A 226,356-nucleotide genomic window follows, 5' to 3' on the forward strand; every position below is an offset into this window, starting at 1 on the left:
TGCTCATTGGTCGCACTGCACTCACTGCAAACCTTCTGTCTGTCTCTGATTCTCCCTCAACAATCCCGATTGACTGATAGAGCCTGACAGAATCTTTCTCTTTACCTTTTCTACTTCCTGCTTCCTTGTCTTTGTATCTGTGGCGTGTAAAGGCTGGATCAATAAACCCTGAAGAGCCTTACAGGTAGCCTAAATGTTACATCAAACAGCAGGACCTGCACGCAGGGAGCTGTGCAGCCGCTGAGAGTGAGCGCTCGGCCAGCCAATCAGGTTTCTGTCCGCACTACTCACCACGCCCCTTTCATCCAGGCCTTGGAGCGATCCTGGGTTCTGATTGGTCAGTCCCACGTGGCCTTGTTTTGCAGTATCAGCTCAGGTGCACATGGAAGGGGGGGGGGGGGGAGAGAAAGAGATGAGTACAAATGATTTGTGAACCACTTCGTTGTGTGTAATGAACCAACCTCCTCTCTCTCTGAAATAAAATGTTTTATCTGACAAAACATTATGTTCAAAGTGTCTAAATGTCTCAACATCTGCCAGACCTGAGATTTTACAACTGGCAGAAACAATTAGCATGTTTGGGATAAAAATATTATATTTTCAACAACATTTCTGACATGTAACTTTTAGGTCCCAAAGTACTCATGACCAAAACTAAGTGAACGAATCTCTAGCGTCTAGTGGAATTCATACCTTTAGTGGAGCTAGAGAGACTCAGTGAAGCTGGACATTGTACTGTTTAGCAAGTATTATTACTCAAACAGGAGGAAATGGTGCATTTGCTGGTGAGTACTGTGTGTACAGCAGCAGGTGTATGTGAGATTGACCCTGATAAGTAATGATGTCCTTTAATTAAGGGATATGTCACCCACTACAACGATGTGGCACACCAAGTTTTTATTTTATCGTTTTCTGACAACACTGGAGCTGTTGGGTACATATGAATAAGATTTATCAGATGTTTATCACTTTCTGTTTTCAAGGCCCTGGTACTGCAGTTATCAAACCACTGAGACGTAAACATTAAACCAGCTCTCACAGTAATCTCATTCCTTTCATCATTTCAAAGTCACTTTCATATCCCTACCTGTCATAAGCACTTAACAACATCTCCTACATAGATTTCAAAGCTGTTCCCTGTGCCGAGGCGTCTGCCTTGTAAATGCCTCTGCACTCACACAGCCCATGGTTAGTCAATTTCTTTGAATGCATACTTCACATCCAGAAAGTAATAATTAACCATAATCACCTCTATATCGCTCACTCTCTCACTACCTTTCATTTCTCCCCCCATTTCTGTCTGATTCTCTGAGGGGAAAGGAGGGGAGGGGGTGTTTGCATTCTGTGGTATTTCCATGATAACTGTCCTTACTGTCATTCTTTCTAAGGGCTTAGCAGCGACAGTAAAAAACTTCAAAGGCAAAAAAGCTTTGCATTAACTTATATTAAGAGAAAAAATCAATACATTCTGATGACAGAAAGATTAGAGACAGGTGATTATCTATGAGCTACAGAGAACAGTTTCAACACCACAGTGCTGCGATTTTCTTCTATAGTTCTGTAATTTTTAACCTTAAAATGCCAAAAGTATTTATAGTAACAAGATCTATTATCACGTTTGGTTATCCTCTGGTTTTAATGAGGTAACAAGTGTGAAGTTGCAGAGTTCAGATGATTTCCTTAAGAAAATGGACTTGCAACACAGTGAGTCAAACGTGTAGGTGAGCCTCATCTACATATGTAAGACGGTTCACAAACATTATGAAATGAAGAAATTAAGAGAATAACAAGTAACATTTTTCAGTTATATTGTCAATGCTCCGATTTACACTGATCAGAGTTTTTCAGGTTTTAGTGCCTTGCAACAACAGCCTCCTAACAGGACACATTTATTATGCATATCTACCATTTCCATTACGGGGTGGGGTCCCCAAACACAACGTGACCTATGTGGAGGTTAGATTAGTGTCATTAATTATAATGTTAAAACTAAAATTTGAAAAGTTGAAAGTAATAAACTGGGGTTTTAAAACTGAAACACTTCTTTTAAATGCATCATGGCTAAAACCGATCAGTGTAATAAATTCACTGTGTTACTTATTCTGAACACACTGTGAGTCACTGGGAGAAAAATGAGAACAAGGACCTCACCTGCAGTGTAGATAAGAGGCAGCGCACTAAACACAAAAAACATGGTACAACTATCCATTAACGTGTAAACATCTGTGTCACTGTAGCGACACTCGTAGTTGTTGAGTGTTGCACTGAATGTCTGAATGTCTAAACTGACTGACAGGCTACAGACAGTAGCTTTAATCTATTTGAATGAACAGATTCAGACCTGCAGCTGCCTCATCGAAAGTTTGTGATGATGTCTTTGTAAAAATAAATTGCAGAGACATTTTATTTTAATAACATGATTTATATATATTAAATCATATTTTTGTTGAATTCAATCATCATCTAAAAGCTGCTAATTGTAGAAGACTTTTATTGTGAAGGATTTTCAACCTTTAAACATTTATAATTTGCTGAAATAAATGTATAAATAAATTTGTTGAAATGAAGATGGCCAAATTTAAGGATATCAGCACAATATCTTGCTAAGCTGATATCTTTTACATTGGTTGAACTTTTATACTGTATATACCATAAGTCTTAGTATGGATACTTTCCAAGTTCCTACAATTGCCAGCAACTTTTCTTTTGATACATTATGTGATTTTTTTAAAAGACTCCACCATCTCTTTCCCCAGAACATATGTCTAATGGACGCTAAATTCCAGACATAGAAAAAAGGGACACGCTTAAAGTACAGTGGCCATGTTTTAGGTTCTGTTCAGTGGTAATGTACTGTCTATGAGTTTGCATACGCGGCTGCCAAAAGAAGAAAATTGTACTGCTCTCTGTAAGAAACTACAGGGCTGAGGTTTGATGTATACAGAATTGGAAGGAGTCACCGCCGTGTGATCATTCTGTGAAACCATCAACTAAGCAGCTGCATCCAGCAATTATCCATCAGGAGTCATCAGGAGGCCTGGGGCAGTTTTTAAACCTATATATTACTACATGAAAACCAAAAGGAAAATATAGAATTCATGTTGTTGGATGTAGAAGAAAAAAAAACCCAGAAAGAATATATTTGTTGAAATAAAAAATGAAAACACAACAAAACCAAGAATTTGTCTTCTACCTGAACGCCGAGCTGGGAGTTATATTCCTCTATTTGTACACTGTTGCTTCACAGAGCTGTTATTTTCACTACAATGGCTTCTGTACTAAATGAGAAAGTCCAGGAAACGCTCCCTCAGTGTGGCAGCGCTGGGTTTTCATCTTTGGACACAGTGGATCGAGTGTTTTTTTTGAGGACAGACTGTTTGGCTCTGAAAGTATATGCCACAGGCCGTAAAGAGAGACACCCCGAGAGACTCCTGTGGTATGTGTTTGTGCACGACTTCACGTGTGCACTCACATTCAGAGGACTGTAATCACCTCTTCTGTTGTACCCACGGTTTCATCGTGGGCATGACAGAAAGAGGTGATCTGCTGTGTTGTTTGTTTGTTACAGGAAAGTCAAGGATTAATATTCAAGGGCTATAATCACTGCAGTGATCTGGAGTGAGTCTATTTAATTTTATTGACGTGATAGACTTTTATCACATATATATCCAGTTCAGTTTGTCAATGATTCTTTAATTTCTTTGGAGAATTAATATTTTATTTAAGTTGTGCTGTGCACACTTTTGATCTAAATCTTTTTAACAATGCTTTTACCAAGCTTTTTTTTGTCTTTTGTATCATTTAACATTCAATATTTGATTGCATTTCCCTTTGTTTTATCATATGTCATGATTATTACTTCTATTATTTATTAAAATTCTGTTATTCTTTAATGTAAATGACTTTGTGTTGTATTTTATGTTCTTGTTCAATCCAACTAAACTTAATTATCAGTATTAAAATAGGCCACAGTTTCCCCCATAAAGACCAAAGAGCAGGTTTGGTGAATCCAACATCTTCAAACAGGTGCTGATACTTTTTGTGTAATTTCATGTTACTAATTGTCAGTGTCCAGATGTTGCTGTTGAACCACTGTGTGTGTCTGCCCTTCAGGTCTAATTACATCTGGGACAGGTGTGTCTGAGAGATCACATCTGATGTAGCACCTCAACTGGGACACCAACACTTAAATGAATGTTGAGTTTTCAACAAAAATAATGAAATGAATTTATCAAATATAAGGATAAGACTTGAAAAGAAGGCTCTTAATATTATTCATGAATGTGCAGGTGTTGTATCCGTTTTGCTTTAATATTTCTACATTACCTCAGCATCACCTTTGCTCTCCTCCACCACCTCCACCTCCTTCCTCTAATATCCAAGCCAAGGTTGTGTGTGTGTCTCTGACTAAAAGACAGGTTCACAACAACAGGTGCTTTAGCAGTTGCCTACTTGTTAACAAACTGATTCTGTAGCTTGCTTCTGTTTGTTTTGAAGTGTGTTGTTGTACGTCCCTGCAGGTTGTGTGGCCTGAAGTGGATTCAGTCAGCGGCTCCACGTCTGGATTCGAAGAGCAAACTGGAGGGAAAACATAAAAACACAAACAATGGCAGCAACAAGAGAGACACACAGCGTTGCTCTTATTAAGTTACATCTATTTTCAGGAACCAATATAATGTGCTTGTGGTTGCTTTTGTACCAGTGCAGCCAGAAAGTGGAGCTGTGGAGGGAGGACAAGTGTCTGCTGGACATTTCAAACACAGATTATCACAACCACAGAGTTGTGTAGTGTAAAATTACAAAGTTGTGTAGTGTGAACTACTGGGTGACAGTGAGACCTGCATCCACAGACACTCAGTCATGGTCAAGTGGCACCTGTGTGGCTGCCTGGTCTTATTATTTGCCTGTAACAAAGAGGTTGTTGCTTCAGATCCTGTGTGGCTGTTAATTGCTTCTTTCTGGGTAAAATAAAAGTCCTTACCATAAATTAAATCTGTGCTAGACAACTTTACAAAGTGGAACACCAACAAAATATAATTGTTACACTGTAATGATGCACATAAATTCACAAGTAAACATTTGATTTGTCTCTTCCTGTGATCGAGAATGTGCACAACCATTCAGTATAATTAGCATACTGTATTACGTGGTTTGGTTCAATATGGTGACCGTGGCAACTCAGGATTATTCTGCTGTTACAGCATGTAAGATGGAAGAATTTGGCCTTAAAATCTTGTCTAGTTCAGTTTTAGTATCCAGCGTCTTTCATCCTTAACCAAACGCTGCATAAAACAACAATGCCTTAGCAACAGTATAATCCACACAAACCTGCTGAGCTTTCACATTATGTAGGCAGCACAAATTCCAAAGAACAGGAATTGCATCTATGCCCCCGCCAGCAGCGTGACTTCATCGTCCTAAAACAGACTTATGGCTCATCCCAGCGACCACTTCACCCACAGGTGAGGCTGCTAAAATGATGCGATGGGGTAAAATAACCCAACACCAAGAGGCAGGTGCTTCCACTTGTGTAGTCCAGGAGAAAATCTGTGTAACAGGTCGATGTGAACCCCCCAATTACACAATTACGTTTCTGTGTCAGATATATTTGAATTAATAAAGCCTTATAATTTACTGGGCAATAATTTAAGGGCTATAAGAACACAGAGGCCACAAGGTTTCCCTGTGGGGAAGCTCCATCAGACATGGCCACCCACCAAAGTGACTCAGAGCTGTCTGACACTACATCCAGTCAGATGACACTGGAATCTTAACTGGTTGTAATGTCACAGGGTGACTAGCATCCAGCTGATACAGTGGTTTGGTGTGGCAACATCTGGGTCATCGGAGACAAAGATGAGGGCGTCTGCAGATGGACAGCAAGAGATGGCATGAGCTGTTGGAGACAGACTCAGCAAGTGCCTGTGGGCAGCTCTCTTTTTGTGCGCTATTTCCAAAAGAAGAACCTTGTAATTACAATAAAGCGGCCATATTATATTGCTGACTTCCTTGAAAAGTCTGTATTTTACTGGGCAGGGCTGCAAACGCACACACACCCTGCTAGCCACAACACACCGAAATAGATCAGAGCAGGGGCTCGCCTGGGAGGAAACGGAGAAAGGGAGTGGACTGGTACTCTCAGCACTAACAGTGGGGTCAAAGAGTGTGTGTGTCCATGTGCGATGAATACCTGCTCTGCTTGGCCTGGTGAAGCTGCTGGAGGTGCGCAAGGCCAGGTACAAAAAAGGGAATTTACACAGAGAATGGGTCAGTGATTTTGGATCTGCCCACCAAACACACCCAGCTAACCACATACCTCGAAATAGGCAGGAGGGGAGGAGGGTAGGAGGATGAGGGGGAGGGAGGGAGGACGAGGGGTGACGAAGGGGCAGAGTGAGGGAGGGGGGAGGTACAGCAAGGGTACACAGAAGTGGGTGTGTTCTTCTGTGTGGGGTGAGTGTTCACGAGCTCTGAAGTTTGCGTGCCAACTGATGTATAACAGCACGCGTGTGTTTAAGAGACACAGTTTATATACGGGCACACAAAGTATACTAGTCTTTTGATATTTGATAAACTGAACTACGCAAAAAAAAAAATGCAGTGTGTGTTTGTTCCCTCTCATTCTCAGCATTTCTCCTGAGCACACGTGCTTCATTACTGCCTTTCAACACTTTCAACACAGTTTTAAAGGCTGCTTCCTTACTTTCTGACATTAAATATAGCAATAGATTTGCCCAATTTAGCACAATTACTCACTGTTAGAAGGTAATTTACCCAGATGGTACATAATGGCTGTAATAATAAAAGGCAATTAGAAGAACTGGTGATATAGCATGAACCAGAAAGAGGAACACAAGCTATAAAGAGGCACAATGTTAATTATTTCAGCGTATACAGCGTATGAGGAGCTGATTTCATGTGCAATATATTAATTTCCAACATGAATTCACCACATTAAAAACCTCATTGTGCTACACAGAAACAGTAGTGGAAAAGATCCATATCTAAACAACACTGAAATACCTGGAATTGTAAGAAGTGTGCTGACAAGTAAAGGTAATTCATTTTTTTTCCCTTATAAATGCTGGTGAATATTGCCTAAGCCTGAAATAACCACATCTAGATCTGCATCTAAATACCAAAACCCCTTAAATGAAACACAGCCAAAGATGGAGGAGTGAGATAGGACTCACATGAAAGTTTGAGGAAACTGCTGCCTGGGAGGGGATGTGAGGGCCGTGGAAAGGTACAGGCCGAAAAAACTCACAGGAATGAATAGAGAGAGAGAGAGAGAGAGAGAGAGGAGGGAGGATGGAGGGGGAAGAGTGGTGGTGATGGGGGGCACATAGGCATGCAGAGGGTGAGAGGGAATGAATGAGGGCCATTGATAAAGAAGGAGAGAACGGACGGAGAGAAAAAGAGCAAGAGGGAGGAGGCATCAAAAGGTATTTACACATGGAGATTCCAGAAAAAAATCTGAGGTGGGGAAGGAAAAGGTGGAAGCATGGAAGGACGGAGAGATGCATCTCTAACTGACCTACTGACTAAAACACAGGGTGGGACCTCGGCGACTTTGACACAGCAGCATATTTGTGTCTTTAGAGCCGCAGGTTTTTCCACAAATGAAGTCACCTCAACAGCTGTCGGTGCTGTACACAGTGGCCTGCAGTGAAGTGTAGAGCCAGGTTCCCCTTTGAATGACTGTGCAAAGGTTACAGCTGTTTAAAGACGCCACCAAAGGTCCCGTGAAATAACAATGTCCCTGGTTACACTGTTCTGATACACACAAGGACAGGTGACGTAACACTTCCGATGTGGACTTGGTGATCAGTCTGCAACATCAGCAGACTTCTCTCTTAAAGGTTTTAAGATACTTAACCTGACGCCTAACCTCTGTCCCCCTAGACCAGCTCCATTAAATGGGGATGACAACGCATCCTCAACAGCCCAGCTCAGTTTCCATGTTCTAGTTTTTGTCCAGTTTTTGTTTCTTTTCACAGGACACTTAAAAAAACACTTGTTTCATCTCCCATTTGAGGAGACTTTGGCACATCTAACAGGTGAAATGGCTCACTTGACAACCTGTCAGCGCACACTCTGGAAAGGCAGTTAATGTCCTCAAGTCTGTGGGTGTTTTGAATGGGTTAGATGCCTGAAATAATGTTTTATTCTACAACATAAAGTCAGTAAATACCCCAGTCATAATTTACTTAAGTTTTTACATCTCTCAAAAAAAAACCAGTTGCTAACAAGTGGTTAAATGAAACTACAGAGGTTATCGACTTTAAACATCATCACGTCGAACATGAAAACCTATCGACTTGCACTCCACCTTTACCTTTACAGCCTCGTTATGTTCACTCATGCTAATGTACTAACTTTGTAAGAGGAAAGGCTGTTGTAGAAAAGGCCAGAGCTCAATCAAACCAGAAGTTGGAAGTTTAGTGGTGGTGATGTTGAAGTCCTGTGTCCGTGGCACAGTTCCTTCATAGCTTTTTACTTCTGGCGATTATATTTTCTGAAATCATAAAAGTAATGTTCATTTGTAAAGATTAAACTGCTGAATAAAACATGTAAATATCATAAACTGTTGTTTGTTACAGAGCTTATTTTTTCAGCAGTAATCTATAATGCCCATGTAAAAATCCCACTGGCTTTTTGTTGAGGGAACCAGGGTGACGCTAACATCCGGTTTGCCTAAAAATTCGTCATCTCTGCAGAGCTATATGCCTCAATTTTGTTTCTACATGAATCAAGAGGAACTTCACTAGAAACACAACCTCCCCCATTACAAGCTGCAGGTTCCTGTAAAAGAAAAAACAAAAAAAAAACAAAAAGCTTTTTGCATTAAGAAGGAACTCCTTATTAACTCTACCATTTCTAGAAAGAGATGATTCTGAATGAAAAAAACAGGTCTGTCCTGTGTGTTCTCTTCATTGTGAGGGATGAAAGCGGAGAAGCAGCAAGTATGTGAAGCATTAAAAGTATTCAGCTGGTTCAACGGTGAAGGGACAGAGGGCAACAAAGCCCGGCTGTAACCCAGACCAGTCAGATGGACACAGTGAGGTCGAGGCGAAGGTCAGGTGGGTCATATTCCCATTAGAGTGACACCTTGCTGTACCTGGCCCAGCTGACCATTACAAAGAACTGTGGGGGACTGGAGCGGCAGCCGGGAGCTCTGAGACCCTTTTCACACCAGATGCTCAGCTGCTCTTTTCCAGGCTGTGATGACCTGTGGTCTCTGTACTGCTTCTGTCTGTTGATCGCAATGGATCGGTTATATAAAAGCTACACAAAGTAGGAAAAGTGTTTCATTACAAAATGAGACTTCACAATTTGGGCTTTGCCACTCTGGATGGTTATAATTTTGTCTGACCTAGTGGAGCAGGTTAAGGTTGGAAATAAACCAAAAAAATGAATTGAATAACAAATACAAATGTTTGTGTATATATACACAATTGTGTGTCTGTCAGTATGCAGTGACTGAAAACAACAGTTTGCATCTCGGAACTGCTCCATCAGAACAGAACAGAATGGATACGACTGCTGTGTAAAAGACTTGCATCATATTATCTCTTAAAACCTCAAACAGTTAATTGTTATCAGGTCTATTAAACTGCAGGGAACCATAGCAACAATAATGATATTTCATGCTATTTCATGCTACCAGTTAGCCTTCACTCCTTTATATCATTAGGAAGTGGTCATTGTATGAGCGTGAGAATGCACTCTGAGGCATCCCATTGAAGACAACAATGGGTTGGCATAGGAAAGGTCGTTCACTTCCTTCCTCCTCCTCCACATACATTCTCAGATGAGGTCCATTTATGTGCTGTTTCCAACTGGAAAATGATACATTTGACTTATTTGTACCAATTAATTATCAATCAGTGAAGATACCAGTGTGACGCAATGGATATTTTATTTTATTTTTTTGCCAAAATCTATAGTTTGTTCACATTAAACGATTGATGCTCCAACCCACATGTTGGAGCATCAGTCATGTGCTCTAACATTGGCTCAACTTCCACCAACAGCATTTGTAGCAGCAGTATACCTTTTTTTCTTCATGCCTTGTTTCTTTACATTAAGCAATGATTTCTCCAATAGACCTCCACGATAGTCTTTTTAATGTGACTTTTTGAGTTTTTAATAAAATTATAGAATATACAATGGTTTTATTTTCAGTATACTGTGTTTAATATTGTCCTATCTGTCCTGTTGCACTAAGAACTCACCATCCAAGTTCCTGACAGCTTGTGTTGTAATGGCACTAAAGTTAGAGTTAAAGGCATCCCCTCTTGACTCACTTGTCCTGAACAGAAACCTAAAAACTGCCTCGACGGATCAGCGAAGGTTCAGTTCCTCACTGACAGACCACGCTGACAGAGGGACTCCTCAGAGGGCCGAGGTCAGCGAGGAATGCACCAGGGGAGAGGGAGGGAATGTACCACAGGGGTGTTGAGGAAGGGGGTGGGGTGGCAGCGGAGGAAACACAGAGGGGGGAAACAGAGGGGTCTTTTGTGAGACAGGAAGCTGCTGAGACCAGGGCCCTCTCCCTGGGTACAGTAGTAGAGCAGAGAGAAACCTGGGATATGAGAAAGATGTGACCGAAGGGATGAAGACGAAGTTCACTATGGAGCTCAGTGAGTTGAGGACATGACGGAGTAGAAAACACCTGAGGAAGAAAGAGGGTATAGTGATGGAACAAGTCGCAACCTGAAGGATATGGATGGTGAACGGTGTAGAAGTGGGAGGGGTGAGCGCCCACACGTCTCCTCAGTGTAGCAACCGTGTTAAAAAGTTGTGGCCGAAAAAGAGCCTAACTCTACATATACCAAATTTAGAGATATAGTCAACTATGTGACCCAAGGTTATAAAAGTGGGCATGTGACCAGAAAGCTGCCAGTTTATTCCCTGGACATGCGAGGGCAGGATAAAACTGGGTGGAGAAAGTGCAAGATCGGTACTTGCCATCACCACCACCACCACTGAGATGCTCTTGAGCAAGACCCCAAACTGCTCCAGTGAAGCTTCTCAGTGACCAACAAATCCAAGGTGGGTTTACTGGGAAGCCTCCATGAGCGAATGTGTGTAACAGTGTGGCTACAAAAGGCATTTCTGAAATGCCCCTGGGTAAATAAGGGAACTTTTAAAAATAAATTCAAGAGAGAAATATCAAAAAGTAGGAAACACATCATCTGTACACAGAATATAACAGTGGAAACTACATGGTATACATTCAGGCCTCACACATGGACAGCTGCAGACACCACAGACTTAAAGTTGTATTAATTTATACTCCGCTTGGAGTCTGTGTTCTACACATGTGCAGTAGATCATTTTTCACGTGTTTGCACCGCGAATCAAATCAAAATGGCGATATCCACGCAAGAAGAAGAGCTGCTGTGTCTGTTATGTTCTTTTAAAGATGAAATGTAGACGTGAGGGTAGCGGTGGACAACTCGCATAGCTTCTCTTCAAACTCGGCGTCCATGTTTGTTTTCCAGCTCATGTGCAGTTGGTACTCTTGTAGTGTGGTGGTGGCACAGACACATACTGGTGGGAATGTGGACGTCTGCACCAGAGCCTCGCATACATCCTCAGATGATGAAATTTAGGTCAATTTACAATTTACAGTATAACATTGGCTTAATACTGGTGTCTAGAGGAACAGAGGAGATGAGGAGATGATTCCAAAGATATGGAGGAGGAAGGAGTGAGGAGAAGGATGAGAACAGGATCGGGACCCAGAGTGGTTGTGAGACTTGGCTGTCTCGAGGAGGAAGGCACAAAAGATCAAAAGAAGAAAAACAAATTATTGATTTCCAAAAACAAGAGGCTGAACATGCAAGCTTCCAGAGTCTGTACACAGGCACAGCAGCCGGTTAATGAGGTCAGGGAAAACCAGCAATAAAAACAATCTGAGCTGTTATGACCATAAGCTCATTCCAGTCCGTCTGTCCTCTGAAGAGCCATCAAAGAGCTTTTCATCTCAGCCTTCAGTGTCGTCCCATCCGGGCCATTACCGTACGAACAAAACATGCACACGCCAAAGGCGGCGGGATAAATAAGTGTGATGCTGCAGAATGAAAACACTGCCCTCCCTCTTCCTTTTTCTGTCCTCCCATCTAGCAGCTTCCCCTCGCTGACACATTTCGTCCCTCTCACGTTCACTCCTGGCATGCAGACAAGAGCTCGTTAATCCTCCCACACACACTCGGCCCAGTCGCTCTTGTCATGACGGGGAAATTAAGAGGTGGCACTCTGCAGAAATCTTTCCAGCAAAAATATTTCACTCCTTGTATACACACTGCTCATGCACAACATGTTTTTAAATGAAGTTTCTGCTTGTTTTACATGAGTGATTTCAATATTTGATGCCCCACAGACTTGGCCTTAATTAAATTTGAATATATTGATGTGCAGTGTGTGCATCATAAATAGGGAAAAAAACTGCCTTCCAGACTTTTGAGTACAGACTTTTCTAATCTCAACTCTTTGGACTTGCGTAAAGACAATTTGCCCACATGAAGGACAGTGCTGCTCATTGTCACTTTAATATTAGGTTGATTCACATCTGGTGGTGTTTGGGTGCAAATGAAGTGATGTGTTAAAGTATATTATAAGATAATGCTTAAGTATGATCAGGTAGTTGAACTGGAAAAGATAAGTCAAATAGATTAAGTGCTAATAGCATCACATTTGAATCTGACTCAGGATTTAGGCTTTTACAATTTATGTAAAATGCAGAATTCATCATAAAATGCAAATAAAGTTTATGTATTTTCATGGTTTGCATTAAATTTGGAATTATATCCCCAGTGGTGAGTGGCACCATGATGACACGATTCTTCCAGCAAATTTTTCAGTCTGACATATTTTTATCTGCCATGTTCCCTTGATTAGAAACCAAGACCAACCGCCCTCAGATGTAGAATTATACACTTTATGTGGGACCCGTTCTCAGTTTCGCCCAGATTTAGCTCTGCTCAGGAGGCGCCCTCAGTCATCTAAGTGTACCCTGGCTCAGATTTGGTCCGTATATACCCAGAGCCCAGCGTATCATTACAGTTGAAAGAACACGGGGACAGTGGCTGACCAGTAATTTGGCTTTGGTAAATGTTGTCACTTGTCATTCTAAAGGTTCTTCCCATCCCAACAGTCTGGACCTTGTTGACAAAGTTGACAAAAATTTGGCTAAAATTCCTCACTAATCACTGTTTTCACTATTTACTGGCACTCATGGGACACGATACTTTGATCTGGAATAAACATGGACATGATGTGTTTAATTTATCGCAATAAACAATTATGGCTGCCATCAGTGAATGGTTTCAATCAGCGGGCAATTTTTTTTTTTTTTTACTTAAATTGTGTGACTACAGTTGAAATTTTTAAGATATCTTTCATTTTTGGTTCAAATTTTTTCAAATTCTTTATTCCCAGTAGATATGATTATGCTTATGACTCAAACAACTTTGTAAAGCATAAAAGATCTATTAGACTTGATCTAAAAAAAACAGATATATGGCATAGGGAATAAAAGGGACTCTATTATCATTTGTTTAAAACAGACAGCAGATAATGACCAAAAACTACAACTTTAAATTTGTGTTTTTAGGATGAAATGTTAGAATAAATAACAATTATCTTTTGCACAGTCCAGGATAATTATGCAACCCTGAAGTTCAGAGGGGGATTATAGTATTTACTTCACTGTGTAGGTCTACCTGAGAGAACAGAAAATAACAGTGAGCAGCAAACACACCTGACATCTTGCCCTGCTGTTTGGTATGTGCCCTGTGTCGAGAGTACACAAGCTCAATAAAGTCTTCCTCGGGTGTAGGTGTAGGTGTGAGAGTGTGTGTGTGTGTGTGTGTGTGCGATGTGTGTGTGTGTGCGATGTGTGGGGTATGGGATTCACCAAATTGTTGTTGGCAAGTGTCTTCAAACGTGCCCTCAGTGCACAGCAATAACATTCACCTGGTGAAAATCGACATTTGTGCGGCAGAAATTAAGAGGAATTTGACCCCTGGTATAAAGGTGTCTTTCTGCAGCACTCACCCTCACAAGCTGGAGGGGGAGGGAAGGGGTGAGAAAAAGGAGGGAAGGAGGGTGGGAGATGAAGAATTAGAGCCAGAAGGAGACTGGGGAGAGAGGAGGGCAGGAAAGATACTAAGAAAGAAACTGAATGAAGGGATGAAGGGAGTCAGAGTGAGAGAGAGGTGGAAAGAAAGGTGAAGATAGTGCAAGGAGAAGAAGTTGAGACAAGACTGTGATGAGGGAAAAGTGAGACGGGAAGAGGAGAGGGGATGTTAAGCTGTCAAAGTTATGAAGCCAAAGAGACTGTAGCTCAAAACAACATCTTCCAGCGAAATCTTATCGAATCCAACACTTTCTGTTCTCATCCTAAATAAAAACTCATTAATTTGGCAGCTATTTCCCTGATTCAAAAGGGCCAACTTACTGTCTACCACTTCAGGTTGCGAGGTTATAGGGTCTGCTCTAAATATGATGCTGCTGACATGGCTGTAATCTGGTCCTGAACAGAGGACTCTTTGTGCCTGCTCCCTCTGCTGGCAGCTGGTGGTACTACAGGTGCAGTTTCCACAGTGGCACACTTGGCTCAGACATCTGAAACATGGAAAGTGATGCTTAGCCTCCATCTCATTTGTCATAGTCTACTCATTCGAGTCAGTAACCAAATATAACCATAATTACCACAACTCTGAGCTGGAGTGGACTGGAGAGTGTGAACAATCGTAAACTCAGAGGAGTTGGTCAGTTCAGTAAAACAGAAAAATAAAAGAGGCCACTCATGGGGATCTATAACAAGGCCAACCACATATCAGCATAATAATACTGTAACTACTGTTATGTCTACATGAATTTCTACGTCTTTCACTCGTGGTTTGTACCAAAACTACATTTAGAAAAACCAAAGAGAATTTTAAAGGATGAAATACTGGGGTATGAAAATGTATGAAATTATCCACCAATGAGTCACTGCTTGTTTTTCTAAACAGACTCACAATCAATTCTCTTCTCTAGAATAAAAAACACTCTGAGCATCATTACTGTCAGTAAAAAAAACTGCATGAAAAATATATATAAAGTATAATATATAATAATATATATATAATAGAATTTGCCTAATCTGAACAACTGCTGCTGAATCCATTAAATATCCTGGGGTAGAAGAAAGAGCAAAACTGGCCTGAGAGGTTTTAAGTATAACCTAAAATACAGAACTTAGATAACAGTGACTGAAATTATTTTAAGGAACTTAAAACTTTTGTGCATCATTTTAAGCCTTGAGCGGCGCACTCAGCTGTGCGAAAGCTTTACATTCTCAGCTTCTGTGAGCCAGGAGGAAGACGAGTTACTCTGGATCACGCTCTGGACAGATTGTCACAGTCAAGGGAGGAGACAGACTGATGGAGGTGGGATGAGAGACAGAGATAGAGAGAGAGGGTGAGAGAGAGCAGCCCCTGCCTACATGGCATGTATGCTCATATTTTTGTCTTTCTCAACATTTAAATATGTGGCAGAGGGAACAGAGCCACCGGTGCATTTACCTATAAAAATGTTCTGATCTCAGTTCTGCTGCTTCCTTATTGGCCATGGTACAAAAAGTAGGCGGGGAGGACAATACAGAGCAATTTCACCACCACGCAGTTCGACACCAGGGAGGAGGAGGAGGGCGGGGCACCAGCAAACCACTGCTGTAGAAAGTTGGATGAGGACAAGAGGTCAGTGCTCCCTCTAGAGTTTGAAAGGTGGGAGTGCGGTGCCAGCGGTCAGCCGGGGCCCTGGGGTCCTGCTGGACTGAGGAGCGTACCATCATCTCTCCAGGACACAGTGGGAGCCGAGCTGGGATGTTCCATTTCGAGAGCGGGGAGAGGGAGTTTTATGTGGAGCCTAAAGGAAATGAGAGCACTCTGGTAATTTTCAACCTACAGTGTGTTTAAAGCCTTTAACTACTGTAATTAAACGTAATTTAAATTTACTTCTTGGAGCATTTGAAATGGTCTGGAACAATTTAACAACTCTGTTTAGTTATAAAATGTTTTGTGGAGTTTCAAATGTGAATAAATGAAAAACACGTGACGTACAGTATTAAAACCTTTACTCGGACATGATACAACAAACAGAAACAAGATTCAGAATTAATGACTGAAAAAAAATTATTCATATTTTTTTTCCTCTTTCAATCCCCAAAGCACACAATAGTCAATCAGCTCCACATGTACAATGGAGTAGGATACAAACAGGACAAAGAACAGACACGAGAGAAAGAGAGAAAAATTAAAAATAAGAGTGACAGATTCGGTTCTGATTTTACAGTTCTCATATTTGTTTAATACTTTGTAATAAACAAAAGATGAATAGCGTAGCTGGAGAAGAGAGAGACAGGAAACAAGACAAAGAAACAGTGTGTGAATTTTAAAGGTGAAGAGTAAACAATTAAGGAAGATTCTAGATCTACTGGAAAATTGGTTTTTCGGTTTTACTTCTCAATCGACAAATGAACACCTGATCTGAGTTCTTTAAGTCTCTGCCCTTCTTTTCTTCCCTCCTTCTCTCTCTGACCTACCCTCCACCATTCCTCCAACCTTAAAAACCAACAACCTCCTCCTCTTTAAGGAGACCAGTGATATTCAGTTGATCCCTCCCATCAAGTTCATTCAGTGTGACCAGATCCTGCTCAGAGGTGTTGCCTGTAAACCAGACCTGTGGATTCTGGTAGCTCTTTGAACTGTGTGTCTACAATTAGAGCCATAGCTTCTCCCTCATAATCTGAAACAGAAGATGAAGCTTTTGTTTTTACTGCTGGTGGTATCCAGCTGAAGCCACATATGACACTAACACAGTGAACACATGTCAGGTTGCTGTGGACCTGGTTGCAGAAACACCAAACCAAATCCAACTGAAGAAGAGCAGGTTTAATGCTAGGCTAGGCTAGGCTAGCCCTGTTAATTCTTTATTTGCATTTCACTCATATATGTATTTCCCTGTGTCTTGGAAACCAAAGCAGATGGTTTCAGGCTGGGGGACCCTTTAAAAAGCACCAATGCACAGCTTGAGCACCCAGAGGGGGCCACACACTGGTCTACGTCTCTCTCCTCTGACCAGTCCTCCCCTCTTCACGCGAGCTGTCATTCCATTCCTATTAGGGCCCCTCTTTAGTATGCACTACACAGGCCAAGGTTCGCGCACACTGTTTAGTGCGCTGCACAATAATCACAACATACATGAAACACAAGCACTGGGGACTGAGTGGCCCTGCATTTAAAACGGCCACATCTGCAAACAGCTTGGCAGTGATAAACAAACCAGTGAAGGTGGTGGTTTCAAGGCTGCATAGCATACACTGCGCCTCATTGATCATAATGGGATGGGCCTTGGCTCCAGGGGGCCTGTGTCAATAGGTAAAAATGCCGCCCTGATATCTCATCGATACATCATGATCTATTCTTTGCTCACAGCCTGCGATCAGTTTCAAAAAAAAGCATATTTAATCAATGTCTTTATTTTCAAAAAGCGAGTAATTTCAAAATGTAACAAAGGTGGCGACAACAATACTGCTACACAGTCAAAAGGTCACAGCATGCGTCTGCCTTGAGTGCACACGGTTGCAACGACAAACATTATGTGGGCGGCGCGGTGCGATCCAGCGGTCTCCCACGGCGACCGCAGATCGTCGCTGCTCTGCCGTCAAGTACAGTAAGCAAAGAGGGACACATGTCACTGAATCCCTTCCTTACAGCTCTCCAACACTTATTCCTCTAAAAGCTTCACATCCTTTTCAAACAGTCCAAGAATCATAGTTTTATTTTGCGAGTCCATTCCAATGCAAAGCCAGTAATTTTCAGCCCACATGGGTGAGTGAATACACATTAGTTAAGTTTGAAAGTGAAGCAGAAACGAGGCAAAGTGAAGGAAGGGAGGAGGCTGGGCTGTGTTGACAAAGCATCAGGTCAACAGGCCAGTTAATCACCCCTCCAGCCTGGCTCCTTTTCCTCTAAGCATCCTTTCATTATGTTGCTCCTCAAATCAATGCAACAGCTCAGCACATAACAGCCAAAGCCACAGTATCTGCCAGTCAAAAGGCGTAGCTGCAGACAGATTCCATACACATGTGCACAGAAGCATACACATGTGGCCACACATACCCTATAACAAACGCAGAAAAAAAAATGAAATACCCAACCATCAGCTCTTGCTTTTAAAAACAGTCTGTCTGATCAGCAAAGCTTAAAGTGGCTCAGCATACAGAACCTGCACCGACTGTATACTGTTTATCATTCTCTAAATGACCTAAACTCATAGCAAAATATAGAGAAATATAGAAATGGCATAGCAAAACTTAAATGCATTGCTGTTATATGGAGGGATGAGAATTCTGAACACTTCCACTGCCAATTCATTTATGTAACAGACTAAGCTGAATTTACAAATGCCAGAAACACAATGCACATATTGTATGACGACTTTTTTTTTAACCATGTTACCACAATAAGAATATACAAGTTGCATATTTTGGATTTTGATGATTTATCAACAAAGATGGCATTTGCTTAGTCAGCTGTGTATGTGACTAGGATTTTAATGTCAACCTGCGGATCCTCCAGCACTTGACTGATTGTGTAATCATTCCCATCCCCGGCTATAAACATGATGCAATAGCAGCAGGCTTAAACATTCAACAGAGGAAGCTCCAAAAATAAAATCCTGCAGAGAAAGTTGCTGAGACGTCAATCTAACCAAAGATGAGATTATTTACAAAAGCATGCATCCTTGAGTGAATCAACTCTCTGAGAGACTGGGGGGGAAAAAGCTAATTTTGGGTTGCACTCAAAAACTTAATTCCATAGTCCTATTGTCTTAGGATAGCTAACATCTAATCCAGATTGTGAAGCCTGGTGGCCACAAAATCCTCTTTACTGAAGTCTCAAAGCTCTGTGTGTGTTAGTTCATCTGAACCAACTGGAGCCATAAAGCACTGAGACTGTATCACAGCATGTACAGTACAAGAATGCTGGCAGATGTTGGTGCATGTCACCTAAATCATAAGCTCCACCGCCACCTTGCTTTTCTTTGCCAACACGAACGTGAGGCAGCAGTGATGCATGAGGGGCTGACTTTTCTCTGCATGTCAGAAATTAATGGACATCTGTAGACTACTTTGTTGAGTTGGTTGTACGTATGCACAGATGGAGGAAAACTGGAACAACACCAAGGTTAGACCAACTCATTGACGTGTTAAACAAAACCACCTGTCTTACAGGTCATCAAACTGCCAGCCTCCAAGTCCACATTATATGGGGGAGGCCAAGGATCCTCTCTGAGAAGAACTATTTGGACTATCTGCAGGGCAGGAAGCTCATTGCTCATTCTAGTCGAAGTAGCTGGTGAACCCCAAAAATTCAACAGCTATGTTCATTGCTTCCACCAGCCTAACTGCTTTCTACAATACAAAAGACTCTGGCTGTGTCTGGCAGAGTACAAAGACTCATCAGCTGCAGCCAAAATGTACGAGCACTTAGCTGGTGTTCATTTTCCATGGTAGGGAGTCTGCAATAAAGTTAGGGGTCATAGAAAAACAAAAAGAAAAAAAATCTAAGAGAGAAATCTACAACTTAAACAGGCCTGTTCAAAGAGTGGACAACGGCTGTCTGATTTGTCTGTGTACTTGCATACTGTGTTTGCATTGATGTAAATGTGCAAATTTTAAACTAAAAGACCATATTTGTTATTTAGCACCTGGTAGAGGACAGCTGTGCCTCTTCCCTGTAGAATGATACTGCAAAATGTATGTGTCTAATTTCTACTAAATGTGGTGACTAAACACTCATCACTCTTAAATATTTTACTAACAAAAATGGTAATAAAATCTTTATGTGTACCCCAGTAATGCTCGTCTTGGAGCGAGTGTAGACGGTTTAATTTATAGTTTGCTTTATGTCTCCTGATCACGTGGTAGCTGCATTTGACTTCTCACTGCAATGCTCAGATTCAGTTGCTCATAAAGTTTCAATCACAGTAAATGTCAAGTGCCATTGTCAATGAAATCCAGCCAATCAGTTGCAAAGAACAACAGGAAACACTGGCAAGAAGTTGGTGCAAAAGCAGCAGTGAGGTGTGGTTTGGCCCTGGGCTCAATAACAATTTCATGATGACGTCATCACAGGGGAGGTTGATCCAACAGCAGAAAATAGCTTGAGCTTTTAAATTTGTTTGTTGGAACCATATCATTTCCCATTCACGTGTGTGATCAGGCTTTTGTTTCTGCATAACTCCTGTGTTTTTTTTTATTTTTTTATTTACATCTACTGTACAAAAGTAGCAAGCACTGAGCCAATACACACTGAATAAAGTTTCCAAAGCTGCAGGTAGTAGGTGTAGGATTTCCATTATTTAACACTAATTAATTTCATTATTGCATTATGGTAACACAACACACAAATAATCATTTGTAATTCAAATGAATGTTCATTATTTGCCAATCCATGTCCACAGCCAGTTATCCATCATGAGCGGTGGGATGCAGAAGTTCTGTTTGCAGATCAGCCAAATTAGACAGTGATTAACTACCAGGTGAAATGAAAAGTTGCATTATTGCCACTGTCAGATTATTTCTGCTGGTCTTAACACTTTCCATCTCTTTTTCCACCTAACTTTACAGAGAGGCATTTTGAATACAAAGCAATGCCTCTCACATGCTTCAGTAACTTCAACAGCTGCTGGGTAGAGGGGTCAAACACCAGACTTATTTATTTACTCGATCGGGAGATCGGGGATACAGGCCGAATAGTTCAGAGAGCAGAGAATCTTTTCTCTTCCATGTCCAATGGACAGCTGATACAAACGAGATTATTTGGAATAGACAGCAGCCCATCAAGACTAATAGTCAAGACTAATTCTCAAAACCTGGTTCTTTTTTGCAATAATGAGAAAACCCTACACGTAGTACCTTCAAGGTTCTTAGGTGTCTGAGAAAAGATGGTCATTTCTAGGGAACAGGAACATTTACACAGTTACAACTCACAAAAGTGCATCAATGACCACCAGCAAAGGGAGGATTTGGGGGAACAGGAGATAAAAGAGAAACAAATACTCTTTTGTCTTGCATGAAGCTGTACTTCCTGGGAGCCTCAAGCTGTTTAAAATGCCAACCAACTGCCAAAGTAGAGAAAAAGATAAAATCAAAACTAAAAAAAAAAAAAAATAATTATAATAATTCAAGTCATTCTTCTTGCCTTACAAAGCCCGCTGTGCGCATCAGGGTGGGAGGGACTTAGTTTATCTGCTCAACAAAGTGCTCCCAGCCCCCTTTTCCTGGATTTCAATGCCTTGGAAAAAGCTCTCATTTCATGAGTACAGTACTTCAAAATAGAAACTCAAACAAGTTTCAGCATGAATATTCAAAATAAGCATAAAATATTTCAATGTTTACGAGATTGAATGAACTCACTGGGAAGGTGGGTCTGCCCGTCCATTACTGGACACCTCCTGATCAATAAGAAGTGAACTAGTTTGATGGTGGATAGTTGATTGAAATGCTATGCACCTGATTTGAAGCTAAAACCATACATGAATAACTAACTGGCTAGTGATGGATACAACATACAGAGGTGCAGCCGGCAGTGTAACTAAGTAACCCAAGTAAAAACAAGGGAAGTATACCAGTTACGCAGAAGCAAGAACCCACTGTGAGATGAAGATGTGAAAACTGAAGGCTAACTTAAAATTAAGACATTTACTGTATAAGTGTGATAAAAAGGGCATGTATTCCTTGAATCGCAACCCCTATGGTGGAAAACTGAGTATGGGAAAAAATGGTGAAAATGTGTGTGTTTGTGTGTGTGTGTGTGTGTGTGTGTGTGTGTGTTTGAGTATGCTTGTGTGTTAGCATACTGTTCATTCAGGGCCATATTATCTGTGTATTAGCTATGTTGTATGTCACTTCATGCATGCAGGTAAAGGCCTGCATTTGCATGTGTGAAGATAATTAGCCGGTGACAGGGAATATGTGTGTGTGTGTGTCTTTGTGTGTGTATACAAGTGTGAGAGCCGGTACATTTAAACCAGCAGGTGCTGCAGTTAAGTGAGGCCCAACGAAAAGAGCCAACGAGCCAACACGAGGTGACGTGCTGGTAATCCTGGTGTGCATCGGATCCTGACCGGACCGAACCTGGCTCCTCTAGGTGAGCTGATGAGGTGCCTCTAACATCTCCATCAGGAAGGTGTCAATGGGTGTGTCACCAATCAGTTTAAAGAAGAACAGGTGCTCCAGGCATTTTAGACCAATGGAGCGCAGTGCTGGGAGCCGGAGGAGCAGCTTCGCAAACCTGGACGAAGGACAGAAGGATCACGAGGAGAGTAGAGTGAGGAGTGGCTATAGGTCAGTAAATCACATAACTGCAGGTTTTGGAGTAGAGATACATCACAAAATTCTTTCCTCAACATCACAATATCTAATAATATCATATATAACAGTGTAAAGCTTCATTTCTGCTCACTGTGCTGTCTACACCTGAACATCTTACCCAGCAGTTATTCCTCAATATAAACAATATAACAAAATGAATGTAAGTCAGGTGAGTTTTTACTTCTTCTGCCAGCTCTGTTCTTGAAAGCATATGTACTACTGTGGCAATCAGTCAATCACTTTGTGGCATTCCCTCATGTTGCCTATGACTTTACAAAATTGTACAGGTATGCAACCGCGGTAGTTATGGCCTTTAACAGAAATATGTCATCTCTATCAAGAGATGACTGTCCAGTTTGTCGAGTGACCAATCATTAAGTAAGAGTTCCTAACAAAAGACCATCCACGTGTCTTTTTTTGTAGATTTCTCTTGTGATGAGTCCTGTCAGAAACCACTGCATTATATCCAGCCTCTAACCAGCTGCTCTGTGCTGCAGTGATATGTTAAAGCTGCTGAGTTGAATGTTATCGAACTGTGTAAGAGCAGCAGCATTAATGGTCACAACTACCAACCTCAACTGTTGTGTGTGTGTCTGTATGTACAGCCTACCTGCCCTGCTGATCAGGGTATTTCTGTTTGCAGTAAGCCTCAAGAGACGCGTACACCCTCTCTCTCAGGAGCTCCACCTCACTGGAGTTGGACAGACCCTTGGCATCTTCAGGTGAAAACAGTGAACATTTATATTAACTCTTAATACACTGTACTTGTCTCCCATTTTAAAATTCTTAAATTTTTCAGACATGGATTTGTCCACTTTTGAGTCCCTAATGATATTTATCACATTGATTTTCAATATTCCACCTGTCTACATACCTGGGTTGAAGAGGATGATGGCTCGAAGGCAGCCAAGTTCTGTCTTGTCCATTTGCATGTCTCTCATCTTGCTTACAAGCTCCGTCAAAACCCTGAGGAGAGGAGAGGAGAGGGGGAAGTCCCAGATGGAGACAGGAGGACAATGCCAGATTAGGTAAGAGAGAGGAAACAAAGGAAAGGACAAGAGAAGAATGAAGAACATAAGGAAAAAAAGAGAGCAGGGAAGCGATAAAAACAAGAGAGGGGGGAAAGAGGAGAGTAAGAACAACAGAGAGAGTCCTGGCTCCATAATCACATTGTTATTTATGGTTACTGCTCAGAGTAATGACTTTATGTCCAAACCACTTAGTTCATGGCTGAACTGCTGGTTCAGCAGGAAAAAACAATCCCAAAAAAACCAAACACCGGTTAAAACTGGTCGGGGCAGCAAACTGCTGCCACCAAATGGTGGGAAGCTCTGGCTGTGGCTGATTCTTGTTTTTTGGTTTTACCTGCTTAATAAATCAATTTCTGCTTGTCTTTCTTGTATTTATAATCAGCTGTGCTAACAAATATGTGGAAGCTGTCCAGTGTTATGAAAGTGATTGTAAAATGCTGAAATTTACCATGGCTGGAGAGTAAAAAAAGACTTTTTTTAAATCCCCTTTATTCCACTGGAGTATATGGCAGCCAAGGTTCAGGGGCTAAACACACATTTGGTAACAGTTAATGTCTTTTTTAATATAAGTTAAGGGTTTAAAACTTGCTAATTTTGAGGTGGGCCATGGCTTTGGCTAAAATCCTCATTTTTTTATAACTGCTTGTGTATTCATATCAATCTCTAACAAGTCATTTTATTTGACAGTAAAGTACTGATGCAATGAAGAGAGTGTCAGAGTGAGATACTCTACTTCATATTTAAAATTCTTTACAAATCTTTAACTAAGATATGAGCCCTGTTATTCAACAACAATGCAGGCAACCAGTAGAAACTAAAAACACTGGTAAACAGGATAAATACCAAAACTTTTCTTACCAACTTACCAACATATCAATACATTTTTAATCAAAGAAGTAATCATGCTTCATTAGATGTGTAGTGCAATAATACACAGAATGTAAGTTTGGACTTTAAAGGCTTCGTGTGGGCCGTATGTGCAACCTAAGTACTTTTTAAACTACTTCTGTTCTCCTCCCAGAATACGACTTGGATGAAGGAGGAGGGGTCATTACAGTCCAGGGCGAGAGGGGCGAGAAAGAGGGGACAGTTTATTTGCTACTCAATCATCAGAAACAGACATCTGAGTTTAACGACGTGGACTGATTTGAACTCACACCGCCCACGCCCACAACACAGTGGAGTGCCAAATGAAGTTGTTATACACACTCAGCACAAAGGGTAAATGCTTTATTCATTTTTAGTTTTGAAAGTGGTGGAAATGGCCGTCTCCTTGGCTTGAAAAGGGCCAACAACACCTCCAAAAGGCTCACCAGTAAATTGCGACCTCTCAAGACTAACTGACCTGACTGTGTTAAAGAGTATCCCAAGCTGGAATAATACTGTATTTTCTCATACAACCACATTCCACCATTAAAGCCCTGGGAAAGCTAGCTTAGCTTCACAAAGCCAGCCCACACGTTTGGATTTGCTCATTATGGTCTGGCGAGGCTCAACAAGAGTTTGGTTTGGTAAGAGGAGGCATCATTAATGGGCAAAAGATGAAACGTTTTCTGCAGGCGATTGGACGAGGCGATCAAAGTCACAAACCAAATACGCTGCTGAATTCAAACTGAAAAAGCAGCACATCACCGTCTAACCCACGCCGCTGTAGTTCACCGAGTCATTCGGTCAAACAGCTCTCAGCGAATGTTGTTCAGAATAATGTTCTTTTAGTGAAACCCGGCTGGCCTCTGCAAAGCTGCGGAAATGCCTGAAAGCATCAACCTTTGAGCTTTGGTTCTGTGTTTGTCTCAATGTTGACTCAAGAGGAGGGGTTTAAGAAAAGTGTTTGTGTAGTGGCGTAATTACCTGTCAAATATGGCCCCAACCTCGGCATTGTGCGCCCTGTGTATTCAATCACAATGTGTTATTACAATGTCATTACACAGTTACATTATTATTACAGTATTGTTTGTTTTCTGAGCCTGAGAGATAGTGCTGACATATGATTTCACCTGTGGTGTTACAAACTACTTCCTGGTATGTTTAAAACTGTGGAGATTGTTAACATTTCTCATGTCTGGGCTCAGACTTTTCTACATCTTGCACCTTCACCCTAACACTGACACTGCTAAATGTGGCCCTCTGATGAACATTTGATCAGTTTTATGACATCACAGACTGTAGTCTTACATACGGCACCACTAAATTCACATGTATTAAAATAAGCAGAAAGGAGGTTATGATAAATCTTATGAGCCAAACGCATAACAGCAGAAAACCATTAGTACAGGTGACACTAATGAGTGAAAGACTATTAACTCTGAACTTTTGTAATTAAATGCCAAAACGTCATGAGATGTAAATTTGGAAAATTTAACTGAACTGTGGCTTTAAATGTGTGAAAAACAGAGGCTCAAAGTGCAAAATACAACATTTAAGAAAACAAATGAACAACAGACAAAACAGAAATCAACAGAAAAACACAACATCTCAGAAAACACAACAAAACGGAAAAGAAAGGTGCCTACTATATCTGTCATTCTCGTTATTGACTGCATGGCTACAATATCACTCAAATGGAGTGATGTATAGAAATGTATAGTGTGTATAGAAATGGGCAAGGCTTTTCTTTGTGGTCCCTCCCTGGTGGATTTGGGATCAGCAAATGTCCGTCCTGCTTAGAATGACAAATATAGTAGGCACCAAGCCTTTGCTGTTGTGAAATGTTGAGTTTTCTGATATATGGTGTTTTTTCTTTTCTCAATTTGTGTTGTGAAATATCATATTTTTCTTTTGTGTAGCTCTATTTTGTTGTTTTCTGCTTTGTGCGGTTGTTTTGTTGGCTGCTCTGTTGTGCACTTCAGGTGTCCCCTAGTGAGAAATCTAACTCAAGTTGTCATTGTAGAGAAATGATAATCAGATATTTTTATTATTTACATCCTCCTTGATAACATATGATTGAGTAGCTTCAAACAGATGCTGATGCCAAGCTGAAACAGAAGCCTGCAGCTAGAAGTAGTGCTATTAGAAAAAATTAATACGTATCAGAGGAAAACCTTTGAGCCATGTGCCAGGAGCCCAGTAAGCTTGCTTTAAACCTGACTGGATTTCTCAGCAAAATTACCCTTTATAACAATGTAATTACTGTGTAATTAACAGTGAATCGACACGTTGTGACGTAATTGGGGTTTTACATAAAAGTAATTGAGATTTGCAATTTTTAATTAAAGCAGGTGATGATGTAATGAACAAAATGTCTCACTAAAAGCTCAGAAAATGCAGTAAGATCTGCTAATGTAAAATACCAGGATAATGCACTAACATCCCATTATGACATGAACGAGCATTTATTATCACATCTTAATTAAAGACAATTCTGAAACAAAAAACCTAACACCTAAATGCTGTATTTTCAATTGTGTCATTACTGGTTTGTAGTGACAGGTCAAAAACATGTAAATTGTCTTTTTAAGTAATAACTAATGGTTGATACAGTAATACAGAAGGTTAGAGAGGCCATGGTTATAATTGTGTTTCTGTTTTATTAACCAGTAACCATGGAATAAGTATTTCAGGATTCTATATTATTACCCATAATGTCCCTGAGACAGTGATCGTATTTTACAACGTGACCTTGGAGCAGATATGAAGACTGGCAGTGATCCCCACAGATGATTATCAGAATCTTCTGCATTTGTATCTAATGATCATGAACCGACAGTCTGGTTTATGTGAGGACTGTAATTATTTTATAATCCAGAGATGACAAAGGTGTTCATGTCAAGAAAGGATTAAGAACACAGTTATGTTGTGGTCAGAAGAAAGGAAAATTTAACACCAAACTATATACCCATGGCCTCCCAGTGTCCTGTACAATAATGGGATGTAAACTAACATATTTTAAAGTATTTGAGGGACATTCTTATTATATATTCACAAGTTAGTATTGTACATTAGCCAGCCATGATCACATTATCAAATGCTGCAACAGGCGCTATGCCACTGAGTGTGTACGCGCGTGTGTGCGCATGCATGTCTATGGGTAAGCATTAGTCACCAGCCTCCCCGGGCATGCGCTGTCACCCTACAGGCAGTACTAAAGCAGCAAAGTCTCTCAGCCAATCACAGCCAACGCAGAACACAGCAGCTGCAGCCAACCAAAAATGAAGACACAGTATCCTAAATTCTTATCCCAGTCACTAATCCAGCTAAAGTGTGTTTATCTTATAAAAACAGTGAGTGTGAAACCATCAGAGACAAAAAAATCATGTGGATAAATAAAGGAAAGTGTTCTTTCTTTATTCATCTATTTCTCAGGACTGACGTGGAATTACCAGGTGATTTAAAGAGGGAATTGTGGATTCTACCTGGCCTTTAAAGGTCAGCCTATTTCAGGCTAAGAGTAGGTGGTCCTAATTCTGCGTGGAGGGGAATCTATTCCAAGCAGGGATCCTACAGTTTGGATTTCAGAGTGGAGTAGAAAGGCCTCTTAAAAAGCACTTAAATCACACACTGCTCCAATGAACAGAATATTTTTATGTTGGCATGTCCTCTTCAATTGGGTCACCTGCCCAAACTCCTGAATGGAGTTGGGGAAATCACTGTTGTAATATGTCTGTCAGGGTTTATACATATGCATCTGTGTATTACCTGTCGAAGATGGCTCCAACACCTGCACTGTGAGCACTGTTCCTGTGGACATGCAGGCCGGTGGCCAGTAAAATCCCGTCCTTCACTGAGATGGAGCGATGGGAGAACGATGCAATCAGGAGTTCATTCCAGCCTGTTGAAGAGTTGGGGTCTCAGTAATAATAGTGAATCAAGGTGTCTAAATATTCTACTGTTGTTCGACCGCTTTTTATTCCTTAACACCTGATATGACTGAATGCTCAGGGTCTTAATTTAGCAAATTGAAAATCTGTCGTTAAACACCAACTCACACATACTGATTCAAAAAGCTGGAACCTGGCTCTGTGGCCCTGCGCCCCCCGCTGAGCACGACACATTCAAAAAAGAACTTGTTTAACTTTAAACACAATAGAGGAAAAGCTGATCGTTGTGGCCTCTGAATTCCAATTTCTCTGTGACGTGTCTTTAACAAGTTTACCAGGACATAAATAGAACACAGGACACTTAGTGGTGGATATGTCAGGAAACAACTGCCCACCCAGAGCAGAGTATGGAAAATACACACTTACCCCCACCCCCAACTCAAAGTCATAATTGAGTTTTGATCTCCTTAGACTATTTTCAAGAACTTTCAAGGCCATGATTTTTCTCAAATTCTCAAAGGAAAGGTGGAGAAAACAGCCAAATCAGCAGAATCACGCCTGATTCATTAAAGCTTCTCTAGTCAGTCTGAGACTTTACCTGCACGTAGCAGGATGACCTGGTCATCCAGGGGCAGCTCAGAGAAGTGAGGGATCCTCTTAGCCCACTCCACGAGGGTGAAGAGCTGCTTGTCTGCTGCTTGGCAGATGTTGGTGACAGGATCGTTGGGCTGAACAATGCATAATTGGAGGGTTGTTGGTAATTATTCCATAAAATAACATGACTATCAGGCACTGTGTTATTCTTATCAACAGGCAATCATCTCATATGTTCAGTAAGCATCTCAAACACAAAGATCCTCAGTGCAAGACAGTTTGTGGTTAATATCCTCCATCCTGACTACTCACAGAGCTGCCACCTGAACTTCCATCAGCATGAAGCTCTGTCTTCTGCTCTACAGCCATCTCTGCTTCCAAAATCTTCTCCACAGGCATCTCCTCGTTCACTGCACTGGTCGACTCAACCTCGCCTTCTCGATCCTTGTTCCTCTGCCGTTCCTCTTGGACAGCTGCAGGATGGAGGATTGGGCAGAGAGGAACATTGGAGAAAACAATGAAGGACAAGAAAGAGGAGGAAGAGTAGAGAGAGCAGACAGGAGAAAATGTGGATTAGGAGGATGGGTGAAAGAAGGTCAATATGTAGCAACAGAAGAAGCAGGAAAGGAGCAAAAGAAAAGGAATGGATGAGGATGAGGTAGAGAACATTCAAATACAACAACAGGAAAACAGCAAAGAAAGTTAAGGAAAGGTGAAAGAAGGATGAGTAGGAAGGATGTGCAAACAGAGAACAGAATGGATAAGTTGAAGCAGACGCACAAATGTGTGGACAGTGAAGAGGAGAAAGGAGGGAAAATGATTGGTGTAGGAGGAGATTTGCATACAAAAAGAGGCAACAAGAATGGAGAAAGATAAAAGAGCGAGATCAAATTCATGTGAAAAAATGTGCAAAACAGTGGGAAAGCAGAGTGACACAGATATATGATAAATTCAAAGTCTCTCATACTGTCTTTCATACTTCTTTCACTACCAAAGGCACACTACCAAAGCAGAAATGGACCACACATGACATACTCAACACACATTGTTGTTGTTCATGTTATTATCATCATTATAACTAATTGTTTTAAAGTGATATTCAGGTGATAATGATGATGAAATTTGACATTTTGTCCAGACTTAATTTTTCATTGTCTAAACATCAACATTTTTCAACAGGTGTAACAAAGTTTCTCTTAATCCCTTACCCAGATTAAGGAAACTGGGTTTCTGATTTTCATGACGTTTACGAGCTCAGGTCATGGTATCTAATATTTTGTTGCAAAACCTTTGCAGTCGGAAGTCCACCCACAGACATCAGTAGACACAGACTGAGGTTTTGTGACTGGCTTGATCAGCCATCAACATCCTACTGTTACTAACTTGGTTGCTTTAGGATCACTACTTTGGCCTAAAACTGTGAGGGTGGAGATTTGATTAAAAATGGTCGACACTGTTGTGTCCAAGATGACAGCTGCGGCATACAACAGAAAATGTCCAAATAGATATGAGCAGCACTGTGTTAACAAACAGTCTCATCAAACTGACACCAAAAATGTTTGTAGATTAAATCATGTTTATCTTTTTAAACTGTTGTTGGATATTCGTTCAATCGCGACAAACAGAATTTGAGCAGGATGTATGTACTAATAAACACAATACTAATTGTATGTGATGTCATTACTAAGTTTATGATTTTAATACAACTTAAACAGCATGTATCAACTGTTCAAATAAGCCTCTGTCAAAGAATAACAAGTATTATTTTTGATGATTAATTGATTATTGATTATTAACATGTCTGACAACAATATCCTACTATATGCACTTAATATGAATCAAAGAAAATACTTTAATCTACTTTTACTGTTAATTTGTGTCTATATTTAACGCAGAAAAAGAAAAAGCTTGACAGCAGCTAGCATTAAGTGGGTTTGTGGTGGAAAGCTGCCACTGTAGAAGAATCAAAGGCTTGTGGGAAATTCAGGTAACATCTTTCCTTTATCTACTGCAAACATCAAAGTGTGCTTGAACAGGGAAATTAATGCTCCTTAGCAGACATGGAACTGCTCTTTGGCTCAATGTAGTAACTGTGATCTTACTAGGCAGCACCAAGGTGACTATAAACAATAAGTTACATTAAAGTAAAGCAGGGTGATGATTAAAGGGAGTGTGCTTACTCAGAAAACTTTCCCTGGATCTGTAAAGGTTAAAAAAAAACATGGGGAAGTGATTTAAGGCTGGCACTGGTCCACCTCTGAGCGCTGGCATGAAACTATGGAAAAGATTTGAAACTAGCTCCTTCTAACTGATATGCAATGTACTATCTCTCTGCTTCTTGCTCACTCATACAGGCACAGACATACACCCCTCCCTCCCTCTTCTCCTTACATCTGTCGTTCATCGTGGCCACTACAGAAGGAGGGAGGGGGGGGAGAGAGAGAACGAGAGGAAACAAAAAGAGGAAGACAGGGGGAAAGGGGGTTAGTGTTTACAAGGCTTACCCACCCCCATCTCCCCCTTTACCACTCTGTACTCGTTCTTCCTATCCCCTACTGTGCTAACATTACTCAAGCTTAACTTCACCCACAACCTTAAATGAGAGGAATAGATCTTATTTAAGGTTATGGATGAAATCAAAAAGTTAGGCTCAGGATTTACAGGTTGAGGTTTTGCAGATGACATAGACCTGCTATAGTACCTGCAACTGAAAGCAGCTGCCTTCAATGTTCCTGTCATCTGTATTCACTTAATGCTCTGTGACTATTCAGGGCTTTATAGCATCTCAGCAACCTATCAAACATAAACTGAGCTATGATCAGCCTACGATACAGTAGCGTCGTAACATGCTGGGGAATTCAGTCCTAATCTTGTTTGAGAAAGCACAGTACAGTGAGCTCTTATCTACACTGCTCAACACTAAGAGATTTAGCAGCAGATAATCTCAGACTGACTGGTTTAAAATGGTTTAATGTGATTTTCAGTGTTAAGACGTAACACACAGATCAGCTGTAGTTCCTTAATGGTTTTGTCTGTTTCATTTTAATGTAATGCACTTTGAGTATTACAAGAATAGAATCAGCTACATCAGCTCATTAGTACTATCACTGTTACTAATGTGATAGGAATTTCAGCTGGAGTTGGACGTTTCATTATAAACATGAAGGGAATCTTTTTAACAGTGTTACGAACTAGACAAAACATATGCTTTGCTCCTGAATTTGCTTTTTCATTGGTCCAAATCATGGGATGTATTTACCGATGACTGGTGGCCACCTGGAGACTCAACACCTGGTAAATATGAGATGATTATGTAATGTGCAGACTAGACAAGGACTGATACAACACATTGTTATGCCTATTGAATGTACCCAAACCCCTTGTGTTTGTTCCTGGTTTATTATTCTACCACACTGACTGAAAAAATGTCCAAGTGAAAGCATGAAAAAATATAAAAGGGAAGCAAATACCTTTCAGGTGCTATTCAAGTGACATGCAATCGATTTTAGGATACGGTGGGCTGCAATGGATGTACAACTGTGACCTCTAATTTTAGGCAAAAGAAGGCTGACATTTCTCCAACAGATCTGGAAGGGCCTTTGGAAAGGGAGACTCTTGATAACATGTAAGGACGTGTCCGGAATTGAAATTTTGATTTTGGATGAGGCAGACCCTGAGCTGGGAAACAGCCAGTCTGTTGGCCCCAAGTGAAGTTGGCAAAACTTTCGTTTTTTTATGATACATATGAGCAGTGAGCTTTTTATTAGCAGTACCCGTCCCACAGAACAAATATGCCATTGTTAAGAGGGAACCAGTTTCTTTCAGAACCATAAATGCAGAAATTAGCCTATCAATCAAACTGATGAATGTTACAACAGTCTAAAATACAGTGCATGCAAACTGTTCAGACCCTTTCAGTTTTCACATTTTATTACGTTGCAGCCTTATGCTTAAAAAAAAATTCATTTTCATTTAAATTTTGTTTAAAAGGACAAACTGAAATATCACATTGACATAAGTATTCAGACCCTTTGCCATGAGATCATCTACAGATCTTCCTACTAACTTTGAGATGTTTCTACACCTTGGAGTCCACCTCTGGTAAATTCAGCTGATTGGACATGATTTGGACAAGCACACACCCGCACCTGTAAATATAAGGTCTCACAGCTGACAATGCAGATCAGAGCCGAGCCAACCCCCCCCCCCAAAAAAAAAAAAAACCACACGGTTGAAGGAACTGTTCACAGAGGTGAACAACCTGATGGTCACTGGGGTTGAGCTCCAGATATCCTGTGTGGAGATGGAAGAAACTTCCACACGGAGAACCATCACTGCAACACCACCAATCTGGCCTTCATGGCAGAGTGTGAGAAAAAAGATTCTTTGGTCTGATGAAACCAAATCATGTCCAATGAACTGAAGCACCTGAGCTAAATTTGTCATAGCGAAGGGTCTCAATATTTATGTCAATGTGATATCTTTTTATTTTCCAATTCTGTTTCCACTTCATCATTATGGGGTGTTGAATGTAGATTAATGAGGAACTTAAGCCTAAGACTGCAACGCAACAAAATGTGGAAAAATGGAAGGGGTTCTGAATACTCTCCGAATGCACTGAAATCAGATTTGAAGTGGATGACACATAATATGACAGAGTGCTGCTGCAAGGCTGAATCAAATATGTGTCCGTCTTTCCCTAACAAATACACCACAGCTTTTCTGCTAACAATACATAACCCATTTTTAAAGTCATGTTAGAAGTCTTTCTGTCAGCCTTAAATAATTTATCATAATTTTTAAGAAAATGCACCACTTTGTGTGTGAAAGGGTGTCACAAAGTGGCCTCATTTTTTGGGGTCATGACCAGAGGAGGTTGAGAACGAGTGGTGTACAAGGTGTGCTGAAGTTCCCTGCTTGCTCACCTTCTCTCTTCATGCCCATCGCCAGGCACTTCTGGTAGCGGCAGTATTGGCAGCGATTCCTCTGTCTCTTGTCCACCATACAGTCTTTATTATCCCGACAGGTGTAGGTCAGGTCTTTGCGCACTGTTCTCTTGAAGAAGCCTTTGCAGCCCTCACAGCTGTAGACACCGTAGTGTTTACCTGTAGGTTGTGGGGAGGAGAAGAGCCAAACAACTAAGACAAGGAAAGGATGACGAATTCTTTCAAAGCTGAAATTTAAAGGATCTTAGGGCCTCTGACCAACTATTTAATTGTTTAGACTTTATAGAAATAAAAAGCAGGTGTTGTATTTAAGGTGTATACTCACCAGAGGATCTGTCACCGCAGATGGAACAAAGGCGTTTCTGGGAAAGCATCGGCCCTGGGTTGTGGGACGACAGCTGCTTCAAGCCCAGTGGAGGTTTCACATCATCAGAGCTGCTCACTGCATGGAGCCCCGACATGGAAACTGTTGAGTTGATCTGACAGAACGACAGAAACGATGGTGTTCATAATGGCATCAAGGGAGAGTTTCTTTTTTAAATGCATGTCATAAGAATGTAAAGTACATGGTTAACATCATCCCCATGACTGAAAAATAAGCCTAAGATTACAGTGAGGAAAGTGTGCACCCCTTGTTTTTACTGTTTGTCCTTTTCCTCCTTCTCTCTAAGCCCTGCCTTGCCTTTAATATTTCTCTCTGACTAACTGGTAAAGACAAAGAAGGTCTTCAGAACAAAACTCATGATATCTGGCATGTGAAGATCGAGGCAAACAGATGAGATGAATAGGAGTGGGGAAAAAACCACATTAAGAAATTGTCAGCAAAATATGTATGGCGTCATGGAAAAGAAAGACAACCATTCTATCCACAATTCCGTGATGAAGGGCACCATATTGAATTAAAGGCAGTAATTTTTATTTAGTTATGCTTTAACGTCAAACATAACAAACATGATGTATTTGATATTATTGTATAGTAGTAGGAGATGGATTAGCTGTCATGTTGTTTTGTTTTTCACTGTTACCTGCAAAAGGTAACAGTGAAAAACAAAACAAAAAAAACAAAACAAAAAAACAACACATGGCTATTTGATTTTTTGCACCACAAACTAAGTGGCTTGCACTTCTCTGCAGTTTTGCAGCCATCTCCATTTTGTCTTTAAATGTTTCATCAGTCTCCAACACATTGGAGCCGTCCTCCAGTAAAAGCTAAACTGAATCACCTGAAAGCATGATTCATAAATCCTGTGACACCAGAGGCGATCCTGATCTCTCTGGGTCCCTGAGCAAAATCTGCTAAGGGGCCTTTTTACCTGACGTAAGAGCCATGTAAACCATTTTCATAAAATACTATTTAAGTAATCCAGTGCATATATTCTCTGGCCAAAGATAAATCCTGTTCACACTGTAAAAGACTTAGCCTATGGAGCAGCTAGATTTGAAACTGTACTTAAGCCTGGAAAATAAACCAAAATATTAACTGTGACAAAACAGGAAAACAAGTGAAGGTACAACAGTGCTCCCTTACCTGCGGGCTGCTAATGGGGCCATAGCCCACTGATGGCGTGCCAGGGAGGCAGGGCGAGCCCAGAGAAGAGCTGATGACGGAAAAGGGGGAGCCTATGCTACTGATGGGGCTGTTGACCCCGGCGGTGGTGATGGGAGGAAGGGAGGTCATGGAAGCAGCGGCTGAGGGAACCAGAGGGGGTGAGCGTTGGCCTGATGGAGGGGAGGACACAGACGAACTGTCCGGGCTGCGGGAATCTGATAAGAGACAGCAGAATGGACATATGCAAATAGCTAATGTAAGCATCAATGAAAATAATGTGGTTCAAAAAGTTTATTAACAGAGGTGATATGGATCCCCATCTGAGGCCGTGGGGTTTGTTTCTAGTGTTGGTTTGAAGTATATTAATGCGTTTTAGATCAAAGCAAAAATGGGATGCTAGTAATTACTGCCAACTCTACTGTAGTGCTGTCTTGGCGAATGACAATCACATTGATTAAAAATCCTTATTGCAAAGTGTAATTTTTATTCCAAGTAAAATTTACTTTGCTCTTAACATCACAGGATTTGATTTGATTTGATTTGAAACTGGACAACTTAAAGCAGCATTTGGCCTTTTGTAGTTATTCTTAGAATTTATCATCTGTTTCCATGCAGCAGTGTCAGTCAGGTTTACCTGAGATGTGCATTTATTCTAACTGACTGGTGTATAATTTTCACTTTTCTAGAAGCTATTCTTTAAATTTGTGATCTGAATCTGGTGGAATCGTGGGCCCTTTTTGGGTCAAATTTAATGAAACATGAAAACATATTTTTTCCCTTGTGCTGGAAACACTGGTGATTTAATCAATTCTCCACCATCCTTCCACCGCATTAGATTTTTATTATGCCAGTTGTTTTGTTTATTTTTTGCTTATGTTGTGGTTTGTATTTTGCTGGTGCTTTTATTTGCAGCTGGCTGTGTGCTGCATTTTCTCTGCTTAAGGCTGTGTACTTGGTTGTCATCTGATCTAATCTATTTTTCTTGCCTCAAACACACGGAAAAGAAATCAGCCAATCATATGCCCACACAAATCATCTGCTGTGGCTTCTGGATGCCAGTGCTTGCACTATAATGTGAATACTTAGCAACTCAACAAATGCGAACTGCCACGCTTTTTAATTACTGTGAACATTTCTTCTATTCTTTAATTTAAGGTATTTTTGCTCACAAGTTTCCATTATTTTCTGATGCAGCACTGTGTAAGCACTTGCATACTGACTTCAAGGTGCATTTTGAGAGAGTGGAGAGTCCTGTGTAGCTAAACAAGTTGAGCATGTCACTCACACTGGCATGGTTTGCCATTAATTTCCTTGAGTAGGATCAGCGTTTCAAAGCAAAGTGGTGCAACACTGATACAAAGCTCTCATGTTACTGTTAAACACCGGGCCCAACAGTGAACTCTATACTTTCCTTAGAGCACAGCAACATGGTAACAAGCAGACAGACAGGTCACAGGAACAGAGAGTAACAGTGAGTTCTGAAACTTCAGAAAGTGTTTTTTATGGCTCACAACTTAAATCCACTACAGAACATGCAATTTTACAGCACACTGGGTATGCTGAAATGACAATGTTAAAACAAATTAAATTCAAATACGCAACATTACATTAACTTCACTTTTCTTTAGACAAATGGTGGAATGGAAATCTGGATGCCTGAGCCTGACTGACTCATTTCAAATGACTGTATGCTCTGGAAGTCAGGGGGGTTATAGGTCAAGTGTGCTGCTGTCACTAATGTGCTTTAAACGCTTCAATATCCTGACATTTAAGCAAAGTCTTGGATACATTCTTGTTTCATCATATTTCAAATATTTCATACGCCTGACTCTACAGCAGACATGATAACAAATGTGTGAGTACAATTTGTAAAGTTGTAGTTAATATCAACAGTGGTCTCCAGATGCAACTACTAGACATTAATGTAGTTACACCATTAATTACATTTTGTACAGTTATTTTCTCACCTCGACTGTCTCCCATGATGGTGGTTGGGGCACAAGGGCTGGCTGGCAGCTCTACACCGACGTGCTTCCGTCTCACTCAGCCCGCTATCAAACTCTAGACCGCGGACTGAGGCCCGGGCCGGAGTCGTTTTGGGAAACCAAAAACGGGTCTGAAATTCCAACACAAGAAAGAGCTCTGTATAAGATAATGTTGTGACACAGAGAATGGCAAGTTGTTCATAACAATGTGAAACAAAACGAGCAATGCCCAGTCAATTTCAATGCTATAAGCTCTCTGCCTGGCTGTCAATAGAAATATTTGTGTAATTGATGCATTTTTGGCATTTTATGTAACGTTATAGCAGGAGTTTGCAAAGCAGACAGCTGCCCAGTTGCTGCCAGGATTGTCTTGCTCTATTGCAGCACAGGGCAGCGACGACGTGTTATTCAAAATTTAAGAAAAAAGACATTGATACCAAACACTGATTGTGTTTTCTTGGTTAAACGCAATAAAAAAAAGTCCCATTCCAGTGTGTAGATGGAGCCCAGACAGATGGCAACAAACCACCGTTTTAGCATGCTAACGTTAGCTGCTAGCTAACACTCAAAACGTCTGTACCAACCCTTAAGCTAAGTGGCTTGTATTCGCAGCCCCGTTTGACTATATTTTAAAGTGTTATTACATATCTCGACACGACGTTGAAAGCAAACCAGTACCTGACGTTTCATTTTGTGGAAATTAAGCTACGTCTGGTGTAAGCTGGCAAAACAAGCTAAGCGCTACAGCTACGTTTAGCCACCTAACCTAGCTAGCAAGCTAGTTAGCCCGAATGTATCGGAGGAGAGCTAGAGAACCAAAAACAAACCAGTTCAGCACTACCTGCTCCACCTCTATCCCATTCCCCTATTCACAAACTTGCTAAATGTTGTAAATATATATTTAGTGCAAATAAATACGGATTACTGACGGTTTAGCGGCACAGCTTCTTCGCATGAAAAGATGTGACGACTAGGCCCCGTGTGTGTCTGTCTCTCCCCCCACTTTGCCTCGTAGTCAACCCTCCCTCCCCCTGCAAGGATGAAAACATGATGATGGTGGAGGATTTGGCTTAGTGCTCTCTTACAGTTAAACATTGGCCCCGAATCACTGCAAAACACTGCAGCCCGGCTCCTTAAAGCAGGAGAAAGGTTGTGTGGTCATGTTGCTCCTCACATGTCACTGAGTGAGGGAGACACATCCAGTGCAAGAGGTCAAGAGGTCAAGACAAGTTCAGCTCAGTGTGTCAGTGGCTGGAAAGGTTATTGGCGGACACTGGGGCTCTGGTGAACCTGCTGCGCTGGAAAACAAACCAGTGTTACAGTCCCGTGTATGATCTCTACATCTTTTATTTTCAAATGAATTATTCAGATATTTTTTTGTGCTTATAGCAAGAGGAGACATGTACAGCACAGACTGATGATCCTTAATCCTAACTGCATTGGCAAGAGACTAATGTTTCTTTGTTGCAAGAAAAATCCACACATGGAAAATACAATTACACTTACATACATGTTTCTTCTTAACATTGTTCAATAATTTACATCCTCAGCAGCTACATTACTCCTATCTAGCCTATATAAATTCAGTCTGTTGCACAAGCCAAAATATAGATTTTTTTTCCTGCTATGTTAAGCAATCCATCAGGAATATCTGTCCAGCTGACAGTAGGCAGTTCATACTTTACTGTATTTATAATTCTGCATTACCCTTAAGGGTATCTGCATGTTTAACAAAAATATATTAGCATGGTTGAGCTGGCAGTGAAGTAGTGTGCTACACTACTGGTAGTCATCAATAGTCATCATCAGCAACATGTTCTCCATCTTGCTTGTCTCTCACTATGAAGTCCCCTGTAAGGGTGTACTGGTTTGTTTATATAACCATTTAATAGTATTTTTGCAGTTATCATGCCACTTCATATGAATTGTGGTTTTGTTGCTTCCTTTATCAGTTGACAAGACGGTTACACAGAGGGTGTGTAGGTGTCACATATATTATTAGTTGCATGACTAATGAGGATTATAATAATAATCAAAAGAATAAGAATATTATCCGGTGTTTTGCATCATCAGTTGATATACATGCTAATATTCAGCGTGTCCGGAGTTAATTGAAGATTTCTCATTAACTGTTGTTAAAGGGCAAAGACTTTGTATCCATCGTGAACCAGCAGTTTATTTTCTCTGAGGTTGATACAGGTGAATGAAACAGCTGTATTTTCATGAAACTTTTAATGTTTTTTTTTCAGATCTTGGATAAGTAATTACTAATTTACTGTTTGCTAATGACTTGACCATTAGGAAGCAGCCATTGTTGAGTGCATGATAATAGTATAATTCCCTGTTTGCTTTTCTTAGTAAATTTCAGTTGTTCAACCATTACCTTCAGCATTTCCTTATGTCTGTAGATAACTCTGTCAAGGAATCAAAATCTGTTTCAGTGTTCACAGTTTATACACATGCCCTGTTTCAAAAATGGCTTCTAAGAAAAAAAATCATTTGACCACCATAACCATTTTCCTGCTTTGACAGGTTGTTTCCTTCTACCTACTGTCATTGACCACTGGGAGGTTCCAGCAGATTGTTCTTGATGCTTTATCACCCTCAAGGGGGCTAAACTGGCATTACACAAAACTCATGGACCCCAATTTTCTGGAATTTAGTACAAATGCACCATTTAATCTAAATGAACACACAAGTTAGATTTTATCGAAAATATTCAATTTTGCCAATCCCTTTCCAAATCAAACATTTGTATAGATTTTTCTTGCCTTCAAGGCAGCCATTCTTGTCCAGTCTTATTATGTAGTCTTATTTCACTACAGTAAAGGAAAATTAGCAGACAGGTAATTAATCATATCCACATATATATATATATATATATATATATATATATATATATATATATATATATATATATATATATATAAGGACTCTGACAATTTTGGTAAAAATAATGCAACACTTGTTCATAATTGATGATGTGTTCTTATCCCCAGAACTTTCCAAAAGTACACAAAATTACTCTACCTTATGTTCACAATATCTGAAATTTACCTGCAGACTTAACTGTCTTGTAAAAATACAGCAAGCTTCAGATGTTACAGCTTTTTAAGTTTTTACAGTTCAGATGCTTCAATAGCTCCTGAAGAAGAAACACAGCAAAACACAATCACTGGTTTTGAAAATTTGTTTTATTTTATTATTTTTGCATTTTGCACAAATTTGACAATAACAATGATCACACATATTACAAGTGTAAGAAATATGTAAAAGCAACAGTTGGGAGCAGCTGAAATCCTGCATTAGTGTGAATTCAGTGGATCAAGGTATTTCTCATTTAAATTTCCCTCATGTGTTTCAGTGTATTCCTGCACACTGGATTTCCAGGGGATATGATATTTTACACCAACCACCTGAAAGTAAGCACTTTAATACTTTAACCTCATACTCAGCGTTTTATGTCAAATCCAATCTGCTGAAATACAGAGACAAATCAACACATAATGTGTCACTGTCCAAATATTTCAACCTGCTCTGCATGTGCATGTGCAAGTGTTCCTGCGTGTGTGTGTGTGTGAGTGCTGCGTGAAGGATTAGCCTCAGTGTGTGTCCACCAGTGATTAGCCTGGTCAGTGGGCCTGTTGTGCATTCACTCAGGCCATTAGCATATTAATGCAGCCTCGCTCTTGATCTCCCTCCCGCCCTCTCTCTCCTGTCTCCCTCACTCTTTCTCTTTCTCTATACATATTTCCCAGACTTAGTTGTCGCTTCCTGCAGCTTCAATCTATAAATCTCACCAATTTACGCCACCTCTCCGTCCTCTCTCTCTCTCTCCCTCTGTCAGATCTTTGCCTTCTTTTTCATCCAGCTCACCATCTCTCTCCCTCTCTCCCTCTACCTCATTCAAATCCTTTACTTTCTCTCATTTTCCCTTTTCTGTCTCCAAGTCTGGCCCCCTGAACTTTGTCAAACACAGGAAAACACACACAGAGGCAAATTCACAGGGGAAAACACAGAGAGGGTGAGTACACACATTCACACACACACCCACACACACACACACACACACACCTCCCTCCTCTCATTCATTCTCCTTTTCTGTCACTCTCACCCCTTCCAGTGCAAATTTAGCAAGACCCTCTCTAGACACCGGTGCTGAAGTGCGAACCGGACACATTCAACTGTACTTAACATGGTGAGAGCTATTCAGCCCTTTCTGCTCCACAGACAGACTCTAACCCCCTTTCCAAAATGGGACACCCCTGATCTGCAGAGCCAGGCCTGGGTGAGCATTGGGCTTTGCACCTGAGGAGAAAAAATATACAAAAAAAAAAAAGTGGCAATGGCATTTAGATGGTTTGTTCCTCCCTCTTCCTGAAAGTTAACATGGACATGTGTAAGCACTGAGTTAATTTCAACCCTCCGCCTGTTCAAATCTGTTGAAACTCACATTTTCACATCAGTGTGAAAGATAAAGTTCACAATATCTTTTTCTGATTTGCCATGAAATGTGTGTTGGGTCGCGTTGCACAGCTTTGATCTAGACTAATCTGTGTTGTGTGTGAATTGCCAAATAAATTAACTGACTTCCTCCTCACTTCCCATTTGGCTGCTGTCCACCTGCTGTCTCTGTTTGGTGCCACTGCTTTTCAAACCAATGATGACATTAATTATTCACCAGCCTGTCCTGTAAACCATGACCGGCCTGCTAATGCAAGATTATTTTAAAAGTTGACTTGAAGAGCAGAAATTACTTTTCACTTTACATCATGTTGTTACAAGCAAAAGCTTTGTGCAGAAAGCTCTTACAGGCCCAACTTGAAACTATTCTGGTCTTGTTTGGCAAAGAAAAGTTGAGCTGACGTCCAGAGATGTCAAGCGATGTTCTTGCAGGGTTTACATTTACATAAACACACATTCTCCCCTTTTCAGTATCTCCCTCTCTGTTTGTCTTTCAGTGTGTCTTGCTCATTCACCCACAAAGCCACTGAGTTTCATCCCATCCATGGTGGTCTGTCCCTCGCTGATTTTCAGAGGTCAGGGGCGTGATGTCCATCCACAACTCCTGGTTTCACAAAGGCAGACGCAAGAATTGCGTTTGGACAATCAGCTCCGGACCTCTGGGTCACAGGTGTCGGCCGCAGTTCACAAAAATCAGAGAGGGAATGGTGAGTTTCCATCCAAATATCACTTCCTCCACTTGCTGAAGCTCTGTCTCATAATGGCGTTTGACCCCCCCTCCCCAGCTTGCCTCAGGTTAGTGTGTAGGGATGGATGAGAAGGAAAAGATGGTCAGAGTAGAGCAGAATAATGAGCGGGAAAGCAAAGAGAAAGAAAGAAGAGAAGAGAGGGAGAGCAAGAGAAAGCTCTAACTCATGCCTGTCCTCTGTGTGGGTGACACCATGATGAACGAAGGGGTCACCACCCGGGGGCAGGCCCGTCCAAAAGGAGCCAGCGATGTGACCCCCCACCCCTACAAAAGAAGAAGTGGGTCCCCCAACGGTCACACGGATCAAAGAAGACAAAAGCCTGAGATGATAACTCAGCGCAGCAGTAGAGCGCATTATTATCACACTCATGAGCAGCAGTGGTAGTAAATTTAACTGAGTTGGAGGCAGGAGGGCGGAGGGGGTGGGGGTTAAAAGAAAAAAAACCTGAAAAACGAAAAAGTAAAGCTCTGACTCGCCTTAATCTGATTTGCCCTACGCAACATTTTCTCTTTATCTGATTCGCTCCGTGAGGCGTTTTCTCTTTCTGTGGGAGCCCGTCTGTATCCAAATGATGTGGTCTTTGGTGAGGCCTGGTCTATTCATGGGAACCCCATGTGCTGTGTGCCCACCATTGAGGTGCAGAGCAGCATGGCCACAAAGGATGGCAGCATTTCAGAGAGACCTCTCCTTTCCTTACAGTTAAAGTCTCTGATCAGAACAAATTTTACTGTTAAATCACAGAGCAAGAAAATCCAGCACATGGTTTAAGAAGGGAAAAGAAAAAGTAATTTAAGGGTTTTCCTTTAAATGTTATCTGAAAGTAGCAGTTTAGTCTTAAACTTGAAAACTTTGACTTTGCTCCTCTCCATTTTCTTTAAGGAACATGGAGGTAAATACTTTGACATGAGTGCCAATAAAAGTTAATGGGTGAAACTTTTTTTTTGTAGTCAATAAAACTTTGCAATAAGGTTTACAAGCCCTGTTTGACACCAATTAGTATTTAAAGGACATGTATATTCTATTCTATTCTATTCTATTCTATTTCAAACAAAAACACTGTACTCCATTTTCCTGATGAAAACTCCATAACGGCTCCCTGATCCCTGAAGGCCTAAAGGTGCCGCCACCACACAGGCTAATGGACCCATTTCAAAGACCTGTCCTGTTGAAAAGTGAAAGAAAAGGTTGTAAAACCTACATGAACATCAGTTAACATCAGCTCAAAGCAAAAAAAAAAAAAAAAAAAAAAAAAGAGAAAGAGGAGACAAGAAGACAAAAGCGCAGTGGTGCCCAGTATTTGGACCCTTTGGGGCCTAGAATCTCACGTGATGAAGTCCCTCTCAGCTGCAGAGGATTCGTCCTTACATGTGCGATAGACATCCTCGCCTCTCTTTCTTCCTCCCTCAGTTCTGGGTCGAGTTTTAGCTGCAGCGCTGTCGACGTCTGACCGCACTTGTCCTACTTCTCCATCTTTCACTCTCTCCGCCTCTGCCTCCTCTGATCCTGCGTCCTTCTCCCTCTCCTTCTTCAACCCTTTCTGTCCGGCCCTCCCTCCGCCTTTACATTTCTTTCGCCCTCTCTCTCTCAATTTCCCCGCCCTCTCTCTCTCTCTCTCTCTCCCCTCTCTCTCTCTTTCTCTCATTCCCTGTCTCTCGCTCTCTCCCTCTCTTCATTTCATGCAGCGCTGGGGTTACCTAAGAGACTGGGCCTCAATGGAGAAAATCTCCTTTGGTACAATGAACTGGGCGAGAGGCAGAGGGGAGGGAGGTGGGGGGCGAGAGAAAAAGGGGGGGGACAGGGTAGGATGAGGGGGTGTTGGACACAGGAGGGGAGAGAAGGGTGAGGGGGTGAGTGAAACTAGAGAGAAAGATAGTGGGATGCAGATGCATGCAGGGATGGAAGGGGGATACGAAAGCCCAAAAATTGAATAAGTGGCTTCGCTTGTGTGATTTCGCCTCAATGGTCAGTCTTTTGGCGGTTGCCTGTTGTGCCCCCCCACCACCCCCCACCTGCTCCCTAGTCAGCCCACTTTGTCTAACTAAAAAACCCACACACTCATTTCAAATAAGAAATTTCACAAAACTTGAAAATTAGCTCAAGAACATAAAGTGGTTTTTTTTTTTGAGATAAATTCAAAGACCGTCCTGTCCTGATAACCATTCGATGGGGCCTCAGTGTCAGTTGCCACCATTTTGTTTGTTTACTTGTTTGTTTGCTCTCGTCAGGGAGATGAGACCCAGAGGATCAGAGCTCCCTTCACAAAGACAAGTGTGTTTCGACAGCGTAAACCCTCTCCTCCTCTGCACCGTGCGGACCCCATTCAGCAGGAGTAATTACACTGTTCCTCTTTAATCTATTCACTGTCTCTGTCCGAGAGGTGTTTCCCCCAAAAGAAGGGGACAAAACACACACAACCTTGTTTAGAGGTTAGTTACTGATTAGCACCAAAACTGTTGCAGTTCATTTTCCTGCTGCACCTTATTGAGCTCCTCAGCGATGCTATTCACTTCGTCATTTGTCTCCGAGTTAGCAAACAGATCCCCTGCTGCTCAGCTCTGTGTCTTTACAACCCCCCCCCCCAGCCCCTTTTCTCATCAGAGGATGTGAGAAAACAATAGGGCTAATAAAAGAAGTAGAGAGATAATTACAGCACAGACATGAAGTTAGCGCTCCTACGCCCTGAACCAGAAATACCAGCAGTGTGAAATGGGATATGTGGGTGACTTTGGGGTGTCTTTTTTTTGTGCTTTTCTCTGCCAACAACAGCAACTTATTCTTATTGCCATGTATGTCCTGTGTACATGCCAGGGTGAATCTGGGATCTCTGTGTTAATGACTCTATCAGGCCCTGATACCCAGAGGCCCCTGCTGAGGGAGTGGATCCAAGAGGATTGGGGTGTTAGAATGTGGCACAGGAGGTGTCAAAGTTGGGTTGGGGGCGCTGTGTGTGTGTGTGTGTGTTCAAGTATGTGTATGTGTGTGAGACAGAGTACGAGAGGAGGGGGGGTGTTCAGGCAGATTGTCCATGGTGCTCAACCCTCCGGGCGGGGCTGAATGAAGTTATTTCCAGGCCCCTGTCCATCTGTTACCGTGGCAGCAGCAGTGACCAAGGTGTTGCCATGGCGAGGTGGACACAAAAAGGCGTGGCGTGGGAACGGGTCCAGGGGTCAGGAGTGAGGGTCAGGGGGTCAAGGGTCACAGCCAGCTGGACAGCACACAAGAGGAGGCCAGGGTGAGAAAAGAAGGAGGGAAGGTTGGTTTTCTTTCTCCTTTTCGCCCTTTCTTCTTCTGGGACTGCGCTCGGGAGGGAGACGTCCGCAGAGTGGACACCACTGGACATTAACATTGAACTGGGGCGGTGAGATGAAAAAGGGAGGGGGTGGGTTGTAGAGGGTGAAGGGGAGTGAGAAGGGCCATGGGGTTCACAGAGTGGGGCCCCCTCAATGTCCAGGCTTTGGGGGGGCTCCCCTGCATTAGGCCTTATACCTACTGGTGTCTAATCGCGCATAGCATTTGACAGGCAATTGACTCTGGTCAATGTACACGCAAATGCGACTATTAAGAGGATGTGGACGGCTGCGTGTGCGTGTGCGTCTGTCTGTGTGGCCACGGCCTGCACTTTAGGCAGATAAGTGATACCCAGAGAAAACAAAAGGCCGTTCAACACATTTCATTCTGCTCGTTTTGAGCTGAAAACTGCTGATAGACAATAAGACAGACTGAAGGAGGGTGAATCAGTTTTACTCAACGTGGGAAAACACATTTTATTATATCTTTACTCCATAACTTTATATTACACATCTTGTCTCACCTGCTGTTCAGGAGCTGTGGCTTTGAACCTTGTCATCTTTCATTTTTGCTGTTTGCAGTTGATGTATCGTGATTTGAGATTTTAGAAGTTTAAAATATTGATTAAACTTCATGATCGGCATCACTGAAGGTGCCTTTTTCCAATGAACCATTTCCTATTGACAACTGTTTACACAGCTAAGACACACCGTACAGTTCTGTCTAATTAGCTGAATTTGTGGAAAAAGAAGAGTTTGTGCTACAGAGTGAAATATAAGGAGAGAATGAATCCATGATGAGAATGAGTCTCGATTAGTGTGACAACAATCATAGACTGATTACTGAGCTGCTGACATTAAGGACAAAGTTTTGGCTTTGACATATGAACATTTTGTTTATATTTACATGAATATGTATTAAATGTATTATTGACAAAACCTATCAAAGTTCCCTTGACAGAGCTGCTTTAGATTTGATGAAAGACTCAAATCAAATCATTATACCCCAATGTGCAATGCTGCAGGTTGAACTAAACATGTTCTTGTTGTTGTTCTCTTCAGGTTAGAATCTGCTAAATTCAGTTTGCATGTAGTATTAGATATTATTTTATCATTTAATCTACATGCATTCACAGAATGACTTTGCAGGTTTTAGTTTTTCTGTCCATTTAACTTTCAACCTTGTTGTCTAACATTCCCCATTTCACATGAATACTGAATCAGAGGTGATTATGTTGACAGAGAATCTGTAACGACGGCTTGAGGTGTAAAGATTCACAAAAGTCAAGATCTGACTTCACACGTTACAGCGGTGTCACTATTTGATTCATTTTCAACATAAGAAATAAACAACGCAGACATGAGAATCTGCCTTATATTTACATTTTCAGTTAAGTTTATTATTCATTTTTATAAAACCATAATATTTAAGACTTGAGAAAAAAATCTTACTCTACTACAACTACTGCAAAAACTGCAGATTTTGAAAATAGGCCTTTTGAATTGTTCAGTTTCTGTGATGTGAAACTTGTACGATATGATATAATATGATACAGTAAACTGATCAAATCCAAGCAATTTGACCTAAACCTCTCCTATATCAGCAGAGATGTCAAAAATCTTAAAAAAACAAAGCAAACAAAGCAAAAAGTAGAAGATATCATATGTATTTTATGTCCTCATTCTATGAGACTTTTCATCTGTGCATAAAAATCTTTTTTCCCCCATTTTTTTTCCAAATGTAAAGATCTGCAGTGAAGCTTCACTTCACTACAGCAGCAGCAGATTGAAACGTCCACCTGCCCCGTAGCAAACCGAAAAAGACGGCAAACCTCGAGCCGCATCACTGGATAACACATTATGACAACGTGGATAAGAAGTCGCTTACAATGCAATTACACACACAAGAACACACACACACACAGACATGCAAGCATACACAGAGTAAACACACCGGGCCCCCATAGACTTTAATAGTTTCTGGGATGAAGGGAGTGCAGGATCCATACTCCTCCACAGGCCACAGTAATAGGATTAGGAGCAGCCTCGGGAGGACGTGGCAGGCCAAGTCCAACGCTCCGTTTGACACCTTTTGTCCACAAGCCCTGAGACGCAGATCACAGCAATAGGATGAGGGACAAAGGCTTTTGAACATTGTGTTGTAGCTACAAATATACCCCAATGGGAGAACGCTGAGCCCCAAGTTCCACAGCAGATAAAATGAACAGACAGCGATTTTGACAACTCAATCAATTTTTAAGATGGATTAAAGAAATCTTTCCTCCATGTAAATCAATATCATGTTGTCCTGTGCATTTACCAGTGAAGACTTTATTCTAACAGTGCGTTACATTTTTTTGAAAAAATATATTGAAAAAGTTTCTTGGATCTAAACTTAAAGTGAGAGTAAGAAAATGTTATAAAGCTCAGGTCTGATGCAACTGTTTATAATTCACTTTCCTGCTTTTAAGATTTCCATGATATGATTATATTAATTATATTGACAGAGCACATATAAAACATATATATTTTCCAATTTCACAAAATAAAAAAAACTAAAAAAACCACTGAAAAAATTCAAAAGCTTGTTTTTTCTTTCGGTGGTTTGTTATCTGCAGTTGTTTGGATTTTCTGAAGTTTGACTTTTTGTTTCTCTGCTGGCTCGTGCAGCTCTCACTCTGCGGCTCTTCTTACTCTGTTCGCTCCAAACAAACCAGAAACATAAAAAGTGTCACTTCCTGTGTGCACAGAGAGGAGACCTACCACTTACCATTGACAATGACAATGGATTTATTAACTGCTTGTAACATCTGGCAAAATTGTGTCATTTCATCTGCTGATCAGCTGCAGCAAAACTAAATGAGATCACAAACTGTTGCTATTCTCTAACAGAAAACTGACATGAGAAAATACACATGAAGTCAAAAAATGTGACCTTTTGATTTTTGTTGTGTTCTTGTGTGTAAGCTGGATATACAGTTTTTAAATTGAGCTAAACATCAGATATGATGGCTACGGAGACGCCACATAGGGACAACTGTGACTGGTCATCTTATGTTTTCGTCTACAGTTTTCTGATGCTACCTTCTCCTTTTAATAACACACATCTGGGACATTTCCACTGCAAACCTCACTGTGATCACAGACTCATACCACTTTAAATAAAAAAACACAAACACAGTGTTTAGTGTCAGCCATGGTAACCTCAGTTGAATAAGTATGTTCATAGTTAATCTATACTGTGTCACAAAGTGAATGAAAGAGTATTAGTTACACACAATACAGCCAGACCATGTATAATACATCCATCTAGTATTACTGTGGTGTTATCAACAAGTGAAATCCAGTACTTTAAATCTAAACCTGGTGGTCCCGCCTCATGCATGATGATATAAATCCAGCCCAGGTTTTCACATGGTCCACATCTCTGTGACACGTAACATGCTGCAGAAACAACACCTTTAAATTTACAATTTTCATACTGAATTTAATCATAATTACACAGTGGATTTTAAACTCATGTTAGCTATTTGTTTATTCTCATATTTGTTCTAAGATATATCATGTTTTTATTGTAAAACCTGTAAAAATGTTTATGTCATATAAACTTTACATTTGAATTGGAACCATTTTGGAATAAAGCTCAGATAAAGGGCATCGTCTTTATAAGTGTTGTCACTTTATTTTGAAAACTTAAAGCCATGTTTTGTATTTTAATCGGCCTTGAATTGATATTCAGGTGGTTGTGTTGCACTGAGAGCAGGCAGCAGCTCGTCCTCGGTTCGAGCGATTATTGACATTCCCGGCGATCTCCTCACATCCCGTGCCATGGTGGGATGACACAGAGATTCTCTGTCCTCTCCCCTCCCAGTGCACTCTGGGAGAGTGACCAAAAGCAGTTTTATGACCAAGAGCTGCTGACATTCACTTCCTGCCAAGAATCAGGGAGACGAGCTTCAAAGTGATCAGTCGCACACACACTGACACACGTGCAATGATGAAAACACATCAGCACTTAAACACACACACAAATGTTTTTTAAGATTTAGATTTGAGTGTGTTAACACAGATTTCATGCTTAAACCTGAACTGATGAACATTGTGGTTTCATGAGGCCTGATTCACTGGAGTTCAGCCAACAGGTGGATGTAACAAGTCCATGCCTGTTCTCTGGGAGCTGTGGAAAGGCATTCTGGAAAACACAGAAGAAGAACAGTCAATTACTGCACCTGATCACAAAATGATTTCTGGATTCTTATGTGCACTGAGTACAGACACAGTCTCTGGATATGTGAACGCCTCATACAGCACAAAGATATTAAAATAGCAAGAAGCTGCTACCTGCTCTGCAAAAACAGCTATTGCTTACAATATTACACAAATCCCCATGCATCAAGTCTGTGGTCATAGCTGTTGTTTGCTACTAAAATCACTAAAATCTGTGTTAGGTGTAGTTACGCTTTTATTTAAAGGTTTATACAAATGCTCTTTATAGCTCATTAAAGGAGCTATTTGTAAGTTTTCTCTGCTGAACGTGGGTTTCTTGCCGGGAGCCGATGGAGGTGACTGTGACTTGAGAACAGCTTCAGCCATCTTTGTCTTTACAATACAAGAGGATATAATATGTTCTCAGGGCAGATTGGAGGCTACAGTGAGCCGCTATCAGAGAGTGACAAGATGGGCTGGGGCTAGCTGGTTAGCATGCTAACTTCTGTTGAAGAAAATAAGTGATAGAGACAAGAGTTGCAGCTGTTGGTGAATAAAGGAAGTTTGATGCTGAACTTGCAACGTTTCTTTTAGACTGGTAAATAAACAGCTGTTAATGCTAACACTAGCTACATAGCAATAGCAAAACTTACAAATAGCTCCTTTAAGGCATTTGCAAAAATCTGGGTTAGGGTTAGGGTTGCTTTAACATAAACCTTGAATCAACAATACCACAGCTTACTGTGTAAAAACGTGGTTGAGGTGCAGGAGGAAGCTGTGGCTGCAGACAGACACACTGTATTGTCATGGACGATTCAGTATAGCAAAGCACTGGTCATAATTACACTTCCTATATTTGCTCCATTTCGCCTTCACTTCTATTGAAGCTCGTATGATGGACAGATTCAAGTGTGTTTCACTGAGAGCCACTGATTGTGACTCAGAAACAAAGCAGCTGATGCCAGTGTGCCTCCCTCTGCATTCAGTCTTTCTGCAGATCTGGGCTAAACAGGTCAGAGACCTTCACTCAGTTGGTAGATACATCTAGCTAAAATCAATACAGTCTAATACAACAGTCCTGCAATTAATCCTCCTTTATGTTCAGTATTTGCTGAAGCTGTTGTGAGGTGTTGATCCAACTTTTGGGTCATTTTTTAGGATGTGGTTTGTGGTGCTGTTGGATTGTAATGACTGGTCTATACGGACAGACTGACAGGAGGAAGTTTATGTTGCGTTGGAAGCATTTCTGAACTATATAATTCATGTTTGCAAGACAAGGCTTCCAGTACGAGGACTACTTGATGAACAGGTGTTTCTTTTATTTTGTCCACCCCATTTACATCAATGCTGATTAGGCTAAATGACAGAAACGCCTCTCTGTACAATGGAATACAGTTTGACAGCAGCATAAACTACATCCACCAAAATGATCATAAAGTTGAATAAACACTTCTCCAATGAAGGGAGGAATTATTGCAAGACTTCATGGTGTGTTTCTAATAAACCGTTCACTGTGTCTGACAAGTAAAATCTCATTTTGGTCAGACCAGCCACAGAAATCATACTTCTTAAGATAATCAGCTGCTGTTTTAAACCAACAGTTTACAGAAACTTAATTAAAGAGACATGTCAACATCTTTATGTGATGAACCCTCTCAGACGTCTCTTTCTGTTGAGCCTGATTGTTATTTTCAGCCAAAGAACAAGTTGTCTTTTAACCAACAGACACTGCTGTGGTTGCTGGGAGATTCATGATACACCTGCAAAACCTTGATTGTCTTGGGTGGATTACATAAGATTTACTGACCGGTCATGTCACCAGCAAATTCCATGTTCTGTCTTCAAATGCACGTTAGCCACATACACTGGGTTTCAGTCCTGTGTTACAGCTCAGACCGATTAGAAAACACTTCATTTGTTTCTGAAGCTCTGAAATGGACGTCTGTCTAATGAATGTGACGCGTCTAACAGCATCATCATTTCTCAGTATCTAGTGTTTGTGATACACATTGGAAATATGTGTGTTTGTCTTTCAGTATGTCTCTTTTAATATCCATCAGTTCACATTAGATCAGATAAAGCTGATTGGAAAATTCCAACAAAAGGTTTCAATGAGTCACTTTATGTTTTTATGTGACTTTAGCTGTGTGCTGATATTTGCTCTGATGCAACAATGCTGCTGATGTCTGTGGATACATCTGCAGAAAATTTGTTAATAAAATAGTCACATTTTGCTTCATTATAGGTGTGTACATCACAGACCACAGATATCTTCCTGCAGGATTTACTGATGTCATTGTATGGACCAGCACTGCACTCACAAAGTTTTACTGCTTTAATTTAATCATTGCTTTCATGCAGGTCTGATTTTGAATAATTGCATTGTGCATTTTTAAGCTATTATTTACCTGGCAAATGCTGGAGGAGCAGCCACTGACATGCAGTGTCACGTTATGCACTCACTCTCATTCACACCTGAGAGCTACAAGGTGGAACTGGAGTTTTCTGTATAAACATTGATCAATTGATTTTGTTGTTGACTCTGATCACCTTTCAAGGGCACTCAGAGGATGTTTAGGGGTTAAAATGATATAAAAAAAAACAGATCTAAAAAAGCTGTATTTTGGATAGTGTTGATCTTCAAGTTTCTCTCTTACGTTAAACATACTTAATTTTTCAAATATGCATAACTATAGGCCTACCAAAGTATGGGAGGTGTCTTCCAATGCTCTTTTAGACAGATATTAGAAGAAAATGGCCACTAAATGTCACTATTTTTATGTGTTTTACTTCTAAGAAATAGTGAATGTCACACAGAAATGTCTTGTATAACCAAGAAATAAAGCTGAGCTGTATTTGCAGTGAGGGTCTGGTAGATTTTATGGTCACAGCATATCAGATCTTAGCTCTGCATTGTGTGTGGTAAGGTTCAACACATGTTGCTTTAAACTTCTTGACACACTCGCTCTCTCTTCCCAACGCTGAAAGAGAGCCTGATGAATCAATAATAGCGATGAAAAAGGAGGGAAATCGTCTGAGTGGCAGAGACGTCTGAATAAGAGCCACTGGTCAGAATTGATTACAATGGAAAAGCTCCAGAGAAAGGAAAGCCTTCATTTTCAGGGCAAAGTTTTTTTCTAAAAAAAAAAAGAAAAAAAAAGGTGTGTGCGTGTGTGTGTGTGTGTCTGTCTGTGTGTGAGAAAGTATAAAAAAAAGAGCGGTGCATGTGATTATCGGACAAGGGCCGGACAGGGGCCAGGCAGGGGCCAGGCAGGGCAGCCTGCAGACGGACGCAGAGAAAGGGACATTTACCTTGAACTCCAATCGTCGCGTCTCTGGGGCGGGGTCAGGTATTGTGGCTGGGCCTGACAGGGTCAGGAGGGGACAAGAGGGGGAGACAGGGGGAGGCGGGTGGGGAGCAGGGACACAGGCTGCCCCTGGGGTCGTGGGGCGCTACCCCCGTGGGGGGCCAGAGAATGTGGGGGCAGCAGGGGGAGGGAGGGTAGGTATTGGCAGATTTTCTTGGGGTGCAGATGCTCAATATGCAGATGTCTAATCGAATTGTGCGACGATGAATTGGTTCCCCCTCCTGATTTGCATCAGGACAATCCCTGGCAGTGGCTCAGGGGTCAGCGGAGTTCCCCTGGACAAAATGAGCAGCCGGCTGCAGACACCCCAGAGAACGTGTGAACTTGAAGTAGACTTTACTCAATGACAAGGATATTGATTGATTCAGATGTCTGTCTGTTTGTCTGGGAGTGCGTCTGACATCTGTCTTTCCTGTGAAGATGTTGTTTCTCAAAGTGTGAAATGGAAAAAACATTAATTGTTTTTTGGTGTTTGGATTGCACTTTATTTTAGAGCTGCTGTAACTGATTGAACAGCTCCAGCATTTTAGTCAAAAAACCTAAATGAATAGCCCCATGTCACCACCTTAATGACAAGTGACAAACCAATATGCAAAACTAATTCCGTAGGCCTCAGAGATGACAGATTTAAGTCTGTCATGTCAACTCAGACATTAAAAACCCTTTATGAAAAACTGCCCTTTACAGCCAGGACAGTTCATGTTTTGTCTTCAGATAAAATGGTCTCAATTTTTTGTTTGCCGTTTAACCCTCAAGCACAAACATATTAAAAAATGGCCCCTATCTATTGCATTACAAATGAAAACCATTGTGGGCTGAACATAAACTGGAACAATCAGCTACAGTACTGAAGCTAATCAGCCCACCGGCGTCATGAACAGGTCTGCAGTGTGGTTTAGGAATCAGATCCAGTCTGATAAACAGATCATAGAGAGTATTTCCAGTCTTGCTGCAGTATTTTCTTGTACATGAATCACATCCCTAAGTAGCCACCTCAGGAACAGAAGCTGCTGACAGCTGGACCTTCAAGTGGACTGAGGTTACACCAACATGCTTCTCCAGGGAGCAGCCAGGTCCAGTTAAGATGCTGGGAAATCATTTTTGAGGTTGTAGTTCTCTAATGTTTGGCAATAATGTGATATGTTTTGTCCTGACACCTCCTGTAGGGTTGGTTGTCTGGTTGAGACACTTCCCCATTGTGGCAAATGTACTCAGCATCCGGATTTTCTTCATGTACGTTTTAACCTCTGAGTGATTTTTGCCACATTTTGTATTGTGTACTGTTTAACATCAAATATACAGTTGTGGTAGTATTTTTGATAAACTGCATACAAGATTAATATGATTCTGGGTGTCTGAGGTTTTCCTCCAACAGATAAAACAATTGTCTTAAAACAAAAACTGGTAAAGTTAAAAAAAAATGATTCAGTGCAACAGTTTTGTTTAACTTTTGGATTTGACTTCTGCCAGAAAACAGACTGTAAGACCAACTTTGCTTTAATAAGTGAACAATAAAAGCAGAGAAACCCACTGAAGAGCTGGAGGAGTGAAAATCCTCAGGAACTCTGATTCTCTCATATGATATAGTTCAGAGTTATGTTGCTCTCTAGTGGTAACATAAGGAAAGACAGTGGGCCACATGATTCAGTGCACTCAGTTTAACAAAGTCATAATGTTGTTGCTGTCTTATTTTGTCCTCATACATATAACAACTAAAGAAGTAAAAAAGTTATTTTATTGTTTTCTTCAGGCCTGGTAAAGTTACGCAGATAATCAGATCCTAAGTCAGTGTGGATAAAGGTAAATAAAGTTTATTAATAAGAATGTGAAAGTATCTTTAACATGCTTCAGCTGTGTATTTTATTCATTAATTGTACAGTTATGTTTTTCAGCTCTGATTTAAATGAGCTGACAGTTTCAGCAGACCTCAGGTTATCAGGAAGCTGGTCCCACTGGAGGGGAGCAGTAAGTAAAAGCTGCATCACTTTGCTTGGTTTTGATCCTGGGAACACTGAGTAAACCAGTCCCAGATAACCTGAGGGTTCTGGATACTTCCTAGTGTACAAGTAAATAAAAATATATTTAGACCCCAGACTGTTTAGTGCTCTAAAAAATAAATGCATGTTTATCTGTATCTTGTTTAGATAGAAATCCTATGATTCTTGCTGTTTTTAAGGTCTGTTTTTTTTTAAAGGTGGTATTGGCAATCTTGTCCCTGAAGTCTTGTAAGTCTCCAGGGACAGATGGATTTCCAGGGGAATGGTATAAATCACTGAGGGAGCAATTAATACCAATACTACATAGAAGCTTCAATTACACCCTGAGGGAGGGAGTCATCCCCCCGTCTTGGAGGGAGGCTACCATCTCGGTGATTCCAAAAGAGGGCAAGGACCCGAAAGAATGTGGCTCTTACAGACCTGTCAGTGTCTTAAATCAAGATTATAAATTATATGCAACTATTTTAACTAAAAGAATGGAGGAAGTGATCCCTTTTTTGATTGACGAAGATCAAACTGGATTTATTAAATGTAGACAAACACAGGTCAACATAAGGAGATCCCTCCACACCATTGAACACATAAAAAAGGAAAAAATTGGGGCTATTCTACTTAGTATGGATGCGGAAAAGGCATTTGATTCGGTGGGGTGGGAATTTCTTTATACAGCTATGGAAAAATTTGGCTTCCATGAGAAGTTCATTAAAGGCATCAAAACACTATACACGTCCCCCGTAGCCCCTAGATCTTGGTAACAGAATTATGACAATAAAAACAAATATTTTACCCAGGTTATTTCAATTTATCTGTTTCAGTCTTTACCCATTTGTGTCCCTGATAGTCAGTTTAGAGAATGGGATAAGATGATATCCCGTTTCATCTGGAATGGAAAAGTTCCCAGGGTGAGATACAAAACTTTACAGTTGCCAAAGTATAGTGGGGGGATGGGCTTACCGAGGCTCAAAGATTACTACTTAGTGGCACAAATAAGACCACTGCTGCTCTGGTGCAATAAAGACTACTTCGCAAAATGGAAAGATGTTGAGTTATCACTGTCAGACAGGCCTATACAGAGCCTTTTAGGAAGCCCAGTGGTGGCTAAACAACATGATATCCAGAGCCAGTGGGTTAGATTCTCTATAGAAACCTGGTTTGGCCAGGTGAAACAACTTAACATTCAGACAGAAATTCGGATTTTAATGTGGCCACCCCATGACCCAGATTTCAAACCAAGTATGAATGACGGAGGCTTCACTCAATGGACGAGAAAAGGACTCTCCACATTAGGTCTATTCATCGAAAACCAGGAATTTATAGACTTCAAGGCCATATCTGATAAATACGGCCTTGCTCGGCAGGATTTCTATAGGTACCTCCAACTCCGGCACTACTTTGATAAGAACATTAAAGGACTTGTACTGGAAAATATATCAGGTATTACCAAAATGTTTATCAAAGCCTATAATACAAAACTGTCCAGAAAGATTATTGGCGAACTATATAGACATATAGCTGAATTAAGAGGTCATTCAACAAATTATATTAAGGCGAAATGGGAAAAAGAGCTGGGAATTGTAATTACTTCTGAAGACTGAACAAATGTAATTAACACACAAATCACTACTACAGCCTCACAACTGTGGAGAGATTTTTCCTGGAAAAACTATATCCGATTCTTCATAACACCAAAGCAAAAGTCTAAACTGACAGGACTACAACCAACATGCTGGAGAGGGTGTGGACACAGTATGGCAGATCATACACACATATTTTGGAGCTGTCCCACGCTTAAATCCTTCGGGGCAGGAGTTCAAAGTATTATCAGTGAAGTCTTGCAGCATAATTTTAATTTCACTTGTTTATCATTCTACCTGGGCAATATGGACACAGAATTACCAAAAAAAGACAGATACCTCCTAAAAATCTTCATGGCCGCCAGCAAAAAAGCCATAACAAGAAGATGGCTCAACACAGAACCTCCCACGGTTAATCAGTGGGAGGCCATAATTAAGGACATCCAAACAATGGAACTACTGACGTATAGTCTCAGATTACAAAGGGACAAAGGTGATGCCCTCTGGGAAAAATGGAGCACTTATATTACAAGAAGAGGTAATAACCAACCTTAATGCTTTATTTATTTTGGTTTTGAGAAAAATAATATTGCAACTATATTGCTGTAATGTATGACATACGACCTACTCTCAACCCCACTGTTCTCTCATGTTTTGTTCCTATGAGTGTTCATGTGTGTGTGTGCAACTGTGTATGAATGTGTATGATTATTTAGACATATGGGTGTAGGTGAACATGTATACTCGTGAGATCAGGTGCACAGACATATGTGTACATATACTTTTGTTCTTCTCTCCCTTTTTGTTGTTTCTTTTGTGTCTATAAGGGCACTACATGGCTAGCATTTGTGTTACTCAGCCACATCATATTGTACCCATACCTAGTTTTGTTCATTACACCAATGCTGCCCATGTTTTGTACAAAGAAAACATGAAAAAATAAAGTTTAAAAAAAAAAACCAAAACATGACAACTGACTGATGTAATTTATGATTAAACAACATTCAAGCCTACATCTAATTCACAGATCAGATCATTTTTAAACTTTGAGAAATTTGACATTAAACATTTCACCACAGTGTGTGGTATATTTACACTGTGAATTAAAGCCACGGTGACTTCACTGGAGTTCACTTTGCTCTGCTGATCCTCTTTGGTAACCTTTATGACAGAAAAGGAGTGGATTTTAATTGTGTAGTGGATATATCTGTTACTGGTCCAAAAAGTGAAATTGAGGTATGGAGAGATACAGTGCTAAAGGTTTCCATCTGTTGGATCTAACCTGCATGTTCCAGCAGTGGAATAAAAATGTCTTCATGAAGAGTGAAAACATGTTTTACCTTCATCATTTCTCTTCCTTCTCCAGAGGAAGAGTCCAGAGATGCAGAGTGTCAGGAGCAGCAGTGCTACAACACCTCCAATGACAGGAGCAGCAGGAAACTCTGAGGGAGGAACTGGAACCAAAACACAACAATCACACTTAGTCTCTGAGGCTGGATGGAGACGAACATGTTTAATAAACCAGTGGGAAACAGAATCAACTTCAGGCCACTGAACTGTAGTTTTTCCTGGTTGTAAACCAAAATTATCCTGTTAGTCCAAGGTTACACAAATCAAAATCAGGAAAAGAAAGAACGAAAAAAAGTGTATTTTCAATTTCCATCACAGCTGATCTCACTCTTACATAAGTTGGTCCTGATCACTGCTTTGTCCAGTTTGGTGATGATCTCCTCCTTCACACCAGAGAGCAGAAACACACAGTCGTACCTCCCCCAGTCTTCAGGTTTGATTGATGAAATGTTTAGATCAACTTTTATCTGGAAGCTTCCATCATGGTTGGGGAGGATCTCTCCTTGGTCCACGTCCTCATGAAGATCCTCTCCATCTTTCCTCCAGAGCATCAGAGCTCTGTCAGGGTAGAAACCTGTAGCGTGGCAGCTGACTGGAGAGGAGGGAGACTTCTGGAGGAGAGACACTGAGGGAAGCTCTGGAGAGAGTGAAAAACATTAGAGTTCATCATCTGCAAAAACAGGAATATTTGATAAATTTGATGCCAATCCATCAAAAAGATCAAGATATTTTATTCATGTCTTGAATATCTGTAGTAAATGTCATGGTAATCTATGTGATTGTTGTTGAGCCTTTTTACTCTGAACCACAAATGTCAACCTCATGGTGGAGCTGCAGGAACAGTCAGGGATCAATCAGAGGAGTTCATCCTCTGAGGAACATCAGTGTCTGAACAAAATGTTCTGTAATGCAGCCAATAGTTGTTGAGATACTTCAGCCTGGACCAAACTGTCAGACTGCTATCATGGCTCATAATGCTATTAATAATATAGACTTTGATGCAAATTATACCAAAACATTTTCTCCTCTGAAGGCTGATCCCACATCGATCAATAAAATAATAATTATTGTCTTTTGGTCATATCAACCAGCCCTAATTGAAACTACACCAGGTCCTGTGGTTCTACCTGTTCTCAGCAGAAAGCTCTTCACATAGTTCACAGACGTCTTCAGATACTTGGGGTAAATGTGAATGTAGAGGTCCCCAATGGCTAAGTTTTCTCTTGCAGCATCCCATCTCTGTTTGACAGGGACAGCCTCTGGCTTCAGAGCGATCCACGTCAGATTCTTTGGGTCGAATGCTATGAAGTCTTCTCCGTCATAGCCATACTGCATAAAACTAGTGACCTCTCCAGAAGTTTCATCCCATTCACAGCCACTCCTGTGCTGTAAAATGTGGACACCTGAAACAGACATAGAGAAAAGAGACTATTATATATCATTATATATTTAGAACATGATACATTTGCAATAGCATACAGTAAAACATAAATACATTTCTTTTTTTTTAAACTTTTTATTTATGCATAATCACATTTTTGAGAACAGTCAAAAGAACACGAGGTCTCACATTATTTGAAGTAAACAATCCTCATACAAGATTTATTAGGTACACACTGACACATAAACATTTAATCAATGATACACAATGTAAATGGGGAAGAAAATGGCTTAAAGAAAAAGAATAAATCAAATAGGGGTTAAGGAGGGACAGGTGAGTCCATAACCCTCACCTTGGACTACAAAGTAACAGATCCACCTACTCCAATATTTTTCCCCTTTGTCTTTCTCTAAGCAAAGGATATAGATCATTTTTTCCATGGAATGTATATAATTGACAAAATTCTCCTCTAGCTACAGTGAGGGGATTTGGCCACAATGTGGGGCCCTTTGGCCACAGTCTCAGTAAACAAAAGACAAAGGGGCATTCAAAGACCCCCGCGAAAAAGTTGGCACATACTTTACAGTTTGTATCGGCCCTTAAACAAATCAAGCGTTGGTCTCATGGAAATCAGGTTTATTCCCGGCTCAGTGCGCTCCAACTACTCCATGGTAGTAGCCTGCTGAGGGTTTCCTCCATGAGGCCCTCGGATCTGTTCTTACGGATGGGGTCCATGGGAAAACCTCGTTTAGCAAGGTCATCTGCAGCTTCAGAAGTGTTGTTGCATGTGATGGTGCCAGATTCCAAATGTACCCGCATTTTGGTTGGTGGAGTCTGGAAGCGGATTTTCTTTTCCTTGAGTACTTTCTTAATCAGAGTGTATTCCTTTCTCTTCTGTTGCACCTCCTCGGCATAGTCATGGTCTTTCCCTGCACATGAATTCCTTTCTTCCAGGTGGCATGTAGGTCTTTGTCCTTGCTAGTAAACTTTAGGAAGTGGGCTACTATTGAGCATGGTGGTGCGCTCACAGGTGGTTTGGGGGCTAACGCCGATTCCCAGGCCTTTTCCTAAGGATAAACCCAAAGACTCTCCCATTTCTGACTCTATACGATGTTCGATAAACTGCTGTATGGAGGTGCCCTCAGCTTCTTCTGAAAGTTTACGAAAGTTTTTATGCTGAGAGCGGCCTTCCAGGTCTGACAGCTTGTCCTGCAGTGTTTGTTGTTTGTTGAGTATTTGGATCAAAGTGTTTTTAACCCCAATGTCCCTCTTTTCTGTTCCTCTCAGGCCCTTCACCTCTCCCAGGCGCTGTGTTACTTGTTCAATTTGGCCGATGGCGGCTTGTATTTTCTGGTTGATTTCAGTGGACAGGTCATCCAGTTGTGCTTTCATATCCTGTCAGAAACTTGCTCGAAGCTGGGATAAATCTTTCCTCATGTCGGACTTTAGGTCATTCATTTCTTTGGCCATGACTTCTGTCATCACTTTTCGGATGGCTCCGAGTGAAGCCGCGGTACTCGCATCATCCTCAGAGTTGCCATGTTCCTCTGACCACGCTTCGCCACAACCGATTTCTTTTTTCTCTATATCCCCCTCCGTGTCCCTCCTTAACCCAGACCTCAATTTTCTGTTTTTATCCCCACTCATGTCCCTTCTGTTAGAATCCAATATGGGAGTTCTTCAGTTTGGCAAAGAAGGTTCCACAAAAGGAGGAGGCTGCAACACACTGAGGACAGTGCTCATCTGGTTTGTTGGGGTGACAACCATCACTGCAGTGACCACACAAGGTCTCTCCTCAGTGAAAGTTTTCAAAAAAAGCACATAAAGCAGTATTTTTCAACCTTTTTTTGAGCCACGGCACATTTTTTTAACATTAAAATAATCCTGTGGCAAACCACCAACCAAAGAAGTTACAACATATATAATGACAATTTAGTCTCTCAATTAATTTATACTGACTCAGTGTGAAACCTTGGCCTGTTTAGATGAACACAAAGCTGATATCCTAGCAGGAACTGAAGAAAGGCACACACGGAGCTCTTCCTCAACAGTTCTCTCTCTCTCTGTTTTTAGTTTTTATAGTAGTCATGTTTGATAAAGCTCAGCTCACATAGATATGTTGGGGAAAATGGGAGCCATGTCGAAATAGCTCTTTTTGCCAGAATGGGGAACTCCTTGGCAGCAGTCAACCAAAAACTTTCCAAAGGTAGATCAGCAAAGTTTAGCTTTAAACCACAGTCTGGTCTCAGTTCAGTTAGCTGTTGTGCATCTTGCCACCGCCACCTCATGCACCACTTAATTCTACTTTCTTAAATTAACAAGGTCATTATTATGCTACGTACTGCCACCCACTGACATGGAAAAGTATTAATTTACTGTGCTAGCCACTACATTGCAGGAACAGACGCTCAACAATAGCAAATTATTTGCCACAACTAAATAATGATTTTTTTTGGAAGTGAAATTGGACAATTTTCCCTGGCACACTGATGTGTGGTTGAAAATCACAGACCTAAAGGACTGTGAGACTGTGGAAAAAAAAAGAGTCCTTGGTCTGAGCAGGCAGCTCCTTCACCTCATGGTTTGGTTTTTGCTCTGATCTGCATCGTCAGCTGTGAGACCTTATACAGACAGGTGTGTGTCTTTCCACATCACATCCAATCACCTGAATTTACTACAGGTGGACTCTAATCAAGGTGAAGAAACATCTCAGCGATGATCAAGAAAAATGGGAGGCACCTGAGCTAAATTTCAGTTGTCACAGCAAAGTGTCTGAATACTTATGTCAATATGATATTGTAGTTTTTTGCTTTTAAAAAAAATTCAAAAATTTTGTTTTCACTCTTTCATTATGGGATACTGAGTGTAGACTGATGAGGGAAAGATAAAAGTGAAAAAATGTAACACTTTCTAAATGCGCATACACACACACACACACACACACACACACACACACACACACACACACACACACACACACACACACAAAATCACTCATTTTTCTTTCTATTAATCAAGACAATTTACTTATTTCTTTTCCATCCACACTGTACAGGGTCACTTTATAGCTGCACACACACAGTAACCTACCTTCACTATGGTTGAAGAGCCGCATTAAATAATGAAGAGCATCTCTGAACAATGGAGGCTGAGTCTCAGAACACTGTATGCTCAACCACTGCAGCTGCTGAGGGTTGGCAAAAAAATAAACCTTCAAAAAGTCCTGTTTTAGTTGAACCATCTTTGTGTTGGTGTCACAATAACCCAATGTGACGTCATCAATCAGTCCAGCAGCTGCAAACTCTGGGACATTTGGGACTCCAGAAGATGTAGTGATGAAAAACTTCAGGGAGTGTTTCACTGTGGGACAAACAAGATTTTTTATATTTGTTAATTTATTAAGGAACCTCTGAAGTTTTGTTCAGTCACTATGGGTCAAACAAATAAAATAGCTGAGCTCTGTCCCTATCTTTAGTCCTATTTATTATAAACTGAGCCATGACTGTTCTGTGGTCAGTTTCTAATAACTCTGAAACAGCTTGCAGTTAGAGGACACACCTCATTATGGTATTTCTAAAACACTGACAACACTGAGCTGCTCACTGAAACAAAACACGTTGTATGTGTTGAACTTGAAATGTGTTTAATGAGTGTAAGTGAAATGAAAAAATGAAAAACTGCTGCTGCAGCAAAGAGCTTAAAGATTTAAATGTTTTCTTACCTGGGGATGAAACGTGACAGAAGAGGAGCAACAAAAATAATTTCATCTTGGACTGAAAAGTTGAGCTGAAGAGCTGAGAATCAACTGAACGTTTTCTTCGGTCCACTGATGTTTCCTGGTTTAATGACAGGAGGGTTTGGTTTCTGTCATTTGAGGCATGTCCACGTGTTAATGACGCCTTACAGGAACTTTACTCTGACCAATAAGAATTCATATTATTATTGTTGTTATTATTATCGTTTCTTGTTCTTAGCTCTAACGTGTATGAAACTGGAATATTTGTCTGTGTTTCGTGTAAATGTGTGTTACCTGTTGTTCCTGCTGAGGTTCCTTCTGATCTGCCTGTCCTTATCTGCTAAAGTCCTGTAATGAAAACCTGCTTAACCTGCTTCTATTTTCACTTTACCCAGAGGAAAGTATAAAAAAGTCTAGCTCCTAGACACAATTGAGATCAATGTAAGATTTCTTTGTATTTCTTAATCTCAACTAGTATAAGAACTTACTTTTTCCTCTCACCGCTCTGATCTTTATTTGTCTGAAATAATCAGCTCTTAAAACAACAGTAGGTTCCTAAAGAAAACTTGATTGGCTTATAAATGACCCTGCACAACACCTGAAACTGTGATCAAATGAAGGTCTGTAAGCAGAACATAAGAACTCCTGTGGGGCAGGGGAACGATTCAGGTCAGATCAGTAAAGTCAAAATAAGAGCTTATTTATTTCTGTGCAGCAAAGAAAAGACAGCAAAATATTCTGATCTTTAAACACAAACATCAGGGAACACACAGGTAGGAGGGAAATTTATTCCCTGATCTACACTTGTGTATGATGGTCCTACTTTTCACAGACTCTTCTGTGCTCTCCAAATAATCATCAAGTGTTCTGAGTCCACTTGCATCCATTTGTGTGGTACATCAGAGATCTGAGCACCTGCAGCTCAGTAAAGCATCTTCATGACTGACAACAGGTGACATCACATCAGAGAAACACAGACTGTTTCATCACAGTGGAGGAGGAGCCACAGAGTTCATCTTCACTGACCAATCAGCTTTCAGAGGAAACATACATGAAAGTCCTTTTGAGCAGAAAATACAGTTTTACACATAGTTGTCTATAGCTGAAAAAATCTGAATTAACATCATAGTCAAGCAATTTGTTCAAAACAATAGTGAAGAGTTCCTCTTTTCTTTTTTCAGTTACATGTCAGCTTTGAAGGTGATGAAGGCACCTTTAACAGAGATACTGGGTTGCTGCTTTCTCCCTCATGCTAAGCTAAGACAAACTTGTCTGAGAGCTAATTCTGCTCAGAGTTGACACTGATACATATGATATCTGACTGATCCTGTAGATGACCAGTTCTCCAGTTAAATGATGTTTTGATCTCTCATTAGACTCTGCAGTGGGTGTCAGGCTGTGTTGACATAAATTTACTGAGCCTCCGACTTCCTGGTGAGGGGAGGGTGTAACTGAGCATGTGCAGTTTGAGTGTCATAACTCATAACTTGTTGCAACTGTCCCTTGTCTCCTAATCTATGATGAGACTGCATCTCTTCCTCATTCCTTGCTTTTCTCCTCTGTTTTCTCTCCCTCATGTGTGTGTTGTCGCTGGTCTGTTCCTCTGTGTATGGGTGTGGTGAACTGTTCTTGCTGATCTGCGCAGCTGTTTCCTCGTCCAGTCATCAACCTCCAGCCTCCAAAACCAACCTCCACTGCAGCACCCTCCAGCCGCCCCCCACAGCTCTCAGCTGAGCCAAGCCCACCTCCTCCTTCTTCCCAAACTATCAAGAACTTCTATCAAAATCTATCTTCTAACAATTGACTTTTGATTACAATAAATTCTTACTCTAAATCAACAGTCATCTCGAGTCTGTTCTGCAGTTCGGGGTCCAAAGTCAGATTAATTGCAAAGAAATTGTTCTGATCCATTGATCCTGATCTTCACTCTGAAACACCCATTTTAACTTTGCATGCACTTGCAAACACAATCAAAAGGTTCTGTATTCACAGAAAGATCAAACACATTTAGATCAGACTATTAGACAGTAACACACAGTATTATCTCATAATGAACTAATTGAGCCATATAAAAAAAAAAAAAAAAAAAATTGATCCTAAAACAGAGACAGAAAATAAAAGCAACAAAAATAAAGTGAATGTAAGAGCAGCTTAGAGAAAGTTGTCTTTAAACAAAGTGCAACATTATTAAAGTAGATCAACAGATGTTTAAATGTCAACATGACAACTAACTGATGTAATTTATGATTAAACAACATTCAAGCCTCCATCTAATTCACAGATCAGATCATTTTAAACTGTTACTGAGAAACATTTAGCCACAGTGTGTGGTATATTTACACTGTGAATTAAAGCCACGGTGACTTCATTTGAGTTCATGTTCCTCTGCTGATCTTCTTTGGTAACCTTTGTGACAAAAAAGTGTAGTGTTGTAGTGGATATATCTGTTACTGGTCCAAAAAGTGAAATTGAGGTATGGAGTGATACAGTGCTAAAGGTTTCCATCTGTTGGATCTAACCTGCATGTTCCAGCAGTGGAATAAAAATGTCTTCATGAAGAGTGAAAACATGTTTTACCTTCATCATTTCTCCTCCTTCTCCAGAGGAAGAGTCCAGAGATGCAGAGTGTCAGGAGCAGCAGCAGCAGTGCTACAACACCTCCAATGACAGGAGCAGCAGGAAACTCTGAGGGAGGAACTGGAACCAAAACACAACATTCACACTTAGTCTCTGAGGCTGGATGGAGATGAACATGTTTAATAAACCAGTGGGAAACAGAATCAACTTCAGTCCATTGAACTGTAGTTTTTTTCTTTGACACTTAAACCTGCTCTGCTACAGAAACCTTGTTTCTCACTCCCATGTTTGTGTTGTAGCGATGTCACCGTATCAATGACTTTGATGAAAACAGTGTTAACAAAACAAGTAGAAATGATGATGAAATCCTATCATTATCCTGTTAACCCCAGGTGAAGGAAATCAAAGTCAAGAAAGAAAGAAAGTTTATTTTCAATTTCCATCACAGCTGATCTCACTCTTACCTGAGTTGCTCCTGATCACTGCTTTGTCCAGTTTGGTGATGATCTCCTCCTTCACACCAGAGAGCAGAAACACACAGTCGTATCTCCCCCAGTCTTCAGGTTTGACTGATGAAAGTTTCAGATCAACTCTGATCTGGAAGCTTCCATCATGGTTGGGGAGGATCTCTCCTTGGTCCACGTCCTCATGAAGATCCTCTCCATCTTTCCGCCAGAGCATCAGAGCTCTGTCAGGGTAGAAACCTGTAGCGTGGCAGCTGACTGGAGAGGAGGGAGACTTCTGGAGGAGAGACACTGAGGGAAGGTCTGGAGAAGGGGGGGGGGGGGGGGGGGGGTCTGTAATGCAGCCAATAGTTGTTGAGATACTTCAGCCTAGACCAAACTGTCAGACTGCTATCATGGCTCATGATGCTATTAATAATATAGACTTTGATGCAAATCATACCAAAACATTTTTCCTCTGAAGGCTGAGCCCACATCGATCAATGTAAAAAAAAGGTGAATATTTTTGGTCATATCAACCGGCCCTGAATGAAACTACACCAGGTCCTGTGGTTCTACCTGTTCTCAGCAGAGAGCTCCTCCCATAGTTCAAAGACGTCTTCAACAACTCAGGGCAAATGTGAAGGTAAAGGTTCCTATTGGCTTCTAAATCTGCAAAACCAGCATCCAATTGCCGTATGATGGGGACAACCTGTGGCTTCAGAGGAGTCCATGTCAGATTCTTCAGGTTGAATTCTACGTAGTCTTCTGCCTCATAACCAAACAACATAAAACCAGTGACCTCTCCAGAAGTTTCATCCCACTCACAGCCACTCCTCAGCTGTAAAAGATGGACACCTGAAAGAGACACAGAGAAAAGAGACTGTATTTAGAACATGACACATTTGCAATAACAACATGTTAGCATCCACTATCAACCAACCAGCTTCAGTTTGGCAAAGAAGGTTCAACAAAGGGAGGAGGCTGCAACACACTGAGGACAGCGCTCATGTGGTTTGTTGGGGTGACAACCTTCACTGCAGCACTCGACCGATTTAGGCTTTATGCAGACAGTGTGACCTGAAGAGGTCTCTACTCAGTGAAGTTTTAAGACTGAGAAAGAAGAGTCACTGGTCAGATATCTCTGAGCTCTTGGGAAACTTTAATGCAGCAGAAATGTTTCTGTTTTCTTCCCCAGATCTGTCTCTGAGATCTGCAGGAAGCTCCTTCTCCTCATGGTTTGTTTTTTTTGGTCTGATCTGCATCGTCAGCTGTGAGACCTTATACAGACAGGTGTGTGTCTTTCCACATCACGTCCAATCAGCTGAATTTACCACAGGTGGAGTCTAATCAAGGAGAAGAAACATGTCAGTGATGATCAAGAGAAATGGGAGGAACATGAGATAAATTTCAGGTGTCACAGCAAAGTGTCTGAATACTTATGTAAATGAGATATTTCAGTTTATTATTTTTTATTTTGTTTTTGAATTTGCTAAATACAATTGTTTTCACTTTATCATTATAGACTATTCAGTGTAGACTGATGAGGGAAAGATGAATGTGAAAAAAACTGAAGGGGACTGAAGATTTTCTGTGTGCACCACACACACACACACACACACACACACACACACACACACACTTTTTGTCACTCTGTCACACTGTACAGGGTCACTTTATAACAAAGGATGGACACACAAACTGTAACCTACCTTCACCAAAGTTGAGGAGCACTATTAAAATAACCCTTCTGTAGAACCAAGGCAGCTCCACAGAACACTGTCTGTTGAACCACTGCAGCTGCTGAGGGTTGGCAAAGAAATAAGCCTTCATCCAGTCCTGTTTCAGTACAGCTATCTTAGTGTTGGAGTCGCAGGAACCCACTGTGACGTCATCAACCTGTGCAGCAGCCGCAAACTCTGGGATATTTGGGACTCCAGAGGATGCAGTGACGAAAAACTTCAGGGAGTGTTTCACTGTGGAACAAACAAGATTTTTATTTATTTATTAGAGAGCATCTTTGGCTCTGTCCCTATCTTTAGTCTTATTTATTATAAACTGAGCCATAACTGTTCTGTGGTCAGTTTCTAATAACTCTATAACAGCTTGCGGTTAGAGGACACACCTCATTATGGTATTTCTAAAACACTGACAACACTGAGCTGCTCACTGAAACAAAACATGTTGTATGTGTTGTACTTGAAATGTGTTTAATGAGTGTAAGTGAACCATATGAAGAGCTGCCAGTCTATAAAGAAATGTGATGTATATGCTCTGTTGATGATACTGTCAGTGGACACACTCATCCTGAGGCCTGTGCAATGAAGCAGGAGTTGAGGTTATCAAGGTAACTTCTGGTTTAACTCTGGGTTTTTAGTCCTACGACGATGGTTCACTTCTTCCACGTAAATCACCATGGTAACATATACAGTGAGGTTAACTTCAGTCCAACTACTGACCAATCAGATCACTGGAAAAACTGAATCATCATTTCTACAGGATCCTGACTGGAACCAGAGATTTTAGAATAAAGTGATAAATAATAACGAGCAGTAGATATATATGTAAATCAGTGATATCGTCAACAGACAGAGGAGAGTTTATCACACTAAATAACTACATAATAACTGTTACAGCTTCATGTGAACTGAACACAGACGGTTTAATCCCACAGGAGTCCTGACAGTGATGATGAGTTTCCTCTCTTCTTCATCTACACAGGATGTAAGAGAAGCAAAGATTTCTGAGTTGATCACATGTACCTTCCCTGTAAAGCTGAGGCCTCTGTTTTCACCTTTTAGCAGTTCACCTGGAACTTTCCCAATTCACCTTTTCCATATTCATACTTTTCCACAATCTCTAGTCCTAGATATATTTATTCTTTACTCCCTTTGAACCAAACCCAGATTTCATTTTCTGTCAGGCCAGTTTAAATACAAAAAAAACACTTTTGGAAGTTTTGTTCAGATTTTACTTTGTTGAATGTCCCATTTGAATGTTGCTGTAAACAGAGTTTCCGACAGGTTTCTCAGTTTCTTCTCATATCGCATCAGTTCTTTATTCACGGTTCTGACGAAGTTGCTGAGAATGAAAAGCTGCGTCTCTTTCACATGACGGGATAGGTTAATCATCATCTACAGGCCTCTGCTCTACAGGAGCCTGTGGCCAAATGAAACTACTGCGTCCGAAAAGAGAAAGTAAAAAGTTGAGATTTGCAATATTTTCTTACCTGGAGATGAAACGTGACAGAAGAGGAGCAACAAAAATAATTTCATCTTGGACTGAAAAGTTGAGCTGAAGATCTGAGAATCAACGGATCTGAACTTTTTCCTCGGTCCAGTGATGTTTCCTGGTTTAATGACAGGAGGGTTTATTTTCAGTTTCTGCTCCTGAGGCTTATAATACGAAGCAGGATTTGAGGTGAACTTCAGGTCAAACTCTGGGTTTTCAGTCCTTCAGTTCACTTCTTACCCGGGTAAATCACCATGGAAACTGAACAACTAACCTGAGAAAAACCTGTTAATGGTCCAACTACTGACCAATCAGATCACTGGAAAAACTGAATCATCATTCCTACAGGATCCTGACTGGGACAAAAGAGTTTACAATAAAGTGATCAGTGATAAAGATCAGTATACATTTTTAAAGATCAGTGGAAGGTTTTGGAGTTTGAGTCTTTCCATGTGTCCATTCTGGCTTTAAAACAACAGAGAGGAGAGTTTATCACACTAAATAACTACATAATAACTGTTACAGCTTCATGTGAACTGAACACAGACGGTTTAATCCCACAGGAGTCCTGACAGTGATGATGAGTTTCCTCTCTTCTTCATCACTGCAGCTCAGAACAACATGAGGAGACTCTGTGAGCTGAACTGGAATAAAAACTAAACCTCTGATGTCTTTGATTAGAAAAATGATCAACACACTGTCACATATTTAATGATGGTAAATGAACATGTCAGTCAGATTGACCTCATCAGACATGAACTACTCCTCTGTGCTTTGGCACAGAAACAGTCTGACATCACTTTAACTTGAATCACAGACATGTTCATAATAGTTTGTTCATCATCAGACAAAAGAGCAGAAATACTCAGTCAGAAACTGACTCACCAAACAATCAACGTGCTCTGTAGACCCCACATCAGAGGGCAACTCATATGATTCCCTTTACATGTTCACCACCTACAGAAAAATCATAGTAATGATAATAAAAGAGGCAGTTGTAGGTTTACCCAGTGTGATCGGTGACATAGATACTGGTTTGCTGTTTTCTCCCTCATGCTAAGCTAAGATAAACTTGTCTGGGAGCTAACTCTGCTCAGAGTTGACACTGATATTGACTCATCAAACTCCTCTGTGAGAATATTTAATGCTCAAGTTATATTCAGATTATTGCAGCTGCAGTCACAGATGAACATGTGGATGAAAACTAAACTTTACTGAAAAGTGAAACATCAGCACCAAAAGAAACGACTGATCCTGTAGATGACCAGTTCTCCAGTTAAATGATGCTTTGATCTCTCAGACTCTGCAGTGGGTGTCAGGCTGTGTTGTCATAAATCTACTGAGCCTCTGACTTCCTGGTGAGGGGAGGGTCTAACTGAGCATGTGCAGTTTGAGTGCCATCAATCTATCATGTTGATTGGAGAAATAAAACTTGTTGCAACTGAAGAACAAGAATTTATTACAAAGAAATTGTTCTGATCCATTGATCCTGATCTTCACTCTGAAACACCAGACAGTAACACACAGTATTATCTCATAATGAACTAATTGAGCAATTTCATTCATCATACAATTTGAACTTTATCTAAAAAAAAAAAAAATTCAAGCTTCAAGAAAGTTGTCTTAAAACAAAGTGCAACATTATTAAAGTAGATCAACAGATGTTTAAATGTCAACATGACAACTAACTGATGTAATTTATGATTAAACAACATTCAAGCCTTGATCTAATTCACAGATTAGATCATTTTTAAACTGTTACTGAGAAATTTGATATGAACAAACATTTAGCCACAGTGTAAAGTATAGTCTAAATATTTACACTGTGAATTAAAGCCACGGTGACTTCACTGGAGTTCACTTTGCTCTGCTGATCCTCTTTGGTAACCTTTATGACAGAAAAAGAGTGGATTTTAATTGTGTAGTGGATATATCTGTTACTGGTCCAAAAAGTGAAATTGAGGTATGGAGAGATACATTGCTAAAGGTTTCCATCTGTTGGATCTAACCTGCATGTTCCAGCAGGGGAATAAAAATGTCTTCATGAAGAGTGAAAACATGTTTTACCTTCATCATTTCTCTTCCTTCTCCAGAGGAAGAGTCCAGAGATGCAGAGTGTCAGGAGCAGCAGTGCTACAACACCTCCAATGACAGGAGCAGCAGGAAACTCTGAGGGAGGAACTGGAACCAAAACACAACATTCACACTTAGTCTCTGAGGCTGGATGGAGACGAACATGTTTAATAAACCAGTGGGAAACAGAATCAACTTCAGGCCACTGAACTGTAGGTTTTCCTGGTTGTAAACCAAAGTTCTCCTGTTAGTCCAAGGTTACACAAATCAAAGTGAGGAAAAGAAACAAAGAAAATGTTTTTTCAATTTCCATCACAGCTGATCTCATTCTTACCTGAGTTGGTCCTGATCTCTGCTTTGTCCAGTTTGGTGATGATCTCCTCCTTCACACCAGAGAGCTGAAACACACAGTCGTACCTCCTCCAGTCTTCAGGTTTGACTGATGAAAGGTCCAGATCAACTCTGATCTGGAAGCTTCCATCATGGTTGGGGAGGATCTCTCCTTGGTCCACGTCCTCATGAAGATCCTCTCCATCTTTCCTCCAGAGCATCAGAGCTCTGTCAGGGTAGAAACCTGTAGCGTGGCAGCTGACTGGAGAGGAGGGAGACTTCTGGAGGAGAGACACTGAGGGAAGCTCTGGGGAAAGAGAGAGAGAGAGAGAGAGAGAGAGAGAAGGTGGGAAAACTAAATAATCCAAAGACAAATGAAATACAACAAAACCAAACCAAACAGGTTGGAAGCCAGGGGAGAGAGTGAGACTGGTTGACTGCCACCAGCCTGACCTGGTGAGCTGAATCTTGGGACTGGAAAAATAATGTTAACAATTCAACTTTGTTAACTGGCCTTTCACACTGAAACACTAAATCATTTTCTCAGTTGTCCCTTTGAAGCCTAAAGAAGTAAACATCCCACCAGTCACCAAACGTTGCTTTCAGATAAATGCACTTCACTTACAGAACCATACACCCATCTTATGACAGTACCACATAATAACCCATTTGCTACACAACTACCACACAGTCTGTATATTAAAGAACGACCACTAAAGAAATTCACTACAGTCAGAGAAGAAGGACTAACCTGTTTTTATCGTTCACATCAGTCAAACTGCGTCTTTCTTCTTCTAACAATAAAAATCTGAAACCTACTGAGCTCATACTAACTGTCCACTGACGATCACCAGTTGAAAGTGATGTCAGAGAACCAAACATCTCAGTCTCTGCTGATTAGTTAAGACTAATTAAAATCTTATTGCCACAGAAAAAAACCAAAAAGAAGGTAATGTCAGCCTGAGAGGAGAGATGATACATTAGTAATTCAGTCTGAGTACTCTATATGAATATTGTTGTGTTAAACAACTACATCAGGTCATGTGATTCTACCTATTCTCAGCAGAGAGCTCTTCCCGTAGTCCACAAACTTCTTCAGCCAATCAGGACAAACCTGAGTGAAGAAGTTCTCATGCCGTTTTAGTCTCACTTTCTCAGCATCCCATCTCTGTTTGATCATGACAGCCTGTGGTTTCAGAGCCATCCATGTCAGTGTCTTCAGGTCCAGTGATATGAAATCTTCTCCATTGTAACCAAACTGAAGCAAACTGAGAACTTCTCCTGTCTTTTTGTCCCATTCACAGCCACCTATCATCTGTAAAACGTGGACACCTGAGACAGAGACAGACAGAAGACAGAGACTGCAATTAAAAATTAGGTACAGATGATAGTTTTGTGGTGCTCAGGATTCAAGAGCAGGTAATCAGTACATGTTTTCTTTATGTGGGTGATGAAACCTGTGCAGAATTCCCTCGCAAGCTTCATGTACTGCCCTTGGTGTGGGCAGGAGGGGAAACTGCAGCCAGTAATGGAGTGAGGACATTCTGTATGTCCAGGACAAATGTAAGCATATCTGTTATTTATACCACGTTCACAATGTTACTGTTGTTGTTATAGGCTGGAGACATGGGTAGAGATCATTTATGAGGTGTGTTCCGCAAGTTGTTTCTACCCTTAATGGCTCCTTTAGTATCATACTGCCTGGACATGTAGTTAGGCTAAGTGCGGATCAAAATAGAAAGAAAAACACAACAGTTGAAAATCAATTTATATGTGCCTTAATGGGCAGGCCCATAATGTTGCACTTACTGGACCAGAGGGGTGTGGGCTGGCCCATTTTACTGTGGGAGAGAGACTGGGAGTAAGGGAGAGAGGGGGGATGACATGCAGCAAGAGGGTTGTGTTTTGGACTTGAACCTGGGCCGGCGCGGTTAGGAGGCTCTACCAGGTGAGCCACCAGGGATGCCCCCAGCTCCAAATCCAAAATGCAGACCTAACCCCCATCCTATGTATCGATGTATAATAATATGACATGGATAAAAAAAAAAAACATGCCATGAAACAGGTGGAGCTGAAAAGTTGAGAGAGAAGAAAAATAAGTCACTCCAGGCAGGTGCAGCAAAGTGCCTCAAAATTCATCTGGTGGTGGTGCTGCTAGTTTAACCACCACCAGGTGAGGCCCAGCCCCAGTGCTGGTGGTGTAAGGGGTGAACATGAGCTCAGTGAGACAGACAGCAGAGATGAGGACAATAGCAAAACAACAGAGTCTGAGTCACACAGCCCCCAGACTCAGATTTAGCACAGCCCTCAGTGCCCAGGCAAAGCACCAGTGACATGGTAAGGTTGATGATGATAAAGCTTATTTCACTGATTTGCTTTCAGCCCTACCAGTCGCAAAGTGTGGAGAAGAAAAATGAAAAGTCATCCAACAAGTTTCATTGTAGCTTTTAGAAAGCCATTACAATTATGTGAATGTGAAAGTAAGCACACAGAAGAACACAGAGATACAATATTCAATATATGAAGAATCTAAGATAAATTATACACAGACCCTCAAGTCGGTTCTGTTTGCATTCTGCCACTATTATTTATCAGTGCGACCAGTTGGTGTGGACCAAAACAAGAGCAGTAATGGCAGTGTAACTGATGCACTAATAGGCTACAGCAATACAGAACAGTGGCAATAGGTGCATGACAGCCTCCCTTCATCATCATAAATATGGAAATAGTAAAGAAGTGACCAAAGGTGGGAATAAATATGTCTAAATGTCTAAAAATGAAAATGCTGAGTTGTACACTTACATTATACCAATTGTCTCAAATTGTCTCAAAATTGTCTGCCAGTGATGTCATACTCTCTATGTGGTTGTGTGTCTGTTTTCATACTGTGTTTTCTTTTATTTTCATCTATATATATTAATTGGATGCAAGATTTCAGTTCCAATGTTTGGATCTTAGGTTATCATGGAAAAAAGCCAGACATGTTAGACAGCTCAGCTCCCAGTCCCTCCGAGACATCCTCTGTCTATCAAATTGTGTCTGTGAATCACTGTTCATGTGAAACTGCTTTACACAGTGTTTCTACCGCTTTTAATCCCTTGGTCCGCTGGTTATGGAGAAGAGGACACCTATGTGGATAATTTGGCTGCTGGTAAAAACCTCCTTCATGTCTGGAAGTTATCAGAGAAATAACAAAATGAAGTTTAGCTGTCTCAGCTCCAAGACTTGACATCCTGTGTCCACTCTACAGCACCAGCGAAACACTGCCTTTTAATGTGAAACTGCTTTATTCAGTGTTTTCACCGGTTATAATCACTGGGGCTATTTATTTTGAAGAGGAGACATATGTAGATAATTCAGTTCCAGGTAAAAACCCCCTGAATGACCGACACTGAAGGAAGGCAAACTAGGAGAAGCTTATGGCAATGGTGGTGAAAACAACAACTCCAATTCTCTTTCATTATGTCATCAAATGCCGTTTATGTTATTGCTTTGACTGAGACCCTTGAGGCAGAAGTTTCTCACTGTACGTAATTAATGTCATTTACTTATTCATTTACTGAGCCACTCTTAGGCCCCCATACTGTAGAGGGTCACCTTTCTTCATAACTAAGAACAGAAAAGAAGTGCACAACAATTTAGCAGTAAAAAGTGGAAGATAACAGAACACATTTTGTACCTCCCGTTTGGTTGAAGAGCTGCATCAAATTATAAACAGTGGCTTTGAAGAACATAGGCAGATTCTCTGTGCACTGTTCCGTGTACCACCGCAGGCTTTCAGGGTTGTCATTGAGATAAATTTTCCCCCAGTCGTGTTTTGGCTCCACTATCTTTCTGTTGCTGTCGCAGGAACCCACTGTGATGTCATCAACCAGGGCAACAGCCACAAACTCTGGGAAGTTTGGGACTCCAGAAGATGCAGTGATGAAAAACTTATGGGAGTGTTTCACTGTGGAACAAACAAGTTATTTATTATATTTATATTCAATTTATTTGAGAACATCTGAAGTTTTGTTCAATCACTTTGGGTTAAAAACAAATAAAATAGCTGAGCTCTGTCCCTATCTTTAGTCTTATTTATTATAAACTGAGTCATGACTGTTCTGTGATCAGTTTCTAATAACTCTGTAACAGCTTGCAATTAGAGGGCACACCTCATTATGGTATTTCTGAGCTGCTCACTGAAACAAAACATGTTGTATGTGTTGTACTTGAAATGTGTTTGATGAGTGTAAGTGAACCATATGAAGAGCTGCCAGTCTATAAAGAAATGTGATGTATATGCTCTGTTGATGATACTGTCAGTGGACACACTCATCCTGCTCCACTCAGGAGCCTGTGGGTTCAATGAAACTGCTGCTGCAGCAAAGAGCTTAAAGATTTAAATGTTTTCTTACCTGGAGATGAAACGTGACAGAAGAGGAGCAACAAAAATAATTTCATCTTGGACTGAAAAGTTGAGCTGAAGAGCTGAGAATCAACTGAACGTTTTCTTCAGTCCACTGATGTTTCCTGGTTTAATGACAGGAGGGTTTGGTTTCTGTCATTTGAGGTGTGCTCTCATCTTAATGACTCATTACAGGAACTTTACTCTGACCAATAAGAATTCATATTATTATTGTTGTTAATATTATTGTTTCTTGTTGTTAGCTCTAACGTGTATGAAGGATGAAACCAGAATATTTTTCTGTGTGTTTCATGTAAATATGTGTTACCTGCTGTCTCTGCCTGAGGCTCCTTCTGACCTGCCTGCACTTGTCTGTCTGTTAAAGTCCAAAACACAAGAACCTGACACATCAGCTGTGAGGCTGCAAATATAGAGAACGACACTGATTACTATTAAATCATTTTTATTTGTTTCTCATTCTTTATCTTTAATCTTTGTCTTCATCTCAGATTCTCTCCACTGTTCCTGTAATGAAAACCTGCTTCACCTGCTTCTATTTTTAGTTCACTTTCCCTTTTGCTTGTAGATCAGAGGTGGAGATTGTGTTGAAAAATTATAAAGTGAGTCAACTTCTCATCATCTGATTTCCACCAAAGTTTAACCAGTGAAGTCTTCTTTCATGCAGATGATCTTGTCTGCTTCTTTATTACACAACACAGACATCAAGGGTCACACAGACAGAGGGGTTATTAATCATCTTATCATCCAATGCAATTTAATAATGTCACCCAACGCTGTCTTTTGTTTTGATTGAGAGACCTCTAGTGGCAGAATTACAGACTGTGCGTTTAACAAGTAGTCACAGTTTTGTTGTAATGGAAATGTGAAAGTGTCCTTAACACTTGATCCTCTGGGTTTACCTGTGTTTCTCTTCATGACAATTTTATTCATTAAACAAAGATAAATATTAAATTGGGATTTAAGCTACAACTTGAAAGACAACCACAGATCCTGTCAGGAGATGACACTAAAGAAAGAGCAAAATATAAGAAAATGTCACAGCAGTTCAAGACAAAATTCATCTTGTGAAATTAAATAAAAACAAAAGATGAATAAACTCTTATTCCTGTGTCAAAGGATGCATTGACTGGCAGCATTAAAGATTGAACTCTGACCAAAAATAACTCACGTTTTATAAATTACCAGCGAAAAGTCCCTCATGTGGAAAAGATGGTTAACATGTGATGTCTTGTTAAAAACACATGGAACATGTTTGGGTTCCTCTGCTTATCATCACCACAGACATGAATTCTGATCTCTTGAGGTCTCGAGATGCAGCTCTGGAGAAATATTGTGGTTCTGTGTTGCTCTGTGTGTTTCTTTCTTCAGACCTTTGGTCTCTGGTAGCTGCTGCATGGATCCCTCTCCACCAAATGTCTGTAGAAACAGCTGGACAGCAGCATCAGTTCTCTCCAGATGTTGTCATCATTCTTGATGTCTCATCATTCTTCCCTTAACAACCTGAAATGTTTAAATGTGATTTATGACTTCACACGTGACCACTTTGATGTACCCTCTGACTTTCTGATGATATAAAATGAAATATTGATGCCACAGTAACTTAGAAGAGTTCTGCATCCTCCTCTGATCTGTACTGGAAAATGATTAAGACAGAGTAACAAATACAAAAGACTTCTTAGTGTTCATATTTAACAGTATTTGCTTTCATATTCTGTGCAATATGTTTGATTTTCGTGCAGATGTTTAAACATAAGTATAATAAATATAAATATCACATCCAGATGCAAAATTACATAATTACAATGCAAAGATATTGTTTTAATTTCATGATTTATTAAATGAAACAAAGAAAACACTTGTACAAGTTTTATTAAAGGAATTCCTGGTGAACAATAGTTACTGAATATCAGTTGAACCTGCATGTTAGATCCGTCAGCTGAGTAAAAATATCTTCATGAAGAGTGAAAACATGTTTTACCTTCACCATTTTTCTTCCTTCTCCAGAGGGAGAGTCCAGAGATGCAGAGTGTCAGGAGCAGCAGTACAACACCTTCAATGACAGGAGCAGCAGGAAACTCTGAGGGAGGAACTGGAAGTTTGGGTTTTCTTTAATACTTCAGTCTACAGAAAACAGGGTTGAAAACCTTATATTACTGTGATGGGACTTTAAAGTCAAGATCTCACTCTCACCTGAGTTGGTCCTGATCACTGCTTTGTCCAGTTTGGTGATGATCTCCTCCTTCACACCAGAGAGCTGAAACACACAGTCGTACCTCCTCCAGTCTTCAGGTTTGACTGATGAAAGGTCCAGATCAACTCTGATCTGGAAGCTTCCATCATGGTTGGGGAGGATCTCTCCTTGGTCCACGTCCTCATGAAGATCCTCTCCATCTTTCCTCCAGAGCATCAGAGCTCTGTCAGGGTAGAAACCTGTAGCGTGGCAGCTGACTGGAGAGGAGGGAGACTTCTGGAGGAGAGACACTGAGGGAAGCTCTGGAGAGAGAGAGAGAGAGAGAGAGAGAGAGAGAGAGAGAGAGAGAGAAGGTGGGAAAGAGAGAAGGTGGGAAAGAGAGGGATAGCGAAAACAGAGATAGAAGGAGCGATGGAGACTGAAGGAGGTAAAAAGAGAGAGAGACATACTTGACTTCGTGATTGCAGAAAAACTAAAGTTTCTACGCTTGTTTATATCAGTAGCAGTTGTAGATAATCGTGGCTGAGCAGCCTTGAGGGAAGCTCAATCAATAATAGAAGATGCTAACATGCTAACAATGCTAATTGTTGTCATGTTAATGTTTGCTGATTAACATATCAGCACAAAGTACAGATGAGGCTGATGGGAATGTCACTAGTTTATCTGGTATTTGGACATAACTGATCTGGGGATCAAAACCTTTACAGTTCAATGTGTGTACCAGATTTTATGGGAATCCAATAGCTGTCCAAAAATGTCAACCATCTGGTGGTGGTAAATATGAAAGCCCTGAAAGACAAGTGATGTGTGTGTGTTAGTTAATGAGAGTAACAGTAGGGTGTACTGTTTCTCCTCTTGGCTCAAACTGTATTTTAATCAGCAAAGGTTTTCTGCCAGGAACACTTTGGGAAGTAGTTAAGTGTTAAGATGTGATGGGAGAATTTCGTCTGCAGAATAGGGTTATTGTTGTGTTCATGACACTACTCAGGTCATGTGATTCTACCATCAGTGTGGTGCATCTGAACACCAACTCCCCTGTGGGAAAATGTAACGCTCAAGTAATATTCATATTACTGCAGCTGCAGTCACAGATGAACATGTGAACTAAAACTGGAAACTTTACTGAAAAGTGAAACATCAGCACCAAAAGAAAGAAGCACATGATATTTGATCCTATACATGACCAGTTCTCCTGAAGATGACCAGTTCTCATTAGACTCTGCAGTTGGTGTCAGGCTGTGTTGTCATAAATCTACTGAGCCCCTGACTTCCTGGTGGGGGGAGGGTCTAACTGAGCATGTGCAGTTTGAGTGTCATAACTCATAACTTGTTGCAACTGTCCCTTGTCTCCTTATTTATGATGAGACTGCATCTCTTCCCCATTCCTTGCTTTTCTCCTCTGTTTTCTCTCCCTCATGTGTGTGTTGTCGCTGGTCTGTTCCTCTGTGTATGGGTGTGGTGAACTGTTCTTGCTGATCTGCGCAGCTGTTTCCTCATCCAGTCATCAACCTCCAGCCTCCACAACCAACCCTCCTGCCGCCCCCACTCCTTGCAGCCGAGCCAAGCCCACCTCCTCCTTCTTCCCAAACCATCAAGAACTTCTATCCAACAATTGACTTTTGATTACAATAAATTCTCTCTCTAAACCAACAGTCGTCTCCAGTCTGTTCTGCAGTTTAGGGACCGATAGTCTGTTGTAATGGATTCTTGTGACAGATACACACACATACAATTTGAACTTTATTAAGAAAATCTGATCCTAAAAACAGAGACAGAAAATCAAAGCAACACAAATAAAGTGAACATAAGAGCAACTTAAAGGAAGTGTTTTCTTAAAACAGAGTACAACATTATTAAAGTAGATCAACAGGTTACAGAACAGATGTTTAAATGTCAACATGACAACTGACCGATGTAATTTATGATTAAACAACATTCAAGCCTCCATCTAATTCACAGATCAGATCATTTTTAAACTGTTACTGAGAAATTTGATATGAACAAACATTTAGCCACAGTGTAAAGTATAGTCTAAATATTTACACTGTGAATTAAAGCCACGGTGACTTCACTGGAGTTCACTTTGCTCTGCTGATCCTCTTTGGTAACCTTTATGACAGAAAAAGAGTGGATTTTAATTGTGTAGTGGATATATCTGTTACTGGTCCAAAAAGTGAAATTGAGGTATGGAGTGATACAGTGCTAAAGGTTTCCATCTGTTGGATCTAACCTGCATGTTCCAGCAGGGGAATAAAAATGTCTTCATGCAGAGTGAAAACATGTTTTACCTTCATCATTTCTCTTCCTTCTCCAGAGGAAGAGTCCAGAGATGCAGAGTGTCAGGAGCAGCAGTGCTACAACACCTCCAATGACAGGAGCAGCAGGAAACTCTGAGGGAGGAACTGGAACCAAAACACAACATTCACACTTAGTCTCTGAGGCTGGATGGAGACGAACATGTTTAATAAACCAGTGGGAAACAGAATCAACTTCAGGCCATTGAACTGTAGTTTTTCCTGGTTGTAAACCAAAGTTCTCCTGTTAGTCCAAGGTTACACAAATCAAAGTGAGGAAAAGAAAGAAAGAAAATGTTTTTTCAATTTCCATCACAGCTGATCTCACTCTTACCTGAGTTGGTCCTGATCACAGCTTTGTCCAGTTTGGTGATGATCTCCTCCTTCACACCAGAGAGCAGAAACACACAGTCGTACCTCCCCCAGTCTTCAGGTTTGACTGATGAAAGGTTCAGGTCAACTCTCATCTGGAAGCTTCCATCATGGTTGGGGAGGATCTCTCCTTGGTCCACGTCCTCATGAAGATCCTCTCCATCTTTCCTCCAGAGCATCAGAGCTCTGTCAGGGTAGAAACCTGTAGCGTGGCAGCTGACTGGAGAGGAGGGAGACTTCTGGAGGAGAGACACTGAGGGAAGCTCTGGAGAGAGTTAAAAACACAGAGTTAAAAACACAGAGTTCATCATCTGCAAAAACAGGAATGTTTGATAAATTTGGTGCCAATCCATCAAAAAGATCAAGATATTTTATTCATGTCTTGAATATCTGTAGTTAATGTCATGGTAATCTATGTGATTGCTGTTGAGCCTTTTTACTCTGAACCACAAATATCAACCTCATGGTGGAGCTGCAGGAACAGTCAGGGATCAATCAGAGGAGTTCATCCTCTGAGGAACATCAGTGTCTGAACAAAATGTTCTGTAATGCAGCCAATAGTTGTTGAGATACTTCAGCCTGGACCAAACTGTCAGACTGCTATCATGGCTCATAATGCTATTAATAATGTAGACTGATGCAAATCATAATTTTTTTCCTCTGGGCTGATCCCACATCGATCAATAAAGAAATCATCCAGTCCTATAGGAAACTACACCAGGTCCTGTGGTTCAACCTGTTCTCAGCAGAAAGCTCCTCCAATAGATCACACACGTCTTCAACATCTCAGGGAAAATGAGACTGATGATGTTCCGAATGTTTTCTGAATTTTCTGTTACAGCATCCCATAGATGTTTGACAGGGACAGCCTCTGGCTTCAGAGCAGTCCATGTCAGATTCTTCAGGTTGAACGCCATGAAGTCTTCTCCGTCATAGCCATGCAGCATAAAACTAGTGACCTCATCAGAAGTTTCATCCCATTCACAGCCAGTCCTCAGCTGTAAAACACCTGAAACAGACGCAGAGGAAAGAGACTGTATTTAGAACATGACACATTTACAATAACATACAGTAAAACATAAACACATTTCTAATGAACACATAGTCTGTTGTTGGGATCAGTGAGATATGGAGCTCGACATCTACATGTCCAGTACCTGTGGCCAGATGTGAGCAGAGGTGTCTGAGGTCTTGTTATATAGTTGAGTGATATTGGGGGTTGGGGAACAAATGATTATTGACTAATGATTCTTCAGCTCTGACACAATTGACCCACCAGCAGAGTTCAATGGTGGAGAGGAGATTCACAAGGGAGGCAGCAGTGGTGCAGTTCAGGATGCTAACATGACAGGTCAACATGTTAGCATCTGCTATCAACCAACCAGCTTCAGTTTGGCAAAGAAGGTTCAACAAAGGGAGGAGGCTGCAACACACTGAGGACAGTGCTCATGTGGTTTGTTGTGGTGACAACCATCACTGCAGCACTCGACCGATTTAAGCTTTATGCAGACAGTGTGACCTGAAGAGGTCTCTACTCAGTAATGTTTTCATGAAAAGCACCTCAAGGACTTGCTGGTCTGATGTCTCTGAGCTCTTGGAAACCTTCAACGCAGCAGAAACGTTTCTGTTTTCTTCCCCAGATTTGTGCGTTGACACCATCCTGTCAAAGTGTCTGAATACTTATGTCAATGTGATATTTCAGTTTTTTATTTTTACTAAATAAAAAAATACAAAGAATTCTACAATTTTGTTTTCACTTTGTCATTATGGGATATTGAGTGTAAACTGATGAGGGAAAGATGAAAAAACTGAAGGCATTGGAGCACTTTCCAAATGCAACAAACACACGCACGCACACACACACACACACACACACACACACACACACACACACACACACACACACACACACACAATTACTCAATTGTTTTTGTAAAGCGAGATAATTTATTGATTTATTTTTCTCCCACACTGTACAGGGTCACTTTATAGCTGCACACACACACACACACTGTAACCTACCTGCACTATGGTTGAAGAGCCGCATTAAATAATGAAGATCATTTCTGAACAGTGGAGGCTGAGTCTCAGAACACTGTATGCTGAACCACTGCAGCTGCTGAGGGTTGGCACTGAACAATTCCTTCACCCAGTCCTGTTTTGGTTTAACTGCCTTTATGTTGGTGTCGCAGTAACCCATTGTGATGTCATCAATCAGTCCAGCACCCATAAACTCTGGGACCTTTGGGACTCCAGAAGATGCAGTGATGAAAATCTTCAGGGAGTGTTTCACTGTGGAACAAACAAGATTTTAATATTTGTTAATTTATTAAAGAACATCTGAAGTTTTGTTCAATCACTATGGGTCAAAACAAATAAAATAGTTTGGCTCTGTTCCTACTTTAGTCTTATTTATTATAAACTGAGCCATGACTGTTCTGTGGTCAGTTTCTAATAACTCTATAACAGCTTGCAGTTAGAGGACACACCTCATTATGGTATTTCTAAAACACTGACAACACTGAGCTGCTCACTGAAACAAAACATGTTGTATGTGTTGTACTTGAAATGTGTTTAATGAGTGTAAGTGAACCATATGAAGAGCTGCCAGTCTATAAAGAAATGTGATGTATATGCTCTGTTGATGATACTGTCAGTGGACACACTCATCCTGCTCCACTCAGGAGCCTGTGGGTTCAATGAAACTGCTGCTGCAGCAAAGAGCTTAAAGATTTAAATGTTTTCTTACCTGGAGATGAAACGTGACAGAAGAGGAGCAACAAAAATAATTTCATCTTGGACTGAAAAGTTGAGCTGAAGAGCTGAGAATCAACTGAACGTTTTCTTCGGTCCACTGATGTTTCCTGGTTTAATGACAGGAGGGTTTGGTTTCTGTCATTTGAGGCATGTCCACGTGTTAATGACGCCTTACAGGAACTTTACTCTGACCATTAAGGATTCATAATATTGCTGTTTTTATTATTCTTTCTAAGAAAAACTATCTGTAAAATAAGATCAATGTTTTCAGGAAGTGTTGATTCTTGTAGATGAGCTGGTCTGATCCCAAAGGTTAACAATCCCCTCTGAGTGTAAGCAGTGCTGGGGCAAAACCTCCTGTGGGGTTAACCCTCCCTCCTGTACCTGAACCTCTCATACCCCCTTTTGAGATGTACCAGGGGGGATAGTCGCCCTCAATACAGATGAACAGTTCCTTGCATACCCCAGCCTCACAAATAATACTCTGGGCTCCTTGTGTCTATTTTGGATCTAACTGGAGTTAACCTGTAGCCGTCATGTGGAGGGGGCTTACCTGAAAGAGGTGCAGAGGACCCAGCTGGGTTGGTGTGTGGTTGGAGTCTTGAAAAAATGATAAAGTTCAAGATGAACAAAAAGCTGTTTCTGAGCTTTTCAGAGTTACTAAACTCCAATTTAAGAAAACAAATGAAGGAACCAAGATGAACCATGCATTAAATCTTGTCTGCCTTAAATACAGAGAAAAGAGGAACTAACACATCCTGTTCTGTGTTTCTGTGGTACACAGTTATAGTTACTGCTATGAAGAGGCAATGCAGTCGGCACTGCCCTGAACCATGTGGTTAGAGACTACAGATGCTACTCTACTGAAAATCAGTTTCTGCACAAATCACTTCCTTACAGCAAAAGTCCTTGAGCAACCTACACTTGACCTCTGCAAAATAAAAGAGACATAACAAGGCCACTATTCATTGTATATCATGACAGTACAAAGGATCAATGTAAAACAATAAGTAAATTAAGTTAATTACTAAAACTGTATCTTTACAAAAGCATCATTTCAATTTATGTCACCACTCTTCTTTGGGAACTTTTTTGGACTCTGATGTTGAATGACTGACATGCATAGAGGAAAACCAAATTCACATTTATTTACATCATTATATACACAGACACATGTAAAGCTGATGCACTGTAACATGGTTTATGACATAACGTAGAGAGGATTCATACTTTCCTCACATTGTTTGGATAAAGAACACTTAGAAAATTGTGTCTTTCCACATCACATCCAATCAGCAGAATCTAGCACAGGTGGACTCCAATCATGGTGTAGAAACGTCTCAGTGATGATCAAGAGAAATGGGAAGAACTGGAGATAAATTTCAGGTGTCGCAGCAAAGCGTATGTATGCATGTATTAAATCTTGCCTGGCATACATACAGAGAACAGAGGAACTCACGTTTTATAAATTACCAGCACTTGTGGTTAACATGTGATGGAACATGTTTGGGTTTGGTCAAAAGTTTCCTCCTCTGCTTATCATCACCACAGACATGAATTCTGATCTCTTGAGGTCTCGAGATGCAGCTCTGGAGAAATATTGTGGTTCTGTGTTGCTCTGTGTGTTTCTTTCTTCAGACCTTTGGTCTCTGGTAGCTGCTGCATGGATCCCTCTCCACCAAATGTCTGTAGAAACAGCTGGACAGCAGCATCAGTTCTCTCCAGATGTTGTCATCATGCTTGATGTCTCATCATTCTTCCCTTAACAACCTGAAACATTTAAATGTGATTTATGACTTAGACTTCTTAGTGTTCATATTTAACAGTATTTGTATATTCTATGCAATATGTTTGATTTTGGTCCAAAATATTAAAATATAACATGTATAATAAATATAAATATCAGATTCAGATGAGAAATTACATAATTACATTGCAGACTGTAATATTATTTAATTTTATTATATGTATATATTTTTAATTTGTGAAGAAGAAAGAAAAGACGACAAGTTTTATTAAAGGAATTCCTGGTGAACAATAGTTCCTGAACATCAGAACATCATCAAAAATAAAGTGAATGTAAGAGCAGCTCAAAGAAAGTGTTAAAGTCTTAAAATAAAGCACACCATTATTAAATCAAATCAACAAGTTACAGCACAGATCTTTAAATGTCAGCGTGACATCTGACTGATGCAATTTGTGAACAACATTCAAGCCTTGATCTAATTCACACATCGTTTCTAATCATCAGCATCAGGAGAACAGAATTAATGCCACAGTGTAAAATACAGGATGAAAATTGTTTCTGAGTCTTAGGAGGAATCAGTGGTTTGGCAAAGTCAGACTTCTTCCATCTACTTATTTCTCAGTATGCTATAGTTTTGCTGCTTTTATTTGCTGCCTGTCTGCACAGTAACGTTGACATGAAGCAGAAGTCACTGTGATCAGTTAGAAGCTGAATCTGAGGAACATGAAGAGTCTGAAGCTACAAAGGCAGAAACAAAAGTGAAATAGTTTCATTTGAAATAAAGAGGCATCATATGAACAACAGGACTGCACATGAATGATTGAGTGTTAATGTTCAGACACCTTATTATATCATATTTTATATTTTATTTTTCATGGGGGAAAACTTACTGTTTGTATGTCTGAACCCTGAAACACAGACGAGAGATTACACATGTTAAAAAAAGAAATGATGTCGTGTTGTTGCATCTTTTGAAGATATCCTACATAAATTATAATATATAATATGCTTTGACTGTAAAGTTAGAAGACCAACTCTCAACTAACTGCTGTTTGCTTCAGTTTTCTTCTTGCAGTAAAGTTACTGAACATCAGTTAGATCATGAAAAACCTTTATCCTTTCAGAATACATATGTTTTTTTATATATATTGCACTTGAGTTGAACCTGCATGTTTGATCCAACAGTGGAATAAAAATGTCTTTATGAAGAGTGAAAACATGAAGAGTGAAAACATGTTTGTCCCTCACCTTTATCCTTCTTCCTTCTCCAGATGAAGAGTCCAGAGATGCAGAGTGTCAGGAGCAGCAGTGCTACAACACCTCCAATGACAGGAGCAGCAGGAAACTCTGAGGGAGGAACTGGAACCAAAACACAACATTCACACTTAGTCTCTGAGGCTGGATGGAGACGAACATGTTTAAACCAAAACTGTTTGAGTCTTAGCTACATAACACGGATTCTTTATTCTATTTGTATTTATATTTATATCTGTTTGTATTACATCTGGATAATGTATCTGTGTAAAGCTATGTTTATGAACTTGTACTATTAAATTATATAATCATTGATAATATCTTCTCCTCATATTTTTTTATTCATAGTTTCACTTTGAGTTTCTTCAACCCTTCCATCTGATCACACAGATTTACTTCTTTATTATCATTTGTTTATTAGTTTTTTTTTCATTTACTTCAGATTGATAATATATCTTTGTTAAGCCAAGTTTAAAGCGTTCCTGGGTGGGCTCCCACCACCAACCTTTCAGTTGACAGCTGAATGCACTGACCGATTGCACCACAGAGACTCATTGGTTTGAATTTGTTACCTTCTTGTCATTTATTCCTTCTAAATCTCAGGTGTGTCGTTAATTAGGTTTCTGTCCATCCTTTACTTTAATATTTTAAACAAACTTGTTCAAGTGTGAGCATGTTAGGTATATGAAGCTGCTTCCTGAATCATTTGTTAAGCCTTTTTTGTTACTTGTATGAACCCCCCCCCAAAAAAAAACAAACAAACAAACAAGAAAATATATATATAATATCTCCTCTTCACATTTCTCCTCTGATAATGTATCTTTGTTAAGCTAGAAGTGTTCCTGGGTGAGCTTGAACCACCAACCTTTCAGTTAACAGCTGAACATGCTGACCAATTGCGCCACAGAGACATGTTGGCTTGAGGGGGTGTGGCCTCAATCTTCAATCTCCACCCACTTACAGTTGTTACATCAACTATCAGGCTTGTCATTGATCAGGTTTCTGTCTGTCCTCTACTTTAATATTTTAATCAAAACTGTGAGTTTTAGCTACATAAAGCTCATTATGGATTTTATTTGTTCATCCATTTGTATTTTGTAAAGCTTAGTCACTGTGTTTTTTAGACTGTGAGTACATCATCACTGATAATGTCTCCTCTTGCGCTGCATTTGTTCAACCCTTCTGTCTGATCACACAAAGTAATTTTTGGGTGGACGTGAACCACCAACCTTTCAGTTAACAGCCGAACGCGCTGACCAATTGTGCCACAGAGACACGTCAGGTTGAGGGTGTGTGGCCTCAATCTTCAATCTCCACCCACCTACATTTGTTACTTCATTGTCATTCATTCCCTCTGACCCTCAGGCTTGTTATTGATCAAGTTTCTGTCTGTCCTCAACTTTAATATATAATAAACCAGTGGGAAACAGAATCAACTTCAGTCCACTGAACTGCAGTTTTTCCTTTCACACTTAAACCTGCTCCACTACAGAAACCTTGTTTCCCACTCACATGTTTGTGTTGTAGCGATGTCATTGGAGTTATCCTGTTTGCCCAAGGTTCAGGTTTAGGATTTACAAATCAAAACCTAGATTTTACAAAGAAAGACAATAAGAAAGGAAGAAAGAAAGAATTTAGAAATCTCCATCACCGCTGATCTCACTCTTACCTGAGTTGCTCCTGATCTCTGCTTTGTCCAGTTTGGTGATGATCTCCTCCTTCACACCAGAGAGCTGAAACACACAGTCGTACCTCCTCCAGTCTTCAGGTTTGACTGATGAAAGGTTCAGGTCAACTCTCATCTGGAAGCTTCCATCATGGTTGGGGAGGATCTCTCCTTGGTCCACGTCCTCATGAAGATCCTCTCCATCTTTCCTCCAGAGCATCAGAGCTCTGTCAGGGTAGAAACCTGTAGCGTGGCAGCTGACTGGAGAGGAGGGAGACTTCTGGAGGAGAGACACTGAGGGAAGCTCTGGAGAGAGAGAGAGAGAGAGAGAGAGAGAGAGAGAGAGAGAGAGAGAGAGAGAGAGAGAGAGAGAGCAATAGAAAATTAAATTACTCCACTATAGAGGCTCTGCACACTATTTGTGTAGCTGCAATTAGTTTACCTAGTAATAAAACACATATTTACATATTTTTCTCATACATAAAAAACATCAACTATTGTTTTTCTCATAACTGTTTCACCATCAACATGAAGGAAAAATATGTATTCCAGAGTATTCACTGTCATTAGAAACAGAGGAGCCACGTAAATGTTGTTGTGGCTATGAAATTACATCAGGTCATGTGATTCTACCTGCTCTAATCAAAGAGCTCCTCCCATAGTGCACAAATGTCTTCAGCCACTCAGGACACACATTGGTGAGGAACTGGTTCCAAACTTCATTGTAAACCCTGTTTCTGTCCCACTCTGTTTTGGTGATGAAGGCCTGCGGTGTCAAAATGGTCCATGTCAGTGTCTTCAGGTCAAATCCTATGAAGTCTTCTCCATCGTAACTGTAACGTCTGTAACCATTCGCCTCTCCAGTCTCATCATCCCACTCACAGCCAAACATCAGCTGAAAAATGGGAAGGCCTGAGAAAGAGACAGAGACAGGAGACAGTTATCTACGCCGCTGACGATGGCTAGACCTCAGCTTTTTCTAGAAGCTTCCACTGAAGGAGAGTTTAGTCCAGGATTAGTCAGACTCCACCTGCTCACCAACACACTGTGGTCAGATAATCTAATCTAATCTAATCTAATCTGTACTTTAACTATACATTTATTATGGGATGGACACACTGTGGTCAGATAATCTAATCTAATCTGATCTGTTCTAATCTGATCTGACTGTGAGTTATTATGGGCCAACTGACTGTGAGCAGTTCAGCAGAGTGATTCTGATGGAGTGGAGATGAACTGTTAATCATCACTGTTGGCATTATGGCAATAGAAACAACACTGTATTAGAGCAGTAGCCTATAGCAGGATGTAGTGTCTCAGTCTCAGTCGTTGACCATGAGTTGAGTATGAGTGTGTGAAGTGGAAATGAAGAAATAGTTTGACGTCAAACTATTGAATCTGTGTGAATCTGCTGATGGATGAAGGATTGATTGAAGTGAGGGAGGTGTCACAATGTGGTTGTGCAGGTAATTTTTTAAAAGATACATCTGATTGACTTGATAAACAGAAGAAACCACAGCAAAACACTCTACCTCCACTTTGGTTTACACGCTGCTGCAAACTGTCGGTTTCCACTTTGAATATCTGCTCATAAGCGGCACAGTCCTGGGTGTACCAGTTAAAGTGTTCAGAATCCTCCGCAATTAATTCCTGGACCCAGTCCTGTGTGAACCTCTTATTGTTACTGTCACAGTAACCAACATGCATCCCATCCATCTTCGAGACAACCACAAACTCAGGGAAGGTGTGGAGTCCAGAGGAGGCAGTGAAGAAATATGCCAGGGAGTGTTTCACTGTAAGACAAATAAAGTTTAGGTTTTTGAATCACAGTTTTAAAAATGTAAAAATTTCTTTGGTTTAATTTCCTGTTCAATCACAGTAGGCCATTTATATAAAGAGCAGGCTGGCTGAGTGTAACTTTAACAGCAATGTCCTGAGTGAAATATACATTAAATAATATATCAGGCACAAATAGTCCCAGGCTGCTGTGGAGAGAATATAAAAAAATAATCAGTATTTATCAGTCAAGGAAATAACCCAAACTTAAAACTCATGGTGAGCATAGAGAAATCTGGATGTTCCAACACTGAGGGAAGCTCTGGAGAGAGAGAGAGATGAGGTGGGAAAGAGAGGGTGAACATAACCAGAGTAAAAGTCTTCAGCCATGTTCACAGCTCTGTGAGGCTGTACTGAGGCTCAGCGGTGCTGTGAACTAAAAGACACCATGCTAACCTGCCAACAATGCTCATACTAGCATGTTGAAGTTTAGCAAGTAATACAATCTTAGTTCTGCATGTTAGAACAGTGTTAAAAGTCATGGGATCAGCAAAGTGCCTTGAATATTTGTAGCATGCTAACATGCTAACATGCTAATCCATGTGACCAAAACAGGTTTTCCTCTGAAGGCTGATCCCACATTAGTCTACACATTGTGTGTATCCTTGAGGTTCAACAAACATATTTTAATGGTATTAAATGAATATTGTGATTATTGCTATTGATCAATATGAAAAAATAATTATAAGGAATACTTTTCTCATATCACCCAGCCCTATTTACCACAACAGGTCCTGTGGTTGTACCTGTTCTCAGCAGAAAGCTCTTTCCATAGATCACAGACATCTTCAACAACTCAGGACAAATGTGATTGTAGAGTTCCCGATTGCTTTTTAAATCGTCTACATCAGCATCCCATCTCTGTTTGAGGGGGACAGCCTCCAGCTTGAAGCCATGAAGTCTTCTCCGTCATAACCAAACAGCATAAAACCAGTGACCTCTTCAGAAGTTTCATCCCATTCACAGCCACTCCTCAGCTGTAAAACACCTGAAACAGACGCAGAGGAAAGAGACTGTATTTAGAACATGACACATTTGCAATAACATACAGTAAAACATAAATACATTTCTAATGAACACATAGTCTGTTGTTGGGATCAGTGAGATATGGAGCTCGACATCTACATGTCCAGTACCTGTGGCCAGATGTGAGCAGAGGTGTCTGAGGTCTTGTCATATAGTTGAGTGATATTGGGGGTTGGGGAAAAAATGATTATTGACTAATGATTCTTCAGCTCTGACACAATTGACCCACCAGCAGAGTTCAAGTTCAGTTTTTTTATTTTTATAAATTTTCAAAAATTCTGTTTTCACTTTGTCTCGTAGTGAGAGAAGATGAGTCGATGAGGGAAAGATGAATGTGAAAAAACTGAAGGGGTCTGAACATTTTCCAAATGCACCGCACACACATACACACACACACACACACACAAACTGTAACCTACCTCCACCATGTTTGTGGAGCTGCATGAAAGAATGAAGGATGCTCTTGAGGATCTGAGGCTGAGTCTCAGAACACTCCCTGTTGTACCACTGCAGCTGCTGAGGGTTTGCCCTGAAATAATCCTTCACCCAGTCCCGTTTAGGTTTAACTGTCTTTGTGTTGGTGTCGCAGTAACCCGCTGTGATGTCATCAACCTGTGCAGCAGCCACAAACTCTGGGACATTTGGGACTCCAGAAGATCCAGTAAGGAAAAACTTCAGGGAGTGTTTCACTGTGAAAACAAGGTTTTTAGCATAAATATACAGTCACCATAAATATGATGTATTCCGTTTAAACTTATTATTTTAACAAGTTGAAGTGAAAGGGGAACTAAACTGTATAGAAGTATGGCTCAGGATTAAAATACAGAGCTGAGTAGAAAGTGAACTGTGATCCTACCTGCTGAGGAAAGGTGACAGAAAAGAAGCAACAAAAACAACTTTTTCATCCTGTTTTGATGAAGACGTGTGGGTAAAAGACTGAGCTCATTCAGCTGTTGTCTTCTGTCCATTGCTGTTTCCTGATTGATGGAAAAAAAGGGGGAGAACAGGTGATGGTGGCACGGTCAGAGACCAAAAGCTACAGTCAAGATGAACAGTTGTTATCAGACCAGCGGAGTCAGGCTGTACTTATTCTACAGCTATTTGCATTCTTACCTGAAAGAGGTGTAGAGGACCCAGCTGGGTTGGTGTGTGATGTTGAGTCTTGAAGAAATGATAAAGTTCAAGATGAACAAAAAGCTGTTTCTGAGCAGTTCAGCGTTATTAAACTCCAGTTTAAGAAAACAAATTAAGGAACCAAGAGGAACCATGTATTAAATCTGTCCTGCCTTAAATACAGAGAAAAGAGGAACCAACACATCCTGTTCTTTTTCCATGGTAAAAAGTTATTACTGCTTTTAGTTACTGCAGTTATTACAGTTACTGCCATATACAGTAGGCACCTACCTGAACCATGTGGTTAGAGATTAGATGCTACTCTACTGAAAAGCATTTTCTGCACAAATCAATATTAATTGTATATCATGGCAGCACAAAGGATCAATGTAAAACAATAAGAAAATTTAATTAATTACTAAAACTGTATCTTTACAAAAGTATAATTTCAATTTATGTCACCACTCTTCTTTGGGAACTTTTTTGGACTCTGATGTTGAATGACTGACATGCACAGAGGAAAACCAACTTCACATTTATTTACATCATTATATACACAGACACATGTGAAAATGTGTAACATGGTTTATGACATAACATAGAGAGGATTCATACTTTCCTTACATTGTTTGGATAAAGAACACTTAGAAAATTGTGTCTTTCCACATCACATCCAATCAGCAGAATCTAGCACAGGTGGACTTTAATCAAGGTGTAGAAACGTCTCAGTGATGATCAAGAGCAATGGGAGGAACCGGAGATAAATTTCAGCAGCAAAGTGTCTGAATACTTTTGTCAATGTGATATTGTAGTTTTTTTATTTTTAATAAGTTTGCAAACAATTCAAAATTTCAGTTTTCAGTCATTATGGGATATTGAGTACAGACTGATGGCAGAAATTATAATTTCTTTTTTATTTTAGCACAAGGCTGCAACATAACAAAATATGAAAAAGTAAAGATCTGAATGAGATGTTTCTGAATGCACTGAACTTAAGATTTCAAAGCAAGTTTTCAGGGGCTTTCATGTTAAGTTACTCTGACTTAGTTGTGTAGGAAAATCAAATTTTAGATAAGGTTTTCTTTAAAGCAGACCGTTGTAGTGTGAGTTAGGAAACAACTGGGTTATTTTGCTCTTAATTTCACATGTTGTTTAACTGGTTCAGGTCACAGTCTTCACTGCTTTTCTGTCCCATATGAAGTAGTTGGCAGATTGTGTTTGTAGATCAGGTTTCTGGGTTCAGTTTCTCAGAAAGCTCAGAGCTGTTGTTGTCAGGAGCTGTAAGGAGAAACACACTGTTAGTGCTCGTATCCTGCACAGAGCTGCCTTTAATAAACAGCGGCTACGTCCTGTTGCAGAGGCTGGTCCTTCACAGTGTCTCTACCTCTTTGGATCCACTAAGAGACATTTGGATGCAAGCTCTGCATCTGATGTTTTGTCTCTAATGATGCCGACATGTATTATAGTTTCTATTATTTCTATTGTTGAGAAGAGGTTTGATCGACCACAATCCATGTAGGAAAATTAAACATCTGCTGTAATTGAATTAATTCTTACATTTTTTTCACTGATATTTTTTGGGGTTTTAATTCTTTCAGTTTTATTCCACGTGTGTTACTACCATAGACTGTACAAAAACCTGGCGGGGCTACTGTGTGATTGACAGACTGTACCACACAGACAATCAGGATAGAGGACAGAGCAGGTCAGATCCACTCCTCACTCCTCCTTAGTTCCACCTTCTTATACAAATATGGTTTCTTCTGTTTTGCAAAAAACCAAAATGGCGACGACCAAATCACAAACTGGAGGCTTCATTTCACAAACCAATGGGTGAAGTCACAGTGGGCTGACACTTGGTTACTACATGCAATCTATTACTCCCAGCTAATTCCACATCATGTCAAACAGTGTTCCTCAGTCTTTACTGGTGATGGCCTGAGGACGAAGCAGATCTGTCTATTGTCAGTCTCCATGTCTTTACTCAGCTCCTTTTTCCATGAACACATCCTGAAACATCCTGAATCCTGAAAACATGTCAGAGCAGGTAATAGAATAAAAAACAGGTTTTACTCATGACATGGTGGGCATTGAGCTGAAACAAGCAGAGAAGACCAATCATTAGTTATTTTAGCTCACTTCTCATGCTAAATAAATGTTCTTTACTGATTTTTTTGTTACATTATTACTGATAGTTGCTTCATAAAAAGATCAGGGATCTGTTTTTATCTATGTAATCTGGGTGAACTGATCAAATCAAAAGGTTGAAATCTCTCTTTCTCTTTCTAAACTGTGAATGCAGAAGCAGATAACTTTTCCATTTCCTGCTCTCACCTTTCTTCTTTTTGTAAACAATGAATCCAGCAGCAGCAGCAGCCGTGAAGACGACAGCAACAACAGCCACTGCAGCAGTGATGGGACTGGTCCTGTCAGAGGACTGAGCTGTTGAAAAAGGGACATCCAGGGAAGAAGTGATGTTGGTTTATCCTGGTTTAAAAACAACAGCATAGACACTGGAAACACTCCCATCCAGCACCAAAAAGGAGAACAAAACTCAAGCATGAGCTGCAGGACAACTCTCACATCTGTTACTTCTGATCTCGATCTTACTCTCACCTGAGTTGGTCCTGATCACTGCTTTGTCCAGTTTGGTGATGATCTCCTCCTTCACACCAGAGAGCTGAAACACACAGTTGTACCTCCTCCAGTCTTCAGGTTTGACTGATGAAAGGTCCAGATCAACTCTCATCTGGAAGCTTCCATCATGGTTGGGGAGGATCTCTCCTTGGTCCACGTCCTCATGAAGATCCTCTCCATCTTTCCTCCAGAGCATCAGAGCTCTGTCAGGGTAGAAACCTGTAGCGTGGCAGCTGACTGGAGAGGAGGGAGACTTCTGGAGGAGAGACACTGAGGGAAGGTCTGGAGAGAGAGAGAGAGAGAGAGAGAGAGAGAGAGAGAGAGAGAGAGATAATGTAAAAAATATAGAAATTTTAGAGAAGAAATCTTCCCAAATTTTGAAAAAAGCCCTGAATCTAAAAGTTTAACTGACAGGAAGAAATTACACATCATTCTGGGAGAAAAGAAAAGAAAGATTGTGCAGCATTGCAGCAATATGTCACTTACTGTCACAACAGAAGACAACTATATATATATATATATATATATATATATATATATGTATATATTTAATTTAATTTCATTCATTAGGTTGATATTAGAGACAAACAAGTGTTGTGTTTCTTGTTACATTATAAAAATACATGTGACTTTACCTGCTCTCAGCAGGGAGTTCCTCCCATATCGCAGATGTTTCAGCAGCATATCAATACAAACCTCCTTAATGAAGTTTTTAAAATAGTCATTTCTTGTTTTGTCTCTGTCCCACATGTGTTTAGTGATGACAAACTGTGGTTTGAGAGCGATCCACATTTGTGTCTCCAGGTCAAAAACTATGAAGTCTTCTCCATCATAACCATATTGATGAAAACCGCTGGTTTCTCCAGTCTCCTCATCCCAAGCACAACTAGTCAAGCTCTGATAAATGTGGACACCTGAGAGGCAGATGTGAACAGAGAACACAGCTTCACAGTTAACATTAGACCTTTACCACAGAGACAGATTGACACTAAAACAGAGGATCTACACCTACTGCTGTTACTGACTCCATTAAGTGTATTTGTCCACCTCTGGCAGTCACTGATATAAATGAGGGAAAGATCAACTGCCTCAACAAAGTACACAGCTCCATGACTTGAGTCAAAGTAAACCATAGGTACTCCTGGTCAAATATTAATCCAGCACAAGTGAAAGTTGTGAAAGTCTTGCCCTGCTCCTCCCCCCTCCCCTGGGAGCCTTCCAGACGTGCAACACTACGTTTAATGTCTTTCCGTTCATTGCAAAATGTCCCAAATAAAATCAACAGCAGGATAAGCAGCTGTGCTTCATGATGTTTCAGTTTCAGCAGAGAACAGCTGGAACAAGCTGCATGTGATCATCAGGTCGGGGATTTCACGCTCAGCAGTATGTGACTGCGCATGCGCATCTACATCCGAAACACAGCGGTCGCTGAGGGGTCGGAGCGTTTGATTTATTGCACTGGGAGAACAGTAAAATATTGAGAAGTTTTTATTTCTTTGTTTGGTTTTTCACTTTGCTTTTTTAAATGCATGAAGTGAGGAGAGGTGAACAACATGCAGCAGTGAAGGTTTTGGTTATAGTACCAGCAAAAACTACTTTCACCCAAGTTCAAACACAGCCTGTGATCTATTGTATTTTCAAAAATAAAATAAAACTAATTCCACTAACTAAAAATGAAGTGTAGTGTAGTGTATGTAGTGGAGTCAAACGTACAATATTTGTTTTTTAAGTCTAGTAGAGTAAATGTCATAAGTTTACAAAAAATAAAAATAATAATAGTCAAGTATAGTACAGATTAGTTAGTATTAAGTACAGAAGGCTACTCAAATAAATGTACTTCCACCCCTGGTGATTGCAGGCAAATAACAGTAAATTACTGTATAATGCAGTAGAGTTCATGAGCAACACTAACTGCTGCAAAATGATCATACAGATGAATCAGGTACCAGGAGAAAGTTATAATCAGGAACATACTTCCAGTTTGGTTGAAGCGCTTCTGCAAACTGTGAAATTCTTCTTTAAAGACCTGCTGGTGAACTGTACACTCCCCTGTGTAAAACTTCCAGAACTCTGGCTCCCCATCTCTCAGTTTTTCCATCCAGTCCTGTTTGGGTATTGCTGTCTTGAGTTTGCTGTCACAACATCCTGTCTGAACATCATTAATCAGCATAACACCCACCACCTCTGGGAAATCTGGGACCCCAGAAGATGCAGTGAAGAAAACCTTCACGGAGTGTTTCACTGTGGAACAAACAGCATTTCAGCTTCTTAAATTTGTTAAGTAGTTGAGAACATTGAAATTTTTGCTCAGTCACTATCAAAAAGAGTAAAATAGCTGAGCTCTGTCCCTATCTTTAGTCTTATTTATTATAAACTGAGCCATGACTGTTCTGTGGTCAGTTTCTAATAACTCTGTAACAGCTTGCAGTTAGAGGACACACCTCATTATGGTATTTCTAAAACACTGCCAACACTGAGCTGCTCACTGAAACAAAACATGTTGTATGTGTTGTACTTGAAATGTGTTTGATGAGTGTAAGTGAACCATATGAAGAGCTGCCAGTCTATAAAGAAATGTGATGTATATGCTCTGTTGATGATACTGTCAGTGGACACACTCATCCTGCTCCACTCAGGAGCCTGTGGGTTCAATGAAACTGCTGCTGCAGCAAAGAGCTTAAAGATTTAAATGTTTTCTTACCTGGAGATGAAACGTGACAGAAGAGGAGCAACAAAAATAATTTCATCTTGGACTGAAAAGTTGAGCTGAAGAGCTGAGAATCAACTGAATGTTTTCTTCGGTCCACTGATGTTTCCTGGTTTAATGACAGGAGGGTTTCTTTCTGTCATTTGAGGTGTGCTCTCATCTTAACAACTCCTCACAGGAATTTTACTCTGACCAATAAGAATTCATATTATTATTGTTGTTAATATTATTGTTTCTTGTTGTTAGCTCTAATGTGTATGAAAGATGAAACCAGAATATTTTTCTGTGTGTTTCATGTAAATGTGTGTTACCTGCTGTCTCTGCCTGAGGCTCCTTCTGACCTGCCTGCATTTGTCTGTCTGATAAAATCCAAAACACAAGAATCTGACACATCAGCTGTGAGGCTGCAAATATAGAGAACGATACTGATCACTATTAAATAATTTTTATTTGTTTCTCATTCTTTATCTTTAATCTTTGTCTTCATCTCAGATTCTCTCCACTTTTCCTGTAATGAAAACCTGCTTCACCTGCTTCTATTTTTAGTTCACTTTCCCTTTTGCTTGTAGATCAGAGGTGGAGATTGTGTTGAAAAATTATAAAGTGAGTCATGTTATTATCATCTGATTTGACTCATGAGTCTGTTGATGCAGATGATCTTGTTTGTGGGGATATTAATTATCTGATCTTCATTTACCTTTGATCGATAACCCCACTGAGATTTTGTAGTTAGTAAGTTTTGTACATAGTACATAGTTTTTATTGCTGGAAAATCAATATTAACATAAAATAAAACAAGAATCTCTGTGATGATGTGTGCAGTAAAAAAAAAGATCACACATCAGCTAGTTTTGAAGTTGATGAACACACATTTAACAGAGATGCTGGTTTGCTGTTGTTCCCTCATGCTAAGCTAAGCTAAACTTGTCTGCGAGCTAACTCTGCTCTGAATTGACACTGATATTGATCCTGATATTGATGAAATTCATATTATGGCAACTACAAAATTTTGAAAATTGGAGACTTTATTGAAAAATGAAACATTCATTACATAAAAATGAACCTTTCTTTATATATTCACATTTCATTTCATCAACTTAAAAAATAGAAAACCAGAATTACTGCTTTGTGGTTGTATACCTCAATGAACCAGCCAAGTTGCAGTGAATAATGAGTGTTTTTGCAGAACATTGTGATGTCACTGTGAAGTTGACCTTTGGCGATTTGGATATAAATTTCATCACTTTTATCCCACTAGATATTTGGGTTAAATTGTGCCATAAGTAGTTGACGAATTCATGAGTTGTGGCCAAAAACATTTTGTAAGGTCACAGTGACCTTGACCTTTGACCCCAACACTCTAATCAGTTCATCCTTGAGTCCATGAAGTGAATGTTTATACCAGATGTAATGAAATTCCCTTTGGGGGTTCCTAATATATTGCATTCACAAGAATGTGAGGTCACTGTGACCTTGAAGTTTAACCTTTGACCCCCAAAATCATATGAGCGCATCTTTGAGTCCAAGTGAATGTTGACTAATTCCAAAGGAAGGTGGTCTTGAGATGTCACACTCAAGATGCCAAAACTATGTTTTGTAAGGTCACCATGAGCATGACCTTTGACCTTTAACCATCTAATCAGGTCATCCTTGAGTACAAGTGGACATTTTTGCCAAATTTGAACAAGTTCCCTCAAGGCACAACTGAAATATCTCTTTCTCGGGAATGGGATGCTACAGGACGAAGGTTATAAAAACACATCACTGTGCTTCCAGCTTTAAATTTCCACTGTCTGATACGTATGTTGTTAAATAGCAACAGTTAACAGGGAGTCAGGACAAGATCTGTCAGGTAAAACTTATTCATCCTCACTGAGTGTGTCTGACAATCAGGTTTCTGGATTCAGTTTTGTAGAGAGCGTGGCGGCGTTGACAGGAGCTGTAAGATCAGAAACACACTGTGGATCCACTCCAGCTGCAGTGAACCTGTTCTTCTTTTTGTAAACCATGAAAATAGTGACAGCGATGATGACGAGAGCGACAACCACCACTGTAGCTGTGATGGGGACGGTCATGTCAGTGGGCTTCTCTGTTGAACAGAAAACAAAACAAAACAAGTATTAAGACTGATACAGATAACACAGGTTAGAAAAGAAGCACTTTCATCAGTTTAAGCAACCACAGATGTAGGCTTGTTACTGTGAGCTACGACTGAAGAGTTAATAGAAGAAAGGTGAGAGAAAGGCTCTTAAATGTTGTAATATTGTGGGTGAGCGCCTGGGCTGACTGACTGAGCAGGAAACAGTAGTGTCTGATTGTGGGAAGGAGAGACAAAAGACAGTGTGTGGGGGCAGCCGTGTTTGGAGCACACGTCGCGGCACACTCTTTGGGAGGGAGGGTGTTGTTTGCAGCTGGTTAGGGCTGCCGGTTACGAAGAGGGCCAAGCAGGGGGATTAGTTGTTCCAGTGTGAAGAGGGGAGGTCAGCTGCCTCCTGTAGATAGTCAGGGCCGGGCCATAGAGAGTGTTGTGCTGCCATCGCTCCTCGTCTCGGGCCCATCCAGCAACCATGACGCCACCCTGACACCCTGACTGCCCCCAGTAGAGGGTATCTGTGTGCTGTTCAGTAGTGTGCCTTAAGCTAGAAGTCTAGCCCTGTGTTTTACTGTTGCAGTGGATAAATTAAACTGTTTGTCGTGGATAATAGTGGGAGCCCTTATGGCATCTAGGCACAGAGTGGAATTCCCTGGTGTAATCTTGCCCCCAATTTTTTATGAAATCTGCATTTTTTTATTAAATTAAAGATTGTTATTGTTATTCTCTGACATGGTGGCAGGTAATTTCTGCCCCACCCACTTGCAATACAACATTTATTGCAATATAAATACCCAACAAACCACAGACACATGGTAACACTCAGCAACTGCTGATCTCCCTCTTACCTGAGTTGCTCCTGATCTCTGCTTTGTCCAGTTTGGTGATGATCTCCTCCTTCACACCAGAGAGCTGAAACACACACTCGTACCTCCCCCAGTCTTCAGGTTTTACTGATGAAAGGTCCAGATCAACTCTCATCTGGAAGCTTCCATCATGGTTGGGGAGGATCTCTCCTTGGTCCACGTCCTCATGAAGATCCTCTCCATCTTTCCTCCAGAGCATCAGAGCTCTGTCAGGGTAGAAACCTGTAGCGTGGCAGCTGACTGAAGAGGAGGGAGACTTCTGGAGGAGAGACACTGAGGGAAGATCTGGAGAGAGAGAGAAGGAGAGGGAGAGGAAGTGTGAAAGAGAGGGATACGGATAATGGAGGTAGAAGGAGCGATTGATGTTTACTGTAAACATATCTCTCTCATATTTCTCTATCCTCTTCACTCTCAATAGTTTCATGCACACTGAGTCTCCATGTTGGTTCATATTAGTATCAGCTGTAGATATTTGGGACTGACCAACCTTAAAGGAATCAAACAGAAGGTGTGGAAATCTGAGAAAAATAGATCAGTAAACATAAGAGTCTTCAATCATGTTCACAGCTCTGTGAGGCTGCACTGAGGCTCCGTGAACTAAAAGACTAATGTCAGCACGCTAACCTGCTAACAATAATACCAGGATCTCATCTAGTACCTGTTTAGCAGGTACTCCACCATCTTAGTTCAGCATGTCAATATTTATATATAGACTGAGAAGGAAACAACACCACAGCTTGAAAAGTCTCTACAGTCAGAGAAGAAGGATTCACCTGTTTTCCAACAATGAGAATCTGAAACCTACTGAGCTCATACTAACTGTCCACTGACGATCACCAGTTGACTGAAAGTGACGTCAGAGAACCAAACAGGTCAGTCTCTGCTGATTGGTCAGGACTGACTCAAATCTTACTGCCACAGAAATCAACCAAAAGAAGTTAATGTCAGCCTGAGAGGAGAGATGATACAGTGGTATCTGAGTCCTCTGTGTGAATATTGTTGTGTTCATGAAACTACATCAGGTCATGTGATTCTACCTGTTCTCAGCAGAGAGCTCCTCCCATAGTTCAAACTCTTCTTCAGCCAATCAGGACAAATCTGAGAGAAGAAGTTATTAAGGTATTTTATTCTCCCTTTGTCAGCATCCCATCTCTGTTTGATGACGTCAGCCTGTGGTTTCAGAGCCGTCCATGTCAAAGTCGTCAGGTTCAGTGATATGAAATCTTCTCCATTGTAACCGTACTGCATCAAACCAGTGACCTCTCCAGTCTCGTCGTCCCATTCACAGCCACTTATCCTCTGTAAGATGTGGACACCTGAGACAGAGACAGACAAGAGACACTGCAATTAACAATGATGTACAGATGATTTCTCCACTGGAAAGATTATTTTAAAAATACTGTTCATTGTGTGATGAACACACAACACAGTTTAGACCCAAGTGATAACGTCTCTTTGTGTTTTGGGCACATCAACTGTTACATAGAAAGTCACACCTGTCTGGATTGACCTGTGGCTTTCAGTCCTATATATAAGCCACAGACTACGAATCTAAACATGCATAGAATAAAAAGCATTAAATAATAATAAAAAAAACACAACTGTCTGACACAAGCAGCCTTGGATGCAGTCCCACTCTGGATCAGAGAAACGAGCTGAGCAAACGTTAGCATCAGCTTGACTCCCAGCGTCTCCAGTGTGGCCATACATCAATGAAATAAATCAAATCAATTAATGAATGAATGATTCACAAATAAATGTGCAAATGAATAATGTTCACATTATTTACATCACCTGGGAGAAATGTTATTTATTTTTATTTTTGATTAATCAATGTAATTTATTTATTTCCTGTGTCACTGTGTGTGGGCCCCCAGACTATAGAGGGTCACTTTATAACTGAGACACAGAACATTTTAGCAGGAAAAAGTGAAATGTACTGTCGCTCACCTCCACTGAGGTTGAAGTCTTGCTTCACAAGGTCAATAGTGGCTCTGAAGGACTGGGGCTGCTTCTTAAAACACTCTGTTGTGTACCACTGCTGCTGCTGAGGGTCGTCATCTAAGTAGTTTTTGACCCAGTCGTGTTTAGGTTCTAGTGTCTCTGTGCTGGCGTCGCAGGAACCCGCCGTGATGTTATCGACCTGCACAACAGCCACACCCTCAGGGAGGCTCTGGACCCCAGAAGAAGCAGTGAAGAAATACTGCAGGGAGTGTTTCACTGTGGGACACCAGAGGTTTTCATTTTAAATATACACTCGTCATACATATGCATTTAAAACTTATTGTTTGATCATAAGAAATAATAAGTGAAAGTAAACCAAGCAGGAGTGAGACGCAGCAGGAAAACACAGACGGAAAGAGTTAAACACATATTCAGGATGTGAACCTACCTGATGAGGAGCCGAGACACAAAAGCAGCAACACAAATATTTTCCTCATCTTGTTTTAACGCAGACGTGCAGGTAAAACACCGAGCTGTTGGTCCGTCCATTGCTTTTCCCAACGGATGGAAAGACAGGTGGAACCCGTTTACCTGGAGGGGAGGGGGGGGGGGGGGGGCAGGAGCACAATGATTTAACTCGTTGTGTCTCACTGCGCTGTATAAGCCACAGTTCACCACCAGGTTTTCTGGAAGATTAAAAAAATACAAGTGTGATATGATGTTAAGATACTGAAGGAGACGCAGCTCCAACGGGCTCAGGCCCTGTTTAACCCCAGTTTAACCCCAGTTTGACCCCTGTTTAACCCCAGTTTAACCCCAGTTTAACCCCTGTGAGCCACTGAGACCCTAAACTACCGTCAGGCTAAGAAATGGTACGGTCCACTTTAGGGGTGTCTGAAATCCTATTGCAAGATTGTTGTAATATTTACAATTACAGGTAAGAAGGATATATAAATGTTTCACCCCCCCCCCCCCCCCCCCCCCCCCAAACTCTTTTTGGGGGGGTCCAAGCCCCCTAGTCCCCCCTGTAATTCGAACCGGGGGCCAATTAAAATTCTACATAGTGATCATTATGAAAGCGTTCATGGTTTAACCTTCACATTCCTCTCAAATTACTTAAATTCATAACATCAGTAGTCCACTGGCAAAGAAGACAAACATGAGACTATAGTTTTCATTGATCTGAGCCACACATTTATTCTGTTAACACAATTAAAATCATACATTAAAATCAACCAAATCATAGATTAAAATCAAAATCTCTTGAAACCTACACAACATAAACATCAAGGATCACACACTAAAGGGTGATATTAATTATCCGATCCACATTTGTTTATGATAGGATCACAGTCATCAGAGTTCAGCTCCACTGACCTGGCAAGGTTATGAGGAGACATGTCTAAGCCTGTTTAACAGTCTGTGCAAGTCTGTAGTAACATAATAAACCAGTAACCTGTGTGATTGTTTTTAGTGTGCAAAACAATGGTGTGGAATACCTCTGTAACTCAAAATGTTTCCATTTCCTTCCTTTATTTACCTTTATGGTCATTAGAAGGTACCTTTAAAGAGCTCCTGGTTTTCTCTCATGCTAAACTAAGCTAAACTTGTCTGGGAGCTAATTCTGCCCAGAGTTAACACTGATATTGATCTTCCCATCCAACTCCTCCATGAGAATACTGAATGCTCAAATAACTCAAATAAATATTACTACAACTACAGTCACGGATGAACATGTGGACTTTAGAAAAAAAGACAAACTTTTGAAAATTTGGGACTTGATTAAAAAGTGAAACATCTACACAAGAAGAAGGATAAACACATTTGATTTTGACATTTATTTCTGATTATCGATAGAATCCACAAGATCCCCACGACTGTGAGGTCAGTCTTTCACTCTGCAGACACACCTCTTTTCTGATTGGCTGACTGTTTTCTGAGTCAAGGCCAAATACAGGTAAGGGATTGTAGCTCGCTACTACAGCTCGGTAACGCCAATGGTCAGTCAGTGCTGAAATGAGCTGAGCAGACAATTAAATTTGGACTGAAATGCTCTGGCTGGATTTTGTGTTGAGCTATACTCTAGAGCCTTAAACGTGGTTCCGGTGCACTGGATCTGGCAGCATCAGGGAAGTCGAGGACCAGTGCAAGAACGGTGTCGCTCGCCCTTCAGCTGCTAGACCAATGTGCATCAAGGCCAGCCAGGGGTGGATAACCGGGAGAAAGAGAAGGATCCGTCTACACTTCCATTGTTGCCGGACTGTGTGGAGGTTTGAATGGGACTTATTGTGTCTGCAGACGAGAGACCGGCGGTGACGTTAAGGGAGTGCATGAAGGGAACGTGGTGGTGGAGAATGGGGAAATTACAGCGGATATATACTGTGCGTGGTTAGCAGCTACGGAGTCAAACCGTCATACATCTAATCTTTTTTTCAGAGGTCTGACTCCAGGCAGTGGAAATCATCCCTTAACTATGAGTGAGCATGTTTCCAGACCATACACACAGCCATTATAATAGCTGCTTTCAGTCCAAGTGTAGGTGTTAATGTAATAATACTGTATACTCATGAATCAACAACCAGAAGAAGATTAGTGTTGCAATGATTAAAGATAAAAATATCATTAGAGCCCGAACTGCTCAGGCAGCTGTCATGTTATTGTGAATTTGAAGTCAAGTCAAGACAAGATCAGAAAGACCAAGATAACCGTCAGGTAGAACTTTTTTCGTCCTCACTGAGTGCGTCTGATAATCAGGTTTCTCAGTTCAGCGCCATAGAGAGCTCAGTGCTGTTGTCAAGATCTGCAGGATCAGAAACACACAGTTAATCCACTCCTGCTGCAGCAAACTTTAAGAAACAGTCCTGAAAAAGTTCATCTACACGGTAATTTAAAACCATTTTCATTTTACATCATCTGAAATAGAATAAAGTAAGTTTTACTTACAATATGGACGGCGTTTGGCTGAAATCAGAAAAAAATATTCACTTCAGTTGAATATAATCCCCTCCTCTGCACACTAAACTAAGAACATAAATCTGTATAAAACCATTAACTCAAAGACTGAAATCAAAGTAATGAAAAAATCATTTTTCTCACTCACCTTTCTTCTTTTTGTAAACCATGAAAACGGTGACAGCGATGACGAGAGCGACCACCACCACCGTAGCTGTGATGGGGACGGTCATGTCAGTGGGCTTCTCTGTCGAACAAAAAACAAAACAGAACAAGTATGAAGACTGATACAGATAACACAGGTTAGAAAAGAAGCACTTTCATCAGTTTAATCAACCACAGATGTAGGCTTGTTACTGTGAGCTACGACTGAAGAGTTAATGCAGTATAGTCAATGATTCTGTCTGTAATCTTATGTATATAAAACTATTATGTGTTGGATTGGAAGAAAGACACAAAACTAAATCAATAAGTTCTGTTCAGTTCAGCAATTAACTGACTATGTACTGTGTTATTCTGAGTTCAGTAAAGAGTTAACAGGCAGTACAAGCCTGTTCTTTCATAGTGAAAACAATATGCTTCAAAATAAAAAGGACCTCCCGATAATCTTGTTGGGCTCAAATGATCTGACCACTGATCCTGGGGTGAGGAACACGGATTTCTTAGACTGAATTATTCAATAGCTTTGTTATTATGAGTGTTGATGAAGATGAATTCCTGGATGAACTGGAGAACAGCAAACCACAGACTTCCAGTCACATTCAACAACTGCTGATCTCACTCTCACCTGAGTTGCTCCTGATCACTGCTTTGTCCAGTTTGGTGATGATCTCCTCCTTCACACCAGAGAGCAGAAACACACACTCGTACCTCCCCCAGTCTTCAGGTTTGACTGATGAAAGGTCCAGGTTAACACTCGTCTGGAAGCTTCCATCATGGTTGGGGAGGATCTCTCCGTATTCCACGTCCTCATGAAGATCCTCTCCATCTTTCCTCCAGAACATCAGAGCTCTGTCAGGGTAGAAACCTGTAGCGTGGCAGCTGACTGGAGAGGAGGGATCCTTCTGGAGGAGAGACACCGAGGGACGGTCTGGAGAGAGAATGAGAGAAGGTAGGAAAGACAGGACAGAGATTGGAGTTAGATGGAGCAACGGCTAGGACTGACTCAAATCTTACTGCCACAGAAATCAGCCAAAAGAAGGTAATGTCAGCCTGAGAGGAGAGATGATACCATGGTAATTCAGTCTGAGTAGTCTGTGTGAACATCATCGTGTTCATGAAAATACATCAGGTCAGGTGATACTTACTTATTCTCGTCAGAGAGCTCTTCCCATACTGCAAACTCCTCTTCAGCCACTCAGGACAAATCTGAGTGATGAAGTTCGCAATGTAGTTTGTTACAGCTTTGTCATCATCCCATCTCGGTTTTAAGACGTCAGCCTGTGGTTTCAGAGGCATCCATGTCAAAGTCTTCAGGTCCAGTGATATGAAATCTTCTCCATTATAAGCAAACTGATAAAAACCAGTAACATTTCCAGTCTCGTCGTCCCATTCACAGCCACTTAACCTCTGTAAGATGTGGACACCTGAGACAGAGACAGAGAGAAAACACAGACTTCAGTCAACAATGACGTACAGATGATATCTCCACTGGAAAGATGATTTTTAAAATGTTGTTCATTGCGTGATGGACAATTTTAGACAATTTTGTCGTGTGGCGCTCATGAATAAAGAGCTGATAATCTGTTATTTTCTTCTTGATACAAGTGATAAAACCCAAATTATATTTTGCTGTTTAAAAGTAACATTGGCAGCTACTGTTCTGCAGATTCTGCCAAGTGTTAACGTCTCCATGTGTTCTGGGCACATCACCTGTTAAATACACAAAGTCACACCTGTCTGGATTGACCTGTGGCTCTTAGGATATAAGATGCTGACTATAAATATAAATATACATAAAATAAATAAATAATAAAATAATAAAAAACTGTCTGATAGCCTTGGATGCAGTCCCACGTCTGACTAACTGACGACCGGCAGATCACAGAATCATAGAAACTCGGCGAACTGGGAAGTTGCAGAACCTGAGGGACTCTAACATCTTGTCTTCTAGCAACACAGACAAAAATAGGTCTGATGGGACGAGTGTAAACTGACTTCAGATCAGCTGCAACTTCCTTTGGAGGTTAAACTGAGAGCAGTATTAAAGTCGGCAATAATAAGGTTTATTCAGTCAGATTTCTGTCTGACTTGATAACAGACTCTCTGTGATGCTGAGCTGAAATCAGTGATGGTAACCTCATCAGATCGAGGCAGCTGCAGTTTCATTTTTTGAATATTATTAAAGTCCTTATGTGCAAGTCTCAGCACTCGACAGCCATCTTGGAAATACACCTGAGCAGTTATTTCAGAGTAACAAGATTAAGCTCCTATCTAAATGAGGCAATAGCTTCACTGTCAAAGGTCGCTGGGACATAAAGAACTGCATGTAATGAATAAGCAGTGAAATCTGATTAAAACCACTTCAAACGTTTGGTGACTTTGCCGCCAAAAATTAGGTTTAAAGGTATAACGTGACTTTAACACGTTAAAATGTATAAAATTGACTCAACCTATGTTACATATTTTGCTGAGTGGTGTGCTTACATTGCATTTTCAAACCTATACAGTACATTTTATTTTAGATCTAGACAGTTTTTAAATAAAGGCTATATTTTAACTGGAAGAAGGATTTTAGTCATCGGACTAAAAATGTATTAATTAATAAATGATACATAAATAAAGGTGCAAATAAATACATTTTCACATTATTTTAATTAATTTATGTCCTCTGTCACCTTTGGGCCCCAGACTGTAGAGGTCACTTTATAACTGAGACACAGAACATTTTAGCAGGAAAAAGTGAAATTTCTGTCGCTCACCTGCACTGAGGTGGAATTCTTGCTTCAGGTGGTTAATAGTGGCTTTGAAGAACTCGGGCTCGATCTCAAAACACTCTTCGGTGTAATACTTCCGCTGGTCAGGGTCGTCATCCAAATACCTGTTCACCCAGCCCTGTCTCGGTGCCAGTGTCTTTGTGCTGGTGTCGCAGGAGCCCATCGTAACGTTATCAATCTGCACAACACCCAGAAGGTCAGGGAGGCTCTGGACCCCAGAAGAAGCAGTGAAGAAATACTGCAGGGAGTGTTTCACTGCGGGACACCAGAGGTTTTCATTATAAATATACACCCCTCATAAATGTGCATTTAAAACTTATTGTTTGATCAAGTTGGAAAGTGAAAGTAAACCAAGCAGGAGTGAGACGCAGCAGGAAAACACAGACGGAAAGAGTTAAAAACATATTCAGGATGTGAACCTACCTGATGAGGAGCCGTGACACAAAAGCAGCAACACAAATATTTTCTTCATCTTGTTTGGACAAAGATGTAGGGGTTACAACAGAAAACCACACCGGACCTCTTCAGCTGTTTCGCTTTCCGTCCATTGCTGTTGACCGGTGGGTGGATAGAGAGGCGGGGCTTGTGCTTTTTTAAATTTAAAAAAAAAAAAATTTTATTGAAAAACCGTGATGAACAGAAGGTGACAAACAGAAAGACATGGAGGACACTGTGACCATAAAACATGTTAGACGAAGTTTACAAAAGGGGAGTGTGTGTGTGTGTGTGTGTGTGTGTGTGTGTGTGTGTGTGTGTTAGGATGGTGAAAGTCAATTGTATACCATAATAACAGTAATAGTAATAATAGCCAATTATGTTATAATAATGATAGCAAGGATAATATAACAATGGTAATGAAGACAACGATGACATTATAGTAACAGTGATAATAATGACACAATAATGATAATGAAATTGAAAATATTATGGTGATAGCAGCAGATTGTGATATAGTTGCATATTTGTACACACATGTATACAGTTGGTGCAGTAATAATAATCATGTATGATAATAATGATAATAATAATGATAATATAAAACAATAAAAGGACAGCGCTGCCTGTTCTTCTGCTGCCATGATTAAGTGCGACCGTCCTGTCTTTCAGTCCAGCTGTCTCCAGCTGACTTCTTGATATCAGCCACTTCTTCTATCTGTTGGTGGTACATCCTCCTCCTCATCACCAGGTTTCTGCTGCTTGATTCACTTAGCAGTTCATCTTTGGGCGCCATCTCCCGGATGTACTCCTGGATCTTCACTGCTTCATCCTGGACTGTGGTCTTTACACTCACTAGTCCTCAGCCTCTCTCGTCCCTCTTAGTGCTCAGTCTCAGGGTGCTGGACCTGGTTTAAAACCCTCATACATTGTGAGGAGCTTTCTTGTCCTGATGGCAGTGGCCTGTATCTCCTCCTTCGGCCAGTTTATTATACTTATTATATTATCTGATGACTGGCAGGGCGTATGTGTTGATGGCTCAGACCTTGTTCTTCCCATTCAGCCGACCTTTCAGGACCTGCCTTACTCTGTGTAGGTATTTGTGAATAAACGACACAATTATTCAGCCTTTTTTTGTGAATGGATTTATGAAAATAATGTGTTATTAACCCAAGAATAATTTAGAGGATTATTGAAAACTGGTCATACATGTTTTGTTAATGTAAGCTTTTAATTGTCCTCACTTACTGAGCAGAAATCAAAAGGTTCTGTTGTGCTGACAAACTGCAGCTGTGAGACCTTCAGTGGTTTCTCCTTCAGTGAATTAAACCCACTGATATCTAAACGGCTCTGTAAACGCTGCAACTCTCCGTTAACCGTGTCGATTTGGTAAAAATGTGCTCAAGATAATTGAGTGCATGAAATGTGTATCACACTGTGAATCTACTGTGAGGAGCCAAACCTGTCAGGCAGGACACGTCTGAAAACACATCATCACTCTGACAACGCCACAATAGAAAGAGGATATAAACACTGTTGCTTAAGTCTTTATTCCGGAGAAAAACACACCCTGACATGTTTTTCTCTTCCTGCAAACTCTGGAGTCCTGCACATGCTGAGGTTTGTAGCTGTCGCAGTGGCTGATGAAGATGAAGTAGATAAAGTGAATACCAGTGATCTTCTCTTTGCCTGTTTTGGTTTTTGTCACTGTCTCTCTCGACTGAACCCAGCATGTGGAAGAGCAATGTTGCTTGACTCTTAATACCCTCAGATCAAGAGCTGTTGCCAGTCTTGGCTTAACATGGGGCATTTTGAGTGTGAAGACTTAACTCTGAGCACGAAGCACTGATGAAGCTGCTGGTGGTGTCAGAGTGGAGTCCAGTTTGGGGACATCTCTGGTTCCTGACTGCCAGGATGAAGATCAGCTCCTTCAAACATCTTCTCACTGCGCTTGAGATAAACTCAGCTATTCATTCATTAGCAATTCATGTACAAGCCAGAACATCCGTGGCTCTCTTCCTCTAAAACTACAGGGTAATTCCCAAGTAAAGGATAAAGACTTGGAAAATAATCCATGGTGATGAGGACATGAAACAGATATCCTAAATGAATAAATGACACCATATTTGTTTTTGAGAATATTTCCCTTTTTCGGTTGTGTCTCTGAAAGTCAGGTTCCTTATTACACAGAATAAGAAGCTGAATGATTTGGATCTGTCGTCTGTGGTGTGAGGATCCTCGGCTGAGGGTTTGGTGTTGATGTAATACTGTGTTGCTCCGCTCATGTGAGACATTCAGAAACACGCTTTAACATGAGTCACAGAGTCAAGCAGAGTTAAGCGTCTTACTTTCAGGAATCAGCTCGGTCCTTCCATCGTCTTCATAAAAACAAAATGAAAAGGTTCTTTTTGTTGCTTCTTTCGTGTCACGTTTCTTCTGCAGGTAGGATCACGTTTTTAATGCTGAACACTTCACGTCTCTCTCTGCTCGGACCCGTGTTTCACTCCTGCATGTTTTATTCTCACTTTTTCTTCAGCTTGATCAAACAATACGTTTTAACCGAATCCCACTGAATGCATCGTATTTGTGGCCAGTGTTTATTTACAATGAAAACCTTGTTTGTCCCACAGTCAAACACACCCTGAAGTATTTCTTCACCACATCCTGCGGTGTCCCGGACTTCTCAGAGGTTGTGGGTGTTGGACAAGTGGATGACATCCCGACGGGTCACTGCGACAGCGACAGGAAGATAGTAGAAGCAAAACAGAGCTGGATTAAAGACGTGTTCGATGACGACCCCCAGCATCTGGAGTGGTACACCAGAGAGTGCTTTGATTTTCAGCCTAACTTCTTAAAAGCCAATATCTATCATTTAAAGCAGCGTTTCAACAAAAGTGAAGGTGGGTGCAGTTTGTATGATGTTATAGTTTCACTTTTTGCTGCTCAGCTGTACTTTACTGCTCACTTTACTGTTGTATAGTAAAGACCCTCTGCAGGACCTCAACATACTGATCAGTAAACATAAGAGCAGGCAGAGATCACTGGGTAGGTTGGGGGACACTAGCTGTTATAGCCGCAGGGGCAACAGGTCTGAAAGGTGTCATTGATTTTTATTTCTCCTATCTTAAAAGAATGAGATTTAAAAAAAAATAAAAAAAGTAAAAAAATATAGATAAAAATGTGACTTCATTTAAAAAAAAAAAGGAAAAAACCTTTAGAAGTTTGAACACCTTGTTATAACGATATAATAGAATATCCCTGATCATAGGAGAAATGATGACTGGCCTGGCTCTGGCAAGGTTAGGTTCAGGGACAATAGCTATTACAGCAGAGAGTCATCAAAATAAAACCCAGCTTGAAATAAAGCATCATTTCCTTCATCATGTCAGTTTGCATTATGCTTTAGTTTTGCATATCCCCAAACTTCCCACATTTTCAATCAAATCCGTAGAAACTTCTGACTTTGCCCAGTTGGTGATCGAGTAGAGTGAATCAATACAGTAACTATGATCCGTTCTTGGAGAACCGCTGGTTTTGGTGGTGAGGCCTTTTTTTCTCTCTTCTCAGAGCTCACAGCTCCTCTCTGAATATCTCTGACTAACATGTAATGCAAGACGCAATGAAAAATATTTTTGACATCATCTTTCTAGTGGAGATATCATCTGTACATCACTGTTAACTGCAGTGTCTGTGTCTGTCTCAGGTGTCCACATCTTACAGTGGATGGGCGGCTGTCAGTGGGACGAAAACACTGGAGAGGTTCTCGGTTTCCTGCAGTACGGTTACAATGGAGATGACTTCCTGTCGTTTGACATGATGACGCAGACATGGATCGCTCCGAAACCGCAGGCTGTCATCACCAAACTGAAATGGGATACTGACAAAGCTGAAATAAAATACAATAAAAACTTCTTAACTCAGGTTTGTCCTGAGTGGCTGAAGAAGTATGTGGACTATGGGAAGAGCACTCTGCTGAGGACAGGTAGAATCACATGAGCTGATGTAGTTTCATGAACACAACAATATTCACACAGACTACTCAGACTGAATTACCATTGTACCATCTCTCCTCTCAGTCCTGAAAGCCCTTCACCCTCTCTCACCTCCTCTACTTCCATCTCTCCAGAGCTTCCCTCAGTGTCTCTCCTCCAGAAGTCTCCCTCCTCTCCAGTCAGCTGCCACGCTACAGGTTTCTACCCTGACAGAGCTCTGATGCTCTGGAGGAAAGATGGAGAGGATCTTCATGAGGACGTGGACCAAGGAGAGATCCTCCCCAACCATGATGGAAGCTTCCAGATGAGTGTTGACCTGAAACTTTCATCAGTCAAACCTGAAGACTGGAGGAGGTACGAGTGTGTGTTTCAGCTCTCTGGTGTGAAGGAGGAGATCATCACCAAACTGGACAAAGCAGAGATCAGGAGCAACTCAGGTGAGAGTGAGATCAGCAGTTGCTGAATGCAGTGCAATCTCAGCTCTGCTTGTCTATCAACGTCATGAATGCAACTGTTGTTTTGCCTCCGTGCCGGGACGGAGGGATTCTGTTTTCAGGTTGTCCATCTCTGTCCATACGTCCCATTCTTGTGAACGTGATATCTGGGGAACTCCTCAAGGGAATCCCTTCAAATTTGCATAAATGTCCACTTGGACTCAAGGATGAACTGATCAGAATTATGCTTTCGGGTTGTCTGGCCAAATAGAATGAAAAGATTCTTAATTTTTTTGTTATTTTTTTATTCACCAGAGAAGCCCAGTAACATCCATTCAACCTTCCCCATCATCGCTGCAGCGGTTGTTGTTGTTCTTGTTCTCATCACTGTCACTGGATTCATCGTTTACAAAAAGAAGAAAGGTGAGAGAGAAATGGGAATATTATCTGCTCTAATGATTATTACAGTGACTGATTTGTCTTTTCTTTTGATTTCAGCCGAACACCCTCATTCTCGTAAGTAAAACTTATTTTACTCTATTTCAAATGATCTGACTCACTATTTGTGCTTTAGATCAAAAATTTCAAATTGTTGTGTAGATGAACTTATTTCAAGACAGTTTCCTGTATTTACTCTTAATGAAAGTTCAGAGCTGGATGAGTGAACTTTACAGTGTGTTTCTGATCTTTCAGCTCCGGAGAACGGCACTGAGCTCTCAGACAAACTGAATCCAGAAACCTGACAGACCAACACGCTCAGTGAGTGACCTCATGTGGGATGGAAAAAGTCAACACTTTAATTTGTCGCATAATCTATCTGAAAGTTTCTAAAAGTTATATGAACATAGGTGGGATTTGAGATTAAGATAAAAAAAACAAAAAAACAGAAGGTCTTTGATATATAAATGCTAAATATAATAGTTCCCTTTCAGTCGATTCCCTCGGTAGCTCCAACACATGAAGTGCGGGATGTCACGCTCCCACGTGACTCGACTTCAAACACCTTCATTCACACCTTTAAGGCAGATGAGCTGTGACGGTACCTATAAGGCCCCGACTGCACCTACAGTATGGACATCAGTCAACATGGTCATCCTCCAGTTGTTAAGCTTTTCACCAGGTTAGCTAGCTGCTGCTAGTTAGCTGTGTTTTCTTCAGGCTGCTGCCAGCTCGAAGTTAGCCTCAGTGCCCGTGTTGGTGTCAGCCACCGCTGCCTTACTGCTGAGTGTCACTGCCCACGGAGCGCTTATTGTCTGTGTGGGGTGGGTGCACATGTCCCATACTTCATCTTGTACCTTGTTCCTCTCCTTCAGGAAACAGAAGTTTTTGTCATGACATTTTGTTTTATTTCAAACTATGACTGTATAACTTACATTTTAAATATGTTTTAACGTTTTTTTTTCTTCTGATTTTTTATTATTATATAGGGTTTTTCATCATTCTTCTTACACTGATGCAGTTCTGTGTTTCTTATCCAAGACAATGTGAGTTAAATGTGTTTTTGATGGTAATTTATGGTTGTAGAATATCTCCATGAATCAGATGTTTCTGTAAACATGTATACGTTTAATACAGTGTTACGAGGTGTCTCGTGATGGATTATTTGAACTATGTTCTTGTCTTTGGTAAAACAGGTCATGGGACATAATTCATGATTCATTTCTTTAAGGCAGTTTAACCATCCTAATGTGTTAGAAAACCATTCACACCTTTAGTGTTTGCGGGTCATATTTGACCCATGTTTGAATTCATTAACAATCACTAATAAAAACAAAAAACAACACCAATTATTATCCAGTAAAATGTTGCATTTGCTAAGTGACTTAATATTCATCCATAACCATAATATCTATACTTACTTTATTTTTATGTACCTTAGGCCTCATTGAACTCACAGTGTATCCAATTATTTGTTGCTGGTTTTGGTTTTGTAATCTTCTTCTCTAATTGTCTCTTGAACCAATCATCAGGGTGAAGTATCACAAATGGATGAAATAATCTCTGAAATATGTGAGATTTTCCATATTGTTGGGTGGATGTGTTTTCAACGTCTCATGTGTGTCTTGCATTGTTTTCCAAATAGAAAAAACTATTTGTTGTTCAAATTTAAGAATACGTTCCAGGGACTGTGAAACCACATATATGGGGGAACAATGTTGCTTCCATCCTTTGCAAGAAACAGTGTTACAGCCTTTCTTACACACTCATATATCCTCATTATTCTACACAGTTTGTGGATCCAGAAGAGTCTTAAAACTGTGTTTCCTGAGTTGCTGCAGATGTTAGGGTTGCAGATCATTGCTGTGAGCCATGTCCACCTTATGCGCTCAGATTAAGAGCTGTTATCATTCATGGCTGAATGTAGAGTATTTTGAGAGTGAGGCATAGACTATAAATAAAGATGGACACAGCACCTGTGATGTCGCTCATAGGTTTCTGAAATGTGGTTTTAATGCTCAGAGTGGGAAGCTCCAGCATCGCCACCATGCAGTGCCAGACTCAGCCCAACTCCCAGCTAATTCAAAACTGGGCCAAGAGGTGGGGCGTGTGTGGAGCCAAGACTTGTTATTGTTGTTCTGTTGAAAAGGCTGCTGTTGCTTTAAGACTGTGGGGACTGAGTCGCCTATCACCGGCCAGCACAGGGCACGCCTCCTAAATTCTGTCCAGGGTCACAGAGACCAGTTGGCCAGCAGCCCAGAGAGTCGTGTTCTCACAGAGAGTTTCAGTGCAGCAGGTTGGTACTAGTTTGGTGTTCAACTGTGATATATATATAAACTATAAGTTGTCTTTTAGTTGTGATTGCTTATACTAACTCCTATATTACATCACACATGGTAAAAATAGTTTCTGGAGTGTAATTTAAAGAGTGCTTAATGAGGAGGAGTAAGTTATGTTACAGCTCAGTCCCCTGTGGAGTCAGGAGCTCTACTGAGGCAGCAGAAATAGTGACTTTACATACAGTAATATTACACAGTTCATATAGAAGATTGACTTGTTGTTTCATGTGACTGTTTATGGATCCAGGATGCAAGTTATAGCTGTGTAGAAGAGTGATGCAATTTAAAGGAAGTAGTATTGAAGTATTGAGGAGATTTACCAGTAATAAGATGGATGTACCTGTTATGTTTATTATAAGGATATTCTGGGTATCCTAGGTAATGTTGTGTGTTGTTTTATCTAGCGATTAAGGCTTTTGTATTTTGTGTTCTGTTATGTTTCAGAAACCACACCCAGGTCCCATCACTGCCATTATGCCATACACACCTTGAAGAGCAAATAAAGGAACTTCACTCACAACCAGACCTGGTTATTGGAACTGTTCTCTGTGGAGGCAACCTCAGAGTTCTTACCTCCACAGCGGTTCCAACTATCCAACCATCACACAACAAGTTTACTATTTTTCAGGGCCTCTTGCTTGAGGGCTAACCAAAGGCTAATTCAATTACTGACTAATTAACAAGCCAGGTATGGTGAGCACAGACACTAATACCTGCTAATTAGATACTCACCAGACTAATGATCCCCACCTGTCAATCACTTATGCATAACTTACTTAATATAATTGAGGGAAGGATGCAGGATGAAATTAGCTATAGAGACAAAAAATGTTTTTGTGCCAGACTGTAAACATGTTTATTTCTGCTGTTCTGCTGAAGTTCAATGAGGCTTAGGGATAAAATCAGGAAACAATGAAATAGAAACTATAAAAAATGAAAGAGGAGATTCTGGAGACTGAGCCTTGGGATACAGACTTCACCAGATTTGACAATAAGGATGTAAAATATTTATTTTTGAAAACAGTGGCCTTTTGTTCTGTTGTGTAAGTCCGTTCAGACAATGAAGTTTCTTCTTATACACAATAGTCTATGAATAAGCTGAATGATTTTAATTTTGTTATTCTGCAGAAATGAACACACACAGGCTGAATTTTATCCGTCTGTGGTTTAATGCTGAGATGATATTGAATCAACTTTTAAGTGAGTTACATCATCTCCATGGAAACATCCATCTGATCCATGGATGCATTATAAGAACAATGTATGAATAATGTATTATAAGGTCTTATAACACATCCATGATCTCTCCCATGATGTCACCGCGCATGTCATTCTTGACGTGGTGACGTTGACGTCCTCTGACCGGTCTTGGAGAAATGTGCGCGTCAGGGTGAACGCTTCTCGGTCCTCTGCTCGTCTTCATCAAAACAAGATGAGAAAGTTATTTTTGCTGCTTCTTTTGTGTCACGTTTCATCAGCAGGTAGGATCACAGTTTAAAGATTTAACTCTTTCTCTCTGCATTTCTCCTGCGCCACAACTCCTGCATTATAGTTTCACTTTCACACGCTAACCCAGCACCGTTATAAGACATTATATGCTGAGGGAATCTGAGATTTGGGAGGTCAAGGTAATAAGGAGAATATATATTTCCTAAAGTGAAAGAGGTGAATTTTACAATCCTAAAAAAGATTTACCCAACGAACCAATTCAAAAATATTTACAGTATTTGTATCTCTGTTGAAAATGACAATGTAGATTTTCTGCTGATTGTTATACTGTTATTAGAGGTATTTTAAAGCAAGACCTATAAATCATTGGCTGGAGGAATTTAAAATACTGAGTAAGTCTTATAAAGAAGCGTATAAAGGATGACAAGAAAGCCCTGAAGTTAGTTTCTTTACTTGATTTATTGAATCAGAAATAAGCCACTTTTCTATCTTTCTTTTTATATGTGATGCACCTTTTTTTAAGTTTGACTTTATTTATTTAATTACATTTATTTGCTTATGCTCAATCTCTGTTAGTCACATGTTCCTCAGTGAATGAGGAAATGTGCCCTGTTTGTTTGTGCCTTGATATGTTCATGAATTAAAAAAATGTAAAAGTTTCACTTTCACTGCAACGTCATGAGACGATCAGTTTTGATGGAATCCTACTGAATACAGCATATTTATCATGAGTATTATGATGATGTGATGTGTGTGTGTATATTTACACTGAAAACCTTGTTTGTCCCACAGTGAAACACTCCCTGAAGTATTTCTTCACTGCGTCTTCTGGAGTCCCAAACTTCCCTGAGGTTGTGACTGTGGGACTAGTTGATGACATCCCGGCAGGTTACTGCGACACCAACACGAAGAGACTAGAAACAAAACAGGACTGGATGAAAGATTATTTAGATGATCACCCTCAGCAGCTGGACTGGTACACTGAACAATGTTTTGAGTTTCAGCCAAACTTCTTCAAGGCCAGGATTTATAGTTTGAAGCAGCGCTTCAACCACAGTGGAGGTTGGTAATTAATTCATTTAATTTGTAAATAATATGAGGTTGCTGTAATGATGTATGTAATGATGAATGAACAGTATATAACTGTATGTGTATATAGATATATATATACATATGTATCCAGCTATATCTTAGCATCACATTAACATTAAAAAGGGAGGGAGGCCACAGGTTGATCACTCTGATTGAAGTGGTCTGATTGATAGAGATAGTGAAGGACACACACACAGTTGAGCCCATGTATACTATACCGCTACATAAAATATAATTGATTTTGAATCATGCATTTCATGGTCGGCATCTTAAACTGTAAGCCACTGGTCGCCCCGGCTGGTGTGACTGTGTGTATATAACAGTTTGATGTGGCCAGAATGCAAGAAGACATAATTACTTGGTAGTCATCCAGGAATTCACAGAAAAATTGTTACTGATGAATAAATGATGTTATATGTTAGTCTGAATATCTCTGACTATCATATAACAATAAGCACAGTTTACAATAAGCCTGTCTGTGACACTGAGAGACGACAAACAAACTGGACAGTCTGGTGTCAAAGGTTCGCAGTGACTCATGTGAGTTATTACAAAAGTCAAAAAAAGGTTTGAATGATTTAGATTCAGCAATTTACTGTACATTTCAGTAAATCATACCTCAGCTGCCACCACTAGTGTTAAACTGTGAAATATGAACTGGATTTCATTGTTCATTGCAGTCTATGTTGCCTCTTTCTTTCAGGTGTCCAGATTCTACAGAGGATGACTGGCTGCGAATGGGACGATGAGACTGGAGAGGTGACTGGTTTTCATCAGTTTGGTTATGATGGAGCAGATTTCATATCATTGGACCTGGCGACATTTACATGGATCGCTGCGAAACCACAGGCTGTCATCACCAAACAGAGATGGGATACTGACGCAGCAAGAATAAAATATAACGAGAACTTTTTGACTCAGATTTGTCCTGTGTGGCTGAAGAAGTATGTGGACTACGGGAAGAGCTCTCTGCTGAGAACAGGTAGGATCACATGATCTCTCTCTCTCTCTCTCTCTCTCTCTCTCCAGATGTTCCCTCAGTGTCTCTCCTCCAGAAGAGAATCAGATTGATTCTAACTTGTCTGTTGAGTCTTTAGTTCACTTCAGCAAACACATGTACAGAACGTACATAGACTAATGTTGGGATCAGTCTTCAGAGGAAACAAACCTTGAGGTCTGATTTCCGTCACAGTCTATATTATCAGCAGCGTGGCTCTAGAGATGGTGATGTTGGTCTGTCAGTCAGTTGGTCCTTCACTTTGGTTCAGAGTGAAAACAGTATACCTGTTTACTTTGATGTCTCCCTGTTGAATTTCTTCACTTTTCTTTTCCCTTGTTCCCTTTCTTGTTTGCCCTTTTTCGTCTTTCTCTTTCTCTTTCTCTACCCCCTTCATCTTCTCTCACATCCTCTTCTTCCCTTGTCTGTATTCCTCTTTCTCTCTCTCTCTCTCTCTCTCTCTCTCTCTCTCTCTCTCCAGACCTTCCCTCAGTGTCTCTCCTCCAGAAGTCTCCCTCCTCTCCAGTCAGCTGCCACGCTACAGGTTTCTACCCTGACAGAGCTCTGATGCTCTGGAGGAAAGATGGAGAGGATCTTCATGAGGACGTGGACCAAGGAGAGATCCTCCCCAACCATGATGGAAGCTTCCAGATGAGAGTTGATCTGGACCTTTCATCAGTCAAACCTGAAGACTGGAGGAGGTACGACTGTGTGTTTCTGCTCTCTGGTGTGAAGGAGGAGATCATCACCAAACTGGACAAAGCAGTGATCAGGAGCAACTGGGGAAAAAATGGGAATGGAAAGGGTGAGGGTGATAAATACACATTTAATTTTTCCTTTTTCCTTTTTTTTTAGGGGACAACAAAATAGCTTGATGGGTGGATGATACTGTTGTGTTCTGTCCTGCTTTAACTGTACTGGTCTGAGATTGTGTTATGTTTTTGTTGACCAGAGAAGCCCAGTGACATCACCGTCTCCATCATCGCTGCAGTGGTTGTCCTCACTCTCATCCTCATCGCTGTCACTGGATTCATGGTTTACAGAAAGAAGAAAGGTGAGAGAGAAAAATAGAAACATTACCTTCTTTAATGACTGTTGTAATCCTTTGGTTTTAGTCTTTGAGTTGATGCTTTTATCCAGAAACAAGCATCAGTTCCCTGAATTGCACAGTTTGAAGCAGGAAGCTGTGTGAGACTCAGAGTCATGATAACATGACTGCACCATGATGATGTGGCCCACACTTCTCTCCCACATCATGTGGGAGAGAAGTGTCTTTATTGTCTTTATTGTCTGTTTCCACTGGTAGAACATACTGTAGTCAACACAACCAGAGACTCACAATACATGAAATATACACTTAGTCGTGTTCCCACAAGATAGAAATAAATTAAGAGCTGACAGAAGAGTCAAACTGATTTACTTTGAGTTTGAGTGAGTAAAGAAAGTCATTTACAACTGTAACTGAAACGATTTGTCTTTTCTTTGATTTCAGCCAAACACCCTCCATCTCGTAAGTAAAACGTATTTTACTCTATTTCAAATGATCTAACAGTATTTGTGCTTTAGATTAAAATGTTTTTTATATCACAGAGATTATGTTTTTTAAGACAGTAGTTTCCTGTATTTACTGGTTATAAGTTCAGAGCTGGATGAGTGGGTTTTACACAGCTTCACACAAACACTGTGTTTCCGATGTTTCAGCTCCTGACAACGAGTCTGAGCTCTGTGAGGAACTGAATCCAGAAAAGTGACACTCTCATGAGATTATCTCTATGGGATGAAAAGGTCAATGCTTTAACGTGTGATGTGTTTTACATAGCTAAAAAAAAGTCTGAAAGACGGTGTCCTGCAACAGTAGCTTTATTTGAAGATCAGTGAGATTAAGACAGTGTTGAGAAAAACATGGGAAAATCATGCAATATGAAAATAGCAATTTCCAGGCCTGGATAGTTTTGGAAAAGTCATGGAAATTTGCTTCACAGATGCCTTTGTAACTGTAAATGTGGTTCTGTTACGATCGACTGAGAAAACTCTATGTTGGTCAAACCAAACTTAAGCAATAGGGCCCATCAGTCACTTCCTTTTGTGGTTGTTGTCTGCGTGGGTCATGTCATGGGTAATGTCCTAAGTTTCGCCTTACACTTTGATAAGATAGACATTTGTGCAATGCCAGGAAAAGGCCAATTTAATAATGTTTGGCCTGAGTTGGAGAAGTAGAAGTCATGAAGAATATGCACAATATGCAAACTGTGTAGTAAAACATTTGATATGTCAAACATGGGAGAGGCAGTGCTAGCCAGCCATGCTAAAGGAACTAGCACCAGGAAGTGAATCAGCTCTCACCCCTTTTCACTCCGGTGACCAACTCCCGCTGCCAGCCGCAGGGCTTACCTCTCATCCACCGTCAAACACAGGTGCTGTGTCCAGGAACGAAGCCCTAACTACAGAGGTACTGTGGACGCTAAAGGTGGCTAATTCTACTGTGATGAAGTTAGCTTTAGCTTTGATACTCAACAGACAGGGAGCGATGGATATGTTTAAAGATTTTTCTCTGTGGTATTTATATAACCTGCTGCTGCTGCCGGCTTGTTTGCACTAATATATGTGTAGTGTGTTTTTAACTGTGTGTTTTACTGTATGGAGTGTGTATATTTTTAATGTCAATCAACCCACCAATCAATCAATTAATCAATCGATCAATCTCAGTCAATCAAGACATTCACTCTGGACCCAGTGGTGACTTCTTACTCAGTTTCACCCAGTGGTGGCAGTGAGAGGACGATTAGGTCTTAAAGGTTTCACACAGCGAACAGAATTAAATTAACATTTGAATGTCAATGTTATTTTCAATACATTTGTGCTGACTCAACCATATTAGTTAAAATTATTCTAAAAAACAGTTTCATGTAGCAAACTTATTTTGATTGTCATTGTGTCCTCAAGTTATTTTACATGAACAGGGTCCAACATAAACGGTAGCTCCAGAGCAGTGAATGTTTATTTATACAGTAAATGTTGATTGACCAGTCACTGGACAGTTAACGAACACATGGTCATTCTTCTTTAAGAACAGAGAGGATGTGGGACATCTGTCACTAATGTGGTATATCAAAGGAAAATTCTGAACTGTTGTAAATCTGCTCATTTTATTTAGTTTAGATCCAAAATGTAACTGGAAACATCTCATAGCAGTCTAATGCCTTATTATGAGACAATACTCAGAGGTACTTGTGACAAACTAGCCACGGAACCAGCTGCATGGAGCGAAACAGTTACGCTAAACTGATGTAAAGTTTAGTATCCAGTACTGATCTCTCCAGTAGAGACAAAATAAGCCATGAAGTTTCATAGTCTTAAGTTTCATTGAAACAACATGGACCACAGTCTAAATAAGCAATGTGACCTCCATGGGCTGTGACTGGCATCAGGTAATGATGTGGTTTGTGATGTAAACACACAGTGTCTGGAAGAGCGTGTTTAATTTATTGTTCCGATCCATGCCAAATTTGTGGACTACCTCACTGTTCAAGATGTCTGTTGCATTAGGCCAGGATGGACAGCGACAACAACAAAAATAATAATAATAATAATAATAATAATGACACATCTACAATGTACTGTAATGTACTCTTTGATTATCTAAATATTTACTGAATGTCTTATAGTTTAAAGGAACGATTGACATGTCTTTTCACCAGTGTTCAGTGTTGCAGTATAGGGCCCCTTTTATCACTATATTATGGGGAAATATTTCATGTTTTGGATGTTTTGGCTTCCAGGCCAATAAAAATATACAAGGGGCCTGGTGTCTACTAGCAGTGGGGAAAAATGTTTTATTTGACACTATAGAAATACTATTGTTGCTTATTTTATCACTTTATCTTACTGTAGTACTATTTTTTACACTTGTATGTTTCTACTGCCTATTTTACCTTATTGTATTGTATTATATTCAATTATATAAGTGAATAAAATATGTTTTAAGTTTAAAAATTAGACAAAGCTCTAAATCAGTGCTGAATTTTTATTAAAATGTAGTAGTAAGAACAATAAAGATTTTTCGAAAAAGCACTAAAATGCAATGGAAAAAAGAAGCGTTTCCTCTTTGTCCAGTGTAGTGATACAATTAGACACTGGTATGGAGTCACTGGGTGACATGACATGGAAGCTATAGAAAATAAATGAATTACACATTACATTCAACCAACTTAGTATCATTTTTTTGCATAATTTTCACTGATGTATGAAAGACAGCAAGAAGGTATTGAACACATCATTGGTTTTGTGTCATTCAAACGGTAATCTGTTGTTGTTCCTAAGTGAAACCTCTGTGGTTAAGAGCGAGGGATCGGTGGTGAGCCAGACTTCCTCTTACTGTCAACACTGGCTGAGTTAAAAGAAGCCGCAGGATCCACAGTGAATGTCTGTCGAATAGCCAACCTGAAATTAACTCCACCTAAAACTAACGTCCCCTCAGCGCTATTATTCCTCCAAGTCATGTAAAATGTCAGCCAGTATACACAGACAGTTCAGAGAACGTATGGTCATGAAAATTTGCTTCAAAGTCCAGAAGGAGTCAATGAAATGTAAAGATAAAAAGGTGTATGAACCGTGTCAACAGAAAAAACTAATATGCTTGATGTGATTGTTGATCTGATTTATTTGATTGTGACTTGAATGATTATTTTATCACTGATTTCACATTGATGCAGTAATGTTTGTTTAGTTTTGAGAGATTTTGTGGCTTTATAATAATAATAATAAATGCATGTTTCTGCCAGCATGAAGACACTGCTAAAATCACCACTTCATGATGTATTATGGACTTTTGGCACATTTCATTGTGTGCTGATAATCATAAATGAATGTTCAAATCAAAAGTATTTCTCTTTCTTTTGGGGCTGATGTTACACTTTTCAATAAAGTTTCCAATTTTCAAAAGTTTGTCTTTTTTCTGAAGTTCACACGTTCATCTGCAGTTATATGAATATTACTTGAGCATTCAGTTTTCTCACAGAGGGGTTGGATGAGAAAATCAGTGTGAACTCTGAGCAGAGTTTAGCTTAGCTTAGCATGAAGGAGAAAATAGCAAACCAGTATCTCTGTTAACAATTTCAAAGCTGGGTTACAGCTAGCAAACAGTTTTTGCCTTATTTTGTAGTCATCATGTTATAACGTGAAGTGTTTTATATCATAACAATATAGTTATTATAATAAGAAAAGTCTCTATGTTTGTAAAAATGTACTGTGTTGTTATAATGTGAAACATCCTGTTGTAACAATAAACTTCACGTTATAACATGATACTGATCCCTTTTTCTTTTCTGGTGTGGCAGCAACACCCTCCTGTTCATATTCTGACAGAAGTCTTTGCGGATTAAAATACATTTCTGGCCAAAAGAAGGAACAGAACAGTAATATTACATAACTTGCTAACGCTCATTATATGTAGCTTTTGCTTAGAGTGCATGGATACATTAAAAATCACCTGGAAGGAAACATGAATCCTGTTGAGACTGGGGTTATGGTGCACTTCGGCCTCTTGTGGCTAAATGTAAAACAGCCTGTAGTTCACACCACAGTTTGGCTGCACTCACACTGTCAGTAATCAAAAAGATCTGAAACAGTTTACATCAGATACAGAACCCAAATCCCTTTTCACTCCAGTCTGTTCAAAAGTCAACAGGTGACTCTAATACTAATACTTCCATCTAGTGGACAAACACCACATTAAATAAACGTGTAAATTATGATATTAAAGTTACGTTTTTCTCAACAAGTTGTAGCCTATAAAGATGTAGATATTAATATTATCAATATTATAAAATATCATACCCTAAACCTCAGTTCCTGGGCAGGTTGACGTCACTGTGGGTGGAACCCCGCGCGTCCTGGTCCGTGTCCCCTCCACGAAGACACCGCGGGGAGCGGAAGATAAAGCGGATACAGCTTCTGCTCGTCTTCATCAAATCAGGATGACAGAGTTACTTTTGTTGCTTCTTTTGTGTCACGTTTCATCATCAGGTTGGAACAAAGTTTAACTATCGAACTCTTTCTACTCCGCAGTGCGTTTTTCTTCCTGCATGATTTAATTTCCCTTCTACCTCGACTTGATGAGACGATAGTACAATATAATGAGTGTAAATTGACACTGAAAACCGTGTTTGTCCCACAGTGAAACACTCCCTGAAGTGTTTTACCACCGCGTCCTCTGGGGTCCCACACCTCCCTGAGGTCATGGCTGTGGCATTTGTTGATGACATCCCGATGGGTTACTGCGACTCCAACACACAGAGACTAGAACCAAGACAGGAATGGATTCAAGATTATTTAGAGAAAGATCCTCAGCAGCTGCAGGCATACAGGAGACAGTGTGCTGAGAGTCTGCCTGTCGTCTTCAAAGCCAGGTTTGACGATTTGAAGCAGCAGTTCAACCAAAGTGGAGGTGGGTTTGTATGAGGATTAAACAATTAATCGGTCTTCAACATAGATCAGGTTTTGGTCCAGGTTGAGGTTCTTTAAACACAGACAGAAGTGTGACTCTCTTCTGTGGACAGTAGCCATGAATGCAGAGCAGCCACTTGCAGGAGCCAAATTTACATTGATTTGATCACAAATTCCAGGTTAAATCAGTGAGTTATTACAAAAGTCAGTTTTAATGATTCAGCAATTTAAAATACATGAAAGTATATTCTACTACAGCTGTCACTGTTACTTTTAAACAGCAAAATATAAATTATGTTTTTTCACTCGTACCAAGAAAAAGTTCCCAGATGATCTGCTCTTGAATCGTGAGCACCACAAGACTGTGAGAAAAGTCAATACTTGTCACACCGCGGTGAGGTCATGTTGGGTTTTTTGTCCTGTCTCCATGTCTTGTCATTTCTTGTTTTATTTTGAAAGAGTAACTCTCCTCTCGTTTCAGGTCACTTGCCCTCCCTTGTGTGTCTTGGTTTGATTGCTTGATTGTTTCCACCTGTCCCCTGTTACCATGTGTTTAAGAGTCTGCGTCTCCCTTTGTCTGGTGCCAGTGTGTCGTTTATGTCGACATCTGTATACGACCTATCTAGCCTTCCACAGCCCCGAATCTAATCGGTACCTTGTTCCTTTTTGGTTTTATTTCTAGTTCCTTGTTGAGTAATTTTTGTTATTGATCTCATAGTTTTGTCCCTCCAGTTTTCAGGAGTGTTTTTTGTTTGCTCCAGCTTGATTTAGGAATAAAGACTTTTTTTTTTTTTGTGAAACTATCCTGCATCTGCGTCCAGAGTCCTTGCCTGGTTGTGACAACACTGAGTTGTGTGTTCGTCACACAATGAACAATATTTTTATGATCATCTTTCCAGTGGAGAAATCATCTGTACATCATTGTTAATTGCAGTGTCTCTTGTCTGTCTCTGTCTCAGGTGTCCACATCTTACAGAGGATAGGTGGCTGTGAATGGGACGATGAGACTGGAGAGGTCACTAGTTTGATGCAGTACGGTTACAATGGAGAAGATTTCCTGTCTTTGGACCTGAAGACTTTGACATGGACGGCTCTGAAACCACAGGCTGAAGTCATCAAACAGAGATGGGACGCTGACAAAGGGAGAATAAAACATAATGAGAACTTCTTGACTCAGATTTGTCCTGATTGGCTGAGGAGGAGTTTGGACTATGGGAGGAGCTCTCTGCTGAGAACAGGTAGAATCACATGACCTGATGTAGTTTCATGAACACAACAATATTCACACAGACTACTCAGACTGAATTACCATTGTATCATCTCAGAGAGCCATTTGTCAACCTTTTGTTTTGGCTGTTTTCTGTTAGTCCAAACCAATCAGCAGAGACTGACCTGTTTGGTTTTCTGACGTCACTTTCAACTGGTGATCGTCAGTGCACAGTTAGTATGAGCTCAGTAGGTTTCAGATTTTTATTGTTAGAGGAGAAAGATGCAGTTTGACTGTGGTGAGTTTCTTTAGTGGAGGTGTCGTTCCCTTCTCTGACTGTTCACACACTGTGTGGTTGTTGTGTAGTGAAGATGAATGTGTGGGTCTGTACATGTAGTGAGTTCACCTGAAAGAAAAGTTGGTTCCATGTTGTGATTCTAACTTGTCTGTTGAGTCTTTAGTTCACTTCAACAAACACATGTACAGAACGTACATAGACTAATGTTGGGATCAGTCTTCAGAGGAAACAAAGCTTGAGGTCTGATTTCCGTCACAGTCTATATTATCAGCAGCGTGGCTCTAGAGATGGTGATGTTGGTCTGTCAGTCAGTTGGTCCTTCACTTTGGTTCAGAGTGAAACAACAGTGGTGGATTGACATGAAATTTGCTGCAGATGTTCAGATGACACACACACACACACACACACACACACACACGTTGGTGGTTTGATTCCCGGCTCTTCCTATCCACATGTTGAAGGATCCTTGGGGAAGATACTTTAACACTGGTCTGTGCATGTGGTAGTAAGGTGCTTTGGTTATGACACTAGAAAAGCGCAGTTCAAGTGTAGTCCATTTGAATGTCTTCATCTTTCTTTTCCTTTGTTTGCATATTTTCCTCTTTCTCTACCCCCTTCACGCTTGTAGCGACTATGCCAACCAGCATTTAGTCACTGAGCTGGGAGCGGGAGAAGATCCTGTTTTTAACGCGCTTCAACCGATTGAGGTCCAGGTACTATTTGCTGTCTGGTGATGTTCCCTTTTTTATAAGATTTTAAGTTCCAAGAAAATAAAACTGATATTGCAGTCAAGAGAAAATGTTGGCGAGATTAGGGTTTGACAGCGATGAAAAGCGTGCAATCCCCCCCATCACCCATGCATCATTACCAGCTCTGCTGCACCTGTGCCTCATATAAACTCCACCTCTCATTAGTCTACACGACCACCCGTGAGCTTACTGTGAACTGCATCTACAGACATAATGAATGGCTCCTACAACCCTCTCTCACTCCCTCTTCTTCCATTGCTTCCATCTCTCCAGACCTTCCCTCAGTGTCTCTCCTCCAGAAGTCTCCCTCCTCTCCAGTCAGCTGCCACGCTACAGGTTTCTACCCTGACAGAGCTCTGATGCTCTGGAGGAAAGATGGAGAGGATCTTCTTGAGGACGTGGACCAAGGAGAGATCCTCCCCAACCATGATGGAAGCTTCCAGATGAGAGTTGACCTGAAACTTTCATCAGTCAAACCTGAAGACTGGAGGAGGTACGACTGTGTGTTTCAGCTCTCTGGTGCTGACGACAAGATCATCACCAAACTGGACAAAGCAGTGATCAGGACCAACTCAGGTAAGAGTGAGATCAGCAGTTGCTGAATGTGACTGAATGTCTGGTTTGTTTGGTATTTTAGCTTTTGTTCTCCAGTTTATCTTTGAAACGTCCATAATAACAAATCTATTAAAGAATTACTATAAACCAACTGACGTCCCTCTCCCCAGGATCACTAGTCAGATCACAAGATTACCAGCAGGTCCTTTATGATTTTCATAAAGCTGTAGAATGATTTTAAGCATTTTACAGAATATATTGTTTTCACCACACCACAAGAGTTTAGGTTTTATTTTAATATATTTATGAATATATATATTTATTTATTTTTATGCCTCCCTGTTGGTGACAGCCAGATCCAGATGCATATAGTTTTCAGGTTGTCTGTCCGTCCGGCCATCTGTCCCATTCTCGTGGACGTTATATCTCAGAAATGCTTTGACAGAACTACTTGGACTTAAGGGTGAACTGATTAGCTTTTGGTGGTTGTTTTGAGGGTGAAGTCAAGAGCCACTTGGTGATGAGGAAAGGAAAGGAAGTGGTAGGTAGGTAGGTGAAGGAGTGGAAAAATTAAGAAAACAGGAAACTTTACTACAGTGGTCAAAGGTCAAGGTCACAGTGACCTCACAAAATGTGGTTTTGGTTTTGTGAACGCCGTATCTCCGTAACGCCCTGAGGGACTTAATTCAAGTTTGGGGAAAATGTTCATTGGACTCAAGGACGAACTGTTGAGATTTTGGTAGAAAAAGGTTAAAGGTCAAGGTCAATGTGATCTCCCCTCACACTTTTTAGCTATTACTTAAGACATCACACAGCAATTATGACCAAATTTCACACAAATGGTGAATATTTTATATGATTCTAAGTAAACGGGGATGTAATCTGAAACCGTTCTGAGTGGTGGAGGCATACAACTGTGCATTGCTGATTTCCACAGTGTCTGTCCAGCACATAAGGGTTTAATATATTTTTTGGACATACCATTTTAAAATAAAAGTCAAAAAGGATGAATAGAGTCATTTATCTGTACTGCTCTTAATTATTTTGTGATTGTTTTTGTTCACCAGAGAATCCCAGTAACATGACCGTCCCCATCATCGCTGCAGTGGTTGGTGTTGCTCTCATCCTCATCGCTGTCACTGGATTCATGGTTTACAGAAAGAAGAAAGGTGAGAGAGAAAAACTGAAATATCACCTTCTTTAATGACAGTTACAATCCTTTGATTTTAGTCTTTGAGTTGATGCTTTTATCCAGATTGTAAAACTGAAACAAGCATCAGTTCCCTGCACCAAACAAAAGCAACCGAGAGCAAACGCTGTAACTGAAATGGTTCATCTTGTTTTTTATTTTAGCCAAACATCCTCCATCTTGTAAGTAAAACTTATTTTACTGTATTTTAAATGATCAGACTCACTATTTGTGCTTCGGATTAAACTGATTCAAATTACTGTGTAGATGAACTTTTTAAAGACAGGTTCCTGTATTTACTGTTGATAAAAGTTCAGTGTTGGATGAGTGGACTTGACACAGTTTCACACTAACAGTGTGTTTCTGATCTTACAGCTCCGGAGAACGGCACTGAGCTCTGTGAGAAACTGAATCCAGAAACCCGACTGACAAACACTCAGTGAGTGACCTCATGTGCCAGATAAAATACCTGAAACAGCTTAACAGCAGCTTCCTGCAACAAACGTTAAGTAGCTTTATATGAACATACAAGGAATTTGAGATTAAGAACAAAACAAACTTTGATATGTAAATGCTAAATATACTGTAATAGTTACTTCAGCTACAACATGAAGTATGGGAACTCACGCTCCCACGTGGCCCCGACTTAATACACCTCTATTCACACCGTTAAGGTAGATGAGCTGTGATGTTGTATGTGAGGCTTCTTCTGCACATATGGACATTGGTCAACATGGTCATTATGAAGGGGCTGGCCAGATGAACCCCCGCTTCAAGGCTTGTATCGTCTTGCAGAAAACCATGTGACCTATGACAAACGAGGCCTCGCATTGCAGGAGACACGTCACTGGTTCGTCTTGTGTGTCGTTTTCTAGATAAAAGCATCTTGACACCCGGCACTTCATGGCTTGTTGTTGGTGTCAGTGTTTTGTTTGTAGCAGTTGAATTTTGCTTACTGGAGTATTCTATTATTATTATTATTAGTATTATTGTTATTATTAGTTACAATAATAATACTTACTGTAGAAGGAGGAGGTAAAGGAGAAGTTGGATTAGGAGTAGGAGAGATGGAGCCTCTAAAGAGAGAGACGGCCTTCAGCCAGACACAGTGAAAGAAGCTATGTTTTTCCAACAATACAGTGGTCCTCACAAGCATTGAATCTCATCACATTAATTCATTGATGTCAATCACTTATTCGTCATCCTTACATGCGCCTGTTAAAACACATGCTGTGTAGGTGTACTTCAAACTGCAGCGTCCCGGGTTTGAGTCCCACGTGGACTCTTTGCTGCATCTCATCTCTCCTGAACTTTTCCGTTTCGCTCTCAGCGTACTGATCGACCTCGTAATTTAAAGAAATTTTTTTTTTCTCTTTTATTACATTATTAGATTATAAATATTTTAATGAATAATGAATCAATGGCATACTGAGAGGCACAGTGATCATAGGGGGATAGCAGGGCTACGTTGTTCTTTATAAAAGGTTGATGAATGACTTGGCTGCTCTGCATTAACTTGAGCAGTAGATGTCGCTAGTGAGAGCTGTTAAATGAGGCTCCGAGTAATGAACCTTTTGGCGAAACAACTGGCTGGAAAGCTTTACTGTGTCACAAAGCTTCATTTAGCCTTCATCACCAGCCTCAAGGTGTGAGAGCACATTTTGACAAGAGTTATGGTTTGGTGTTTGGTTTCACTGTTTGACAGCCCCTTCAGATGTTCACACTGTCCTTTCTCTTTCTGTTGGGTCTGTGATGCACTACAGTGCTGGAGGCTTGGCTCCGGTTTGGTGGCTGCTCTGTGGGATGTGTGTACATGTCCCATACTTTGTGTTGTACCTTGTTCCTCTCCTTCAGGGAAGAGAAGTTGTTGTCATAACATTTCATTTTATTTCACACTGTAAATCTGTAGCTAATGTTTTAAGTATGTTTTTTTTATGTTTTCTATGTTTCTCTATCAATTATCAAATTCATTGCTTTCTTTTTATGCTGATGTTTCTCTTTTTAATAAAGTTAACAATTTTTTAAAAGTTTGTCTTTTCTTAAGTTCACATGTTCATCTGTAGCTGTAGTTGCAGTAATATGAATTTTACTTGAGCATTCAATTTTCTCACTGAGGGGTTGGATGAGAAAATCAATATTAGCATTATGTGTATGAAATCGCACAAGTGAATTTTCTTTACAGCACAATTATAATGACAAATTTGTGCCAAGTGTTTCCTAAAATTACACTGTAGGCTATCACAGAGTGAAATGGTGATGCAAAGTTCAGGAGGATCACCAAAACGAACTGGCTAATTTGAGTCAAAATAAGTCAGTCTCAGCAGAGGCAACATCTTTTGATTGGACACAATGTGTTTGGACACAACCCTGGAAAAGATCCCAGTTTTGCTCTCGTGATAACTGCTGACCTCATCTCCCGCCTCCTCTGCCTCCAGCTCTGATCCTGTTCCCATCTTCTGTGTGATAAAGGAAATGTTGAGGTGTAGTTGTAGCTGTTCACGTCTTACTCCTTCTGCCATCTGTAGAGAACAGTTCACATCTGCTTCATACAGGAAGTTACACTTTGAAGAGTCATACTTCACTTGGCCACCAGTCGTCACTGTCTGAGTTTCAGACATCAGCTGATGTGGTGCTCCCACAGCTGCTCCTCACGTCCTCATCAGTCCCTTCATCTCACAGCAGCCAGTAAAGTTAACCACTGAGAGGCAGTTGTGTTGGAAACAGGTCACTGTTTTAAAAAGGTGGAGATGGTGATATCTCCTTCCTGACCAAACTACGGTATTGCATATAATAATTCCTGCCATGTCCTTTGACCATTGTCTTCCCGTCTTATCCTTCAGTTATGTTTGCCTGTTTGCACTGCCTCCTGGCTGCTCTGTAAGTCTAATGACCACTTTTACTACACCTGCCATGTCTTCTGCCTCAAACTCTGCATTCATTGGTGACACTCACCCTCATGGCCCTCACTGCTTTGTCCAATTGAATGTTAATGTATTAAAATAATCTAAAGTTTCTAATATAACTTAGTATCACATTATTGTAACTGCAGTCACAGATTTGCTCATCTCAGCCAGACATTAAGACCAGAGACTTTATTGAAAACAAAGCAACAGCACAAAAACAACTCAACATCACTCCTGATGAATCTGTGATTTATTCATGTATTCATTTGTTTCTTTACAGAAACTCAACACAGAAAAATAAATACTGGATAATATTTATATAAAAAACATTTGAAGGATATTACTTTGAAACATTAAGAAATAGAGACAAAAGCCATCTGACTTTATCATACAATGACACATTAATGATTAATGTAAAATGTACATCGTGATTAATTATTAACATATATTACAGGTTACATATACATTTGGCGAATGTGTACAATGTACTATATTAAAACCAGAAATGGAATTCAGTTTAAATTATCATATTGCTGTGGAAGCAAATTCTTAGAGGGAAATGCATGTATGTCAGAAAATATATTGGCATAGTTTTGTGATTTTTATTAAGTGACCACAAACCTGAAGAGATGGAAGAACACTGACATAAAACAGAATAAAGGAATTTTACTGAGATGTAATATATGAATTATTCTAGAAAAACGAGCCCATAGGTCGTCTGTGCAGCAGGTTAGGTTTTGTTGTTAGATGACATCTAGTGGCCATAGGAATTACGACAGGAGCAAAGGACAAAGTGCAGTGAATAGAGCACAAAGTCTGCATAAGGACGAGGGTGGTGGAGGGTTCAGTGGGGGAAATTCTGGATGGTCGCTTTCACCTGAGGGCTGTGCTGCATACTGCACTGTGTCAGCTCGTGTGTTGGTGATGCCTGTGTGTTTAAATGTGGGGAGGACCAAAGGTTTAACAGGAGGGACTCAAACACATGAACATGCACACGGACGTACACGCATTCACAGACCAGTTACTAAAACAGAAAACAGAGAAACTCAGATTACAACACATGCAGTGGGGGTGTGACTTCGCTCTACGCCAGGACTCCACTTATCTTTACACAGAAATAGCTTTTTCCTGCTATATTATTGTCATTTTTTAATCTCGTTTACAGAACCGTAACGTTGCAGTTTCGTTATTGTTGATTGCTTCAGATTTTTGTGCACAATTACATTTTGGTTCAATGTTGCAGTTTTGATAAGAGCATCGACTCAGCTCTTTTGAGTCTCTCTCCTTTTTCTTTTTGTAAACAGTAAATCCAATCACAGAAATGAGGATGACAGCAAGAACAACCACTGCAACAAAGATGGGGACTGTTGTGTCACTGGGCTTCCCTGTTCAGCAAAACACAAAGAAACAAAACATTATCACAAAATGTGCAGACGAAGCAGGTTAGAACAGAGATGCATCTATCTGTTCATCATGATATCCAGTGATTGACTATTTTCACCACATATGAGCTTTCTGGGGGGGAGTGAATCCAGTATAATCGAGTAGCTTTCGACGTGTGTTTTGAGATATACAGTATCTACATGGTACCACAAACACTAAAATCATGTTTTTTATGTTCTTGACTTTGCTCCTTTTAATCAGACATCTTTACTCAAAGCAAGTTCAAATACATAGTTTTGCTTTACTCTTTCTAAAGATATTTGCATTTAAATATCTTAGATGCAAGGGCACTTCAAAACAAAATAATCCCCGGCACAAAAAGAAATACCCCATAATATTTAACACAACCTATACCTCTAACTGCCACAGACTGGGCTCAATCATTAAAAATTACTATTCACCATTTGTGTGAAATTTGGTCATAATTGCTGTGTGACGTCTTAAGTAATAGCTAAAAAGTTTTTCGTGAGGTCACATTGACCTTGACCTTTAACCTTTTTCTACCAAAATCTCAACAGTTCGTCCTCGAGTCCAATGAACATTTTTCCCAAACTTGAATTAAGTCCCTCAGGGCGTTACGGAGATACGGCGTTCACAAAACCAAAACCACATTTTGTGAGGTCACTGTGACCTTGACCTTTGACCACTGTAGTAAAGTTTCCTGTTTTCTTAATTTTTCCACTCCTTCACCTACCTACCTACCACTTCCTTTCCTTTCCTCATCACCAAGTGGCTCTTGACTTCACCCTCACCACCTCTCATTATCTGATCAAGCTCACCTGGTCACCTCAAGGTTGTTTAGAGCTCTCACATCCAGCAGTTCTCTCTTTCACCATTGCATGGGGGCGGCAATTCTGGTAAGAAGTTTTGTTCTTTTCTTATACTCGGTCCTTGACAGTCTGAGAACTTTAATTTTTTCATTTTGTATTTCTATAGAAATATTTCTATAGAAATTTCTATTTCTTGCTATTCATTGATATTTAAGAATAAACCTCTCTGAGAGTGGAGTTTCATGGTTACATTTTTCCTGCATCCTGACACAATGTCCATGAAGATAGTTTGACACACACACACTGAACCTTGTCCTACAAAACAACCACCAAAAGCTAATCAGTTCACCCTTAAGTCCAAGTAGTTCTGTCAAAGCATTTCTGAGATATAACGTCCATGAGAATGGGACAGACGGCTGGACTGACAGACAACCTGAAAACTATATGCATCTGGATCTGGCTGTCACCAACAGGGAGGCATAAAAATAAATAAATATATATATTCATAAATATATTAAAATAAAACCTAAACTCTTGTGGTGTGGTGAAAACGATATGTTCTGTAAAATGCTTAAAGACATTCTACAGCTTTATGAAAATCATAAAGGACCTGCTGGTAATCTTGTGATCTGACTTGTGATCCTGGGGAGAAGGACGTCAGTTGGTTTATAGTAATTCTTTAATAGATTTGTTATTATGGACGTTTCAAAGATAAACTGGAGAACAAAAGCTAAAATACCAAACAAACCAGACATTCAGTCACATTCAGCAACAGCTGATCTCACTCTTACCTGAGTTGGTCCTGATCTCTGCTTTGTCCAGTTTGGTGATGATCTTGTCGTCAGCACCAGAGAGCTGAAACACGCAGTCGTACCTCCTCCAGTCTTCAGGTTTGACTGATGAAAGTTTCAGATCAACTCTCATCTGGAAGCTTCCATCATGGTTGGGGAGGATCTCTCCTTGGTCCACGTCCTCATGAAGATCCTCTCCATCTTTCCTCCAGAGCATCAGAGCTCTGTCAGGGTAGAAACCTGTAGCGTGGCAGCTGACTGGAGAGGAGGGAGACTTCTGGAGGAGAGACACTGAGGGAAGGTCTGGAGAATTTAAAATAAAACATTATGATAATAGGATGTTACATATTTAAAAAAAAATTAAGCCAGGCTAAAATGACCAGTTACAGTTGATGCATTATTTAAACTTGAAAAACAGTCAATGTATCCTGTGCATTAATTGAAGCTCCCACCACCTGTTTACCTCCACCACCAGGCAGTGCTAAAGTCTCATTTATGATAATAATACAGTTGTTAACTGAATTTTACTTGGTACTGTACTATATTAGAGGTCTACTTAACATTACTCTATGACAACGATGTAAAAGTGCTCTGTTGCAAATATAGGTCCTGCATCCTGTCTAAAGGTTCCTGCTCAAAGGTTGGACCCACTCTTCGGGGTCAGTGGATAGTTAGGTTTTGTTGCTAGGCAACATCTAGTGGTCATAGTGGTTACAGCGTAAAAAGTGCTACACACATTCTGTGGCCTGAAGGCACATTATTGGAGGTTTTCTGATCTTCATCTTTTATGGCCATAAACACTTTATTTCTAATGTATTTTATTCAACATCCATCCATTATCTATACCGCTTATCTGAACCGGGTGGTGGGCTTGCTGGAGCCAATCCCACCTGACATGGGTCAGGAACTCCTGGTGGGGTACACCCTGGACAGGTCCCCAGCCTATAACAGGGCTGACATGTAGAGACAAACAAGCATTCACACTCACACCTATGGGCAATTTAGAGTCACCAATTAACCTAACGTGCACGTCTGTGGACTGTGGGAGGAAGCCGGAGTATTTTATTCAACAGTTTACTTCCAAATAAAATTATCTAAGAAGTTTAGAGGGGAAATGTGTTGGTGTCACATTTCATCTTTTACAATTCATTGTATTTCATCAAATTGTCATATGTTTTTTAATCTAAAGTATTTAGTTACTCAGTGCGGTACTGAGAATTATTAGAATAATATGACAATTATGATGGGTCCCATCATTTATATCACATCCCAGTTTGAGTTGTAGCACACACAGTGTGTTTAATTTCACCAGGTGAATAAAGATATGAGAAAAAAAGAGAGATAAGAACAGAAAGTAACAGATGACAGTGAGAGAATATTGTAAAGTTGCTGTTCATTAAAAACAGAAGAAACATTTCAGGCATCAGGTCACATGACTCTACCTGTTCTATGCAGAAAAGCACTTGCATAGGTCAAATACTTCTTCACCAACTCAGGACAAAAGTTGGTGAGGAAGTTCTTCCAAAACTGATTATTAGCTGTGTTTCCATCCCACTCATGTTTAGTGATTTCAGCCTGTGGATTTGCAGCGATCCATGTCTCTGTCTGCAGGTCAAATTTGAGAATGTCTTCTCCATTATAAGCATATTCTTTAAAACCATCAGCCTTTTGAGTTTCATCATCCCATACACATCCGAAAATCTGCTGGACAATGTAAACACCTGAGAGACAGAGAGAGACAGAGACAGAGACAGAGACAGAGACAGAGACAGAGAGTGCAGCAAACCAGAGTGAGATTAGCACAGTCAGCTGCATGTGATGTTACATCTTTGCTGTAGAGATAAACTATCATTTCCTACTGATCAGACTGAATCAGACATTAATGAATGACACGTATTGGCTCTGACATCATTTTTAGATGAGGCAGCATTACAGCAAGTTTACAGAGCAGAACTTACAGGTATTCACATCAAGTCAAGGTGTTGTAAAGCCCAATATTACAAATTACACATGTTTCATTACTGCCATTACTGTGTTAATGTCCCTTACACTTTAATTGCAAGCAGCCGAGCGGGAAAACTTTTCATGTCAGCCTCTGACTTTTAATTCTGAGTTAAAGAGTCAATGAAATCACTCACTCTGTGAAAACAGCTTCAGGCATGTCAACAAACCTTTGGCAGAACGGCTGCAAATACTAATACTACTTTCTAATAATACTAATAGTAATTTCAGCCACAAGAGGCTGAGGTGCTGATATCCCCCTGTCAGATTAGGACTGAAAGCCTTCATGTTTCAAGTGATTAATTTCTCCAGACAGACAGACAGTAATGTTCATCTGCTCACCTGTGTGTTGTACAACTGTTGTCATAAACACTTTTCTAAAGCAGAGTCATCATTGACTAACTCTAGTCGTAGTGTAGTTTTATTCATGCCTAATCAAGAGGGAAAAAAAACAGGAAAAACTTTTTGTCAGAAACATACCTCCAGTTTGTTTTGAGTGCTGGTTGAAACTGTTTGCTTCATCTTTGAAGACCTGCTCATAATTTTTGCAATCCTGAGATTTCTTTTTCCAGTGTTGTGGATCGCCCTCCATTAATTTGCTCACCCAGTCATGTCTGGGTTCTATCATTGTCATGTTGGAGTCATAGTAAGTCATCCCAGTGTCCTCAAAGTCCGTTATGCCCACATAATCAGGGATGTTTGGGTGTCCAGAAGATATTATGTGGTAAATCTTCAGGGAGTGTTCGACTGTGGGACAAAGAACATTTAAGTGAGTTCAATCTGTTCAATTTGTTTTCACATTATTTTATTGTTTGACTAGTTGTTACTTCCCCAAACGCAAAAAGGAATTTTTGTGCTGAAGCCAGAAGAATACATTAGAGCGCCATTGAAATTAATTGATTTTATTGTGAAACTAGCGATGACAGTACACACCTTACAGTGGTATCTCTGCAATTTTAACTCACTTGTACAGACAGCTTTTACTTGCAGGCCGAAAGTCAGAAAACCTAATGAATGTACTAAAAAGTTGTTGTATATCATTTTGATTATAAGCCCATGTCATTTCTCCATTATTTATTTACGTATTTATTTATTTACAGGGATGCTGTTAATAAACAATTCTGTAGTCCCTGTAGCTGTTAATGATAATGACTGATAATGATAATAGAATAGGAAACACTGAGAACAGAAACATCTTTGACAAGTACTAATTCACAGCATAAGGTAACATACACAACGACACACATCACATAAAAAAGTCTATGACGCAGCAGGTAAGAACAGAGTAATGAAGGCAAGATCGATTATAAATTAGTCTGAGATTTGAATATTATATAGTTGATATGATTATGTTATATTAATATGTTATATATATAAAATACTATAAATAAGACACCCATTTGTGTATTGGATTCGATCTGTAAAGGTGAATAATTTATATACGTTCTGTATTTGTCAGTGATGTTAGTTAAATGGCTTTTGATTGAGAATTTTTAATGCTATTTTATACAGAGACGAGTAGTTTTAAAGTGGTCGGTCCAGCACGTAACCAAGTAGTGATATACACATTTTAGCTGCTGCCATATGTTGTTTTGTATGCATTTGAAATTTGCAAAAATTATTTTGAATCTGTTGCACACTTTTTTAATTTAAGGTCTAAATGAGAGATTTGAATCAAGGAAAATTCCTACTCTGACACAACCTGTAGTTGTTCTCTTTAGAGGCAAACATCAGGTTCTACACCAGAAGAACGAGAATTCAGGAAGAACATGCAGATTGTTTTAGACTAATTTAGATGGAGACAGCACTTCTTTTCACCATGTGCTGACATTTTGGTGAGGGTTAGTGTATTTAAAGGCAACTTTAGGTTTATTACTGTTATGCAGATATATAACAGTGTCATTGGCATACATTTGAATATTGGTTTCAGGACTCAATGAGGGCAGATCATTAGCATACGAAGAAAATAGAAGTGGGCCTAAAGTTGACCCCTCTGGGATACCAGTAGGAAGGTGTTGGGCACTCTAATAGACTGTACTCGGTTCCAAAGATATGGCTCATTACAACTATGAACTATTACAAAGCTGAATATTTAAACAATGAGTAATATTCTGTGATCAACTGTGTCAAATTCTTTTCAGAGAAGTAGAAAAACCATATCAACAACGCCCCATTTATCTAATTCAGATTTGAGTTTTCTGTGGAAAAACAGTCGGCTGTGTCGGTTGAACAATTGACTTGAAAACCAAACTGCATTTCATGCAGCAAAAATGAGCTGCTGGTTAAGTTTACAGTAATTTCTGCTCCCAGTTTCTCCACAACTTTAGAAACTACAGCATTGGTAATTCTGATGGACCTGTAGTTACATAAAGCCTGGGGATCACCACCTTCATGTATAAATGTAACAACAGTTAACTTCCAGCTCTTCCCTATTTGGAAACATCCTCTTAGAAAAGGATAAATTAGTCATTTTCATAATTGGGTGAACTCCTCATCCACTCCGGTCTTCTATCTATCCATACAGAAGAAATCTTTTGCTCAAGAGGATATTAGTGACATAATAGTTTTAAGAATCTGTGGTTCTGAAATTGTCCTCATGCTAAAGGTTGGCTGCATTGTATGAGCTTGAACACATGTTTATATTGTACACCAAGAATCCCAGAGCAATAGTGTCTACAGAGTCAACAAAGTAATGGTTGAATGACCTCAACACCTTCAGCAGGGTACTAGATTAGTTTTCCATCTGTCTGGAGCTCAAGGGCTTTTAACTGATGGTACTGTTCTGTCATTTTATTTAACCGGTCCCAGATTTTATATTTTTATATATTTTGAAACCGGTCATAAAAACTGTTATTTGTTGAAGATGGACAGTATACAGTAAGATTATAATTTCTTTATCTTATTCAGTTATTTGGTTTCACTTGACAGTTGGCACTTTATTATCTGTGAACACATACAGAACCCTTGGGTTTATGGTTAGATATAAAAATAAACAACTATGTATATACTAAATTATGGTTTTGCCAATAAAGAAAATAAAAATATGAACATATAAATATATATCTTGCTCTTACCTGCAGATGCTCCATGGCAGAAGAGGAGCAGTATCATTAGCTTCATCTTGTTCAGACAGACGGAGGAGAGCTGAAGAGCCACTTGGTTTTCCTCTGTTGTTTATTCCAAAGCTGTTTCCTGGTTGCGGTAAATTCTGTGAACACTTAAGGTGTGGCACCTGGGAGTGACTCACATGGTTTAACCAGCAAGGATAAAAAATAATCACTTCCAGTGGTAGTATTCTTATGCATCCTATTTTATCCAGCTCCATTGTGTTCCATGGGGTCTTGATTCATTTTTCTGAGTAACTTCTGTTACTTGTTCCTGCCTGGTTCCACTAAAACTCTACGCCTGAACTTGTCCGGTGCTAAAGTTCAAAACACAGGTAACAGAGCAGTTCTGCCTTTGAAGAGCTTATAATAATAATAATAATAATAATAATAATAACAACAAACTTTATTTATAAAGCATTTAGCAAAATTATTGAATACACAGTGGTTTAGAAATGGCAGTGGTTACTTTTTCATGTTCTCTTTATAATCTAGAACTGTGGATTATAAAGGTCTGGCTCATTTGTACCTCTGTAATTTTCCCCTTGTACTCTGAGAGCTGCACAGGTGAAGACATTCAATAGTGAGTGCTTTATCTCAGTTTCACAACTTTCCTTGTTGAAAATCCTGTTTGGCCTGTTTCTATTTTTAAACCAAGTCTATGGGCTCAAAGTCAAAAATGCTGAGACAAGAATCAACTGAAACAGCTCTGGTTTTTATTCGTCTTCATCAGAACAAGATGAAGAAGTTCTTTTTGTTTCCTCTTTCGTGTCACGTTTCAACAGCAGGTACGATCACATTTGAAATATTTATTTAACTTTCTACTTGGCTCTTCAAGCACTTGCTGAGTAAAAGTTGCGGACTTGACGTACAGGACAAAACTCTGAGCGTTCACTCCTACCTCACTCCACAAGGACACAGCAGAGATTAGCATCGTTTTCACTGATGTATGAAAGACAGCAAGAAGGTATTGAACACATCATTGGTTTTGTGTCTTTCAAACGGTAATCTGTTGTTGTTCATAAGCGAAACCTCAGACTTCCTTATGTCTGGAGGAAACCAGGCGCCGCTCATCACCTGGCCAGTACCATCCCTACAGTGAAGCATGGTGGCTGCAGCATCATGCTGTGGGGATGTTTTTCAGCCAACTGTCAACAGGTGACCACATGTCTCTAATACTTCCATCTAGTGGACACTTAGACAAACACCACATTAAATAAACGTGTAAATTATGATATTAAAGTTACATTTTTCTCAACAAGTTGTAGCCTATAAACATGTAGATATTAATATTGTCAATATTATACAGTATCATACCCTAAACCTCAATTCCTGGGCAGGTTGACGTCACTGTGGGTGGAACCCCGCGCGTCCTGGTCCGTGTCCCCTCCACGAAGACACCGCAGGGAGCGGAAGATAAAGCGGATACAGCTTCTGCTCGTCTTCATCAAATCAGGATGACAGAGTTACTTTTGTTGCTTCTTTTGAGTCACGTTTCATCATCAGGTTGGAGCAAGTTTAACTATTGAACTCTTTCTACTCCGCAGTGCGTTTTTCTTCCTGCGTGATTTAATTTCACTTTTACTAAGACTTGATGAGATGATTGTAAATTGACACTGAAAACCGTGTTTGTCCCACAGTGAAACACTCCCTGAAGTATTTTACCACCGCGTCCTCTGGGGTCCCAAACCTCCCTGAGGTCATGGCTGTGGCTCTTGTTGATGACATCCCTGCGGGTCACTGCGACTCCACCACACAGAGAGTAGAACCAAGACAGGAATGGATTCAAGATTATTTAGATAATGACCCTCAGCAGCTGGACTGGTACAGGAGACAGTGTGCTGAGAGTCTGCCTGTCGTCTTCAAAGCCAGGTTTGACGATTTGAGGCAGCAGTTCAACCAAAGTGGAGGTGGGTTTTTTATGAGGATTAAACAATTAATCGACTTATGAAAGAAATTGCAATAAGGCCAAGTGCAATATCTACATGGCAGGAGCAGCGATTTCTTGATCAAGGTAAAATGTGTCACTGTGTTGTGTGTGCATCACACAATGGACAATATTTTTAAGATCATCTTTCCAGTGGAGATATCATCTGTACATCATTGTTGTTGTCTGTCTCAGGTGTCCACATTTTACAGAGGATGAGTGGCTGTGAATGGGACGATGAGACTGGAGAGGTCACTGGTTTTAGTCAGTACGGTTACGATGGAGAAGATTTCCTGTCTTTGGACCTGAAGACTTTGACATGGACGGCTCTGAAACCACAGGCTGACATGACCCAACAGAGATGGAATGATGACAAACCCAGAATAAAACATAATGAGAACTTCTTAACTCAGCTTTGTCCTGATTGGCTGAGGAAGAGTTTGAACTATGGGAGGAGCTCTCTGCAGAGAACAGGTAGAATCACATGACCTGATGTACAGAACGTACATAGACTAATGTTGGGATCAGTCTTCAGAGGAAACAAAGCTTGAGGTCTGATTTCCGTCACAGTCTATATTATCAGCAGCGTGGCTCTAGAGATGGTGATGTTGGTCTGTCAGTCAGTTGGTCCTTCACTTTGGTTCAGAGTGAAACAACAGTGGTGGATTGACATGAAATTTGCTGCAGATGTTCAGATGACACACACACACACACACACACACACACACACACACACACACACACACACACACACGTTGGTGGTTTGATTCCCAGCTCTTCCTGTCCACATGTTGAAGGGTCCTTGGGGAAGATACTTTAACACTGGTGTGTGCATGTGGTAGTAAGGTGCTTTGGTTATGACACTAGAAAAGCGCAGTTCAAGTGTAGTCCATTTGAATGTCTTCATCTTTCTTTTCCTTTGTTTGCCTATTTTCCTCTCTACCCCCTTCACGCTTGTAGCGACTATCCTGACCAGCATTTAGTCACTGAGCTGGGAGCGGGAGAAGATCCTGTTTTTAACGCGCTTCAACCGATTGAGGTCCAGGCACTATTTTCTGTCTGGTGATGTTCCCTTTTTTATAAGATTTTAAGTTCGAAGAAAATAAAACTTTGATATTGCAGTCAAGAGAAAATGTTGGCGAGATTAGGGTTTGTGCCCAGTGTGACAGCGATGAAAAGCGTGCAATCCCCCCCATCACCCATGCATCATTACCAGCTCTGCTGCACCTGTGCCTCATATAAACTCCACCTCTCATTAGTCTACACTACCACCCGTGAGCTTACTGTGAACTGCACCTACAGACATTATGAATGGCTCCTACAACCCTCTCTCACTCCCTCTTCTTCCATTGCTTCCATCTCTCCAGAGCTTCCCTCAGTGTCTCTCCTCCAGAAGTCTCCCTCCTCTCCAGTCAGCTGCCACGCTACAGGTTTCTACCCTGACAGAGCTCTGATGCTCTGGAGGAAAGATGGAGAGGATCTTCATGAGGACGTGGACCAAGGAGAGATCCTCCCCAACCATGATGGAAGCTTCCAGATGAGAGTTGACCTGAAACTTTCATCAGTCAAACCTGAAGACTGGAGGAGGTACGACTGCGTGTTTCAGCTCTCTGGTGCTGACGACAAGATCATCACCAAACTGGACAAAGCAGTGATCAGGAGCAACTCAGGTGAGAGTGAGATCAGCAGTTGCTGAATGTGACTGAATGTTTGTGGTTTGTTTGGTATTTTAGCTTTTGTTCTCCAGTTTATCTTTGAAACGTCCATAATAACAAATCTATTAAAGAATTACTATAAACCAACTGACGTCCCTCTCCCCAGGATCACAAGTCAGATCACAAGATTACCAGCAGGTCCTTTATGATTTTCATAAAGCTGTAGAATGATTTTAAGCATTTTACAGAATATATTGTTTTCACCACACAACAAGAGTTTAGGTTTTATTGTAATATATATATTTATTTATTTTTATGCCTCCCTGTTGGTGACAGCCAGATCCAGATGCATATAGTTTTCAGGTTGTCTGTCAGTCCAGCCGTCTGTCCCATTCTCATGGACGTTATATCTCAGAAATGCTTTGACAGAACTACTTGGACTTAAGGGTGAACTGATTAGCTTTTGGTGGTTGTTTTGTAGGACAAGGTTCAGTGTGTGTGTGTGTGTGTCAAACTATCTTCATGGACATTGTGTCAGGATGCAGGAAAAATATAACCATGAAACTCCACTCTCAGAGAGGTTTATTCTTAAATATCAATGAATAGCAAGAAATAGAAATTTCTATAGAAATATTTCTATAGAAATAGAAAATGAAAAAATTAAAGTTCTCAGAGACTGTCAAGGACCTAGTATAAGAAAAGAACAAAACTTCTTACCAGAACTGGTGCCCCGTGCAATGGTGAAAGAGAGAACTGCCGGATGTGAGAGCTCTAAACAACCTTGAGGTGACCAGGTGAGCTCGATCAGATAATGAGAGGTGGTGAGGGTGAAGTCAAGAGCCACTTGGTGATGAGGAAAGGAAAGGAAGTGGTAGGTAGGTAGGTGAAGGAGTGGAAAAATTAAGAAAACAGGAAACTTTACTACAGTGGTCAAAGGTCAAGGTCACAGTGACCTCACAAAATGTGGTTTTGGTTTTGTGAACGCCGTATCTCTGTAACGCCCTGAGGGACTTAATTCAAGTTTGGGAAAAACGTTCATTAGACTCAAGGACGAACTGTTGAGATTTTGGTAGAAAAAGGTTAAAGGTCAAGGTCAATGTGACCTCACGAAAAACTTTTTAGCTATTACTTAAGACATCACACAGCAATTATGACCAAATTTCACACAAATGGTGAATATTTTATATGATTCTAAGTAAACAGGGATGTAATCTGAAACCGTTCTGAGTGGTGGAGGCATACAACCGTGCATTGCTGATTTCCACAGTGTCTGTCCAGCACATAAGGGTTTAATATATTTTTTGGACATACCGTTTTAAAATAATAGTCAGAAAGGATGAATAGAGTCATTTATCTGTACTGCTCTTAATTATTTTGTGATTGTTTTTGTTCACCAGAGAATCCCAGTAACATGACCGTCCCCATCATCGCTGCAGTGGTTGGTGTTGCTCTCATCCTCATCGCTGTCACTGGATTCATGGTTTACAGAAAGAAGAAAGGTGAGAGAGAAAAACTGAAATATCACCTTCTTTAATGACAGTTACAATCCTTTGATTTTAGTCTTTGAGTTGATGCTTTTATCCAGATTGTAAAACTGAAACAAGCATCAGTTCCCTGCACCAAACAAAAGCAACCGAGAGCAAACGCTGTAACTGAAATGGTTCATCTTGTTTTTTATTTTAGCCAAACATCCTCCATCTTGTAAGTAAAACTTATTTTACTGTATTTTAAATGATCAGACTCACTATTTGTGCTTCGGATTAAACTGATTCAAATTACTGTGTAGATGAACTTTTTAAAGACAGGTTCCTGTATTTACTGTTGATAAAAGTTCAGTGTTGGATGAGTGGACTTGACACAGTTTCACACTAACAGTGTGTTTCTGATCTTACAGCTCCGGAGAACGGCACTGAGCTCTGTGAGAAACTGAATCCAGAAACCCGACTGACAAACACTCAGTGAGTGACCTCATGTGCCAGATAAAATACCTGAAACAGCTTAACAGCAGCTTCCTGCAACAAACGTTAAGTAGCTTTATATGAACATACAAGGAATTTGAGATTAAGAACAAAACAAACTTTGATATGTAAATGCTAAATATACTGTAATAGTATGGGAACTCACGCTCCCACGTGGCCCCGACTTAAAACACCTCTATTCACACCGTTAAGGTAGATGAGCTGTGATGTGAGGCTTCATCTGCACATATGGACATTGGTCAACATGGTCATCCTTCAGTTCTTCTGTTCTTCACCTCTCTAAGAACCTCCACCAAGTCAGGCTAGCTAGCTGCTGCCTGTTAGCTCTGTTTTCTTCAGGCTGCTGCAGCTCAAAGTGAACTGCCCTTGTTGGTGTTAGCTGTAGGCGCCTTAAATGGTGAGTGTGAGTGTGTTTTGGAATGACCACCAAGTTTATGCAGGTGAAGAACAAATTGACTGAGCTCAGGGCCCAAGTGTGGTGGCAACGATCCACTGCAAGAGAGTCTGTCACTACAAGCCTTTCTGCCTCACACCTACATAGATCACACTCACAATCACACTCTTTGTGTTGGTACCTTGCTCCTCTCCTTTAGGGAACAGAAGATATTTTATGGTTTTAGAAAATTTCTGTTAATCACATGTTTCTGTAAACACACTAGACACTGAATACGGTGTTAAAAATCATCTCTCATGACGGTTCGTTGAAACCGTATTCTTGTCTTGTCAGTGTGTAAGAAAAGGTCATGGGACATAATTCATGAGAAATGTCTTTTTCTTCTTTTTAGCTCAGGGTAAGAGAGGGTGTCACCTATCAGAAGCTCAGTAGATTTATGACAACATAGACAAACACTGCAGGGTCTAATGACAGATCAAAAATCATTTAACTGAAGAACTGGTCATCTACAGGATCAGTCACATATCAAATGGATTGCGCTTTCTTTTGTTGCTGATGTTTCACTTTTTTGTAAGTTGTTTTTTGGGCTTTTTAATGCCTTTATTAGATAGGACAGGGAGAGAGAGAGGAAAGTCAGGAAGAGAGAGGGGATGACATGCAACAAGCGGCTGTGGGTCAGATGGAACCCCAGCATTCAGTATTGTCACAGTTTGATGAGAAGATCAATATCAGTGTCTATTCTGAGCAGAATTCAAATGAAATTCAATTTAATTGTGTAATTGTGGTTCGTTTTTTGTCTTTGTTGTATTGTGATCTAACCTCAAACCTAAATAAATAATTTGAACACCAAGAGTTTGTGTATTTGGTTTTGTCACAGTCTCTGTCTCTCACATGTTTTGTTTCAGGGTGAGGTGTCACGAATGGATGAAATCATCTCTGAGGGTTTTGTGCGGTTTGTCGGTTGCGCGCATCTGCAACATCCCACGGATGTCTGGCATCAGGTTGCAGACATTTCATCCACTCCACGTAACGACGTTATGTCGAGTGTGACACAAGTCCGTAACTTTTTTTTTGTGAACTGCCATTTTGTTCCCATAGACTGCAGTTTGTTCCCCGCAAATACTACTACCTCTCTTAACGCGGAAACAGCAGCAGAATCAGTTCGGTCCGTCATTGATCTTCATCAAAACAAGATGAAAACGTTATTTTTATAATGTTGCATCACGTTTCATCAGCAGGTAGGATTTAACTCTTTCTATTCGGCTCTGCATTTTTAGTTTCACTTTCACTTCAACGCGATAAGATGATACAGTTTACTGAATACATTGTATTTACGATGAGTGTATATTCATGCTGAAAACCCTGTTTGTCCCACAGTGAAACACTCACTGAAGTATTTCTCCACTGCTGCTTCTGGAGTCCAGAACCTCCCTGAGTTTTTTGGTGTTGTACTAGTTGATGAACGTGCAAGGTACTCAAATTAGTTGAACTCACCAAAAGTGAGCTGTCTGCATAAAAACATATTGGAGGAAAGTGCTGCTACATCTCTGCCTCTCCTGTCAGTTCCAAAAAAAAATGTAAAAGTTAAAATTAGGTGATGATTCCTCAGTTAGTGTAAAAGTGCCTCTATAGTCCAGCCAAGTTTCGGTTACAAATAAGTTCAGCTTATGATCTCTAATAAAGTCTGCGCAGCCTTTCCAGTGTAAGATCTTAAATTTAATAAAGCAATTTTTAAAAGTGTCTTATTCAGGCCAATATTTGAGATAGTGTGTGAGGGATGGAAATTAACCTGAGTCAGATTTTGATGGTTGGCTGACTTGTGTACCATTTTTTTGTGTTTGTGTTTTTGTATTCTTGAAAGTAGGCAACTTGAATAGGTATGACAGGATGGGATATGACAGCAGTCTGGATAATTAGGATGGAGTATATTACTGGTGCAACCTATCTTCCCAGTATATTATAGGGTCTGCAAATGAAGGACAGTGTTTTTGGTGGGCAGTCTGGTGCCCCTGTAGTTTGGAAGAAGGTTCTCTCTCTTGTACAGGACCTTTAGAGTCCAGAAATGGTCAAATTTATGAACCCAATTCCAGCTGCAATATAAAGGCTCAACAATCATTGGCACTAAAGAGATGACTGAAATTCTGATAGAATACAGAGCTTTCCAAGACCAAAAGATAAAAGGACAGTAAGTTAAAGTTCACTTTAGAAACGTTTTAATCAATGTAAAAATACACTGAAGAAATCAAAAACTGGGCTGTAAGCACATCTGCTCTTACTTCCTCATTGACTGCAGCTTGCACTAGGTTGACAGGTGAAACAGCAGAGTGTATCAAGATGGTTAGAGGAGGAAACATCGAAGTGGCTCAGCCGCATGTCTGAGCCTCAGTCACACCCAGACTTAGGAATTTTTGTGGAGTCTGTTGTGACCAAAATCAGTGTCTAGTAGACATATCAGAATGCTTAGTGTAGCATCTTGAGTTGATAGGATTGGTTCCTTAGTTAAATGGCGTATGAATCCCTGGCTGTCTGAATCTGTTTTTGGAGACTGTCATTTGTTCACTGCAGTTCCAAGGTGGAAACACTCAGTCATGTTGATAACTGCATATTTTGCTCATGATAGGTCTTGCATCATATAAAAAAATAAAAATAAAATATGGACACGTGAACAAGGTTGACTGCTTGATGAACGTCTGCCTTTGCCTCCCAATATTAAAGAGATGGTTTCATATTTTTATCTGGCTATACTAGCATGAGAAAAAATATGGATACATCTTGTGTAATTTTATCCAGAGGAAGTGGTTGGTCCCAGAACACATATTTAAAGACATTAAAAAACTAAAAGTAAAGAAATTGATTTGATGACTAAAACAAAAGAGAGCCATCTTTAATTATTACCACTGATTGTTAATTTAAACTAGTTTTTCTAATAAAAAAAAAAACTTAGCATGCAGTTGCACTTTCCGTTGAATGAATGAATTTCTTAGTGATCATATCAAGGAGTGGAAAGTGGGAGAGGACATCTGTAAAATGCCTCTATTCATTCTCCAATAAACTGCATTAATCTTCCAATCACTTCTATTACTATGAAGAATCACCAAGAACCAAGGCCCGTATTTCAAAGCTGTAGTGGTATTAGAGTTGTGTTATGGTACATCAAGATAGTTATTTGACTGCAAGTGCAGCACACAGCAAAGGAGGATGTAGTGTTATCAGAGTTGTGTCAGGTTAAGATACTTAGGACCCAAATGCAGACAATAGGGGCTTGGAGTGGTCTGTAGGACGAGCAGGATTTGTGACTGGGGATCAGAAGCAGGAGGTGGCCGGACCACCAACAAGGGTTAAGGAGCAAGTGCTGACTGGGAACCAGGAGCAGGTGGCTGCCGTGCGGTCGCCGAGACGCAAGGAACTGGTGTAACGTCAACTAGGACCCCAAATCTGCGACAGCTGATGCGTCAGCCAGGGAGGTCGACTCAGGAACAGACTTAGGAACAGGGTTAACATTTTAGCAACATTAACATAGTATGCTGGATATATGCTGTACATTTTATAAACCACTTGGTTTACTGCCATTGACATTCACAGAACGATAGTTACTGATGACTAAAAAACAGTTTCTGTCGTCTTAAATAATGAGTTTATTCTGGGCCCAGGAAACAGATTCCTTCCTTTGCTAGCCTCTTATATCAAAAACTGCTCACAGCTCTTCTCTGAATGTCTCTGACTAACATACAACACTAAGCCCAATTTACAATAAACCTATTTCTGACACTGAGAGACTACAAGCTTCATCACTGGACAGTCTTGTGGTTTTATGAGTTATTACAAAAGTTAGCAACTCAGCAATTTACAAAACATTTTAGTAAATTCTACCATAGCTGCTTTTGTAACTTTTGTAGCTGTGAAATATAAATTGGGCTTCATTTCTCACAAAGAAAGTTCACAGCAGTCTGCTCTGTAACCATGAGCACCACAGGACTGTGAGAGTTGGCTAAAATTGTGCATTGAACGTCACTGTTAACTGCAGTCTCTGTTGTCTGTCTCTGCCTTAGGTGCCCACATTTTACAGAGGATGAGTGGCTGTTAATGGGACGAAAGGACTGGAGAGACTGTTGGTTTTGTTCAATACGGTTACGATGGAGAAGATTTCATATCATTGGACCTGCAGACACAGACATGGATCGCTCCGAAACCACAGGCTGTCGTCACCAAACAGAGCTGGGATGCTGACAAAGATGAAATAAAATACAATCAGCACTTCTTCACTCAGATTTGTCCTGAGTGGCTGAAGAAGTATGTGGACTATGGGAGGAGCTCTCTGCTGAGAACAGGTAGAATCACATGACCTGATGTAGTTTCATCAACACAACAATATTCACACAGACTACTCAGACTGAATTACCATTGTATCATCTCTCCTCTCAGTCTGACATTTACTTCTTTTGGCTTATTTCTTTGGCAGTAAGATTTGAGTCAGTCCTAACCAATCAGTAGAGACTGACCTGTTTGGTGCTCTGACATCACTTTCAGTCAGTGGACAGTTAGTGTGAGTTCAGTAGGTTTCAGATTTTTATTGTTAGAAGAGAAAGATGCTGTTTTACTGAGTATTGACGAGTGGAGAATGAGTGGAAAAACAAGATGACAGTGCACCCATTGATAGGGCAATAGGGGTCACCGATGGTCTGATGAGGAGGAAAATGGTGGGAATCATGTGCTGTGGCCTTCATAGTCACCAGATCACAACCCAGTTGAACTCCTATGGGAGATTTTGGAACGACATGTGAGACAGGTCTCTCCACCACCATCATCAAAACACCAAATGAGGGAATATATTTTGGAGGAATGGTGTTCATCCCTTCAGTAGAGTTCAGAGACTTGGGGAATCAATAAGAAATAGCAGTCAAGCTCTTCTGGTGACACATGGAGTCCCAAGACACTTTGTGCTGGTTTTTCCTTTGATTTGTCATCCATCTGTACATAGACTAATGTTGGGATCAGCCTTCAGGGAAAACAAACCTTTTGGTATGATTTGCATCCAAGATGATGTTATTATTAGCAGTGTGGCCCTAATAATGACAATACCAGTGAGTCTGTCAGTCAGTTGGCCCTTCAGTTTGGTTCAACAGTCACATCGATTAACATGAAATTTGTTGCAGATGTTAAGCTGACACACATACGACTTTATTCGCTTCTTTGCTCCTCCTATCCTCCTTTTCTCTTGATATCTCCCTATTAAAATTCTTAATCTTTCTTTTCCTTGTTTTCTTTCTCTCTCTCACTCTCTCTGCACTGCACGCTGAGAGTTTGGTGGTGGAGAGCGTGGTAAGTTTAACTGAGAGTTTGTGATTTTTATCTGACTGTGTTTAATGTATGACTGGTTTGTAGAAAATTGTGTTTATTTTAGTATACTTTGGTGTGTGATTGGCGTTTTTTTTGAACGGTGAGTCCTGTCTCCGACACATGGAGTAAGGGTGGCACCAGGTGGAGGTGGTGCTGTCAACAGTAGGAGAACAGGTGGGGCACAGGAACATCTCTTATGCCTCACACATGAATAAAGTGGTGCTTGTATTTATGAAGGAACAGGAGTTTGTCAATCAACTCAAGAGAGTGGCTTGAACTTAAATAGGACCTACTATGCTTTTCAGAGTTTAACCTCTCTTATAGTGTGTTATACAACTTTTTGTGCATGTAAATGGTCTACAGTCGCAAGGCTCAAAGTTCCCGCTGATGGGAGTAACTGTCAGGGCAAAACCCAATATTCTCATTTGTTTGAAACGCCTCGTTGGGGGTCCAGGCTTTACTTCCTGGACCTATTGACATCAGTATGTCTCTTGGTGGTGCCCACCTGCAAGCTGGGCACACCCCTACACAAGGCACAGCGCGTAACTACTTATAATGAAGCTTTTTCTTTAGTTTTGTTGCTGAAAAGACACCATGTTCTCAACTGCCTTGAGAAGTCTACTTCATTTTTTCCGTAGTTCCCGCCACTGCTCCAAGCATTTTACTGTGAGTCCCTAAGGAGGACTGCTTCACAGTTATATGCTTTATTTTCGCAAAGGTTATTTCTGTAGTTCACACTAAATGTGGCTGAACAGGACACTCAGGCTCACAGCCTGTAAGTCTGCATAATTATTGTGGATCTGTGATGTTTGACCAGGTCACCGGTGACCTGATCACATTAAGAAGCAGCATAGTAAAGATATAAATGCTTAAACATTTGTCAATATTGACGTGCTGTACATCGTTACCTCGGATAAATTATCCGCAATTTATCCGCTGGGTTCATTTTAGTTACTGTGAGCAGTAAAGTATAATTCATTCAGATTTACCAGCATCACAAACCAGCAGGACGGTGAAGAGGTGTTGACTGCCTACCTTTGTCATGAAGTCCGGCTGTCCATTTATTCTTCCATTATTTATATTCCTTAATTCCGGAGGAGTCCACAGATAAAACAACCAAAAGGTTTTTCATAAAAGTCCAAGTTATGAGTCTACTGCAGACTGTTGAGCTACTTGATTTACAGCAACTTCCCTCCTTCGGCAGAGAAATTATCTGTCCCCTTGTTTGTTTGTTTCACTCCCTGCCCACTAATCTGGACTCTTTGAGAACTCTGTGGAGGATCAGACAGGTTTTTTATGTTCACTGACAGTAGATGGTGTGTGTGTGTGTGTGTGTTTGTGTGTTTGTGTGTGAGACAGGGAGGGGTTTTGTGTAAGTGATTTGATGGAGTTGTACTAATGATTTTAAAGAATTTGTTTTCAGCTGACCAGTTTATATGAAAGTAGATGATGTAATGAATTTTTTAAAAATGTGTTTGTGTAGATAAAAGATGTGTTAAACTCTCTCTCTCTTTCTCTCTCTCTCTCTCTCTCTCTCCAGACCTTCCCTCAGTGTCTCTCCTCCAGAAGTCTCCCTCCTCTCCAGTCAGCTGCCACGCTACAGGTTTCTACCCTGACAGAGCTCTGATGCTCTGGAGGAAAGATGGAGAGGATCTTCATGAGGACGTGGACCAAGGAGAGATCCTCCCCAACCATGATGGAAGCTTCCAGATGAGAGTTGATCTGAAACTTTCATCAGTCAAACCTGAAGACTGGAGGAGGTACGACTGTGTGTTTCTGCTCTCTGGTGTGAAGGAGGAGATCATCACCAAACTGGACAAAGCAGAGATCAGGACCAACTGGGGTAAGAGTGAGATCAGTAGTTGTTGAATGTGACTGAATGTCTGTGGTTTGTTTGGTATTTTAGCTTTTGTTCTCCAGTTCAGCTGCAAGTTCATCTTCAACAAAACTCAATATAAAAAAACCCAGGGTTTCTGCTCTGTGTACTCCAAACATGACGGCTTAGCCTAAGTTGACCCCCCCCCCCCCCTCCACTGGGCTTCAGCATCAGGGAATTTGGGGCAGGTCAGTTTGAAACCCAGGTATAGTGGTTAGAAAGCTCAGCAGTGACATATGTTGGTCAAAACATTTCGTCAACCACCTCAGTCTCAGGTCAATGAAGAGCAGCCAGCTGGGACCCTAATCCCAGGTAACACCCGTAGAACAAGAACAGCCTCAGTCGTTATGACTACTGATCACACCAGGCTGCTGCACCAGTCAAAAAACTCCTCAGGGTTTTAACGGCCCAGTCAGTCTTTACCTGCCCTCACTATGTGTTTTTTCATTGGGAATGTGCTGTGTGCATTTTCCAGGACTGGGCTCACTTCACTGACTTCAATCTGCTAACCTGCTTTAACTGTACTGGTCTGAGATTGTGTTATGTTTTTGTTGACCAGAGAAGCCCAGTGACATCACCGTCTCCATCATCGCTGCAGTGGTTGTCCTCACTCTCATCCTCATCGCTGTCACTGGATTCATGGTTTACAGAAAGAAGAAAGGTGAGAGAGAAAAATAGAAACATTACCTTCTTTAATGACTGTTGTAATCCTTTGGTTTTAGTCTTTGAGTTGATGCTTTTATCCAGAAACAAGCATCAGTTTGAAGCAGGAAGCTGTGTGAGACTCAGAGTCATGATAACATGACTGTACCATGATGATGTGGGAGAGAAGTGTCTTTATTGTCTTTATTATCAGTTTCCACTGGTAGAACATACTGTAGTCAACACAACCAGAGACTCACAATATATGAAATATACACTTTGTCATGTTCCCACAAGAATAGAAATAAATTAAGAGCCAACAGAAGAGTCAAACTGATTTACTTTAAGTTTGAGTGAGTAGAGGAGGGGATCATATTCACTGAGGATAAGGTGATGAAAAACATCCTGTCATTTACAACTGTAACTGAAACAATTTGTCTTTTCTTTGATTTCAGCCAAACACCCTCCATCTCGTAAGTAAAACTTATTTTATTCTGTTTGAAATGATCTCACTCACTATTCGTGCTTTAGATTAAAATGATTTCAAATGATTCTGTAGATGAACTTTCTGAAGACAGTTTCCTGTATTTACTGTTAATAAAGTTCAGAGCTGGATGAGTGGGTTTTACACAGCTTCACACTAACAGTGTGTTTCTGATCTTTCAGCTCCTGAAAACGTCTCTGAGCTCCGTGAGGAACTGAATCCAGAAACCTGACACTCATGAGATGATCTCATGTGGGGTGTTAAAGATCAACACTTTGATGTGTGTTATTCGGCTAAAAGAGTCTCAATGTTGTTTTCCTGTAGCAAAAGTGCAGCAGCTTCATGTGAAGATAAGTGGGATTAAGAGAAAAAAAACAAACCTGCTTGAGATTTTGTTCATGATTCATTATTAGATTTTATCATTCATCTCACAGTGAAGCATTCATGTGTTTTTAATAAGTTTCAAATGATATTTTATGGTTGAACAATAACTCAAATGTTACTGTAAACACATCGACACTGAACAGGCTACAGTGGTAAAAATCACCTCTTCTGATGTGTTAATGCAACTGTGATCTTTTCTTTGATCAAACCAGCAGCACAGAGATCATAGGACGTAATTAATGAAATGTTCATCATAGCAGAGTGATTAATTATTAATTATTGCTAACTGGTGGCTATCAGTTAGATTAACAGTGATGGTGGTTGGACTAATGAGCAGCACATGGTGTTCATGTAATGGAGTTAGTAGAGTCAGTGATCTCACTTGTCATTACTACCTGCCTTGCTGTCATATTTGAAGGTGCACTGAATTTAATTTATTATTACACAGCTACCTGTCTTAATATTATGTTGATTGCTGTCTCAATTGTTGTTTTTATTGCTTTGTTTTTTGCCATGGAGATTTATTAACATATTTTCTTGTGAGTATTTGAACGCTACACTCTGATGGGCCCCTGCGGACTCCACAGGTCCTGTAATTAGTCAACAGGCTGCAGTTACCTTGTGTGTGTGCTGTGTTGCTCTGTGCAGAGAGCTGGCTGTGAATGTGGGTCGAGCTGGACAGCGACTGTGTGTGTGCCATTATTTGAACTACACAACGCAAGATAGAGTACTAATGTAACTGTCATGGCAGACAGATTTCATTGGAGTATTTATTTATGTGGGTTCTGGTATAAAGTGAGTTCATACAGTCATTAAAATGGATTAAAATACAATGAATTAAATGTTAAAAAGGTTAGCATTAATAAAAGGTTCTTTATAAGTATTCCAGTTTAAGATACTTGGTTAGACGTCCTTTATGCAAGGTTTTATTTTATTTTGAAAGGTAATGATTCATGTGAGGGGAGTTCAGTAGAGGTCATGACCCTGGAACTGTGGGTCAGAATCATAGACTATATAAAAGTCAGAATAAGCGGTAAAATCAGCTCGGTTGCTGAAGAAAGATGCAGTTCCAGTGTAATACTCAGCACATGGTTAAATAGGTGCACACTGTATTTTATTGTTATTTGTGTCTAATGCTTTAGTGCCTTTTTGTGGATATTGTGCTGAGTTTCTGTATGTTGGCTGTGAATTTTCTTTGTGCTAGCATGGTTGAGCCATGATAAAACTTGCCTATATGGACACAAAGACACTTTAAGGCAAGAGAGACATATGTTTCAACTTGTGTTTTATTTTTTTGTAGTTTTCACGGTGTCTTATGATGTCGTCTTCGGACAAGAGTGCCAGAGAGAGACAGAAATAAATCTTCAAAAGACATCTGTATGGCCATTATTTGAACCAGTGTAGCTACAACTAAACCGCTACATTCACATAAAGTTATCTTCAAACCAGTTGGACCAGCCCATGTGATTTATTCAAACCAGATAATGTAAATATAAGGCTGATAAGGCTCAAAGAGTGAGAGCAAGATTTAAAGGCAGCTTAAAGCAACATTAGCTCAGGGTTGGAGAAGGTGTCACCTGTTGGTGGGTCAGTGGATTTATGGCAACACAGCCAGAGACCCACTGCAGAGTCTAATGAAGGACATCATTTAACTGAAAAAGGATCAATCAGATATCAATTATATTGTTCTGTCTTTTACTGCTCATGTTTCACTTTTAAATAAAGTTTCCAATTTTCAAAAGTTTGTCATCAGTGCCTTCATTAATTTCAGAGCTGACATGTATCATCTTTTTGCACTGTACACAGATCACACAGATTGTTGTAGGACTATTGAGAGGAGGGATGGTGGCTAACTTTGGTGACTCAAGATAAGTACTGTGACGGCCCAGGGCCGTATGTGTTTTCCTGGCTGGCTGTCTTTCGTTGCAGGTGTTTGACCCGTCTCCTGTGTGTGTTCCTGCTTGTTCTGCTATGCTCTGGTCTCCTGTTTTGGTTTGCAGTGCCTAGTTACTGGGTTCCTGGGAGACCCCACCTACTCTAGATGGCTGAGTGACTACAACTGTGAGGAAGGGCATAAAAGCTCGGCCTCTGCACCTTCTCGCTCTCTCTCCCTGGACAGCTGAGCTCCTGAATGTTCTGTCTGTTGGTTGTTTTTTGGTTTTCAACGCTCACTACACACACATGGCTTTCACTGGATCCCACACCTCCACTACGCACTGACAACCGATGTAACATCCCATAATTTTGGTTGGAATCATTGGGTCATTTGTTGGAATTAAAAGGAGATGAACTCTAACTCAACTAACTCATCTAACTTGCTGTGTGGACCTCCCTTGGTTGTAATGGGTTGAACGAGCTAGTCATAACATTATAGACAACAGATCGTCACGATACAAGGTCGAACTCAAGAAACTACAACTAATCTCGTCTGAAAGATTCAGGTTTGAACGTCTTGATTGGAGAAAATGTGTTTGGAAAAGATCCCAGGTTTACTGTCTTGATGACTGCTGACGTCATCTTCCTCCTCCTCCTCCTCTGGCTGATCCTCTGTCCTCCTCTAACCAACCCGTCCTGTTCCCACAGCTGCTCCTCAGTCCCCACAGAGGTGAACCTCCAAGAGACAGTTGTGTTGAAAACAGGTCACTGTTTTAAAAAGTTAGAAATTGTGACATCTACTGGCCAAACTTTGGTACTGCACATCTTTGGAAGGATTAAATGAGGAATTCACCTTTGCAATCATTTTGATGTTCGTCTGCTTGTCTTAGCCCTTCAGCTGTTTTTGCCTGTTGTATGAAAGGCCTCATATTGGTTCATATAAACTGTAATATTACTACTCATGAGAAACACAGAAAGCAAGAGTTGCTGTCTATAGTTTTTTTGTTTGTTTTGTTTTGCTCTTCCTTTTGGCTCGATCTCAGCATCACTCCTTTATTTAGATTAAAGAAAAACCTGCTGAACCTGAACCTGTTTCTAGTTTTAAAGACCTGTCTTCTTTTTCTCATGCAGCAGATTAGAAACAGAAAGTTCTTGTCATCAGTAGTCAGTAGGTACCTTTTATGCTGTATTCTTAAGGTTTTACCTCTGTTCTGTTTTGTATCATTAAAGTTGTTTTTTGTTGTTATAACATCCACCCAAAGATCCTGTACACTTCCCTCTTGGTCTATTTTTCTCTTTCTTTCTAAACCACTACAGCTGCTGCTTATACTGTATTTTAAGCCCAACTGGGTTCGTCCTGAATTAAAGGATGTTTTGTGCTGTTCTCACAGGAACAGAGGACTCACTCTCACCCACAGTCACACAGAACACAGGTGAGGAGACACAGTACATCCTGCTCACTAACAGACACACAAACCAACAAACGTGTATCTGCAACCAACAGAATCTGTCGCTGCTTCTCCAGTCTTCAGGTGTGACTCATGAAAGGTCCAGGTGAGCGCTCATCTAATATTTCTGATCTTTAATTGAATTTATTATATTATATTATATTATATATAAAACTACAGTCACAGATGAGATGAGTAAATATATCATTTACAAAAACAGCCATGCTGTATCAATATCAGAGACTTTATTGAAAACCAAAGCAACAGCACAAAAACATTAAAACATGTTTGTTGTGTTTAAATTCCTGTTGTTATTCTAAATATAGAAAATATTCCTTTAAACCATTAAAAATAAAAAAGACAACAGACATCTGAAAACAGACATTTCTCAAGAAATGAAAACAGAATTTCTCACATTAATGATTCATTGAAAATGTATCATTCTGATTTGTGAGAATTTCACTGAGATGCAATATAATAGTTATTATACAATATTTTATCTGAGAGTCATTTGCTGTCTAAAATACAATGTTTTGATTCTGTGATTGCTGCACACAGTAATCACACTATTTTTATCCAAATCTTTATTCTTATTCTTATTATTATACTTTTGTCTGTCTCGTATTTGCCTCTACATTTTTGGTTGTAGAAAAATAAAAATTACATACAGATACGTAGGAAGCTCTTGTGGCACCAAACGTGTAATCATTTTGGTGATATGATGTACATTTTTTATTTTTTTTTTATCTTTTTATTATAAACTGCAGTAGTTCCAGAGGTGCTCTCAGCTATTTCTGCCTGTGTGACCTGAGCTGTGTGATTCACACAGTAGAGGTTTAAATACACTGATTTCTGACGGCGCCTCCATAGCGGGTCAGAGTGCCTGCCAGGTGAACAGTAGGTCACCGGTTGGGTTCCCGGTCAGCCGGGCTTCTTTATGCTTGTTATTCCGTGTCCTTTGCTTTGACCACGACAAAGTTGTTTTTTCACGCATCGGTCGCCGGCGGCGACAGCAGCAGCAGTGCAGCAATTACAGACATGTTTGTAAGAAAATGCATAAGTATCTAGTTTGTTGTTTCTCTTAATAACTTCACTTATTCTCATACAGAGCTGCCGTGGTTTTTTGTCGTCCCACGTGACGTCACTGTGTGTGTGCAGGATGGTGTTTGTGGATCAGGTTTCTGGATTCAGCCTCTCAGTGAGTTCAGAGATGTTGTCAGGAGCTGTAAAAGTCAGAAATACACTGTTAGACCTAAACTGCCCAAACTGAAAATCTTCACCTCTACAGTCTCATTAAAAGCCTTTTTAGTCTCCATTAAAGTACATGTCTTATTGGAGACAGGAGAATAACAAGTACTTACGAGGTGCAGGAAGTGGTGGTGCTGGAATAAGAAGAAAAGAAGAAGAATTTCAGTTGTCAGAAGATTTTTTTTTCCACTCAGAATCGTATTCCCTCTCATATTAATTGACAAACAAATTCCCCTCCTTTTCTTTTCACCTCTTTATTTTATATATATTGAACTGTTTCATCAGACCCTGAGTTTTTCTACTTGTCTCTTTTTGTGCATTATCACAGTTTACTTTAGTGTTGAAGTCTGGATAAGAGCGTCTACTCAGCTCCTTTCAGTCTCTTACCTTTCTTCTTTTTGTAAACAATAAATCCAAGAACAGAAACGACGATGACAACAAGAACGACCACTGCAACAACGATGGGAGTGGTCAAGTCTCTGGGCTTCACTGTTCAGCAAAACACAAAGATGAAGCAGGTCAGAACAGAGATACATCCATCTGGTTATTAAATATTTTCACTACATATTGGTTTTCTGAGGGGCAGTGAATCGAGTATAATCCAGGAGAGTGCTTGTGGGGAATGTGGGTAGAGGCCGAGCTGGTCTTGGTTACTTCCCCAGGACTCTGACCTACAGAGCCAAGGGTAAAGAGAGGCGCTTTCTGGTCCAGGAGGAAGTTCGAGCAGCTGTGGAGGAAGAAAGAGCGAGCAGGATGGTGGGTCTGAAACAGCAGGGGGCATGGACGAGGTGGGAATTGGAAGAGCAGCAAAAGGTTACCTGGGAGGACATCCTGTGGGCAGACTTCTACTGAGTCTGTTTCCTGATCCAGGCCATGTGCAATGGCCTACCTAGTCCAGCAAACCTCCACATCTGGGGCAAAAGTGAGACACCATCTTGTGCCCTGTGTACTGGAAGAGGATATCTTGAACACATCCTTAGCAGCTGCTCAAAGGCCCTTGCCGAAGGCTGCTACCGTTGGCGGCATGATCAAGTGCTGAGAGCAGTTGCAGAGATGGTCACCACAGCCATAACAGCACACAAACTTCTCTGCCTAAAGAGAACCATCACCTCTGTCAAGGCTGGAGAGAAAAACACCCCACAAGCAAGATCAGCAAATGGCCTCCTCGCCTCAGCAACCGACCGGCAGCTCAGAGTGGATCTTGGCACCCAGCTGCCGTTTCCAGAGTACATTGCCTCAACAACTCTCCATCCGGACATGGTCGTCTTTTCTGATTCCACCAAACAAGTGATCATGGTTGAGCTGACTGTCCCCTGGGAGGAGCGCATGGAAGAAGCCCAGGAGAGGAGATGCGCAAAGTACCATGAGCATCCGATGACCCCAGGATACATCACTGAAGATGCATCCCAGCGCATCCACTGGATGTATTCCAGAAGATGTGTATTTAATGTGATTTTTTATTTATTATTATTTATGTATGAATCATGTTATTTGTTGATATGGTGTCATTGTTATCCCACAAAAAAGGAAAGTGTATTTCTCACCTTCATCCTTTCTAAACCCTGTTTTTTTTCCATTATGAATTTTGCTGAAGATTAATTTGCAGCTGAACTGGAGAACAAAAGCTAAAATACCCAACAAACCACAGACATTCAGTCACATTCAACAACATCTGATCTCAATCTTACCCCAGTTGCTCCTGATCACTGCTTTGTCCAGTTTGATGATGATCTCCTCCTTCACATTGGAGAACTGAAACACACAGTCGTACCTCCTCCAGTCTTCAGGTTTGACTGATGAAAGTTTCAGATCAACTCTCATCTGGAAGCTTCCATCATGGTTGGGGAGGATCTCTCCTTGGTCCACGTCCTCATGAAGATCCTCTCCATCTTTCCTCCAGAGCATCAGAGCTCTGTCAGGGTAGAAACCTGTAGCGTGGCAGCTGACTGGAGAGGAGGGAGACTTCTGGAGGAGAGACACTGAGGGAAGCTCTGGAGAGAGTGAAACAAAATGAAATTATTATTATTCATATTAGCAATTAATAGTATTAATAATATATTATTATTATTAATATTATTATTATTATTAATACACAATGGATTGGGGTTAAATGTCTCAATCATGATGATAATACAGTAGTTAATTGAATTATTAGCCACAGTCGGTTTTGTGTTATTTTAGTTGTTTTATTTAATTTTTTCATGTAAAAATCCTAATCTGAAAAACATCAGGTTACTCAGTATGTCCAATATTTATATTTGACTAAAAGGTACAACCTTTCTCTCAGAAATGTACTGCAGTAGAAGTATAAAGTGGAACGATATATAAATACTGAATTAGGTTAAAGCCGTACCTGAGCACAGTACATGAGTAAAGGTCATTTGTTACATTTCACCACTGGTCATGAGTCAGAAGTGAGTGTCTGTTTATGGTGTTAAAAAATAAAGAATAAAACAATGCCCCTTGTGGCTGAAATGAGTATTATATATAAACTGAGAAATTGTATTGTTTTATAAAAAATATATTCTCAGTTTGAATTTGATGCCAACAACTCATTTCAAAAAAGTTGGGACGGGGGCATGTTTACCACTGTGTTCATCACCTCTTCTTTTAACAACACTCTGTAAACGTTTGGGAGCTGAGGAGATCAGTTGCTGGAGTTTTGAAAGTGCAATGTTGTCCCATTCTTGCCTGGTAAAGGATTTCTGCGGCTCAACAGTTTGGGGTCTTCTTTGTGATATTTTCCGTTTCGTGATGCTCCATAGGTTTTCAGTGGGTGACAGGTCTGGACTGCAGACAGGCCAGTTTATAATCCGAACTCTTCTACTACGGAGCCATGCTGTTGTGATACGTTCAGAATGTGGTTTGGCATCGTCTTCCTGAAACATGCAAGGCCTTCTCTGAAAAAGAGGTTGTCTGGATGGCAGCATATGTTGCTCCAAAACCTGTATATATCAAGCCATTACTACTAATGCCCCCCACACCATCATGGATGCTGGCTTTTGAACTGTGCACTGATGACAAGCTGGATGGTCCCTCTCCTCTGTAGCTTGGAGGACACAGTGTCCATGATTTCCAAAAAGAATTAGAAATTTTGATTTGTCAGACCACAGGACAGTTTTCCATTTCACCTCAGACCGTCTTAAATGAGCTCAGCCCAGAGAAGTCAGCGAAGCTTCTGGATCATGTTTAGATATGACTTCTTCTTTGCACGGTAGAGTTTCAACCTGCATTTGTGGACGCAGCAACAAACTGTGTTCACAAACAGTGTCTGTCTTTAATGTAGTGCCGCCTGAGGACCTGAAGATCACGGCCATCTGTTATTGGTTTTCGGCCAACGTCCCTTTGACTACAGAGATTTTTGCTAATTCTCTGAGCCTTTTAATGACATTATGATTTGTAGATGCTGAAAAAATCCCAAATTCTTTGCAATTTTACTTTGAGGAACTTTATTCTTAAACTGTTGCCCACACAGTCTTTCATAGAGTGATGAACCTCTCCCCATCTTCACTGCACAGAGACTCTGCCTCTCTGGAGCCTCTTTTTATACCCAATCATCTACTGACCTGTTGCCAATTAACCTAATTAGTTGTGAGATATTCAACCAGGTGTCTTTTTGTCTTGAAAGACATTACACAACTTTTCCAGTCTTTTGTTGCCCCATCCCAACATTGTTGAAATGTGTTGCTGGCATCAAATTCAAATTGAACATTTGATATATTGTCTTTGTTCAATTTTCAATTAAATATGGGTTTACATGATTTGCAAACCATCATATTCTGTTTGTATTTACAGAGTCCCAACTTCTTTTGAAACAGAGTATTAAATTCAGAAGGGAGCAACACTGAAAAGTCACTACAGTCAGAACATGACTGGTTAGGACTGACTCAAATCTTACTGCCACAGGTCATGTCAAGCTGAGAGGAGAGATGATACAATGGTAATTCAGTCTGAGTAGTCTCTGTGAATATTGTTGTGTTGATGAAACTACATCAGGTCAGATGATACTTACCCGTTCTCAGCAGAGAGCTCCTACTGTAGTTGAAACTGTTCTTCAGCCACTCAGGACAAACCTGAGTTAAGAAGTTCACAATGTAGTTTATTCTCACTGTGTCAGCATCCCATCTCTGTTTGGTGACACTAGCCTGTGGTTTTAGAGCCGTCCATGTCAAAGTCTTCAGGTCCAATGATATGAAATCTTCTCCATTGTAACCGTACCACATAAAACCAGTGACCTCTCCAGTCTCGTCGTCCCATTCACAGCCACTTATCCTCTGTAAGATGTGGACACCTGAGACAGACAGTGAGAAAACAGAGAATAACAATGATGCACAGATGATATCTCCACTGGAAAGATGATTTTAAAAATATAGTTCATCATGTGATGCACAATTTTAGCACCACAGTCATGTGGTGGTCATAAATAAAGAGCAGATAATGTGTGAACTTTTTCTTGATACAAGTGATAAAACCCAAATTATATTTTGCTGTTTAAAAGTAACATTGGCAGCTACTGTTCTGCAGAGTCTGCCAAGTGTTAACGTCTCCATGTGTTCTGGGCACATCAACTGTTAAATACACAAAGTCACACCTGTCTGGATTGACCTGTGGCTCTTAGGACATAAGATGCTGACTATAAATATAAAAAAAGGCATAAAATGTCTGGCAGTTCACAGAATCATAGTTATTACATAACTTCTACTGGATTACCAACTCGGCAAACTGGGAAGTTGCAGAACCCGAGGAACTCTAACATCTTGTCTTCTAGCAACACAGACAAAAATAGGTCTGATGGGACGAGTGTAAACTGACTTCAGATCAGCTGCAACTTCCTTTGGAGGTTAAACTGAGAGCAGTATTAAAGTCGGCAACAATAAGGTTTATTCAGCCAGATTTCTGTCTGACTTGATAACAGACTCTCTGTGATGCTGAGCTGAAATCAGTGATGGTAACCTCATCAGATCGAGGCAGCTGCAGTTTCATTTTTTGAATATTATTAAAGTCCTTATGTGCAAGTCTCGGCACTTGGCAGCCATCTTGGAAATACACCTGAGCAGTTATTTCAGGGTAACAAGATTAAGCTCCTATCTAAATGAGGCAATAGCTTCACTGTCAAAGGTCGCTGGGTCATAAAGAACTGCATGTAATGAATAAGCAGTGAAATCTGATTAAAACCACTTCAAACGTTTGGTGACTTTGCCGCCAAAAATTAGGTTTAAAGGTATAAAGTGACTTTAACACGTTAAAATGTATAAAATTGACTCAACCTATGTTACATATTTTGCTGAGTGGCGTGCTTACATTGCATTTTCAAACCTATACAGTACTTTTTTTTAATATCTCGATGGTTTTTAAATAAAGGCTATATTTGAACTGGATGAGCAAATATTAGCATCACTTTGGCTCCCAGCCCCCCCAGTGTGGCGCCACATAAATAAAATAAATCAAATCAATTAATTAATAAATTATACATAAATAAATGTGCAAATAAATACAATGTTTCATTATTTTTACTAATTGGGTGAAATTTTATTTATTTATGTATTTATTCATTATGAATCAAGGTAATTTATTTATTTGCCATTTTTGAGCCCTCATACTATAGAGGGTCACTTTAGAACTTCGATACAAAAGAGTTAAGCAGTAAAAAGTGAAATGTACTGTCGCTCACCTCCACTTAGGTTGAAGTCTTGCTTCAAATGATTAATAGTGACTTTGCAGAACTGAGGCCAGCTGTAAAAACACTTTCTTGTGTACCAGTCCTGCTGCTGAGGGTCGTCATCTAAGTAGTTTTTGACCCAGTCGTGTTTAGGTTCTAGTGTCTCTGTGCTGGTGTCGCAGGAACCCGCCGTGATGTTATCGACCTGCACAACAGCCACACCCTCAGGGAGGCTCTGGACCCCAGAAGAAGCAGTGAAGAAATACTGCAGGGAGTGTTTCACTGCGGGACACCAGAGGTTTTCATTTTTAATATACACTCGTCATACATATGCATTTAAAACTTATTGATCATAAGAAATAATAAGTGAAAGTAAACCAAGCAGGAGTGAGACGCAGCAGGAAAACACAGACGGAAAGAGTTAAACACATATTGAAGACGTGAACCTACCTGATGAGGAGCCGAGACACAAAAGCAGCAACACAAATATTTTCCTCATCTTGTTTTAACGCAGACGTGCAGGTAAAACACCGAGCTGTTGGTCCGTCCATTGCTTTTCCGCAGGTGGAGCTCCTTCACCTGAAGGCCGAGAGGAGGAGGCGCCGGAGGGCAGAGACGAAAAGCTGCATCAAGATGGTACACTGAAGTTAGTTTCTGATTCGTAGCTTCCGATTCCGCGTTTAAGGGGAAAGTTAAGGGAAACTTAACTCAGCTGAGCGACCTTTTACTGTTATGAAAGCTTGTTGCAGACATTTGAGATAAACCTTTAACGCTGTCTGAACCCGGAAGCTGTGTGAGACTCAGAGTCATGATAACATGACTGTACCATGATGATGTGGGAGAGAAGTGTCTTTATTGTCTTTATTATCAGTTTCCACTAGTAGAACATACTGTAGTCAACACAACCAGAGACTCACAATACATGAAATATACACTTTGTCATGTTCTCACAAGAATAGGAATAAATTAAGAGCCAACAGAAGAGTCAAACTGATTTACTTTGAGTTTGAGTGAGTAGAGGAGGGGATCATATTCACTGAGGATAAGGTGATGAAAAACATCCTGTCATTTACAACTGTAACTGAAACGATTTGTCTTTTCTTTGATTTCAGCCAAACACCCTCCATCTCGTAAGTACAATTATTTATGCTGAATCCAGAAACGTGACACTCATGAGATGATCTCATGTGGGGTGTTAAAGGCCCCATGCTGTGCAGCCTTTCCGGGTTTATTTACCTGCCTCTTTCTGGAGCTCCAGCAGGCACAGGTCATTTGGCCAATCAGAAGAGAGATTGGCTGATTGGCTGACTGTTTTTGAGTGGCGTGTGGTCGGGCCAATCACAGGCATGTAACTGAAACCTAAGCTGCATTCAGAAAAATTCACCTGCGATGGATGGCATAAGACCATGTGTGTTTGACCCGGACTCGGATCCGGAGACAGAGACAGCAGCCAACACAGAAACACTGCGACTGCGCCGTGTGGTGAAAAAAACATCTCTCACTCTCACCTGCTGCTTTGCTCTGGGGGGGTCGGGGGTCGGGGTCTCTCTCTCTCTCTCTCTCACACACACCTAGTTGCCTCTTCACTGTAACTGCTTTGAAGCAGTGGGCGTCATTAACGTCAGTGACATTAATGCTGCAGCGACTCGCCCTGTTAATATTGTTGTGGCTACAACTCATGTAGCGGTGCTGGGGGGGGGGGGGTTCCTTTGATTGGCAACCCTCCTGTGGCCGTGCAATGTGTTAATATTGCAGCAGGGTTTTGTCTCAGGTTGGGTTAGGGTTTTTTTTTCAGCCGAACATAAAAATCTGTTGGTTGCTGAGTTCTTGGAGCGGTCTGCACATAGCACATTGTCTCAATTTGCAAAAGCGGATTTTCTTGACTTAGCTGTACACTTTAGTTGGGAAAAACCTGATTTGATACCTAAAAAAGCTGAATTGAGGATGACTGCAGAGAAGTTGGCAGCGTCGGGGGGGGGGGTGTTTTGAAACCTGAACAGAACAGGGGTCTGAGAAGGCTCAAATGGAAAGGGAGAGGTTGCAATTTCAGTTGGAGCATGAAAGGCTGAAGATAGAGCAGGCACAGAAAGCAAGGGAAGCAGAGGTACAGGTGGCTTTTAAAAGGGAGAAGATAAGGCTTGAGCAGTTAAAATTGGAGTTGGTAAGAGAAGGGAAAGCTGGTGAATCAGTCTTGGGTACTGGTGTGTCAGGGCAAGTGGTAATAAATGGGTCTGGTTTTGATGTTGCTGGCAATTTGCGCTTGTTGAAAAGGATCCTGACACATTCTTTTCTTTGTTTGAATGGGTTGCAGATGCCAGGGGGTGGCCTGATGTTGACAGAACCTTAATGTTGCAGTGTGTGTTCACAGGTAAGGCACAGGAGGCATATTCTGCTCTTAGTCCTGTGGATAGCATGAATTATGCCAAAGTGAAAGCTGCAATGCTAAAGGCATATGAGCTGGTTCCAGAGGCATATAGGCAAAGGTTCGGAAGCTGGAAGAAGGGTGACAGACAAACTCTTGTAGAGTTTGCACATGAGATTTTGGCACATTTTGTATGCTGCTGTTCTGCCTCTGAGGTAGATAAGTATGATGACCTGTGTAATCTGATTGTGTTGGAGCAATTTGTAAACTCTGTTCCACACCATATTGCTTTGTATATTAATGAGAGCAAGGTCAAGACTGCTTCAGCAGCTGCAGTTCTAGCAGACGAGTATGTGTAGACTCATGCTGGTGGCTCAGAACGGTGTAGGTATAGTATAAATTGTATTCCAAAAAAATGTGAGGGTGGATCCAGGCAAATTTCTTGGGGCTCAGGTTTCTCATGCCCTGTGTTCTGTGTTCCAGGCACAGATGGGAAGTTGGATCCAAATAGAGTGTGCCATTCATGTAAAACAAAGGTCACTGGAAAGGGGGTTGTCCATTGTCTAAATCTGAACAAAGGTCGAGTGGGTCCAGTGTGTATGTGAAATCTGCTGGTCTTGTGGCCCCAGTGTTGTCAACGCTGAGTCATGTGCTGGCTGAAAGGGGCAACTCAGTTTCATTTTTGAAAGGTTACCTTTTTCATCTAAGACAGACATGGGTGAAACAGCTCCAGTGCTTGGCATTAGCTTGGTTCCCTTGTTTGTGCCATTGCACTGCCTTAACCTGTTTTCAGACCTGGTTAATGGTGAAGTGGTCATGGGGGTGTGCAGTTCATTGCCCATGGAGGGGGCAGACGTTATCCTGGGTAATGACTTGGCTTGGGCAAGAATTTGGAAAGATGTCGCACCACCACTTGTATTGACAGCATCGCCAAAGTGCACTGAAAATCGAGCTCAGGGAAGAATGGGAAATCTACACAATCTGATTCCCCATTGTCATCCCAAAGTGAGGGTGCTGAGAAAGTCCAGGGTCAGGCTCTACTGTATCCTTGCCCTTTGCCATCTATCAGCAGGGAAGAGCTGGTTGCAGAACAGGTGGTAGATCCCATGCTGACACCTTTATTTGACATGGTTTGTCCTATTGAAAGAGTACAAGAGTTGGACAATGGGTACTGTCTACAGGAAGGTGTGCTGCTGAGAAAGTGGACATGTGTGGTTGATGGGGTGGAGATAGACTAAGTGACTCATGTGGTGGTGCCCTCCAAATTCAGGAAATCGGTGTTGAGTATTTCACATGATGGCACTGTTGGTCACTTGGGGGTTAAGAAGGCCTGTGATCGGGTGCTTCGTCATTTCTTCTGGCCTCGATTGAAGTGGGATGTCTCAGCTACTGTAGAATGTGTCACGGGAAAGGGGAGCTGACTGGCAAGCCAAACCAGAAGTTTAAGCCAGCTCCTTTATGTCCAATTCCAGTGGTGGAGAATCCATTTGAGTATTTGCTTGTTGATTGTGTTGGTCCAGAGTAAAATGGTAGCAGTTGTTTATTGACTGTAATGTGTAAGAGTACTAGTTATCCAGCAGCGTTTCCTTTACGCTCCAAAGTCAAGCCTGTCCTGAAAGCCCTAACTAGCTTTATATCCATTTTTGGAATTCCAAAAGTGATACACACAGTCCAGGGGAGTAACTTCATGTCTCATACTTTTGCGCAGGTGCAGAAGCTGCTTCAAGTGATGCACAATATCTCAAGTGCTTATTACCCAGAGTCACAAGGAGCTCTGGAGAGGTTCCACCAAACTTTGAAGTCAATGTTGCAATCATATTGTACTGAGCTGTTTCAGGATTGGGAAGATGGTGTTCCCTGGTTGTTGCTTGCAGTGCGGGACGTTGGTCAGGAAAGTACAGGATTCACAACAAATGAATTGGATTTTGGGCACGCCGTTCATGGTCCATTGGCAGTTTTAAAGGACCACTGGAAAAATGAGGATCCACCAGACAACATTTTGAGTGATGTTAATGACTTTCGTTGCCGTTTGTATACTGCCTGTGCAACTGCCTAAAGGAAGCTGGGAGTGGCGCAAGGGAAGATGAAGAACCTTTTTTATTGTAAGGCTGAGTCTCGCCAGTTTGAGCCAGGTGATCAAGTGTTGGCATTGTTGCCCTCCTTTTCAGGCAAAGTTTAGTGGGCCATACACAGTTAAGAGATGTATGTCTGACTGTGATTATCTTATCCATACACCTGACAGGAGAAAGTGTGAAAGAGGAGGAGAGTAGTTCTGCTGCATCAATGAAAGTGTCTTAAGTACAAGTTGGGATGGCAGTTCCTGAGCCTGTCATGGTACCATCTGAAGACTTTGTGGTTCCATCAGAACAGAGTCTTCTAGGAAAGCTGAATAACTCATCTTATTTGAAAAACTTGGAGGCTCAATTGAGTTATCTGTCAGAGGCTCAGCCAACAGATTTGATTCAGTTGATTAATTCTCACCTCTAACTGTTCTCAGACACTCCATCACGTACTCACCTTGTGCAGCATGACATAGATGTTGGGGATGCCAAACTAATTAAGCAGCGCTTCTATCGTGTTCCTTTGGAGAAGCGATAACACACGAACAAGGAGGTAAAGTACATGATTGAATGCGGTATAGCAGAGCCAACATCATCCATCTGGGCTTCACCATGTTTGCTGGTTTCTGAATATGATGGTTCTGACAGATTTTGTATAGATGTCAGAAAAGTCAACACAATCTCTAAACCAGATTGTTTTTTGATGCCTTGTATTGAAGATTGTGTGGATGATGTAGGGAGTGCAAGGTTTGTTACAAAGCTGGACCTTTTAAGGGGTATTGGCAGGTACCACTGACACAAAGAGCAAAAGAAATCTGTACTTTCATAACACCTGGAGGACTTTTTTCTTACAATGTCATGCCATTTGGGTTGCGGAATGCTCCAGCCACGTCAATGTCTCATGAACAAGGTTTTGCAGGGACTTTGGGATGTACTGCATATCTGGATGATGTGGTTGTGTTCGGTGACCCTTGGGACAGTCATGTTCAGCATCTCAAGGCTTTGTTTGGTCGTCTGGTTGCAGCTAATATGACAATTAACTTGTCAAAGTGTGAATTTGCTAAGGCCACAGTGATGTATCTGGGGAAAGTTGTGGGCCAGGGGAAAGTACGACCAGTGAGGGCTGAAGTTGAGGCTGATAGATACCCTGTGCCAACAACAAAGAACAAGTTGGGGAGGTTTTGGGATTTGGTGGGGTATTACCGGGGGTTTTGCCCAAATTTCTCTTCTGAGGTAGTCCCACTGACAAACCTTTTGAGTAAAAAGGCTGCATTTCTGTGGCCTCCCCATTGTCAAGCTATTCTTGTTGCCGTAAAAGAATTTGCTCTGTTGCTCTCCTGTGCTTTCAGCTCCAAACTTTGAGAAGCCCTTTAAAATTCAGGTGGATGCCAGTGGCATTAGTGCAGGAGCTGTACTGTTGCAGGAAGGGGATGGAGGCATTGACAATCCAGTCTGTTTTTTCTCTCATAAGCTCAAGTGTCACCAATTGATTTTTTCTGTGGCAGAAAAAGAAACACTTTGAGGTGTATGCGGGTTCTGGATCAGTGCCAATCACCATATTGGCTGGCTCAAGAAGTATTTGACCTATGCAAGTGGTTTTCTGCAGAGAACAGGTAGAGTCATGTGACCTGATGCCTGAAATGTCTCCGCAACTTTTTTACTCTCACTGTCGATTCTTCACCTCTTTGTCTTTTATTTTCTCTGCGTCTCACTTTTTCTGTCAAAACTTTATTCACATTTGCTTGTGCTATTAATACCTCTAACTCATAGTACCTCAAACTGGGATGGGAATATGAATATAAATAATAAATTAAACTAGAATCAGTTACACATTGACTGATGATTAATGATAACTCACAAATACTGATAACTCAAATATTTTTATATTTGAAAAAATGTGTGATTATTTAACTTTGTGCTACACTGTTTGTATGAAAAGTGCTCTACAAATAAAGTTTGATTGATTGATTCAAAAAAATCATTGAACAGGAGAACTGGTCATCTACAGGATCAATCAAACATCAAAAGTATTTCTCTTTCTTTTTCTGCTGATGTTTCACTTTTCAATAAAGTTTAAAAATTTTTTTTTAATTTATCTTTTTTCTCAAGTCCATGTTCTTGGAAAAAAAACCCTGTTTGACCAGTTTCTAACTTTAACTCACAGCAGCAGGTTTAAAGTCAGGAGTGCTGAGTACGAGGATCAAACTCTGAAGATGAATCTCTGTCACTTCTCTGTGAGACTCATGGACAGGATGTCAAGCTGCTGTTGAGGGTAGAGTCCAGTCTGGAGACGTCTCTGGTTCTGTCCTCATCACAGAATCAGTGGCCACAAAGCTTCTGTTCTCACATTTAGTGGCTGGAAGAACCATTTATTTATTGTATTTACTGACTTGTCACACAGAACAGTCAGTAAAGCTGGATGGTCTTTTAATAGAAATGAAATGGGAGATACTGGAGACTCAGCTTGAGATGCAGACTTCAGTTTGATGGTGTCAGTCTGCTGATGTAATAAAGTTTGTTATTCTACAGAACAGTCAGTGAAGAGGCGGAATCATTTTGATTTGTTATTCTGCAGAACTGAACAGCTGCAGGGTGATTTCTGTCCGTCTGTGCTTCAATGTTGTGTTTGTCAGCTCATCAGAAACAACCAGAAACATAGTCAGGAACCTCACTTCCTCTCTGTGATAAATCTGATGAGTCTGAGTCTGAAACCAGTTCATCCTCTCCCGCACTTGACGGTGACGTCTCTGTACATGTGACACCTTCCTCCGAGAGGAAGCAGGAGGATCATCAAGCAGCGGAGACATCGATCTTTTCTTTGTCTTCATCAAAACAAGATTGTAATGTTTGATAATACTGCCTTATGTATTACTTTTATTTTGAAATTCCCAGTAACGGAAACAAAAACGACCTGTGTGCGGGTTATTGGCCTAACGTTTGTGGGAGCTCGGTGTGCGGTGTTTGGAGCCATATGATAAAGTGGCAAAGGCCTGTAACTTCTGCACAACGGCGTGGACCCAGATTTATCCAATAGACTGACAGAAACAACAAAGATGACAAAGTTGTTTTTGTTGCTTCTTCTCTGTCACGTCTCTTCAGCAGGTAGGATCACTGTTTAAAGTTTTATTTCACTCTTTCACTTTCTACTCAGCTCTGCATTTTGCTCCTGTGTCACAAAATGTAGTTTCAGTTTTGACTGAGGGCGGTTGCAACATTTTGAAAATACATTAAAGTTCATCAAGAACATATATTTATAATGAAAACCTTGTTTGTCCCACAGTGAAACACACCCTGAAGTATTTCTCCACTGTATCTGCTGGAGTCCCAAACTTCCCTGAGGCTGTGGCTGTTGGAATGATTGATGGTCTGCAGGCAGGTTATTGTGACGCCAACACCAGCTCACTAGAACTAAAAGAGGACTGGGTTAAAAAAATGCTCAATGAAAACCCTGACCAGCTACAGTGGTACACTGAAGAGTGTTTTGAGGATCTACCCAAGTTCTTCAAAGCCAATATTTATAGCTTGAAGCAGCGCTTCAACCAAAGTGGAGGTAAGTACAGTTTGTGATATATTTCACTTCTTACTGCTTAAGTGTTGTGTTGCAAAGTAAAGTGACTCTGCAGGGCCTCAACATAATGATCAGGAAACAGGAGAGTGGGAGAAAGTACTTGATTCAAAATAAAACCTAACTGGTGTTTTCAGAGTTTTCAGAGTCCCTGAAGTTCAGAAACTTCCCACTTTGACCAGTTGGTGATTCAGTAGATTTAACACATAGACTTTGGTTTAATAACAACCTTATTAAATTGTTTTGTTTTAATATTCATATTTAGCAGAGATCATCTGCTCTTTAATCATGAGCACCACAAGACAATGCACAGTTTTCAGGTGATAAGGTGATAAGTGTAATAAGGTAATAAGGAAGGTAATCCAGTGGAGATATCATCTGTACATCGTTGTTGTTGTCTGTCTCTGTCTCAGGTGTCCACATTTTACAGAGGATGAGTGGCTGTGAATGGGACGATGAGACTGAAGAAGTAGTTGGTTTTAATCAGTTTGGTTATGATGGAGAAGATTTCCTGTTATTTGATCTGAAGACTTTGACATGGATCGCTCCAAAACCAGAGGCTGTCATCACCAAACACAGATGGGATGCTGACACAGCGAGAATGAAAGAAAATAAGTTCTTCTTCACTCAGATTTGTCCTGAGTGGCTGAAGAAGAGTTTGAACTATGGGAGGAGCTCTCTGCTGAGAACAGGTAGGATCACATGACCTGATGTAGTTTCATGAACACAACAATATTCACACAGACTACTCAGACTGAATTACCATTGTATCATCTCTCCTCTCAGTCTGATACGACCCATATTCGTCTCTCTCTCTCTCTCTCTCTCTCTCTCTCTCCAGACCCTCCCTCAGTGTCTCTCCTCCAGAAGTCTCCCTCCTCTCCAGTCAGCTGCCACGCTACAGGTTTCTACCCTGACAGAGCTCTGATGCTCTGGAGGAAAGATGGAGAGGATCTTCATGAGGACGTGGACCAAGGAGAGATCCTCCCCAACCATGATGGAAGCTTCCAGATGAGAGTTGATCTGAAACTTTCATCAGTCAAACCTGAAGACTGGGGGAGATACGACTGTGTGTTTCTGCTCTCTGGTGTGAAGGAGGAGATCATCACCAAACTGGACAAAGCAGTGATCAGGAGCAACTCAGGTAAGAGTGAGATCAGCAGTTGTTGAATGTGACTGAATGTCTGTGGTTTGTTTGAAAAAAAAAAAGGGAATGGAAAGGGTGAGGGTGATTAATACACATTTAATTTTCCTTTTTTCCTTTATTTTATTTTATTTTATTTTATTTTATTTTATTTTATTTTATTTTATTTTATTTTATTTTATATTTATTTATTTATTTATTTATTTATTTATTTATTTATTTTTGCAGGACAACAAAATAGCTTGATGGGTGGATGATACTGTTGTGTTCTGTCCTGCTTTAACTGTACTGGTCTGAGATTGTGTTACGTTTTTGTTGACCAGAGAAGCCCAGTGACATCACCGTCTCCATCATCGCTGCAGTGGTTGTCCTCACTCTCATCCTCATCGCTGTCACTGGATTCATGGTTTACAGAAAGAAGAAAGGTGAGAGAGAAAAATAGAAACATTACCTTCTTTAATGACTGTTGTAATCCTTTGGTTTTAGTCTTTGAGTTGATGCTTTTATCCAGAATCAAGCATCAGTTTGAAGCAGGAAGCTGTGTGAGACTCAGACTCATGATAACATGACTGTACCATGATGATGTGGGAGAGAAGTGTCTTTATTGTCTTTATTGTCTGTTTCCACTGGTAGAACATACTGTAGTCAACACAACCAGAGACTCACAATACATGAAACATACACTTTGTCATGTTCCCACAAGAATAGAAATAAATTAAGAGCTGATAGAAGAGTCAAACTGATTTACTTTAAGTTTGAGTGAGTAGAGGAGGGGATCATATTCACTGAGGATAAGGTGATGAAAAACATCCTGTCATTTACAACTGTAACTGAAACAATTTGTCTTTTCTTTGATTTCAGCCAAACACCCTCCATCTCGTAAGTAAAACTTATTTTATTCTGTTTCACATGATCTCACTCACTGTTCATGCTTTAGATTAAAATGATTTCAAATGATTCTGTAGATGAACTTTCTGAAGACAGTTTCCTGTATTTACTGTTTATAAAGTTCAGAGCTGGATGAGTGGGTTTTACACAGCTTCACACTAACAGTGTGTTTCTGATCTTTCAGCTCCTGAAAACGTCTTTGAGCTCCGTGAGGAACTGAATCCAGAAACCTGACACTCATGAGATGATCTCATGTGGGGTGTTAAAGATCAACACTTTGATGTGTATTATTCAGCTAAAAGAGTCTCAATGTTGTTTTCCTGTAGCAAAAGTGCAGCAGCTTCATGTGAAGATAAGTGGGATGAAGAGAAAAACAACACATGTTCATCTGGGACTGTGTTTGCAGTCACATGAATATTACTTCGGCTTCCAGACAAATTTAGCTTAGCTTAGCATGAGGGAGAAAAAAGCAAACCTGTATCATACGGCCCAGGGCCGTATGTGTTTTCCTGGCTGGCTGTCTTTCCTTGCAGGTGTTTGACCCGTCTCCTGTGTGTGTGTGTTCCTGCTTGTTGTTCTATGCTCTGGTCTCCTGTTTTGGTTTGCAGTGCCTAGTTACCGGGTTCCTGGGAGACCCCACCTACTCCAGATGGCTGAGTGACTACAACTGTGAGGAAGGGCATAAAAGCTCGGCCTCTGCACCTTCTCGCTCTCTCTCCCTGGACAGCTGAGCTCCTGAATGTTCTTGCTGTTGGTTGTTTTTTTGGTTTTCAACGCTCACTACACACACACACATTTCACTGCGTCCCACACCTGACGTGCTGCCTGGCTCAAGAAGTATTGGACCTATGCAAGTGGTTTTCTGCAGAGAACAGGTAGAGTCATGTGACCTGATGCCTGAAATGTCTCCGCAACTTTTTTACTCTCACTGTCGATTCTTCACCTCTTTGTCTTTTATTTTCTCTGTGTCTCACTTTTTCTGTCATAACTTTATTCACATTTGCTTGTGCTATTAATACCTCTAACTCATAGTACCTCAAACTGGGATGGGAATATGAATATAAATAATAAATAAAGCTAGAATCAGTTACACATTTACTGATGATTAATGATAACTCACAAATACTGAAAACTCAAATATTTTTATACGTTGAAAAATGTGTGATTATTAACCGTATCATATGGAAGCAACGAGAAACAAGTGAAAAAAAGTGGATTTTCCAGGTGTTTCTTTTTGTAATACTCATTTCAGCCATAAAGGGGCATGTTATTTTTTTGTTTGTTTATTTCATAGGTAACATCATCTGGACAGTATTTTTTAGTTTTTTTTTATATTGGCACCATAAACGGACACACCAGTCCAGTGGTGAAATGTAACAATGACATGTTAAATAACATGTGCTGTGCTCAAATATGGTTTAAACATAATTCAGTATTTCTATATCGTTCCACTTTATACTTCTGCTGCAGTACATTTCTGAGGGAAAGGTTGTTCTTTTTAGTCCAATATATTTATTGGACAGACTGAGTAACCTGATGTTTGTCAGATTAAGATTTTACATTTTAAAAAAAAACTGATGATAACTTTATGAAATACAATGCACAGTTAAAGAAGTAACGTCAACACATTTCCCATTTCACTTTCTCAGATGGTTTCATTTGAATATAAACTGTTCAATAAAATAAAATAAAGTTATATGATGATAATGTCTCATTTTGTTTGACTCTGTCCAGACTGTCTAATGTATATTATGATTTGGTGCTATACAAATAAAATTGAATTGAATTATCATGAGGGAGAAAACAGTCAACCAGTATCTCTGTTAAAGGTGCCTTCATCATTTTCAAAGCTGACATGTATCATCTTTTTGCACTGATCAGTCACTGATAATCAAGAAGGTTCTTGTTGGACTATGATGAGGAGGGATGGTGGCTGACTTTGGTGACTCAGAAAAAGTTAAGTCTCACTTTTAACAACAGATCTTCTTGATCAGAGTCAAATCCTGGTCTGAAGGATTCAGATTTGAACGACTTTTGATTGGATAAAATGTGTTTGGACACAATCCTGGAAAAGATCCCAGGTTTACTGTCTTGATGACTGCTGACGTCATCTTCCTCCTCCTCCTCCTCTGGCTGATCCTCTGTCCTCCTCTAACCAGCCCGTCCTGCTCCCACAGCTGCTCCTCAGCCAGCGAGGAGAACCACCGAGAACACACACGGGCTTTTTACGGCCCTCAGAGAAAAACTCAATGAGTCCCAAAAGTGAGTGAAAGCCGAGGCTGTATCATGTCTGTTCTGCTATTATACTAAAGTCCAACAGAGGGCGCTGTGCACATCTTGCTCACTGAGGGACAGGGCGTCAACATGAGCGATTCCAGAGTCAGAGTTAAGATGAATCCTTCAAAAAAGCGGCTCCAGATGTGAAGCTAGAACTGACTGACATCCAGTGCGACCCTGTTCTCAAAGAAGAGTCCACTGAACAACGTGGACGGCTCACTGAGGAAACCCGCACACAGGATGCTTGTCTTGTTGGGCTCCACCTGTGTGTGTGTGTGTGTGTGTGTGTGTGTGTGTGTGTGTGTGTGTGTGTGTGTGTGAGAGAGAGAGAGAGAGTGAAGGGGTGTGGTGTTGCTTTTTTTTGCTTCTATTCTGTAAAACACTTTGTGCTACACTGTTTGTATGAAAAGTGCTCTACAAATAAAGTTTGATTGATTGATCAAAAAAATCATTGAACAGGAGAACTGGTCATCTACAGGATCAATCAAACGTCAAAAGCATTTCTCTTTCTTTTTGTGATGATGTTTCACTTTTCAATAAAGTTTCAATTTTTAAAAAAGTGGAAAAAAACTCATCCTCTCCCGCACTTGACGGTGACGTCACTGCACCTTCCTCCGGGAGGAGACAGGAGTTCAGGATCATGAAGCAGCGGAAACATCTTTTCTCTCATCAAAACAAGATGACAAAGTTGTTTTTGTTGCTTCTTCTCTGTCACGTCTCTTCAGCAGGTAGGATCACTGTTTAAAGTTTTATTTCACTCTTTCACTTTCTACTCAGATCTGCATTTTGCTCCTGCGCCACTAAATGTAGTTTCAGTTTTGACTGAGGACGGTTGCAACATTTTGAAAATACATTAAAGTTCACCAAGAACATATATTTATAATGAAAACCTTGTTTGTCCCACAGTGAAACACACCCTGAAGTATTTCTCCACTGTATCTGCTGGAGTCCCAAACTTCCCTGAGGCTGTGGCTGTTGGAATGATTGATGGTCTGCAGACCGGTTATTGTGACGCCAACACAGTTGAACCAAAACAGAACTGGGTGACAAAACTGTTCGATGACAACCCTCAGCAGCTACAGTGGTACACCGAAGAGTGTTTTGAGGATCTACCCAAGTTCTTCAAAGCCAGTATTTATAGCTTGAAGCAGCGCTTCAACCAAAGTGGAGGTAAGTACAGTTTGTGATATATTTCACTTCTTACTGCTTAAGTGTTGTGTTGCAGAGTAAAGTGACTCTGCAGGGCCTCAACATAATGATCAGGAAACAGCAGAGTGGGAGTGGGCAGAGATCACTGGTTAGGGTTAGGTTCAGGTAAAGCTTGTCATAACCAATTGTATCAATGTGAGAAGAGTCATCAAAATAAAACCCAACTTAAAATAAGGAAAATTTTCCTCCTCATGTCAGTTTGTATTGTACTGTAGTTGTGTATATTCTTAAACTTCTGATAATTTCAATCCTATTAGTTGTTATATCCCCTCGTGGTCCAGGGGAGTGGGGAAGTAACAGAGTTAAATAAAACTGGCAGAAGGAATAACCAAGAAACAATGGTAAGGTCGCAAATAATGCAGCTTATTATAAACTAAATAAGATAAACAAGATCCTTTGACAGAAACGGAAAAGGGGCTCCGGGAAACAGGTGGAGCCGGTAAAACCTGGAGAAAAAAAAAGAATCAATGAGGGAACCATAAATTAGGACAAAAACACCCTCCCAGCCACAGGGATTAACACCTAGACACTACCATGTATATGCACTAAGCAATCTGGCCCATTGGCCGATAACATTAGTACACCACTCGCGAACACACAGCCTTCACGCTGCCATCTGACCCACTGGCACCGACCAGGCCTCCTCAATCCACCTTATACTCCAGGCTCTGATTGTCAAACCAGGTACAGCCATGCTGATTCAACTGCTGGAAAAAGGGGCCGAGGACACAACACACACATACACAAACACCACTCCGGCACGTAACACCCCCCCAAATAAGACCAAACCACAGTTTGGTACACAAACCATAACCGTACCACAATGTGGTCAGCAATAAAGGGAAGTAAATCATGCGCTACATCACCCATGAGTCACTGTCTCATACTCCAAAGGTGTGGCACGTTTGGTAGGGTACATCCCACCTCCCTCTGGCAACAACACCACCTCCAGAGACATGTCAGCTTCTGGTTGACAAGGCAGGAAAAAGTTAGGAGCACCATACAGGAGGGATTGAACAGCTTCAAAACTACATTGGTACTCTTTGGTCCACACAAATGGGACCACACAGACTGGTGAGTGGTGCAACTACCACAGAAAAGGTTTTGTAGAAACACCTTCCACAACCAGTCATATGGCTCCCAGCCACTACGGTACCAATATTACAACTGTGGAAACAGCCAGTCCAGACAGCAGTAGTAAGCACACACTTGTGTTTTTTTGCACCATTGTTCTAGTCCTCCCAGGACCAGGACAACCAGAAAAACCACAGCCTGGCTAAGTACCACAACACAGGGGCACTATCACATCTGAAGCTTTTCCACTTCCCATTGCAGATTCAGGCATTTCGGACAGACAGTTCCCCAGACCACCAGCAGAGGGCAACAAACCCTCTGACAAGGCTGTCTCAAGCTGAGAACTGTAAAGGCAACCACCTTGAGTTCTTTTCCAGACCTGAACTCTGGTTGGAGCACCACCACCAACCACAGGATGTTTCTGCTCCAAACCATGATGCACAACCTCAGCAATGGGGATGTGAACTACTTCAGGGTACACTTTCCCGCCTGTGATGTCATTTCCCATAATGAAATCCACACCAGCAAGGGGAAAACTACGACGGACGGCCACCGTAAGAAACCAGAACACAGCTGGGACTGAACATGAACATGATGAAGAGGCGCAGGTACAACGCTCTTACCAACTCCCTTCACCACAGTGCTTGGCCCACCAGCACCAAATGGCAACACACTGGAGAGAATGAGGGATTGCGCACCGCCAGTGTCCCATAGCACTGTTACAGGGCACTGGTCCTCAACTTTCCCTGTGAGAGACACAAACCCCTTAAAGATTATTGGTTTAAAACATTCCTCAGGGAGTTGAGGGACAGCAGGAGTCACCAAGGGACACAGATTTAACTAATCTCACACCCTTTGGTTGTTTTGGAGCAGATACCTTACGCTTCCAGGCTGAGCAGTCAGCGATCAAATGATCAGACTTCCGGCAGAAGAAACATTGCTTTTCACCCTTAGCGTGGCTACAGGTGGACTGTATATCGTCAGCTTTCTGGTGAAACTCATGGGGAGAGGAGGGTTCAGGTTTAGAAAATGTAGATTTGTGAGTGAGGGTAAACTCATCTGCAAGGGTAGTGGCCCGCAGCAGAGTAGTCACTTTCTGTTCGTTCAGATTCACTACAGTATGCTCAGGAACACAGTTCTTAAAATCCTCCAACAGTACTAACTCACGCATAGAGGCCATGTCTTCCACCTTGCATGCCGAGCACCACCGGTCAAAAAGGATGGCTTTTTCTCTAGCAAAGTCGGTATAGGCCTGACTAGATGTTTTCTTAACACTCTTAAAACACTGTCTATATGCTTCCGGCACCAACTCATATGCTCGTAAAATCGCGCCTTTAAGCGTCTCATACACTAAGCTATCTTCAACTGACAAGGAAGAACAAGCCTTCTGAGCCCTGCCAGTCAATTTACACTGCATTAGAATTGCCCACACATCTTTTGGCCACAGCAATGCACTCAAATGCACTAAAATATGACTCCACCTCTGACTCACAAAATACCGGAACCAAGGAAATATTTTTACTCACGGCTGACACCCGATGACAACTGTGCATTAGCAGAAGGAACTGCGGCCAACACACTAGCATTTCTTTGCAGCTCTAGCTGGCGCATCTCAATGGTAGTCTTTGCCTCCAGCTTTTTCAATTCCAGCTCCCTGTGGAGCTGAAACTCACACTCACGCTCCCTCCAGCCAGGAGATGACTCCATGGAGAATGGATCAAACTGCGGCATGGTGAGCGGCTTATCCTCCACCTCACCAAGCTGCAAACCTGGTGCGAAGCCAACAGGATGCTGCTCAGTTGCCTCTCCCACCAGAGGGTCAGGGCGATCTTCGCCCGGGGATACCACGGCCTCCAATCCTGGAGACTCCACAGATGCCGGCAAAGTAAAGATCCCCTTCCTCACCAAACCGGTTACGAGGGCTGCTTGACACTTGTAACCGGTTTGGTGAATAAACTACATAAGATAAACAACATCCTTTGACAGAAATGGAAAACTGTTTCCAGGAAATGGGTGGAGCCAGTAAAACCTGGAGAAAAAAGAAAACAATCAGGGAACTATAAGTTAGGACAAAAACACCCTCCCAGCTACAGGGAGTATCACCTAGACACTACACGCCTTCACACTGCCATCTGGCCCACTGGCACCGACCAGGCCTCCTCAATCCACCTTCTACTCCAGGCTCTGATTGTCAAACTAGGTACAGCTGTGCTGATTCACCTGCTGGAAAAAGGAGAGGGGACACAACACACACATACACAAAGGCCACTCCGGCACGTAAGATTAGTACAAACGGTAAATGTTGAGCTTGCAAGGTCCTTGATGTTCATCTACCTCCCACTTTGCCCAGTTTTTCATGCTTATGTGCTGGCGACAGTCACAGTCAGAGGAATATTGTTTTCTGGTTGTCCACCCATACGTCCGAACCCATTCTCAAGGAACTTCTTTAAATTTGACAAAAACAATCACTTGGACTAGAGAATGAACTGATTAGATTTTGGTGGTCAAAGGTCAAGGTCCTGGTGACCTCACAAATCATGGTTTTGGCCTTTTGAATGTAATATCTCTCTAATGCCTTGAGGGAATTTCAAGGTCACAGCTCTTCTCTGAATGTCTCTGACTAGCATATAACACTAAGCACACTTTATAATGAGCCTGTCTCCAACACTGAGAGACTCCTCCTTTCAGACTAGACAGTCTGATGTCAGAGGTTTCCATTTAATGGATGACAAATGTAAAATTGGGTTACAATTTTCTAGCTAATATGATTTGAATATGTAGCCTCTGACATTTAGTCTGGCTCATTTTCCTCTCATTTGAGACAAAAATCCATGAGTGATTGAAATAATGTTAACAATTTGGGAAAGTCAGTCACATATTAACAACAGCAAAGGCTTCATAGAAAGTTTTGTTACTGGTATCCACTAACTCAGTTATGGGTAACTTAAGTAACCTTTCTGAAAAAAAATTGTGTATCACACAATGCACATGTTTAAGGTAATCAGGTAAGGTGATAAGTGTAATAAGGTAATAAGGAAGGTAATCCAGTGGAGATATCATTTGTACATCATTGTTGTTGTCTGTCTCTGTCTCAGGTGTCCACATTTTACAGAGGATGACTGGCTGTGAATGGGACAATGAGACTGGAGAAGTAGTTGGTTTTAATCAGTACGGTTATGATGGAGAAGATTTCCTGTCATTTGATCTGAAGACTTTGACATGGATCACTCCAAAACCACAGGCTGTCATCACCAAACAGAGATGGGATGCTGACAAACCCAGAACAAAAGAGAATCAGTACTTCTTAACTCAGCTTTGTCCTGATTGGCTGAGGAAGAGTTTGGACTATGGGAGGAGCTCTCTGCTGAGAACAGGTGGGATCACATGACCTGATGTAGTTTCATGAACACAGTGATATTCACACAGAGGACTCAGACTGAATTACCTTTGTATCATCTCTCCTCTCAGGCTGACATTACCTTTTGTTTTGGCTGTTTTCTGTTTTCTGTTTGTCCAAACCAATCAGCAGAGACTGACCTGTTTGGTTTTCTGACATCACTTTCAACTGGTGATCGTCAGTGCACAGTTAGTATGAGCTCAGTAGGTTTCAGATTTTTATTGTTAGAGGAGAAAGATGCAGTTTGACTGTGGTGAGTTTCTTTAGTGGAGGTGTAGTTCCCTTCTCTGACTGTTCACACTCTGTGTGGTTGTTGTGTAGTGAAGTCGTTATCATGTGCTGCTGTCATAAGATGAATGTGTGGGTCTGTACATGTAGTGAGTTCACCTGAAAGAAAAGTTGGTTCCATGTTGTGATTCTAACTTGTCTGTTGAGTCTTTAGTTCACTTCAACAAACACATGTACAGAACGTACATAGACTAATGTTGGGATCAGTCTTCAGAGGAAACAAAGCTTTTAGTTTGCACCAATAGTCTATATTATTATACTGTTATTAGCATTGTTAGCACTATGGCTCTTGGGATGACAATACCAGTCGGTCTGTCAGGCAGTTGGTCCCTCACTTTGGTTCAGAGTGAAACATCTCAGCAACAGTCACATGGATTTTAATTCCTTGTTTTCCTTGATGCCTCTTTATTGAATCTCTTCATCTTTCTTTTCCCTTGCTTCCTTCCTTGTTTGCCCCTTTTCATCTTTCTCTACCCCCTTCACCCTCTCTCACTTCCTTTACTTCCATCTCTCCAGAGCTTCCCTCAGTGTCTCTCCTCCAGAAGTCTCCCTCCTCTCCAGTCAGCTGCCACGCTACAGGTTTCTACCCTGACAGAGCTCTGATGCTCTGGAGGAAAGATGGAGAGGATCTTCATGAGGACGTGGACCAAGGAGAGATCCTCCCCAACCATGATGGAAGCTTCCAGATGAGAGTTGATCTGGACCTTTCATCAGTCAAACCTGAAGACTGGAGGAGGTACGACTGTGTGTTTCTGCTCTCTGGTGTGAAGGAGGAGATCATCACCAAACTGGACAAAGCAGAGATCAGGACCAACTCAGGTGAGAGTGAGATCAGCAGTTGTTGAATGTGACTGAATGTCTGTGGTTTGTTTGGTATTTTAGCTTTTGTTCTCCAGTTCAGCTGCAAATTCATCTTCAACAAAACTCAATATAAAAAAACCCCAGAGTTTCTGTTCTGTGTACTCCAAACATGACGGCTTGGCCTAAGTTGACCCCCCCACTGGGCTTCAGCATCAGGGAATTTGGGGCAGGTCAGTTTGAAACCCAGGTATAGTGGTTAGAAAGCTCAGCAGTGACATATGTTGGTCAAAACATTTCGTCAACCACCTCAGTCTCAGGTCAACGAAGAGCAGCCAGCTGGGACCCTAATCCCAGGTAACACCCGTAGAACAAGAACAGCCTCAGTCGTTATGACTACTGATCACACCAGGCTGCTGCACCAGTCAAAAAACTCCTCAGGGTTTTAACGGCCCATTCAGTCTTTACCTGCCCTCACTATGTGTTTTTCATTGGGAATGTGCTGTGTGCATTTTCCAGGACTGGGCTCACTTCACTGACTTCAGCCTGGTTTTTCTAGCTTTGTTTCCTTAGTATTTATTTGAGAATTAACTTGTTTATTTTATTTTATTTTTTTAAAGTCCGTGATGTTTGACACAGTTGCCACAGTGTTTGTCAAACACTGATGCTTTTAAGATAACAGCCAAATAGGAGGAATAGAGTCATGGATGATACTGTTGTGTTCTGTCCTAACCTGCTTTAACTGTACTGGTCTGAGATTGTGTTATGTTTTGTTGAGCAGAGAAGCCCAGTGACATCACCGTCTCCATCATCGCTGCAGTGGTTGTCCTCACTCTCATCCTCATCCCTGTCACTGGATTCATGGTTTACAGAAAGAAGAAAGGTGAGAGAGAAAAATAGAAACATTACCTTCTTTAATGACTGTTGTAATCCTTTGGTTTTAGTCTTTGAGTTGATGCTTTTATCCAGAATCAAGCATCAGTTTGAAGCAGGAAGCTGTGTGAGAGTCAGAGTCATGATAATATGACTGTACCATGATGATGTGGGAGAGAAGTGTCTTTATTGTCTTTATTGTCTGTTTCCACTGGTAGAACATACTGTAGTCAACACAACCAGAGACTCACAATACATGAAACATACACTTAGTCATGTTCCCACAAGAATAGAAATAAATTAAAAGCTGATAGAAGAGTCAAACTGATTTACTTTAAGTTTGAGTGAGTAGAGGAGGGGATCATATTCACTGAGGATAAGGTGATGAAAAACATCCTGTCATTTACAACTGTAACTGAAACGATTTGTCTTTTCTTTGATTTCAGCCAAACACCCTCCATCTCGTAAGTAAAACTTATTTTATTCTGTTTCACATGATCTCACTCACTGTTCATGCTTTAGATTAAAATGATTTCAAATGATTCTGTAGATGAACTTTCTGAAGACAGTTTCCTGTATTTATTGTTAATAAAGTTCAGAGCTGGATGAGTGGGTTTTACACAGCTTCACACTAACAGTGTGTTTCTGATCTTTCAGCTCCTGAAAACGTCTTTGAGCTCCGTGAGGAACTGAATCCAGAAACCTGACACTCATGAGATGATCTCATGTGGGGTGTTAAAGATCAACACTTTGATGTGTATTATTCAGCTAAAAGAGTCTCAATGTTGTTTTCCTGTAGCAAAAGTGCAGCAGCTTCATATGAAGATAAGTGGGATTAAGAGAAAAACAACGCATGTTCATCTGGGACTGTGTTTGCAGTGATATGAATATTACTTCGGCTTCCAGACAAATTTAGCTTAGCTTAGCATGAGGGAGTAAAAAGCAAACCTGTATCTCTGTTAAAGCTGCTTTCTAACAACTTAAAAGCTGATGTTGTTGCTGAACATGTCATAATCTTTGCACTGTACACAGATCACACAGATTGTTGTAGGACTATTGAGAGGAGGGATGGTGGCTAACTTTGGTGACTCAAGATAAGTACTGTGACGGCCCAGGGCCGTATGTGTTTTCGTGGCTGGCTGTCTTTCCTTGCAGGTGTTTGACCCGTCTCCTGTGTGTGTTCCTGCTTGTTGTTCTATGCTCTGGTCTCCTGTTTTGGTTTGCAGTGCCTAGTTACCGGGTTCCTGGGAGACCCCACCTACTCCAGATGGCTGAGTGACTACAACTGTGAGGAAGGGCATAAAAGCTCGGCCTCTGCACCTTCTCGCTCTCTCTCCCTGGACAGCTGAGCTCCTGAATGTTCTTGCTGTTGGTTGTTTTTTTGGTTTTCAACGCTCACTACACACACACACATTTCACTGCGTCCCACACCTGACGTGCTGCCTGGCTCAAGAAGTATTGGACCTATGCAAGTGGTTTTCTGCAGAGAACAGGTAGAGTCATGTGACCTGATGCCTGAAATGTCTCCGCAACTTTTTTACTCTCACTGTCGATTCTTCACCTCTTTGTCTTTTATTTTGTCTCTGTCACTTTTTCTGTCATAACTTTATTCACATTTGCTTGTGCTATTAATACCTCTAACTCATAGTACCTCAAACTGGGATGTGAATATGAATATAAATAATAAATAAAGCTAGAATCAGTTACACATTTACTGATGATTAATGATAACTCACAAATACTGAAAACTCAAATATTTTTATATGCTGAAAAATGTGTGATTATTAACTGTATCATATGGAAGCAACGAGAAGCAAGTGAAAAAAGTGGATTTTCCAGGTGTTTCTTTTTGTAATACTCATTTCAGCCATAAAGGGGCATGTTATTTTTTTGTTTGTTTATTTCATAGGTAACATCATCTGGACAGTATTTTTTTAGTTTTTTTTTATATTGGCACCATAAACGGACACACCAGTTCAGTGGTGAAATGTAACAATGACATGTTAAATTACATGTGCTGTGCTCAAATATGGTTTAAACATAATTCAGTATTTCTATATCGTTCCACTTTATACTTCTGCTGCAGTACATTTCTGAGGGAAAGGTTGTTCTTTTTAGTCCAATATATTTATTGGACAGACTGAGTAACCTGATGTTTGTCAGATTAAGATTTTACATTTAAAAAAAAAACTGATGATAACTTTATGAAATACAATGCACAGTTAAAGAAGTAACGTCAACACATTTCCCATTTCACTTTCTCAGATGGTTTCATTTGAATATAAACTGTTCAATAAAATAAAATAAAGTTATATGATGATAATGTCTCATTTTGTTTGACTCTGTCCAGACTGTCTAATGTATATTATGATGACGGCTCACTGAGGGAAACCCGCACAGAGGATGCTTGTCTTGTTGGCGCGAACAGACAACAAGTCAGATCACAGATCACGATTGACAGATAAACTTCTGTCCTCTGTGCTGCGTATTTCAACAGCAGACACGACACCAGACTTTGATGCTCTTGCAAAGAGAGGTGACCGTCTGAACTGTTCCCATTAAGCCACGTTACATGGGCAGGCAATGGTTGACTCATAAATGTCTTACAGTTACAATTAACAGGTCAATTAAAGTTTCACCAGTAAAACAGAATAATTAGGTTTGTTCATATGTAAAAATGAGCCTAAAATTGTAGAATGTCTGATGGCAGATATTAAATATTTGTGATTGTAAAACAGTCTGTTTCCAGTCCATGTTTGGAGCATAATTCAGTGTCTTTCATCAGTGATCTGCAGTGGTATCAGATAACTGTCAAGTTGTAAACGAATTTACAAGTTAATATTTTTATCCTTAAACTTTTCATTGTAGCCTCAGAAGTGTTTTCATAAGTTAGTGCTCAGTGTGTGTCTGTGTGTGTGTGTGTGTGTGAGTGAGAGAGAGAGAGAGTGAAGGGGTGTGGTGTTGCTTTTTATTGCTTCTATTCTGTAAAGGACTTTGTGCTACATTGTTTGTATTAAAAGGTGCTATACAAATAAAGTTTGATTGATTGATCAAAGAATCATTGAACAGGAGAACTGGTCATCTACAGGATCAATCAAATATCAAAAGCATTTCTCTTTCTTTTTGTGATGATGTTTCACTTTTCAATAAAGTTTACATTTTTTAAAAATGTGTCTTTTTTCTCAAGTCCATGTTCTTGAAAGAAAAACCCTGTTTGACCAGTTTCTAACTTTAACTCACAGCAGCAGGTTTAAAGTCAGGAGTGTTGAGTACGAGGATCAAACTCTGAAGATGAATCTCTGTCACTTCTCTGTGAGACTCATGGACAGGATGTCAAGCTGCTGTTGAGGGTAGAGTCCAGTCTGGAGACGTCTCTGGTTCTGTCCTCATCACAGAATCAGTGGCCACAAAGCTTCTGTTCTCACATTTAGTGGCTGTAAGAACCATTTATTTATTGTGTTTACTGACTTGTCACACAGAACAGTCAGTAAAGCTGGATGGTCTTTTAATAGAAATGAAATGGGAGATACTGGAGACTCAGCTTGAGATGCAGACTTCAGTTTGATGGTGTCAGTCTGCTGATGTAATAAAGTTTGTTATTCTGCAGAACAGTCAGTGAAGAGGCGGAATCATTTTGATTTGTTATTCTGCAGAACTGAACAGCTGCAGGGTGATTTCCGTCTGCTGACTTTAGACTCAACACGAGTCTAAAGTCCGATCTCGTAAAGTGAGGAAACAGGAGCAGCACGGATCAAAAAGCTCCGGATTCATTGTTTTTTCTTCGTCTTCATCAAAACAAGATGAAAAAGTTATTTTTGTTGCTTCTTCTCTGTCACGTCTCTTCAGCAGGTAGGATCACTGTTAAAAGTTTTATTTAACTCTTTACTTCACTTTCTACTCAGCTCTGCATTTTGCTCCTGTGTCACAAAATGTAGTTTCAGTTTTGACTGAGGACGAGGACAAGATTTTCAAAATACATTAAAGTTCACCAAGAACGTATATTTATAATGAAAACCTTGTTTGTCCCACAGTGAAACACACTCTGGTGTATTTTACCACTGCATCTACTGGAGTCCCAAACTTCCCTGAGGGTGTGGCTGTTACAATGATTGATGGTCTGCAGGCAGGTTATTGTGACACCAACACACTTGAACTACAACACGACTGGGTGAAAAAACTGCTCAATGACAACCCTGACCAACTGCAGTGGTACACTGAAGAGTGTTTGGAAGATGTGCCTACGTTCTTCAAAGCCAGTATTCATAGTTTGAAGCAGCGCTTCAACCAAAGTGGAGGTAAGTACAGTTTGTGATATATTTCACTTCTTACTGCTTAAGTGTTGTGTTGCAGAGTAAAGTGACTCTGCAGGGCCTCAACATAATGATCAGGAAACAGGAGGGTGGGAGTGGGCAGAGATCACTGGTTAGGGTTAGGTTCAGGTAAAGCTTGCCAAACCAATTGAATCAATGCCAAGAGTCATCCAAATAAAACCCAACTTAAAATAAAGCATAATTTTCCTCATCATGTCAGTTTGTATTGTGCTGTAGTTGTGTATATTCTTAAACTTCTGATAATTTCAATCAAATTAGTACAAACAGTAAATGTTGAGCTTTCAAGGTCCTTGAAGGTCATCTACCTCCCACCTTGGGAGTCTTGGGAAACTCCTGGTTTGGTGATTTGACCTTTTTCATGTTTCCATCCGTATGTCCAGACTCATTCTCAGGGAAATTCTTCAAATTTGGCACAAACAATCACTTGAAGTCAAGGATGAACTGATTAGATTTTGGTGATCAAAGGTCAAAGGTCAAGGTCCTGGTGACCTCACAAATTGTGGTTTTGGCCTTTTGAATTTAATATCTCTCTAATGCCTTGAGGGAATTTCAAGGTCACAGCTCTTCTCTGAATGTCTCTGACTAACATACAACACTAAGCACAGTTTATAATGAGCCTGTCTCCAACACTGAGAGACTCCTCCTTTCAGACTAGACTAGACAGTCTGATGTCAGAGGTTTCCATTTAATGGACGACAAATGTAAAATTGGGTTATGATTTTATAACTAATATTGATTTGAATATGTAGCTCACTTTTCACATTTAGTTTGGCTCATTTTCCTCTCATCTGAGACAAAAATCCATGAGTGATTGAAATAATGTTAACTATTTGAGAAAGTCAGTCACATATTAACAACAGCAAAGGCTTAATAGAAAGTTTTGTTAGCGGTATCCATTAACTCAGTTCTGGGTAACTGAATTCAATTCAATTCAATTCAATTTTATTTGTATAGCGCCAAATCATAATATACATTATCTCAAGGCACTTTACAGGGTAAGGTCAAGACCTTACTTTGTTAAAGAGAAAAACCCAACAGTTCCCACAAAGAGCAAGTACTTGGTGACAGGGGGGAAGAAAAACTCCCTTTTAACAAGAAGAAACCTCCAACAGAACCGGGCTCAGGGTGGGCGGCCGTCTGCCTCGACCGGTTGGGTTTAGGAGAAGATAAAAAGAGGGGGTGGGGGGAGGAGAGAGGAGAGAAGAGAGAGAGAGAGAGATAGACCAGGAACAGCTGTGTAGGTAATGGCGTTATTAATAATAATGACAGGTAACAGTGGTTAATAGTAAAGATGAGTAGTGGTGGATCTGGATCCTGCTGCTCCCAAGGCAGAGATACCTGCAGAATGAGGACAGAGAGAGAGAGAGAGAGGAGAAGCACAAACTATGGGAGAGAAAAAAAAAACAAAGTTAATGGCATGAAGTCATCGAGAAAGAGAGAGGGAGAGAGACAGAAATAGAGAGAGAGAGCCCAGTGAATCATGGGAATCCCCCAGCAGTCTAGCTCTATAGCAGCATAACTAAGGGATGGGTCAGGACATACCCGAGCCAGCCCTAACTATAAGCTTTACTAAACAGGACAGTTTTAAGCCTGATCTTAAAGGTAGAGAGGGGGTCTGCCTCCCGAACCCACACTGGGAGCTGGTTCCACAGGAGAGGAGCCTGATAGCTGAAGGCTCTGCCCCCCATTCTACTCTTACAGACTCTGGGAACCACAAGTAGACCTGCATTTAGAGAGCGAAGTGTCCTATTGGGAAAATAGGGAACTATAAGCTCTCCAAGGTACGATGGTGCCTGACCATTAATGGCTTTGTAGGTGAGGAGGAGGATTTTAAATTCTATCCTGGATTTCACAGGGAGCCAATGCAGAGAGGCTAACACAGGAGAGATGTGATCTCGTTTCCTAGTTCCTGTCAGTACTCGTGCTGCCGCATTTTGGATCAATTGGAGGCTTTTTACTGAATTTTTGGGACATCCTGACAATAAAGAGTTACAGTAGTCCAGTCTTGAGGTAACAAATGCATGAACTAGTTTTTCAGCATCCTTTAGACATAGAATGTGTCTGATTTTAGCAATATTGCACAGGTGGAAGAAGGCTGTCCTAGAGACTTGCTTTATATGTGAAGTAAAGGACAAGTCCTGGTCAAAAATGACACCAAGGTTTCTGACTGTAGCACTGGAGGCCAAGGTGATGTCATCCAGAGTCAGTATATTATCACATAGTGTATCTCTGAGGTGGTTTGGGCCAATTACAATAACTTCACTTTTGTCTGAATTTAAGAGTAAGAAATTACTGGTCATCCAGTTTATGTCCTTAAGACACGCCTGAAGCTTGGCTACCTGGTTAGTCTCACCTGGCTTCATGAATAAGTACAACTGGGTGTCATCTGCGGAACAATGGAAATTTATCTGGTGCCTCCTAATAATGTTTCCTAGAGGAAGCATATATAGACTGAAGAGTATTGGTCCTAGCACAGAACCTTGTGGAACTCCATGACTGACTTCTGTGATGATAGAGGAGTCATTATTAACATGAACAAACTGGAGTCTATCTGACAGATATGACTTAAACCAGCTTAGTGCGGTTCCTTTAATGCCGACCATATGTTCTAGTCTCTGTAATAGAATCTTATGATCGATGGTGTCAAATGCGGCACTAAGATCTAGTAGGACAAGTATAGAGACAAGTCCATTGTCTGAAGCTATGAGGAGATCATTGGTAACCTTAACCAGAGCTGTTTCTGTGCTATGATGGACTCTAAAACCTGAAAATCTTCAAACAAACCATTTCTGTGCAAATAATCACATAAATGGTTTGCAACAACCTTCTCAAGGATTTTGGATATAAAGGGGAGGTTGGATATAGTAACCTTTCTGAAAAATTGTGCATGACACAATGCACATGTTTAAGGTAATCAGGTAAGGTAAGGTGATGAGGTGATAAGGAAGGTAATCCAGTGGAGATATCATCTGTACATCACTGTTGTTGTCTGTCTCTGTCTCAGGTGTCCACATTTTACAGAGGATGAGTGGCTGTGAATGGGACGATGAGACTGGAGAAGTAGTTGGTTTTAATCAATACGGTTATGATGGAGAAGATTTCCTGTCATTTGATCTGAAGACTTTGACATGGATCGCTCCAAAACCACAGGCTCTCATCACCAAACACAGCTGGGATGCTGACAAACCCAGATCAAGAGGGAATAAATACTTCTTCACTCAGATTTGTCCTGAGTGGCTGAAGAAGACTTTGACCTATGGGAGGAGCTCTCTGCTGAGAACAGGTAGAATCACATGACCTGATGTAGTTTCATCAACACAACAATATTCACACAGACTACTCAGACTGAATTACCATTGTATCATCTCTCCTCTCAGTCTGATATGACCCTCTCTCTCTCTGTCTCTCTCTCTCTCCAGATCTTCCCTCAGTGTCTCTCCTCCAGAAGTCTCCCTCCTCTCCAGTCAGCTGCCACGCTACAGGTTTCTACCCTGACAGAGCTCTGATGCTCTGGAGGAAAGATGGAGAGGATCTTCATGAGGACGTGGACCAAGGAGAGATCCTCCCCAACCATGATGGAAGTTTCCAGATGAGAGTTGATCTGGACCTTTCATCAGTCAAACCTGAAGACTGGAGGAGGTACGAGTGTGTGTTTCTGCTCTCTGGTGTGAAGGAGGAGATCATCACCAAACTGGACAAAGCAGTGATCAGGAGCAACTGGGGAAAAAATGGGAATGGAAAGGGTGAGGGTGATAAATACACATTTAATTTTCCTTTTTTTTTTCTTTTTGCAGGACAACAAAATAGATTGATGGGTGGCTGATACTGTTGTGTTCTGTCCTGCTTTAACTGTACTGGTCTGAGATTGTGTTATGTTTTGTTGAGCAGAGAAGCCCAGTGACATCACCGTCTCTATCATCGCTGCAGTGGTTGTCCTCACTCTCATCCTCATCGCTGTCACTGGATTCATGGTTTACAGAAAGAAGAAAGGTGAGAGAGAAAAATAGAAACATTACCTTCTTTAATGACTGTTGTAATCCTTTGGTTTTAGTCTTTGAGTTGATGCTTTTATCCAGAATCAAGCATCAGTTTGAAGCAGGAAGCTGTGTGAGACTCAGAGTCATGATAATATGACTGTACCATGATGATGTGGGAGAGAAGTGTCTTTATTGTCTTTATTGTCTGTTTCCACTGGTAGAACATACTGTAGTCAACACAACCAGAGACTCACAGTACATGAAACATACACTTTGTCATGTTCCCACAAGAATAGAAATAAATTAAAAGCTGACAGAAGAGTCAAACTGATTTACTTTAAGTTTGAGTGAGTAGAGGAGGGGATCATATTCACTGAGGATAAGGTGATGAAAAACATCCTGTCATTTACAACTGCAACTGAAACGATTTGTCTTTTCTTTGATTTCAGCCAAACACCCTCCATCTCGTAAGTAAAACTTATTTTATTCTGTTTCAAATGATCTCACTCACTATTCATGCTTTACATTAAAATGATTTCAAATGATTCTGTAGATGAACTTTCTGAAGACAGTTTCCTGTATTTACTGTTAATAAAGTTCAGAGCTGGATGAGTGGGTTTTACACAGCTTCACACTAACAGTGTGTTTCTGATCTTTCAGCTCCTGAAAACGTCTCTGAGCTCCATGAGGAACTGAATCCAGAAACCTGACACTCATGAGATGATCTCATGTGAGGTGTTAAAGATCAACACTTTGATGTGTGTTATTCAGCTAAAAGAGTCTCAATGTTGTTTTCCTGTAGCAAAAGTGCAGCAGCTTCATATTAAGATAAGTGGGATTAAGAGAAAAACCAAAACAAACCTGCTTGAGATTTTGTTCATGATTCATTATTAGATTTTATCATTCATCTCACAGTGAAGCATTCATGTGTTTTTAATAAGTTTGAATGATATTTTATGGTTGAACAATAACTGAAATGTTCTGATGTGTTAATGCAACTGTGATCTTTTCTTTGATCAAACCAGCAGCACAGAGATCATAGGACGTAATTAATGAAATGTTCATCATAGCAGAGTGATTAATTATTAATTATTGCTAACTGGTGGCTATCAGTTAGATTAACAGTGATGGTGGTTGGACTAATGAGTGGGACATGGTGTTCACATAAAGTTATCTTCAAACCAGTTGGACCAGCCCATGTGATTTAGTCTAACCCATAGACTGTATATGAGGCTGGAGGTTGGAGAAGGTGTCACCTGTCAGAGGCTCAGTGGATTTATGGCAACACAGCCTGAGACCCACTGCAGAGTCTAACGAAGGACATCATTTAACTGGAGAAGGATCAATCAGATATCAATTATATTGTTCTGTCTTTTTCTGCTGATGTTTCACTTTTCAATAAAGTTTCCAATTTTCAAAAGTTTGTCATCTGTTCATCTGTGACTGCAGCTGCACTAATGTGAATTTTACTTGACTATTAAATATTCTCACAGAAGAGTTTGATGAGAAAATCAATATCAGTGTCAACTCTGAGCAGAGTTAGCTCCCAGACAAGTTTAGCTTAGCTTAGAATGAGGGAGAAAACAGTCAACCAGTATCTCTGTTAAAGGTGCCTTCATCATTTTCAAAGCTGACATGTATCATCTTTTTGCACTGATCAATCACTGATAATCAAGAAGGTTCTTGTTGGACTATGATGAGGAGGGATGGTGGCTGACTTTGGTGACTCAGAAAAAGTTAAGTCTCACTTTTAACAACAGATCTTCTTGATCAGAGTCAAATCCTGGTCTGAAGGATTCAGATTTGAACGACTTTTGATTGGATAAAATGTGTTTGGACACAATCCTGGAAAAGATCCCAGGTTTACTGTCTTGATGACTGCTGACCTCATCTTCCTCCTCCTCTGGCTGATCCTCTGTCCTCCTCTAACCAGCCCGTCCTGTTCCCACAGCTGCTCCTCAGTCCCCGGAGAGGTGAACCTCCAAGAGACAGTTGTGTTAACAACAGGTCACTGTTTTAAAAAGTTAGAAATTGTGACATCTACTGGCCAAACTATGGTACTGCACATGTATGGAAGGATTAAATGAGGAATTTATCTTTGCAATCATTTTGATGTTCGTCTGCTTGTCTTAGCCCTTCAGCTCTTTTTGCCTGTTGTATGAAAGGCCTCATGTTGGTTTATATAAACTGTAATATTACTACTCATGAGAAACACAGAAGACATGAGTTGTTGTCTATAGTTTTTGTGTTTGTTTTGTTTTGCTCTTCTTTTTGGCTCGATCTCAGCGTCGCTAGTTTTTTGGAACAAAGAAAAACCTGCTGAACCTGAACCTGCTTCTAGTTTTAAAGACCTGTCTTCTTTTTCTCATGCAGCAGATTAGAAACAGAAAGTTCTTGTTATCAGTAGTCAGTAGGTACCTTTTATGCTGTATTCTTAAGGTTTTACCTCTGTTCTGTTTTGTATCACTAAAGTTGCTTTTTATTGTTATAACCTCCACCCAAAGATCCCGTAGACTTCCCTCTTGGTCTATTTTAATTTTGTTGTTCAGGTTTTCTCTGACTTTCTTCTCTTTCTTTCATTATGTTATATAAAAAACTACAGTCACAGACGAGATGAGTAAATATATCATATCAAATAAACAGCCCTGCTGTATTAATATCAGAGACTTTATTGAAAACCAAAGCAACAGCACAAAAACATTAAAACATGTTTGCTGTGTTTAAATTCCTGTTGTTATTCTAAATATTTAGATAGAAAATATTCCTTTAAACCATTAAAAATAAAAAAGACAACAGACATCTGAAAACAGACATTTCTCATGAAATGAAAATAGAATTTCTCCCATTAATGATTCATTGAAAATGTATCATTCTGATTCATGAGAATTTCTCTGTGATGCAATATAATAATTATTATACAATATTTTAACGGAGAGTCATCTGCTGTCTAAAATACAATGTTTTAATAGTGTGATTGCTGCGCACAGAAATCACACTATTTTTATCCAAATCTTTATTATTATTACTATTATTATTATCATTCTTATTATTATACTTTTGTCTGTCTCGTATTTGCGTCTACATTTTTGGTTGTAGAAAGATAAAAATTACATACAGATATGTAGGAAGCTCTCGTGGCGCCAAACGTGTAATCATTTTGGTGGTATGATGTACATTTTTTATTTTTTTATCTTTTTATTATAAACTGCAGTAGTTCCAGAGGTGCTCTCAGCTATTTCTGCCTGTGTGACCTGAGCTGTGTGATTCAGACAGTAGAGGTTTAAATACACTGATTTCTGACGGCGCCTCCATAGCGGGTCAGAGTGCCTGCCAGGTGAACAGTAGGTCACCAGTTGGGTTCCCGGTCAGCCGGGCTTCTTTATGCTTGTTATTCCCTTGCACTCTCTCTCAACATTACCTGTTAATCTCTACTGTCCTATCAAATTCTGACTGTTCAATGTGACTGATTCTTTTATATCTACGTTTTTTCTTACGTGCTTGTGTCCTTTGCTTTGACCACGACAAAGTCTTTCACGCATCGGTCGCTGGCGGCGACAGCAGCAGCAGTGCAGGAATTACAGACATGTTTGTAAGAAAATGTTTGTAAGAAAAGTATCTAGTTTGTTGTTTCCCTTAATAACTTCACTTATTCTCATACAGAGCTGCCGTGGTTTTTTGTCGTCCCACGTGACGTCACTGTGTGTGTGCAGGATGGTGTTTGTGGATCAGGTTTCTGGATTCAGCTTCTCAGTGAGTTCAGAGATGTTGTCAGGAGCTGTAAAAGTCAGAAATACATTGTTAGACCTAAACTACCCAAACTGAAAAACTTCACCTCTACAGTCTCATTAAAAGCCTTTTTAGTCTCCATTAAAGTACATGTCTTATTGGAGACAGGAGAATAACAACCAGTACTTACGAGGTGCAGGAAGTGGTGGTGCTGGAATAAGAAGAAAAGAAGAAGAATTTCAGTTGTCAGAAGATTTCTTTTTCACACTGAATCTTATTCTCTCTCATATAAATTGAATCCCCCTCCTTTTTTTATCTCTTTATTTTATATATATTGAACTGTAGAGTTTCATCAGACCCTGAGTTTTTCTACTTGTCTCTTTTTGTGCATCACACAGTTTACTTCAGTGGTGAAGTCTGGATAAGAGCGTCTACTCAGCTCCTTTCAGTCTCTTACCTTTCTTCTTTTTGTAAACAATAAATCCAATAACAGAAATGACGACAACAAGAACAACCACTGCAACAACGATGGGGGTGGTCAAGTCTCTGGGCTTCACTGTTCAGCAAAACACAAAGATGAAGCAGGTCAGAGCAGAGATACATCCATCTGGTTATTCAATATTTTCACCATGTATGATTTTTCTGAGGGGCAGTGAATCGAGTATAATCCAGCAGCTATTGATGTATTTAGAAATACTCTGTACTTAAATGACACCACATAGTAGATCCACAAAAATCATGTTTTTATCTTCTTGACTTTGCTCTTTTTTTTAATGAAACGTCTTTAAGAGACATAAATGTCAGTAAAATCATCTTATTGAGCAACACACAAGACACTTCTGATAAACCTCAACCTTTAATCAACCTTTCATTTATTTTAATGTGATTTTGTGTCATTGTTTATGTCCTGCAAAAACAAAAAAAACTCTTACCTGAGTTGGTCCTGATCTCTGCTTTGTCCAGTTTGGTGATGATCTCCTCCTTCACACCAGAGAGCAGAAACACACAGTCGTACCTCCTCCAGTCTTCAGGTTTGACTGATGAAAGGTCCAGATCAACTCTCATCTGGAAGCTTCCATCATGGTTGGGGAGGATCTCTCCTTGGTCCACGTCCTCATGAAGATCCTCTCCATCTTTCCTCCAGAGCATCAGAGCTCTGTCAGGGTAGAAACCTGTAGCGTGGCAGCTGACTGGAGAGGAGGGAGACTTCTGGAGGAGAGACACTGAGGGAAGCTCTGGAGAGAGTTCAACAAAATTAGATATTATCATCATATCATAATTAGGATGGGGGTGTAAATGTCATGATGATAATACAGTAGTTCACCGAAGTATTAACTACAGTAGGTTTTGTAATATTTTAGAGGTAAACTTAACATTTAACAACAACTTAACAACAACTCAGTAACAACAATTAAAAAATTCTCCGTAAAAAATAAAAGGATTGAAGGATTTTATTTTATTTTATTTTATTTTATTTACATTCAAATGAAACTTTCTGGGAAGCTTAAATGGGAAATGTTGTGTTCACATTACATCTTTAACAATGCATTTTACATTAAAAAATTTTTTTCAATGTAAAATCTTAATCAGAAAAAGACCTGGTTACTCAGTCTGTCCAAGACAGAAATGTACTGCAGTTGAAGTATAACATGGAACAATATAGAAACTCTGTAATATGTCAAACCCATATTTGAGCACAGTACATGAGTAAAGGTAATTTGTTACATTTCACCACTGGTCATGATTCAGAAGTGAGTGTCTGTTTATGGTGCCAATAAAAATACAAAACAAACAAACAAACAAAAACTGTCCAGACAATCTTATAAAATAAATAAATAAATAGATAACATGCCCCCTTGTGGCTGAAATTAGTATTTCAAAAAGAAACACCTTGAAAAAATCCAGACATTTTTTTTTCACTTGCCTCTTGGTGCCTCCATATGATACTGTTAATAATCACATATTTTTTCATGTATGAAAATATTTGAATTTAAAGTATTTTTGGGTTATTATTAATCATCAGTAAATGCATAACTGATCTCAGCTTAATTTATTATTTATATTCATATTACCATCTGGTTTGAGGTACTATGAATTACAGGTATTAATAGCACAAGCAAATGTGAGATAAAGTTATAAGAGAAAAAGTGAGACATAGAGAGTAAAAGACAAAGATGTGAACAATCAACAGTGAGAGTAAAAAAGTTGAGGAGACTGAGGTGGAGACTTGGTCGTATATACTGAGAAGCTACTGTTCATTAAAAACCGAAGAGACATCTCAGGCATCAGGTCACATGACTCTACCTGTTCTCTGCAGAAAACCACTTGCATAGGTCAAATACTTCTTGAGCGTAGCACGATAAACGTTGGTGAGGAGGTTCTTCCAAAGCACATTATTAGCTGTGTTTCCATCCCACTCCTGTTTAATGATTTCAGCCTGTGGATTTGCAGCGATCCATGTCTCTGTCTGCAGGTCAAATGTGAGGAAGTCTTCTCCATTATAACCATAGTGACTATAACCATCAACCTTTTGAGTCTTATCATCCCATTCACAGCCCAGAATCTGCTGGATAATGTAAACACCTGAGAGACAGAGACGGAGACAGAGACAGAAACAGAAACAGACAGAGATAGAGACAGAGACAGAGACAGAGACAGAGACAGAAACAGAGAGAAACAGAGACAGAGACAGAAACAGACAGAGACAGAGACAGAGATAGAGACAGAGACAGAGACAGAAACAAAGACAGAGACAGAGACAGAGACAGAGACAGAGACAGAGACAGAAACAGAGAGAAACAGAGACAGAGACAGAAACAGACAGAGACAGAGACAGAGATAGAGACAGAGACAGAGACAGAAACAAAGACAGAGACAGAGAGTGCAGTAAACCAGAGTGAGATTCAGCACAGTCAGCTGCAGGTGATGTTACATCTTTACTGTAGAGATAAACTATAAACGCATGTGGTGTCTCTGACAGTTAGCAAGTTCACAGAGCAGCAGGGGTATTCAAGTCAATTTGAAGTTGTGGTAAAGAGAATTCAAATTGAGGATACAGTACAGGCCAAAAGTTTGGACACACCTTCTCATTCAATGCGTTTTCTTTATTTTCATGACTATTTACATTGTAGATTCTCACTGAAGGCATCAAAACTATGAATGAACACGTGGAATTATGTACTTAACAAAAAAGTGTGAAATAACCCTTAACTCTTAAATCGGTCTTATATTTTAGATTCCTCAAAGTAGCCACCCTTTGCTATTTTGATAGCGCTGCAAACCCTTGGTCTTCTGTCAATGAGCTTCATGAGGTAGTCACCTGAAATGGTTTTCACTTCACAGGTGTGCCTTGTCAGGGTTAATTAGTGGAATTTCTCGCCTTATTAATGGGGTTGGGACCATCAGTTGTGTTGTGCAGAAGTCAGGTTGATACACAGCCGAGAGCCCTATTGGACAACTGTTAGAATTCATATTATGGCAAGAACCAATGAGCTAAGTAAAGAGAAACAAGTGGCCATCATTACTTTAAGAAATGAAGGTCAGTCAGTCCAGAAAATTGCGAAAACTTTGAATGTGTCCCCAAGTGCAGTCGCAAAAACCATCAAGCACTACAACGAAACTGGCTCACATGAGGACCGCCCCAGGAAAGGAAGACCAAGAGTCACCTCTGCTGCTGAGGATAAGTTCATCTGAGTCACCAGCCTCAGAAATCGCAAGTTAACAGCAGCTCAGATTAGAGACCAGATGAATGTCACACAGAGTTCTAGCAGCAGACACATCTCTAGAACAACTGTTAAGAGGAGACTGCGCGAATCAGGCCTTCATGGTCAAATAGCTGCTAGGAAACCACTGCTAAGGAGAGGCAACAAGCAAAAGAGATTTGTTTGGGCCAAGAAACACAAGGAATGGACATTAGACCAGTGGAAATCTGTGCTTTGGTCTGATGAATCCAAATTTGAGATCTTTGGTTCCAACCGCCGTGTCTTTGTGCGACACAGAAAAGGTGAACGGATGGATTCTATATGCCTGGTTCCCACCGTGAAGCATGGAGGAGGAGCTGTGATGGTGGGGGGGTTCTTTGCTGGTGACACTGTTGGGGATTTATTCAAAATTGAAGGCATACTGAACCAGCATGGCTACCACAGCATCCTGCAGCGACATGCCATCCCATCTGGTTTGCGTTTAGTTGGACCATCATTTATTTTTCAACAGGACAATGACCCCAAACACACCTCCAGGCTGTGTAAGGGCTATTTGACCGAGAAGGAGAGTGATGGAGTGCTGCGCCAGATGACCTGGCCTCCACAGTCACTCGACCTGAATCCAATCGAGATGGTTTGGGGTGAGCTGGACCGCAGAGTGAAGGCAAAAGGGCCAACAAGTGCTAAGCATCTCTGGGAACCCCTTCAAGACTGTTGGAAAACCATTTCAGGTGACTACCTCTTGAAGCTCAAGAGAATGCCAAGAGTGTGCAAAGCAGTAATCAGAGCAAAGGGTGGCTACTTTGAAGAAACTAGAATATAAGACATGTTTTCAGTTATTTCACACTTTTTTGTTAAGTACATAATTCCACATGTGTTCATTCATAGTTTTGATGCCTTCAGTGAGAATCTACAATGTAAATAGTCATGAAAATAAAGGAAACGCATTGAATGAAAAGGTGTGTCCAAACTTTTGGCCTGTACTGTATTTTTCATAAAACAAGAAAATTTCAGCATTTCCACATTTGATATGTTGTCTTTGTTCTATTTCCAATTAAAGCAGAAAACCAAACAGTGAGTTCATCTACTCACCTTTGTGCTGTAAAACCACTGTCTTACCCAGGTTTCTACAGCAGAGTTGCTATAGACCAACTCAGTCGAGTTCTTCTGTTCTAATTCAGTGGAAAAAGACGTAAACCAGGAAAACATTTTGTCAGAAACAAACCTCCAGTTTGGTTTGAGCGCTGCTTGAAACTGTCTGTTTCCACTCTGAGGAGCTGCTCATACTGTATGCCATTCTCAGAAAGCCCCTCCCAGTCTTGTGGATCATCCTCAATGAGTTTTGTCAACCAGTCATGTCTGGGTTCTGGTTTTTTCATGTTGGTGTGAAAGTAAGACATCATGACTTCGTCCAGGTTTGCTGCAGCCATATAATCAAGGATGTTTGGGTTTCCAGAAGATATCATGACATAAAAGTTTAGGGAGTGTTTGACTGTGGGACAAAGACAATTTAATGGATTTAAAATTGTTATATATAATTGTTAACGTTAGTTTATTGTTCAACTAGATGTCACTTCCCTGACCACAAAAGAAAGATTTTACTCTTGATAATCTCTATGAGCCCAAACAAGTGGAAAAGGACACAAGATTCACTTGACAGCTGACACATTACACTGGGGAACAATTTGAAAAAAAAATTCTGTTGAGTCAGATTTTTATGCTGATTAAAACTAAAATTGGCATGCTGATTCCAAAATTGCAGTCAGTTTTTTTCTAGCACGTCAAGTTTTTTCTCCACAGCTTACCCTCCAGATAAGTAAAATACCACTGATTAGCTGTAGTAAGACTTGCCGAGAGAAGCATTGGGTTGAGACGAATTGGCCTCCAAGATCTGATCTTAAACCTGGAGATCCCAACATTCTACATGAGCCACTTGTTGACAGGAAGAAAATAATATTCCCACCTCTGCACATAAAACTAGGTCTCATGAAGCAATTTGTAAAAGCATTGCCAACTGATGGCGACTATTTCAAGTACGTCATCTTGCAATTTCCTGGACTGTCAATTGAAAAAATCAAGGCTGGTGTGTTTGATGGTCCACAAATTTGGCAGCTCATCAAAGATGAACAGTTCACCGGGACTATGTCAGACCTTGAGAAGAATGTCGTCAAGAACTTTCTTGGAAATACACGTGCAAGTAACTACACAGAAATTGTTCAGAAACTATTGGAGAGCTACAAAGCACTTGGTTGCAACATGAGTATTAAACTACATTTTCTGCATTGCCATCTTGCCAGCTTTCCGGAAAATCTTGGTGCTGTTAGCAACGAGCAAGGTGAATGATTTCACCAAGATTTGAAGGTTATGGAAGAACGTTATCAGGGTAGATGGGATGTACATATGATGGCTGACTATTGTTGGAGCATCAAATGCGATAGTCCTCAAGTTGAACACTCCAGAAAGAGCTATAAACGTAAATTTTTACCTTAACTACTTGCACACAATTATAATTACAGTAGCCATATCCTTTGTAAAAACATAATAGTGTTAAATAAACATTGCAGTCATGCCTGTTTCTTTCATATTTCATTGTATGTCAATATTTGTAATTTTTTATAAAACAAGCACATATCTGTTCAGTATAGTATTTTTCATATTTTTTAAGAAAACGGGGATCATATAGTTCAAAATTTGACGTGATAGAGAAAAACTGAGATCAGTTTTGGATTCCGCAGCCAAAAATTAGTTAAAAACAGCTGTCAGACTTAACTCAACAAAAACTGTGTTCCCCAGTGTTATCTGTGAACACATACAGTACCCTTGGGTTTATGGTTAGGTATAAAAAGATAAACAGCAACGGTGAATATAATAAATGATGTTCTTGCCAATAAAGCACATGTATACATGTATAGGACTTGCTCTTACCTGCAGATGCTCCATGGCAGAAGAGGAGCAGTATCATTAGCTTCTGCATCTTGTTCAGACAGACGGAGGAGAGCTGAAGAACTGATGAGAGTCACTTGGTTTTCCTCTGTTGTTTATTTCAAAGCTGTTTCCTGGTTGTGTTAAATTCTGTGCATATCTTAGGTGTGTTCACCTGTGAGTGACTCCTGACAGGTGAACAAGGTTTTAACTTCCTCCACTGTGTTTGATTCATGTGTCTGTGTGAAGTTCAGCTTGATCCTCTGTTACTTGTTCCTGTTCCTCCCACTAGAGCTCTTTGTCTCAGCTTGTCTGCTGCTAAAGTCCAAAACACATGAAACACAGAGAAACTGACTCGTTGGACATAGATCATGAAAACACGTTGCTTTACAAAAGACAATAATATCTGCAGCACAGCAGCAGTAGTTTGCCTGATAGTGGTGACTTTTTATTATTCTCTTTAGAAACCAAACTGTGGATTATAAAGGTCTGGCTCATTTGTACCTCTGTAATTTCCCCTCCGTACAGATGAAGATAAACAAAAAGGATTTAGTTTTGTACTTCTGTCTTCTAATTTTATCTACAGTCTCACTGTTTTCCTGCTCATCCTGTTTCTATTTTTAGATAGCCTATAGAACAAGCTTTTTTTTTCTTTTGCTCAGGAAGATCCCAAATTAGTAAAGCTGGATGGTCTATTTTCTTCTACGGAGGCAGGAATCTGAGTTCATCTCCATGGAAACACATAAATCTGATAAGGCCTATCTCAAGTCACCTTTCAACCCATCGCGGAATTGACGTGGTGACGGTGACGTCACTGTACCTGTGACAAAACTCTGTATATGGGGAGCGCAAGACTTGCACCTCTCTCTGCGAGGAATCAGCTTGGTCCTTCATTTATTTTCATCAACACAAGATGAAATCTTTATTTTTGTTGCTTCTTCTCTGTCAGGTTTCATCAGCAGGTACGATCACACTTTAAATATTGATTTAACTCTTCCTTGGAGACCGGGGATGGTTGTAACATTTTTGACATTTCAGTCGGTGTCTTCCCATTGTCCGGGTTTATTCTAAACTGGTGTGAAATGTGATAAACAGATAAAATAACACTTAACAAAATGTGGAAATGTGCACTAGCTTCTACAATTGAACGTGCGTGTGTGTGTGTGTTTGTGTGTGTGAGTGTGTGAGTGTGTGTGTTCCTGGAACTCATCCAGACTCTTGTAGCCATGAACCAGCTTATCTTACACCTAACAGCTAAAGGATTTGCACTGAAAACTTGCATGAAAGACAACTACATAGACACACAATAGACATGATTTAAGTTTGGAAAGTTTAATACAAATCACATAATGCTATCACAAAAAGAAATAAAGTAAAAAAAAAAAAACGAAAAAAAAACTAACCCTCACCTCAAAATCATTTTTTTCCTTTTAAAATTGTTTGCCACAGGCTGCTACTTCCTCACAGGTGGAATAAGGACTAACTGAGCTTGTATAGAGTGAATCAGATGATTCGTAACAGGAGAAATTGGACGTGTTACAACTGACTCTGTTACAGCCAACCCTCCCTTACTTCACTTTCTACTCAGATCTGCATTTTGCTCTTGCGTCACACCCCTGCAAAAATGTATATGTATGATTAGTGTATATACTTGAAGTGAAAACCTTGTTTGTCCTACAGTGAAACACTCCCTGAAGTATTTCTTCACTGCATCCTCTGGAGTCACAAACCTTCCTGAAGTTGTTGGGGTTGAACTGCTTGACGACGTCCAGGCGGGTTACTGCACCAACACAAAGATGGGAAAAACAAAGCTGGACTGGATTAAAAAAAAAATAGATAAGGATCCTCAGCAGCTGGAGCTGTACACTAGAGAGTGTTTAGAGAATCAGCCTAGGTTCTTAAAAGCCAGTATTTATCATTTAAAGCAACGCTTCAACCAAAGCGGAGGTGGGTACAGTTTGTACTATGTTATGTTTTCACTTTTTACTGCTAAACTGTTCTGTTGTAAAGCGACCCTCTACAGGGCCTCAATATATTAATCTGTAAACATTTGAGTATGAAGACATCAGTGGTTAGAGTTAAATTCATATTAAGCAGTGCTGGAGCGTAACTACATGTAACAGAATTAATCCATTAAATTACAAATTTATTTTGTAATTTAATGGATTAATTTCTATTCTATTACAATTACTGAGAAAAAAAAAGCATAATTAAATTTCATTTACTAATCAAAATGTTGGTGATTACAAAGGATAACATATCTGTGTAGCTTCAGTTTATATGTAGAATAAAAGATTATTTGTGTCAGAGCTACAGTAAGATAAAAAAAAAAAAACAATTAAAAAAAATTGCACAGATTATCTGCTGTTTGATAATTAGCAACACAAGACTGTGAGAATAGTCTAAAACTGTGGATCCTGCAATAAAGGATATTTTATGGACAACCAGTCCTCCAACCAGAGCAACCATACAGGTCATTTTTTTCAACCCTCTGATAGGACCCATAGGAGTGTCTCCTGACATAGCGTCCCTATGGCGCCAGATGTACCAGACCTTGGTTGTCATGGCTTCATCTTCATCACCATAGTTACTCTGATAACCGTCATGGCTTTCCAGTGGAGATATCATCTGTGCATCACTGGTCATTGCAGCCTCTGTTGTGTCTCTGTCTCAGGTGTCCACATTTTACAGTGGATGGGTGGCTGCGAATGGGACGATAAGACCGGAGAAGTTTTTGGTTTTTTGCAGTACGGTTACGATGGAGAAGATTTCCTGTCATTTGACCTGACGACACTGACATGGACGGCTCCGAAACCACAGGCTGTCATTACAAAACTGAAATGGGATGCTGACAAAGCTGACATAAAGTATAACGAGAACTTCTTAACTCTGATGTGCCCTGAGTGGCTGAAGAAGTATGTGGAATATGGAAAGAGCTATCTTCTGAGAACAGGTAGACATGTTTGTTGCTCTGACTTCACTTTCAGTCACTTGGTGATCGTCAGTGGACAGTTAGTGTGAGTTCAGTAGGTTTCAGATTTACATTGTTAGGGGAGAAAGATGCAGTTTGACTCCTGTGACCCATAAAAATAGGTGAATCCTTCTTCTCTGACTGTAGTGATTTTCTTTGACTCTTCTTCTCTGACTATAAACACTGTGTGGTGGTTGTGGGGGTGACAGTCAGTTGCTCCTTTTCTTTTGTTCAGAGTGAAACATCTTAACATGGGTTACGTGGATTGATATAAGAGATATTCAGCTAACACATCTTTAATTGCTTTTTTCTCTCTCTTTCCCTCTGTCTCCCTGTTGATTTCTTCGTCTTTCTAACCGTAACCCTTCATCATCTCTCAACTTCCATTGCTTCTATGCCTTCCTTTCCCACCATCTCTCTCTCTGACCAGAGCTTCCCTCAGTGTCTCTCCTCCAGAAGTCTCCCTCCTCTCCAGTCAGCTGCCACGCTACAGGTTTCTACCCTGACAGAGCTCTGATGCTCTGGAGGAAAGATGGAGAGGATCTTCATGAGGACGTGGACCAAGGAGAGATCCTCCCCAACCATGATGGAAGCTTCCAGATGAGAGTTGATCTGGACCTTTCATCAGTCAAACCTGAAGACTGGAGGAGGTACGACTGTGTGTTTCTGCTCTCTGGTGTGAAGGAGGAGATCATCACCAAACTGGACAAAGCAGTGATCAGGACCAACTCTGGTAAGCCTGAGATCAGCTGTTGCTGAATATGACTGGATGATTTTCAGGCAAGATGAGATATATAATTGCTCCAACATTTCCTGCCAGTTGGACATGCACATAAGACCTCCAAAGGAAGGGACCCAGGAGGTATCCTAAACACATGCCTGAAAACCACCTCAACTGGATCATTCTGCAACAGCTCTAACAAATGTCCCCCTGGATTTCAGAGCTAAAAAAATGAGAGCTTCGGCTCAGCTCCTTCTTCATCACAATGACACCTGCCTTACTGCAGACGCTGAGCTTATCCACCTGTCAACCGCGTACTGATTAGGATGCCTCCTGGGCACCTTCCCTTGAAGGTTTTCTGGGCACATCTAACAGGGAATAGACCCAAAACTCGCTGGAGGGATACATATCCCATCTGGCCTGGGAGCACCTCGGGATCCCCCAGGAGGCGCAGGAATCCATTGCTGGATATGGATGACTATCATGCCTTGCTTAGCCTGCTGCCACTGTGACCCGACCCCAGATAAGCGAAGAAAATGGATGGATGGACAATCACAAGTGATTGGCGACACGAGACAACCTCGGCGGAGGCCAACAACCACAAGGAATGTGTTTCACTACCTGGCGAGAATATGGACACAATTTTCACTTTGGTTATACCTAACCCATACTCCTATAGTCGTCCCCTATAAGATCTTAAGATCAAACCTATTTTATCATGTCTTTATTATACAGAGACCAGGAGTCACAGTGCAGACCTGGTGTTTGGGGCATTTGTGTATATGTGGTATATGCCCTAACCATTCGGCCATCAGGATGCCCCTGCCCATCTGTCTTTACTTAACTCAGAATAACACAGAGCATAGCCAGTACTGAAACTGACAAAACAAACAAAACAAAAACATTTTTTTAAAGTTTTTTTCTGTGTCGGTCTTATTTGTTTCGTTCACCAGAGAAGCCCAATAACGTGACCGTCTCCAGCCTCGCTGCAGTGGTCATTGTTGTTCTCATCCTCATCACTGTTGCTGGATTCATGGTTTACAAGAAGAAGAAAGGTAAGAAAGAAAAATAGAAAGTTTACCTGCTTTAATGACTGTCACAATCCTTTGATTTTAGTCCTTGGATTGATGCGTTTATTCAGATTGTAAAACTGAAACAAGCATAAATTCCCCAAGACTCAGAGTCACAGAGTCATAATAATATGACTTTGATAATATGACTGACTTCTTTATTGTCTCAGAGGGGTTGTTTTCACAGGCACAACATATTGTAGTCAACACAAACAATTAGAGACACACAATAGACAAAATAAACCTTAATTTAAGGGTCAACAAAAGAGTAAAACTGATTTTCAGTTTGAGTGAGTAGAGGAGGGGACGATGCTCGCTGGGGAAAAGGTGACGAAATCCTGCCATTTACAACTGTACCTGAAATGATTTGTCTTTTGTTTTGATTTTAGCCCAACACCCTCCACCTTGTAAGTGAAACTCATTTTACTCTGTTCCAAACACAGTGTTTGTACTTTAGATCATTTGCAGACCATAAAGGTTTAGTGCTGGATGAGTGGACTCTACACTTACATTGTGTTTCTGATCTTACAGCTGCTGACGGCTCTGAGCTCTCTGAGAGACTGAAGCCAGAAACCTGACTGACAGTCACACTCAATCTGATGTAGGATGGAAAGAGTCGACGCTTTGACATGTATCACATTATAGAGCTAAAAGAAAGAAAAACTTTTTTGCTTTTCTTTAACTCTTAAGTACTAAGATCTCAGTTGTATACATGTTTTTGAATCTCTACTGTTGCTCCTAAAACTCCCCTTGGACAAAAGATGAACCAATGAGATGAGATAACCAACCCTAAGAAACATGGATATGGAATTGAGATTACAGTAGGAAAAATGGATGCAGTATCAGGTCAGTTAAGATAAACTCTGCAGCTCCTCCTCAACCATGAAGAAATATCCTGTTTTCCTGCTGTTACGTCATGTGTTGTCAGATTGGTGATGTTTCTTTTATCTGCATCATGTTTAGTTTGACAAGAATAAAGAAATAACCTTTTTTAATCAGCCCCAGTTTGTTCAACAGGGTCTTGATTCATGTGTCTGTGTAAAGTTCAGGTTGATCCTCTGTCACTTGTTCCTCCCTGCTCCCACTACAGCTCCTGGTCTCAGCTTGTCTGCTGCTAAAGTCCAAAACACATTGGAATGACGCAACTCCTCATCTGAAGAGCTTATAATAATAATAATAATAATAATAACTGGCTAACTAACCCTAACCCGCCCCCCATTATCTGATTTGTGCCGAATTTTTGTTCTGGAAAAAAAAAAAATAGAGTAGAAGAAAGAAGAAGAAAAAAAATTACAATAGGGTTCCCAGTGCCGCTGGTACTGGGAGATGCGTTACCTTGCATACGCGTCCCCCAGCCCACCGTGGGCTTGGACCCCTAATAATAACAATAATAATAAACTTGATTTAAAGCACAGTGAATACACAGTGCACTAGAAAAGTCATGTAATGTCCTCAATACAGCAGCAACTTATTAATATTCTCTTTATGAACCTAGGGCTGTGGATTATTAAGGTCTGGCTCATTTATAATTCAGTAATTTTTTCCTTCTACTCTGAGAACTGCACAGATGAAGACGTTCGATAGTCAAGGTAACACCTACAAGATGTTTTAGTTTTCTGTACTTGTCTGGGTTTTATCTTCATCTCAGTCTCACTGTTTTCCTTGGAAAAAAAAAAACGCTGCTTGACCAGTTTCTACTTTTAATTCACATCAACTGGCTCAGAGTCAAGAATGCTTGAGTGCGAGGACTGAACTCTGAAGATGAAGCTTCGTCACTCCTCCTGTTTGTGATGCTCATGGACAGGAAGTCGAGCAGCTGTTGATGTCAGGGTGGAGTCAGCTCTGGTTCTTCATCACACACTGATGTTCACCGGAGCCTTTTTCCAGCTGAGTGCGATGCAGCCAGGACGAAGATCAGCTCCTCCTCTACACATCTGCTCACTGCTCCTGAGATAAACTCACTCAGCCTCTAATGCACAAGTCAGAACATAAATAATAAGTTCAGTGACGCTTAAGGAGAGAAACCAAAAGCAGCATAAACATAAAGTTACTTAAATGACTCTTTTATCAGCACTGTCATTTGGAGCAGACTGTTTAAAACTCAAGCATTTAAAGAGACTTCAGAGGTTTTTTAAAGTGAAGCTTTGCTGGTGACACAGATCAAACCAGGAACTAAAAAAAAAAAAACCCACATTTTTTTCATTGTTTATTAAGAGAAGAAATTTCCCCAGTCAGTCAGGAGGTTTGGAAAACCAACATCATGCTCACAATCAGCTCCTCTCATGCATCAAGATCACTATCACAACATCTGGCTGATGTTCAATGTGCCTGTTGATTCACTTCAGAATCAGTTTACAGATGTTGCTGCCCTCTAGTGGAGAGTTACTGAAACACATTCCTTCCTTTTTTTATGAGCACAATATTCACAATGTGTGTTAAATACGACTAGTTATGCATTTACTGTGTATGGTAAAACAATTCATTGCTGACATGCTAATGTTTAACAGGTATAATGTTTTAACCAATGTTCACCATCTTACTTCAATGAGTTAGCATGCTAATTAGCAGTAAATACAAAGTGTAAGCAAAGCTGCTGTAGCTGAATTTCATTTGTTTCAAGTGTTTCATCATAAAACAAAGTATCAGTTTAAATGTTATCATTAAATCTTTGACCTGACAGTGGAGTAAGATGAAGAATATGTATCTGTGTAATTAATTATCAGTTAATCATGATGGTTGATGGACATCAGTGCATGTGAGCTGTTTGAATGAGCGAATGAAGCATCTCGTCTGTTGAGGAAGTTCAGCATCCTCTTCTTCATCCTTTCCTGTCAAGACAAAGGAACAGACTGCAAAAGTAATTTACTGACCTCATTATCGCTGAAATTATGTAATAAAGCACAAATGCAAGAAAAATAATTAATTAATGAATTTTAAAAATACTGTTAATCACTTAAAGACAATCTCAGACAGAGTAGGTTTAGATTTGACTTTCCTCCTGGGCTCTCATCATTATCTCATCACAGACACTCAGAGTTGTACCTGAACATAAAACAGCTGTTTTGGTGCAGACTGATGCTGCCTCAAACGACCCCTAGATGTTGCTTTACGATAAAACTTAACCATGGATGGAAATAAGCTTCTTGTTTTTTTAAAAAAATCATGTAACACTTATTATTAAAATCCTGTCTGCAGCCATTGATGAGCACAGACACACAGACAGGTGAGCTGCAGCACGTGGGCAGGAAGTTATAATGCAATTATGAAAATCTATTATATCTACATTTTTAATAAATTTTGTTTCAGATTTATATCAATTAATTAATTAATTAATTATCTGTTAAATGTTTTGCAGAGTGAAGGTATTTGTGTGTGTGTGTGTGTGTGTGTGTGTGTGTGTGTGTGTGTGTGTGTGTGTTTATGGAAGAGAGACAGACTTAGAGACACATACACAACTGCACAATGGTTGCTTGGTAGAAATGTCCTCACCAAAGTTAAAGCCAGACCTACACCGCTGCAGGCCTGTATTCACAGAGCGGAGTGAAAACACCAGCTCCTCACCGTGATCTTCTCCGGTAAATAATTATTCCAGTGATGCAGACTAACAGCAGGAACAGGGACCCAACTCCTCTGATGAGAGCAGTGTAGAAGTGAGCTGTAGGAAGTTAAACAACACAACAATCAACTGCACAGATAGATAAGGGCGAAAAAAAAGGCCTGGTCTGTGCAGGTGCTGCTGAGAAGGTCCCTCATTCTCAGAGGTGGTAGGAGATGGGGGCGAGGGGCAGTTTGACCACAGACTTCCCCACTTCTATCTCTCTGAAGTATCAGTATTAACCATGTAATTGCTGAGCAGATTCGATATGATCTATTTTAATTTGTATATACGTAGCCTACAGTATCGAGACCTACAATATTTGCACAGGGCGCCATACAAGCTAAAACCGCCACTGACAACAGTGACACTATGTTCTCACGTTGTTTATTCACATATAGACTTCGAGTTTTCTTTTCTGAACCTCTCCTTTGGGTTAGAGAAATGTCACAACCTGATAAAATTACTGTCATGATTTCCACTCTGTGTGTATTCAGAAATGAGACCAACATGTTAATGTGTCAAATTCTTGTGGCATTTTTAAGAAGGTGCATGTCTTAGAAGAGCTTACTTATCATTTGTTTTTTGGAGTTTTTTTTCACACCAATTTTCTGTACAAATAAATCCATAAATAGATAAATAAATATATTGCTAATTAAATAAATAAATATTCAGGAGCAAATCCATCAAATATGCTTAGCTACTGTCTCCATTACATTTCTTGAGTCTATCATACTCTTATGTAGTGTAATAAAGCTGTGTGATGCAATATGGAATAACTGTATAATTTGTAATGGTATATTATTATTATTATTATTATTATTATAAGCAAGGTTAGGCTCAGTTTTTAATTTGTTTCTCTTTAAATTGACTGGTCTCTCTTCATAATAATAATGATAATAATAATAATTATTATAATAATAATAACAATAACTTTATTTATATAGCACCTTTCATAGTAGAGATGCAGCTCAAATGCTTACAACAAAAAAATTACTTCACATGAAAAGACAGAAAGTGAACATAAAAACATTAATGTGCAATTTGATGGAATAACAATAAAAAAAAATAACAGAAATAAAAAATGATATAAATACATTATAAAAATACTAATTATATATTTATAATATAAGAACCATCTCTATGTTTGTTTATGTGGTTGCCACTTTTTCCACCTTTGCCGACAGTTTGTCCATCTGTGTAACACAGTTTCCATTCCTGTGTTGGACATGTAAGGAATGTGAGGTTATATGATGCATGAACCCCCGGCTGTCTGGATCTGTTTTTACGAGACTGTCATTGGTTCACTGCAGTTTAAGGTGGAAATACCAGGTCATGGTGTTTATTGATTATTTCGCCCACGATATGTCTTGTATAATGCATAAAGTTTGAAAACTTGATTGTCATTAGAGGCGGCCTTTAAGTCACTCATTAATGTCGACTCGCCTCAGAGTAATTTTAGCTCCTGCCTGATGTTGTTTAACAGGAGTGTAAAGTCTGATGTGGACCTTGAGACACCGGTGAAGTTTGGTGTTTTAGTGTGTGTTGAAACTGTGACCTATTTATCACCCGCAGGACAGAGAAACAGATGGCAGGTTGTGTTAACTTTGACAGGAAGACAGTGTTCACCACAGTTATCAGGAAGCCACGAGCTCTTGTGGCAGATCAGCAGTTAATATGTCACACATTATGAAGTAAATAGAAAAGGTAAATCCAGAGGAGCGGTGGATTGGTCTGTTAAATGCCAAACAAATGCATCCACATGTCAGCAGGAGTGAGTGGGCTAATCGTTACGGCTCATTATAAAGCACCGTATGTGCTCGTTGTGCCACAGTTACAACTCTCATACACACTGAACTGTGAGGACTAGACTTCATATCTGCACCATCACAGAGAGATTTCAGTTTCTCTACAATGTTAAATCAAAGCAGCGGGTCACACTGACATCTCCAGGTGAGATATGACAAATCAAAGCCTGCTTCATTCAGTATTGGAGGTTTGTTGCTACAGTAAACATCCCTGCATCATACAGTCTCTCTAATCCCCGGTCCAGAATCAAGATAACACGGAAACGGACAGAAATCATGACACACCCATGTGAACACACACCACTGTTGTGTTTCTGCTGGTTTACCATCCTGATATCAGAGGCAATGAATTCTGTGGGACTTAATAAATGTCAAGATGTAGAACAAACCTAAACCAAAGAAAGTGACATTACAAACAAACCCACAACAGACGAGGGGTCACATCAGCACAACAGAAACTAAATGCACCTGCAGGAAATCAAAAGATAAACTCCACGTGTTTCAAGCCTCTATTATACCTGATTCCAGCTTTACCTGAGTTGGTTGAGTTGGTCCTGATCACTGCTTTGTCCAGTTTCATGATGATGTCCTCCTTCACACCAGAGAGCTGAAACACACACTCGTACCTCCCCCAGTCTTCAGGTTTGACTGATGAAAGGTCCAGGTCAACTCTCATCTGGAAGCTTCCATCATGGTTGGGGAGGATCTCTCCTTGGTCCACGTCCTCATGAAGATCCTCTCCATCTTTCCTCCAGAGCATCAGAGCTCTGTCAGGGTAGAAACCTGTAGCGTGGCAGCTGACTGGAGAGGAGGGAGACTTCTGGAGGAGAGACACTGAGGGAAGCTCTGGAGAGAGAGAGAGAGTCTGTATTTTACTTCATATTCACTGTAATGTTAACTTACATTTGAACAAACATATTGCTGTAAAACTCCATCAGATCATGTGATTCTACCTGTTCTCATCAGAGAGCTCCTCCCAAAGTTCACGTGCTTCTTCAGCCTCTCAGGACAGAGCTGGAGAAGGTAGTTCTTAGTCTGATTTAATCCAGCTCTGTCATTCTCCCACTTCTGTTTAGTCATGACAGCCTGTGGTACTGGAGCGATCCATGTCCCTGTTCTTACATCAAATATCATGAAGTCTTCTCCATCATAACCAAACTGATCAAAACCCCGAACCTCTCCGGTCTCATCATCCCATTCACAGCCAAACATCCTCTGGTAAACGTGGACGCCTGAGAGACGGAGACAGAGACGGCTGTCAACTAACTACTGAAAGTGGTTTTACATAATATGTTGTTACATACATGTAGATATATACTGTATGACTTTATAATCAATACTTAGCCAGCGTCTTCATATTGTATTCTATTGAAGGCCGTGTTTGTATTTGTATATGTCTATGCAGGTGTGTACAGGTATGTGTATGCTGTGAGTGTACGTGTCTGGCTCAGCCTCGCTGCAGCATCATTGAGCTATGATATAAATGTTGGCAGCCTTGGGTTTATTCACAAACTGACTGTTAATGAGTTACAGTTGGGATGTTTCTAAAGTGTGTGTGTGTGTGTGTGAATCTTCATGACAGGTGTCTACACCTGTTTGCTGTATAATGAAATGGATTTTTTTTTTCAGCAGGAAAAAGTGAAACACAAATAAACCTCCAGTTTGGCTGAAGCTCTGCATCAGAGCTTTGATGGTGGTGTTGAAGGAGCTGTGACCATCAAGACACTCCTCAGTGTACCAGGTCATGGGATCACTCATCAGCAGGAACCTCATCCAGTCCTGTTTGAGCTCAGCTCTTCTGATGGTGCTGTCACAGTACATCACCTCAACGTCGTCAATCATCAGAACACCAACAAACTCGGGCCAGGTTTGATCTCCAGACAGTCCGGTGAAGAAAACCTTCAGGCTGTGAGTTACTGCAGCAGAAACAGGTTGAGGTTGAGTTTTGCAGTCTTTGTGTCATGGTCTACCCTGTAGGACGCTTTATGTTTAGACTACGTCTCTTGTTCGGCTCGAGTTTTTTCCTGTTCCTGTTTCCTTCCTTGTTAATTGTCTGCCCCGCCCTGATGTGTTACACCTGTGTTCAAATTGACACAAATAACCTGACACTTTGTGTGAGATTATAGCCTGTTGGGTGAGGCTGATCAAAAAGATAAAAGATTATTTTTAAATTTCTGTCTAGGGTTTTTTTTATGTTTGGCTGAACTCAAACCTTGTTCACCACAGTTTACAGGAAATGAGAATTCAATGTGCTTCATGTCATAGAAAGTAAAGAACGAAAAACAGAGATAAAGTCAAATAAACTGCCGATAATGCACTGATGCCCCCAGTGCAATAAATTAAATAATTAGATAAACACAATAAAGTGTGCTAATGATATTCCTGCAACTGCAGGTGTTGAAATCAAATTTACAATACAATGTTTCTTTGTTACAATAAACTAAATAATCCTTTTATTTTTGAGTAAAAAAACTCTGCTAAACCTGGTTTTGTTTTAAACATGTGCCTTTATTTTGCAGCAACTTTACCTCAAAGTGCCACTTTATGGTACTTAAAGGAATCACTTTCTCAATTTATTTAACTGAACTGGAAACACTGGATTATAACAATACAACTTTCAAAGGAAACATTTTCTTTTTATTATTTTCAATTGGCCAGTTAAAGAAATTCTGTTGTGCAGCACAAATTCTGTCCATATGTTGTTTGTACTAGCTATTTCTGGCCTGTAGAGAGAACCACACTGTCAACAGAGTTTCACATAAAATCATAGTGGAAGTTTTATGACAGATTTAACACAAATTAACCACTGAGTTTAGTTTATTTTGTCCTACATCAAAATTGGCATTCTGTATAAAAACTTAAATTTAAAAGTTGGGATCCAAGTTGTATCGACCCCGAAAATAGAGCATGTGCTAAATCAAGCTGCTGTCACAGTGAAAATTTGAAATAAAAAGTGATCTTACCTGGAGCTGCAACAGGACAGAAGAGGAGCAACACAAATAAAATTTCCATCATGTCTTTAGAAGCTGATCTAGACTTGAGTTTAGCTTTGACTGACTCAGAAGTCACGAGCCCAAGAAAGGCCAAGCAGCTGAAACTACCATCTCAAGAGGTCTGGTGGAAAGAAGTTTAAGTAACACCCTCCCACCCTGATCCTAAGTGCTGATGCGTCGACAGATACCTTCTACAGGAAGACGGTTCTCAGGAAACCATGAAGTCTGGTGACACATCAGCAGTGAATATGACAGAATTCAGGAATAGAAAATGTTAAATCTCTTGTGCCAAAGTCCAGAGGATTGGTGGGTTGGTTAAACGCCAAACAAATACATCTACACGTCTGTTCACGAGATAACCAGGAAGACTGGGAAATCATATCACAATGTGTGGTGTGGACCAACGAAACCAATGATTCTGTTGAAACCAGAGTCAGGCTTAAGTGAGATTCAGCTTTGAATGAGCTGAAAAAAGTCAGTTGAGAGCGTGAGAGCTCTGATGGCTAAAAGGAAGTTAAAGTCCGTTTTGTTTCCCTGACATGTTGTAATTTCTAAGTAATCACAAGCCCTACATTTCTTGTGCATTTATGCATCTGGAAATAGAAGAAAGTCTTAAATTTACAACGTCAGGACAGTTTGTTCTTGCAGCTGATACCTGATCTGACTCACGCAAGCTGACAGCACTTTCTGTTCACCAACATCAGGACATGTGAATTTTATTGGAGATTTGCAATAGAATGAAGCTTTAAAAATACTGTAGGCTGCTTGCTTGTAATAAGGTTCATGAAGTGTGACTAGAGACCAAATTTTAACAGGTCACAGACTGAAGATAAGACAGGAGATAAGACAGTTCATCACCAACACAAAGCTTCCTGCCCACTGGAGGAACGAGCCGTGCTGCAGGGCTAAAGGCTTAGAGAGAGGTTACGTCTGGTTATCCAGTTACTATTCTCTTCACATTTTGTATTTTATTTGGCACAGGGGAAAAAATTGACTTTAAAAATGACTTTATTGTTCAATTACATATTTTCTTAGGTGCTTTGCTTATAATTGAGAACTTCAGACATTAAGTCCCTTTGCATCATTGTTCTGAGTAATGTTGGCATTAGTAGTTGTAACTGGTATCAACACTGATGTTGGAGTCTGGAGAATGAAGACACAACAGAAAACCAACTTTATTTGTATCTACAGTTGCTATGATGTTAGCAGAGTCTGATTCAGTTGTGGTGATGATTGTGTGTTGACGAAAGTGAAAAGCATCTTATCAACAGTTCAGTGTAAATATAGAACTTAATATCTGTGCAGTACTTCATGTTTAACTGTTAATTTGTTGTTGTGCGTCAGTACTTAATTATTTGCTATCAAAAACTAATACATTATTATTATTATTAATAATAACAATGATGATGGTAATAATAATAATAATAATAATAATAATAATAATAATAATAATAATATATTATATTATTATATATTAAATAATTATAACTCTAAAATTAATTGGAGTTATCCTCGGGGGGCACCAAAAGATGGGCCAATTTAGTGCAGTCTCAAATTGATTCCTGTTGATTTGGAACTTGGATTAATAATTAAATTAATAATTAAAAAGTTACCACAGCAAGAGTAAGTAAAGTTGAAGGATGTAAGTTCTACTGAGAAGAGGTTGGCAAGATTCTTCCTTGTGCAACATTAAAGACACCAGTAGATGTACTTAAAAGACATTTATTTACAGGGTTGTAAATAACATACAACGTCTAATCTACTATCTACAGGTGTGTATTATTGTTTACATTACATTTATATTTTATATTTATATCTTTATATTTTTATTTGCACTGTGGGTCTGAGAGGACTGAAATTTCAATTGTGCTGTATGTCCTGTACATGTAGCATAACTGACAATAAAGCTGACTTTGACTTTGACTTGACTAGATGACATGACCTTAACAAAGCTTCCACAAGATGACAGTAAACAAAGGAACTTCTCAAGATAACAGGCCCAAAGATGGCCGCTGGGACCACATGGCATGTGGGGGAGGGAGAGAGTGAATTTGGGTTTGGAGCCAGTTCAGGTAGTCAAAGTTTGCCAGGTTAGAAAGAGGGTTAGCTGCATGCAAGTCCTAGCACTGAGCTACGTGTGTGTGTGTGGACATACAAGTGTCAGTTAACAGTGTGGCTAACAGTAACAAACAGATACAGCAACAGAGTTCAGATACATGAACTAGATCTGTACATGTACATCAACCAAGTTAACAGTCATGTGCTCCGCTGTGTTGTGCTACACTGTGCTAGTTAAGGTGATATCCAGTCAGCTTTGCCCAGTCCTTGGAACTAAAAGAGAGAAGGTCCTTTCCAGTGTTGTCTTCACAAAGAATTTGTGTGTGGAGTGAAGTCCTGTCCGGCTGTGTGGCCTCTGGTGCTGCAGACGTTTTTGTGGTTGTATGTTTGTACGTATGTGTGCACCCATTCTTGGGAAACTTCTTCAACTTTGGCACAAACAATCACTTTTACTCAAGGATGAACTGATTACATTTTGGTGATCAAAGGTCAAAGGTCAAGATCCTGGTGACGTCACAAAACATGGTTTTGATTTTTTAAACTATAATGTCTCTAACGCCTTGAGGGAATTTCTTCCAACCTGTCACTTGGACTCGAGGATGAACTGATTTGATTTTGGTGGTCAAAGGTCAAAGGTCAAAGTCAGTTTGACCTTACAAAACACTTTTTAGCCATAACTCAAGACTTCACACAGCAATTATGACAAAATTTCACATAAATGGTTAATTATTTATATGAGTCTGGATAAACAGGGATGTAACCTGAAACTAGTCTGAGTCACAGTCATTCTAGTTTTAATTTCATACCCTTATTAACAACAGTTGGGCAAGACAACAGAAAATGAGTGGGAGTAAGATGTAGTAAAGATGTAATAAAGTCCCCATCTGGACTCAAACCATTGCAGTTCATGGCTGTCCTTTCAAACCCTCGGCCACAGGTCGACGCAGACAGGTGTGACTGAGTGTATATAACAGTTTGATGTGCACAGAACACAAGAAGAAATAATTATTCATCCCAGACTTCACAGAGCGATAGTTACTTAAAATGAATACTTTTAAGTTTCAGTGAGTAGAGGAGGGGATCATATTCACTCAGGATGAGGTGATGAAAAACATCCTGTCATTTACAACTGTAACTGAAACGATTTGTCTTTTCTTTTGATTTCAGCCAAACACCCTCCATCTCGTAAGTAAAACTTATTTTATTCTGTTTCAAATGATCTCACTCACTATTTGTGCTTTAGATTAAAATTATTTCAAAATTATTCTGTAGATGAACTTTCTGAAGACAGTGTCTCACACTGTGTGGGAACAGTACAGTTTTTTGCTCTGTATCAGTCCACAGATGTTGACAAAACAGTTCCTTCTTTAACAGTGTCTTTATGTTGCCTCCATGCTGGTCATTTATCAGCATCACGAAGATCACGGCCATCTATCAGAATCAGAATCAGAATCAGAATCAGTTTTATTGCCAAGTATGCTTTCACATACAAGGAATTTTTTCTGGTGATTGGTGCAATTGATCAGCAACAGTGGGGCTCTCTAGCCTTGTTGATGAGGCTAATAGCAGATGGGAAGAAGCTATTTTTGTGGCGAGAGGTTTTGGTCCTGAAGGACCGCAGTCTCCTGCCAGAGGGGAGTGTCTCAAAGAGTTTGTGTCCAGGGTGGGAGGAGTCAGCTACAATCTTCCCTGCACGCCTCAGAGTCCTTGAGGCGTACAGGTCCTGGAGGGACGGAAGATTGCAGCCAATCACCTTCTCAGCAGAGTGGATGATACGCTGCAGTCTGTTATTGTCCCTCTCCGTGGCAGCAGCGTACCAGATGGTGATGGAGGAGGTGAGGATGGACTCAATGATGGAGGTGTAGAAGTTCACCATCATAGTCCTTGGCAGGTTGAACTTCTTCAATTGCCTCAGGAAATACATCCTCTGCTGAGCTTTTTTGATGAGGGAGCTGATGTTTAGCTCCCATTTGAGATCCTGTGTGATGGTGGTTCCCAAGAAGCGAAAATGCTCCACGGTAGCCACGGGGGAGTCACACAGGGTGATGGGGGTGGGTGGGGCTGGGCTCTTCCTGAAGTCCACTATCATTTCCACTGTCTTCAGAGCGTTTAGCTCTAGGTTGTTCTGCCTGCACCAGGTCACCAGACGCTCAGTCTCCCACCTGTAGGCAGACTCATCGCCATCAGAGATGAGTCCAATGAGAGTGGTGTCGTCTGCAAACTTCAGGAGCTTGACAGACTGATGGCTGGAGGTGCAGGTGTTAGTGTACAGGGAGAAGAGCAGAGGAGAAAGAACGCAGCCTTGTGGGGATCCAGTGCTGATGGTCTGGGAGTCAGACACGTGCTTTCCTAGCTTCACGTGCTGCCTCCTGTCAGACAGGAAGTCGGTGATCCACCTGCAGGTGGAGTCAGGCACGCTCAGCTGGGAGAGCTTGTCCTGCAGCAGAGCCGGGATGATGGTGTTGAAGGCAGAGCTGAAGTCCACAAACAGGATCCTGGCATAGGTCCCTGAGGAGTCCAGGTGCTGGAGGATGAAGTGGAGAGCCATGTTGACGGCGTCGTCTACAGACCTGTTGGCTCTGTAGGCGAACTGCAGGGGGTCCAGGAGTGGGTCAGTGATGGATTTGAGATGGGACAGGACAAGACGCTCAAATGATTTCATGACCACAGAGGTCAGGGCAATGGGTCTGTAGTCATTTAGTCCTGTGGGCCTTGGTTTTTTGGGGACAGGGATGATGGTGGAGGATTTGAAGCAGGCTGGCACGTGGCAGATCTCCAGTGAGGTGTTGAAGATGTCTGTGAACACTGGAGACAGCTGATCAGCACAGTGCTTCAGGGATGATGGAGAGACAGAGTCAGGACCGGCTGCTTTGCGGGGGTTCTGCTTCTTAAAAAGCCTGTTGACATCTCTCTCCAGGATAGAGAGAGACGTTCCTTTGGTAGGGGAGGAGGGGGGTTCTGATGTGGCTCTGATGTGGAGGTTAGTGTCAGGCTTGTCCCACTGTCTTTCAAAGCGGCAGTAGAACTCATTCAGATCGTTGGCCAGACGGAAGTCATTAGTGGAGTGGGGGGGTTTAGGTTTGTAGTTAGTGATCTGTCTGAGCCCTTTCCAGACAGAAGCAGAGTCGTTGGCTGAGAACTGGAGCTGAAGTTTCTCAGAGTACAGTCGTTTAGCTTCTCTCACCGCTTTGCTAAACCTGTACTTGGACTCTTTAAACTTGTCCCTGTCCCCACTCCTGAAAGCTTCCTCCTTTTGCCTCCTGAGCTGACTGAGCTTAGCTGTGAACCAGGGTTTGTCATTGTTATAACTCACCCTGGTGCGTGATGGGATACAGCAGTCCTCACAGAAGCTGATGTATGACGTCACAGCCTCTGTGAACTCATCCAGACTGTTGGAAGCAGTCCTGAACACTTCCCAGTCAGTGCAGTCCAAACATGCCCGCAGATCCTCTATGGCTTCACTGCACCACTGCTTTGATGTCTTCACAACAGGTTTACACAGTTTTAGTTTCTGCCTGTATGTGGGAATCAGGTGGACCATGACATGGTCAGAGTGGCCCAGTGCAGCCCGGGGGACTGATGCTAATGACTTATCTAATGCTGGTTTTCAGTCCTGCACACAGATTTCTCCAGATGCTCTGGACCTTTTAATGATTTTATGAACTGTAGATGCTGAAATTCCCAAATTCTTTGCAATTTTATGTTGAGGAACGTTATTCTTCAGTTGTTGCACTATTTGCCCGCACAGTCTTTCACAGAGTGATGAACCTCTCCCCATCTTCACTGCAGACTCTGTCTCTTCTCATACCTAATCATTTTACTGACCTGTTTGCAATTAACCTAACTACTTTTTTGGAAACAGGGTTGTAACGATATACGTCATTTTAATATTAAATGTCTAAGTTTGCATTCCTGATGCCATCAAGCCCGCTGGCTTTTTGGGTTTTAGGTCTGAGAGTTTTCCTCTTGGGGGGGTCCAGGGAATTTAAATTTTTTTAAATTGCCAATTCTAGTTAATTTAGTTTTGCTATTATTTGGATTTGCTGCTTGGTAGTGTTTCATACTTTCATACAGTGCTTAGAAATGATCAACCCATATGTAAAAACTTAGACTTGTCATGAAGCTGGGACCGTCACTAAGACTGTAATTTCAAAATACAATACAACCAAAAATGAAGGGAAGTTTCTGAACATTTTGACTTTTTAATGGAGTTTCAACCTGAAGGTATGAATGAGAATGAGAAAGGTTTGAAGGCGGATAAGGGCTATAGAAAATGGATGGAAGGATGGAAGGTTTGAAGGCACAGTGTGTAACTTCTGCCACTAGGGGTCTCTCAAACAAAACAATAAGAAAGGACGGTGTAGTGTGATGTCATGAAATAGCATGGGATCATGGGAGTTGTTGTCTTCACCACCATTGGCATCAGCTTCTCCCAGTTTAGATTCCCTCAGTGTCAGTGGTTCAGGAGGTTTTTACCTGGAGCTGAATTGTCCACAGAGGTCTCCTCCTCTCCACGACCTACAGAGCCGCAGATCGTAACCAGTAGAAACAGGAATGAGACAGTTTACCTTTGTTTCTTTGAGAAATTATGAACCAGACGTTCAGGAGGTTTTTACTGGCATCCCAGCTGCCTGCAGTGGTTTCCTCCTCTCCATAACAAACAGACCAGGGGATTAAAATGGGTAAAAGCACTGAATAAAGCAGTATCACTTTTAAAATCAGCGATTCACTGTCTGACTGTTCGTCAGACACCATTCATTCATTTCACAAATAAAATCACAGGCAGCACAGTTTTAAACAGTTCCTTGATTATTTATTTGCATGATAGTATTGTTAACCTCTCATCGTCAAACCCTGTCCCTCCAAGATTTTGCAGTTTTTCTGATTATTGCAAGGAAAAACTTTTTGATTCTAAAATAGTGTCTTTTTAAAAAAAGGAAAAAAACCAAACAAAAACAATTTTGTAGAATCAACTGTCATTTTGTGAGAAAAGTGCTACTTTTTGGTTTGCAATGGTCTGCTTGTGAACAAACATTACACCAGTAATCACAGCAGGGCTGCAACAATTCCAGTAAGAAACTGTGGCTCATAAGAACAAGTTTTTGTCTTGGTCTTCACAATATGCTGAGGGACCTGCTAATTTAAAGACTCCAAAATCCTGGGGCGACTGTGAAATATAAACACACAGCTATCAAAGATCATTATCCGTTTTGAAAGAAAATACTGTAATGGCCACAGGCACTAACAATAAAGCCAAAGATCGCTATAGCTAGAAAGGTAAATACTGTTGGTAGTTACACGCTATGTGACAAAGCTATGAGGAAGACGGCAAGTTTCCTTGATCAAGGGAGCTACTATTCAGTCACACTTTTTTTTTTTTTGGAAAAGGCAACAAATGTCATTGCTTGAAGTAACAATTGTAAAAAAGTAAGCACTAATATAAAACAAGGAATGATATGAAAAGCAGTTAAAAAACAGACAATTCTTATCTAAACCTATTGTAGAGACTAGTGAGAAAGGCCACAAGGTTCACAGAGAGAGAACATGAGAAAACTCCTACGGTAAAAAGCTCAAACAAGGCCGTCCAGCAAACAAATGTGCATTTAAATATAAAGGCAAATTTTACACTTATTACAGTATAGTTTCAGGTTTCACTCATTCACACGCTCATTCAGTCAGGTATGATTTTTTTCCCCCATCCATCACAAACATAGGTCCGAATGTAGCTACCAGTCTCTTCTTCTTCTTCTTCACAGGTTTTGTTCAGAAATGTAGCTTAAAAGGTCCCATATTGTATAAAGGTAGAATTCCTTGTGTTTTTTGAGTTTAAAGCAGGTCTAGGTTCTATATTAATACTGTGAAAGTATCAAAGCCTCAGTCCACAGAGAAATGCACACAGCCTGTATTCAGACACTGAGCCTTAAAACCAGCCGTCAGGACTTCTGGAACTTTGTGATGTCACAACAAAGCAGTTGCCACTCTCAGCCATGTCCCAAGCCCCGCCCACCTGGACCCACCCTCCAACCTTGCAGGATTTGGTTTCTCTGAGTGTTTACCTGAAATCTACTATATTTTTATTCAATTACTCAGAAAACAGTCAGCCAATCAGAAGAGAGGCTCAGATCCTCTCTTCTGATTGGCTGACT

General features: G+C 40.5%; 20 protein-coding genes and 2 long non-coding RNA genes across 42 annotated transcripts; 9 read left to right on the forward strand and 13 right to left on the reverse strand.

Moving 5' to 3' along the window:
* Nucleotides 1–16,115: 16,115 nt before the first annotated feature.
* rxrba (retinoid x receptor, beta a) lies at nucleotides 16,116–38,511 on the reverse strand. Of its 5 annotated transcripts, none has more exons than XM_071499334.1 (13): nucleotides 38,386–38,511; nucleotides 37,283–37,431; nucleotides 35,295–35,530; nucleotides 34,092–34,245; nucleotides 33,746–33,925; nucleotides 31,212–31,232; nucleotides 29,133–29,293; nucleotides 28,825–28,954; nucleotides 28,105–28,237; nucleotides 25,321–25,356; nucleotides 23,313–23,404; nucleotides 23,049–23,154; nucleotides 16,116–22,358 (listed from the first exon to the last, which is right to left on the reverse strand). In XM_071499334.1, exons 2-13 carry the CDS (start codon nucleotides 37,296–37,298, stop codon nucleotides 22,211–22,213), a joined length of 1,413 nt encoding a protein of 470 aa, XP_071355435.1. In that variant the 5' UTR covers nucleotides 37,299–37,431; nucleotides 38,386–38,511; the 3' UTR covers nucleotides 16,116–22,210. The 5 variants fall into 5 exon arrangements, with proteins under 5 accessions (XP_071355435.1, XP_071355434.1, XP_071355437.1 ...); XM_071499333.1 differs by lacking the exon at nucleotides 38,386–38,511 and adding an exon at nucleotides 38,230–38,369; XM_071499336.1 differs by lacking the exons at nucleotides 25,321–25,356; nucleotides 38,386–38,511 and adding an exon at nucleotides 38,230–38,369.
* Nucleotides 38,512–57,945: 19,434 nt separating this feature from the next.
* Nucleotides 57,946–69,953, reverse strand: LOC139634271 (uncharacterized). The gene is made up of 11 exons (XM_071500631.1): nucleotides 69,662–69,953; nucleotides 68,145–68,408; nucleotides 67,012–67,290; nucleotides 66,454–66,756; nucleotides 65,965–66,109; nucleotides 63,398–63,585; nucleotides 62,767–63,036; nucleotides 59,423–59,698; nucleotides 58,630–58,932; nucleotides 58,286–58,399; nucleotides 57,946–58,106 (listed from the first exon to the last, which is right to left on the reverse strand). Exons 1-11 carry the CDS (start codon nucleotides 69,705–69,707, stop codon nucleotides 58,066–58,068), a joined length of 2,229 nt encoding a protein of 742 aa, XP_071356732.1. The 5' UTR covers nucleotides 69,708–69,953; the 3' UTR covers nucleotides 57,946–58,065.
* Nucleotides 69,954–71,110: 1,157 nt separating this feature from the next.
* LOC139633871 (major histocompatibility complex class I-related gene protein-like) lies at nucleotides 71,111–76,656 on the reverse strand. Its single transcript, XM_071499890.1, has 6 exons — nucleotides 76,464–76,656; nucleotides 75,746–76,015; nucleotides 73,120–73,398; nucleotides 72,071–72,373; nucleotides 71,731–71,844; nucleotides 71,111–71,551 (listed from the first exon to the last, which is right to left on the reverse strand). The coding sequence occupies exons 1-6, from the start codon at nucleotides 76,507–76,509 to the stop codon at nucleotides 71,511–71,513; spliced, it is 1,053 nt and encodes a 350-aa protein (XP_071355991.1). The 5' UTR covers nucleotides 76,510–76,656; the 3' UTR covers nucleotides 71,111–71,510.
* Nucleotides 73,347–76,198, forward strand: LOC139633877 (uncharacterized). Its single transcript, XR_011693856.1, has 3 exons — nucleotides 73,347–73,444; nucleotides 73,532–73,629; nucleotides 75,916–76,198. It is a non-coding gene; the product is annotated as an uncharacterized lncRNA (long non-coding RNA).
* Nucleotides 76,657–78,287: 1,631 nt separating the features above from the next.
* Nucleotides 78,288–78,801, reverse strand: LOC139633876 (uncharacterized). The gene is made up of 2 exons (XR_011693855.1): nucleotides 78,665–78,801; nucleotides 78,288–78,563 (listed from the first exon to the last, which is right to left on the reverse strand). It is a non-coding gene; the product is annotated as an uncharacterized lncRNA (long non-coding RNA).
* A 1,584-nt stretch (nucleotides 78,802–80,385) lies between these two features.
* LOC139634272 (major histocompatibility complex class I-related gene protein-like) lies at nucleotides 80,386–92,908 on the reverse strand. Its single transcript, XM_071500632.1, has 7 exons — nucleotides 92,731–92,908; nucleotides 92,474–92,594; nucleotides 92,037–92,306; nucleotides 82,068–82,340; nucleotides 81,294–81,596; nucleotides 80,954–81,067; nucleotides 80,386–80,774 (listed from the first exon to the last, which is right to left on the reverse strand). Exons 2-7 carry the CDS (start codon nucleotides 92,583–92,585, stop codon nucleotides 80,734–80,736), a joined length of 1,113 nt encoding a protein of 370 aa, XP_071356733.1. The 5' UTR covers nucleotides 92,586–92,594; nucleotides 92,731–92,908; the 3' UTR covers nucleotides 80,386–80,733.
* On the reverse strand, nucleotides 86,518–91,377 carry LOC139634195 (major histocompatibility complex class I-related gene protein-like). Its single transcript, XM_071500509.1, has 7 exons — nucleotides 91,338–91,377; nucleotides 90,288–90,548; nucleotides 89,389–89,667; nucleotides 88,729–89,061; nucleotides 87,084–87,194; nucleotides 86,726–86,743; nucleotides 86,518–86,573 (listed from the first exon to the last, which is right to left on the reverse strand). Exons 1-7 carry the CDS (start codon nucleotides 91,375–91,377, stop codon nucleotides 86,533–86,535), a joined length of 1,083 nt encoding a protein of 360 aa, XP_071356610.1. The 3' UTR covers nucleotides 86,518–86,532.
* A 355-nt stretch (nucleotides 92,909–93,263) lies between the features above and the next one.
* On the reverse strand, nucleotides 93,264–96,721 carry LOC139633873 (major histocompatibility complex class I-related gene protein-like). The gene is made up of 6 exons (XM_071499893.1): nucleotides 96,380–96,721; nucleotides 96,003–96,281; nucleotides 95,347–95,649; nucleotides 95,065–95,172; nucleotides 94,808–94,825; nucleotides 93,264–94,008 (listed from the first exon to the last, which is right to left on the reverse strand). Exons 1-6 carry the CDS (start codon nucleotides 96,498–96,500, stop codon nucleotides 93,956–93,958), a joined length of 882 nt encoding a protein of 293 aa, XP_071355994.1. The 5' UTR covers nucleotides 96,501–96,721; the 3' UTR covers nucleotides 93,264–93,955.
* A 2,090-nt stretch (nucleotides 96,722–98,811) lies between these two features.
* Nucleotides 98,812–103,662, reverse strand: LOC139633859 (major histocompatibility complex class I-related gene protein-like). The gene is made up of 5 exons (XM_071499869.1): nucleotides 103,425–103,662; nucleotides 102,983–103,252; nucleotides 102,070–102,348; nucleotides 101,015–101,317; nucleotides 98,812–100,163 (listed from the first exon to the last, which is right to left on the reverse strand). Exons 1-5 carry the CDS (start codon nucleotides 103,471–103,473, stop codon nucleotides 99,964–99,966), a joined length of 1,101 nt encoding a protein of 366 aa, XP_071355970.1. The 5' UTR covers nucleotides 103,474–103,662; the 3' UTR covers nucleotides 98,812–99,963.
* A 485-nt stretch (nucleotides 103,663–104,147) lies between these two features.
* LOC139633870 (major histocompatibility complex class I-related gene protein-like) lies at nucleotides 104,148–111,785 on the reverse strand. The gene is made up of 8 exons (XM_071499889.1): nucleotides 111,648–111,785; nucleotides 109,288–109,452; nucleotides 108,850–109,119; nucleotides 107,236–107,514; nucleotides 106,716–107,018; nucleotides 106,077–106,175; nucleotides 105,920–105,937; nucleotides 104,148–105,776 (listed from the first exon to the last, which is right to left on the reverse strand). Exons 2-8 carry the CDS (start codon nucleotides 109,334–109,336, stop codon nucleotides 105,736–105,738), a joined length of 1,059 nt encoding a protein of 352 aa, XP_071355990.1. The 5' UTR covers nucleotides 109,337–109,452; nucleotides 111,648–111,785; the 3' UTR covers nucleotides 104,148–105,735.
* LOC139633860 (major histocompatibility complex class I-related gene protein-like) lies at nucleotides 111,603–125,344 on the forward strand. 6 transcript variants are annotated; one of them, XR_011693852.1, is made up of 9 exons: nucleotides 111,603–111,741; nucleotides 111,930–112,199; nucleotides 113,003–113,281; nucleotides 113,426–113,728; nucleotides 114,041–114,148; nucleotides 114,224–114,241; nucleotides 114,419–114,484; nucleotides 114,658–116,459; nucleotides 116,947–117,911. XR_011693852.1 is itself a non-coding variant. In XM_071499870.1 (8 exons), the coding sequence occupies exons 2-8, from the start codon at nucleotides 117,935–117,937 to the stop codon at nucleotides 121,789–121,791; spliced, it is 1,098 nt and encodes a 365-aa protein (XP_071355971.1). In that variant the 5' UTR covers nucleotides 116,157–116,459; nucleotides 116,947–117,934; the 3' UTR covers nucleotides 121,792–125,344. The 6 variants fall into 6 exon arrangements, 4 of the variants coding, with proteins under 4 accessions (XP_071355974.1, XP_071355972.1, XP_071355971.1 ...); XR_011693851.1 differs by having other exon boundaries at nucleotides 114,419–116,459; nucleotides 116,947–117,912; XM_071499870.1 differs by lacking the exons at nucleotides 111,603–111,741; nucleotides 111,930–112,199; nucleotides 113,003–113,281; ... (2 more) ...; nucleotides 114,224–114,241; nucleotides 114,419–114,484 and adding exons at nucleotides 118,744–119,013; nucleotides 119,747–120,025; nucleotides 120,522–120,851; ... (1 more) ...; nucleotides 121,533–121,550; nucleotides 121,742–125,344 and having other exon boundaries at nucleotides 116,157–116,459; nucleotides 116,947–117,983.
* A 561-nt stretch (nucleotides 125,345–125,905) lies between these two features.
* Nucleotides 125,906–148,299, forward strand: LOC139633865 (major histocompatibility complex class I-related gene protein-like). Of its 3 annotated transcripts, XR_011693853.1 has the most exons (8): nucleotides 125,906–126,064; nucleotides 126,216–126,485; nucleotides 127,444–127,722; nucleotides 129,012–129,314; nucleotides 130,361–130,462; nucleotides 130,647–130,664; nucleotides 130,858–131,184; nucleotides 147,269–148,299. XR_011693853.1 is itself a non-coding variant. In XM_071499881.1 (7 exons), the coding sequence occupies exons 1-7, from the start codon at nucleotides 126,016–126,018 to the stop codon at nucleotides 130,923–130,925; spliced, it is 1,089 nt and encodes a 362-aa protein (XP_071355982.1). In that variant the 5' UTR covers nucleotides 125,906–126,015; the 3' UTR covers nucleotides 130,926–132,509. The 3 variants fall into 3 exon arrangements, 2 of the variants coding, with proteins under 2 accessions (XP_071355982.1, XP_071355983.1); XM_071499881.1 differs by lacking the exon at nucleotides 147,269–148,299 and having other exon boundaries at nucleotides 130,858–132,509; XM_071499882.1 differs by lacking the exons at nucleotides 130,647–130,664; nucleotides 147,269–148,299 and having other exon boundaries at nucleotides 130,858–132,509.
* LOC139633857 (major histocompatibility complex class I-related gene protein-like) lies at nucleotides 133,618–141,614 on the reverse strand. Its single transcript, XM_071499865.1, has 5 exons — nucleotides 141,465–141,614; nucleotides 138,871–139,137; nucleotides 137,832–138,110; nucleotides 136,390–136,692; nucleotides 133,618–134,770 (listed from the first exon to the last, which is right to left on the reverse strand). Exons 1-5 carry the CDS (start codon nucleotides 141,508–141,510, stop codon nucleotides 134,535–134,537), a joined length of 1,131 nt encoding a protein of 376 aa, XP_071355966.1. The 5' UTR covers nucleotides 141,511–141,614; the 3' UTR covers nucleotides 133,618–134,534.
* LOC139633866 (major histocompatibility complex class I-related gene protein-like) lies at nucleotides 142,843–148,299 on the forward strand. Its single transcript, XM_071499883.1, has 7 exons — nucleotides 142,843–143,000; nucleotides 143,135–143,404; nucleotides 143,617–143,895; nucleotides 144,789–145,091; nucleotides 146,474–146,575; nucleotides 146,760–146,777; nucleotides 146,971–148,299. Exons 1-7 carry the CDS (start codon nucleotides 142,952–142,954, stop codon nucleotides 147,036–147,038), a joined length of 1,089 nt encoding a protein of 362 aa, XP_071355984.1. The 5' UTR covers nucleotides 142,843–142,951; the 3' UTR covers nucleotides 147,039–148,299.
* A 3,342-nt stretch (nucleotides 148,300–151,641) lies between these two features.
* On the forward strand, nucleotides 151,642–157,899 carry LOC139633875 (saoe class I histocompatibility antigen, A alpha chain-like). The gene is made up of 5 exons (XM_071499897.1): nucleotides 151,642–151,777; nucleotides 154,327–154,629; nucleotides 155,222–155,323; nucleotides 155,760–155,777; nucleotides 155,971–157,899. Exons 2-5 carry the CDS (start codon nucleotides 154,413–154,415, stop codon nucleotides 156,018–156,020), a joined length of 387 nt encoding a protein of 128 aa, XP_071355998.1. The 5' UTR covers nucleotides 151,642–151,777; nucleotides 154,327–154,412; the 3' UTR covers nucleotides 156,021–157,899.
* A 1,828-nt stretch (nucleotides 157,900–159,727) lies between these two features.
* On the reverse strand, nucleotides 159,728–167,034 carry LOC139633863 (major histocompatibility complex class I-related gene protein-like). 4 transcript variants are annotated; one of them, XM_071499876.1, is made up of 7 exons: nucleotides 166,853–167,031; nucleotides 166,415–166,684; nucleotides 164,756–165,034; nucleotides 162,432–162,734; nucleotides 161,131–161,232; nucleotides 160,857–160,877; nucleotides 159,728–160,718 (listed from the first exon to the last, which is right to left on the reverse strand). In XM_071499876.1, exons 1-7 carry the CDS (start codon nucleotides 166,899–166,901, stop codon nucleotides 160,669–160,671), a joined length of 1,074 nt encoding a protein of 357 aa, XP_071355977.1. In that variant the 5' UTR covers nucleotides 166,902–167,031; the 3' UTR covers nucleotides 159,728–160,668. The 4 variants fall into 4 exon arrangements, with proteins under 4 accessions (XP_071355977.1, XP_071355978.1, XP_071355975.1 ...); XM_071499874.1 differs by having other exon boundaries at nucleotides 159,767–160,718; nucleotides 162,414–162,734; nucleotides 166,853–167,034; XM_071499877.1 differs by lacking the exon at nucleotides 160,857–160,877 and having other exon boundaries at nucleotides 159,763–160,718; nucleotides 162,414–162,734; nucleotides 166,853–167,034.
* Nucleotides 167,035–172,959: 5,925 nt separating this feature from the next.
* On the forward strand, nucleotides 172,960–178,125 carry LOC139633867 (major histocompatibility complex class I-related gene protein-like). Its single transcript, XM_071499885.1, has 7 exons — nucleotides 172,960–173,926; nucleotides 174,105–174,374; nucleotides 174,803–175,081; nucleotides 175,231–175,533; nucleotides 175,857–175,958; nucleotides 176,395–176,412; nucleotides 176,606–178,125. Exons 1-7 carry the CDS (start codon nucleotides 173,878–173,880, stop codon nucleotides 176,653–176,655), a joined length of 1,071 nt encoding a protein of 356 aa, XP_071355986.1. The 5' UTR covers nucleotides 172,960–173,877; the 3' UTR covers nucleotides 176,656–178,125.
* A 1,143-nt stretch (nucleotides 178,126–179,268) lies between these two features.
* LOC139633858 (major histocompatibility complex class I-related gene protein-like) lies at nucleotides 179,269–196,065 on the forward strand. Of its 4 annotated transcripts, XR_011693850.1 has the most exons (9): nucleotides 179,269–179,426; nucleotides 179,605–179,868; nucleotides 184,077–184,355; nucleotides 185,183–185,485; nucleotides 186,246–186,347; nucleotides 186,784–186,801; nucleotides 186,995–187,067; nucleotides 187,136–187,186; nucleotides 195,498–196,065. XR_011693850.1 is itself a non-coding variant. In XM_071499867.1 (8 exons), exons 1-7 carry the CDS (start codon nucleotides 179,339–179,341, stop codon nucleotides 187,042–187,044), a joined length of 1,104 nt encoding a protein of 367 aa, XP_071355968.1. In that variant the 5' UTR covers nucleotides 179,269–179,338; the 3' UTR covers nucleotides 187,045–187,090; nucleotides 187,157–187,187. The 4 variants fall into 4 exon arrangements, 3 of the variants coding, with proteins under 3 accessions (XP_071355968.1, XP_071355969.1, XP_071355967.1); XM_071499867.1 differs by lacking the exon at nucleotides 195,498–196,065 and having other exon boundaries at nucleotides 186,995–187,090; nucleotides 187,157–187,187; XM_071499868.1 differs by lacking the exon at nucleotides 195,498–196,065 and having other exon boundaries at nucleotides 187,136–187,187.
* On the forward strand, nucleotides 189,989–196,065 carry LOC139633864 (major histocompatibility complex class I-related gene protein-like). 2 transcript variants are annotated; one of them, XM_071499879.1, is made up of 7 exons: nucleotides 189,989–190,186; nucleotides 190,369–190,632; nucleotides 193,673–193,951; nucleotides 194,088–194,417; nucleotides 194,557–194,658; nucleotides 195,095–195,112; nucleotides 195,306–196,065. In XM_071499879.1, exons 1-7 carry the CDS (start codon nucleotides 190,138–190,140, stop codon nucleotides 195,353–195,355), a joined length of 1,092 nt encoding a protein of 363 aa, XP_071355980.1. In that variant the 5' UTR covers nucleotides 189,989–190,137; the 3' UTR covers nucleotides 195,356–196,065. The 2 variants fall into 2 exon arrangements, with proteins under 2 accessions (XP_071355980.1, XP_071355981.1); XM_071499880.1 differs by having other exon boundaries at nucleotides 190,041–190,186; nucleotides 194,088–194,411.
* A 1,228-nt stretch (nucleotides 196,066–197,293) lies between these two features.
* LOC139633868 (major histocompatibility complex class I-related gene protein-like) lies at nucleotides 197,294–205,118 on the reverse strand. 2 transcript variants are annotated; one of them, XM_071499886.1, is made up of 7 exons: nucleotides 204,998–205,118; nucleotides 203,298–203,564; nucleotides 200,676–200,954; nucleotides 199,304–199,606; nucleotides 198,829–198,927; nucleotides 198,562–198,582; nucleotides 197,294–198,420 (listed from the first exon to the last, which is right to left on the reverse strand). In XM_071499886.1, exons 1-7 carry the CDS (start codon nucleotides 205,044–205,046, stop codon nucleotides 198,371–198,373), a joined length of 1,068 nt encoding a protein of 355 aa, XP_071355987.1. In that variant the 5' UTR covers nucleotides 205,047–205,118; the 3' UTR covers nucleotides 197,294–198,370. The 2 variants fall into 2 exon arrangements, with proteins under 2 accessions (XP_071355987.1, XP_071355988.1); XM_071499887.1 differs by lacking the exon at nucleotides 198,562–198,582.
* A 774-nt stretch (nucleotides 205,119–205,892) lies between these two features.
* Nucleotides 205,893–210,754, forward strand: LOC139633869 (major histocompatibility complex class I-related gene protein-like). The gene is made up of 7 exons (XM_071499888.1): nucleotides 205,893–205,956; nucleotides 206,675–206,941; nucleotides 207,669–207,947; nucleotides 208,396–208,698; nucleotides 209,640–209,741; nucleotides 210,146–210,163; nucleotides 210,288–210,754. Exons 1-7 carry the CDS (start codon nucleotides 205,908–205,910, stop codon nucleotides 210,332–210,334), a joined length of 1,065 nt encoding a protein of 354 aa, XP_071355989.1. The 5' UTR covers nucleotides 205,893–205,907; the 3' UTR covers nucleotides 210,335–210,754.
* Nucleotides 210,755–211,960: 1,206 nt separating this feature from the next.
* Nucleotides 211,961–218,189, reverse strand: LOC139633872 (major histocompatibility complex class I-related gene protein-like). Of its 2 annotated transcripts, none has more exons than XR_011693854.1 (6): nucleotides 218,123–218,189; nucleotides 216,815–217,075; nucleotides 216,113–216,391; nucleotides 215,694–216,005; nucleotides 213,246–213,411; nucleotides 211,961–212,584 (listed from the first exon to the last, which is right to left on the reverse strand). XR_011693854.1 is itself a non-coding variant. In XM_071499891.1 (6 exons), the coding sequence occupies exons 1-6, from the start codon at nucleotides 218,172–218,174 to the stop codon at nucleotides 212,575–212,577; spliced, it is 1,008 nt and encodes a 335-aa protein (XP_071355992.1). In that variant the 5' UTR covers nucleotides 218,175–218,189; the 3' UTR covers nucleotides 211,962–212,574. The 2 variants fall into 2 exon arrangements, 1 of the variants encoding a protein (XP_071355992.1); XM_071499891.1 differs by having other exon boundaries at nucleotides 211,962–212,584; nucleotides 213,318–213,411.
* Between the last annotated feature and the right edge of the window lie 8,167 nt (nucleotides 218,190–226,356).

This window comes from Trachinotus anak, unplaced genomic scaffold (genome assembly GCF_046630095.1).
Source record: "Trachinotus anak isolate AG129_WGS33_773 ecotype Australia unplaced genomic scaffold, CSIRO_AGI_Tana_v1 ptg000016l, whole genome shotgun sequence".
NCBI classification, from domain to species: Eukaryota; Metazoa; Chordata; class Actinopteri; order Carangiformes; family Carangidae; genus Trachinotus; species Trachinotus anak.

Coding starts and splice junctions, on each gene's coding strand:
- LOC139633857 (XM_071499865.1), bottom strand. CDS start 141,510: ATGAAGCTAATGATACTGCTCCTCTTCTGCCATGGAGCATCTGCAG. Junction 138,111..138,870: donor GCACTCAAAACAAACTGGAG/GTATGTTTCTGA, acceptor TCTGTCTCTCAG/GTGTTTACATTGTCCAGCAG. Junction 136,693..137,831: donor TGCTTTTCTGCATAGAACAG/GTAGAGTCATGT, acceptor TAAATTCTCCAG/ACCTTCCCTCAGTGTCTCTC.
- LOC139633864 (XM_071499879.1), top strand. CDS start 190,138: ATGAAAAAGTTATTTTTGTTGCTTCTTCTCTGTCACGTCTCTTCAGCA. Junction 190,633..193,672: donor GCGCTTCAACCAAAGTGGAG/GTAAGTACAGTT, acceptor TCTCTGTCTCAG/GTGTCCACATTTTACAGAGG. Junction 194,418..194,556: donor TGGGAATGGAAAGGGTGAGG/GTGATAAATACA, acceptor TTTGTTGAGCAG/AGAAGCCCAGTGACATCACC.
- LOC139633860 (XM_071499871.1), top strand. CDS start 111,693: ATGAAAAGGTTCTTTTTGTTGCTTCTTTCGTGTCACGTTTCTTCTGCA. Junction 112,200..113,002: donor GCGTTTCAACAAAAGTGAAG/GTGGGTGCAGTT, acceptor TGTCTGTCTCAG/GTGTCCACATCTTACAGTGG. Junction 120,852..120,992: donor TGGGAATGGAAAGGGTGAGG/GTGATAAATACA, acceptor TTTGTTGACCAG/AGAAGCCCAGTGACATCACC.
- LOC139633873 (XM_071499893.1), bottom strand. CDS start 96,500: ATGGTTTACTTTGACTCAAGTCATGGAGCTGTGTACTTTGTTGAGGCA. Junction 96,282..96,379: donor TAATGGAGTCAGTAACAGCA/GTAGGTGTAGAT, acceptor TCTGCCTCTCAG/GTGTCCACATTTATCAGAGC. Junction 95,173..95,346: donor AGTGATCAGGACCAACTCAG/GTGAGAGTAAGA, acceptor CTTTTTCAACAG/CTCAGTCCTCTGACAGGACC.
- LOC139633869 (XM_071499888.1), top strand. CDS start 205,908: ATGAAATCTTTATTTTTGTTGCTTCTTCTCTGTCAGGTTTCATCAGCA. Junction 205,957..206,674: donor CTGTCAGGTTTCATCAGCAG/GTACGATCACAC, acceptor TTTGTCCTACAG/TGAAACACTCCCTGAAGTAT. Junction 207,948..208,395: donor GAGCTATCTTCTGAGAACAG/GTAGACATGTTT, acceptor CTCTCTGACCAG/AGCTTCCCTCAGTGTCTCTC.
- LOC139633866 (XM_071499883.1), top strand. CDS start 142,952: ATGACAGAGTTACTTTTGTTGCTTCTTTTGAGTCACGTTTCATCATCA. Junction 143,001..143,134: donor GAGTCACGTTTCATCATCAG/GTTGGAGCAAGT, acceptor TTTGTCCCACAG/TGAAACACTCCCTGAAGTAT. Junction 143,896..144,788: donor GAGCTCTCTGCAGAGAACAG/GTAGAATCACAT, acceptor CCATCTCTCCAG/AGCTTCCCTCAGTGTCTCTC.
- LOC139633871 (XM_071499890.1), bottom strand. CDS start 76,509: ATGAAATTATTTTTGTTGCTCCTCTTCTGTCACGTTTCATCTCCAG. Junction 72,374..73,119: donor GAGCTCTCTGCTGAGAATAG/GTAGAATCACAT, acceptor CTCTTTCCCCAG/AGCTTCCCTCAGTGTCTCTC. Junction 71,845..72,070: donor AGAGATCAGGACCAACTCAG/GTAAGAATGAGA, acceptor TTTTGGTTCCAG/TTCCTCCCTCAGAGTTTCCT.
- LOC139633858 (XM_071499866.1), top strand. CDS start 179,339: ATGAAGCAGCGGAAACATCTTTTCTCTCATCAAAACAAGATGACAAAG. Junction 179,427..179,604: donor CTGTCACGTCTCTTCAGCAG/GTAGGATCACTG, acceptor TTTGTCCCACAG/TGAAACACACCCTGAAGTAT. Junction 185,486..186,245: donor AGAGATCAGGACCAACTCAG/GTGAGAGTGAGA, acceptor TTTGTTGAGCAG/AGAAGCCCAGTGACATCACC.
- LOC139633870 (XM_071499889.1), bottom strand. CDS start 109,336: ATGAAGAAAATATTTGTGTTGCTGCTTTTGTGTCACGGCTCCTCATCA. Junction 109,120..109,287: donor GTGTCACGGCTCCTCATCAG/GTAGGTTCACAT, acceptor GGTGTCCCGCAG/TGAAACACTCCCTGCAGTAT. Junction 107,019..107,235: donor GAGCTCTCTGACGAGAATAA/GTAAGTATCACC, acceptor TTCTCTCTCCAG/ACCGTCCCTCGGTGTCTCTC.
- LOC139633863 (XM_071499874.1), bottom strand. CDS start 166,901: ATGAGGAAAATATTTGTGTTGCTGCTTTTGTGTCTCGGCTCCTCATCA. Junction 162,735..164,755: donor GAGCTCTCTGCTGAGAACGG/GTAAGTATCATC, acceptor CACTCTCTCCAG/AGCTTCCCTCAGTGTCTCTC. Junction 160,719..160,856: donor ACCACCACTTCCTGCACCTC/GTAAGTACTTGT, acceptor TGACTTTTACAG/CTCCTGACAACATCTCTGAA.
- LOC139633868 (XM_071499886.1), bottom strand. CDS start 205,046: ATGCAGAAGCTAATGATACTGCTCCTCTTCTGCCATGGAGCATCTGCA. Junction 198,583..198,828: donor TGTTTACAAAAAGAAGAAAG/GTAAGAGACTGA, acceptor TTCTTATTCCAG/CACCACCACTTCCTGCACCT. Junction 198,421..198,561: donor ACCACCACTTCCTGCACCTC/GTAAGTACTGGT, acceptor TGACTTTTACAG/CTCCTGACAACATCTCTGAA.
- LOC139633867 (XM_071499885.1), top strand. CDS start 173,878: ATGACAAAGTTGTTTTTGTTGCTTCTTCTCTGTCACGTCTCTTCAGCA. Junction 174,375..174,802: donor GCGCTTCAACCAAAGTGGAG/GTAAGTACAGTT, acceptor TCTCTGTCTCAG/GTGTCCACATTTTACAGAGG. Junction 175,534..175,856: donor AGTGATCAGGAGCAACTCAG/GTAAGAGTGAGA, acceptor TTTGTTGACCAG/AGAAGCCCAGTGACATCACC.
- LOC139634271 (XM_071500631.1), bottom strand. CDS start 69,707: ATGAAATTATTTTTGTTGCTCCTCTTCTGTCACGTTTCATCTCCAG. Junction 66,757..67,011: donor GAGCTCTCTGCTGAGAACAG/GTAGAACCACAG, acceptor CCCCTTCTCCAG/ACCTTCCCTCAGTGTCTCTC. Junction 58,933..59,422: donor GAGCTTTCTGCTGAGAACAG/GTAGAACCACAG, acceptor CACTCTCTCCAG/AGCTTCCCTCAGTGTCTCTC.
- LOC139633859 (XM_071499869.1), bottom strand. CDS start 103,473: ATGAGGAAAATATTTGTGTTGCTGCTTTTGTGTCTCGGCTCCTCATCA. Junction 102,349..102,982: donor AGACTTCAACCTCAGTGGAG/GTGAGCGACAGT, acceptor TCTCTGTCTCAG/GTGTCCACATCTTACAGAGG. Junction 101,318..102,069: donor GAGCTCTCTGCTGAGAACAG/GTAGAATCACAT, acceptor CTCTCTCTCCAG/ATCTTCCCTCAGTGTCTCTC.
- LOC139633875 (XM_071499897.1), top strand. CDS start 154,413: ATGCTCTGGAGGAAAGATGGAGAGGATCTTCATGAGGACGTGGACCAA. Junction 154,630..155,221: donor AGAGATCAGGACCAACTGGG/GTAAGAGTGAGA, acceptor TTTGTTGACCAG/AGAAGCCCAGTGACATCACC.
- LOC139633865 (XM_071499881.1), top strand. CDS start 126,016: ATGACAGAGTTACTTTTGTTGCTTCTTTTGTGTCACGTTTCATCATCA. Junction 126,065..126,215: donor GTGTCACGTTTCATCATCAG/GTTGGAACAAAG, acceptor TTTGTCCCACAG/TGAAACACTCCCTGAAGTGT. Junction 127,723..129,011: donor GAGCTCTCTGCTGAGAACAG/GTAGAATCACAT, acceptor CCATCTCTCCAG/ACCTTCCCTCAGTGTCTCTC.
- rxrba (XM_071499334.1), bottom strand. Junction 28,955..29,132: donor GAAGTTCAGGTGGCAGCTCT/GTGAGTAGTCAG, acceptor TGCATTGTTCAG/CCCAACGATCCTGTCACCAA. Junction 23,405..25,320: donor GTTGGGGCCATATTTGACAG/GTAATTACGCCA, acceptor TCCTCTCCTCAG/GGTTTTGACGGAGCTTGTAA.
- LOC139633872 (XM_071499891.1), bottom strand. CDS start 218,174: ATGATGGAAATTTTATTTGTGTTGCTCCTCTTCTGTCCTGTTGCAGCT. Junction 216,006..216,112: donor GAGCTCTCTGATGAGAACAG/GTAGAATCACAT, acceptor CTCTCTCTCCAG/AGCTTCCCTCAGTGTCTCTC. Junction 213,412..215,693: donor GACCAACTCAACCAACTCAG/GTAAAGCTGGAA, acceptor AACTTCCTACAG/CTCACTTCTACACTGCTCTC.
- LOC139634272 (XM_071500632.1), bottom strand. CDS start 92,585: ATGGACAGAAGACAACAGCTGAATGAGCTCAGTCTTTTACCCACACGT. Junction 92,307..92,473: donor CTGTCACCTTTCCTCAGCAG/GTAGGATCACAG, acceptor TTGTTTTCACAG/TGAAACACTCCCTGAAGTTT. Junction 82,341..92,036: donor GCTCCACAAACATGGTGGAG/GTAGGTTACAGT, acceptor CGTCTGTTTCAG/GTGTTTTACAGCTGAGGACT.
- LOC139634195 (XM_071500509.1), bottom strand. CDS start 91,377: ATGTCTGTGATCTATGGAAAGAGCTTTCTGCTGAGAACAG. Junction 90,549..91,337: donor GAGCTTTCTGCTGAGAACAG/GTACAACCACAG, acceptor TTTGTCTTACAG/TGAAACACTCCCTGGCATAT. Junction 89,062..89,388: donor GAGCTCTTTGATTAGAGCAG/GTAGAATCACAT, acceptor CTCTCTCTCCAG/AGCTTCCCTCAGTGTCTCTC.